Genomic DNA, 215117 nt, shown 5'->3' with positions numbered 1-215117 from the left:
CACCCCTGCCCCTGAAATAGCTGGGGCAGCAGTCACTCTCCCGAGTTGCAGCAGCCAGAGGGGTCCCTGTAGCCAAAAAGCCACGCGGCGGCTACTGGCCCTCCAGAAAGGCGGGGTTTGCTTGGGATGCAGCCGTGGGCCGTCAACGAGTTGAGGTCAGCCCATCTTAGGCTCTGGGGCAGAACAAGAGCCAGCCAAGGACGGGGTGTCTGCTTGTTGTTTGTCTAGGAGACTACACTCTGAAGATCGATCTGGCTGACTTTGAAGGAGAACACCGTTTCGCACAATATGAAAGCTTCCGAGTTGGCAATGAAAAGGTAGGAAAGGGGCTGTGTGAGCCAGCTGCCCCGCCGTCGGGAGGCTGAGGAACCCAGAAGCGGATGGAACACAGCACATTGTCCTCTGGTGGACTCTGAGGATGCCAATTCTATCCCCTTAGAGTGCCTATGAACTGAGCTTCAGGGAATACTCGGGCACAGCGGGAGACTCACTGGCCGGGAGCTTCCATCCTGAGGTCCAGTGGTGGGCCAGTCACCTACGAATGAAATTCAGCACTCGGGACCGAGATAATGACAACTATTCGGGGAGCTGTGCCAAGGAGGACCGAGCAGGCTGGTGGTACAACAGGTCACAAAGCATTTATTAAGCACCTACTGTGTGCTGGCCCTGGGGATGCACTGGGGATACCTGAGAAGGTAGAAAGCACCATCATTGCCCTCTAGGAGCCCACCGTCCATCGGAGTGACCCTTCAAACAGCTAGGCCCCAGTGAGCCAGAGACAAGGCCAGTGGGAGATGGTGCTAGAATCAATGGGGTTTGGAAGGCTTGTGGTAGAAGCTGGTGTTCTAGCTGGACTGGGGAGGCCAGGAGTGGAGATGAGCCAGGAGAAGAGAATTCACCACCGGGCTCTTACTGAGGCTTTCCCAAAGCTGCTGAATTTGCAAACAAATTCTTATCAGAGGAGAGATAGGGAGGGGGCTAGAGTCTGCCTGCCGGGAAGCTGGCTCTAATTATGATAGCACAGCAGAGCCAGGATCTCCTGCCTCCTGGCCCTGTAGGATGGAGCCACCTGGTCAGCAGCAGCTGGGAGAAGGAGTCAGGAAACCCGGGTTTGAGGCCGGCCTCCAGTGCGCATCCTAGGCCCAGCCTCAGTCACTCCCAAACGCCTGGTGGACTGCCCTCCACTACCTCATCTGGAACAGGGAAAAGTACAAAGGTGGACTCTGAGCTGCCAGAGGCTGGGAAGGAGTCATCTGGAGATCAGGGAGAAAGAAGAGCAGGCTCTAATTAGGCCAGCCCTGCCCACTCGGTTCTTTAGGCTGAGGCCTCCCTGGCCTCCAGTCCCTCCCTTCTCCAATCAGTCCTCCATGTAAGGGCCATGATAATCATAAATAATACAATGAAGTTAATAGTATAGCCAGCTAGTTTACATAGCACCTACTATGTGCCAGACAACTCCGGGAGGGCGATGCTGCTATTATCCCGTTTTATGGACGAGGAAACTGAGGCAAAGGGCAGTTAAGTGACCTGCCCAACATCACAAGGCCACTCAGTGCCTGAGGCCAGATTTGAACTCAGGTCTCCTTGGCTCCAGGCCCTAGCTGCCTTCAGAGGTTACAGGTGACTTTGGGCTGACAGTATAGAATACAAGAAGGAAGGGAAGGATGGAGTTCACCTAATGAGGGTCACTACAACCTGTGCCCAAGCCTTGTGAATCTGGTCCAAATGGGAGCGATGCAAGCAGGAGCCGGGTTCAAATCCTTCTCTGACCTAGTGAAGGTGTAAACCTGGGAAAGTCGCCCTCCAAGATCCAAGTTACAGAACAATTGGGTCTTTGCACTGTTGGAGAGAAATTCCTCTGGGCATTCCTAATCCTGATGAGATCTCAGAGCCCCGCCTCCCCTCAAAGAAGCCGGGACCTGTCTTACTCCTGTCCCCAGGCCTGGCTGCATCATCCGTGGAAGAGGCTTTCTTCATTCAGTGAGGTGGTTTCCTCAAGGCCCGTCCCATCAATGATGTTCTCCGTTTCTCCCATCAGGTGTCACTCAGCAAACCTCAACGGTCTGTACTACCAAGGGGCATACACCGGAGAAACGGACAATGGCATCGTTTGGTACACCTGGCACGGGTGGTGGTATTCTCTGAAGTCCGTGGTCATGAAGATCAGGCCCAGTGACTTTGTGCCCAATATCATTTAAATGGGCATCGTTCTGTGTTAAAAACCATTGATGGGGGCGATGCTTCTGGTAAGGGATGGACGCCATTTATCATTTGGCACACTTCCGATGAAGAAAATGTAATGAGAAATTAAGTAAATAAATGGTGGTGATGAAGAGGAAAAGGTAGGAAGCAGTGTGGGGGCCCTGCCTTCAGGGAGATGACAGTCAAGTCCATGAGACAACCCAGTGGAAACCCAAGAAAAGTTGGGTCCTTGTGCAGGAGCTAGATAACCATGGAGAGAACCCTCTGCCTCTGGGAGGGTGGGCTCTGGCGGTGCTGAGCCCTGAGGCCGAGAGGCAGGCCAATGACTGTCCCTCTGCCCTGGGCCCTGGCAGCCTGGCCACGGTGCCATGCTCAGCTCCGAGGCCACGTGGGAGGAAGGGTGCATTAACCATTAACTGGAGGGTGAAAAGGCTGAGAGGGCGCTCCTTCTTTAATCTCCTAGTTCTTGGGCAAAGCATTTTGTCCACAACAGTCATTGCGATAATAATGGCGCTCATTTCTAAAGTGCTTTCAGGTCATCTCCAGGAGGCAGGTGCTCCACTTTACAGGTGAGGAAATCAAGGCAGACAGGTGAAGTGACTTTCCCAGGGTCATACAAGTAGCCAGTGTCTAGACTGGATTTGAACTCGGGTCTTTCCCACTGTGCTACCAACTGCGGGCACCTTACCCAGCCCAGTGACCAAAGGAGTCCACGTAGGACCTCGTTTTAAAGAGCAGGAGGTGGAAGTGTCTCACCTGGGATCTCAGCCTAGACAGCCTGAGGGCCCACTCCTGGAAGGGAGCTTCTGCTCCTTGTGTTCTGCCCCAGGCTCCAGAACCTGGAATGGAAGCTGTCAAGTGGGCTCAAGAGAGATGCTTAAGACCTCCCTAAGCAGCTAGCACTTACCCCCAGGGCAATGGCAGGGGCGGGGGTGGGGGGGGTGGGGGGGGGGTGGGGGGGTGGGGGGGTGAGAGGGTGGGGGCTGTTCCTTTCCCAGAGAAGATGCTTCTCTGAGTATCCCACTCCCTTTAGGCAGAGATCCTCAACTGGAAAGATGGAGGGCATCCCTCAGGCATGCTCTCTTCCCTCTGCCTTCACCCTCACATCATTTCAATACCACCCACCCCCATCTCCTCCTTCTTTGCTCTAGTCTTAGAGAATCCAGGGGCCAGGCCAACCATCCCCTTCCATGTCCTCCAGCACTTTGTGCTTGCTCTCGCTCTCTCTGTCTCTGTCTCTCTCCTCTCTCATATCTTTCTTCTCTCTCCTCTCTCTCCTGTGCCTCCCTGTCTCTGTCTCTCTCCCTTTCCATCTCTCTGAATTTCTTCTCTCTCTCTCTCTCTCTCTCTCTCTCTCTCTCTCTCTCTCTCTCTCTCCCCCTCTCCCCCTGTCTCTGAATCTCTTCTGTCTCTCTCTCTCTCCTCTCTTTCACATCTCCTCTCTCCTCTCTTTCTCTCACATCTCCTCTCTCCTCTCTGTTTCTCTCTCTGTCTCTTTGTCTGTCTCTGTCTCTCTCTGTCTCTCTGTCTCTCTCTCTCTCTCTCTCTCTCTTCTCTCTCTCACATCTCCTCTCTCCTCTCTCCTTCTCCTCTCTCTCTCCCTGTTTCTCTCCATGTCTGTCTCTGTCTTCATCTGTCTCTCTCCTTGTCTCTTCTCTTCCCTAGGTTTTTGGGACACTTCTCTGTCATCATTCTTTTGCCCCCCTTCCTTCATAGCTGCCTTCTCCACATCCTGCCCCCTAAGCATAGGAGTTCTCCAGCGTTCCATCCTAGGCTCTTTTCTCTTCTCTCATGACATTCTTTCTTCCTGATCTCCTATGATTTCAGCTCCCACCTCCATGCAGATGACTCCAGATCTACACACCCAGCTGTTCCCTCTCTCTCGAGCCCCAGTCCAGCATCTCTAGCTTCCTGTTGGGCATTTCCACCTGGATATCCCAAGGGAATCTCAAACTCAACATATTCAAAACAGAACTATCTATTTCCCTAGACCTGCACCTTCTCCAAACCTCTCTCTGCGAAGGGCCTCTCCCTTCTTCTGACCACTTGAGTCCACAAGGCCCAGAGTTGGGGAGACACCTGCTTTGGGAAGGTTTTTGAACAGAGGTTAGGGATGCCCAGGGCTGAGCAGATTGGACATCGGCTCCTGGTCCATCCTTCCTTTCCCAGTACCTGTCCTTCTCCTCTTGGTGAATGACCTGTGAGGCTTCCAAGATGGGCTCAGAGCCTGAGGCCAGAAACCCTCACCCCTGTCCCTGGCTTAAAGCCAGCCTTGTCTTTGAGCCACTACAGACCGTCTGTTGCCTCTCTTTGCATTCCCAGCACTTGGCACCATGTCCGGTACATAGTAGGCATTTAGTGCATATTTGTTGACTGACTGACAGATGACATCCTGCCAGATCTCATCGTTTCATTCTGTATAACTGCTTCCTTTAAGAAGCGTCAGCCTCTCTGCCTAATACCTCCAAAACCAAGTCAACAACAAACGTATTAAGTGCTTGCTGCATGCCAGGCCCTTAGCTAAGCGCCGACATGCCCAGCCACCTCTGAGCCCTGTCTCCCGCCTGAGTGCTTTCAGGATTATTTTGAATCCCACCTTTTTGTGCTTTCTTGATACCACCACCTCTCCCTTAACAGTTGTAATAATAACAATAGGAACCTTTATATAGTGCCTATTATGCACCAGGCACTGAGCAAAGTACTTGATCCTCAGAACAGCCCTGGAGATAGGGCTCGTATGGTCCTCATTTGACAGATGGGGAAACAGAGGCAGACAGCAAGCAGTGTAGTCACTTGCCTAGGCAGTGTCTGGGGTTCCATGCCAGGTTCCAGGTCCTGCTCTCTATTCCCTCTAGAGCCACCTTGGCTGCCCAAACACTGATGATTTAGAGATCGAGAGACCCTGAGAGAAAATGTGGTCCCCCCTCCTCATTAAAAGCTCAAGACACTGAGGGGTAAGCAAAGACCAGAACCCCATGCCAGGGTGACTCCCAGCTTAGCATGTTTTTCCCTTTGAAATGCCACAACCCATGCTCAGATCTGGAGAGGAAGAATTTACCAAGCTGGCCTCCCTATGGCCCTGAAGCAACTTAATTCCATTCAAAAAAACAAGCAGATATTAAGTGCCTGCTGTATATCAGACACTGGGTTATGCATTAGGCACAGAAAGCCAAAATTTAAACAGTCCCTGTCATCAAGAAGCTTGTATTCTACTGGGATCCCAAAGACATGAGGAAGATGAGAAAATACAAGATATTTTGAGGACAGGTGGTCCAAACATGAGGCGAATTAGGGTGGCATATTCCCCATGTAAGCCTGCAATTCTTTGCTTGTACCTAGTTTAATAAATGAAGTCATGGTGATTTCCCTCCATGTCACCCACAGGCCCCACCTTTTAGATCAAGGTTCTTAATCTAGACTCTGTAAGCTTAACTCCATCCCAATATAATGGGTTTCCTTTGCAGTCCTGGGCATGTAATTCTATGCATTTAACAATCTGATTCCGCAAAGGGATCCCTGGGGTTCTTCACCAGCTGTGCCTAAGGGGTCCAGGACACCCTATTCTGGAGTCTGCCCGAGGGCCTGCACAATTCTAAGGATACCACCTTCCTTTCCGACTCCAATTCCAAAGGTGTTTGGGCACCCTCGATTTCTAATTAAATTCCTCGCTCTGCAATTCTGTAGCGATGTTTCTGGGTTTCCACAACATTGTTAACATTCTTCAGGTGGCTAGGGCTACAGATCATTCAGCAAGAATTCACTGAGCCCTGAACATGGACCTGGGACTGTGCCAGGTGCTGGGGATAGGGATGAAGCGTTTATTAAGTGTGGGCACCATGATACCAAGATAGAAACCAAACCATCCCTCCCTCAAGGAGCTTCCACTTTAAGGGAACAAGAGTGCCATGGTCTCCAAAGATCCACGGGGCATTGGAGAGACACAGGGCGTGTATAAGCGGGCTGATCCCTGTCACCAGCAATGACTGAGACATTGTCAGGACATCGATGCCTGGGAAAGGAGGAGGACCAGGAACTGAGCAGCAGCAGCCGGAAAGCTTCTTGGGGCAGAGGGGTTGTTGGAGTCCCGCCCTGTGCTCAGGGAAAAGGGGTGGAAGGAGGGCAGCCTCCAGGACGGAGGGTGAGGAGGGGAAGGTGCAGGCACTGATGGCCCTGGCTGAGCCCTAGCTGAGCCATGCTGAGACATCCATGAGCGTGCCCACCATCATTTTCTTAAAGCATGACTAATTTGCAAGGCCTCCCTCCCTGACCCTGGACTATGAGGCGAGCCTCCCACTAGGTGGAGCTCCTGACCTGCTGCATCTTGCCCGGCAAGAGCCATGGTGACGTGGCACTGGAGATGCCAGACAGAAGGCAGGGGATGCAACATCCCGCTTCCTCCCTGGCTCCACCCCGCCCCGCCCCCCAAATGTGGAGCGGTCCCAGCATCTGCCTGGGGGCAGCCCTGAGGCATCCAGCCTTCCTGGGGTCACCCCAGGTGAAGATTCTGGGCAGATGAGATCTGGTTCAGAGGGTTATTCTGTTCAGTTCAATGAGTAAATGCCTCCCATACCCATGGTACAGAGAGAGGGTCAGCAAGGCCTCCCTTAGACACTTTCTAGCTGGGCAAGTCTCCTAATCCTTCCATGCCTCAGTTTCTCTGTCTGTAAAATGAAGGGATGGGAGGCCCTTCCTGATCTATATTTATGGCTCTGCCTGAATATGCTGGCTGGGAGAAAGCCTCTGATGCCAGAAGGAGCCCTCGACAGCTGAGGAGTGACTAACAGAGAGAGTTTCCACTCCACAGCAAAGAAATCAAAGGACCGGACTCCCCTACCTACTCCCGCCCTCATTTATAAAGTGCCAGGCTGGGTTCTGGGAGTAAAAAAGAGGAAGATGACTTTATCATTGTCCTTGAGGATCTTGGGGCTTAGTCAGGGGAATGACAGATGCAATTTATGTGTAAATAACTCTGAGAGAAAGAAATATCATTAAAGACGAACAGACTGCATACATATGAGGACGCCGCCAGAGATGACTTCTACCAGGGCATGGGAGCTGAGCGGCAGAGGCTTCATGGAAGTGGCGGCCTCTGACTTGGCCAAGCCTTTTATCAGGGGCAGATGGGAAGGGTTCGCCCTTGGAATGGGCCCAGGGGCCTTGTCTAGAGCCCTCTCCAACTGTCTCTGTGGGGAATAAGTCAAGGGCAGGTGGCCATGAGGAGTCTGGGATATTGCAGGGCTGAGGGAAGGAGATGCCAGGGCCCCCAGGTGAGGACAGGTTCAAGACCAGAGCAGCTGCTCTTGAATTGATGGTTGTGCAGGTAACCAAGAGAGAATCCCCAGAGAGGGAAGAAGTTGAAAGGGGATGGTGGGAGAGGTGGGTAGATTGGATGAGCAGAAATGGTGGGACTTATCATGGGACAAGGAGCTGGGGAAGGGGATGGGGACCTTGTTGGGGAGATGGCCTACATGGGGCCGCTTTGGTCCCTCTAGGGCTGTCATCAGAGTGTGCAGGGGCAGGAGGGGTTCAGGGTTGGGCCCATCTGGGTCATGTTTCATGCAGTCTTGGAGCACACACAGAGTCTGGGCCAGGATGGGGACTGCCCAGTGATACAGCCACGATTCCCAGTCCCGTCTAGTTCTGTCAGCCTGAGCTCTGTCCACTGCTCTCGTTTCTGACAGAGAAGGGTGGGGAGGCTGGGAGGGCAGCAATGTTGGGTATCATAAGGGCAATAAGGGAAGAAGCCAGCTCGGACCAGACCCTCAGCCAAATTGCTGGGTATCATACGATTGAAAACCGGAGGCGAGTCTGGCAGTAGTACAGTCCTGTTACCTGCCCTCCTGACTCTCTGGACCTTCCAGTCCAACCCCCAACGCCAGCTTAACAACAAGGAGCCCAGGCTTCTTGGCCTTGTTCTCTGGACCTCTTTGCTACCTCCTTGCTGACCGCCTTGTCCCCTCATGGCACCTCCTCCCTACCTCACACATGTCTTGTCAGCTCTCCTTTACATGCCACCTTCCCCTATTAGAGGGTTAACTTCTAGAGGACAGAGCTGTCTTGTTGGCTTGTATTTGTATCCTCAGCACCTCACAGCCTGTGCCCCACAGCGATGCGCCACAACCTGTGTGCCAATACCCATGTGCCACAGCCTGCCCAACTCTGGGCACACAGGGTTTAATCTATGCTACGTCTCTATTTATCGATCGTTTGTCTCTACCTATTTATCTATCTCTCCCTATCGACTCTCTGGCTCTCTGCCTCCATATCTGTCCCTCTCCCTCTGCCACAGCTGTCTATCTGCCCTGTGCATCTGCCTCTCTCTGTCTGCTTGGTCTGCCTATTTAACTGCCTCAATTGTAGATGGATTCTGGCCACATTCATATTCGACTCTATTTTACTCTATTCATCTTACCAATCTGCCTGTCTCTCTGTCTGTGTGTCTATCTGCCTGCCTGTCTGCCTGTCTGCCTCTCTATCTGTCTGTCTGCCTGTCTGCCACTCTGTCTATCTGTCTGTCTGTCTGCCTGCCTTCCCGCCTGTCTGTCTGTCTGCCTTCCTGCCTGCCTGTCTGTCTGTCTGCCTTCCTGTCTGTCTGTCTGTCTGCCTTCCTGCCTGCCTGTCTGTCTATCTGTCTGTCTGTCTGCCTTCCTGCCTGCCTGTCTGTCTATCTGTCTGTCTGCCTTCCTGCCTGTCTGTCTGTCTGTCTGTCTTCCTCTCTATCTGCCCTGTGCATCTGCCTCTCTGTGGACTCTGGCCACATTCATATTCGATTCTATTTTACTCTATTCATCTTACCAATCTGCCTGTCTCTCTGTCTGCCTGTCTGCCTCTCTATGTCTGTCTGTCTGCCTGCCTCTCTGTCTATCTGCCTGCTTGTCTGCCTGTCTGCCTCTCTGTCTATCTATCTGTCTGTCTGCCTGCCTTCCTGCCTGCCTGTCTGCCTGTCTGTCTTCCTGCCTGCCTGTCTGTCTTCGTCTCTATCTGCCCTGTGCATCTGCCTCTCTCTGTCTGCCCAGTCTGCCTATTTAACTGCCTCAATTGTAGATGGATTCTGGCCACATTCATATTCGACTCTATTTTACTCTATTCATCTTACCAATCTGCCTGTCTCTCTGTCTGCCTGTCTGTCTCTCTGTCTGTCTGCCTATCTGTCTGCCTCCCTATCTCTCCTCTCTCCACCCCCTAGGACCTAAGTGTCCCTCCCAGAGGCCTGCTCACCTCATCACTTTCTTTTCCATGTGAGGCTTTGAATCAGGCATCAGGCATCAGTGTTTCTGACCTAGGGCATTTCTCAGCCAGAGGGATGATCACATCCAGGGCCCTTCCTGCTCTGAATTGGTGTTGTCAAGGATAGGGGAAGGAGTGTTGCGGTCAGAAATCCAGGTCTAAAGCCTTGCTCAGAGTTCCAGGCTCTGTGACTTTGGGCAAGTCTTTGTCTTTCTCTGGGCCTCAATATCACCTTTTGTAAAATGAGGCAGTGAGCCTGGTGGGCTTCCAGGTCCCCTCCCAGCCCTGGTGCCCCTGCCTCTTCATGGGTACCTGCTCCAGCTCTCTAATAGCCCCACATGGAAGAGACAGGAATGACTGCCTGTTCAGCCTGGCGTCTCAGCAGACAGGCTCCCTGCCTTCCTAAGGTCCAGCCATTGTGGGACTGCCAGCTCGGGGTCCTGGCGAGGCCAAGCAGGCTCCATAGGCTGTTCTGCACGAGTTTTCCTGATCTCCCACTCCTTTTGCAGCTGACTCAGCCAGCAGAAATGAACACACATTTCCCAGTGATGACTGGGCCCTGTGTTCGTCTGGGAACATCAGCGTCTCCTCTCAATGAGGGAGGCCTAGTCACCAGACACTCATAGCCAGAACTACAGCTGGTGGCTGCGTGTTCTAGGCAGGCTCCAGCCTTTCCAAGCAAACTCCAGCGGCAGCTACCGAGTGCTTGGGTGTCACGGAAAGATTCGGCCTCAGAAAGGAGAACGCTTGGGACATGGTCTCCCAAACTTAACTGTGAAAGTATGGGCATGTGAGCAGTGCCCACACCTGGCAGCGGTCACTGGGGAGCCCAAGATCACCATCCCCGGGCAGCCTGTGTACACATTGCACACTCACTGGATGAGGTAGGATGGTGATGCCCGCCTGTTGGGAAAATCTCAGGCCATCACAGCATCCCTCCAATGCTCACCCACTAGGCTGGATCAAGGGTGCTAACCCAGTATTGCAGAGCTGGCCTAGTCCAGGATTGGGAGCCAAGAGCCAGAGCTTTGAGAATGCCTTTGGACACATCACAGAAATCTCAGAAATTTCAAGCTGGAGGGAGTCTTAGCGATCGCTTGGATCCCTTCTGGCATTTCAAAGATGAGGCCTAGCTCCCACCATGGGCACCTTGCCACCTACCCTGCTTCTTCTCCACTGGGACAAGTGAACAAGCCTCAGTGAAGCACCTACTATGTGCCAGGTACTGGGCTAAGTGCTGGAAGAGCCCCCTCCCTGATCGGACCTCCAGCTTCCACGTCCACCTCCCTGGCCCTGGAAACCCCTGCCTTGGGGCTGAGTGGTCTGAACTGGCAAATGTGTGAGGGCAAACTTGCCTGTCCCACTGCGTGGCCCACGGGCCTCAGACCAGAGCCTGCTTCCCATCCCCTCCAGCCGTCAGCCCATCTGCCTGGCTGGGAGGTGGGCCCTGTTCTGCTTTCACCCCTTGCTCTGGGCACAGAGACCAATACAAACACCACTGCTCTGGGTGACCAAGCTCCCTCCCTGTGTGCTGTCTCCCCCCAGGTTAGCTCCTTGAGGGCAGAGGCTGGCTCACACTGGCATCTGGGTCCCTGGCACTTTACCCAGGGTCAGCCTCCAGCAAGCCCTTCAGAAATGGATCTTTCCTCATGAGAGAGAGTCTTTCCCGAGGTAGCTCAGAAAGTGCCCAGCCCCAAGGGGGCCTCTTTCCTTCTCTATAAAGTGAAGGGGCTGGCTTGGGTAATAATGAGGCCAGTCATTTTCCCAAACAAAGGCCTCTCCTCCCCTCTCCATAGACTCCCATGATTCCTTAGGATTGCTGCTAGGGTTTCATATAAAGTGTTTGCTTTACTTCCCTTTCTGAACTCTCAGGTCAAGAGAAATTGGCTGTTCCTGTCCTGTGATGCTCCATCTACCATCTCTGTGCCTTTGAACCAACTGTACCATCTGCCTGGTGTGCCTCCCCCATCCCCCCATTTACTTTCTTTAAGACTCAGCTCAGACACTACCTTTGATATAACCTTTTTCCTGATGTCCCAGTGACTAGCATCCTCCATCTTTCTTAAGAGCCTTGGCTTAAGTTTGTATTGATTCTGTCAACCCTCACACAGAGGCAGTGTAGCCCAATGGGTGGAGAGCCAGCATCAGAGCCAGGACATTGTGGGTCTGGGTCCTGCCTGGGTGACCCCAGGCAATCACTGAACTTCTCATGTCCCTAGACAACTCACCAAAAACACAAGTTGTAGAGAAGTGGTTGCCGTGCTTGGGTGGATAGAGTTCCCTGTGTCAGTTCAACATGGGCTACGCTCTCCCTGGACACTTCTGCGTCCACCCTGGCTTCCCTGAGAGAATGGGAGTCAGCCCCTGAGGGCAGTGCCCAGCACATGGGAGGAACTAAGAAATGCTTGGTAATCAATGCATTGATGGGCATTGAGTCCTTGGAGGTCATTGCCTGGTTTTATAAGGAGGGACACTGAGGCCAGAGATGAGAAGTCACAGAACACTGATATCCTGGTCTCTGCTTCTCAGACTTTGTAATCCCTATGGCCTGAAATCCAGGAATGGCCTGTGTGAGGAGCTACTCAAACTCTCCTTTGGCTGTGGTGAGGGGGACTGCTGTGGCCCCTTCCTTCTGTGTCCTCTTCTTGACAGCTCCCTGGCGCCCCAAAGAAGGCTGGCAGGCTCTCCAAGGTACCATTGCCCTAGACCTGGAGCCGTAGGTGGCTCCAAATGGCTGAGCAGGAGAAATCTATGGTGAGTTTCTAGGATCAGGTTTCCTTGGAATGGGTTGGCTTGTGGCTTCTGGCCTCCAGGAAGTGATGACTAAGTCCTGGTGGAGCTGACTCAGCTACTGTCTTGGGGTCCAGCCCCTCTCCCTCCCATACCACTGTCCCTTCCTTCCGGGATCAGGGACATAGCTGCAGGCAGACGGAAGACCTGACTTTAAATTTGGGGCTGGGGTGCTCACCTACTTCCCTGGGGATTTTCAAGGCTCTGAGAGACAACTTCTGAATAATACAGAATCCTAGAATGCCAGAATGCCAGAGCTGGGAGGGACCGTAGAGGCCATCTGTCCCAACCCTTCCATTTTACAGATTGGATAACTGAGGATCTGGGAGGTCAGATAGCCCCTCAGGTCCACTCAGCCCTCATCCAGAGGACTGAACTCCTTCTGGGTGCTGTGTTTAAGCTATGGAGAACAATGGGGAGCTAGCTGGGTGAAGGGCCTTGAGTCTGCCATCCAGGATGTTTAGTTTGCAGAAAGCTGGGGGAAGGGGGTAGGTTGGCCTTCAGATGATCCTCATTCTGCATGGCCCCAGTGCCAGTGCCCAGAGACCTCTTCAGGGCTGGCATAGGGAGCCCCTTCCTAACAATCAGAGATGTTCCAAAGAGGAATGGCTGCCTGGGGAGAGGGGGTCCTGTTCACTGGAAGTCTTCCAGGAGAGGGTGAAATACACACCAAAGTGGGCATTCCTTTCCAGATATGGGCTATCTGTGTGGCTACGGAGGCCCCTTCCAACTCTGAGGTTCTGCGGGTCAGGGACAGCCCTCTGGGGCAGGAATACCTGAGTACCAGGCCTGCCTCAGACATGTGGTGTCTGTGTGACCCCAGGCAAGTCCTTTTCCCTGCAGGGCCCCAGGCTCAAAGTTGCAGGCCAGGGGCCCATCTCCCTGGTGAGAGGCTGGGCTCACTGGGAGCTCTAAGCCAGTGTGGCGTCTAGACCAAACCCATGCACACCTGTACACCCATCTCCTCAGATAGAATGTAAGCTCCTGGCAGGGAGGAGTTGGTGGCAGCAGAATGACCTCATTTCTACCCTTTGTACAAGGCCCCACACAGAGTGGGTGCTTCTAAGGGCTTGTTGGTGACTGACTGTGGTCACAGATATTCCAAGGACCAGAAGGGCAATGCTGGGAGACAGAGGACTCACTCTGAGGGGCAGCTGGCCCTTCCTGCCTTGAGAATGCAATGTCAAGGAAGGTCAGGTGGATTCCTGGCAGCTTCTCCTGGTGAGCAGAGCTCAGAGGGCAGCCCCGCTGCAGATGGGGACAGTGTTGACTAAGGGAAAAAGGATCGGGGCTGGTACAAAGCTGCCAGGCAGCTGAAGGGTAGAAAGGAAACCTGAAGAGAACATCTCGGCAGGGGAAGAGCTCCCCAGTGCCCTCGAGTCCCAAAGGGGAGTGCCAGGAGGGGAGAAGAGAGCGGGGGAGGGGAGGGAGCACAGCACCTGGAACTCAGGCAGGAGGCAGAAATGTCTTCATTTGAGCTCTGGGTTGGGGTCCGTCCCCACAGGGGCCCCATGAGGGCGGGAAGCACATCCATCTGGGAGGCCAGATGTGACACCACCCCCTTGCTGGACAGCTAGCAAGGGGGCATCAGGCCTCAGTTGTCTATTGGGGGTTCTCCCCATGTTGGTTTCCAGTCTTTCCAGACACGAGCTCCAACAGCCGAGGCCTCCAGGGCCAAGTGAGAGTCTCAGAGGACGTCCTAGCCAACTTCTGCTGGTATCTGGGTGCAGGCCCTGCATCTGGGTCCCAGGACTGTGGATGAAATGAGTGGGGTGGGGCAGGAGAGCTCCCAGAAACGTCTGCAGGCTCTCACAGGGCTCAAGAGTGAGTCACTTGCATGGAGAATGTGCACTTTACAATGTGGAAAACCTCTCAACCAGATAGATTCCTGCTGCGGAGCCTACTCTCAGGGGCACCACATGGGAGCCAGGACATTGAGGCTCCTCCTTCCTCCAGTTCTGGACTCGTAAAGTGGGGGTGATGGGAAACAGGAGCTCTCTCAATGAAAAACGCTTGTACTGAGGAGGAATGTTCAACCCTCCCCTGGCTTGCCCCCTCCCCATCCCAGCCCAAGAATCTCCTCCTTGAGAATGCCTCAGGAGAGGGACAATCTTCCTGGGTCCCTGCAAACAAGGCAGTGTGCTGGGAGTGGGGGACAGGGATACGGGCCTCGGGGTTGCCTTCCCCCACTCCAAGATTGGAGGGGTTCAGCGTGGACCACTTCTCTCACAGTACAGCTAAGACAGAATACCCTCCCCCCTTCTCCAGAAGGTGCCAGTCTCTCTCAAAGTCCAGAGGATGGCTGGAATGTTGGACAAGGAAGTCACAGTGCCCAAGGATGGGAATATTAGCAGGGTCTTGGTCGGTGCAGGACAGACTTGACTGGAGATCCTCTTGGAATGTGGTCTGAATGGGGTGAGGTGGGCAAAGGGGCCTCCACCCTGTTCCAGAAAACCAGGAAGCTAGCTGGCTCACTGTGCTCACAGATCCCGACAAGGAGGGGCTCTGAAATGTCAAGGCGTTTTATCAGGTCGAGAGTGAGCTAAATGCACCCCACCAGCACCCTCTCCTAAAGGCGCAGGATCTCAGCTGCCTTCCCCTCGGGGGTCTGAGAATGAGCTCCCCTAAGACGCGTGAAGCAGGGGAGGGAGGGTCTTTCAGACAGCCTCGGGCGGCTGCTCCTGGAGGCTGCTCCCAGCTTCCACGCCCATTCTTCTTTGGCAGCCCCAGCAGCTGCTGGTCTTGGTACTCAGGCTCATCTCCACCTCGCCTGGTTTGCCCCTTTCCCCCCGCTCTGCTTGTGAAGGCCAGGAGATGAACTTCCATTCTTTTTCTGTTGCTCAGAAGTGCCCTCACAACTCGATCAGCCTGTGTCATGAGCTCACACCTCATAGGAACCGGATGGAGTCTTGTGAAAGTGTTGTGAGAAATGCGAGTTTGGGGATCACTGGACTTCCCCAAATTGTTGGGGGACCACTAGACTTCCTAGGCAGGGCCAAAGTCCTGAGGAAGAACCCTGTGATGATCCCTAAGGAAGGCTGTGCAGGCCACAGAACTCCCAGAGAAAGACCATGTGGTACCCCACCCCCTTAATCTGTGGGGATCTCAGGGCCTCCTAGGGGTCAGACCCTAAGGAGGACCCCAGTGATGGCCCCTTAGAACGGCAGTAAGATCCCAAGGCTCCCGAGACAGGGCTGGAAGTTAACACCACGGTGGGGATCACAGAACACCCCAAGACAAGACCCGGGAATAAGCCCCGGCAAGCTTCTGCTGCCTGTTGCTTCCTTTCACTTGACCTTAGGAAGATCCATGTCATTTGCCCATTCTCACCCAAAGAACTCAAGACCACAGCATTTTATTACACTCCTCCAGAGAGAGGGTGCAGTTCTCATGAGAACACTCACACTGATACAGATCCATTCCCTCCACTCCTGCTAGAGTTATGGTTAGTTTACAGTCTTTGTTTTTTACATAGTTTTCCTAGGTTATACATTTTGTATAGGTAGGATAATAAGGAGACAGAAGCAAAAGTGAAGTTAATTAGATTTTCGTTGTCTTAGTTTAGGATTAAACTACATTCTTTTACTTCTGCTACTTTCCCTCTTTAACATATGCAAATTATGCAAATAAGTAGGCCTGGATTCTTGACCAAGACCAGACCCTAGATAAGCTTGAGCTGGTTCAAGTGGGTTTGGCCTCTGTAATTCCCCAGACTGCCTTCTCAAAAAGCATTCACATGCGTACAAGCCTCTGACCTCTCACCTGACCGACCTTGAGGCCTGGTTTTTGCTAAAGCTTGGGTGGGGGACGGAGGGGGGGGGGAAGTACACCTTTAGTTCTGTGGAAACAAAACTCCTCCTCCCATTTCTCACAGTGTCTTGGAGGCATCTGGGATGTCTGTGCTGAGCCGAAAATGAGGGTTAGGGTTCTTAGAGGCAGAGATGAGGAGTAGGTACAGTCTGGGCCTGAGGAGTGTGTGGGATGGATTTTACGAATCCAAAAATTAACAACAGAGGCATCTCAAGGTGAAAGTAGAAAGGAAAATTTATTACGATCCTGCAGGAAAGGGCAACCCGGACATCGAAAGGACTCAGGGTCCTCTCAGTGTCAGAGCGCACTGGACACAGAAAATTGGGGTGTTTATATAGGTCCCTAACCGCAATTCCCCCTCCCAACCTCCTTCCTCTCAGCTTGCAGACATAAGCTTTGAGGGTACAATCTAGACACGATAAATCTACCCAGGGACAATGGCAAGGAACAAACAGTATGGTTATTTTTACAAGCAGGAGACAGTCATAAACTTCCCACCATCCTTGTTTCATTCTACTATCAATCTCAAGGTAGTAAATCTGTCTTAAATGACAATGACGATTAAACAAACAGTTCGGTTATCGGTGACAGGCAGGAATTAGTTGTTAGTTACCTAATCTTGCACATCTATATTGCGCCTGGCTTTTCGGCTTTCCATCCATTCTTCCCCAAATAGAGGTTCTCTTATCTTGGGGTCAATGTACAGGGGGTGAGTATCCTGTGTCTTATCCTTATCCTCAGAGAATTTTTATGGTTGCTGACTTATTCACCTCAACCCTTCTTTCTTTCAGGCCTCTCGCCATTAGGTAAATACACAGGACCTGTTCTTAACCTCGGGGGCCTTATGGTCACTAGCTAGGCTTGTGGAGGGGAAAACATCTGAGTAGAGATAATGGCTTTACAGAAAGGAAAATATCTAAGTAGAGAAATGGGACTCACTATCCTACTTATTTCTATTTATCTAATTTGTTCCCTTTTATGAGAGGTCTTCACTCGTCCCACACAGGAGGTAGGAAAGGGAATGCTGAGTTTTGGAAACAACCTAGAGCACATTTTTTTTAAATGCTAGATTTCCACTTTATTTCTAGGTCTCTCCATAATGATGCTTTTTTTTCTTAATAGTATTTTATTTTTCCAACTACGGTAAAGACAAATTTTTGCATTCATTTAAAAAAATTTTTGAGTTCCAAATTTTCTCTCTTCCTCCATGTGTTGGCAACCAAAAATGGGCTCCTTAGCACTTAGTCAACAAGTGCCCTTGACTAGTTTGGCTTTTTCCCCTGAACTGAATGCTGTTTGTATGTTGGACTGGAGTAAGCTTGTCAGCCCCTTCACCTTGCTTCCCTTGCTTAAGCTGATGGAAAGAACCTGTGCTTTCCTGGTCAACCCCTTCACCTTGCTTAAGCAGATTGAAAGAACCTGTGCTTTCCCCGGCGTACCTTACACCCCCGCAGAAGCCGGATGGTTAAAAGCAGCTCCCGTTGGAGCCAGAGGCTGCTATAGCCACAGCCACAGCCACAGCCACAGCTGAAGCAGGAGCTGCCAGTAGCAGAGCTGACCTACGGGAGGAAGCTGAACAAGGACTTGAAGCCAGTGGGTAATCTTTTTACCATAGAGGGGGAAGCATGATTTTGCTTTACGCAATCATGCTTCTCTGTAGCCTCCTGGTTACTCTTTCAAGGCGTACTTATTGGGCCTGGAAGCTTTTGATCAATATATCAGAATGGGGTTGCTGGTTCATGGGTTGGTTACTGTGGAGCCTAAATATATGCTTTGATTCTTCTGCCTTCTTCTTTGAGAGTTTCTTATATCCGGCGGTTCCGAACCTTTCAGACATGTATATGATCCTCTTTGAGATTATAAACTCTGCCCTCCTAATGCATTTGGCGACGAGGATGGGATCGCAAGGTATAAGATCTCTATTTAGAAGCAGAACAATTTCAGAGGAAGAGATGAATATCCCAGGATGGGAGGATCCATTTTATTCCTCCCTAGCAAAAGAATTGGCTAAAAAAGCTGGACCCTGTGAAAACTGGGAACCAAGGCTATGGAGAGGAGATCCTAGGGATTTGGAAAAGTGTTTACAAGAAGTTGGGATTCAGTCAGGGGCATCACTATCTAGGCAAAGCTGGATAGTGTTATCAGCCTACCGGCTAGTATACGAAAGATTGAGATTAAGTGAAAGACATGGGGGCACTCCTACCCCACAGCAAGAAGGGGAATCTCAGATAGCAGGAGACCAAACTGACTCAAATGAGAACTTTTCTATTAATGTGGCTAGGAGCAACAGGAGACCAAATAAGCCAAGAGTGCATTCCAACAAGAGCCTGACTGCCTGCTTCGTCCTAGCCATGGTGGCAGAGGAAGTGAGTGGGGGGAAAATGAGACAATGTTAGGGGCTGAGGCACAAAACACTACTGTGGTTCAGGATGTCCCTCACACAGAGAATAGGAGATGGTTAAATGATCAGACAAGGGCTCGACCCATACAAAGGAGGAAGACAGAAACCCGAGGTGAAGATTCAGTTACAAGGGAAATTCAGGAAGATTTCTCACTGCAAGAGGTCACAGATATTTTGAGTAGATTCAGCCAAAGAATAGGAGAACCATTAATATCTTGGATGGTAAGACTCAGTGATCAAGGGGCCAGTGGAATATCAGTAGATAGGACAGACTGTATGAGATTCATAGGTATCAGCCATGATCCTCTAGTTCAACAAGCTTTTAGGGAACATCATCAGCAAGGAGATGGTGATAGCAGGACTACTCTGTTGGCGTTAGCCGCTGTGGGATGCAATAAGAGATATGCTACTGACTCTATGTGGCCCACTGAGCACAGACCCTGGTATTCACTTAGAGATTGTATCATGAGACTAAAGGAGGAGGTGATGAAGACTGCCATTATGATAGGAACTGCAGACAAATATTACAATGATCCAATGGGACTGCCTCATAGGAATTTAATAATTAGGACAGCTCCCCCTGCTTATAAACAACTAATTTTGAATTTATTACTTGGAGAAGTAGGGAGCCGTCTTACAACAGTGATAAATAAGATTTTACAGTTACATGACTTAGGTGACTGGGGAAGGGATAGATCTCCTCGAGAGAGAAGGGTGAATAACCAGCAAACTTGGCGCCAAAGGAGAGTAATAAGGAAAGAAATGTTTACTGCTCTATTGAGAGCAGGGGTAGGTTTTGAAATGATAGATGGCATTCCAACCAATGAATTATACAGAATGTATAGAGATAAAGGACTTGATAACAGGAGAGATAGGGAAATAAGAACTGCTCCTGCAAATGCTACAGATGTTGAACCTTCAAACCCAAGTGAATCACATGAAAGGGAATACTAGGGAACAGGCCGAGCCCCAGTCCAAATTAAGGAAATAGACAGGCTGGATTGCAGACCTCACATTAACTTGACCATATATTGGAAAAATGGGTCAAGTACGGTAACTGAGGCATTAATAGATACTGGGGCCGAGGCCACCCTTATTTATGGAAATCCAGACAAGTTCAGCCATGGAACTCCTATTACCATTACAGGACTAGGAGGGACTGAAATATCAGCCAGACAAGTTAAATTGATGATGAAAATTGGACAGTTGCCCAAGAAAGAATATAGTGTGGTTATTGTGCCTATTCCTGAATACATCATTGGAATAGACATTTTGAAGGGTATGACCTTAAATTTACCCGAAGGGAAATACCAATTTGCTGTGAGGAAAATGGGCATTAATGCAGTCTTAGTGGGGAAAATCAAGATGGATCCAATCACTTTGCCCGAACCTTCTAAAATAATTACTTTGAGGCAATATCATGTGCCAGGTGGGCAAGATGAAATTGCCAACACTATAAGAGAATGTGTTGAGGCAGGAGTGTTAGTCCCTACAACTACTCAATGGAACAACCCTGTCTGGCCAGTCTGAAAGTCAGATGGGACATGGAGGATGACAGTAGATTATAGACAGCTGAACAAAGTGACTCCTCCCTTGTATGCTGCTGTCCCAGACACGGTTACTTTAATAGAGAGAATACAAAAACATGAAGGGACTTGGTATGCAGTTATTGATTTGGCCAATGCCTTCTTTACAATCCCAATAGACCCCAAGCAATGGAATGAGTTTGCTTTTACTTGGCAAGGCCGACAGTATACATTTACACGCCTGCCCCAAGGATATATTCATAGCCCAACTATTTGCCACAGGATTGTAGCTGAACATTTGGATGAATTAAAGTTACCTGGTGTACAGCTTACACATTACATAGATGACATCATGATACAGGGAAAGAATATAAAGGAGGTGGAGGAGAGTTTAGCATTATTGATTGACCATATGAAAAGCAAAGGATGGGAAATCAAACCCGCAAAGGTTCAAGGGCCAGCTCAAACTGTAAAATTCTTGGGGATACAGTGGAATAGAGGACTGCGAGAAATTCTCCCACAAGCTCGACAAAAAATCCAGGATTTTCCCACCCCTACCAATAAGAAAGAGGCCCAAAAGTTCATAGGGCTATTTGGTTATTGGAGACACCACATCCCACATTTGGGACAGATTTTAAAACCCTTGTATAAAGTCACCAGAAAGAAATATGAATTTGATTGGGCACTTGAACAAAGTAGAGCTTTTGAGGAAGCAAAGGCTGCTATCCAATTAGCTCTAGACTTATGGCCTATGCAAAATGGGCCAGTGGAGTTACAAGTGACTGTACAAGATGACTATGCAAATTGGAGTCTGTGGCAAAAATAACAGAGCCGAAGTGTACCTTTAGGCTTTTGGTCAAGGAAACTGCCCTCATCTGGAGTGCAATATACACCTTTTGAGAAGCAGCTGTTAGCTGCATATTGGGCTTTAGTAGAAACTGAGCAACTAACCCTGGGCCATGAAGTGATATTAAGGCCTGGAATTCCAATTATGACTTGGGTAATGAGTACCCCAGCTTCTCACAGAATTGGACATGCACAAGAGGCAAGCATAATCAAATGGAAGTGGTATATTCAGAATAGGTCCAGAGCAGGCAAAAATGGAGTTTCTGCTCTACATGAATCTGTGGCGAACATTGATACGGAGAGCAATGGAAAGCCCCTTGAATCTAAGCAACAGATGGTACCATCCTTAGTGAAATGGAATAATGGATATGACGGAGTAAATGAAGAACAGAAGAAACATGCTTGGTTTACTGATGGGACAGCAAAATATTTAGGACAGATGAGACATTGGAAAGCAGTAGCCTATAACCCCTGTACAAGGCGAACTCTGGAAAGTTCTGGGATAGGGGGAAGTAGCCAATATGCTGAACTGATGGCAGTGCATCAGGCCATCAGAGCAGAGAAAGGAGGACAGTGTCATATATTTACTGACTCGTGGGCGGTAGCTAATGGATTAGCTACGTGGATGCCTATATGGAGGAATCAGAATTGGGAGATTCATGGCAAACAAGTTTGGGGTAAAGAGTTATGGGAAAATATATGGGACATGTCTTTGGTTACAGATCTGTCAGTTTTTCATGTTGATGCTCACGCAACCCTGACCACACCAGAGCGTGAGTACAATGCACATGCGGATCGACTAGCAAAGATTGCTACTGAATGTATTGTCCCTACTCCGACTCCAACTGATGACCCAGCCTTAGCAAGATGGGTCCACCAGACTGCTGGCCATTTAGGGGTCCAGGCCACCCATCGATGGGCACAGGATCGAGGTATCAGTATTTCTCATGCGTTGTTAAAACAAATAACAGAGGAGTGTTGTATATGTCAATTAGAAAAAGAACGAACTCTTCCTAGGATAGTTACTGGAGAAATAGCAAGGGGAAAAGTTCCAGCCCAAATTTGGCAGATAGATTATATTGGCCCACTACCCCAGGATAAAGGATGTAAGTATGTATGTACGTGTGTTGACACCTATTCAGGTGTACTAGTGGCTTGTCCTTATAAAGACGCAACTCAGAAAAACACCTGTAAAACTCTAGATATTGTAAGTTTATATTATGGAACCCCAATGCAGATTCAGAGTGACAATGGGTCACATTTCAAGGGCAAAGAAGTGAAAAGATATTGTGTGTTGAATAATATAGAATGGATATATCATATTCCATATTACCCACAAGCATCTGGGCTAACTGAAAGAATGAATGGATTGTTGAAAGAACAGCTGAGAAAATTAAGCTCTAATAATTCATATCGACATTGGAAGGATAATTTGTCTATTGCCTTACATAATTTGAATAATAGGCCCTTAGGGGGGAGTACACCTCTAGCCAGAATGATGACCCCAAATCTGCAGATCAGAGAACAGCAAACATGTGAGATCCAAAATATTGAATTTTGGACTGTGAGAGGAGATGTCTCACTACCAAGTCCAGGAACACCTGGTTCAGCAAGATATGATTTACATTGTATAGAGAATTTTAGGTTGAATAGGAAAGAGATAAGAAAAACCCCTACTGGAGTATGTATGAGAATCCCCAAGAATCATTTTGGACGGATATTACCTAAACCAGGATTAGCGGCTCAAGGAATACATGTATTGGCTGGAGTGATAGATTCTAATTATCAAAAAGAAATTGTTGTGACACTCCAGAATATGGGTAAAAAACCTGTACAATTTTGTAGAAATGATAGGATAGTTCAAGTGATTATTATCCCCTGTGAAAAAATACCCTTTGTGAAAACTGACCCTCCTCCCAAAATAACTACCAGAGGGGCAAAAGGGTCTTGCTCCATTGATAGAATAAAGTTGGGAGCTAAGGTATGGGTAAAACGGAAGCCAGATGATATTCCAAAGGCTGCAGAAGTTATAGCCCATGAGAAGGACAACACTGTAACAGTTGTCTATTCAGGGGAAAATAATTACCAAATCGTACCCCTGAACCATATATTTTACCGTGAATAGGTTATAATAATAGATTCACAGACTCCACAGGTATGGCTGATGCTGGTAAATGCCATAAGCCACTCAGAGGAAAGGTGACCTTGTGTGATTAACAGATGAAAACTTGTACATTTGGGGAAAGGCTGGGAGGACAATCCTAGTCTCTATCTAGGATGGGATCCTCTTAGTTTAATTTTCCCATTGTGTTTCCTTGTACATCTGGGGAAAGGCTGAGAGGACAATCTTAGTCTCTATCTAGGGTGGGATCCTCTTGGCTTCCTCATTATGTTCCTTTTGAAAAGAAACATTTCCCACCTGGTTTTGGCTCTGATGTTGGATCTTTGCATAACTGAAATCTCAACCAAACTTGAGATGATTTTATTTGAAGGATAATAGTCCATACTTGTCTACTCTTTTTGTCCTTTGTTTTGGCTAACGTTGTTGCTAGTTCTGTTTTCTTTAGGCTTAAGCACCTTGCACTTTCTGGTGACTGCCTAAGCACATAGCATTCTTGGAATTCCTGCCAGCTCCTTAAAGAACTGACCTCTGGAATGGGACTTTTTGGGGCAGGGCCATCTCTACATCCAATTTCAGCATGAAGAAGCTATGGAAAATGAGACCTTCACCACTTACCCCAAGATTTTGAGCCCCAATCATTCAAGGGGGGTGGGAATGATGATAGTGTTCTATGTTTACTTATTTTGTGTTATCCTTGCTATGTTGTTTTATTATTATGATACTATTGATCCTATGTAATGGATACAAGGATCTAGGGGTGGACATTTGAATTATTAATAATTATTTTGGGATGATTGATTGAAGAGATTATCTTGCTGGGACCTAGGGGTGGATCACATTTGAATCGTAAACCAATATTTAGGAATGTCACCAAATGATATGTTTTGCTTTATAATGAATGATATGTTTTAGTTTCCTTTGTAATTGGATCACAATCTAGGATACATGGCTGATTAGATTATGTATCCTATAACAAGGGGTGGAGTGTGTTGGCAACCAAAAATGGGCTCCTTAGCACTTAGTCAACAAGTGCCCTTGACTAGTTTGGCTTTTTCCCCTGAACTGAATGCTGTTTGTATGTTGGACTGGAGTAAGCTTGTCAGCCCCTTCACCTTGCTTCCCTTGCTTAAGCTGATGGAAAGAACCTGTGCTTTCCTGGTCAACCCCTTCACCTTGCTTAAGCAGATTGAAAGAACCTGTGCTTTCCCCGGCGTACCTTACACCCCCGCAGAAGCCGGATGGTTAAAAGCAGCTCCCGTTGGAGCCAGAGGCTGCTATAGCCACAGCCACAGCCACAGCTGAAGCAGGAGCTGCCAGTAGCAGAGCTGACCTACGGGAGGAAGCTGAACAAGGACTTGAAGCCAGTGGGTAATCTTTTTACCATAGAGGGGGAAGCATGATTTTGCTTTACGAAATCATGCTTCTCTGTAGCCTCCTGGTTACTCTTTCAAGGTGTACTTATTGGGCCTGGAAGCTTTTGATCAATATATCAGAATGGGGTTGCTGGTTCATGGGTTGGTTACTGTGGAGCCTAAATATATGCTTTGATTCTTCTGCCTTCTACTTTGAGAGTTTCTTATATCCGGCGGTTCCGAACCTTTCAGACATGTATATGATCCTCTTTGAGATTATAAACTCTGCCCTCCTAATGCACTCCATCACCTCTCCCTTCCTAAAATGGTAGGCAATTTGATATAGGTTATATATGTGCAATTGTGTAACTCATATTTCCATATTAGTCATGTTGTGAAAGAAGAAAAAAGCCAAAAGGAAAAAGAAACTCTAAACAAAATTTAAAAAGTGAGAAGGGTCTGCTTCTATCTGCATTCCAACTCCACCAGGTCTTTCTCTGGCTATGGATAGAACTTTCTGTCATGAGTCTTTTGGACTTGTCTTGGATCATTGCACTGCTTAGAAGAGGTAAGTCATTCATTCACAGCTGATCATCAGACAACGTTGCTGTTACTGTATACAGTGTTTTCCTGGTTCTGTTCATTTTACTTTGCATCAGTTCATAAAAGTCTTCCCAGGTTTTTCTGAAATTCACCCACTCATCATTTCTTATAAGCATAATAGCATTTTCATATACCACAACTTGTTCAGCCATTGCTCAATTAATAAGCATCCACTCGATTTCCAGTTCTTGGCTACCACAAAAAGCACAGCTATAAATATTTTCATACAAGTAGGTCTTTTTCTCTTTTTTTGTGATGTCTTTGGGATATAGACCTAGTAGTGGTATTACTGGATCAAAGGGAATGCACAGATTGATTACCCTTTGGGCATAGTTTCAAATGGCCCTCCAGAATGGTTGGATCAGTTCACAACTCCACTAACAGTGCATCATTGTCTCAATTTTCCCATATCCCTCCCAACATTGATAATTTTCCTTTTCTGTCATATTAGCCAATCTGGTGGCACCTCAGAGTTGTTTTAATTTGCATTTCTCTAATCGATAGTGATTTAGAGCATTTTTTCATATGACTATAGATAGCTTTGATTTCTTCACCTGAAAACTACTTGTTCATATCCTTTGACCATTTGTCATTTGGGGAATGACTTGTATTCTTTTAAATTTGACTCAGTTCTCTAAATATTTGAAGTCTTTATCAAAGACACTTGCTGGAAACATTGTTTCCTAGCTTTCTGCTTTTCTTGTAATCTTGGTTGGTGTGACCAGAATGGCCTTTGTTTTCTTTGAATGACTCAGCTTACCTCATTGAGCCTTGCAGGGTGCTGGGGCTTCTCTTCCGGGGCAGGAAGCTCACAGACCATGCCTGGGAACAGAGAACTTCCTGTGTGATGAGTCATGGGGCTGGCTGAGGGGAGGTGTTGACTCCAGAGCCATGCCCTATTGGGTGTTAACCTAGGGGAAGGGGCCAACTCAAGAACCAATCGGCCCTGGTCATTCAGGCGGCACTTGATGATGTCAAAAACTACAAGAGGGGAGAAGATGGCTTGAAGATTCTTCTTTCCTTTTCTGGTTGGTGTGGGAGCAGCGGTAAGCATGACTCTGCGCCAGCCCTTGCTCTCGGGCCGAGCCCAGATGTTGGTAACTATGAATTGCATTGGGTCTGTTGATATTTGTAATTTGTTTGTATTTTGGTTTTGAGGTTCTGGGTGCTGGTTCATTTCCCCCAAACTAAATGAATGTTCTGAACCTCAGGATGCTGGCTTTTTCCCCTGAAGTAAGTGAATGAATCTATATTTGGTCTGTCTCTTGATGCTTGCCTCTTTGCTCCCCTGAACTAACTGAATGCTGGTGTTTGCCCCTGAACTAAATGAATGTTGTCTGTATGCTAACTGAATGCTGGATTAAAGTAAGCTGGTCAACCCCTTCACCGTGCTTTCCTTGTTTAAGCAGATAAAAAGAACCTGTAGTTTCCCGGCAACCTCCTGCCTGCCGGCAGCCTCCTGGGTGCTGGCTGTGGGTGGATCTTATGCCCCCACAGGAGCTGCTAGCAGGAGCTGCTAGCTGGATTGTTAAAACAGTTGGTTGGTTTTGCTTGTGCAAAAACTTCTAAATTTAATTTAACACAATCAAAATTATCCATTTTGCATTTCATAATAATCTTTATCTCTTATTTGGTCATAAATTCTTCCATTTTCCATAGATCTGATGGGTAAACTATTCCTTGTTCTCCTAATTTGCTTATGGTATCACCCTTTATGCCTAAATCATGTACCCATTTTGACCTTATCTTGGTGTAAGATGTTGGTCTATACCTAGTTTCTGCCATACTGTTTTCCAGTTTTCCCAGAAATTCTTGTTAAATAGTGAGTTCTTGTCTGAGAAGCTGGGGTCTTTGGATTTATCAAACACTAGATTACTATGGTCATTTACTATAATGAGTTGTGTACCTAACCTGTTCCACTGATCCACCACTCTATTTCTTAGCCCGTACCAGAGAGTTTGGATGATTACTGCTTTATAATATAGTTTTAGATCTGGTATGGCTAGGCTGCCTTCCTTTGCATTTTTTTCATTAATTCCCTCGATATTCTGGACTTTTTGTTCTTCCAGATGAACTTTGTTATCATTTAAAATAATTTTTGGTAGTTTGAGTGGTCTGGCACTGCATAAGTAAATTAGTTTAGGTAGAATGGTCATTTTATTATGTTGGCTCAGCCTACCCATGAGCAATTGATATTTTTCCAGTCCTTTAGATCTGACTTTGTTGTCTTTCATCATTCAAAGACCACCAGTGAGCGATGTCTCGATTCATGTGTGAATAGGATTTAAGTGAGGAAGAGCTGCACAAAGTCCTCAGCCTCACTGTCTTCCAGAGTCATCAAGCTTCAGGGGCAGGACAAGTTAGGATGACTGGGAATGGCCTGGGATGCAGTGGATGATCTTGATGTCTCTGATGTCTGACCAAGCTCTAAGCACCTGCTTCAGCCGCCTTCGTGGCTGGAGGGTTGAGTTGAGTGCCAGGTGGATGCCAAAGGTGGATGTGCAGCCCTCCCACCAGAGGTGTGCTTAATATTGGTACCAACGACCAAAGGCTTAGCTGGAATGCTCACTCGTGTTGCAGGTGGCAGAGATCTGGGAAGGATGGCTGGCAGGGTCAGATCCAAAAACATTTTGGCATGTAGGACAATGGGCTAATTCTAATAAGATGAACCACCATTGGGCTCAAATCATCTTCACAAGTACAGGATGGAGGGGGAGAGAGGGGAATGGTTGAACAGGGTGTGGTCTGAAAGATCTGTGGGTGTTAACTGACTATAATCCATGGTGGGTGATGTGTACACCACAAAGCTAATGCCATCTTGGGCTGGATGAAGAGAAGGGCAGAGGAACTTCCCAGAAGAAGACAATGACTTTCCCGGCCTCACGCCCTGGCCAGATTCTGTCTGTAGAAACATGGGCAGCTCTGAGTGGCATCATTTAGGAAGGACAACGAGTGTCCAGATGAGGGCAACCAGGGTGAGAAAGGACCTTGAGTCCATGGCCTATGAGGAATCACTGAAGGAGGGGGTGAGAGCTGTCTTTGAGTAAAGGAAGGCCTGACATGTGGAAGCGTTAGACTCATGTGAGTCCCGGCCTGCGTCACTGTCGGACATTTCAGAGTGGATGTCCTGAAGCCATGTCAAACCCACCATATCCCAGATGGAGCTCGTCATCTTTCCCCTCAGCCCTACCCTCCCAAGCATCCCTACTCCTGCTGAAGGTGGCCTCCTCGGCTTTAGCCTTGACTCCTCCCTCTTGCTCCCCCTCCTATCCGTCACCAAGTGCCATCATTGATTTCTCTGCGACATCTCTCCAATACCTTCCTTTCTGTCCATTTCCACAGCTGCCTCTTAGTTCAGACACCCGCCACCTTTTACCTGGGTTATTGAGATAGCCTCCTGATTGGACTTCCCACCTCCAGTCTCTCCCCACTACCATCTGTCCTCCATTACACACAGTAGGGGCTTAATAAGTGCCTGGTGACTTGTGATTGACTTGTTCTGTTTGTTGACGGAGGTCAGAACTAGAAGCAGTTACAAAGCTTCATCTGGGCTGGATACCAGGAGCCATTTTGTGATAATTGGAGCTCCCTCAATGTGGTCTGAACTGCCTCGGGAGGTGGTGAGCTTGCCGTCCTAGGAGGTCCCCATGTCGAGGCTGGATGCCCAATTGGTGGGTAACCAAGTGGGGATTCTCCTTCATCTGGGCTGGACCAGAGGGCTGTTGTGGCTCCTTGAACTAAAAGATCTTCTGATTCCACGGTTAGACTCGGGTCTTAGGAAAGTGACTTTGGCAGGTGATTGGAGAATGGATTAGACGTGGCAGAGACTGGAGACCATGCTGGGCTCTGAGAGAGAAATGATGAAGGTCTCAGTTAGGTTGAGTAAGTGGAGGGTGCCATGATGACAGATGGGTAAACTGAGGCACAGAGAGGCTGTCATGGAGAAAGAAATGCCAACACTGAACCGCTGGTTGGATACAGGGAGACGTGGTGTGAGGGGGAGGTGAGCTGGTGCAGCAACCAAGGAGAAGGAGAAAGCCTTCCACTTAACCCAGAACTTTTTGGACAGAGCCTTTTCTTTTATTAAAGTAGGCAGGGAAAATGTTTTTAATATCCGTTTCACAGATGAAAAAACAAAGGGTCCCAGAGGCACTGGCAGGCTTAGTGCCTCTGTCTTCTGACTCCACATCCTCTGTTCTTTCTGCCAAACCACTGCTGTGTAGGGTCATGGTGGCGTGGTGGACAGAGGGCTAGACCTGGAATCAGACAGGCCTGAGTTCGAATATTGCCTCAGACACTTTAGCCGAGAGACCCTGGGCAAGTCACTCCCTCTGTGTGCCTCAGTTTGCCCAACTGTAACAAGGGCCGGTAATAGCACTCACTCCCCAGGGTTGCTGTGAGGACTCGAGTGATAATATTCGTGAGGCACTCTGCAAACTTCAGAGTACCGCAGACCATGACATTGCTTTCTTTTCAGCCTCTCCCCTCAATAACACCGTGCTCACACCACCAACAAGGACGTTGGAGAGGGTTCGAAGGCCGGTGGCAGGACAAAGTGGGTGTGGATGGCGTCCAGCTGCAAGCTTCCTCTGGGGCGCCGCCCTAAGCCCAATTCCTCTTTTCTAATAAAAGGTCTTCTAGTGCTTTTCATTGTCCTGCCCGCCCCCAGTACCCTGAGGGAAAGCCGCTCCATTCCTGGAGTTCACCCTGTCTCTCCTGACACCAGGAAGGTGTGCGTCATCATCAGACCTTTCACCCTTAATTTGCTGTTGCTGTTGAGTCGGGTCTGGCTCTCTGTGACTCCCTTGGGGTTTTCTAAGCAAAGATGACTTGCCATTCCCTGCTGCAGCTCATTTTACAGATGCGGAAACTGAGGCAAACAGGGGGAAGTAACTTGCCCAGGGTCACCCAGCTAAGTAAGCGTCTGAGGCCATATTTGAACTCAGATCTTCCTGACTCCAGGCCCCCTGCTCCACCCACTGAGTCATTTAGCTCCCTCCAGCCCCTAATTTAGGTTATATCATTATTTTCTTTTTATTCTATAGCACAGTTAGGGAAAACAAGCCCATATAAGGACCATGGCTGACGTATGCCTTATTCTGCACCGTTAGTCCACCACTATCGCTGCCTTATGACTAACCACAGCGCCCTCTTGCTTCCCTCACCAGAATGCGCCTCCCTCTCTGGTCTCCGCTCCCCCACAGACGTTTTCTTACCTTATTAGAAAGTAAATTCCCAGATGGAGGGGTTGGGGTTGGGGGTGGGGGAATGTAGGGGGCAGCTGGTGGCTCTGTGGATAAAATGTTGGGCCTGTGGTCAGGAAGACCTGGGTTCAAATCCAGCCTCAGATATGTTCTAGCTGTGTGACCCTGGGCAAGTCACTTGACGCTGTTTGCCTCAGTTTCCTCATCTGACAAATGAGCCGGAGAAGGAAATGGCAAACCGCCCCAGTATCTCTGCCAAGAAAACCCCACGTGGGGTCAGGAGGAGTCAGACACTTGAACAGGCTCAGCGTCAGAACAGGGGGCAGAGAGTGTTTGCCTTGATTCTAGCTGTATTCCCAATCCGTTAGGCACGTGAAATTAGTCCTTAATCAATGCTTTTTCTTTCATTCTAAGGGGTCCTCCAGCCCTTAAATATTTGTGGCATCATTAACCTTGTTTTATTAAATAACATATCTATTTAGTTGTTCTATTGTGTTAAGGGGTGTTTTTAGTTAAGCTCTTATTAAGCACCTGCTGTGCGTCAGGCATTGGATGCTAAGGGAGGGTCCTAAGAAAGGAAGAAGATGGTCCTTGTTGTTGGGGCTGTCCCCACCCGGGTCTGAGTGTTCAAGGTGAGGGGGTGTGGTGTGTGACTTACCTGGCCCAGCCTATCTCCTTTCTCTCCTTCAGGGTGACTTGATTCTTCAGTGAGGTGGGGAGGACATAGGCAGCATAAATAGGAGATGATGACCAGCCCTGGAAGGTGTCCTGGAGAACGAGGGACTTTAGCTGGGACTTCCAAGAAGCAGGAGGCTGAGATGAGCGGGGAGAGACCCCAGGCAGGGGGACAGGCAGGAGACCGGTGTCACTGGACCAAAACCTGGAAGTGAGGTATGAGGAAAGGTGGCAGGGGGCCAGGTGGGGAAGGGCTTTGAAGGCCAAACTGAGGCCACCGGAGGTTACTGAGGAGGGGGAGGGCACTATCAGAGCTGGGTTTTAGGAAGGTCACTTTGGTGGCTGGTGGAGGATGGACTAGAGTGGGGGAGACCCGAAGCAAGCAGCCTCCCAGCAGCCACTGGAGCAGTCCAGGTGGGAGGCGATGAGGCCCGCGCCAGGCTGGGGCAGCGTCAAAAGAGAGGAGGGAGGCAGATTTGAGAGATGCTCCAAAGGTCAGTTGGACAGGCCTTGGCCACAGCTTGAATCTGGGGGGTGAGAGAGAGGGAGGAATCTAGGATGGCACCGAGGCTAGAAAGGAACTAGGAGATGAAGTGGTCTGGACAGGAAGATGAGGGAAGAAAGTGACCACTCAGTGACAGAATCTGTGAGAAAAATCCATATGTCATTCATGGCGGGGAGAGCGTCTGGTTGGGAGGGGCGTGAGAGAAAGGGCCCCCAGGATAGGAAGTGTCAGGAACCCCAGTGTCTGTCAAGGAGACCCCCAGCTTCAGCAGCTCTGTGCCTGGTGCCCTTGGGCAAAACAGCTACAACCACAACCACCACAACCACAGCCACCACAACCATCGCAACCACCACAACCACCACCACAACCACCAGCACCACCACAACCACAGCCATCACAACCACCACAACCACCACCACAACCATCGCAACCACCACAACCATAACCACAACCACCAGCACCACCACAACAACCATCACAACCACCACCACCACCACAACCATCACAACCACCACAACCACCAGCACCATCACAACCACCACAACCACCACCACAACCATCGCAACCACAACAACCATCACAACCACAACCACCAGCACCACCACAACAACCATCACAATCACCACCACCACCACCACCACCACCACCACTGCCAACAGCAGCATCAGTCCTTCACCACCCCCTCACACCCAGTGGCTTTCTGGCTCCTTATCATTCTCTTTATCTCTCTTGGGTATGAATGGGCTCCAATACCTAACTAAAGAAATTATGACCCTCTGTCTCTGTCCCTCTCACTGTCTCTGCTTCTCTTTTTCTCACTGGCTCACCCCCACTTCCAGCCCTCTCTAGAGAAAAATCCAGTCTCTGAGTGGGCGAACTTTCTTTGTCAATTTTGCTGCCCACAATCACTAGCGAACAAACTCATGGTAAGTTGTCATCCAGTTTTAATGGCAGCTTCAAATAGCCCAGTGACGTGCACAAGCAATTAAAGGAATAGCGCTTCTCATTACTGGTTGCTTTGGCTACAAATGGGGAGAGGGGGATGAAGAGCTGCCATCTTCCTGGGTTGAAAGGAAAGACAGAGCAGATGGATAAATGAGAAGCAGCTTCCCCTGCAGAGGCAGGGCTGGGAGAGCGCCACTTCTGGGGCTGTATCCCAAAGAGATCATAAAAAGGGAAAAGGAGCCACGAGTACAAAAATGTTTATAGCAGCTCTTTTTGTGGTGGCCAAGAACAGGAAACTGAGGGGATGCCCATCCATCGGGGAATGGCTGAACAAGTAGTGGTATATGAACGTAACGGAAAACTACTGGGCTATAAGAAACGAGGAGCAGGAGAACTTCAGAGAAACCTGGGAAGACTTACACGGACTGATGCTGAGTGAAATGAGCAGAACCAGGAGGCCATTGCACCTGCTAACAGTCATATTGTGTGATGACTGACTCTGATGGACTTGGCTCTTCTCAGCAATGCAAGGGTCTAAGACAACTCCAAAAGACTCATGGTGGAAAAATCTATGCCCATCCAGAGAGGGAACTTTGGAGTCTGAATGCCCAGCAAAGCAGACACCGACGCCTCCGCCTCCGCCTCCGCCTCCCCCTCTCCCGTGGTTTTTCCTTTTGTTCTGATCTTTCCTTCACAACATGACTAATGTGTACATGGGTTTAGCATTGTACATGTATAACCTATATCAAGTTGCCTACTGTCTTGGGGAAGGGGGTGGAGAGGAAGGGAGGGAGAAAAATTTGGAACTCAAAATTTTATCAAAATGAATGTTCAGAACTATCTTTACATGTAATTGGGAAAAAATAAAATACTATGAAAGAGGAGAAAGAAAAGGAATAAAAATAAATAAATTAAAATCCCTAAACCTGCCGGAATACTAAATTTTAGAAAATTATACTCTAAATGAGCTTAAGTGAAGATTAAAAAAAAATAAAAACAAACAAATAAGATAAAGAACTGTGTCAAAGGATGACTGCAAAAAGGGGGCGGGGCTGCGCACGGGGTGGGGCTTCCTCATCGGTCTTCTTGTGCTGTTTGCCCAACCACCTTTCACTCCTTATCTATTCCCAGCCCCCACCTCGGTCCCTCTGTGCCGGCCAATGCCCCTCTCCATACTCAGAGGGCTGCATTCATTCATTCACCTTCCAGAGAACATAGGAGAAGATGAATATTTGATGACAGACGGGCCAACATTCGGAATGGGAAGAATGGCCCTGGGAAGGCAGGCCAGGGGTTCGGTTACGCTGGCGGATCAGATGAATAGTAATTAGCCTAATGGTAAAACCTTGAAAGTCGCTGTGCTTCTGAAGGGTCTCTGAGAAAATGGGGAAAAGAGCCCTCGGTCCATCTGGTGTCAGGGGAGCTGGGTTCAAATCTACCCCCAATGGCTCAGTAATAGATCCCGGACACTCCCTCCTTGGGCCCACCTCTCTGAATGCCGGATGAGCCCGGGGCACAGAAGAGGGAAGGGTACAAACATTATTAAGCACCTACTGTGGGCTTTACATTTATTATCTCATTTGACCACAACAACAAACCTGGGAGGTAGAAGCTATTATTATCCCCAGTTTACAATGGAGGAAACTGAGTCAGACAGGGTAAGTGACTTGCCCAGGGTCACACACTTGGTAAATGCTGGAGGTTAGATTTGAACCTGGGCCTTCCCACCTCCACGCCTGGCACTCTGCCCACTCTGACACAGAGCCACCTCTAGTTCTATGGAGGGTGTGAGAGCTGGCTTGGGCCACATGAATGGACAATGCTTTTCCTGCCAGGCTCGGTTTACCTGGAAACCACAGGCAGTTTTTAGTCTTGGCAGCAGAATCTCCAGGAAAGACTCCCCCAGAGGATGAATCAGGCCAAGGACAGTCATGCTCCAAGTGGTGGCAGGAGGGATGTCCACAGCTGGCTTTGGACACCCATTCACAACAAACATCTCTCTTCTAGAGGAAAAGCAAAGCCTTCCTCAGCTCCAGGCCTGTGACCCAGCTGTGAGTCACTGCCCTCAGAGGACGATGAGCCATAAAATGTCAAATGCCCAGGGCTGGCATTTCCGTAGAGGGGCTACTTGCAAAGCAAGGGTGTGGCATTGGCCTCAGTTTCTCTGAGAGGGCCTTCTTCCTAAGATGACTGACCTAGTGGAATGCTCCCCCTGCTGGGTCCGGGGGAGGCTGAGTGTGGCATCGTGTCACAAACAACACCCGCAGTGCCTGCCTGCCTGGGAGTGGGTTCTCAAGAGTGGCCTGGAGGCTGCTGCTGCCATTGAGGAGAGCAGGACAGCTGATTCTCTCTCTCTCTTGTTAGCAGGGGCCCTGTGTTCTGAGCACTGGGAGGCAGAACCCTGGGAGTCTGCAATCTAAGATTCACAGAGCAAGGCTGGCCTGGCATTGGAGGCAGAGGGTGACCTCCCCGAGGGAGGCGCCTGCCAGGACAGTGCTTTAGGACCCTTGGAGAAGAGGGCTGGGAGGTGCTCACTGGGCACCGGCTCGCCGTGGGCTCCTCTTCTTCCACCCCTACCTGTGGTTGCTGGGGCCATCCAGGCTCCCCAAATAGGGTGCCGTTATTGGCACTGAGGGGAAGCCTGGCGCCTGCCCTCGGGGGACTCAAGGTCTAGTGAGGAGCAAGCCCCCAGCCTGGAGAACTTGGCTGTTCAGGGTGGTGCAATGCCTGGATGCCAGTGGGGCAGGGAGGTGCCAGAATGGATGCCAGGGGGGGAGTGAGTCAGGCCTGCGGCGGGGAGGACTAATAACCACATGGTTATTCATAATGCTCATCTCCTGTCAAAGGAAAACAACAGAGGGACTGGCGTGTAGCTCCATGGGATGCCCAGCTCCTAGACCTCAACTGGAAGACAGAACAGATGGAGGCCTCCTCTCCTGTCACCCTTGGGAAAGATCCTGGGGCAAGTCCAAGGACCCCTGCTCCAAGGGGGCTGATGGTGCCTGGGAGAGGAGAGCAGGGTCTGGAGCTGTAAAGGGTGTGCCTAAGCCAGGTGAGCTTAGACAAGTCACTTCTGCCTCAGTTTCCCTAACCGTCCAACGAGAAGGCTGGACCAGAGGGTGGCTGAGACCCTCCCTACCTCTGGAGCTAGGGCTGAACGGTGTTAGGTTTTGCAAAGAGGGACACTGATACCTAGAGAGTGAAAGGGACTTGTCCAACTAGCAAGTGAAGGCAAGCCCAGGGGGAAGATTGCTGGGTTTGGTGTTAAAGGTTCTGGGTTCAAATCCTCTGCCACTTACTGCCTGTGTGACCTTGGGCCAGTAGGATCTCCTCTCTGGGCCTCAGTTTCCTCATCTGGCGCTTTGAACTTTTGCTCTATGCGTTGTCCCAGTGGGCACCTGTGACTTCTGAGGCGCCCAGGTGAAGGCTGCTGGCAGCCCCCGCTCTCGGTGTCAGGAGCGTCTACTGGCACCCCAAGAGTGGGCGCCAGCCCCGGGTGGCCAGGGGCCCCAGGGATCCCTGCGCCCTCAGCTCAGGGCTGGGCTTTCTCCCCCCCCCCCCCCCCCCCCAGCACTCCACGTGGATCTCTTGGGAAAAATGAAGTCAAACAGGTTCCCCGGCACGCAGACAATGGGCGGCTGGGACGGGACGAGAGGGCTGGGTCTGACCCTCAGGGTTACCTGAGGGTCAGGGCTCCGCCCAGTTGGCACTGGCCCTGCCCCTGGGCACCCTGCACAGGCCGGGCCGAGCCGGCCCGGGAGGGAGCGCAGAGGAGTCTCAGCCAAGCTCCAAGCGCGGGAGTCCCAGAGTCCAGCCCGGCTGCTGGGTGACCTTGGGCCGGGCCATGCCCGTCTCTGGGCCGCCGGGCTGCAGCCCCAACTCTGCGGCGATCCGGGATCCCAAGAAACGCAAGTCCAAGGCTCGAGCCCAGCCCCGGGCACCGCGGGACACCGGGGGACTGACCCGGAGGGGCGGGACCCCGGGAGGAGGACCTGGGGGCGGGGCCAGGCCGGCCACGGGATGGGGGCGGGGCGGCCGAGGCCGCACAGGTGCGGACGGAGTGACCCCGGGCTGAGGGCTAGAGTCCGTGGCAGCCCCCAGAGCGGCTGGACGCCTTGGGATCGGCGGGGGCAGCGGCTGGAGGGCGGCGGCGGCCAGCCCGGCCCTGGTCCCCGCTCTGGCTGAGCTCTGGGCCCCGGACTCCGGAGCTTAAGGACAGAGCGTCTGGCAGCCCCGCGAGCCCCCAGGTACGGCCAGGGCAGGGGAGCGGAGGTGGGAGGCGAGTAGGGAGGGGAAGCCAGTGACTCCGTCCGCGCTTGGGGCCGAGCCTGGGGACGCACTGCGGCTCTGGGCGCTCTGCCTCGGGTTCCGTGCGTGGGAGTGTGTTCGCGCGTGTTGGGGGCACGGGGCGTGGGACGGGGAGGAGAGGACACCTTCCCCTGGGCGCGTCGCCAAGGGGTAGACGGCCTGGCCACCACCTCCAGGGGAGACCTTGGCTTACAGCCGTGCTCCCTCCCAGCCTCAGTTTACCCAGCTGTCCAGGGAGAGGTCCGCGCCAGCAGAGCCCTAGTTGCATTGGCGGACACACGCGTCCGGGAGCCCGCTGGCACGCAGCCAACGCAGGAAGTGGGCGGGGGCGCCTCTCCGCGGCTCCCCTGCTGCCAGCCCCGGGAGGGGAGACCATGTGTGTGGACCGGGCCAGGGTATGCCTCATTAACGAGGAATCTGGGGCATGTGGGACCCGGCAGTTAAGCCGATGATCAGTTTCCCAGCTCACTCCTTCCCTTCCTGTAGTTGGGGGAAGGGGCTAGGGGCCCGGCACAGCCCTTGAAGCTGACTTTGAGTGTGTGTACAGGGATGGGCTGGGCCAGGCACTGCTCCCTGCCTCAGTTTCTGCATCTGCAAAATGGGACCATCTCCCATTTCTGTAGTAGTGTCTTAGTGACCAACGGGCCCCCTCTGCCTCCACTGCCCTGCTAATGCTCTCAGGGTCCCAGGCAGGGGTCCTCCTCTTGGAGTCTGTTATGATCCCCATTTTACAGAGGGGCTCACTGAGGCCAAGCAGCTGCCCAGGGTCCCCCAGATTCTGGCCCTTGTCTGGCAGTCTCTAAGTCTGCTGTGTCTCCCCACCCCCAGGACTGCTTTCAGGATTCCCTTTAATGAAGAGAGAGAGGCCCTGACTCTTTTATGCCTCCGGAATCCCCCTGTCAAGGAGAGTGTGCTGCTAAGGGAAGGTGGCCAGACTGTTGGATCTGAGTCAGGAAGCCCTAGGTTCAAATGCAGCCTCAGACTATCCTAGCTGTGGGACACGGATACAACATTCCCCGGCACCCCACCCCATCCCTCGTGGTATGAGGACAGAACCAGGTAGGATTTGGGAAGTGCTTTGCAAACCGTAGGCCTGCTATGTAATGCCAGCCCTTGCGGAGACTCCTCACCTCAGTAGTTAGGTCTGGAGAGTGTCAGCTCCCGGAGAGCAGAGGCCCCCTACCTGGCTCCATGCCAGCCTAGAGAGCTGTGACCTGACATCCACTGTGCATGTCCTGGATCCCCTCGAGCTGTCCCAGGTGTGTGCTGGGGCAGTGCCTGGGACTTTTTAGCTTTCCTGAGCTTGCTGGAAGAGCACCCACTGATCATATGAGCACACTGAGGCCCTGGGAATTGGGAAGGAATCCTTGGAGTCCTGAGAATGCTCCTTTCTTCTGGGCTTTTTGTAGCCTTGAATGACTTTCTCCTGTTGATCCATACTGGGATCAGAGCCCTGGCTTGAGGCTAGAGAGAGACAGATTTGGGGTGTGGCCTTTAAGACCTAGCTAGAAACTGTAAACCCTCCCCAGAAGTGAGCCTAAGGGCTTGGTTTGCTTGGCTTTGGTGTGTTGGTGGCAGTTGGACCTGGGCTGGCCTGAAGCTGACTTTTCGATCTAGAAAGAAGTTCTGTGGGAGCTTCCGAACTGACTCAGATGTGTGATCTCTTTCAGGTGGTTGCTCTCTGCAGTGAAGCAGATTGCCACCCATTCCTGCCCCTCCCCCCAAGTGTTTGGTCCTCCCAGAAACCTTGGAGGCTGTGTGGAAAGCCTGCTGGGATTTGCCATCGAAGACTCAGGTTCCTCCATCCGGCAACTTGTGTGACCCCTCTGGAACTTTGGTTTCCCACCTCCATAGGTGACTGACTGCACTGTAAGTACACCCATGGCCACGTGAAGATTGCCTTCCCTCCCAGCCCTAGATAAGGCCTCCATGGCCCTGGGGCCGAGCCTTTGTTATTCTTATTCTGACCACCCTGTGTGCTAGGGATCTTCTGGGACCTGGAATGCTTTACGTTTTCTTGGGAACAACCCGTCCAGCCCCGTGGCTGGTCCCTCTGGGAGAGCCCTCCTCTCTGATGGTTGGCCTTTATATGACTCACAAGAAGACTGCCGTTTTTGGCTCTGACTTTCTTCCCCCAGAGTCCTAGCCTGAATCCTTGAAGGCCACACAAATTCCCATGGTAGAAAAGCAGAGGCTTTCGGAGCTGGGCCCCAAGCCTGGTGGACTTTGCCTCCCAGTGAGGAATGTGGTAGCCCCCAGCATCCTAGGGAAGCCGTGACGGAGGATAAAGAGGATGGGCAAGGAGAGTGTTGAGCCCACAGCCAGCAGCTTCTTATCGGTCCTTTAGGCCAATAACCAAGCCCTGCTTAGCTCCTTTCTAGAATGATCCGCTCGGGAGCTGCCCGGACTGCCTCTCATTCCTCCAGCACACAGTCCAGGGCTGGAGGAGAGGCACGCTTTGGGCCAGAACCTCCGTCAGTCCAGTTGGCCGATAAGACCCAAACCCTACTCTCTGATGCACACAAGTAGGTACGTTAGAAGCAAGTGAAGGAAAGTTGAGGTGAGGCCTGTTCGTGACAAAGATGGAGGAGGAGCAGAGGAACCCAGGTGCTGGGGGAGCCCTTCGGAGAAGCGAGGTCCCAGTGATCTCAGGCCTGGAGCTGGGAGGGCCGGCAGAGGCCAGCCCCGCCATTTCACAGAGGGACCGGGGGCACAGACTGGGACCAACTTGGCCAAGGACAAGTACTGGACCAGGGATTGAGAGTAGGAGGGAGGAGAAAGCCCAGAGGTCGTCTAGGCAACCCCCCTCATGTTAGAGATCAGGAGACCGAGGCTGGAGGGAACAAGGGGTGGCCTTCTGGTCCGACCCCCATTTGACCAGTGAGGAACTGGAGAGGGTCAGGGACGACCTAAGGGCACACGTGTAAATAAGCATCAGAGGCAGGTTTTGAACCCAAGTCCTCTGGTTCCCGGGGCAGGGCTTTTTCCCTTCCCCAGGCCCCTCCCCCACAACCGCCTCCCTGGGAGGTGAGTGGCTCCTCTCAGCCATTTCCAAATAGGAAAACAACTAACAATTTGTTTATATCTAGCTATACATATATACGGGGAGGGAAAGGGAATAAGCATTTATTAAGTGCCTACTGTGTGCCAGGCACTGTATTAAGTCAGCACTTTACAAACATGTCATTCAGTCCTTACAACAATGCTGGCAGATAGGCACTATTATTATTCCATTTTACAGATGGGGAAATCTAGGCAGATGGGTTCAGTGACTTGCTCAAGGTCACACAGCTATTAAAGTATGTGACGCAGGATTTGAATTCAGGCCTGGCTCATGTAATAGGAATGAGGAGGGATGTTAAGCAGTAACTGGTCCCCCTCTGATCTGACAATGGAGGACACCAAGGAGGCTGGAGGGGAGGCAGTGCCTCTGGAGTGGCCCCAGAGCCCATGGTCTTTCCTGCCCCCCCCCCTCATTTCTTCTCTAGGTTAAACTTTTTTAGTTCATTTTTGACCATTTTAATTCACTCCATCAGGGATCCTGGGGCATGACTTCTGGCCCCTCCCGTCCCATTTGACCCCAGCCTCCCCAGAATTGACCTCAGCCCCCCAGGTGTGGGCTGACTGGGGCCTGGCCTGCACCTCATACCTCTCTTAAAGCATCCTCAAGTCTGCCCAGCTTTTTCTCCCCTTGCATGTTGAGGTTGGCTTGAGGGGCAGGAAGTCCACTGAGGCTTCCAGATCTTTGTCAGGCAGGCTGCCACCCAGCTGTGCCTCCCCGTTCCTGTGCTTGTGAGGCTCAGTCTTCAGACTTCATCTTCTTAGATTTGGCCTGTCTGTCACCGGCAGTGTGGTGCTCCTTCCTTGTTTGGCATTGTCTGCACCTTATACTGTGTCCGGGCATAGATGAAGATGTTGGCCTCCCTGGGGGTTCTCTGATGAGTTGTATCCTAACCTTGTTTGCCAAGTGAATTAGAAATGTAAATGAACTCACTTTAGAGCAGGCCTGAGCGTTGGTTCCCTTTTGAGCAAAGGGGCCCGGGTTTAGAGCCGGATAGTACCTTAGAGGCCATCAGGTTCTCATTTGACAGCTGGGAGGCACCAAATGGGGCGGGACATGCCCACAGTCACAGTAAGCATCTGAGGTTTCTCTGACCCTGAGTCCAGTGCTCTCTCTGTGTTTGGACCTGGAAGGCCTGCTTGCTTTTGTGTTTGTTGGGCAGAGTTTTCTTGGGCGCTGAAGGAGCTAGGCAGGCCCGGGGTTTCTTGGGCGCTCAGAAAGGGAAGGTTTAGGAACACAATCTGTGCAAGCTGGTGGTGCTGTGCCCCAGCCTCCCGTGACGCAGTCTGGGTGGCCTTGAGGTGTAGGCGAGGGCTGGGCTGGCCTGCTGTCTCACGCTCATTCCATGCAGAGGTGCTGGGCACAGACTGAGCAGGGTGGGGGGGGCGGCCTTCTGAGGAGCAGGGATTTGGCCATCCCCTCAGGGCCCTGAAGCCATAGGCAGGTCCCTTGGCTTGGAGCAGAGGGCATGGATTAGCCACGGGAAAGTAGAGATTTGTGGTTGCCTTTTTTAAAAAGCAATTTAATGTTTAACTTTCTGTGTAAATGGGTGATCTGCCAAGGTGAGCTTCCAAAGTCCAAAATATTGCCACCCTCCAGTGACCCCGAAGCGGCGCCTGGCCGGGCAGAGCCTGAAGCGTTTGGCGGCTTCCTGCTGATGGTGACTGTGCCCCAGTCCCAGTATCCCTTGCCATTGTGGGTCCCAGCCACCTGTTGGATGGTAACCTGATCCTGTGAACGACCAGGAGCCCTGGAAATATTTAACCCCAGCAAATCATTCCCCTTCCAGCTGGGGACAAGGTGGGACCTGCTTCCGTGCCTGCTCTTGCAGAGGGCTGATCCATATGCCTTGTGTCTGCTGCACGAGGGTGGTCAGGGAGGGAGGGCGGCTTGGCTCCCACCTCTGGGTCCTGATCACTGAGTCTTCTGCTCTCCTGGGCTCCGCATGCTGGATGGAAGTCAATTAGCTAATGAGCATTTATTAAAGTGCATACTATGTGCCGGGCGCTGATGTGGGGATACCAAGGAAGGCAGGAACAAGGTCCCTGCCCTCAAGGGGCCTCCTCCTAAAGCGGGACGTGATGCAGAAATACCCAGAAGCAATAATACAGAATTGCTGCCCCTCCGATGGCCATTCCCTTGGACAGTTCAGCTCTGGGGGCAAGAAATAGAAACAGGGTGGATGGAAACCCCTAATTAGGAAGAACAGGTGGGGGATGGCACTTGGACAGAAGCGCTGGGTTGAGCGGGGGCTCCGTGACTCGGGTCAGGGTTGGGCTTCCCTGGGTGACTGGGGTCTATCCGCAAGGCTGGCAGAGCTCAGGTGCCGAGTGATGGCCGGAGCCTGGGGCTGGGCCCCTCCTGGGCAGGCGGCTTGAGCGTGTAATCAGTCAGCTTCCTTCCTGGGCTCTCTTGAGTGAGGCCTGAGGAGCAGGGTAGGACCCTGGACTGGGAGGGGGTGAGGAGAAAGGGTTGGAGCCAGCCCTTCCAGCTCAGCGGTACTTCTTCTTTCTTCTTTGGGGAGGCTGTTCTAATTCCAGACTGGACCTGGGCTGGAGTGCAGCATGCCTCAGAAGCACTCGGGGTATGGGTGTGAGTGGTGCACAAACTATTAGCGGTGGCTGTAGGGGCCTGCTTAGGACTCAGCTTGCTGGAGTCAGTAAGGTGCTGGAGGGGACCTCGGGGACCCCCTTGGTGTGACTTCCCCATAGCGAGTGATAAAGGGCACGGCTGATCCGTCATGTCCTCCCCTAGGTCTGCCTGGCGTGGGGGGGGGCTGCCTGTGCCTTTCCCTGGTGACATGCTTGATTTCACTCCTCTGCCTGGCCAGCTGTCCCCAGAGCTCCTGTCAGGGTGCGCTATAACTGGCCCCTCCTGCCTCTGGAGAGCTGGTTGTTAAATAGAGCGTGTGAAGGGAGATTGTGTATACAATAAACCTGCAGAGAGATTGTAAAGCCAGTCAGTTATTAAATGCCTACTTTATGCCAGACACTGGGCTAGGCACTTGGGGGTACAAAAACAAAAAAGGAACACTCTCACTTCTCAAGAGGATTTCATTTGAAAGGGGAGACCATATGAATAGTAATGGTTTCCTATTTATCCCATCTGCAGCTTGTTAGCACCTATTTGTTTGCTTGCTGAGCCCCTTGAGCGCAGGGACTGTCTTTTGTCTCTCTTTGGATCCCCGGTGCTTGGCTGGCACATGGAAGGTGCTCAATCAGTGTGTGTCAGTGGATTGGCCCAAGCTCCCTGTGGTTTAGGCAGCCTATGGCAGCCCTTGTGTAAGAGGGGCTTATAGACCGATGTGTTTTGTGCCGTGTTCTTTGTGGGGGGCTGGCGGACGGCCGTGACGGGGAGTTCACTCCCTCATTCTCCTCTGCTCTTGAAGGGTATTGATGGAATTCTGTCTAGCCATCATACCTGAGACATTTGAATTCTGGGGACACGCTTAGATCTGGGGGTCCAGAACAGCTCCTTTCCTTGGTCGTTCTGGGGGAGAGTTCTTTTCCCAAACCTGGAGAATAGCGGCTCAAATAGCAGTGATCTCAGCTCTCCTGCCACCAGATACTCATCACACAGAGGCAGTCACAGATTGTGAGCAGAGCTATTTACCAAAGCCAGCAGTAAAACAGTAATTGGAGAGATCATACGGATTTGTTTGGGTCATAGAAAGCCCCTCGTTAGCAAGGTGGAATCTTAGCCTGCCTGGGGAGCGATGAGGTGGCCGGAGAGGTGGGCTCCTATGAGTCTGTGGGGGACCTAAGCGGGGAAAATGGAGGGCCAGGGTGGGGCACCACCTCCCCCATGGCCCACGGGGCCTCCGGTTTGCCATTCGAAACCCAGACCGCCTATTGTTCCTTTTCTGCTTCCAGAAATCATGGAGTTATTAGAAAGCAACATTTTGGCCACTGGTTAGATGTGTGGGGTGAGGGGGGAGAGGATCTGAAGGTGCTGGTTATAGGCCTGGGAAAATGGCGGTGCCTTCAGCAGATATGGGCAGGTCTGGAAGAGGGAGTGTTCCGATGAAGGACAGAAAAGAGCTCTAACATCTGTCTGGGGGATGTTGAGCTTGAGATGTCTCAGGGACATTTGCCCTGAAATGCCCATGGGCACCTGGCCATGTGGGACTGAGTCTCAGGATGGAGCCTAGGGCTGGGGAGACTGAGTTCTGTGTCATCTACGGCAGTGCTAACAAGTGAGAGACTGGAGGGAGAGAAGGGGAGAGGAGCCTTGGGGAGCACCCACAGGTGTGGTGCGATGGGCCATGAGCCGGCCTGGGAGGCCGAGAAGGAGCAGTCAGCCCGGCAGGAGGGGAATGGATCAAGGAGAGGAGAGGGCGGCAAGAGAGCCCCATGGGCGGAGGGATGGAGAGGGCTGAGGAAGGAGAAGGCCAGTGCCAGGCCAGTGAGGTTGGAGGCCGGCCTGGTTACAGGTAGTGAGGAGGAGAAGAAGGGGAGAGAGCCATGGCAGACAGGCTTTGTTTGTGCTCTACAAGTGTGGCTGAGGGGGCATGCCAGGGCCTAGTGGAGAGCTTTGGATCTGGTTAAGGATGAGGACGGCGTGGGCGTCTTTGACGTTGTGTCGCGGTGTTGTTTTCGGTCGTGACCCCGTTGGGGGCTTTCTTGGCAGAGATATGGGAGTGCTTTGCCATCTCCTTCTCTGGATCATTTGACAGAAAAGGAAACTGAGGCCCACAGGGCGCAGTGACTTGCCCAGGGTCACACATCCAGTAAGTGTCAGAGGCCAGATTTGAACTTCCTGCCTCCAGGCCTCGTGCTCTATCCAGGAGCCACCACCGTGCTGCCCGTCTTTGAAGGCAACAGTGGAGGAACCAAGAAATTATAAGAGGCTGAAGAGGAAGGAGACCATGTGTAGGAGAAGGCTGGAGAGGAGGGACCGAGGCCATGCGGGGGGGGACTGACCTCAGGCAGCCGTGAGGGAAAGAGGAGAAAGTGGGGGTGATGCCGAGGGACTGTGGGATGTGGAGAGAGGAGAACGGCCAACGGCCTCATTTCGGGGGTGATGTGAGGCTGTAAAAGGGGGTGCTGGGGGTGCTGGGAGCGGACTAGAAGGCAGGGAGGGCTGCTGTGGGGGGAGTTAGAGCAGGGGAGGGGAGAAAGGGAGCTGGGAGTTAATGGAAATGGCAGCCGTTGGGGAAGCTGGGTGGGGTTAGACAGAGGCAGGGAGACCCTGAGGTGAGGACCGTGGGGTGGAGAAGATGGGGTGGCGTGAAGGCCACTGAGGCCAGACTCAAGACCGCATGGTCATTGGTTTGTCCTGTGGTGAGGGACAGTGATGTGGTAAGGTGGACCTTGAGGTTACTGGCCTGGGGGACTGGGAGGATGAGGGCATCCAGGGGAAGGTACAGGCTCGAAGCTGAGAAGACTTCTCTTCTGAGCCTTCCACCTGGCAGCTGCTGATAAAGCCCTGGAGCCCGGGGCAGAGCCTGGCACTGCAGAGGAGACCTGGAGTTGTGTGCCTAGAGAGGGCAGTGAAGCCTGTGGTGGCTGATGGAGGCCCCGAGCCTTAGTGCCTTGAGAGAACAGAGGCCCAGGACGGAGCCTCGGGATCTCGGCACAAAGAAGGGGCAGGTGAAGATGATGGACAATTAGCTGACATGTCTGAGAAGGAGTGAGTGGTCAGACCAGCGATGGGAGAAGCAGGAGAGAAAATTCAGGAGGAGAGGGTGGTCAGCATGAGTGGGGAGGGAGAAGGCCACAGGTGGGAGGGTTCTAGGGCTGAGGTTTGGCAGAGCGTGGCCAGTTGGACAAGGGGCCAAGGAGGCTTCCAGGCTAGAGGACGGAATCATGTTGAATCAGTTACCTGGAGGGTCAAGCCTGGGACTCCTGTCCCCCAGTTGAGAGAGAAAGGAAAACAAAATCCCCTGTTACAAACATGTAGAGTCAAACAAAACCACCCTCTCCTTGCCAAAAAAAATCGGTTTTACCCCCGAGTCTGTCATCCCTCCTGTTTCATCAGAGAATTCACATGTCTGCTTTAGGGAAAGTGGGATGCCTGGAATCATAGGCTTCTGCAACCATCTGGGCAAAGTCAGGGAGGTGGGAAATGGCCAGTTTGCTGGAGGGGAGTACTGTGGCATACAGCTGGCTCAGAGAATGGGGAGGTGGGCGGCAGAGGAGCTGGTCACTGCCTCCAAGGAGGAGGGGGGTTGGTGGGTCAGGCACGCCTGTGTGTTAGGAATGGCCGCTCTGTGTTGACTGGAGGCTGTTGCCAGGGGAGAGGTGAGGAAGGCCTGAGCTAGGCCTGTGTGAGCAGAGAGATGGGAAAGGATGTGAGAGACCCCTGAAGGGGTAGAATTGACCATTTACAAACTGATTAGGTGTGAGGTGTGGTGGGGGGAGGAGGGAGTGGTGAACTCAGAAAAATGAAATTTAAAAAGTTAGCCCAGGACGATGCCAAGCTTCGTCCTCACGGGACGAAGGGCATTGAGGCAGATGGGAGGAAGGGCACGATGCTGCCCGTGGGGCGTCCAGCTGCCGGCGCCCAGTCAGTCCAACGTTGAGATGGTCACGGCCGAGTTGGAGAAGACCTCAGGGGTGGCCTAGCGCATCTTCCTTGTTTCACAGGGTGGCTACCGATCTGGGGAGGGGCCTTGCCCAGTGAGAGAGAGAAGGCAAGTAGCTGGGTCTCTCCTCAAAGCGGACTTGCAGGCACGCTTCGCCGAGTCTGCCGCTGGGGTTTTCCTGTGCGTTGTTGTTTCTGAATTTCTACTTCTACCCCCCAGCACCTCCCACAGCCCTTGGCACACAGTAGGCACTCAATAAATGCTTATTAAACGATTGCCACTGCTGTTGAAATGGGAGGGAAGTCATTCATTTAGGAATGAATGGGATAGCACTTATTAAGTGCTTACTGTGTACTAAGCACTGTGCGAAGAGGCTCTGGGGATACAAACCCAAGCCAGACAGCCCCTGACTTGAGGGAGTTTGCATAGTACCAGGAGGAGGGCTGGGAGAGGAGCTGAATAGCTTGGAAGGATGGGTCAGGGCTTGTTCTTTGTCTAACTTAGTCCAGAAAACAGAATTTTACAATGCGCGGGCTCCTGACTTCTGGGGCATCAGAGGAGGCGTCCAGGCCCCTGGCCCTTCAGTGCGGGGCAAAGCCTCGGGCCCTCCAGCCTGTCACCACTTGCCCCCTCGATTCCCCTTCAAAGCAAGATTGCCCTTGTCCTCTGTTGCTGATTTGCAGGGCCCTGGAGCAGGGGGGGAGTTGGAAGCAGCCCAGGCTTGTGAAGAGCAGAGAAGGGGAGCCAGGGGCCGATGAGAAGCAGGAGGAATCCTCCTCCCTCCATCCTGGGCCTTGGTTCCCCTTTGGTAAAGGTCAGGGAGCTCTCCAGCCCCAGGCAGCAGCGGTAGGAATGTCCAACATGCTATCTTTAGGGCTGGCCAGCTTTCTCCAGGCTGCTGCTTTTGGCCAGATGGAAGCTGGGCCACTGGGCAGGGACTGGTGCCAAATGTGACTCTTTGGATCAGAAGCTCAGACCTTTGGAGGAAGAGTCCCACCTGGGCACCTTAGTCAAGAACCAGGTAGCAGGAAGTTGGCCTTTCCTGGGGAGCAGGGGGGTGGGAAGGAGGAGGAGGCGGTGGCTGAGGGAGGAGGAGCTGAACCGGCTCTCCCTCGGGTGCACGATGTGTCCTTGGCACCGTCGGAATGGAAAATTTATTTCATTTCAGCCAAGTGGACTTTGAAGACATGTTGTAACTCTGGGGAGCCAGCTAGCCCAGCCCTGAGGGAATGGGCCAGGCTGGGGCTGGGACGTGCTAAAGGTGTTCATTTTAGAAGTTGCTCTCTGCCCCAGCCCCCAGCAGGAAAGGGGATTTCATTTCAATGAGCTTTTCTGTTCCCTTGGTTTCTGCCTCTCCCATAGTTTCAGAAGTCATCCAGTCCAACCCATACCCTCAAAAATTGCCTCTTTGGCACCCCTGATATTTTGTGGTTCTGGGGCCTCTGCCCAGACACCCGCTGCGGAGAAGCCCCTTCCTCTCCTCCACCCCCATGACCTTTGGACAACTCTCTCTTGAAGCCTTTTTTTTCCTGGTGTCAAAACTGCATTGGGTTGTATGTAGCTACCAGCCCTCTGTTCCTAGTTCTAAATTCTGATGCCAAGAAGGCAGACCCTTCTTCTCTAGGGGCAGGCCTTCAGGGCCCTAGAGGCAGCATGGGAAATGAGACCTGGGTTCCAATCCTGCCTGTCTGGGTAACCACTGACAACTCATTCACCATTCTCTGTCTCTTTGTTTTTGTCCATGAGAGAAAACCTCTATGTGCCGTCTCCCAGTCAGGAGCGGGGCACCTTGACACAGGGCTGGTCTTCCATTTGTCTCCTCAGAGCTTAGCACAATGCTTTGTACACAGCAAGCATTTAATAAGTGCTATCCATTCATTCACTTAGGAAGGGAATTAGACTTTGGCTCCAACTTCCTCTGGCACGTTCTCCTCTCCGCTTACCTTTTTCTGAGTCTCTCCAGTTGAGCCCAATGGGACGGGCCTGGTGCCTCCCTCATTTTGGATAGGGCTAAATGATATAACTTAGGTTCTGAGTTCTAGGGTAGAAGGTGGTTTGGGCACAATCTCTCTGGATAACCCCCTCTATCGGCTGCCCAGGTCACTTAAGTGTCCCTGTGACTCCAGGTCTGAGGAAAGCCTACAACGTTCCAGCTTTAATTTGGCTTCTCCTTACACCACACCTGCACTGGGCTCTTTGGGTATTTCTGTGGGAGGAAGTCACAAAGCCCTACTTATGAGGTTCAGCTATCTGGCCATCCTTACCATTCTTCCCAGGTCGATTGTCCATCTCAAAGGCCCTTTGGGAGTTGCCTCGGCCGACCTTTCTAGGCTTCCTCACCGGCTCCTGGGGCCTTCCATTCATCTGCCTTTGGGCAGGCTGTGCCCATGCCTGGAAAAGATGCCCTCCTTGTCTCTCCCTCTTAGAATCCCTGATCCTTGAAGACTGAGCCCAATGCCCGCTGCTCCATGGGCTCTGTCCTGATACCAGCCCCTCTAGAAGCTGATACCTCTCCCCCCTCCAACTTGGATTTATTTGTTCATATTTAGCATATACTTAGATGAGGCTTCTTCTCTCCCTTCATGTAACCTCTCTGAGGACTGGAAATGGTGAAATGGTTATTTTTTTGTCTTTTTATCTCCAGTGCCCAATTGAGCAGGCCCATTTAAATGTCTGGGCAAATAAAGTCAGCAGGCATTTACTAAGGCCTTTGCAAAGTGCTAGCTAGTATGGTAGGAAGACCCACACCCACAGAAGCTGTTCCCAGGGGAGTCGCTGACCTCAGGCCAGATCCACCCCCTGCCCTTTTCTGAGAGTGATCTCAGACGCTAGGTCAGGGGACTCCCAAAGAGCTCCCATCCCGTAGCACGTCAGCGTTGGCCAGGGGCTTCACCAAAATCTCCTTTGGTCCTCACCACGACCCTGGGAGGCAGGTTTATGCCCACTGACAGATGAGGACACAGAGGTGAAGGGAAGCCTTAAGGAGTGCTGTAGACAGACCCTACCTTGATTTTAGCCCAGCGTTTGTTCAGCCTCTGGGTCAGCTCTTAGGGAGAACTTGGAGACATGTAGACTAGACTGGAATACACGGAGAGTGAGACACAGGCAGCTGTTGGTGGTTCCACGTCAGTGTTGTGGGAGGTCTGCAGTGGGGTGCCCAAGGGATCTGCGCCTGGCCCTAGGCCGTTTAACGTTTTTATTAATGTCCTGGATAAAGCGTCGATGATGCCAAGCTGGGAGAGCCAACTTTGGCCACAGAGTAAGCCTCCAAAATGATCTTGACAGGCACTGGGCTGAATTAAATAAGGTGAATAGTAGCGAATGTAAGGGCTTCCAGTTGAATTTGATAAGCACCTTCCCAAGTGAATGGCGGTGGGGTGGGGGGGCTGTTTGGCATAGAGCACCAGCTTGAGGCGCTAACGGTGGCTTCAGACCACTTGAGAGGTGAGGGGGAACTTGGTTTTCCTGGAGAGGTGAGAGTCCTGTCTAGTCTGCCTCAGACCTCAGTGGGAGAATTCTGTTCCATCCCAAGCATTGTGGCTAAGTGTCTGAGGAGGGCCCATAGGAGGTCTATGGATAGGACCGGGAATGCTGAGTGCATGGGGAGAAGTTGGAGGACTAGCCTTCTAGAAGGATCAGAAGAGCAGACACATAGAGGACAGATTGGCCTGGGTCTTCTGGGCTCCCAGGGCAGAGCCAGCAACTTTGCTTAGACTTATTAATAGATAAGCCTCTTTAACAATTCTGATTGTCCAAGACACAACTGTTTGTCTCAGGAGTGGTGGCTTCCCCACCGTGGCAGTCTTCGAGCAGAGGTGACACTGCCCTTTGCAGGGATAGCTCAGGCAAAAGGCTCCAATTCTCACTTTTCATGATTCTGAATCGATGCGTAACTGGCCCAAAGCAGCTCAAAGGAATCAGTCCTTTTTGATGGTGGTTGGAAGGCATTGGTCAGGGGAGGTGCCCGAATAGCTGGAGGAAGGGGGCCTCAGTTTCCTCATCTGCAAAATATGTCGTCCCTGGACCAGATGCTCCCTTCTGTCATTCACATTCTGGGATTCCAGGTTTCCAAAAGATCCTCCCTGACCCCCTACTCATCAAAGATTCTTTGGGTTAGTCAGTGCTTCTTTTAAAAAGTCTGAGCCTCTTGGAGGGCTTCGCCGTCAGCCGGCACAACCTAGCAGGAACCACTTCTGTCTGGTGGCTTTCCTCCCAGCTCGCCCATGAGCCGGGCAACGTGACTTCTGCCTTCTAGACGCATTAGTCAGGATCTCCGGCTGGCCAGTGGTGGCTCTCTGCCCCCTCCCCTCTCCCCCTTACACTAACCCATCCGACTCCTCGTCTGCTCCCTCCCTCCCTCCCACCGTGGGATCTTAACTTCAGCACCCCATATAGGCTGTCTGTAATGGGAGAGATGGGAGGGAGAGACAGAGAGAAAGCAGGGAGAGGGGCGGGGGTGGGGGGAGAGAGAAAGCAGGGTGGGGATAGAGAGAGAGAGACAGAGACAGACAGAGAGGGGGTGGGGGATAGAGAGAGACAGAGATAAAGAGACAGAGACAAGAGAAAGCGGGGTGGGGATTTGGGGGGGAGACAGAGAGAGAGAAAGCCTTGGTCCGTCATCGAACCCCTTATGGAGGCCATCAGGTGTAATGGAAACACGGTGGTCTTTGAGGTTGGCTGCTCTTCTGGCTGTGTGACCCTTTGCAAGTTCTCAGCCTTTCTGAGGGCCTCTGGGGGGTGCCATAGTGCTGGGTCTGGAGTCAGGAAGACCTGAGTTCAAATCTGGCCTCAGACACTTACTAGCTATGTGACCCTGGGCAAGTCACTTCACCCTTTTTGCCTCGGTTTCCTCATGTGTCAAATGAGCCAGAGAAGGAAATGGCAAACCATTTTTCTTTGCCAAGAAAACCCCAGATGGGGTTAAAGGGAATCAGACACGAGTGAACAAACAAAACTAAATTACAAACATTACCTCATTTGACTCTTACAACACCCCTGGGAGGCAGGTGCTATAATCCCCATTTTAGAGTTGAGGAAATTGAGGCAAACAGTGGTTAAGTGACTTGCCCAGGGTCACACTCAGGCAGGATTTGAACTCAGGCCCAGTGCTCCATCCAAGTGGACCCTGACCGGTGTCGTCCGTCTGTTCTTAGTGGGAGGCGGGGAGACAGACACAGACATTTGGGCTCCAGTCCTGTCTCTGAACTGGGTGATGTTGGTCAAGTGCTTGATCCCTTTGAGCCCGTCCTCTCATCTGTGAGGTGGTCACAGTCCTGGCTTCCTCTGTCACTGGCTGTCCTGAGGCTCCGATGGGGGCACTCTGCAGCCTTTGAAGGTCTCAGCGAGCCTGTTCCCGAGGAAGGAGGGAGGGCACCTGGCAGGCGTGTGAATGACGGCGGGGAGAAGGTGATGGATGGTGTGGGCCAGGTGTGATCCTGCTCCATGGCCTGCAGCCTTCTGGCCGATGCTGCCGGTGGGAGGTGATTTCTCCCTTCTCCGGATCTTGAGGTCTCTCTTCTCTTCGGACTGAAGGTCCTGCCCGTGTCACTGACTTGGTGAGGGGGGAGCCCAGCAGGGCCCCATATGCAGGAGAGGCTCAGCAGACACTGGCCACCCTTGCCTGCCGCCCTGCCACCGCTGCTGCTGACCTTGGCTCCCAATGACCTGTGGCTCCCACAGGGAGGCTTGGGCTGCTTCCATGCTCCCTGATGGGTCTGTCCGCAGATGGAGCTTGGGTGCTCTGGCCATGGCTGCCGTGGGGTCTGTTGGCCCCTTCCTTGGGGGCCTGGGTAAATTTCCAGACCCTCGTTTCATAGGCTGTCCTGCCCTGTGCCAGGGTGGCTAAGGGAAGGCAGGGAGGGGAGGGGGGGCCAGGGTCCGGCAGAGCTCTTCCTTTTGGAAGCCAGAGGCCTAAAAATAGCAATGCTGGCGAGAGAGAGAGAGAGAGAGAGAGAGAGCGAGCGTGCGTGCGCGCTCGAGCTCGCATGTGCTTGCCACACTCTGCCAATTAGGGAGGAGGAGGTTAATAATTAGGAGCTGATCATCATGAGGCTTTACTGGCTCTGGGGGCCCCAGCAAGGGTCTTCTGGCCAAGACTGAGCTTGCTGGGATGTTTCTAAGGTGCAGGAAGCCCCAGGAGGCCCTGGAACAGAAAGGGAAAGGCACGACTTGTTTTTTCAAGCTGCCTGATGTCACAGAAGAGCATTGTTTGAAGGCACCGGACAAATGGGCCCTTTGAGCAAAGTCTCCGTTGGCCCGAGCTTTCTGGGAGGAGCCGAAGGAGGTGTCCCAAGAGCCCGAGTCTGGGCCACGGGACAGCGCAGACCCAACTCTGGCCCGGGATCGTGCCGGCGGAGAAGAGGCAGTGGCCTCGGCCCTGGCCGGCCCTGGGTGTGGATCATGGGATCTCCTTGAGAGATGGTGGGGTGAGTGAAGCAAGCAGAGACCCCCAGCCAAGCCCCCTCCTTCCATACTAGCTCTCAGGTCTGTCCCTGAAGTCTGAGCTTAGAGAGGAGGCCTTCCAGGCTCCCCCTGCGGAGTGCCTGGCACAGGGCTGAGCCCCCAGCTCCTGCGGGTCAGCCTAGGTTTTCTGCCAAGGAAGGATTTTCAGGGGCTGAGGCTTCTGCTGGAGGGGTTGCCCACTGTCAGGGAGGGTGGGTAGCCCCCAAGCCTCTACTTCTTCCTGGCTAGGAGATGATGCCCCGTTCCCTGGTCAGCAGCAGCTGCTCCACCATCTCTTGTATATTGGGTCCTGTTGACACATCTTAGCAGAATCAGTGATGGTTGAGTTTGTCAAGGCAGCGCTGGTCTTGGAATCCAATCCTGGCTTAGACACTTCAAAGGGGTGGGCCTCCGTTTCCTCACCTCTAAAGTGAGGGGGGAGGCCCCCTCATGGATGGACTCTCAGGCCCCTCCTGGCTCTACACCTGAAATCTCTTCAAAGCCTGTCTCTCCTCCCAGTGTCTGGACTCTTGCCTTCCTCCCTGTAATATAATTAATTGCCAAGGCTAGAGACAGCTTTCCCTCTGCCGTCCCCACCCTGCTTCAGGCCCCATTCCCTCTTCCCTGCCTGGCATCTCTGCCCCCAGCCTCTCTTCCTCTCCAGTCCAATCCTCACACTCTTGCCCTGGGTGACCAGGCTGCAGGATCCCTCGGGGACCCCTCAGGCCTCTCCACAAGTAGTGTGACTAGGCTGCTTGGTAAGTGCCTACTGTGTGCCAAGCACCCGGGCAACAGGACCGCAGCTTATAGTCTGCTTGTTGGGGGGACAGAGGAAACCACATTTGCACATTTGGCACAGTACATGCCAGATAGCGTGAGACCGACCACACTAACGACCTGAAATCAGGAAAGGCTTCCTGTAGGAGGCAGCCTCCTGCCCCCTGCATCTGCCCTAGGGAGGGATTACATTCCAGGCCTTGGCTCCCAGGTGAAAGGTTGAGGCTTAGGTCAGGAAACAGCAAGGCCACCGTTTGAGCTAAAATGTAGAGGGTACTGTCAGTGGAGCCCTGACTCTGTGCTGGCTCCATCCCAAGCACCGGGTCTGTGCTGGGCTCCGTCCTGAGCCCCCTGTCTGTGTCAGGCTCTGTCCCAAGCCCACCTCGTCTATGCCAGGCTCTGTCTTAGCCCCCGGTCTGTGCCAGGCTCTGTCCCAAGCCCCCACTCTGTGTCGGCTCTTTCCTGAGCACTGGTGGTGGAGATGCCAGGCAGACCCTGTCCTCAGAGAACTTAGCAGGGGAGATAACAAGTTTATGTTTGGGTATGTACACAGCACAGAGTAATCCAGGGCAGAGCTGATGAATGGGGCTGATGTGGGGGGCTGGCCATGGAAGGAGACAGAAGGGGACAGATAGGAGAGAGGGCTCAGAGGCAGATGCCGTGGCAGTAGAGTTTGACACTGAGGCAGTAAATCTGGGGGATTGGAAAGAGGGTGGTGTCTTCAGCAAAACCAGGAGGGAGCACTCAGCCAGGTAGGAGGAGAGCCGGGAGGGTGCACCATCCTGCAAACCCAGAGTGAAGATGGTCTTCAGGAAGCAAAGGTGGGCAGCAGTGCCGCATGCAGCAGAGACTTGGGGGGAAATGCCAGCAGATGTGGAGATGGGGAAATCACTGGGGCCTTGGGAGTGGTTGGGGGGTCAGAAGCCAGATTGGAGGGGGGCCCTGAGGAGTGGGAGGGAAGGATACCGAGAAAGTTAGGGCTGGCTTAACTTTTTTAATGGGTCCAGTGAGAAAGGGAAGAGATGGGATTATGGCCTGAGGGGTGGGAGGGGTGGGAGGGTCTATTGAGGATTTTTTTAAGGATGGGAGAGAATTGGACTCATTTGAAGGCTGGAGGGGAAGAACCAATGATTGGGAAAGGGTGAAGATTTGTGGTGGGTAGGAGGGGAGAGAAGCAGATGGAGCCAGAGAAGGAGTGAGCAAGAGAGCTAGAGAGAGAGAGAGAAAGAGAGAGAGAGAGAGAAAGAGAGAGAGAGAGAGAGAGAGAGAGAGAGAGAGAGAGAGAGAGACAGACAGAGAGAGAGAGAGAGACAGACAGAGAGAGAGACAGAGAGAGACAGAGAGAGAGAGAGAGAGAGAGAGAGAGAGAGAGAGAGAGAGAAAGAGAGAGAGAGAGAGAGAGAGAGAGAGAGAGTATATGGCAGAATGTAAGCATGAGTGCAGCCTTCCTGAGAAGACAGAAGGCAATAGAAGGATTGGTCTGGGCAGGAGAAGAGCCATCTCTTTGTCAGATCCTGGAGGAGAGGAGGAGAATGGGGGCGGGGTGGGGGGAGTGCAGGGGGTAGTGAGGGGAAGGGAATGGGAGGAGAGAGAGGGAGAGCTCCTGTCCACAGTCCTCAGTTTGCTCAGTAAAGTAAGAGGGGAGGTCCTCGGCTGAGAGAGCACAGGGGTGGGAGGCTTGAGGAAGAGAAGGTTTGGAATGGTTTCTCTAGGAAATGAAAGAGGGAACCAGGTAGAGAGGAATAAAAGGACTGCCTTGCCTCATCTCTAAAATACATAAGAGAACTGAGTCAAATTTATAAGAATACAAATCATTCCCCAATTGATAAAGTCAAAGGATATGAACAGGCAGTTTTTCAGAGAAAGAAGTTAAAGCTATCTATAGTGATATAAAAATGCTTTAAATCACTATTAGAGAAATTAAAATTAAAGCAACTCTGAGGTACCATATCACACCTATCAGATTGGCTAACATGACAGAAAAGGAAAATTATAAATGTTGGAGAAGATGTGGTGAAAATTGGAACATTAATGCATTGTTGGTGGAGTTGTGAACTGATCCAACCATTCTGGAGAACAATTTGGAACTATGCCCAAAGGGCTATAAAAATGTGCATACCCTTTGACCCAAGCAATACCACTACTAAGTCTGTATCCTAAAGAGATCGTAAAACTGGGAAAAGGACCCACATGTATAAAAATATTTATAGCAGCTCTTTCTGGAAGAAAAAAATTGGAAATTGAGGGGATGCTTATAAATTGGAGAATAGCTGAACAAGTTGTGGTGTATGAATGTAATGGAATAGTATTGTTCTGTGAGAAATGATAAACAGGCAGATTTCAGAAAAACCTGGAAAGACTTTCATGAACTGATGCTGAGTGAAGGGAGCAGGACCAGGAGAACACTGTCCACAGTAACAGTAACACCGTGTGATGACTGACTTTGATAGACTTAGCCCTTCTCAGCAATGCAATCTGAGACAACTCCAAAAGGCTCTAGATGGAAAATGCCATCCACGTCCAGAGAGAGAACTAGGGAGTCTACAGATTGAAGCGGACGATTTGCTCTCTCTTATTTTTTCTTCCTTATGGATTTTTCCTTTTCTAATTCTTCTTTCACAACATGACTAATGTGGAAATATGTTTAATGTGCTTGTACATGTATAGCCTATGTCAGATTGCTTGCCATCTTGGGGAGGGGGGCGAGGTTTGGAACTCAAAATCTTATAAAAGTGAATGTTGAAATCTAAAAATTAATTAATTGTTTTTTTTTTTTAAAGGACTGCCTTGCTGCAGTGAGAGCCTGGCTGAGGTGAGAGTTTGAATTTGTAATGTCCTCAGTCATCACTGTTGGGAGCCTGAATTCGGTGGCTCCTGAGTAGGAGACAGATGTTGGGAAGAATGCAGGGCTGAGGTGTGGAGAGGGAAGAGTAGTGATAGGCTAAGGTGAGGATGGCATAGAATTTAAAAGGCTGACTCTCTGGGGTTGAGATTGCACTTGTTTAGAAAAGGACCGGAGGCTCTTAGTGGAATACCAGCTCAATGGGAGCCAGCTGTGTGGTGGGGCAGTCAATAAATTGGATACCTTCTTAGGAGAGGGAGGTGAGAGGTCCTCTGAGCTCTGTCCTGGTCAGATCTCCCCAGCAGGAGTGTGTCCAATCCAGTCCTGGATTGGAGACTGGAGGGTGTCCCCAGGAGGGCCTTGAGTCCTTGGCCTCTGAGGATTGGATTAGAAGCCTGAGGTTGCTTAGCTCGGAGAAGACTCTGGCAGCCCATGGTAGCTGACTTCAGGTATTTACAGGGTTGCCCTGAGGAGGAGGGATTCGACTTCCCCTGCTTAGTCCCAGAGGGCAGAATACTGGGGAAGAGGCCAAGAGGCTCCATGCTAGGAAGTACTTGCCGACCACTGGGCTCATCCCAGAGTGGAGGGGCCTGTTTGGGAGGTGGGGGACAGGGCAGGCTCGGGCAGGGATGGCTGGGGGCGGGGGGGGGGGGGTGGGGGTGGGAGGAACGACTGGAAAGCCTCTGAGGTCCCTGCCAGCTCTGCCGTTCTTTACTTGGGCTACAGGATGGATGAGGTGCTGGGGCAGGGGATGCATGGATTTGGGGAGCAGGGCTCGATTTTCCCCATCTGCTCCCCATCTGAGGGGGGCAGATGAGTGCCAGGCACAGCAGGCAGGTCCAGGCCTAGGAGAAGTTCAGGGAGCTTCATGGAGGGCACCAGTCCATACTGAAAGTGGCACTTGAGTCGGGCAGTGAAGGAAGGCCATCTGTTTGAAGCTCAGGGTTTTCCAGCACATTTCCTCTTCTCTTCCCCTTCTCAGGGACCTTCGTGAATGACCTTTCAGGGCAGGGGGACGAAGGGCAGTTTCCTAGACTATTTTGATGTCAGGAATATATTTCATTTTTAAAAAATGGTTTTTCCTGATACGGCTTCATAGGAAACTAGGTGGACAGCTGGTAGTATTTCAGTTTTATGCTGTTTCTTAATAAGATAGCTCTGGAGTGGGTGGGGCAGCTGATTACTTTCCTTAATAGAAACAGATTCTGTAAATCTTCATTCTTTAAGAAAAGATTCTTTTAAAGATTTTTTTTCTGCTTCCTCTTTTAAAAAAATTATTTATCTATTTCTAACTTTAGTGATTTTCAAGGAATTAGCCTCTGGGTCAGCGTGGGGTTTGGTCTTTTTGTTTCTTGTAGTCTTTCCTTCTTCCACTTCCTTTGTGGGTGTGCTTAAAATTCTCGGAGGGCCTTGAATGGGGAGGAAGTGATTATGAAATTCTGGGTTTGGAAAACTTGTTTACTCACCTGAGTAGGTGATTCGAAGCCTGGTTTCCCCAGCTTCCCTGGTCTGGTGTTTGATCTGAAGGCTTGTTATTGGGTTATGAAGAATTGAGAAGCTGGGAGGGGGGTGGGGGGGTGGTGTGTGTGTGTGGGGGGGGCTGTCGAGGGGCTGTTTTCATCTTTGGAGATGAATGGAGAGGAAGTCTGGTGCCTGGGTGGCCACCCACTGAGCTCTGTGTATGGGCTGGGAGGGGAAGGGGAGGGAACCAGCATTTATTGAGCACCTACTAGGTGCTGGCACCGTGCTGAGGGCTTTACAAACAGGATCTCAGTGAACTTGGTACCTTCATGTCCCTGCTGCCTGTGATCAGGGAGGCCCCGATCTGTTCTGGGGATGGGGCAGGGCAGGAGGAAGCTGGGGCGCCCTGTGGGAGAGGGCTGGTGGGCCAGTGTACTTAGTTCAGCTGTGGTCAATTTAGAATCATGAGAGCCTGGGTCTGACCATCATCTGGTTAGCACCCCGTGGTAGTGCAGTGAGCCAGCAGGCCTTCTCCCCCCTCCCCCGTCCCCCGTCCCCCGCCCCAGGCCAGAAACCCAGGGTTCTAGTATGGCCAATCTCAGTGAGGCACTCTTTACGGTACCAGATAAAATTAGACCATACTCTGTGACCTCTAAGGATCAGATATAAAGTCCTCAGCCGGGTCGCCTGGTGCGAAGGCTTTGAAAGCCAATCGGAATGCCTCTGTGGAGTACCTACGGTATGTGGGCTGCTGGGGACAGACATGCCTGGGGATGAAAGGAGCGGTACCTGCTCATTGGTTGGGGCGGGGGTTTGAGTGTGTGTGGGCGGGCTGGGGAAGTGATCCCTACCCCAGAGAAAGGGGTGCTCCGACAGCTGTCTGTGCAGCAGGGGACTGCGGTGCCTGGGCCACCCAGGGCTGCTGGCTTCCCCTTTGGGGCCAGCCCAGGAGAGGAGTGGGGGTGCCCAGCAGCTGGGGCTGCCAGGGCTGAGGAAGAGGAAGGGTCCCAGGCGGAGAGGGGAGGGCACAGCCCGAGGCGGACGCCCTGGCGCTCGCGGGGCTGCGCTAAGCGGCTCACTCTGACCGCCGGCCGCCCTCCTGCCCTCTCTGGGCCAGCCCAGACCTCAGCCTCTGTGGGAGGGGGCGGGGAACGGGGTGTTCCTGGCTCCAGCCCGCTGGCCCCCTGCCCGCCCGCTTGCGCAGCGGCCAGTGCTGAGCACGGAGGCGGTCACCCACTGAGACTTTCCCCCCGGGGAGCTCCTCTGCACCGGGAGCACGGCACCCCCCCCCCCCCCACCAGGGCTCTCCTGGCGCCTGCCCCACTTGGACTTGAACTTGGACCCCTACGTGAGGCCCCCAAAGGGGTGAGTGTGTGAGCGAGCCGAGGAAGGAGGGAGTGCGGTGTCTGCGGCTCCTCCTCTTCCTCTCCTCCTCCCCTTTCTCCTCTTCCTCCCTGCTTGTCCCCTGCTCTTCCCTCTGTCTTCATGGTCCTTGCCCTTCTCTGCTCTGCTGGCGTTTTCTTCCTCTCCTTTCTCATCCCCCTTCCCCTGTCCTCCCGTTTCTCTCCTTTCTTCTCCTCTCTTTCCTCTTTTCCCCTCCCTCTCTCCCATCGTCTCCCGAGGAGCAAATGCGCTATTTGTGAATCTGCAGCGCAGTGGCAGCCCGTAGTAGGTGCTTAATAAATGTTTCTTCTCTTCTCTGTTCCCTCACCCTGCTTGGCTCTGGGGACGGGGGCACAGATGCTCTGCCCCCTGACCTGAGCAGGCCGGAGGCAGGGAGTAGAGGGCGCTGTCTTTGAACCTGGAAAGGTCCGGGTCAGCCAAGGCTCGGGTCCTGTGAGAAGGCTGAGCTTCTGCAGGAGCCCACCGGCTGGTGTTGAGGAGGGGGAGCAGGCTGCTGCACATGGTCCCCAGGCACAGAGAGGGAGCATCCTGAGCCTTAGGAGGGTGCCATGGCCGGGTGCAGAGGGAGAGGACCTGGATTCAAATCCCCCAAATGCCTGCGTCACCTTGGGCAAGTCTCTGAGGCTTTTTCCTCAGCTGCAAAGTGAGGAGGCTGGGAATAGGTGGCGGCTGGGGTCCCTTCCACCTCTGCCTCTCTGATCCTTGGGAATGCAGGTGCCAGGGGTCACTTCCCGGCCAGGGGTGGAGGCTGGGAACAAGCAAGGAGAGAGCCGGCTGGCGTCCTCACTGCCCTGCTGTAAACCCCTCAGGACCACAGGAAATAGCTCACGGGTCTGTCCTGTCCTCTCCTTCAAACAAAACAAAGTGTTTCATAGCCTGCGAAAAGCAAAGCTTCAAAGCCTCTTCTGGGGAGAGTGTTGGGGGAGGCGGAGGGGCTGGCCCCTTGGGAAGAAAGGCCAGACCCCTGGCGTCTCCGGGGTTTCATCTCACCTCTAGGTGACTTCCCTTAGCTTAGTACTTATGAAGACCTCCCAGGCCACCTTGGCCAGCATCCTCCCCTTATACTGAGGAGACTGAGGAAGCCCAGAGGGGGCAGGCCTCGGCCAAGGTCACACAGCAATCAGGAGAGGCAGGGCTTGCATGCAGTTTTGTGGGGTCCTGGTGCTACCTACCTTCTGATCTCCCTTCCTTTCAAGAGGCTCAGACCAGCTGGTTTGTACAGAGATGGGGTCCTGGCCCTAGTCAGCTGCCTGGATTTCCAGTGGGTGGGGGAGGATAACCTGGTGGATGGATGCTCCTCAGGAGCCTGCCTGCAAATGTCCCCAGAGGGTTACCTGAGCAGTCTTCCCCCCTCTCCCCCTCCCCTCCTTTACCACCTCTTCTCTCTCTCCCTCCCTCCTCTCTCTCCCCTCAATCCCCCCTCCCTCCTCTCTCTCTGCCCTTTGGGACTTCACCATCACTCTGCTTCTCTGTCTGGCCTCACAGAGAGATAGATACTCCTTGGCCCAGTAGAAAAGAGCAGTAACCTTTTAGCCAAAGGGCCCATATTCAGATCCTGCCCCTTCTGTTCCAGACCTGTGTACCTTGTGTGTCCTGGGCCTCAGTGCCCTGGTGGGTGAGCTCAGGGGGTGCCGGGGCTGTCCTTGCTGCTTGAGTGCCATGAGCGTCCCTGCATGGCTCCTCTGGCCCCCTTTCTTTGGGTTCTCCCTTGGGCGTTCATGCCTATACTTACCGTGTGGGCTGGATGGAGACCTTCCTGGGGAGGTGCAGCTGCATTCTCCTCACTCTCCGCCCCCCTGCCCCCACAACTGAGGGGGGGGGGGCGGCGCTTGACCTGGGGCCAGGGTAGATCTCAGGCAACCATGACCTTGGATAGGGAAAAACGCTGGCTTTATTTTCAGTCACCTTGAGCTCAATTGAGCATTTCCATCATACATTTAAAAATGAGATTTAGAGAAGGCTTCCATACCATAGGCCTCACCTGTCCACAGGGGCAGGGCCCCAAAAAGATGAAGAGCCCCTCCTCAGACTAAACAACACTCCTTTAAATGTAAAAAATGGATACGTTTCAGGGAGAATTAGAACAAGGACAAAGACTTTCATTAAGCCTAATTCAGGGAGAGGCCAGGTGGCAGTGGGTAGAGAGCCAGCCTGTGAGCCTCGAAGCCCTGCCTTCCTCTCTTCGCGTCCCTGGACAAGTCACTAAACGTCTCACCGGACCCAGCAACTTTCTAAGGCCCCAAGTCGCCAAGAGGGAGCTAGATCAGTAGAGGTCATTCCCCCACCTGAGAGTCCCTCTGCCAGGGCAGTCAGCGACAGAAACTGAATGTTGGGCCCTGGGTGATAGGGGCTGCTCCTTTACATCTAAACTTCACTGTCTCCTTCGTGTCTTGGGGGAGGGGACAGGAGGGGAGTCACCTGGCCCCACCATTCCCCGGGAGGCTGGACCATCTGGCCTGTGCTGTTAATTTGGCTCTTCCTCTGAACCCTGGGGACAGACAGATAACTGAGCAGGCCCTGCCTGCCCCCAGGGGACTTGTGTTCTCAGCATCGGGCCAGTCAGTGACTGGGGAATGACCTGTGGGGCTGACTCAGTGGGTTGACAAGGCCTTTGGCACTGGGTGGTGGGTGCTAAGAAGCTTAGGCTGGCTCAGTGGGAGGAGGGGAGGAACCCTAGCCAGCCCATGGTGTCCCTCCCTTCCTCAGTTTGCCTCAGAGAACTTCCCCCACTTCCTTTCTTTGCCCTATCACTCCATGCATATTAAGCCCTTCTGGGGGTGTGTCAAACCCCTCCCCCTAGATGAGCATCTTCCTGGGGTAGCCCCGGGTCCTCCTCAGGCAGTGCTGAACAGTAGATGACTTTGGACTTTGAGTCACAAAAACCTGGGTTCCAATCCTGCCTTGGATCTGTGTAAGTCGTGTGACCATAAGGGTGGAACAAACATTCTTTAAGTGACTATTCAGTGCCTGGTACTGTGCCGAATGCTTTATAGTTATGTCACTTGGTTCTCACAACAGCCCTGGGAGGGAGGTACTAATATTACTCCCATCTTACAGTTGGGTAAACTGAGGCAGACAGAGGTAGAACAACTTGGTGTGGTTCGCAGAATTAAGTATCCGAGGCTGGATTTGAACTCTGATCTTGCTGACTTCAGACCCAGCTCTCTGCGCTATGGCACCACTTAGTGGTTTCACCCCAGCCTCCGTTCTCCCATCTGTGAAATGGGAAGAGTGAGATGTGAGGCTCCTCGAGTCTCGTGGAAAGGTGCACCCCAGTCTTGTAAATGCTGCTTGTTGCCAGGGCGATGTTGGCGTCTGCAGACCCAGCCCTGGTGCCCTGAAGTGAATTTGGTGGGGAAAGGAAGTGAGAGGGATGTCCCAGAATCCAGTGACTGCAGGAGGAGAGGTGGTCATGGGGTTGCCCAGAGAGAGGCCAAGAAAGCCACCCATTTCATACCTGGGCCGGCCCTGCTGGCAGCTGTCCAGCACCGTTCTGGCCTCCCTCAGGACGAGGGGGGCAGGGGCAGACTCGGTCACATCAGCCTGGGAGCGGGACGTAGTTCTGAGAAGGTGGCGCCTCTGTGAAGCAGGCATCTGCATGCAGTAGGCCCTTTATCAGTGTGCGCTGGGCCTGAATTAGCGCCAGAACTATCGTGGAGGCCTTGCCCTGCTGTGGGCCTGGCAGCTGCTGACCAGCAAGGGCCAGCGGGGACAGACGGTCATTGGAACCCAGACGGCTTCTCGTGGGGCCACCTCCGTGCTCTCGGGGACAGTCTTGGGAGATGTCGAGCACATGTGGGGTGGTGAAATCTTGTTAATTTAAGAAATAAATCAGAGGCAAAAGATCCCTTAGAGCAGGGAGTTGGAAATGGAAAAGTGGGTGGCTGCACTTTCTGGAGTCCAGTTGGACACTTGAACCAGTGCTTGTGCTAAGAACAGTGAGCGGGCATGGCATCCCAGTAGGAACAGTGCCTGCCTGGGGACAGATTATGCCCCTGTGACCCACCATAATCTTTGTGACTTGGGCAGTGAGTCGCTGTGCATTTATTAAGTGTGTTCTGTGTGCCAGCACACTGTCAGGTGAAGGGTGAGTGTGTGTGTGTGTGTGTGTGTGTGTGTGAGAGAGAGAGAAATGGGGTTAGAGATGGAGACCTGAGTTCAAATCCTGGCCCGAACCTCTCTGGAACACTATCACTCCCTCTCCACATTGAGAAGTTTGGTCTTAGTGACCTCTGAGGACCCTATTGGCTCAAGATCCAAGATCCTCTGAACTTGTCTTAGGCTGGGGGCTTGAAACATCTGCCTCCTCCAATGGGTTGTGTTGTTACCTTGCAGGGGGTTTTGCCGTAAGGACTGAGGCATTCACCTTGTCCAGTTTTGCCAAGAGAAGTTAGTGAATAAAGTAGGAGGGCCGTCCAACCCCTCAGAATCAAGGCAAGTCACCAAGCATTTATTAAGGACCTACTATGTGCCAGGCACTGTACTAAGCGTGGGAGATTCAAAGAAAGTCAAAAGACAGTCTCTGCCATCGAGGGGCTCACAATCCAATAGTGAGGATGTGATGGCTTACAGTTCTCTGGTGTGGGAGGGTATTAAAAAGGAGGACCTTTGACACGGAACTAACATTTTGTATGGTTAATCCCTGACCCAGCAGCAAGGGAGGTAAGAAGAAATTGTAAAAGGTCATTATTTCAAGTCTGCATTTGCCTTCTGAATTATTAAAAGTCCCTACTAAGTGGCTCAGCCCCACTGCCAACCATTTGAAAACACATTAAATCCTCTCTGATGCTTTGTTTTCTCCCGAGTCACATGGATGATGGCAAGTAATTAGGGTTTTAGGAAATTGGAAAGGAGGCAGACTCATTTGGATTTGTTTCTTGGGGGGTAGAAGCACACTGGGTTAACCTGTTCTATTTGCCCCAGGGCGGGCTGCGGTAACTCAGGAGTGTGGGCACCAGGCTTGAGGTGGAGTTGTGAAACCAGGGTGGTGTGGATGGGTGGGAGGAGGTTCCCAGGCTGACTGCCTGGGGCCAAGTCCTGGGCTATAGCTCTGAGACTTTCGCTGGCCTTTCAGATAGCCCCTGGACGTTGATGTGGCCCAGATGTTGGGGATCACATTGGCCTGCCGACCCGGCCAGGATAGCCTGGCTTGGTGCCCTCAAGAGAAGACACAAAAGTAATGCTGTTAGGGACAGTTCTGTTCCATCAGGAATGAGGAAGGACATATCCAGCCTCCATGGGGGTTTGTCAGGCAGGCGGTAAGCATTGATTAAGCACCTACTATGTGCCAGGCAGCCAAAAAGGATTTCCGCATAAGACTGGAGGATGGAGTTTGACCTTTTGAAATTTCTGTTCAAGATATTCATGACCATACAGATCCTTTTTATATACATCCGACTCTACCCATGGGCAATTGACATTTTTCCAGTTGTTTAGATTTGACTTTATTTTTGTGAAATGTGCTTTTAATTATGTTCATATAGTTCTGGGTTTGTCTTGGCAGGTAGGCTCCTGAGTATTTGATATTGTCTGCAGTTATTTTAAGGAGAATTTCATATTCTATCTCTTGATGCTGGGCTTTGGTAAAAAATAGAAATGCTGACATTTTATGTGAGTTTATTTTATATCCTGTAACTTTCCTTAAGTTGTTAACTGTTTCAACTATTTTTCAGTTGATTCTCTAAGTATACCATATCATCTGCAAAGAATAATGATTTTTGCTTCCTCATTGCCTATTCTAATTCCATCAATTTCTTATTGCTATAGCTAGCATTTCTGGCACAATATTGAATAATAGTGGTGATAATGGGCATCCTTGTTTCGTTCCTGATCTTACTGGGAAGGCTTCTAGCTTATCCCCATTATAGTTAATGCTTGTTGATGGTTTTAGATAGATATTACTTATTTTAAGGAACGCTCCATTTATTCCTGTGCTCGCTAGTGTTTTTAATCGGAACAAGTGTTGTATTTTGTCAAAAGTTTTTTTTTTTCTGCATCTATTGATATAATCATAGGATTTTTGTGGGTATTGCTGTTGATATGGTCAATTATGCTGATAGTTTTCCTAATATTAAATCAACCCTGAATTCCTGGTATAAATCTTTGTAATATATTGCTGTAATCTCCTTGCTAGTATTTTATTTGAAAAATTTGCATTAATGTTCATTAGGGAAATTGGTCTGTAGTTTTCTTTCTCTGTTTTTTCTCTTCCTCATTTAGCTATCAGCACCATTTTTGTGACATAAAAGGAATTTGGTAGGACTCCTTCCTTGCCCATTTTTCAAATACATTATATAGATTTGGAATTAGTTGTTCCTTAAGTGTTTGGTAGAATTCAGTTGTGAGTCCATCTGTTCCTAGGGATTTGTTTTTAGGGCTTTGTTGACTTGTTCAATTTCTTTTTTCTAAGATGGGGTTATTTAAGTATTTCTTCTTTGTTAATCTGAGCAATTTATATTTTTGTAAATATTCATCCATTTCACTTAGATTGTCAGATTCATTGGCATACAATTGGGCAAAATACTTCCTAATAATTTCTTTAATTTTCTCTTTATTGGTGGTGAATTCACCCTTTTCATTTTGATACTGCTAATTTGTCTTTCTTTTTTTTTTTTTAAATCCAAGTAACCAATGGTTTAATCTGTCTTATTGGTCGTTCCCCCCCCCCCCCAATAAAATCAGCTTCTAGTTTTTATTTATTCAATTTTTTTTGTTACTTTCAATTTTATTAAATCTCTCTTATGATTTTTCAGAATTTTTAATTTGGTGTTTAATTGGGGTTTTAAAAAATTTGCTGTTTCCCTAGTTTTAAAAATTGCATGCCCAATTCATTGATCTGCTCTTTCTCTCTTTTATTGATGTACACTTAGAGATATAAATTTTCCCCTAAGTGCTACTTTGGCTGCATCTCACAAATTTTGGTGTGTAGTCTCATTGTTGTCATTCTCTTTAATGAATATTTATTGTTTCTATGATTTGTTCTTTGATCCACTCATTCTTTAGAATTAGATTATTTAGTTTCCAATTAATTTTTAATCTGTTTTCACTTCTCTTTATCGAATGCAATATTTATTGCATTATGGTCTGGAAAGGATGCATTTACTATTTCTGCTTTTCTGTGTTTATTTGTGAGGTTTTTATACCCTAATGCATGGTCAGTTTTTGTGAAGGTGCCGTGTAAAGCTGAGAAAAATGCACACTCCTTTCTCTTTAGTTTTCTCTAGAGGTTTGTTATATCTAACTTTTCTAAAATTCTATTCATCTTCCTAACTTCTTTTTTATTTATTTTATGGTTAGATTTATCTAGTTCTGAGAGGGGAAAGTTGAGGTCTCCCACCAGTATAGTGTTACTCTCTCTTTCCTCCTGTAAATTATTTGACTTTTCCTTTAAGAATTTGGATGCTATGCCATTTTGTTCTGCATATATGTTTAGGATTGGGCAGCTCAGTGGTGCAGTGGGTAGAGTGCTGGGCTTGGAGTCACAAAGACCTGAGTTCAAAATTAGACTCAGACATTTACTATCTGTGTGACCCTGGGTAAGTCACTTAACCTTGTTTGCCTCAGTTTCCTTATCTGTAAAGTAAGCTGGAAAAGGAAATGGCAAACTATAGTGTCTTTGCCAAGAAAACCTCAAAAGGGGTTATGAAGAATTGAATACAACTGAAAATGTCTAAACAATAATAATGTTTAGTATTGATATTACTTTATTACCTATGGTACCTTTTAGCAAAATGTAGTTTCCTTCCTTCTTTTAATCAGGTCTGTTTTTGCTTTTGCTTTGTCTGAGATAATGATTGCTATCTTGACCTTTTTTTTTTTTAACCTCAGCTGAAGCATAATAAATTCTGCTCCAGCCCCTTATTTTTGCTCTGTGTGTCTCATGTAAACAACATTGTTGGGTTCTGGTTTCCAATTCATTTGGCTACCCCCTTCCATTTTATGAGTGAGTTCATCCCATTCACATTCACAGTTATGATTACTAACTTTATTTTCCACCATCCTATTGTCCTCTGATTCTCATTCTCTCTCCCTCTCCCTCCCTCCCTCCCTCTCTGTTTTACAAAATGCTTTACACAATTTATCTCATTTGAGCCTAGGATCTAGAGCCCCACCCCTCCAACCACCTCATTTTATACATGAGGAAATAGAGGCCTCAGGTACTGAAGTGAGTTGCCCAAGGTCACTACGTACTAAGCCTCCGAGGTGGGTTTTGAGTCCATGTCCTTTGGTGTTGAATCTGGGGCTGATGTTCTTGCCCCAAACTGGCTATGTAGACTGCCTTTGGGGAGGGCCAGAAAGCAGTGTGGAACATGCTGTGTTCTGTAGTGAAGTCTGTGTATTCCACAGAACCCCCTTTAAGTGAGCACAAGCTAGGTTGGCACCAGCAGCAGGGCTCTCCAGGCCAGATGGTATGTTTGTGGGGAGTGAGGGGAGGGCCAGTCAGACAAGTGTCTTTCCTGGATGCTTCCCTGGATCCAGCACTTTCATGAGCAGTGCTCAGCATGCATGGAACACAGACGACCTTTCTGAATATTTGCTTGGATTCAGGGCAGGCCTCACTTCTCTGGCCTAGTGCAGGCTGCATTGTTGACGGAGCAGAGAAACAAAGACCTCTGGCCAGCCTGGGTAGCACATCTTTCAGTGAACATGAGAAGGCTGGATTGGCCGGGGGGGTTAGGGATGTGGGGAGGCAGGTAAAGGAGGCAGGTGAGTGGCACAGGGCAGATTTCTAGAATGTTTGACTTGGCTTCCTTAGAGCCTGCCTGGTCATTTCCTCCCTTATGGACCAGCAGGCCAGAAGAACGAAGGGTCAGAGGTTGAGGATAAGCCCCTAGCTGTTAGTGATCTCTGATGCACAAATGCAGGCGTGGTTCAGGGCTGGCCTGGAAATGAGTGTAGCCCAGGAGGGGAGGTGCATGTCTCTCACTGGTCTCTGGGACAGAAGTTAGCCTGGTTACAGATAGGCTTTGCTTTTAGAGCTGCATTCATATTAGCCAACCTGTACTGAGAGGCTGCTCGGTCCAAGGCCCTGCGCTGGCCCCAGGGATGCCAGGATGAGCAGTAGGCCTCTTGGTGGTTGATGGAGGGGGGAGACATATGTGGTGAATATGAGGCCAGACTAGGCAGTGGGGGCGATCAAAGAAGGCTTGGGGCTGAGAAGGCACCTGAGCTGTGCCCAGAGGAAAGAAGAGAACTATACCGGGGTGAGATGGGGGAGGGGGCGGCAGAAGAGTGACCACTCTCTGGCCGTGAGGGGGAGGCCAGCCAGCTAAATGGGAGCTGGAGTCAGACTGGACTTAGCTGGGACTTCCAGTGCCTGCCTGAAGAGTTTGTCTTGGGATCTGAAAGGTACCTGGGAGCTACAGCATGCTCTGGAGCATTTCCCAGTTGGTTACGCAGAGAGTGGTGTTGGCTGCATGCCTTGTTTCCGTTGTCCCATGGACCTTTCAGAAGTCAGCCCTCTGTGCGTTTGCCTCAGGAGCCTTGGGTTTCTGCCACATCTGACAGCAGCATTTATCAACAGTTATTTCTCGAGCTTGTATGACCCAGGCTTATAAATTCTGATTGGACTCTCACTGGGGGTTTTTGTGAATGGTGTGGGGATTGAGGGCTTAACAAAATCCTGATCTGAAATATGCCAATGCCCATCATGACCTGAGTGACAGTGGAAGGTGAGCCTGGCCTCTCAGAATCCTGACTGTCCTTACTTAAAATCTGGAAGGACTCCTTCCCTGTCTGTTTGTCTATCTGTTCCCCTGGTTTGCATGCCTCCCAGCTTACTGGTTTCTAGATTGGAGCATGTGCCCTGAGTGTGCCTGATGGTGGGGGCTTGGGCTCAGGGCTGCTCCCCGGGGCTCTCAGAGCAGAAAGGGAGCGGGGGGGGGGGGGTGTTAGGCCCCAGCCCCTATCCCACCCCTCCCCGCTCCCAGTCCCCACAGCGGGGATGGACCCTGGGAAGGGTGTGGGTTGGGAGCTGGATAATAAGCTCTTAGGTGAGTGAGTTTTTGTTTCCAAGCTGAATCTTCAGTGGGCAAGCATTGTCAAGTGGGGATGAGTAATTCTTAGACATTTCATTTACACTGAGGCTTCTTTATTTATTTTAGGGAGCGAGGTGTGTTTCCCTTCCTGGCGAACGTCACACAAAGAACCATGGCCTGCGTGGCTTGGGATGCAAGCCTTCTCACCGAGCAGGAGACCAGTTGGATTTTAAGTGACTTAAGGAGCTGACTTTTCTTCACCTTCCACCTGGTGAACCAGCTGCAAAGGTCGATCCAGAATGAACCATCAGAATTCAGAAGAGAAAGCACAAGAGGCCTCCCAGCCATCCTTATTTCAAGGGGACAAATGTGGGAATGAGTTGGCTCCTGAAAGAACACCAGCTCTCTTTCCCTTGGGCTGGGACTCAGCCCCACACCTTGGCTCACATGATGGGCAGGAAGCCCCTTTGCACGTGTTGGGGGCTGATGGGGAAAGGATTTCCTTAACCAATTCGTGTACTAAAGTGCTTGCTGGGGCTGAGGACGTCTGTCGGGAGGTCGCACGGTCAGTGCTGCGTAGTGAGGCCCCAGAGTCGTCCTGGGTGAGTGACAAGATGGGTCTGCCGGAGCCAGAATACCTGTATAACAGCGCCCAGGCTCAGAGGGTCCAAGCCTCAGTGCCTGGAGAGTGGAGGTATGACTGTGGAGATGCTAACGGGATGATGGGCCATGCTGTGCTCAACCTGGAAGAAGGGTGGGGAATGAAGGGTGAAGGCGAGGGCACCGTGGCAACACCTGACGCCCTAGATGCGTCAGCTCCACAGAGAAGCCTGCCCCACCCGGGGCTCCCACGTGGCCAGGCTACAGCAGCCCCTTCTTGTTCTTCTGAGATGTTCCTAAGAGAGGAGAACTTGGCCAGCCAGGGCTCGGGGATCCCCCTGGGGGCTGCTTCCCAGGAGCCTTGTGAGGTCTCCAACACCACATATGTGGTCATGTCAGAGACAGCCATGCAGATAGACGCCCCGGCACATGCCGAGAGCCCGTGCTCCACAGAGAAAGTGCTCAGTGCTCTTGTCAACGACTTTCAGCAGGAAATGCCCAAAACCCCGGGGCCAGATTTGAAAGGGCCTTGTGGTTCAGATACGTCTCTAACAGAAAAGGCTTTTGGCTTATACGAAGACCAGCCAAATGGGGAGACCCCTTTGCAGACTTTGTGTGCCCCAGACATGCCCCTGTCAGAGTGCTGTCCAGGGGCTGACTGCCCTGTGGACAGGCCACCCTTCAGTGACCCCACAGAGCAGCCACGCCAGCCAAGTGATCGACTGAATGAGATGGCCCCTCCTGATGGCAGCTTGGGCATTGGAAGCCATCCTGCAGGAGCCCCCCCGGCAGGAAGTCATCCGCCAGGCTGGGACATGGCCCTATCGCTCGAGTCACCACAGGAGGGGAGCGTTTCCACCCCTAATGATGTTGGTTATCAGCCACCAGCCATCACAGGTTGCCCTAGGGAGACCTCCCGAGTGCCTCCGGAGAAAGCAAAGGAGAAGCCTTCTGAAAAAGAAAAAAACACTCGAGAGCTAGCCAAGTACCCCAACAAGAAACTGGCCCCGGTCAAAGTGCTCAAACCTGCCCTTGGCAAAGTCCTGGGAAAAACAGCGCCTAAGCCGGGGAGCCCAGCAGGAAGCAGCCTCCATAAGATGGACAAGATCAGCTTCCCCAGGCCCAACTTCAAGAATGTGAAAGCCAAAGTAATCTCTCGAGGGGCGCTGCAACCCCGAGAGCCGGCGGCTGCTGCTGCATCCGGGCCCAGGCTGCCTCCCGGGCCCCCAGTGGCGGAGCCTCTCTCGAGCAGCGGGCCCAGGAGGGCTGAGTGGAAGGCCAGTGCCAAGGCAGCTGTCCTCCCAAGTAAGAGCCACAGGCAGCACCTCCTCAAGCTGATCACCAGCCAGGTGGTGCATGTCACAACCCATTCCAGAAGCGCTTCCCAGGATGCTCCCAGAGCGGCCCTGGAGCTGAGAGCCAGCCATGGAGGAGGCGTTCCCCGAGCCAATCTGTCCAAGACAGGGCACCTGCCCGGGGCTGGGGCTGCAGCCTTGGGGCCCCACAAGGGCGCAGAGGCCCCAAGTACCCCTATGAGAACAGCAGAATCTGTTCTTGCAGAGCCTCGAGCCCCCACCTCTGATGGAGCTGGGCCCGAGGGGCAGAAGAGCCAGGACAGAGGTGTGGCAGTGCCCCTGGGCACCCAGGAAGGGCACAGGGAGGTGGTGACTGCTCCTGCAGCCTGCGCTCCTGCCCTGGTGAGTTTTCCTTAGTGGAGAGTGGGATGGGGGAGGCTTGGAAATGACTCAGTAGTAGGGGAGATGTGTGATTTCCAAATGGAGGTGGGTTTCTGTTGGGGGGTTTTTGCTGTGTCTGGCAGCCAGTCAGTAAAGTGCTGGAAGCCAGGAAGAGCTGAGTTCAAATCCCCCATCTTCCACCACTGGCTGTGTGATCATGGGCAAGTCCCCTAACCTGCTGTCTTGGAGCTCAGCTTCCCTATCTGTAAAATTGGGGCAGTGATATCGGTATTCCCTAGGCCACAGGGTGCTTATGAGGTTTAAGTGGGTTAATGCATGTGCGTGCTTTGCACACTTGGACGAGCCATAGACATGTAGGTGGTTGCTGATGAAAACCAAGCACTTTGGGTCCTCCCCACGTCCAGGCTTGGCTGGCATCTCCACTCAGGCCATGGAAGTGTGGGAGGGCAGGGCTGGACCAGTGCACCCCGGGTGGGGCGGGAGCACATTGGCACTGGCACCAAAGTCTCACGCTTGGTGGGGAGGGCGGTAGAGTGTAATTTGCTTGTAACTCGTAACACAGGCTGTGGGAGCATCCGTCTGACTTGGCCGAATGGAAGCCTCTTCCAGGGTGAGCTGGGGGCCAGCCCCTGGGGGCACCTTGTCTGAGGCTGGGGGCTTGGCCTCTGCCGGGATTAAAGCCCACATGTTCTGAGCGAATGAAGAAGGCAAACCAGACCTCGAAGAATCCTCGTAGGAGCAGATCTTTGAATTGTGCCACCACAACCCTGGGGGGCAGCGACGATTTTCCTCCCCATTTTACAGTTGAAGAAACTGAGGCAAACAGGGTTACGTGACTTGCCCAGGGTCGCTAGCTTGTAAGTGTCTGGGGCTGGATTTGAACTTGGGTCTTTCTGACTCTACATTCCAGCAGAGCTCGTTATCCTTGCTGGGTCCCTCCAGAATTTCCCATTTCTATCGAAGTTTCCACGATTCTTCTGGGCCTCCTGGTTTATCGTCTCAGGGTGGTCCTCAGCTCCCCCTGTTCTTCCAGTCACTTGACAAGCTTCCTCTTTCCTGGCATCTCTCCCATATGATGCCCCTCCCACCCAGGGCTGTGGCCCTGACTCAGACCGCCAAGGTCTGACCAGCTCATCGCGCTTCAGTGACCCCCACTCATTGTCAGAGTCTCAGTGCAGCCCTTACTTCTTTCCTGACCTCCAAGCTGCCATAGATGTCTTCAATGGAGCATGTCCCAAACTGAGCTCCTTCTCTCCCCCCCAAACCTTCCCCTCTGCCCAGATTCCCCATTACTGTGGAGGCACAACCACCGCCCTGTACTCCCCACTGTCTCTCACCTGCCAGATCCAAGTCCTGGCCAAGGCCCGTTGGTCTTCCCTTTGCAACATCTCCCAGATATGACCCCTCCTCTCCTCTGACACAGCCATGCCGCCCCCCCCATGTAAGCCCTCATCACCTCACCCTGGGTGCTGGGGGGCTGCCTGCCTCAGGATCCCCCTCCTCCCATCCATCCTCCACTCAGCCATCAAAGCCCAGGTCACCCCTCTCCCACAGTCACTAACCCCCAGTGACTCCCTGTCACCACCAAGGTCAAAGACAGAATGCTCTGCTTGGCCTTTGAAGCCCTTCTGGTCCAGTCTCACATCTCCCTCCCCAGCACCCCGTCTTCCATCCAGGGCCCCTGGCTTTTTCGGTGTCCCTGAAGACAACCCTCCATCTTGGGGCTCTGGATGTTCTCTCTGGCTGTTCCCGAAGCCCAGAACGCTGTCCACTCTGCCTCTTGACCTTCCTGGCTTCCTCTCAGTCCCAACTAAAATCCCACTTTCTACAGGAAGCCTCCCCCAAGCCTTCCTCATCCCAGGGCCTTCCCTCTTTCATTGTCCCCCCTTCCTCTGGTCTGTAGCTACTCTATCCAGACTGGGAGCTCTTTGAGGGCAGGACTGCCTTTTGCCTTTCTGTGTCTCCCCAGTGATCAGTCCAGTGCGTAACACATACCTTAAGTGCTTAATTAATGCTTGCTGACAGCCTGACTGCTTCTGGGATCAGACATAAACTCTGTTTTGTTTTTAAGGCTCCCCACAACTGGGCCTCAACTTACCATCCAGGGCTGATGCATTGCTCACCTTCCTTCACTCTGTGGTCTCCAGACTGACTTTCTCTCTGATTCTCACCCACAACCCTCCCATCTCTGCTCTCCGCACTGTTCCCTTGACTCTTCCCCCTGCCTTGATTGCCTTTGCTTCATACAGACACTACCATCCTTAAATTCTCTTTTTCAGTTTAAAAGACCTTTCCCACTTGCCAGAATGGTGGATGATTCTTTTGTGCACTGAGCTGTTGTGATGATGTGTCCTCAGTGGGGGGATTTCTGAATTAGTCATATGGTTACTTGGAAGGGAAAACTTTGGAGAAGCTCAGGGAGGTGGAGGGTGAGCCTCCATCCTCCGGGGCTATAGCCCCAGGTTCTGTTGAGCTAAAGGGGCTTCAGGTGGGGGCCGGCAGCAGAGCAGCCCTCTGAGATAACGGCGTTTGAGTACGTTGGAGCTCCTCCACTGAACAGACCCACAGACCGGTTGCCAATGGGTGGATGTCAGCTTCTCGGGAGATCTCTGGTGGAGTGCCACAGCCCGTCAGCCTTCTGCTGCTTAACGTTCTGATCAGTGATCTGAATGAAAGCATAGATGGCTTTGCTAATCAGATTTGCCAGTAACACAAAGCTGGGAGGGATTATTAGCACATTGGATGCAGGAAGTAAGATCCCAAAAGATGTCAGCTGCCTCGTATGATGTATTAAACCTAAGAAGATGAAATTTGATAGACATAAATATAAAATCCTGAATGTGTATAAAAAAACCCAACTTCGGGATGGGGCAGGGCATAGCCACAGAGCAGTGCATCAGGGAGTCTGTGGGGACTGTGGATTCAGTGTAACACAGCCGTGCAAGGGGGCAGGGCAAGTATTTGGCCATTAAGAGTGCCGTGGGGTACCCACCCAGAGAGGTATTGGGGCCACTCGCTGACCCATGACCCAGTCAGACTCCATTGGGAATATCACGTTCAGATCCAGGCTCTTCATTTTAGGTAGGACGCTGACAGCTTTGAAGGTGTCTGGGGGACGGAGAGTGAGCGGTATGGGAAGGGGGCTCAAGCCTAGGCCTAAGGAGAGTTAGCTGAAGGGAGATGGGGGGGACATGGCCACTATCTTTTTAAGCATGGGAAGAGCTATCCCATGGAAGAGGAATTAACTTTGTTCTGCTTGGCTCCAGAGGGTAGGACTCCATCGGGGCCTGTGGGAAGTTGCAGAGAGGCAGGTCCAGGAAAATACTTCCCACCTCTTAAAGCTGGTATCCCAGTGTAGAGGGGGCTGCCCAGAGATGTGGTGGGTTCCCCTTCCTTGGAAGTCTTTAGGCAGAAGCCACATGACTATTTGTTGATTGGGTCCTGTTGAGTTAAGGGTTGGAATCCAGCCTCTGACGTCCCTTTAAACGAGATCCCATGATTCTGGGTCCAAGGGTCAGTCTGCCTAGGCTGAGAGCGCTTTGTCAGCAGAGTGTGATGGGGAGGAACGTTCAGCTGTAGCTTCTGGGGCTGCCTCTGAGGAGGTGAAGGCTGCCATCCCCTCCTCCTGCCATCTTGGAGCCTTGAAACATGGAAGGAAGTCAGCTGCAGCCTCTTTGTGCCAACCAGCCGTGTGCCCTCTCTGAATCAGGATGCTGAGCAGGTGTCTTCAAGCTAGTTTTCCCTGAGTTCCTTTGCTTCGGAGGAATCATCAGATGCACATACTTATGGGTCCTGCAAGTCAATGAGGAGATGATGGTAGAGTCTCTTAGGGCCCCCTCGGGCATCCAGGGGGTTAAAACGCGTTTGCTAGCTTTGGACCTGTTAAACTTTAGCTTCTAAAAATGCCCTTGGGTCTTGTTGGCTGTCTAACTCTGAGCCCTCATGGACTGTCCTAGAGTCAGAAGGAGAGGCTGGCCCAGCCCTGGGAAGGCCTTGGACCTGAGGGAAGTGATAACTTCATGTCTTTCTGGCATAGGATGGGAGGCTTTGTCACTCGGGGTTCATAGCCTGAGCTCATGAGGGAGACCTTGTGTGTAAGCAGTTTTGAGCTGGAGTATCCAGAAACTTGGACTGTTGTACCCCTAAATATGAAGGGGGAACACCTCCTTCGATTCCGATGCTTCTCTCCATCGCTCCTCAGCCAGCGTTTACAGCATAAAATATATTCCAAGACCTGAGACGCAGCCTACCCTTCTTGTCCACGTTTTCACATATCTCAGTTGGGAGTACGTCCTCTAGGGAGATTGGAACTGACCTCTGCTGCTTGGCTCGAGGCTGGATGGGGGGGCCAAGCCCTTTCTCCCATTGCATTCCCATCCCACCCTGGGTCAGCATTGGTGGATACCTTGAGACCCGCCCTGGGTTTGGCCTGAGTGGGGGACCCCCAGAGCATCAGGGCTGACCTGAGCTGCCTTGAGGAATGTTAGGCCTTCAGATTGAGTCCAACTCCTTCATTTTACAGGTGAGGAAACCGAGTCACAGAGCAGTTAAATGACTTGGTGTAGTAGCAACTTTGATTTCCCATAGCTAGTGAATGTCTGAGGCAGGATTGGGACCCAGGTCTTTTGGACTCTAAGCCTGGTACTTGATCCACTGTGCTGCCCCATCCTGATCCAAACCTCAAGGTGTTTATGTTGGACGTTGTGAGGGATGCAGAGCGGGGCACTTGGACTCTTCATTCAGATGGGAAGCCTCTGTCGGTGGTAGGAGGGGGCAGTGGCTGGATTCTTTAAGTCCCAGACACAGATTGCCATTTATGGGACTGTTTGGCTGGCTTTGCCAGACTGAAGTGCGCCTCTGGTTTCCTGGCCCTCCCTGGAGTACTAACAGTTAAATTGGCCCCAGCTTGAAGGAGAAGGTTGGCCACGCTGTGGCGGTTTGGGGTCATCACTCCCCGTGGCCTTGCCCATTATGTTCTTGGCCCAGCCTTTGGGGGTCTGAGAGGGTCACTGCTGAGGGAGGATCTTCCCCGGGCTCTTGCCCCCAGCCCAGCACCTATCCCCTCTCCAGTCTTTCTCCCAGAGGCTCCCAGGCTGGGACTGAGGGCAGCCAAGCAACTTGGCCCTTCAGAGTGGACGTCCCTGCCATTGTCCAGGTTTGAGAGGCCAAGGGACCTTCGATGTCACCTTGTCCTAAATGTCAAGTTTCTCAGTGGGAGGAAAAAGGCTGGGAGAGCCCCAGTGGTTTCTCTAAGGGTTAAGAGGTAGTAAGGGACAGGATTTGAGTCCAGATCTCTGACTCTTACTTTCAGCCAAATTTCTACTTTTAGGTTTTTCCTTAAAAAAAAAAAAATTCTGCTAAATAAAGTGCTATTTAAACGTCTGTTTATTTCTCAAGTACCCACAGTCAGAAACAAAGGAGGGTCGGCCCAGTGGTAGGAATGAAACGGTTTTCTGTTTTCCCACAGGCTTCCACAACGAAATCGCCCACCGTGGCTGGCAGAAATGGGTCTAAGCACGACCCCTTGGGACTGAGTAAAATCCCTGTGCCCAAAATGAAAGTCTGGCCTTCGGTTTCCTGCCGGAGGCGAAGCACCACTGAGTCCAGGAATCTCCACGCTGAGCGTGCTTTATCTCCCCAGAGAGCCCGGCGTGTGTCCAGCTCCGGTAAGAATCGGCAGCCCTGGGCGCCTGGGGCCAGGCCGATCCTCCTGGGTGGGTGACATAGGTCTCTTTGAAGTCCCAGCTGCTCTTTGGGCAAACCTGGAAAATGCCTCCTGAGGAAGGGCTTTCTGTGTTTGGGGCCCTCCCTGGGGTCTCGGTCATCTCTCTCCATCAGCACAGACCCTGTAACTTCACGTCTTGGCGTCTCTGTGAGAGCCGAGAGGTTTAATCTCATGCCCAGGGTCACGTAGCCAGTATGTGCTGGGGGGACTTGAACCCGGGTCCTCTTGGCTTCAAGGCCAGCTGTCTTCATGCTGCCTCTCCCAAACTCAGGCCTGAGTCTGAGGACCTGACCTGGGTTCTTGGCTGTGCAGGGGATATTTCCTAGGCTATGGCCCTTCCCTGCAGCCCACTGGGGTGTGAGTGATTGCCCAGGAAGGCCCAGCCTTTCAGACCACAACACCTGGTTCTGCAATTCCAAGTTAGGTCTCTGAGGGTAGGAGATGGGAACTCCCTGCTTGGCCTGCCTCCCTTCTATGTTGCTTTTGTACTAACAGTCCATGTAAGAAATGGGCAGGGTGATCATAGAGGGTCAGGTGGACATGCCCAGGGCCATGCCAGCATCTATGCCTCCCCATTTCACAGAAGCATTAACTGAGTCCCAAAGACAGGGAGAGATGGGGGTCAGTGGAAGGGGGCTTCACTGCCTCCTTGGCCATTTCTAGCTGAGCTTTGGCAGCACGATCTTTAGGATGTAAAGCCATCACAGGCCTCGGGTGAGGGGGACCTGAAGGTCACTCTCGGAATGTTGGCAAAAGCAAACGTGGTGGAAGAAGAAAACCAGCCAGACCCCAGAGGCCTTTTCCTTCTCTCCATCTCATGCTTGTAGTTATGTGGCTTCCAGCCCCCTTGGGAGCTTCCATCGGCCTGGGTTTTAGCTTTCTTCTGTAGCAAGGTTATGAGGTCCGCCAACCTCACTTGTGGGACGCCCCTTGGTCTCCTTATTGACATGTTGCCCTACTAATCAGATTTCCAGGGTAATGCAGGGCTGCATTTGGCTAGTCCTCATGAATAACTACGTCGCAACATCTCTTTTATTAACTAACCAGCTAATTTAGAATCCCTGCCCCAGTTTATTATGTATTATTTAATAAACTAGAAAAACTCTCTTTTCCTGTAAGCAGTAGAAAGCATATCCATCTAGATAGCAAAACCCCTCATCTCCTGTGATTAATTTGATATTAAAGTTACTGGCTATACAATTTATAGACAGCGCGTCGATGAATGTAACACAAACACGTAAACTATTTACGTTGTTTTAGCTGCAAATGTGAAATTAAGGCCGGCATTGCCTCTAGACATCACCACAAATGGCCTCATCTTTCACTTCATTCAAAATACCAGATAAAAACCTTTTTCCAGAATCTTTTTTGCAAGATCAAGATTGATACAGCTTCATCAGGAAATAATGTCCCTCCCTCTTCTTTAAGCTGGAAGCTAAGCTGTTTAAGTAAAACTACCACCTCTGTAACATTCCACTTGGTACTTAAAGGTACAGCAGCAGTTTCTGTGAGAGGACCTAGTGACATGGGTATTACGTTAGCATAAGCAGGCCGGGGTCTTGAGGGCAGCTAAGTGGGTGCCAGCTGGTCACCTGCTGAGAAGGCCCAGGAAAACGGTCAGTGTGGCCTTCCCTCTCTCCTCCACCCCTCAGAGGTGTGTGGACAGGAAGCAGAGAGGGGTCAGCCATATTCTTAGAGCTGCTGACCTGGGAGGGACTTCAGTGGACCCGTAGCCCAACCTTTACCTGGTCAGAAGCCCCTGCTCCAGCATCCCTGACGAGTGTTTGCCTGAAGAGTCGGGGGGACCCTCCCGTGCTGATGTAGCCCTTTTATCATTGGCTTTCTGCCGACATCGAGCAGGACAAGGGGTGAGGAGCATCCTCAGTAAGGACGTTGTAAGCCATGGGGCTCGTCTGTAGGGGGCATGTCTTTGTCGGACCCCGGCTGTGCGAACTGTGAGCATCCGAGCTGGCTTGGACAGGAAGAGCCTCCAGCAGCGACGGGACCAGGGATGGAGGCAGGAGCAGTGGCCACCTTCACATTGGCCCGGATCACAGAACCAGCCCTGCCACTACCTGCTGTGTGCTCTGGGACAGTCTCACTCCTTCCTGGCGGTGGGATTCACTTTCTTCCTCTAGGAAACGCGCAGATTAGGCTCAGGAGACTCCAAGGCTCCTTCCCAGGCTACAGTCCTGCGTTTGAGCCGACAAGTGACTGCGTCTCTAGAAGGCTCCCAGAGAGCCTGGTGGGAGGCCAGAGAGAAGAATTGTGCTCTGTGACCCAGTGCCTGAGGAGAGGGCTACACGGAATGGGGAGATCCCTTATGGTGCCCGTCCATCCAAATCTGCTTGGCCCCCTGACCCAGAGAGGCTGACCTCGGGGTGGGTACCGTGCCGGGGCTCCTGGGACCTCCAGCGCCTTCTGGCCCAAGCCCTTTGTGTTGTGGAGGAGGAAACTGTCCTGGGGGAGGTTCGGTGACTCGCCCAGCTTGTTTCCAGTCTGCCTGTCCAGACAAGGGGACAGAAAAGGCCAAGTCTTTGTGCTTCCCCCCTCCTTTGCCTCAGTGACCCCAATGTAAACCTTTTGGGGTATAGAAGCCAGCCTCTGGTGAACCCCTGGAATCTCCCTCCTAACATCAGTGACGCCCTTTGGGCTGGACGGGGCCGTGCTGTATTTGGTAGGAGCTCATCTACAAGGGGAGGCTGGGTGGTGCAGTGGATAGAGCACCAGCCCTGGAGGCGGGAGGACCTGAGTTCAAATCCAGTCTCAGTTACTAGCTGACCCTGGACAAGTCACTAAACCCCATTGCCTCAAAAAACAAAAAAACCAGCTCATCTACAGGATGGCTTTAGTCAGGTCCTTAGCCGGAATGGAGAGTGGGTGGCCTGGGGGGAGGCAGGGGCTGGTCACCAAAGAGTTAAGAAGGCAGCGGCAGCCAGGTGTCCAGTGGGCCTGTGGGTCTGCATTGGGCACAAAAGAAAGCTTGTTTGGTGGGAAATGAAAACCAAATGTGTGTCGGCTGTGCCCCACCACCCCCACTTCCTTTCCCCACCTCCCCCTCCTTGTGGCAATTCCAGGGAAGCAGCAGGAATTCCTGGGGCACATTCCTCGATTTCCATCAATTCCTTCCTGGGCCCGAGCTGGACAGCGACCTCCCCAGGCGCCTCTAGTGTCCTGGCCCTGTGTGCAGAGGCTGGCCTCTCTGTCCGGAGGGGAGCATGGGGAGGGCCTGCCAGCCTTTCGAAATTAGGCCCAGGTCGTGTCTTTGATACTCTAAGTATGTTGGTAGTCCTCAGCTCCGTCCTGGCCTCGGTCCCTTCCCTACTCGGGAAATGCCTCTGTCGCTCTGAGAAGCATGGCTGGTGTGTCTTTGTGTCTGGAAGCCTCGTGGAACGGTTCTCAGGCCTAGTGCCCAGCGCTTCCGACAGGAGAAGAGCGACTCCCACGAAGCTTCACCCAGAGTTAGAGAGAGCTGGTGTGCAGTAGTGGATAGGGCTTTGGCTGTGGATCTAGGAGGACCTGGGTTCAAATCCAGCCTCAGACATTAGATGACCCTGGGCAAGTCACTTAACCCGTCTGTGCCTCAGTTCCCTCACCTGAAAAATGGGGGCGGGGTTGCACTTGGAGGCCTCCAACGTTCCTTCTGTGATCCTCTGATCCTCCCAAGTGTGTGAGCCTGCATGGCTCCAGGAGGGATGTTGAGGGTGGTTCACGTCTCCGATGTTCTCCTTTGGGGCTGGGGCCTCAGGAAGGCGAGGCCTGGCCTGCCGTGGGGGGGGTCCAGTTCTGTGACTTGCAGGGAGGCAGCCTGGGTGTCAGCGAGGACTTTTACGGGCTCCTTTAATCCATGAAGTGATCAGCTGTGGTGAAGAGCCCGATCTGACCAGGAGCTAAATCCCTCCTGCTCTGGGCCTCAGCAGCCCCTAGATGAGAGGCTGGCTTTAAGCTTCTCCCACAGTGCTCTGCAGGAAGCTGGGAGAAATCGTGGGGGCCGCTCAGATGGCCAGAGCTCAGGGGCTGCTCTGAAGCTAGGTGCTGGGCCTGGAGGCAGGAAGACCTGAGTTGAAATCCAGCCTCAGACACTTACTAGCTGTGTGACCCTGGGCCAGTCACTTCACCCCTCTGCCTCATCTGTGAAAGGGGATGATGAGGGCTCTTATGAGGATCAAATGAGATATTTACAAAAGCACCATAAATGCTAGGGGTCACTATCATTGTGATTGGTAGTAGGCGTGGCCACCTGGGACGCCCAGGCCTCTGGAAGCTGTAGGACCTTGGCTGAGGCTCTGGCATTCTCCATAGCCCGTCAGTTCTACAAACAGACACAAATCAGAACCGTTTACTTACCTTCCCAGAACGGCCTCCAGGTACAAACCTCTCTGAGCAGTGTGGCTGCCGTGGTCCCCAGGTCTTTCAGAGGCCGGAGCCTCTGCTATGTCAGGTGACCTGGCCAGGGATGGCCTCCCCTCCATGGAAGTGCTCTGTCAGAGCTTCAGGGGCAGGGCCTGGAGCTGGGGGATGTGTGATGACTGGTCCAGAGAGCCGGCCGGAGGGCTTGGACAGGGACCAGGTCCAGCATCGAGGCAGAGAGAATTTCACTGCAGGCAGCTGTCCAAGGGAGCCCCACGGGAGAGAGCCGAGATCGAGGCAAATCGTGGGCTGGGTTAGAGTGGGGATGGTGGGTGGGCGGAGGAGATGGACTGACTGTGGATGGAAGGAGCCGGGGCCAAGATATCCTGCGGTTCTGTGATAGCCAGCTCTCCGCCCCGGCCTGAGATCATGCTGAGAAGAGATGGGGGACCCCCTGGCTGTTCCTGCCCTTTGTCTGCCCCTGCACCAAGATGCTGTCTCTGTGTACTCTTGTGAGTGAAGCTGTTTCCTGTCTTAATTAAATGCTTGTGTATGGGGTTTGAGGCTTGCATGATGGGGTAGTGGTGGCCTGCTGATGGGCTGGGGGCTCTGAGCTTGATTTTCCCCCATGTTGATTCTGCACAGCCACAGAACTGGGCTATGAGCCGGGCTTGCCTCCCCAAGGGAGGAGCAGCTGTCCCTCCTCACAGTGGGCTTGGCTGCCTGTAGCCCAAATATTTGGGGAGCTCCTGAGACACTCTCACTTTCTCTCCCCCAGGCTGTATTCTGGGTTACCTGCCCTTTCAGGCCTTCCCTGAAAAATGTAGGCGGCAGAAACCAAGCCCAAGGTTCTGAGATGTGTGTGTGTGTGTGTGTGTGTGTGTGTGTAAGTGTAAAAGCACTCAGCGAGTTCTTAGAATGGATGAATCATTAAATTTTAATGTAGAAAACAAGGGAGGGGCATTCAGGAGTGGTTTAGTTCTTGGCTTTAACTTCTAAGCCCAGTAACCATTACCCAGCTCCTTTTAAAGGCCTATAATATGAGGCCCTTGCTCTTATAGTGAAGCCATTGTTAACCTAATTGGTATTTCTGACCAATTAATAAGACATTTGATTCTTAATTTGCTTGTAGTTTCTCCTTTACTTTGAAAAAAAAACCCAAAGAATAAAATGGATTCTGAAATAGCTAGGGACTGTGGTTTACAAAATACAATATTGTATTTATAATCTATAATAATATAAAGTACCTATTCCTGAGCCTGTAAGGCTATTCTTTCCTCTGATCATATTTGTAAAACCTTAGGTAAACATGGGATCATATGATTATAAGATTTGGAACTAGAAAGGAGCTTTAGAAATCCTCTTGTACAGCCTCTCCATCTTAGATGACGACCGTGAGGCCCTGAGAAGGGACAGTGACTCATCCAAGAACAAAGCCTCAAGATGGCAGAGCCTGTGTTTGGCCCCCATCCTCTGACCATGAATCCAAGGCTCCTTCTGTAGAGTGGCAGAAGTAGAGAATCTTGGGGATGGCAGAGACCTCAGGGGCCAACAAATTCAACATGAATAGTGATTTCCTAAATGATCTTCCACTTAAAAATCTTCAGCGATGCCAAAAACACCTGTCAGTTAGTCCACAAGCATTTGTGGGTAAAAAGACGTCCTCAGATCTCATACAAGCACTCAAGTTACCAAATGCATATAGGACACAGGACAGCCTTCTGGACAGAAGACACAGCAAGCCATAAACGGATGTACATCAGCTCACCTCCCCCTCTCAAAAAAGAGACCTCAGCTTGGGCTTCTAATGGGCAACTTCCTGGCATTTTGACTAAATATTTTTCCAGAAGGGGTCCCTGATACTGCCACCTCATGATTTAGACCCCTTTCCTATTGGACCTGCACGGTCCGAGTCCTGACTTTCCTGTCCAAGTAGGATACTGTATGACGGGTGTCAGACACAGGGCCCACCACACTCCCTAGCATCTGAACCAGATGAAAATGTAATTGGGAAATATTCAGCAAAATAAAACTACAACAAAACAGATAATAGCACGTTTAAACCAAGTCAGCATGCAGCCTACAGAGATCCTTCCGTGCCAATGAGTGACTCCCATACCCCTGGATGTAGGAACTGTGTGGCCCCTCCTCTTATTGCTCCAAGAAGCATGCTACCTACATCAGGGAATGCACTGCAATTTGTGATTTCTCTAACTTGGGAACCCTTGAATTTAGGGCTAAGTGGGCACGACTGTCTCTGTAAGAAATCTTTCCGTGTTGTAGATGCTCATGAGCTCTTACTCTTTGGGGTTCCTGCCTCCGACAAGGAAGCAGCAGAAAAGCAGGGGGCGGCCATGATCTTGGTGTCCAGGATGCCCCCCGAGGCCACCTGAGATGCTGTGTCATTCTGTCTGTGATGTCCTGCTGCCCATCGCCATTAGAGATCCCCCCTCCTTTCGCCCCAGTCACAGGGCCATGTGCCTGACTCCCGGTGGTCTTCCAGAAAGCTGAAAGAAAGGCCTGTTGGGCTGAGGGTCTGCTCGGGTCCAAAATCTGATCAGTATGTGTCACCGGGCACCTCCAGAGTGGGATGTGAATGGATGGGTCGGGCTGTGGTTTTGTTGGTGTGGTCCTCGTCATGGCTAGCCCAAGTTTCCGAGGGTCACTTATGTGTGGTCCGTGCTGTACCCTTGGTAGCTGTAATGGCTATGACCATACAATGTAAGAGGTGAAGTGGGAGGAAGCTCTGCTCATCCCGGAAGACAGGGCTTGGCTGCGCACTGACCAGGGGCTGGGGTCATGGGTGGAAGTCACGGCTGGTGGGCCGGGGATCAGACTGCTTTCTGACAGACCTGAACGCTGGATGACGGTTCATAGACCGACGGTGCGTGCAGAGACAAGGGGACGGACGCGTCTCTGAGCATGGAGGCACCTCCCCGGCTTGTCAAGCCATGCCACCCTGTGAGGGCAGCTCCGCCCTACCCAACAGATTGGGGAAAGAGGCGATGACTCATGAAGAAGGTGGTTTGACCTGAGAAGTCACAGTGGGCTGTACCCACCGGAAAATGTTCTGCAGATGGCATGTGGCATGGTGGATCAGGTGATCACTAGTGAATGGTGACTGGGCACAAGGCATCGGTGGGGACCCACCTGGCTGGGGCATCAACCTCAGGGAGCACGTATTCCTTTTCACTGGGGGAATAAGGCTGAGACTTACAAAAGGCTAACGAGGAATTGAGACTAGAAATGGCAGGGAAGGGGATGGGATAGGAAGACAGTGAAGGAGTTGTTCCAGCCTGGGAGTTCAGCCAGCAGGCTGCCAGTCCAGGCTGGCCCTGAGCAGGACTCAGAGGGGTCTCCTCCTTGGCCAGGGCAGCCATGCATGCGGAGCAGGAGAGGTTGGGACCCAGAGGAGGACGTGCTGCCACCATCATGGTGGCCCCGTCCCAACTCCAGCCCAGTCTAGTGGGGGAGTTGACTGAGTATGACTTCCTCTTAGCTCCTCAATGGTTTTGTGAAAGGAGGGCCCACTGACCAGGAGCTGGTAGGAAGATGAGTCTGCCAGCAGCCCAGGAGGAAGGAGAAGGGAAGGAGTGAGGGAGGGGCTAGGAGGTGGTCACCAAAGACAGAGGAACCAGGGTGGATTGGAGGCCTTAGGCCTAAGTGAGGTTGGGTCTGGCCTGAGAAGGGAGAAGGTGAGGCAGCCCATGTCCTCGACCTCTGACTGTCCTTGAAATAAAACAGGGCAGGGACAGACCTGATGGAGCAAATCCCTGTTTACTTAGTGTATGATAGATATAGAACCCCATTTTAGGGGCTGAAAGATGGGACAGTGTACTTGGCAGTCCTCCCCAGGCCCCATCACAAACATGGGAGCTGGAAAGACTCGGCTAATTTCTGTGCCTGCTGAGTCTTGGGGCTGCCCCTGGAAACACGAACCCGCCTGCTTGCTGGGGACAGCCTCCAGCTGTGCTGTTCAGATTAGGACCCTTCTTGTTTCCCTGACTTGGATTCAACAGGGCTGCCCTTAATTGGCTTGGGAGCTTTTAGCTGATTTCTTGGTAGGAAGGGATAACGTCCCCTCTTGACAGATGGCTAGCACATCTCTGATACCCAGAAGCAACCCCAAGAAATGACCAATCACCTTTGCCTCTGGCTGCCCCCCAGCTCCCCTTTTCCCTTCATTAGCCTCTCCATGCCTCAGCCCCCTCCATGCCAGAGGGAGGTGCCATCTCCAGGGAGGAGGGGATGGATGAAGGGCCCACAGAGCACTTGGTAGGCTGCACCAGGAGGCCTACTCATGACTAGGGCTTGGGAGCAGGGACAGGAACCAAGGCTGGAGTTCAGAATGGCCCAGTGGGAGGGGTCAGGGTAGAGCCAAGGAGAGGCTCAGGCCTGAGAGCGGGGGATGTCACACAGAGCACGGGGTTCCTGGCTCAGCTCTGCTCCCAACTGCATTTTAGACATGAAATCTGACCCAGCAGGTAGCTGGGGTTGGTGGCAGGAGGAGGAAGCTTGGTAGGCCAGATGGCCACTTTAATGGTCTAGTGCCTCCTGGTGGCAGGGCCTGGCCATGCCCAGCAGTGGCGTCTGCTGTTTCCAGTCTGGACAGCAGGTTGGATGGTTATGTAGAGGATGAAGGCTTTAGGAACCAGCAGTGGGAGGGAGAGGAAATGAAAGCTTCGTAATTGGGGAAAATGTTAAAAAAATCCATTTAAACCTAACAGTATTTGTGGTTAGCAATATTAGTCTTGTCTCGGGATCCCAGCCTTAGAGCTGGGAGAGGCCCCTGGGGGCCCTCATTTTACAGCAGAGGGAGCTGTGGCCCCAGGAGGCCTTTTTTTAAAGTAAATTTATTTATTTTTAGTTTTCAACATTTACTTCCAGAAGTTTTATATTTTCTCCTCCCTCCCCAAGATGACCTGTAATCCAATACAGGCTATATGTACACATTGCTATTAAACATATTTTCACATTAGTCATGTTGCATAGAAGAACTATAATGAATGAGAGGAACCATGAGAAAGAAATAAAAAAAGAAGAGTCTGCTTTGCTCCGCATTCAGACTCCCTAGTTCTCTTTCTGGACATGGATGGCATTTTCCATCCTGAGTCCTTTGGAATTGTTTTAGGTCCTTGAATTTCTGAGAAGGGCTAAGCCTGTCAAAGTCAGTCATTGAACACTGTGACTGCTACTGTGCATGGTGTTCTCCTGGTTCTGCTCCCCTCACTCAGCATCAGTTCATATAAGTCTTTCCAGGTTTTTCTGAAGTCCTTTGACCATTTATCAATTGAGGAATGACTTGTATTCTTGTAAATTTGATTCAGTTCTCCGTATGTTTTAGAAATGAGGTTGTTATCAGAGACACTAGTTGTAAAAATTCTTTCCCAGTTTTCTGCTTCCCTCCTAATCTTGGTTGCATTGGCTTTGTTTGTGCAAAAACTTTTCAATTTAATGTAATCAAAATTATCCATTTTGCATTTCATAATATTCTCTATCTCTCGTTTGGTCATAAATTCCTGTATTCTCCATAAATCTGACAGATAAACTATTCCTTGCTACCATAATTTGTTTATAATGTCAGCCTTTATATCTAAATTGTGTGCCCGTTTTGACTTTTTTTTGGTATACAGTATAAGATATTGGTCTATGTCCACTTTCTGCCATACTATTTTCCAATTTTCCCAACAGTTTTTGTTAAATAGTGAGTTCTTATCCCAGGATCTGGGGTCTTCGGGTTTAACAAACAGTAGATTACTGCAGTCATTGACTACTGTGTCTTGTGCACCTGAGCTGTTCCGCTGATCTACACCTCTGTTTCTTAGCCAGTGCCAAGTGGTTTTGATGACTGCCGCTTTATGATACAGTTTAAGATCTGGGATACCTAGCCTACTTTCCCTAGCATTTCTTTTCATTAATTCCCTTGATATTCTGTACCTTTTGTTCTTCCAGATGAATTCTGATATTACTTTTTCTAGTTCTATGACATTTTTTTTTGTAGTTTGAGTGGTATGGTACTGAATAAGAAAATTATTTTAGGTAAAATTGTCATTTTTATTATATTAGCTTGGCCTGATCACAAGCAACTGATATTTTTCCATTTCTTTAGATATGACTTTATTTGTGTGAAGAGTGTTTTGTAATTGTGTTGATATAGGTCCTGGCTTGGCAGGTAGATTCCCAAATATTTTATAATGTCTACAATAACTTTAAATGGAATTTCTCTTTTTATCTCTTGTTGTTGGGCTTTGTTAGTAATGTATAGGAATGCCAAGGATTTATGTGGATTTATTTTATATCCTGCAGCTTTGCCAAAGTTATTTATTGTTTCAAGTAGTTTTTTACTTGATTCTCTAGGATTCTCTAAGTAAACCATCATATCATCTGCAAAGAGTGATAACTTAGTTTCTTCTTTGCCCATTCTAATTCCTTCTATTGCTTTTTCTTTTCTTATTGCTAAACCTAACATTTCTAGTACCATACTGAATAACAGTGGTGATAATGGACATCCTTGTTTCACTCCTGATCTTGTTGGAAATGCATCTAGCTTATCTGCGTTACATATAATGCTTGCTGATGGTTTTAGGTAAATGCTACTTATAATTTTGAGGAATACTCCATTTATTCCTATGCTCTCTAGTGTTTCTAATAGGAATGGGTACTGTATTTTGGCAAAAGCTTTTTCTGCTTCTGTTGAGATAATCATATGGTTTCTGCTAGTTTTGTTGTTGATATGATCAATTATGCTGATAGTTTTCCTAATATTGAACCAACCCTGCATTCCTGGTATAAATCCAACCTGATCAAAGTGTATTATTCTCATGCTAAGTTGCTGTAATCTTTTTGCTAATATTTTATTTAAAATTTTTGCATCTATAATCATTAGGAAAATTGGTCTATAATTTTCTTTCTCTGTTTTGGCTCTTCCTAGTTTAGGTATCAAGACCATATCTGTATCATAAAAACAATTTGGTAGGACTCCTTCTTTGCCAATTTTCCCAAATAGTCTATATAATATTGAAATTAATTGTTCTTTAAATGTTTGATAGACTTCGTTTGTGAGTCTATCTAGCCCTGGGGAGTTTTTCCTAGGGAGTTCATTGATGGCTTGTTCAATTTCTTTTTCTGAGATGGGGTTATTTAAGTCCAGGATGCCTTAGAGGAGGCTCCTTGATAAACCCTCTTCCTTGTGGCTCCAGACCCCTCCCCGCCCCCCAGCAGGGGAAGGTGTGTCAGAGTCACAGGGCCCTGGACACACAATCCATGTCCCACGGGCCTGCTTTCTGTACAGTGCATCCTGTGTCTCTTCACGTCCCTCCCAGCTTTCCTCCCCAAACATGCTGAGCTTTGGCCTGAAGCAACCTCAGGGTTCGAGCATCACACGGTCAAGACTCAGTCAGCAAGTGCAGCCTTTGGATTTCCAGGCCTGGTGCTGACATTTAGTCCCTGGACAAGCTTGCACAAGTCACTCCTCGTCTGTGGGTCTCAGATCTGAATGGCAGCTCTAGCTCTAGGTTCCTGTGACCCCAGGAAATTTGAACTCCAAGAGGCCTAGATCTATGTCTGGCCTTCCTGGAAGTCTTCACGTAGTTCAGACGCTGCCTGGCTCTGTGAAACATTTTTAATGTCCTCCAAATGAGAGACTTTCTTGTTTTTCTGGCCTTCATAAACGCATTTTACTTAGGAGACAAATGCACACAATTCCAAAGACGCTCTCAGAATATTTGCCTTTCAATAGGAAGATCTGACGTTGCCTCCTTCTAGACTAGAATGGGCTGGAGTGAGCATGCATTTAGGGGAGTGTGCCCCAGTGTGGCATCCCTTGGGAATGAATGTTTAAAAGGTACTGGGGTTTGGACAGGAAGATTGATTTATCCTTCCTACAGCCTAGGAGAGCACCCCAGCTTGGGGCATAACCAAGACCAGAAGGAACGAAGTAAGATAAATGCTGTGTCCTGGGTTTAGGCTAATCTGGATCATCTCCATCCAGTGCTGTCATCCTGTAGGCACACTGTGAAATGATTAAAATGTGTACACACAAACACACCTAATAGGGCTACTGAAAGGTTAGACAGTCACTAAGTGTCAGAGGTGAGACTGGAACCCTGGTCCTTCTGGCTTGAAGCCTGGCTCCCCGATCTCTGTGTCAGGCTGCCTCAAAAATGACTGATCTTCAACTTAACAAGCATTTTTTTGTTTTAAATTGTCTATTCTGAATTTACCACCCCCCTGAACAAAACCATATATGCACGTACAAAGTAGATAGAAAATAATCAACACGCATCTATTAAGTGCTTCTTGTATGTGAGTCACTGTGCTAAACAACAGGGTTACAAAGAAAGACAAAGGACATGTTTATCCATTATCCAGTAGATGGGCCCCCCAAGTTTCCAATTCTTTGCTACTAAAAAAGGAGCTGCTGTCAATGTCTGCGTACGTGCTGGCTTTTCCTGTTGTTCTCGATCTCTTCGGGGAATATAGGCCTAGTAACGGTCATCTAGGTCAGAAGTTCGGTGGCTTTTAGGCATAGTTACAAAGGCACTTTCCAGAATGGCTTGACTAATTCACAGCTTCACCAGCTATGTACCAGTGTACTTGTTTTCCTCCAGCAAATGTCATTTTCCTTTTTTGTGGACTCTGCTAATTTGATAAGCATGAAATGGAACCTCAGAGTTATTTTAATTTGCATCTTTCTCGTTAATAGCGATTTGGAGCATCCTTTCATAGAGCTGGTGATTACTTGAATTTCTTCCTTGGAGAATTAACTACTCATCCATACTGTTTGACTCTCGATTCATCGGAGAATGGCTGTCGTTCTTATATAAGGTGTCCTAAAAGTCTCAGCACAGTTTGTTTGTTTTTTGGAGGGGGGAAATCCAGGGCAGTTGGGGTTAAGTGGCTTGCCCAAGGTCACACAGCTAGGACATGTGTCAAGTGTCTGAGGCTGGATTTGAACTCAGGTCCTCCTGACTCCAGGGCCGATGCTCTATTCCTCGCTGCCCTCAGCATAGTTTTCAGCTTCAAAATGAACAAAGACTTTTGAGACACTCTGTATCCAGCTCAATTCCTTGTATGTCCTGGATGTCAGACCTTTATCAGAGAAGCTTTCTGCAAAGAATCCTCCCAGTTAACTGTTTCACTTCTAATTTAACAGTATTGGTTTTATCGTGCAGAGCCAGTTCAATTTCATGTAATATAAATTACCCATGGTATCTTCTATGATCCTCTCCATCCCTTATATTTGGTCACGAGCTCCTCCTGTGTCCGCTGCAGCAACATGTGTTTTCCCTCCTGCTCCTCTCATCTTTCTCTACGTGACCTTTTCTATCTAGGCCATGTGTCCGTTTGAAGCTTGGTGTGACATATGGTGTGCAGCTTGGTCTTTACCTCCTTTCTGCTAGGCTGCTTGCCAACAGTTTTTGATGAATAGTGAATCCTAATAACTGAAGTCTTTGGGTTTACCTGCCCCTGAGGTGTTATAATCATTTGCCTTCTCTATTTTTTGCACTAGTCTGTTCCGCTGATGAACTTTTCTATTGTTTAGCCAATATTAAAAAAGTTTGATTACTCCTTTTTCACATAGTTTTGAGATCTGGTGCGCTAGATATACTTTCTTGCTATCTTCCTATAACTTCCCTTGAGAACCTTGATATTTTCTTTCTGAAGATGAGTTTTCTTGGTTTTTCCTAACTCTAAAGTAATGCATTGATTGGCGTGGCCCTGAAGAAATAAAATAACATAGGCAGATTGTCATTTTTATTATATTGCCATAGCCTGACCATGTGCAATTAGTATCACTCCGCTTACTTAGGTCTGCCTTTTTTTTGTAAAAGGTTTTATCGTCCTATTCATGGATTTCTAAGTATTTTATACGTTCTGTATTTGTTTTGATGAAGTTTCTTTTTCCATCTCTTCCTGTTGGGTTTTGCTGGTAATACTTAGGCTCGTGATTTGCGTGGATTTATTATATATACTACTTTGCAGAAGTCGTTCCAGGTAATACTTTATTGGGCAGCTAGGTGGTGCAGTGGATAGAGCGCTGGGCCTGGAGTCAGGAAGACCCGAGTTAAAATTTGACCTCCGCTACTTACTAGCTGTGGGACTCTCGGCAAGTCACTTAACCCTGTTTGCCATCTGTAAAATGAGCAGGAGAAGGAAATGGCAAATGGCTTTAGTATCTCTGCCAAGAACACCCCAAGTAGGGTACCAAGAGTTGGACGTGACCAAATTGAATGTTTTATTTGACTCTGTAGGGTTTGAGACCATGAAATCTCCTACAAATGGGATATTTGTGTTTCCTCTTTGCCTCTGTCTGTTCCTGAAACTCATCTTTCTTATTAGCTCCGGTTCCTGGGCCATGTTCATGGAGAGTAGTGTTAATGAATATCCTTGCTTTACCCCAGCTTCAGTGGAAGCCCTCTAGTTTCTAGCTCCTGGTTTTGGTTAGATAATACTTCACATGTCGAGGAAATGTTCAGGTGTGCCTGTGCTGGTTAGTGTTGTTTTAATGGCAGAAATGGGTGTTGCATGTTGTCCAAAGCTTTTTCTGCATTTATTTACTTGTACATGTGTTACATTACCCCTCCATTCCTCCCATAAGGTATTTCGAAAGAATCATGTGACTGACTGAATTATTAATATGATCCATTGTGCTCATAGTTTTCCTAATACTGAAGTGACTTTGCATTCCTGCTGTGACTCAGTCCCGCGTAGGGAGATGGAGATGAAAATGAAACAGTTCTTTGTGGAGGGGAGCGTGGGGGATGGGAGAGAGGCGAGGTGCACAAGGAAGTTAGGGGTGCAGAGGAAAGGCTTTGTTCATCTGCGGTACCTCATCTGTGTTTGAAGGATGCTAGGGATCCTAATAGGATAAGAGTCTGGATGGGCTCCATGCTGGGTGCTGGGGAGTGGAGCCTTGAAGAGGATTCTGATCCATTTGAGGGACGTCTGCTGATTGGATTGTATTCAAGCAATCCCTGGAGAGATCCCGTTTGAATGAAATGCTCCTCTTACCTCTTTATGGGGACTTGTACGTAGAAGGTGTCTAATAAATGCTGGCTGAGTTGAATTCGATTGAATTTACACCTCCCCCCGTCAATGAATTTGGACCATAGCATCTGGTTTTCTTCTATTCAGGAGGCACATTGGGGATGCTTACACCGAGTAGTGAAGGGAGGAGTTAAAATGGAATGTCATTGAGCCTGTCTCCTTGAGGATACTTCCCCTGGGGTGTCGTTGAATCTGTGATGATATAAGATGAATATAGGATGAAGCGTCCTATGTAACCCGTGTGTGTGTGTGTGTGTGTGTGTGTGTGTGTGTGTGAATTAGATACAACAAATCCTTGTTCCGCTAAGGCGCCTTGATACGTGGGGCTTGTGCCCTGCGTGGTGCCTCTGGGCCCCCACCCCGTGCCCCCAGGCTGCCTGTGGTGGGGGGCTGGGGTATTCTGGGTGCTCTGACATTAGGGAGCAGGCTCTGGCGGGGGTGGGGGGGCGAGGTCTTTTCCATGGAGAAGCTGACAGCCATGTTGACTCGGCCGCTCTCTCTCGGTGCCGAAGCTAACGGAAGCTCCAAAGGAGCTTGGAAGATGCTTTGTGTGCTGGCCGGTGCTTCTCACCCAAGGGGGCTCCCCCGGAGCCCTGAAGCCCCTGGCGGAGGAGATGCGCCCCGGGGGCAGGCTCAGCATCCCCATCCCTGATCCTGGTCCTCGTGTGCCTTGGAGCAGGCTGCCAGCTGTGCCCCCCCACCCCACCCCCGCCTCCTAATTCACTCCGAGCCAGCAGAAGGAGGAGAGCGAGGGAACATGGCTGCAGCTCGCGGGGCTTGAGCCGGCTCCGAGCCTTTTAAATGACCGGCCCCGGGGGATTCCGCAGCTGCACAGAGACTGAGGCTTCTTCGCGGGTTTTCATCAATTCCACCCTGGCGCCTCCGGCCGAGTCGCAGAGACCCTGTGATGTCACCTTGCTCACCTTGCTGGTGGTGGGCTCCTACAGCCTTTGGCTGGCGCCTTTGTTAGCCGCCTGTACGGGGAGACGAAGTAGGTGGCCGCCTCGGCTTTGATTTTGCATTCGGCTTCTTTTGTCCGGTGGTGTTCCGCTTTCTGAGGGTGTTCTAAGGGCTCAGTCCGTGTGGTCCTCGGAGCGAGCTGGGGGCGCGATCGGGCGAGGTGAAGCTGGCCCCCGATGGCTTTTGGAGGGCCATGGCCCTGTGAAGGTTGAGATGGGCATCCCGGCATGGGCAGGACCCCTGGGCAAGGAGATCTCTAGAGTCCGGGGTGGCGCATTCCGTGGAATGCAGCGCGAAACCGGGGCTGTCCCACCAGACGGGGTGTCTGTCCGATGGGCTTTAAGTCCTAAGGGAGCAGAGAGGAAGGGGGGGATAAATAAGTTCTGTGTGTAATTGTGTGGGGGGAGAGAAAAGGGCTTACCGCCAGCATACCATTAGAAATCCGTTTGGGGTGTGTGTGTGTGTGTGTGGGCGCGTGTGAGACACAGGGACATCCTAGGTTCTACTGTTTCTCCTCACCGTGAGATCGGGCCATTTCTGTCCCCTCCAAGGAAGCTCGTGCTGATGGAGAATCCTCTCTGTTTCCAGAGTGGCTGGAAAGTGCCCTGAGCAGAAGGGGAGGATGGGGGCGGGGAGGGGGGGGGCGCGGCTTTCTCGCCGAGTCAGCTCATTCCTTTGTTGTGTGGGCCCTTTAGCTGCAGCCTTCAGCACCGGGTCAGGGAGAGCTAGACGGCTGGCTGGTGTAGGGCAGCAGGAGTCCTGAGCCTGGGGAGCCTGGATGCCCTGGGGAGTAGGGAGGGCCAGGCGGTGGCAGGAGTCTCTCTGCCTCAGCTGGAGCAGGTGCTTGGGGTGTTCCCCGCTTTGGCATTGGATGGAGCTGGCTATCTATGCCTGGGTGTGTAATGGTCAGATATGAGGGTAAACAAATCGGTGAACCTGCCTGCGAAGAGATGGTTGGAAGGCTGGCCTTGGAGAGGCTGCTGGAGGGAGGGCGTGTGTGTGCGTGTGTGTCTGCGCGTGTGTAAGCAGACTGTCACATTTTGTCCCTATTTTTCCAGCCCACTGGGGACTTTTGGAGAATGAGGCATGCACGGTCTTCTCTTTGGGTTCAGACAGCCTTTTGTTGCACAACAAGGAATCCGTCTGCTTGCAGATTTCTTGGCTCTTAGATAAAATGCTTTTCAATGTAATCCAAAAAAATGTGCTGCTAGGTCATCTGGGGTTGCAGTCACAGTGTAGGAAAAGGATTTGGAAGTGTTCATGGAATTGTCAGGAATACTGTTACTAGCGCAAGTATGATTTTATGGTTCACAAACCACTTACCTTAACAATGTGTCGCCTGAGACTCCAGCCACCCTGTGAGGAAGGTGCTGGAGCCACTGTTGCCTCCGTTTCGCAGGTGGGAAAACTGAGGCTTGGGGCACCTCCGAGGCTGAAAGCCCCGTGGCATCACCAGTCCCTCATTGAGCCCCTGAGCGTCTTGGAGAACAGCCTTGGCAGGCTTCCTTGGCCCTCAGCAAGCAGGCGGCTTGTCCTGGGAGCTGATTTCCCCATTTCTTCTTGTCCGATTCCTTTTTGTAAGGTGCGTTTAGGGTGTGCTGGATTTAAACTCATGCTTTCCTGTCTACAGGCTCTGTACTCTGGCCACTGCCCCAGCCCGCTGCCTTTAAGGAAAATGATAGCTCTGAATGTAGGAGGAACCTCTGAGGACATGGGGCCAAGCCCTGCTTTTTAGCCGGGGAAGCTAAGGGAGGTGAAGAAGTTGCCTGGATAGTCTGAGTGTTAAAGGTGAAATTTGAACTCAGATCCTTGGACTGCAGAACCAGGGCGATTCTCTCCTCTTCTCTCTTCTCCCGTAATTGTGCCTTGTGTCCATCCCTGGCTCCTGCAGAGAGCCCTTGCCCCATCTGCCACGCTCACCTGGCTGCCCTTGGTCCTGAACTCCAGCCTTCTGCTCATTTCCCTGCTGTCTCGCTGTACCTGCTTCGTTCCTTTCCCTCAATTTGTTACTCATGGCTCAGGGGCCACCCCCTCCCATAAAGTGCTCAGATTCTAAGTAAAACTGGGGGAACCTGACCCCCCAAAAGACAGACCCTTTCTCCAACTCTGGCTCATTGGCCCCACATTACTGGGGAACATTTTTATAAAGGTGAGAGGACGGCTCATGTTGGGGTCTCCTCTTCAAGGGATGAGGAGGGTCCCTTCTGGGTGGGTGCTCTGCTGGAGGTGAGGATTTATTTATTCCCTGCCCACAGAGCCATGGTATCCATGCCCAGCTCTCTTCCCCAACACACCAGTCTTCTCATGGTTCCTTGTTGGTCATTTCTCACAAAATAGCGATGTTCCATTGCGTTCACACAGTGTTGTTCGTCTGTTTCCCAGTGAATGGGCATTCCATTGGTTTGCATTTTTGTTCTCTCAAAACCTACCGATAGAAACGGGTTTGTACGTGGGGGACTTTTCTGTCTTGGATCTCCCTGGGGGACACGATTGTTTTTAAAGACAGATCTAGCACCTAGGAGGAAGAGAGCCCTGTGCTGGGCACTGCCCCAGCCTCTGCCATCTTGTTGGGGAGAGGAGAACGTGGGAGCAGACGGCCACACGTCCAGTGGGATGGGATACCTGCACAAGACAGCCAACGGCGGGCTCTGAATTCAGAGGACACAGAGAATAGTCTCTTAGCTCAGCAAGCATTCAGGGTAGATTGGAGTTGACCTTGAATGATGACCAGGATTTCAGTAGGTGTAGGTGATGGTTCATGGGCAATCTAGGCATGGGGGATGGTTGATTAAAGGCATGTTCTGTTCCCTTTCGCCCCCGACACAATGAAGGAGATTCACCGACTGTAGGAATCTCTAAGTAATAACCTCCAAGGGCTCTGCTCCTCTCCAGCATTTCCCCTGTGGATATAGTCCATCCACCAAGGCCTACTTGGTACAGCATCTCATTTACTGGTTGAAGCAATCATTGAGTGCCTACTGCATGCCAGAGACAGGCACTGAATTTGCTTCCTGTCTTTCTCAAAAATCTTATGTTGCCCACCAATCCTCTACAAGCCCCCAGGGCAGTAGAAAGATGTCAGCTACGGGACCAGTTTTACTTAACCTGGCATAAAAACCAGAATGGGCCTAGGCCTGAGCCCCTTCAGTAAAGGGGTTGCCAAACAGCCCTCCCTTCTAGTGACCTTGCCTTCATTCTAGACTACGTATTTTGTAGCAGGCCATGGAGAGATAAATAGATGCGTGTAAGATGCTGCTCAGACCACGGGTTTCTGAACTAGGGCTTCTCTCTTCAGGCTGTGCAGATGGTGTTGCTTGTGGCCGCTAGCAGGCACTGTGGATAGGGTGTTGGACTCGAAGTGGAGAAGTTCAAATCCAGCCTTAGGCGCTTACTAGCTGTGTGACCCTGGGCAAGTCACTTAACCTCTGTTGGCCTCAGTTTGCTCATCTGTAATATGGGGGAATAATGTGGACCACCATAGCATCTGCCTCCAGGGTGGTTCCAATGATATGGTATTTTCAGGCTCTAAAGCTCTATGTAAATATTAATTAGTTAATTGTTAATTAGGATTATCACCCCCATAGCCACCAGGTGTCAGGTCTGCCTCCCCTCTCACCCATGCAGAGGTCTCACAAGGATCAGGGTCCCTCTCCTGTCTGGGTGCAGGTCTCCCCATTCATGTGGGGGTTGGTTTCTCATTGCTGGAGCCCCACTTCCTACTGCTCCTACCCACCAGGCTGCCTCTGGGAGGAGGAGTCCTCTCTGCTCTGCTCAGTCCCTCCTCCTGGTGGGTCCACACCTCATGCACAGCAGACCTTTATTATGAGTTTAGGCTGTGCCGGGCACTGAGGATGTGAGGATGATGCCGGGCCCTGCCCTCAAGAAGCTTCCACTCTGTGGTGTGGAGTCACCAAGCCCCAGGTGCAAATCCTGCCGCAGACACTCGCCAACCGTATGACCCTGAGCAGGTCACGTGCCCAGTCCCTGCCTCAGCCTCCTTACAGGGAGGCTCGACCAGCTTGAAGTCTTTGATCCTATGAATCTGAGAATAAGTCCAAGGTAATTTGAGGAGGAAAGGTGGCCTAGCTACCAGGCTTGGGGAAAGCTGGGAGAAGGGGCCAGAGACACCAGGAAGGCCAGCTCTGTCAGCTCACAGATGAGGGAACTGAAGCCCAAGAGGAGAGGTGATGTCTTCCTGGAGGTCACATCGATGTAGTCACCCAGGGGCAGGATTTGAACCCAGCACAGGTCCATCATGAAGTCACTCACCCAAGGTCACTCTCTCTCCTCTCTCCCCCACCCCCCACCTCTCTCTCTCTCTGTCTCTCTCTGTGTCTCTGTGTCTCTGTCTGTGTCTCTGTCTGTCTGTCTCTCCTTTTCTCTCTCTCCCTGTGTCTCTGTCTCTTTCTGTGTCTCTGTCTCTCTGCCTCTCTGTGTCTCTCTCTGTCTCTCCTTTTCTCTCTCTCCGTGTCTCTGTCTCTCTGTCTCTCCCTGTGTCTCTGTCTGTCTCTCCTTTTCTCTCTCTCCCTGTGTCTCTGTCTCTCTGTCTCTCTCTGTGTCTCTGTCTGTCTGTCTCTCCTTTTCTCTCTCTCCCTGTGTCTGTCTCTCTCTCTGTGTCTCTCTCTGTCTGTCTCTCCTTTTCTCTCTCTCCCTGTGTCTCTGTTTCTCTGTGTCTCTGTCTGTCTCTCCTTTTCTCTCTCTCCCTGTGTCTCTGTTTCTCTGTGTCTCTGTCTGTCTCTCCTTTTCTCTCTCTCCCTGTGTCTCTGTCTCTCTCCATCTCTCTCCTTTTCTCTGTCTCTGTCTCTCTTCTTTCTGTATCTCTCTGTCTCATACATTCAGGAAATGCAGGACAGATGTGAGGTCTGTGGGGCGGGCATGGCATGAGTTGTGTGGGGATTGGGGAAGGCTTTCTGGAAGGGGTGGTCTTGAGTTACCCCATCCTTGGGCTGGAGCATGGCAGAATGAGTGTGATGGAAGGAAGTGTGAGGAAGGCCTTGGCAGTGGCCAGTCTCCCTTCAGACATTTACCAGCTGCAGCGCTGTGGTCATAGCTCAGTTTCCCCCATCAGATGGGGGACCCTTGTAGAACCTTCAGAGTTATGAGGCTTAGGACTTGTGTCTCCAGACCTACGGAGACCCAAAGGAAGCAGAGCCTGCCTTCGGGGGGTGGGGTGCCAAGAGAAGGGGCTCACTGAGCTAATGCCTGGCCATTCTGGGCCAGAGTTTCATGGTGGGCCCCTAGTGAGATCTGGAGGAGCCTCCATGGCCTCCCAGGCCAGCCTCTCATTTTCTACATGGAGGTGAGTTTGTTCATGTCGGAGGTGAGATTTGAACCCTGCTCCAGACTGGGTGCTCTGCTCATTGGCTCACACGGCCTCTGCCCCTTGTCACCATCCATCTTTACCACCACTGCTGCCTCCCCTTCCATGGCTAGGAAGCTCAGGATGGTGCCAGCTGCAGGTGGCACTGGACTTTCCTCTGACATTCTATAAAGGGGGAAGTGACCCACTTAGTGCCAGGAGTAAGAAAGCTTTGGGCTGGTTGGGCACCACGGGCAGCCCCACTGGTGATGGGTGATGCCAGTGAGGCCACGGCCGTTGCTTTGAGGCTTGCTGGTTGTGGGCTTGGCACCGTGTGTTGGTAAGCAAAATGGGCTCTTAGCACTTAGTTCAACAAGTGCCCTTGAAGAGTTTGGCTTTGTTTGCTTTGAGTAATTCAGTGTATTTCATTGAGTCTTACTAAGTGCTAAGCCCCAGGCTCTAACCCCTATTAGGTGTTGACCTAACCTATGTGGATGTGAACCTCCCAGGGTCCTAAGGGGAGGGGCTAACTCAAGAGCCAATCATAGCAGCCTAAATTCTGGTCATTCAGATGATGTTCGATGACGTCTGAAGCCGTATAAGAAGAGAAGCCAGAGCCATTTCTTTAGGGCTCTCACTTGTGGTGGTGCTGAGGCAGAGACTCTGGGCAGCTGTAGCTAAGAGCCCTCTAGCTCGTAAACCCAGATGTTAGGACTTTGTTAAACTCTGGTAACTATGTATTGGGATTTGAATCAGACAAGGTCTGTCTGTCGATGTTTGTACTTTGTTTGTATTTTGCTCTGAAGTTTAGTGTGCGGGCTTTTCTCCCTGAACTAAGTGAGTGATATTTGTATGCTGAATTAAAGTAAGCTTGTCAACCCCTTCACCTAGCTTTCCTTAGTTAAGCAGATCAAAAGAACCCGTGCTTTTGCAGCGTGCTGGTAGCGTTCTTGTTGTTGGGGTTGTGTTGGTCTTTCACCCCCACAACAGCTGCCAGCCAGATTGTTGAAACATGACTTACCCCATGCTGGCGATGAGCTCCCAGAAACACCAGGGTCCTAGCTCCCAGTGTCTAAAGGGGGCTGGCATTTAAACCTGCACAACTTGACCTGGGAATGTTGTTTGCCCTCTGAGTGAAAGCTGGCCCGTGAGTGATGCTGGGGGCATTTGTCTCTTGCCTAGAAGCTGTGAGCGAGAGCATGTGCAGGGCTGGAAGACCCATGTCCATGGGACACCTACAGCAGGCCTGGACATTGGTGAGGGCCCTGTCACTGTGCGTCCCATGACCTGTGCACAGGGCTGTGTGGCCCTGGGCTGGAGAAGAGGCCTGGCCAAGCTGAACACCCTCCTTCCTCCCCTGGCAAGGGCAGCTCAGTGAGTGGGCATCAGGGAATGGCGGTGACCCTGGCTGGGAGGCAGGTTGGGGTGGGGCAAGCTGGAGCTGTGTGAACCAGAAGCAGGATGAGTTTGTTCAAGACCCTCCGGTGACTTGGGAAGGCGGCTTGGCATGGTCTTAGGAAGCGGGCTTGGGACTTCCCTGAGCACCTCTGTTGGCAGGGGGATTCCTGGTTTGCTCTGGACTCGGAGTCAACCTGAGTTCAGGTCTCACTTCAGACTCCATGTGTGTCCCTTGATCTTTGCCTGCCCCGATGGTCCCCTACAAAATGGGGGTCATCCAAGCTCCTGACTCCTCGGGCTGCTGTGTGGCTCTCTTGTAAGCAATGGAGCCGGCAAAGGGCTTTCTAGCCCGCAAGGGGCCGTGAAACTGTCCGCTCTTCTCATTCCTCATTCCTGAGGTCTCTGCTGAGTCCCCCACATGGGAGAGGCTCGGTGTCCAGGGCTTGGGAGAGTCATGAGTCTGGGGGGCACTGGGCGCTGTCCTGCAGAAACCTTACCTTCTGCCTTGGCTTTGAGGAGCTGGGAAAAGGGCCAGGCTCCTGGCTCATGTGCCCCCTCATCTAGGCCAGGAGCCCATCAAGCCGGAGGTCTTCTCTCAGCCTGCCTGGGCCTACTTCTCCATCCTACACAGGTGGGCACACTAAGACCAGGAGCCTGGCCTCCTTCTCTCAGCCCGCCTGGCCCACCCCTCCATCCCACACAGGCGGTCATGCTAGGACCAGGAGCCTGGCCTCCTTCTCTCAGCCCGCCTGGCCCACCCCTCCATCCCACACAGGCGGTCATGCTAGGACCAGGAGCCTGGCCTCCTTCTCTCAGCCCGCCTGGCCCACCCCTCCATCCCACACAGGCGGTCATGCTAGGACCAGGAGCCTGGCCTCCTTCTCTCAGCCCGCCTGGCCCACCCCTCCATCCCACACAGGCGGTCATGCTAGGACCAGGAGCCTGGCCTCCTTCTCTCAGCCCGCCTGGCCCACCCCTCCATCCCACACAGGCGGTCATGCTAGGACCAGGAGCCTGGCCTCCTTCTCTCAGCCCGCCTGGCCCACCCCTCCATCCCACATAGACAAGGCACGCTAGGACCAGGGAGCCAGGCCTTCTGACTCCCTGGCAGATGCTCAATGTCAGGCACAGGATTTCCATCTGGAGGCCTTGGGCTGGAGAGCTTGTCCTGCTTTCTGCTGGCTTCTCTGCGTGGGTCGGTGCCCTCCAGCGGCTGCAGCATCCAGGGATGGAGAGTGATTTACGTTTAGGGTCTGAGGGGCGGTGGCGTGGAAAACGCCTGCGTCTGTTACAACAGGAAAGGGCCTCTGTATTCCTGCCCTGCCCCCATAAATGTTTGAATTTCTTTTCTCTTCCTTTTAAATTTTTACTTTGATTTTTTTACCCCCCCCCCATTAGATCATGTGGTAAAAGGTTTTCTTGAACCCTATCACAGGGGCCCCTCGTGACTGGTATAATGCTGTCCATTCCTCCTATGATGTACCAATGCTTAACCAGCAGGCAGCAGGAGCTCTTGGAGTGGGCAGGGACCCCCATTGCCCCCTGGCCTCACCCCAAGTCATGTCCCCTTAATCCACTGCTTAGGGGGAGCCGGAAGGATCGCAGAAAGATGTATGGCCAATGTGTGAATTTATATACATAGATGTGTATATTTGTGTATAGGCATACTTGGGTATAGTTCTGTTTATATGTACGTACATGTGTACATGCATGTGTTCATACACAGGTCCGTCTACATGTGTCTGCTTCCTCTACGGGTGCTGGTAAGCTCCAGGCCGGGAGGGTTGGCTTCCTATCCCCCTGGGTCCCACGCTGCCTGGGTGACTGGGCAGGTACTGTGCCTGTCTGGGGCCATGGCCGCTCGCTAAGCCTTGGCATCCCACAGGAGGTGGGACAAAGGCTCTTTTCCTGGGGACCTCTGTCTAAGGTCTGGCCCCCATCCCTTTCCCCATGAACAAGTGAAGGGGAGGATGGGGGACAGAGAGGGTGACAGTCTCGTCTTCCTGACTTCCTCCTCCTTTGAGAGGAGAGGTCTCCAGTCTTTCTATGTCCCAGCCCCCACAACGATGTTCTTGGAATGAAATTTTCTCTGATGGTAGAGCGTCTGCAGTAGGGGCTGGAGGGTGGCATGGAGCAGCTGCCCTCCTGACTTAAGCCTCTTGGGGTCCTTGCTCTTTGGTCACCCATCAGCAGGGTGCCACATGGTGTAGGGATGGGGTCCTAGGGAAGACACAGCCAGTGTGAGGAAAAGCCAGGCCCTAGGCCTTTGGCGAAGGACCAAGGGAAAGTCCTCATCACTTCCTAGGCCTCAGAACTGGAGGGGACCCTGGAGAGCAGTCATCTGTGTAATGCCCTCCTCATTTTCCAGGCAGAGAAACTGAGGCCAAGAGTGCCGTTGAGTCAAGGTTGTACAGGTAGCAAGCAGCTGCAGCAAGGATTTAAATGGAGGGCTTCTGCTGGCCAAGCCCCATAGGACCCCCAGCAGCCCCCAGGCAAGAGCCACCACTGGCCCCCAGGGTGGAGGGTGACTGTTTGGGAAGAGGAAGGAGGAGCAGCTTTTGGGAAGTCATCAGCTTAGGCTGGAGGGGAATGTGGTGGGACTTTGGTCTGGTGAGGATCAGGGCCTGCAGGAAGAGGCTCAGTCTCCCTGAGGCTGTGGGTCTCGATGGGCCTGGCTCCCAGAGATGACCCGACTCCCTGTGCTGACCCACCCCTCCCCCACACAGGGTCCCTGGGCTCCCAGGCTGATGGGGTGGGGTGAGCTGGCCCCCAGAGGTGCCCCTGGCTCCCTGTGTTGACCATCCTGACCCACCCCTCCCCCAGGCAGGGCCCCTAGGCTCCCAAGCTGAATGGGGGGTGGGTGGAAAGAGGAGGGGTTGAGCTGACCCACCAGAGCTGCTCCAGGGTGGCCTTCAGAGCGAATGGGCCAAGGGCTGGAGACAGGGGACCCGCTGTGAGGCCAGGTGGTCTGCACCCCATTTCTTAAGTGCTTTGGGGTCTGCAAAACACCTCTATGGTGGTAGATACAGTAGGGAGGCAGCTGGTGGTGTGGTGGTGTCAGGAAGACCTGAGTTCAAATTCAGCCTCAGACTAACCCGATGACCCTGGGCAGTTTTTTTAGCTGCAAAGTGGACGTAATAGCGCTTGCTCCCCTCGGTTGTTGTGGGGATCAGAAGAAACAATAACCTCAGAGCGCTTTGCAGACCACGCTCTTAGCCGTGATAATGGCTTCTCATTTGAGTTGTGTGTTACTGTAGGCATCTAAAAGGTTTTATTCTGAGAAGGTGGCGTGCAGGCTTCACTGGACAGCTGCCCAGGACACGCACACGCATATATACACATGTACACATGTGTGTCTGGCGAGCTCTCTCTGTGATCTTCAGCACACGGAGGGGCCAGCGTTTGGACACTGGCCTCTGGCTGTGTTTTTGGATTTCCCTCCTCCCAGAGGTGCCTCGGAGCATCTCCTCCTCTTGGCTGACCTGTGAGCCAGGCTTTGAAGGGGTTTCTGACCTTGCTGGCTCTCAGGGCATGCCACAGGGAGTGTCTTGTCCGTCCTGAAGGTGAAGGACGGTGGCAGGTGCTCCGGGATCCTGGGGCTGGGCCGGGCGGGAAGGCGGTCGATGAGGTGACGTTGTTTGTGGCTGCTAAGTGGGCAGTCAGCCTCTTCCCCAGCCTTGCTGTTTAGCCCTGAGCCGAGGGGGAGCCTGGTGGTGCCCCCGCCCATCCGCCGTCCCTCCGTCCTCCTGGCCATGCTCTCCCCCCAGACTCAGACTCACACTGCCAGCTGTCTGTGGAAGGCCCCTGTTCTGGCTGTCCTGGGCTGCTGTGTCTCATACAAATTCTGCAAATATGTAACTCACCTATTTTTCTTGGTTTTTCCAGGTGCATCAAGGAAAAGTGTGTCCCCCAGCCTGGTTGCGGTTCTTAGCACAGGTGAGTGGCCACTTTTATGCTGTGCATTCCAGGGACTGTTTGGAGGAGAAATGCATATCCGTGCTTCCTTCCATCCATCTGAGGGTGGAATAGATCTGGATTTGCCGTCATCTTGGTCTGCCCACAGTACTTTCCAAGGCCTCTCTGGCATCCTATTCTGGCCTTTCAGTGGCCTGGCCTTCCCATGGGCCTCTACGCTAGCCATAGAGATGGGGCCTGAGCCCAGGAGGCCACTCCCCTGCTGGAGAAGCCTCAGTGGCTCCCGTGTGCCTCTAGGACAGAACACACGCTCCTCTTTTTTGGCATTTAAAGCCCTTCCTGATCTGTCTCTCTCTCCAGATGTGTCCAGTCCACGTCCATGTCCCAGCTCCAGGAGCCATGGTCCAGTCAGACTGGTCTTCTTGCTCTTTGTTCCCCATATGATGCTTTCCATTGCCCATCTCTGTTCCTTTGCACAGGCTGTGCCTCATGCCAGGCAGGCTCTCCCTCCTTGCCTTGACCTCTTAGAGTCCCATTTCCTTCCAAGCATCATCCAGGTGCCACTTTCTGTATTTTGGCCCATCCAGTTATTTCGTGCCACCTACTAAAATCCCATTGTATTTACTTACCCACGTAAGTATCCCTGGTTCTCGCCAGTAGGATGGGAGCTCCTTGACGGCAGGCTCTGGGACTTGGGGCGCTAGCATTTTACATCTGTTGAATTGGGTTGAAATGGCAGGGCTCTCTTCCAATAGCAGGGTCTTGGGTAGTCTGTCTGAAGCCGGGGTTGTGAGATTCCAACTGATCATGGTGGGTCACTCACCTGGTGGCCTGGCCTGGAAGTGCTTTGCCCATGCGCTAGAGGGCAGATGGGGAGGCTTGGGAGGGAGGACCTTCCGCTGAGGTTTACGTCTTTGTACGTTTGAAAGGGAAGGGAACACACATTTATCGAGCGCCTGCGATGCGCCAAGTTGTAGGGACAGAAACACAAGGAGCCATGGTTGTGTTCTAATGGGCGAGAAGAACACAGTGACAGAAATGGGGCTGGGGGCTGCGGTGGAGGGTGGTCAATGAATGGTACCAGATGTGCTTGGGAAGTGCCAGGTCTTGTTCTGTTGAGATAAGGAGAAAGCTCGCCTGTGAGAGCCCAGGGGGTGAGGGGCCCGAGGCAGGTGGCAAGGTTTGAAAATGGTCAGAAAGTGTCCAAGTGTTGGGGCGAGGATGGGGGGAAGCTGTGGCTGGGGAATTGATTTGTATGTGCCATGGCCCGGTAGGTATGTGCCCACTGTCAAGAGTACTTACCACCCCTTCTCAGTGCCCAAGGGATGTGGGACAGGGCATCTTTGTGATTCTGGGCAACCCAATCCTGGAGGGACACTATCAAGGAGAACAGTCTCCTTTCCTTGACTTGTAGAGAAAGCACGATTCTTAGGAACTGTATTCTAGGATCTCTTTTTAAAAAAATTTAGACTCTTTAGAAATAAATAAAATTCAAAAAAATTTTATCAATGCCCTTTTACATATCAGTCATTTTCAGAAATTCCTCCTCCTCCTTCCCTTCCCTTCCCTTCCTCCTCAGCTCCCTCCTCACAATGAGCCTTCCCCTTGTAACTGGCTAAGAAAAAGCCAGCCCAGCAGTCACACCAGACGGGGTGCAGTACCCTCCCCATAGTGCTTCTCCCTCTGCATCTTTTCAAGGACATGAAGGGAGGCTTTATAAATGTTCCTGTGAAGAAGGATTGCTTTAGTAGACAAGACCACAGCCATAGCTGGAAAATCACTCTCCCAGCCTTGAGGGAGTTTCCAGGTGGGGACCCCAGGGGGTATTTGCTGCTTCTCTCCCAGGATTCTTGAAGTAACTCTAATGGCTTTGGAAGGGGTATTTACCGAGATGGCATGGGAAGAGAATGTACACCATTTCCCAAACCAGGGGGTAGGGAGGTAGGGAAATGCTCTTCCTGGGTCTCTGGAGAGAGTGGGCTCCAGCTTAGAGAGTGCATGTGATAAAGTGGTAGCTCCTGGCTTCTGGAAACCCTTTTCTCCCCTTGTGCAGTTCTCCTGGGGCTCCCCTGGGGTATGTGTTTGTGGTTGTCTGTGGGCTGAGGCCCTCATCCAGTCCTGAAGCTGCCTTCCCTTGGTGTACCTGCTTTGTCCCTGGCTCAGCCACTGCTGCTGTGGGCCCACTGGTGCCAGTCAGAGGGCCGGCTCTTCCACTCTGCCCACAGAATTGTCTTCTGGTCCAGTAGGAGGGAGAGGAATGTGGAACCCTTCTGGCCTCACCACCTCCATCCCCCTGCCCTTGTCTGCTCAAGGCAAGCTTAATTCCCTTCTGCTGGAATCCTTTCTCCTATGGCATCTAAGCCCAGGGATGTGGCAAATTCTCCCGGTCAATCTTGATCAGTTTTCTCCTGATTTCATCCAATGGCTTGAAGTGCTTTTCCCCTCCCAGATTGATTAAGGCTGTTCACGCTTAGCTTATGCCTTTGACTGATTCACTAGGGAGGTTCTGGCCTTGTTCACACTGGTCTACACCTTTCATTGCTCATTCTGTAACTGGTCACAAGGTGTCTCCTTCTATAAAAGAATCAGGACTTGGGGCATCTTCTTAATTAATTGGCACTGAGGGCACTGCTCTTAACGAGGGGCTGGATGGATGCTCTGAGGTCGGGAGCCATCGATTCCCTTGCTGCTTTTGATGGACCCTCCTCCTCACATCTGGAGAACACTAACAGGCTGTCTTTGGATCATCCCCTTTGGGGCTGAATTTCCCAAAGTTGTCCTTCAGCTAAGCAGAATCTGTCTCTGTGTGGCAAGGCCAGACAGTCTGGGGTGTGGCAAGGGCAGGTATTTTGGGCTTCTGACATCTGAGCTGGGGGCCAGCACTGACTAAATAAAGCCGACGTCTCTGTCGGCTGGCACCATCCAGGAGAACTGCCTCCTGATGATACTGTTTGGGAGATGCAGGGTGTCGGAAGCCGGGGGGTGGCCCCTTGGAGCCTCAGGAAGTGGGGCTCGGGCTAGCTGGCCTGATGGCTCCTCTGGCAGGCTGGGGAGCTGCTAGGACTCCCATGACTGAGTGGAAGGATGCTGGGATTGCTGCTGCTGGGGGTCAGCAGCTGGCCTGCCCGTGGCCTGGGTCTGTCTCAGCGCGTGAGCTGGGGGAGGGCCAGGGTCCCACCACTCATAGACGGGAATGATGTCTTCCAAGTGGCTGGTTCAGTCCTGTCATTAGTACAGTCTGTTTATATCCTGCAGGGTCATGGCAGAGCAGCTTCTGCTTAATAGAACCCAGCCTCTCTCAAAGGAACAGGGGATCAGGCTGGGGTCCTAGGATGGGGGCTTTCGATGTGGAAGGAAAACAACCCTCGGGGAAGCTATGGGATGTGCCCTAGCTGACAGAGGCATTACCTAAGCACAGTGGGATTTGAACTCGGGTCTTCTGACTCCTGAGCTAGCCGTCTGTCCCTGGCACCTCCCTGCCTCCTCTTCAAAGGTCTCTCCCAAGACTATAAGAGTCAGGAGACATCTCTGGGGGCTGATGTGGGTATTTTTAAAAATAACGTATTCAGAGAGTTTGGTCCCCACAGACCAAATTAACTTGGATAAGTATTTAAGCACAATGGCCCCACTAAGGAGTTGTTTTTGGGCTGCTTCAGAGTTCACCTTTCAAAGTGATGCCTTCAGCCTCTTTGCCTTCCTCCTCCTCCCTTCCTCTTCCCCCTCCTTCTCTTCCTCCTCCCTTCCTCTTCCCCCTCCTTCTCTTCCCCCCCCTCCCTTTCCCCATTCAGAGTGTCCCCCGAGTCACTGAAGTTTCAGCCTGAGCCGCTGTTGGCCCAAAGAGCAGGCCCAGTCTGCTGCAGGGGAATGTCCAGAGGGAGGGGCCTGCCTGAGATGGGGCTTTGTGTGAGTGGGGGGTGGTTGTTTGTACCGTGATCATCCAGATTATGATGGAGCCTTCACCTCTCTGCATGGCTTGGCCTCCCTCTGGATGTCACGCTGGCACTTCCGTCCTCCTGCCACTCACTTGTGTCTGTATTAATGAAGGACAGAACTGGACAGATGGGATTCCACTTTCTAGTGCCTGTGGCCACTCACTAGGACTCTCGTGGCTCTGGGTCCTGGGCCTCCCCCTGGGGCTTTGGCCTTGACAGTGGTGGGAGGGTGAGAAGAGGCCCCATAGTTCTCAGAGGGCCTGTTGGCATTGTCAGCATGAGCCTTCATCCAGAGACCAGAAGGTTAATAGCCTTGTTGAGGAAGGAGGGATGGAGTCGGTCAACATTGACATTTCTGCCCTACCAGGAAAAGGAGGTGCTGGCTAACTGGAGCGGGGACAGAGGAGGTGGCAGAGCTGGTGTCACTGTGTGCTCAAAGGCCATGAGACCCAGGACTTCAGGGGACCCTGACTGGTCTCATCAGGCACTAAGTGCCGTCCTGACCACCAGGGGGGTCGCTGAAGCTGGTGACTACCTGGTATAGAGGCCTCCGGGTCCCCCAAAGGGCTCAGCGCACCCTCCCAAATCAAGTCAGTCCGTGCGGACTCGGACCCCTGCCAGCATCAGAGAAGGGGCATTTATACCCGTATGAGATGCTCCAGAAGAGAAGGGGTGTGGGAGAGGGGTAAGAGAGAAAGGTGTGAGCTGAAGGAAGGGGAGGAGCAGGAATTAGAAAGAAGGCCCGAGATGGGATTTTTAGATGATGAGCTGAAGAAAAGACTCCAAGGGGTCCCAAAGCAATGCTGAGCCAGCTCATCCTAGTTTGAGAGAAAGCTGATTGTTAAATGTTCAGGGTGAGCATTTGCAACTCAGACACTGTCAAACACAACAGATCAGGGCTTGTGGATTATCCAGACTTAAGGAAGCAGTGGAGAAACTTTGATGGAGAGTAAACTTTGAAGTGTGTCCTGCGTACACCACCTCACCACGATCCTGGTTTATATAGTAACTTGGGGTATATAAAGGTCTTTCCTTCCTGGGCCACTGTGAGGCAGGTAGGGCGGATATAGAGGATAGGGAAACTGAGACCTAGAGAAGAGAGGGCTTGTCCGAGTCACACGGCTAGTGAGCATCAGAGCAGGGTCGAAATTGGAGTCTCCTGACTCCAGTCCCAACCTTCGGTGTGTCTTACCAGGGTGTGCGTGTGCGCGTGTGTGGGTGCATGCATGTGTGTGTGTCTGTGATGAATGCTCCTTAAACCAAAATCTGCTGGCTGACTCCACATCCTCCAGCCTTGGGGAACTGGCTCTGGTAGAGAAGGCTTGTATCTATCTTCTTTATCAGAGGCCTGTAGATGAAGGAGCACATTCACTTTGGATCGGTCTCTAAGTACACATAACAGACAAACAGGCGGTGGCGTCCCCTGCTTGCCCTCTCGTGCGTCCGAGGTGGCAGGCTCAGCTCCTTTCTGGAGATTTGGCTCACTCTAATTTGGTGCCAGAATCAGAGTAATTGATTTTAAAAAGATGTTCGCCCTTGTGATGCTCAGGCATTTCTGGCTTTGTAAAATTTCAGGAGCTGGCACCTGGACAGGTGCATAATTCCCTCCATCTGGCTTTGGAAAAGATGACATGGATTGACCAGCAAGAGCAAAGCCTCATGGATGAACCACAAGTCAATTTAATTTACTCTTCTACCTGTTTTTCACTGGCCAATAACGTAAAGCTGTCCTTCTCTGCTCCACCCCCAAGGGACACTGGATTTGGCATCTAATAGCAGCCCTGTGACCTTGGGCGAGTCCCTTGCCCATCCTGGGCCTCTCTCAGACAAGGCGGGGGGTGGACTTGACGACCTCTGTGGTCCCTCCCAGCTCTGCCTGAGGTCCTTTGGTCACGGATGACCCAGATTTCAGGCCGCGTGGCCTCACTTTCCTTGCCCTGGTTTTCTGAAGCTGCCAGTGGCTGCTTTCCCCATACTTGGCTGCTTCCACCAGGTGGCAGATGGTGTTTGGGAAAGCCCAGGAATCTCCTGAAAGATGCTTTGCCTTTTTTCCACCTCTCCTGTACATGAGCATGTTGGAGCAGGCGTCTGTTCCTCCAGAGGAGCCCCTTCTTGCCAGCATGGGCATCCTGTGCTTGCTGCTGCTGCCCGGCTGTCAGCAGGTGGTCTGTACTTGGCCCACAAAGAGCCCTTTCTCTAAGGCTTGTGTAGACACGGGAGAGCATGCAATGAGCTGTGACTTCTGTGAGGGTTAGGAGCACAGGGTTTAGCGTCCCAAGCCCTGGTGCCAAAGTTTAGTGCTGCTCCTTGATCCTCCTGTGTGACCCTGGCCCAATTGTGCTTCCTCCACCCTCTGGAAAATGGGCAGTTTGGCCTCTGTGGTTCCAGGCACCTCTTTCTGCCTAGGACCCTGCTTCTGACCACTCTCTGCTGTTGGCCATGTTTGCCCACCAGGAACATTGCCCACTCCAGTGGATTGGGTCAGAACACACGGGCCCATGCATTACTTGGGTGCTGGCCAGGCCCAGCCTGATGCCTTCTCAGTTGGGGCCCAACTGAGAGATGGGAGGAAGGGGCCAATGAGGAAGACTGAGAGAACTTGGTGCCTACTGGGCAGGGAGCAAAGACCATCGAGATTGTCCTCACTCCCCTTCCCTTCATTCTTCCTCATCTTAGCCTGAGTGGTCCTGCATGATGGGGACTTGCCATTCCTTGTGGGCAGAGACCCCTGTGTTGTCATCGTAACCTTGGGGCTAAGTGGGCACTGGACCTGGAATGTCATGAGGCTTTCATGAATATTTGAGATCTAACTGGCAAACCGTGTTTGGAAGGTAATTTATTCTTTCATGGACAGACGCTGTGTGTTTTGGGTGATTTCAAGCTTTGCCACATGTTGAGGGAATACAGACCACTCCTCAGGCTTCCACATCCTTTCTTTCCCTCTGTCCGGGAAGAAAGCCCATTTCTAGCCCCTCCCCAGCCCAAGTGACACAAGGTGAGATGCTGGGACAGAGGAAGCTTCCACCAGCTGTTTGTGGGCTGTGCCAATGTGTGGCCCCTGTAGCTGGCTTTGTATTGTGTGGAGGTCATCGGCCCACAGTCCAGTGGTCCTTCCCAGGGACTGGCAAACGGGGGTCCAATCAGTGAGTTGTCCAGCAGAGGGACGGATGGTCCTTTCGTGTGTTGAGGATAGAAGCATCTGGCTCCCGGAGGGCAAAAGGCCTTTTCCCTTGGGCTGCTCCGAAGCCTGGTGACAGGATCCGGCCCGTTATTGGCTGGTATTTATACACACAGCTGGCGTGACCACCCCCCTCTTCCTCCTCCTCCCCAAGAACGTCCCTAATGAGCCCCATAACAGAGCAGCCTGCACAGTGTGATGTAATCCAGCGGTTGGGGGCCAAACAGCCCAGAGCAGCTGGAGTCAGGATCGAGTGTCACGGCTGGGCCACATCGAGAGGAGGAAGCAGCTGTTGGGAGCATTGGGCTGTCTCGGGAGCTTCTTCCCTGGGCTGTCCAGGGGGACTCGCTTGGCCTTCTCCAGAGCCAGGCTCTCACAGGTGGCAGGGGATGGTCCACGGGGGCTGCTGCTTGCCCACATCTTCCAGAAGACATGCTCCTGCTGCCCAGATTTTCCTTGTCCAACATGCACGTACGTCTGACTGCCAAGGGCTTGCTGCGGAATCTCCGGCTCCCATCGGGGTTCAGGAAGAGTGCTTTGATTTTCCATGAAGGTCGGTGCCTCTGCTCTTGCCGGCTTAGGTTTGGGGGTGGCTTGCTGGTTTGCTCATCAGGGACGGCTCTGAGCTGGGGACGGATGGAGGAGAGGGACAGTGTCTGTTCATGGACCGAGGCTTCACTGATTCACCGGCTCAGAGGGCTGCTCCAGGCTCTGTCCTTGGCCAGGCAAGGGGGTCTGGGATGCTTCCTCCTGCCCCCTTTGCTGGGCCTCTTGCGGGCTGGCCTATCCTAGCACCATGCTCCTCCTCCTCCTCCTCCTCTCCTGTGCTTCCCCAGAGGGCCTGGAGACCAGGATCGGTAGTCTTGTTTTCCTTGGCATAGATGGAGGAGGGCTGGATTCCTCCCTGCCCTTAGATGAGAGCGAGATGCCTTTTCTCTCTGGGGCTTGGCAGCCCTGGCCAGGGGTGGGAGTTTCTCAAGAGAGAAGTTGGCCACAGACTTTAGTATGGCAGAATTCTGCTGCTCTCCATCTGTGTTCCATTTAGTCTGTGCTGGAGACAGGATCAAATGTAATATGTTTTGCAGGCTACAGATTGCAAACTGAGCTCTTTGCTTAAGATGCAGGGGCCCCTTCCCCTCATTCAAGATGGCTGGAGCGGTTAGTCAGGGGTGTCTCTTGCCCATGTGGTGGGCGAGCTTCCTCTGATGGTCACAGCACTGACAGGAGCTGTCCCCCAGCCCTGTGGGTGCAGCCATGCACACACACACTGGAATCCTTCCTCTCCTTCTGGGGCCAGATCCTCCCCAGGGCCGACTTTGTTTTTCTCTCTCTCAGCTCCTCCCTGGGGGATGTTTCTGAAGGCTTAGCTGTTGTGCTTCGGGAGCAGGCTTTTTCTCTGGGCCTGGTTCTCCCCCCGCCATCTCCTAACTGTCCCGACCACTCCAAAGTCTGAGCTGGGTACAAATGTGCCACCAACTGCCCCCTCCTCATCTCTCTCTGTGGCCAGGTGTGGCGGCAGGCAGACTTGCCTCTCCTGGTGTAAAATGGAGGTTTCACCTTGAGGACCCCCATCCAGGCTTGATGGCCTTTTACATCAGGGGGTCACAGAGACTGACCTTGACCCCCAGTGGTAACAGCTTCATTTCCTTGGGTTTCAGACAGTCCTGACTCCCTCCTTCCTCAGCCCCTGACAACCCCTCTGATTTGAGTGTACATAAAGACATTTGGCAGGGGGTGGGGGGGGGGGCTCACTTGACTGCAGTTGTGATGATCGGTTTTCTTAGACTTTACCATCCTGCAGCTGGAGGAGCTGGGATCCAGGATAGCTCAGAGGAGACACTGAGAGATTGATTGAGAGATGAAAGTCTTTCTCTGGATCCCTCCTCACTGCCCCTTAGATTATCTGTTGGCCTGGAAGCTTTTGCCTTGGTCTGGGCTGGGCTCAAACCCCCATTCAGGTGAGGGCAGCTGGCCTCTAACACAAGGAGGGCTGCAGCCAGAGTCACAGGGCCTGGGTTCGAGTGATGGCAGTGTCAGGACAAAAGCCACTCGTGATGGCAGAAAGGACTTTCTGTCTACTAGGGAGAAGCTCCTGTTTGCAGAAGTAAGGAGGAAGCCTTTTCTGAGAACCTGCCTGGCTCTGTGGGCTGGCCACCAGTTGAGGCTTCCTAGGAGCTTCAATCGCGCTGGCTGTTTCCTGCACCCTGCCCCCATTCCCCATCCCCATTGGGTGTAGCTGAGTGAGTCAGGAAGAAGGGCCCCTGGGCCCCTGCCCACCTGGCACAGCAGGTGGGACATCTCTCTGCTGCCCAGGCTCAGGCAGGGGCTCCTGCTCTGTTTGGATCTGGCTTTGTGGAGAAGTCTTCCACAGATTTCCTGTCTGTAAGTGCCTTCTGGGCCTGAAATGGCCTGATGCTGGGAAGCCTCTGACCCCCAATTCAGTCTACTGCTGCACCAGTGTCCTAAACAGGACGTGTCTGGGACAGATCTCTGGGGCTGAGCTGGGAGGGACCTTGGAGGCCAGCGAGTCCTGCCTCTGGGGGGCAGAGGACTTGACCAAGGCCCTTCAGGGATGGAGCAGGGGTGAGATTTGAGCCCCGCTGCCCTGACTCCAGTCTGGTGCTGTGTCCCCGGCTGCCTCTCCTCACACTAGTGCTGAGGGGACCCCCGCCGTCCCCTCAGCCTCTAGGCCTACGTCCCTGCGCAGCGATTCTTGAATCCGTGCATCATTCTCTGTTCCATTGGCCACTGCTTAAGCTGGAGCCTCCGCACCTTCCCCTGGATGCTGGTGATCTTAGCCCAGCAGGTCTCTCTCTTCCTGTTCTGTCCCCTCCAGGACAGATGAAGGAAGCTTGAGTCATGCTGGGTCCCTTTCCTGGCTCCCCAAGGCCCAGATTCCTCAGACTGGTAGCCAAGACTGTAAACAGTCTGGCCTCTTCCCTTCCCACCCTTACCTCTTACCCAGATTGAGTCTTCACTCTTGCCCACAGCCACCAACCCTGGTGTTCCATCCATGGGGAGACCCATCGCCCATCACTGCCTGTCAAAATCATACTTTTAAGATTTGGGTAAACTGCCAGAGATAGAGAGAAATGCAGCGATCCTTGCCCGCCATCCCCCATACGTACATGGACATCTATACAGTGACTGGACATGATCTGGAGGGAGGTCCAGGAGCAGACGTGGAGCAGGAGGGTTGGAGAAGGAGAGAGCAGCAAGTGTCCAGCAGGAGAGAGGCATTCACAGCATCAAAGGCTACAGAGAGACTGCCGTTGAGGGGCATTAGGCTTGAGAAAAGTCTGTGGATTGGTCAGAGATTCAGTGCTTTGGAAGGGGCAGCTTCAGCAGCGTGAGGTCAAAAGCCAGAGCACAGGGGGTTCTGAGGAGTGGTTCTGGAGGAACGCAGTGTAGATGGTCTTTTCTAGGGCTTTGGCTGTGAAGGGGAGGAATGACAGCTGGGGGAGGTGTAGGGAGGACCCAGGGGGCAGAATCCTCACCTCATGCTTGGCTCCAGGTGCTCCAGTGGGCAGCTTCTTCTGTAAGACATGCCTACCTCATTGAGCCCCAGTGACCTCCAAAGGGATGCGCTCTTCCATTCAGAAAATACCAGGATGGCTTGTGGGGGAAGGTAGAAGGAGGCTCTCCCTTAAGGAAGTGGCCCTGTTTAATCCCTCTGTGCCCAGGTCCGTTCCCCTGGGCTGTTAAAAGCTATTCTCTGCAGAGAAGGGCCTTGGCAGAGGCCTGTCCATCCCTCTATGCATCACTGAGCTGGAGGCACAAGTTAGCCTACCCGAGTCCCCGCTGTGGGACGGGAGTGGGAACGTGCATTGGAGGAAGCCTCTCCCAGAATCCCCCAGGCCCAGCAGACACGGGTGCAGCAGTCCGTGTGTGAGATGCTGCGTGTCATCTGTGATCTAAATCTGCAGATGGAGCCGGAGCTCTTGGTATGAGCCCCTCTCTCCTCTGACCCCGCCCCTACCTGGAAGGCACACATGTGCAGCTGTACTGGTTTTCTTATTTTATGGTTGAGAGAAATGAAGCTGATTACCTACCACCATACAGTTTATAAATGGCACAGGGCCTTGTGACTCCAAGCCCAGTGCTTTTTCCTGGATACCATGTTCCTGAACCCAAGGTTGGCTTCCATTTCCAAGTTGGGGATCCCTGACCCTCCCCTCCCACCAGGGCCTCTGCCCTCAGGCCAGCTTCATCCCTGCCAAGTTCTAGCCCCTGAGCTCAGCAGCCCCAGATGATCAGCACCTGTGCTGAGGGAGGGCCAGGAGTGAGGCTGCTGGGGCCAGGGGAGGTAGGTGTCTTCACTCTGACCAGCACCTCTCCCTGGGCACTGGTGTCAGCCAGGGCTTAGGAAGGCATCCACCCTGGCCCTCCCTCCTCTCCTCCGGGTCAGGCCAGCCTTGGAGGCTAGCTTACTATTTTTGTGACAAACCTGAAGGAAATGAACAAATGGTACCATGGTTATTGTCGCCACAGCCCAAACATGGTACGTTGCCAGAGTAACAGCCAGCAGGCGTGTGGAGCCAAGCATGAATAAATAAAGCCCATGGCTGCCCGAGTCTGTGCCACCCTTCCTGGGCCCTGGGTGAGCCTTGGGCGTTGAAGGGCACGCCCTCTGAAACCTTTGTACAAGGGCATTGTTCACTCTGAGACCCAGACAAAGCTGGGCTCTGCTGGGTGTGGGCAGCGGTCCAAATCTACCGCACATGCTCCTTAGTGGGGTCGCCCGGAGCAAGTCACTAAACTCCCAGCCTCAGTTTCCTTGTCCGTAAGATGGGTCCAATAATAGCACTTATTTCATAGGGTTCAAATGAAGTAACATGTAAAGCCCTTTGTAAACCTTCGAGCGCTGTATAAACGCTAACCATCAATATTGTCACGTTATTACTCTACTGATCCCTGTGCCATCAGGGTAAATCCTTCCACCGCCCTCCACCTCTCTGTAAGATCAGGGGATAGCACTAGGTGGCTGCTGAGGTCCCTTCCAGCTTGTAGCACACTCCCATGCCTTGGGGGCCCCAGAACATCAGGCATGCACACAGGCACGCACAAGCTGCTGTGTTGGCGTATCTATGTGATGCCTTTCTGGGTCTGAACTCCTTCTGGTATCTGCTGAGCAGTGGGATCCCCGGGGCAAAGGTTATGGATGTTTTAGCTACATTTTTAGCATAATTTCACATCACTTTTCAGGATCATTGGACCCATCCAAAACCAGAAAACTTTTGTGAGATATTTTAATGTGCATTTCTCTTATTTTTAGTGATTTGGAGCAATCTTTCACATTGTTAATAGTTTGTAATTATTCTTTTGGAAACTGTTCCTATCTTTTAACCGCATCTGTGGATGGATGGCTCTTGGTCTTGTATCTGTGCCACTTTCCTACATCCCTTAGATATTAAACCCTTATCAAGTGGAAATTCTTCCTCCCCTATCCACATCTTCCCTTCCCTTATCTTGGCAGCGTTGATTTTGTTTGCCCAAAATGGTCTCTTTTACCTTTTGTGATCCCTTGAGCTGTGAAAGATACCTGACTGTCTTCCTCCTCCTTCCTCTCCCCCTTCTTCAGTAGTGTCTTGTTTAATATTCCAGTCACATGTCTATTCCGGGCTTATTATAGTAGATTGGTCTAACCCTAAATCCGGCCCAGTCGCTGCCCTGTTTTCCTTCCCCCGAGTCATCTGTGTTTGTGACTTTGTCAAGTATCAGATCATTGAGTTCATTCGTTGCTGAGTCCGCTTGGCTGATCTACTTTGTATTTTTTTTAACCAATACCAAATAGTTTTGATGAGCGCCGCTTTATAATATAATTGAGGTCTGAGCGTTCCTATTTGTTTCATTATTTGAGATTCTAGAACTTGTTTTCCTCCAACTGAGTCTTTTTGTTTGGCCTAACTCAATGAAATTATGCCTTTGTTCATTTGCTATAGCACTAAGTCTGTAAATTAACTTTAACTTCATCATTTTTATTCTATTGGCACAGCCCAACCATGTTCAATGAATATCCCTCCAATTATGGATGCCATTTCAGTGTGTTTACAAAGCATCATATTTCTGTTTATTTAAGTCTTGAGACCCACTCCCAGATAGTTTATGTATGTTGTAAGTATTTTTAATGGGACTTTCCTTTCTATTATTTCCTCCTCCAATTTATTATCACTACAAAGAAATGCTCTTGATTTTTGTGGACTTATTTTGTATCTAGCTGTTTTGCCAAAACTATCAATTGTCTCTCTTTGACGGTTCTTTGCAATTTTTTAATTAAACCATCATCTCATCAGGAAATTAGGGGCAATTGTATTTCCTCCTTGTTACTGTTTTTTCCCTCTGGTCTCATGTTCTAATTGCTATTACTAGAATTACGTCAAATAACATTTACTTTACTACTTGGTTTATTTACAAAGCTTCTGTTATTTCCCTATTATAAATAATATTAGCTTTAGGTTTTAGAGAGATACTTTTTTATCACATTAAAAATAGCTCTTCTGTGTCTGTGCTTTGTAGGGTTTTTAGCGTAAATGAGTGTCGTGCCTTGTTAGAGGCCTTTTCTGCACTTACTGATGGAATCTTGAGGTTTAGGGTATTGTTTTGAATATGATAATTCCTCTTAATTGCTTTTCTGATGCTGAATTGTCTCTGTATCACTGATAGAAGTTCTGTTTGGTCATAGCAGATGGTTTTTTGAATATATTATTGCAGTTTTATGCTGGGGTTTTATTTTTTTTTTAATTTTCATTGTTGCCTTTTGTTGATATGGGTATTATTGGGCTATATTTGTCTCATAAAAATGAGTTTTGTGGAATGTTTTCTTTCTCAGTTTTTGGTTATCCCTAACTATTAATTGCATTTAAATGTTTGAGAAAATCCACCAGCAGTTTTAAAAAATCATAGGTCCAGGCATATAATAGGCACTTAATAAATGCTTGTTAGTTGATTGATTAGATCAAGTTACTTGGGGATTGGGTTCCCTTCACCTTTGGTCGTTCCTTTGCATCTGATCAAATTTGTTTTCCTCAGGTTGGATTGGTTACAACTCCACTTCATGTTTTGTTGATTTTGGCATGTTATATTTTTAAAGGTCATTTCTTCTCAATCCTTAGCATATAATTACATATAAAATTCTTTTTATTTCTTCTCCGTTGGTTGTGACTTTACCTTGTTCACTTTTATTTTGTCAGTTTATTTTCCTCCCTCCTCATTCTCCTCAGATTGGCTGACAGCTTTTTGTTAGTCTTTTCAAAGGAGATTTTCATCAACCAATTCTGTAGTCTTTTTGTCTTCCATTTTGTCTGTTTCTCCTTTAATTCTCACCTTTACTTCTTTTAATACATTGTGGATAAACACACAGATTCATATGAAAGCAAATGCTTGTAATTAGGAAGGGAGCAAGGAGGCAAAATGCTGCTGCTGCTGTGCTGCTTCTGCTTTTCCTCTCCCCCCCACCTCCCTTCTTCCCCTTCCACTGCTTCTGCAGCATTGCCTCTGAAATGCCACCATTGTCTTGCTATGATGATGGAAGGAAACTATGAGGAATTTGTTGAAGGCCTCTTCCTCAAGCTCCGAAAAAAACACTGGTGGTTTCTGTGCCCCTGTTGTCAAACCATATCAGCAGAAACTGTTTGTCTCAGAAATAGCTGAGCCTCCAAGCCAGGCCATGATATTACTGTGCCCTGCAGTGTGGAAGGGGTCCCAGGGGCTGCCCACAGTGAGGCCAACTGAGGCCAAGCTCATGGATCCTGCTTCCTAAGTGGGTCATCCCTTGGATGTGGGCCAAGAGGCCTATGTCTGATGACCAGGCTGGCCAGGCAGGTCAGTGCAAGCTGCCCCCCAGGTGGATGGGGATGCCGAGGGATGAATTGTCTAGGCACAGCAGACTGTGGAAGTCATAGAGGGCTGTGAGATGGAGCTGGAAAGGACCCCAGAGGCCGTCAGATCCAGCCTCTTCACTTCGTACCTGTGATATGTCCATTGAGAGAGCGCTCAAGGCGTGCAACAATAGATATTTGGTGTATCAGAGCTGTACGATAAAATGATGCACCAGACACCTCCAGCTCATGGAGAACAAACCTGAGTGTGAGGCCATTAGACCTGGGGTCTGGTGGTGCTCCTTGCTAGCATAGTGACTTCCCAAGGAATAGGTGCCCAGGGCCATGGCATCCCTAAAACCAGAGCTCACGAGCCCCTGCCTTCATGTGTACCTTTAGTAATCAGCCAGTAGGCAGAATTAGTTCAAAACAAAGTCATTTTATGAAATGACAAGGTAAGAGAAATCTCCATAAAACACATTCTCCTTAAACTGGAGTGACCTCGCTAACAAGTAAATACATGTGTGAGTCTCACATGGAGGGGCATACAAGCATAGGGAATCTGTGTAGTCTGGTCCTGCTTCTGATGCCGTGAGGCTGCCGCTGTGTTCTAGGGAAGGTGGCACGGGCCTTTTCCTGACTGCTTCCATCATCTCTGCCTGCTGCTGTGCTAACGCTTGCCCCACTGTGGTTTCTGGTGGCTGCTGCTGCACTGCTGCCATGCTGGTATCTTCACAACCTCCAGTTTCTGGCTCAGCCGAAAGGATTCCTTGGCTCCCTCTTCCCCATGGAACAGCCCCGGATGGCTGGAGGTCTTCTCTCTCTTGTTTTATCATGTACCTTACCTGCCTTTCCCTTGGAGGATCTTGATTCCACCCCTTGGGTACCAAAGCCCATCGCCTTCCCCCAGCTCATTTGGAAGCATTGTCTGGGAGCCAGGAAAAAGCCTCCCTCAGAATTGTGGCCACCAAAGACTCACCTCCCCAGTGCACCTCAAGCACCAGGTGCTGGCCAACAGAGAGTCAGGGTCCAATTGCCCACCCTTACCTTTGGTTCAGTTTTCCCTTTCAATGTTTCCTTGAGCTCCAGGGGTGAGGGTCCTTCCTCTAGAGGTCTCACCTTCGATTATGGGGGGCATTCCAGATGCCTCCTATTTTTCAGTCTCTGAAGGGTCAATAAGCCAGGGAATGGTTACTTGCCCAATAACCACAAAAAGTCTGAGGTCTGAGATTTTTCAGGTCTTGAAGCCTAAGCCTCTTCTCTGATGTATGAGAGAATGCTGGCGAACATGTAGAGGAAACAGAACAGAGAGACACGTGGAGCAGGGGAAAGTCATGGTCTTCTCTACCTGTCTAACCACATTCCTGGCCTTTCCCAGGGGAGCTGTGGCCAGCCCCAGGGCACACCCTGAAGTGCAGGTACCAAGACTGAATCTGCCATTAGGGATCAACAGCAAACTGTGTGCATTCAGCTTTGGCTGGACTGGGCTGGGCATGTGAGGAAGCAAAGATGGAGAAATGTCTCTGGCAGCCAGCCTTCTGAGATGATGGCTCTCAAATGCAAACCCTCTCCTGAGGTCCAGTGTAGTTTCCCCTCTTTCTTACTAGCTGTATGACCTTGGGCAAGTCACTTCCTCTCTGGGACTTCAGTTTCTGTTCTTACCAAGTGCAATACCTTAAGGGGGGCTTTGCTGGACTAAACCAGTCATTCTTTCTGGCCTGAAGCAACTAAGTCTTTATCTGGCTTGTTTTAACTCCTGCAGAGAGGAGACAGTGCTGTGGCTTTGTGGGAGGGTGGAAACACAGAGAGGAACCAAGGTCAACGAGAGAAGAATGCTAGCCAGAGCCTCCCACCCAGCGCCTCTGGACTAGGGTAACAGGCAGTACCTTCATACAGGCAGAAGGCGGCCCTAGAAGAGCTAGCCCGGGTCTTGGGAGTACAGCAGGAGAGGAATCTGCCTGGCAGTGTTGCAACAGCCTCTGGGGGGTGGTCTGGCCTGGCTCCCATGGGGCTGTCCCGGCCTTGGGCACAGTATTGCCCCAGGGTCCCAAAGGATGGAACTGCTCTGACTGTGCATCAGGGCAGCTGGGAGACTCAGGTGTGGGCACCAGGGTTTATGAGGAGAGCCTGGCTTTCCCCCATTGGCCAGGAGGCTGGGAGTTTGTAGTATGGAAAATGTCACGGATAGTTCTAGATAGAGGATAATCCAGAAAAGGGAGCTGGTGCCCGGTAGGACTATGTGCCTCTAGACACTTGTCCTGGATGGGCTACTTTGAATTTTCCTCTCAAAGGGGCAGCTTTGGGTGTGTATCTGTCTTTGTCCTCTTGGCTCTAAGAAGGCCAGGGTTGGGTCTCATCTCCCTCATGTTTCTCTGCACCTAGTAGGTTCTCAATAGTGCTTTTGGATCAAATGAGATCTAGCTGGAAATAGACAGATGCAGTTGATTGGTGGCAATGGTTGTAACTCAAGTGATGCACCCTCCCTGTGACTTGGGAAATTTGTCCGTGGCTGGTGTCCAGGGGATGATGTCACTTAAAATCTAGGCTTAGGGTCAGTTGGTAGGGTCATTTCAGGCTCAGCCTCGCTCAGTAGCACCACAAACATGAACTGTGTCTGGCTGGGATTGGAGGTTGCCGAGAAGCCACGCTAGATGGAGATACACTGGTTTCCTTATCACCCCTGAAGGCCGCTTCCCTACGCTCTCTGCTTCCCCTGAAACCAATATGAGAAGCTCCTTGAGTAGAGTGCTGGGCCTGGAGTCAGGAAGACCCGAGTTCAAATCCAGCCTCAGACACTTACGAGCTGTGTGACCCTGGGCAAGTCACGTAGCCTTTGCCTGCCTTGGTTTCCTCATCTGTAAAACAGAGACACTAATAAAGGCTCTCTCCCAGGATTGCTGTGAGGAACAACGGAGATCCTGTTTGTGAAGCGTTTAGCACAGTGCCTGGCATATGTGAGAGTTAGCTGTCATCATCGTCATTAAGAGGCAGATGGCCCACGCTGCCCTTGCCCTGGTGACTGTGTGAACCCAGGTTCATCAAAACAGGAAATCGGCCTGTTCTTTCCTCCTTTCCCACGACCTCTTCCCAGCCTCCAGATGTCAGGGATGGCGACGTCCAATAGTGAGTGGGTCGTGAGCTTTCCGGAGGAGGGGTGCGCCCCTCCCTGGGTGTCTCCTGGGCCTCCGTTCTGTGGGACAGAATCAAAGGAAAAGATTTTCCGGCTTCTGGGGGACTGCTCTGACCAGAGCCTTTGGGGCCATTTGAATGCAACAAACATTCATTAAGCAGCTACTGCATGCCAAGGAGAGATGCTGGGTTAGGCTGGGGGCTGTGGCCATGAAGGGATCTTTCCTTTGTCCTGGTATCCCCAGGCCTAGCCCAGAGCCTGACCCAGAGTAGGTGCTCCTCCATGAGTCTTTGGGAGACATGAAACCCCCTCCTGGTCTCCTCCCATCCTAGGCTGTTCCCACCCACCCAAGTCTTGTTGTGATGGGCGTTGCCTTCCTGTGCCTGGTCCAAGACTCACGCCCCATGGGCCTGTGTCCAGACTTCTGCCCCCCCACAGCCTGCACATGGAGGGTTGGGTCTGATCTTCGTTCATGGTGTCCTGCTGACTCTCCCTTTCCATGGCCCCCTTGGGACTCCTTCTGAGGGCCCTGTTTCCAGGGGTCTGGCATAACTGGTGGGTGGACTCCTAGGATCAACGGCCCCCTCTCTTCCCATCTGTCCCCTTTCTCCCGTAGCCTTAATGAGCTTGGTGGGTGTTCCGAATCCCCCTCTGCCTTTAAGGAGAGAGCCTTTCCTGATTCCCCCTCCTGTGGCTGCCCTCCCTCGCAGGCTACCCTGCATCTTCCTTGGTGACTCTTTGTATACAGCACAGACTCACATCCTGCTTGCCTCCCTCCGTAGGGACAGTTTCGTTGAATCCTGACCCTGCTCCCTAGCACACAGTAGGTGTTTAATACAAGCTTGTTGATTGCTTGCTATAATGAACCCTTAAGGACCTTCAGGCCCCTCTTTCTCACCCCCTGACCCTGGACTCATCCTTTAACTTGGTGTCTTAGACCCATTGCTTACTCAGTTTTGTCACCTCAGTCACCATAACATTTCACTCCCCGTCATTACTCCAGTTCAGGCCATTGTCACCTCCTAAGAGATGGTTGCAATGTCCTCATTGGTCCCTCTCCAGTCTATTGAACACACGGCTGCCAAAATGAACTTCCTTAAGAAGGCATCAGGCTGCGTCACTCCCCGCTCTGGGAGCCCCCAGGACTCCCTCTGACCTTGACCCGGTCCTCTACGGCTCCAACGCTCCTTTCCAGGCTTGTTGCACAAACCGCCAAATGATCTATTCTCCCCAGACTCGGTATCCCATCTTCTCCTCCTCTGGGGCCTCGGCCTGGCTGTCCCCCTGCCTGGAACGCTCTCTGTCTTGGTGCCCCCTCTCGGAATCCCTCATCTCCAGCAGGATTCACCAGATCTCACCTCCTCTAGAGGGAAGCCTTTCTTGATCTCCTAGCTGGTAGCGGCCCATCCCTCCTCAGGTTATTAAGTGTATACTTGCTGTTTTCAGGATTCCTCCCCCTAGGAGAAGTGCATGTTTGTGTCCAGACTCCTAGGAGAGGGAACAGGGAGCAAAGGTGGACCAATGCATGTCGCGACAGAATTGTAGCCCGTAGGAGAGGGAATGAGCTTATCGAGGGCAGACCTTCCCTCATTTTACAGAAAGCACAACTGAGGAGAACCCAGGAAGTTGAGGTGACCTCTTCATATGAGGAGCACTTGAAGGAACTGAAGTATTTGAGGGGCTCCCACATGGGGGTAAGGAAAGGCTGGTTCTCCCAGGAGCAGTGGGGGACATTGCAGAGAGGCTGCTTGGGGCTGGTGCCAGTCAGAGCTGCCCCAGTGTGGAAGGTGCTATCCCTTGGAGGGCTTAGGGCATTCATCAGGAGGGTCAGGGCTACAATTCCTCTGGGGTGCAGGATGGAGCTAGGTGGCCCCTCCACCTAGAGCTGGACCTCAGATCTGCATTTGCTCCCTCATAACTCCAGTCCTCACCTCCTCACCTAGGCGTCCATCAGTTCCTTGCTTGCCAGGGGCTTCTCTGGCACTGAGGAGTGACCAGGGTGGTGCCTTGGTCTTTCCCCATTTCACTGGGTGATGTGATTAGATGGGTGTTCTGAAATGAAAGTGTTGTCTCCATTGCATTTTAAATGAGAAACCCTCAGGACCGGTTGATAGTATCTCTGAAACTGAAGGTGTTTTATTCCCCCTCTTTTCTTTTTCAGTTGAAAAGGGTAAACAGAGGCATCCTCCAACATCATGCAGCCAGCCCCAGGCTACTCCCGATGCTCTCTCTACTGAAAAGGCCCTGGGATTGGCCTCCTATAGAGCAAAATGTGAGCACCAAGGCAAGGTCATCCTGCACCTCAAGCAACTCCTCACAGGAGGGAACCGCAAGTTGGAGGCATTGGCCGTGGTCGTCCAGCATCTGCTGTCAGAGGTAGGACAGCAGGCAGCTGTGGGAGGGGGTGCCAGGGAAAGATTCCCACATGAGCACCGGTGACTTTCCCTCCTGCTCCCCTGAGAGCTGGGCATTCTGAGCAGGATGACGTCTTTGATCAGTGCCCTTGCCAGAAATGGCAAGATTTGTCATGTCCTTGTCTTCTCCACCCTCACTCTCTTTGTATCAAACCTGTGCAGGTGGAGAGAGACCTTGTTCTTGTCCTTGCCGTAGCCTGCCAGGGTTGAAGGTCTGTATTTCTGTTTGAAAAATTTTGGTATTTCAGAGGTTCTGGGATTGGCTAGGGCTGAGTGGTTCAGGGTCATTCACCCCTACTTATGCTGTACCCTGACCTTCCATAATTTGTCCACAGACAGTCTCCCCAGGGCATAAAGATCGGACTCTGGGCTAGAGGTTGGAGAAAACAAAGTATTTTTCAACAACTGTGTCTCCCATCATAAAGAGATGCTGCCATCCTCAGAAGTAAATTCTTTGGGAGAGGCCAGTCGTAGATTTTTGTGTCAGACAATCAATGTCATTCCTGAGAGCTGTGATCTATTGGCATTTTGTGGCCTGTTTCATTCCCAGCAGAGCTATGGTGCTGTGTCTTTGAGAGGTGTGCTTGTGCTGGGTCATCCTAGGGGAGGCCCCATCCTCCTCAGACAGTCTTATGGTTCAATGAGCTCTGATTAAGCTGTATTTGAGGAAAGCAGTGTGTCCTCTGAACCCTTGCCTCTGATGGGGCAGCGGAGTGTTACTTGATTTTGGAGATTAGCAGGTTGTGGGGATCTTTATGGAGATGTCTTTCTCATCCCAGAGATAAAGGCTACAGGTGATCCTAACCTGGGGATGAAAATCATGTATCCTTCAGTATTTGGCTGTGTCTTTTAGACTTCAATGTGCATCACAGCTTCGGGATGTATTTGAAAATTTATCATTCAAGGTTAATGAGGCCAAACTCCCCACACACACACACCCCCACGTTGGAACAAATAAAAAATATCTCCTCTTCCTTATCTATTTTTGGAATAAATGAAATGGGCAGCCTGCTGAGAAATTTTATAATTACAGGATCATTGATTGAGAATTGCAAAGGAACCTTGGAAAGCCCAGTCTCCTCACCTTAGGAGGGGACTGAGGCTGACAAGGAACTTGACCAGGGTTGCACAGGCAGAACCGTGGGTCACAGGCTCATAGCTTTAGAACCCAAGTGGACTTTGGGGACTATGGAATCCAGCCCTTTCGTTTAACAGAGGAAGAAACTGAAGCTCAAAGAGATTGTTCAGGGTCAGACTGTGTCTGAAGCCATGTTTGAACGCAGGCCTTGTGGGTGTCAAGCCCCCCAGAGTCTGTCATGTGGTGCATACTTAGCGCACCCACTTTGGGTCAGGCACTGGGCTAAGCACTGGCAGGTAGGTAGGCTCCCACAAACTACAGTGCTAACTGGGAAGAAAGTCCAGGAAGGATGGGAAGGGCTTGGGAATGAAATTCTGAAGACCCAAAGGGAGGTGCTTCCAATAAAGAAGAAAAATAAGGTTTGTGTGAAGAGTGCAGTGAGACTGCGCAGGGACTGGCCAACTAACTTAGATCTCACAGAGGATGGCTATGAGGCGGGCACTGGAGAATGACCAGGAGAGGGAGGTCCTGTCAAAGTGGCATTAGGAAGCCTAAAGCTCAGGATGAGTGGAGGCTGACAGGGGAAACTGAGGGCAGGAGAAAAGAGGAGTGTGTGTGTGCGCGTGCGTGTGTGCATGTGTGTATCTGTGAGCTACGTTAGAAATGAATGGAAAAGCCTTCATTGAGTGCTTGCTGTGTGCCCAGCTCTACAAATAGAATGGAGGCAGTCCCTGCTCTAGGGTACCTCAGACTTGAATTGGGAGAGATGACATGTGGAGGAAGGCTCACCTATGAGGCAGAGGCAGGAGTCCTGGAAGCCCTGAGGAGCTGTAAGCAGGTCAGATAATGGTGCCAGGGCCCTCCAGGGTGCGTCGGCAGGGCAGATGGTAAGACTCCGTCTCACCTGAAGGAATGGCACTGTCGGCTGCCATGTTGGCCAAGCTTGGGAAAAGTTAAGTTCCCTGGGTTGAGGGGGAAGGTGAGGTTGGGCTGGTGGGAGCAGCCCTCAGTGCAGCTGAGCCTCCCTGACACCCAGCCATCCAGAATGGCTTCTGATTCCAGCCTGGGACCAGGGGGGAGGATGAAGGGAGCAGTGATAACTGGCCAGGGAGAGAAGGTACAGCCAAGTGCCATCTTTGTGTTCTCTGCAATATAAAATGCCCTTTGCCCTGGAGAGGACAGGATGGCCTTGCCTAAGTAGGAGCTGCCACCCAAGATAAATAGTGAGACAGACTGACAGAGAGCACAAGCTGAGAGCCATGGGAGGATTAGAAACCCGAAGAACCTCTCCCCGTCCCCCTCCATCCCTCTGGGCCAGGATACTCCTACTTTGAAGATGCCCCAGAGGCTGATGAATTAAAACTGGGCCAAGGGTTCATGAAGTCCTCAAACTTTAGCGTGTGATCCCTTTGGGGAAGGGATGGGGAGAGGAGTGTTAGAAACTAATATCAGGGAAACCCAGGAAGCCAGTTTGTGTGAGGCCCTCCCTCCAGCAAGCCTGGGCCAAGGACAGACACCTCCTCCTAACAGAGACCTCCCGTGGAATCCAAGTCCTGCATCTCCATAGAAGGCTCTCTACTCGGTATCTATCTTGTACTTACCTGTAGAGGTTCATGGCATCTCCACCATTAGAAGGTAAGCGTCTTGAGGACCGACCGGAGTGTTACTATTTGGTCATTGTATCTACAAGGCCTGGATCTCAGTAAATGCCTGTTGATGGCATGATTGGGCCGTGTAGGAGACAGAAAGCTCTTAGAGGAAACCAAAGAGAAGGAGGAGAAAAATGACCCTTACCTTCGCCAGAGCCCCACGGAGGGCGGTGTAACCACACCCTTGGCTAGCCTTGGGTAAGGTGGCCAAAAGCTTGATGGGCTCTGGGGACCCCAAGGGAATCTCCGGCATGTTTTCCATAGTTGTCCCCCAAGTCTGGAATGATCTCCCTCCTTCCTTCCACCTCTTGGTTTGACTGGCTTCCCTCAAATCTCTGCTCAAGTCCTTCCTCGGCCCCAGCCTCCAGTGCCTTTATGTCATATCTTTCTTGTTTGTACATCGTTGTGGGCATGTGGTCTCCCCGTTAAACTGCTTTTTGCCTTTCTTTATATCCCGAAAGCTTAGCACAGGGCCTGGCACATAGTAGGCGCTTAATGAATGTTTGTTGACTGACTGCAGTTGTATCATACCTGCAGCTCCCCAACTATAGGGGATGAGGATGATGCGGTGCTCCCTGAATCTGGACGCTTCCTGAGCACTGGATGCCCAGCCCCTGGACTGACGGGCTACTATATTTCCTTTGTGTTTTGGGGTTATTTTGATGAGTCTGAGGGTCACCCTATCTGGACAGACAGACTATGTGCAAAATGAAGAACCAGAGGCATCCAACAAAGTTTTTAATTGTGTGCAGGGTTATCCTGATATGACTTAACCCTTTATTAACCCTCAGCCCTATGCTGACCCCTTTACCTGATCTCAGATGACTTGCCTGTTTCTGCAAGTGGAGGGTGGTCTTCACATGCTACAGCATCTCTAGAAGTGGGGAGCCTGAGGGGAAGGGGAAGGATCCTTTCCCTGAGTATCTGCTGGGATGATTCTTGGGGGGACCCTCAGGCACAGAAAGAGTCCAAGTTATAAACTAAAGGTTCTAGCAGCAGCTCGATCGGGCAGCTGGTGGAGCCCTGGCGTGTGCCCTGTCAACTCTCATGCGCTTCCCCCACTGTCATGTGTTGCCACAGCCCCTGTGCTACAGGACAGCTCCCAGCCACTGGGGTTACTGATGCTCTGCCTGCAGACTGAGCGACAGGTGTGCAGGCCTCCTAATGAAATCATAGCTCTTCATGCCCCCTGGAGCTGCTCATCATCTCCTTAATGCAGGAGGCTATGGATGTACCAGGCCAAAGCAGGAGCATTCTCTAGGGTCTCTGCCATCTGAGGGTCCTCAGCTCTGCATTGTACACAGAGCTTCCTGTGTGGGTGCAGCCACTTAAGCCAGGGGCCAGGAAGGGCCTCAAGGGCCTTGAGAAGGGCCTTTGGGGAAAAAGGAAAAGAAGGTGGAATCAGTGGAATGTTTAGAAATGCCCAGAAGAGAACGGAAGGAAATTCTGACAAGCTGGACAGCTTAGAAAGGAGGGTGGGATAACTTGTTACATATTTGAAAACAAGCCCTACACAATGGGCTTATGCAATCCTTACTTCCAGTTCTTCTTTCTGCAGGGAAACTTTCAAGTCCCGTATTTGCCAGGGTCAGAACAAGAAAATATTTACATTAAAATCTTGCCTGGAAAGACCCAGAGTGAGACCCCATCAGCCAGCCTGGCTGCCCTTGCTAGGCAGGCTCCCTTCTGTGCCCTCCTAGCCTGGTGGCCCTTGCTGGGTAGGTGCCCATCTTTGCCATCCTAGCCTGGTGGCCCTTGCTAGGCAGATGCCCTCCTGTGCCCACCCAGCGCTTGGTTCCCAGCCTGGCGGCCCTTGCTAGGTAGGTGACCTGTGCCCACCCTGCGCTTGGCTCCCAGCCTGGCTGCCCTTGCTAGGCAGGCTCCCTTCTGTGCCCTCCTAGCCTGGTGGCCCTTGCTGGGTAGGTGCCCATCTTTGCCATCCTAGCCTGGTGGCCCTTGCTAGGCAGATGCCCTTCTGTGCCCACTCAGTGCTTGGTTCCCAGCCTGGCGGCCCTTGCTAGGTAGGTGACCTGTGCCCACCCTGCACTTGGCTCCCAGCCTGGCTGCCCTTGCTAGGCAGGCTCCCTTCTGTGCCCACCCAGCGCTTGGCTCCCAGCCTGGCGGCCCTTGCTGGGTAGGTGCCCATCTTTACCCTCCTAGCCTGGTGGCCCTTGCTAGGTAGGTGACCTGTGCCCACCTAGCGCTCAGCTACCAGCCTGGCGGCCCTTGCTAGGCAGATGCCCTTCTGTGCCCACCCAGCGCTTGGTTCCCAGCCTGGCGGCCCTTGCTGGGTAGGTGCCCATCTTTACCCTCCTAGCCTGGTGGCCCTTGCTAGGCAGATGCCCTTCTGTGCCCACCCAGCGCTTGGTTCCCAGCCTGGCGGCCCTTGCTAGGTAGGTGACCTGTGCCCACCCTGCGCTTGGCTCCCAGCCTGGCTGCCCTTGCTAGGCAGGCTCCCTTCTGTGCCCTCCTAGCCTGGTGGCCCTTGCTGGGTAGGTGCCCATCTTTGCCATCCTAGCCTGGTGGATGCCCTTCTGTGCCCACCCAGCGCTTGGTTCCCAGCTTGGCGGCCCTTGCTGGGTAGGTGCCCATCTTTGCCATCCTAGCCTGGTGGCCCTTGCTAGGCAGATGCCCTTCTGTGCACACCCAGCGCTTGGTTCCCAGCCTGGCGGCCCTTGCTAGGTAGGTGACCTGTGCCCACCCTGCGCTTGGCTCCCAGCCTGGCTGCCCTTGCTAGGCAGGCTCCCTTCTGTGCCCACCCAGCGCTTGGCTCCCAGCCTGGCGGCCCTTGCTGGGTAGGTGCCCATCTTTACCCTCCTAGCCTGGTGGCCCTTGCTAGGTAGGTGACCTGTGCCCACCTAGCGCTCAGCTACCAGCCTGGCGGCCCTTGCTAGGCAGATGCCCTTCTGTGCCCACCCAGCGCTTGGTTCCCAGCCTGGCGGCCCTTGCTGGGTAGGTGCCCATCTTTACCCTCCTAGCCTGGTGGCCCTTGCTAGGCAGATGCCCTTCTGTGCCCACCCAGCGCTTGGTTCCCAGCCTGGCGGCCCTTGCTAGGTAGGTGACCTGTGCCCACCCAGAGCTTGGCTCCCAGCCTGGCTGCCCTTGCTAGGCAGGCTCCCTTCTGTGCCCACCCAGCGCTTGGCTCCCAGCCTGGCGGCCCTTGCTGGGTAGGTGCCCATCTTTACCCTCCTAGCCTGGTGGCCCTTGCTAGGTAGGTGACCTGTGCCCACCTAGCGCTCAGCTACCAGCCTGGCGGCCCTTGCTAGGCAGATGCCCTTCTGTGCCCACCCAGCGCTTGGTTCCCAGCCTGGCGGCCCTTGCTGGGTAGGTGCCCATCTTTGCCCTCCTAGCCTGGTGGCCCTTGCTAGGCAGATGCCCTTCTGTGCCCACCCAGCGCTTGGTTCCCAGCCTGGCGGCCCTTGCTGGGTAGGTGCCCATCTTTGCCCTCCTAGCCTGGTGGCCCTTGCTAGGCAGATGCCCTTCTGTGCCCACCCAGCGCTTGGTTCCCAGCCTGCCGGCCCTTGCTAGGTAGGTGACCTGTGCCCACCCTGCGCTTGGCTCCCAGCCTGGCTGCCCTTGCTAGGCAGGCTCCCTTCTGTGCCCTCCTAGCCTGGTGGCCCTTGCTGGGTAGGTGCCCATCTTTGCCATCCTAGCCTGGTGGCCCTTGCTAGGCAGATGCCCTTCTGTGCCCACCCAGCGCTTGGTTCCCAGCCTGGCGGCCCTTGCTGGGTAGGTGCCCATCTTTGCCATCCTAGCCTGGTGGCCCTTGCTAGGCAGATGCCCTTCTGTGCCCACCCAGCGCTTGGTTCCCAGCCTGGCGGCCCTTGCTAGGTAGGTGACCTGTGCCCACCCTGCGCTTGGCTCCCAGCCTGGCTGCCCTTGCTAGGCAGGCTCCCTTCTGTGCCCTCCTAGCCTGGTGGCCCTTGCTGGGTAGGTGCCCATCTTTGCCATCCTAGCCTGGTGGATGCCCTTCTGTGCCCACCCAGCGCTTGGTTCCCAGCTTGGCGGCCCTTGCTGGGTAGGTGCCCATCTTTGCCATCCTAGCCTGGTGGCCCTTGCTAGGCAGATGCCCTTCTGTGCACACCCAGCGCTTGGTTCCCAGCCTGGCGGCCCTTGCTAGGTAGGTGACCTGTGCCCACCCTGCGCTTGGCTCCCAGCCTGGCTGCCCTTGCTAGGCAGGCTCCCTTCTGTGCCCACCCAGCGCTTGGCTCCCAGCCTGGCGGCCCTTGCTGGGTAGGTGCCCATCTTTACCCTCCTAGCCTGGTGGCCCTTGCTAGGTAGGTGACCTGTGCCCACCTAGCGCTCAGCTACCAGCCTGGCGGCCCTTGCTAGGCAGATGCCCTTCTGTGCCCACCCAGCGCTTGGTTCCCAGCCTGGCGGCCCTTGCTGGGTAGGTGCCCATCTTTGCCCTCCTAGCCTGGTGGCCCTTGCTAGGCAGATGCCCTTCTGTGCCCACCCAGCGCTTGGTTCCCAGCCTGGCGGCCCTTGCTGGGTAGGTGCCCATCTTTGCCCTCCTAGCCTGGTGGCCCTTGCTAGGCAGATGCCCTTCTGTGCCCACCCAGCGCTTGGTTCCCAGCCTGGCGGCCCTTGCTAGGTAGGTGACCTGTGCCCACCCTGCGCTTGGCTCCCAGCCTGGCTGCCCTTGCTAGGCAGGCTCCCTTCTGTGCCCTCCTAGCCTGGTGGCCCTTGCTGGGTAGGTGCCCATCTTTGCCATCCTAGCCTGGTGGCCCTTGCTAGGCAGATGCCCTTCTGTGCCCACCCAGCGCTTGGTTCCCAGCCTGGCGGCCCTTGCTGGGTAGGTGCCCATCTTTGCCATCCTAGCCTGGTGGCCCTTGCTAGGCAGATGCCCTTCTGTGCCCACCCAGCGCTTGGTTCCCAGCCTGGCGGCCCTTGCTAGGTAGGTGACCTGTGCCCACCCTGCGCTTGGCTCCCAGCCTGGCTGCCCTTGCTAGGCAGGCTCCCTTCTGTGCCCTCCTAGCCTGGTGGCCCTTGCTGGGTAGGTGCCCATCTTTGCCATCCTAGCCTGGTGGCCCTTGCTAGGCAGATGCCCTTCTGTGCCCACCTTTGCCATCCTAGCCTGGTGGCCCTTGCTAGGCAGATGCCCTTCTGTGCCCACCCAGCGCTTGGTTCCCAGCCTGGCGGCCCTTGCTAGGTAGGTGACCTGTGCCCACCCTGCGCTTGGCTCCCAGCCTGGCTGCCCTTGCTAGGCAGGCTCCCTTCTGTGCCCACCCAGCGCTTGGCTCCCAGCCTGGCGGCCCTTGCTGGGTAGGTGCCCATCTTTACCCTCCTAGCCTGGTGGCCCTTGCTAGGTAGGTGACCTGTGCCCACCTAGCGCTCAGCTACCAGCCTGGCGGCCCTTGCTAGGCAGATGCCCTTCTGTGCCCACCCAGCGCTTGGTTCCCAGCCTGGCGGCCCTTGCTGGGTAGGTGCCCATCTTTACCCTCCTAGCCTGGTGGCCCTTGCTAGGCAGATGCCCTTCTGTGCCCACCCAGCGCTTGGTTCCCAGCCTGGCGGCCCTTGCTAGGTAGGTGACCTGTGCCCACCCTGCGCTTGGCTCCCAGCCTGGCTGCCCTTGCTAGGCAGGCTCCCTTCTGTGCCCACCCAGCGCTTGGCTCCCAGCCTGGCGGCCCTTGCTGGGTAGGTGCCCATCTTTACCCTCCTAGCCTGGTGGCCCTTGCTAGGTAGGTGACCTGTGCCCACCTAGCGCTCAGCTACCAGCCTGGCGGCCCTTGCTAGGCAGATGCCCTTCTGTGCCCACCCAGCGCTTGGTTCCCAGCCTGGCGGCCCTTGCTGGGTAGGTGCCCATCTTTGCCCTCCTAGCCTGGTGGCCCTTGCTAGGCAGATGCCCTTCTGTGCCCACCCAGCGCTTGGTTCCCAGCCTGGCGGCCCTTGCTGGGTAGGTGCCCATCTTTGCCCTCCTAGCCTGGTGGCCCTTGCTAGGCAGATGCCCTTCTGTGCCCACCCAGCGCTTGGTTCCCAGCCTGGCGGCCCTTGCTAGGTAGGTGACCTGTGCCCACCCTGCGCTTGGCTCCCAGCCTGGCTGCCCTTGCTAGGCAGGCTCCCTTCTGTGCCCTCCTAGCCTGGTGGCCCTTGCTGGGTAGGTGCCCATCTTTGCCATCCTAGCCTGGTGGCCCTTGCTAGGCAGATGCCCTTCTGTGCCCACCCAGCGCTTGGTTCCCAGCCTGGCGGCCCTTGCTGGGTAGGTGCCCATCTTTGCCCTCCTAGCCTGGTGGCCCTTGCTAGGCAGATGCCCTTCTGTGCCCACCCAGCGCTTGGTTCCCAGCCTGGCGGCCCTTGCTAGGTAGGTGACCTGTGCCCACCCTGCGCTTGGCTCCCAGCCTGGCTGCCCTTGCTAGGCAGGCTCCCTTCTGTGCCCTCCTAGCCTGGTGGCCCTTGCTGGGTAGGTGCCCATCTTTGCCATCCTAGCCTGGTGGCCCTTGCTAGGCAGATGCCCTTCTGTGCCCACCTTTGCCATCCTAGCCTGGTGGCCCTTGCTAGGCAGATGCCCTTCTGTGCCCACCCAGCGCTTGGTTCCCAGCCTGGCGGCCCTTGCTAGGTAGGTGACCTGTGCCCACCCTGCGCTTGGCTCCCAGCCTGGCTGCCCTTGCTAGGCAGGCTCCCTTCTGTGCCCACCCAGCGCTTGGCTCCCAGCCTGGCGGCCCTTGCTGGGTAGGTGCCCATCTTTACCCTCCTAGCCTGGTGGCCCTTGCTAGGTAGATGACCTGTGCCCACCTAGCGCTCAGCTACCAGCCTGGCGGCCCTTGCTAGGCAGATGCCCTTCTGTGCCCACCCAGCGCTTGGTTCCCAGCCTGGCGGCCCTTGCTGGGTAGGTGCCCATCTTTGCCCTCCTAGCCTGGTGGCCCTTGCTAGGCAGATGACCTTCTGTGCCCACCCAGCGCTTGGTTCCCAGCCTGGCGGCCCTTGCTAGGTAGGTGACCTGTGCCCACCCAGTGCTTGGCTCCCAGCCTGGTGGCCCTTGCTTGGTAGGTGCCCATTTTTGCCCTCCTAGCCTGGTGGCCCTTGCTTGGTAGGTGCCCATCTTTGCCTTCCTAGCCTGGCAGCCCTTGTTAGGTAGGTGCCCATCTTTGCCCTCCTAGCCTGGAGGCCCTTGCTGGGTAGGTGCCCATCTTTGCCGTCCTAGCCTGGTGGCCCTTGCTAGGCAGATGCCCTTCTGTGCCCACCCAGCGCTTGGCTCCCAGCCTGGCTGCCCTTGCTAGGCAGGCTCCCTTCTGTGCCCACCCAGCGCTTGGCTCCCAGCCTGGCGGCCCTTGCTGGGTAGGTGCCCATCTTTACCCTCCTAGCCTGGTGGCCCTTGCTAGGTAGGTGACCTGTGCCCATCTAGCGCTTGGCTACCAGCCTGGCGGCCCTTGCTAGGCAGGCTCCCTTCTGTGCCCACCCAGCGCTTGGTTCCCAGCCTGGCGGCCCTTGCTAGGTAGGTGACCTGTGCCCACCCAGCGCTTGGCTCCCAGCCTGGTGGCCCTTGCTAGGTAGGTGCCCGTCTTTGCCCTCCCAGCGCTCTGCTCTGCTGAAGGGAGGAGTCCAGGATCTATTCCAGGAACCTACAGAGAGATGGGCCTTTGTTTGGGACTTTGGAGGGTCTCTTCCTGTAGAGGACGTCCTGGGGGCTGAGATTTGGTGATGGGATGAGGCCATTGGCTGGGGCTGGTGTGGGAGGGGCTGCGCTTTTGTGCTGGCCTCTAAAGGAGGGCTTCCCCCTTCTGCTTAGCCTTTTCCTGAAGGACATGGCAGGCCAGAGTGCAGCAGAGCTAAGGTAGATTGGGCTCCTGGGGTGGGCTGAGGGCCCTTGGGAATGCTGTGGCATAAATGTGTAGCCTGAGATGCCTCCTCCATGAGAAGTGAGGCCCCTGGTCTGAGGAGTCCCAGCTTCCTGGAGAGAGGGAGGGGAAAAGCCTTGGCTGGGGCAGTTCAGAAAGCCAGCCTTCTGGAGAGAGGAGAGGAATTCTTGGGCAGCCAGAGCCAGATTCTGTTAGCCATGTGACTGAAGCTGGCAGAACATCAGGGAGTTTCAGGGAGCCCTGAAATAAGGGGCCAAAAGACCCGGCCTTTTCCAAATTACCTCGGGTTATTTGGTGCAAATCCTAGGGAAAGGTGGTTGTCTGCTTTCAGGAAGTGAAGCCCTCAGGGAATGAACTTTAGGGGAGGTGTCTGTATGGCCCTCCAGGGCAAAAGTGGGCTTCCCTGGGATGGCCAGGTCAGCCTGCTGACCGTTCTTCCTGGGAGCCCAAATTGCAAGGTGATGCTGTGCATGTGGAGGGACCTGGGAGAACGTGGGACTAGCTAAAGAGATGGGGAGATGAGAGGGATTATTTATGGGCTGCTGTGAGTCCGTTATGTTTTCTGTGGGATAGCGGAAAGGCTGTTCTCTGTCCAGTGGGTGGAGATGTTACCCTATGGGCTTGTATGGGGTCTGAGGACAATGGGTAGGTAAATATGTACACACATGCGTGTACGCGTACACATGTGTATGTGTGTGTAGGAGACTGTACATGCTATTTCCAGGCTCTCTCCTGGATTTCCCAGAGGCTGCTCTGGTTGGGGATGGTATAAGCCAGGGGCGGGGAACCTGCAGCCTCAAGGCCACATATGTCCCTCTAGGTCCTCAAGAGCAACCTTTTGACTGAATCCAAATCCCCTTAATAAAAGATTTGTTCTGTAAAACTTGGACTCAAAGGGCCACACTTGAGGACCTAAAGGGCCACACGTGGCCTCGAGGCCGCAGGTTCCCCACCCCTGGTGTAAACCAAGGAGAGTGATCAGAGAGATCAGTGCCAAACATTGGTCCTGGTTTGTATGGGCCCTTTGGGCCTCAGGCCCAGATTCCACAGGCACACTGGGCTGTTGTAAATGCTTGGTGGTGGTACAGGGGATGAAGTTTCTCGTGGTGGCTTGTGCAGCTGTGGAATTGGAGGCCCTGAGTGGCAGTGGCTGGTGGGAGCTTAGCCTCCCGCTTGGGTGGTGGGTGCAGGGCAGGGTGATCAGGACTTCTTCAGGTCCCTTCTTCCTTGTGAGCCAGTACAGGAAGGTACAGGAGACAGGGTGCTAAAGTGATGGGTCAAGGCTGACTGCGCTCAGGATGAGGGAATGATTCCCTATACAAGATTAGGAGGGTCAGGCTTCCAACAGGCCTGGATGTGGGAGGTTGGAAATCTGGGAAAGAGCAGTGGAGGAGGGGCAGGACCATCCTGGGAGAGGAGGGAGAGAGGGAGGGGGAGGGGGAGGCCTGGGCTGTGGCTGTCTCGCTCCCATCATTAATAGCAGCCTGGTAGCCCCTTGGAAAGAGCAGACAATGCAGCATGCAGCCGTCAGGCAGAGATGGGGCTTCACTCTGCGTTTGACCTTGGGCAGGGCATTTTCTCTAGGCCTCAGGGTCCCCATCTGCACAGTGGAGGTGCTAGGATCATTAAACTACCAGATGTTGCATCCTCCTGAGCTTGAGAGGGAGCCCCAGGGAGTGCCTGGGGACTCTCCAGATGTGTACGGGGTCACACCTGCGAGGCCCTGAATGTGATGTTGTAGGTGTTAGCCTGGCAGCAGTGTGTCGTCCAGATTTGGGGTTAGAGAGAGAGGACATTCAGGGCAGAAGGTAAAACGTTCTAAAGCAGCTGGCATGCCAAATACACAGGAAGTGGGCTGACATTCAGGGCCACTGAGGCACAGAGGATGGCCATCACTTAGGAGGAAGGTGGAGGGGGCAAGACTTGAACAGGACCCCTAAACAAGGGGTGGCAGGATTGAGATGACTGGAGAGGATGGGGGTGGCATGGGGGGGGGCAGAAGGGTACGAGCTTTGGGACCAGAGGTCAGAATGGGTTCATCCAATGTCCTAGAGCAGAGAGGGTTACCCAGGGCCAAGCAGGAAGTGTGAGAGAGCCTTGAATGCCTGGGAGAGGAATGGGAACTTGCTTCACAAGTCCCCATGGGAGCCGTCCCAGGGTTGTGAGCACTGCAGTGCCGTTTACCAGGCAGTCTGCCTAGACTTTGGGTCTGTGCAGCACCGTGGGCAGGACAGACTGCAGCCCTTCCCCTTCATCTGGGTCCTGTCTGTGCCTTCTCCCATAGCCCGGTGGAGGATCTCCCTACATACCTTCCACCAGTCCTTTTAACCTTGGAGGGGGCAAGGATGGCTCTGGTCGGAGTCACGTTTACATGACACCTCTCCCTGGTCTCCTTGTCTGGTGAGCTGAGGCTTGAATGGCCCCCTGGTCTTTTAGGAGCCTCGAGGCGTGGAGGCCAGCTGGGAGATTCCTGGATGGATGTGCTGGGGGGAGAATGGACAGCCTGAGTTGGTGGTGGCCTGGATACGGGTGCAGGTGTAGTCAGCATGAGTCTGAGAGATGGGAAAGTGCAGGCGTCTGCCGAAACAGAGGGGACCAAGAATTGGGGTGCAGTAGTGGTGGGATGCGACACCCACTTGCAGAGAGGCTGAACTGTCCCTCACAAAGCCCTCCTTGCTGTGTTAAGCCTGAAGCTGGTGGCGCGGGATGTTTTCACATACCCTGTGTTGCATCTAGAGGAAGTGTGGTGCAGTGGTTAGAATGCTGGAGTTGGAGGTAGGAAGTCCTGCCTTGGCCTCCTGTTACCTGGGTGATCTGGGACAAGTCACTTTCCTGCTGTGAGTGTTTCCTCCCCTGTACAATGAGGGGATAGGACAAGGTGGCCTTTAGGGCTCCTTCTCTATCTTGCCTCCCGGGAGCTTCTGCACTCCTGAAGTCCCAATGCTCATTTCAGGCTCCCATTTATTTTCCATGAATTTGTCTGGAAGATGCTCCATGAACGGCCCCCCGTAGCTACAGCCGAACGTGGGGGTCGTCAGGGGGTTCAACAAGTGTCATTGGATGTTGCTCACAGATGTCTGGGGGAGCCTTCTCTGTGGCTGTGGGTAGGTGTGGGTGTGGGTGTGGGGAAAGGCAACAAGCACAGATTGTCTCTCCTCTCCCCAGGGTTGGCTATCATATTGCCCGTGCTCCAGGGGCCATGGCTGAGGCTCCTGAAGCACCGGGCTCTGGGAGGATGGCCACCTCTAGTAGCCTTTGGCTCTTGGGGCTGCTTTGCACATGAGCGAGGCCCTTGATTTGCTTTAGCCAGGTCAGGCTGTATTCTCAGAACAGCTCTGGCATGTTTTCTTACCCAGCAAGGCCACACCCCCTTTCGGAACAGATCCTGGCAGATGGATTCCAGGCTCTCCTTTCTTGACTGTCACATAGTCACCATCTTCTCTGGACAAGACACCGTACCCAAGCTGGGGGAGATGCTAAGATCATGGGATTCTGAGCTACTGGGGCTGTGAGCCTCTCATCCGATCCCTCCTCCCCTTCATAGGGGAGGAAACAGACCCAGACTGGAGTCACTTGTCCAAGGACGTTAGCTGTGAATAGCAGAGCTGACATTTGGGCCTGTCTTTGAGTTCCAAATCTTGGGCTTTTGCCACTACAACATGAGGCCCTTTGCAGGGACAATGTGCTAGGGCACACATACCAGTGTGACAAATGATTGGTGTGATAAGGACCAAAGGGAGGCCTGGGCAGTGTGCTTTAAGAGTTGTTCAGGGGAAGGCAGCTGAGATCAGGGATGAGTTTCTAGAGGAGGCAGCATCTGCATTGGGCCTTGAAGGAAGGCAAGGATCTCAACAGGAAGAGATGAAGGCGTGTGCTCCAGGCATGATGCCTGGCTTGTGTGATTTCCCCAAGTCCAGGGAGGGTAGGAGAAGATCCTGAAATGGCCAGCAATCTGGATGGACCAGAGCAGAGTGGATGAAGGGGAGAAGAATGTGGAATGTGAGCTGGAGGCCTTGAATGCCAGGTCAAAAGCAATCTGGAGCCACAGAGTGTTCTTGAGTAGGGCAGTGACCAGATTAGCCCTGAGCCTTCTTGTGGGAGATAGAGGCAGGGAGACAAAGGCTGTTGCAGAAGTCCAGGTGAGAGGTGGCTGGTTGGTTACTCAGCCCACCCAAGTAGGCCCTTAAGAAATGCTTGCCGACTCGGTGGAAGTGAGTCTGTGTTTAGCTCTATCTCCCAGAGGCAGTCAAGCCCTTCTTCAGCAGGGCTGTGGGGGCAGCCCACTGTGCCCCCTTCCCATTGGCCGGGTCCACGTCGCACCCCCAGCTGGCTTTTGGGATCTGTCAGGGCCCAGGCATCCTCCCCACTCGGCCAGTGGCCAGGGGACTCCTCAGGGATGTGGTGCTGCTTGTCCCCGCTCTTCCCAGCCTCCTTTGCTGCTCTCTTCAGAATTCCAGAAATGAGGTTCCCTTTTATGATAATGAGTGTGAAAATCTGATGGCCTCAATTAAAGCCCCCCCCCCCCCCCATCATCCCATGATGATCTCCACGGGGACAAGTCCCCGTTCCTCCCCCCACCGCCAGCTGATGTTTGAGGCAGTGGCAATCGATGAGGCTGGTGTCTGGGGCTCGTTTTTCATCAGTGACGGAGGCCTGGCTGGCCTACAGGCTGTGGCTTTAAGGGAGCTCTCCTGACTGCTGCGGGAGGAGGGAGGGAGGGAGGGAAGGAGGGAAGGAAGCAGAGAGGGAGGGAGGAAGGGAGGGCCAGAGCTGCAGTGTCCTGCCCGTGTTGGGAGCTCCAGCCTGAGCGCCAGGGAGCTGGAGGAGGCGGGTGGCCCGTCAGGTAACTGAAGTGCAGGGCTGGCTTCCTCCCTCCCACCTTGCCCGCCTGCTGTGCCCTCACTGGCCCAGGGTGCGGCCCCAGCACCTGTGCACACACCCGGGAAATGGGCTGCTCCGGCAGCCGGCCGTGCCTGTCCTCTCCGTGTGCTGCGACCAGGGTAATGGGGGGGCTCTGGCTCCCGAGGGGGAGGGGGGCAGGGGCTGGGGCATGTGGCTGCTCCCTGGGAAGGGGCCCTGCCGCTGCTGGCTGAGCGGCGGGCGAGGCACCCACCCTGCAGGGATGCAGCTCACCTGCCAGGAGCCGGCCCAGCTTGGCAGAAGGCTGGAACCCTCAGGTTTTGCCTCCCTGGGGGGGGCCATCGTGGTCTGGCAGCTGCCTGGGTGTGTGCCCACGTGGATGTTGCCCTTTAGGGAGACTCAAGGGAAGGGTCCCGAGAAGCCTTTGTAAGTCCTGGACGGACAGCGCCTTGTTCCTGGTGCCTTCCTGAGCCCCCTCCTCTGGGCTCTAGCCAGGGCAGTCTGGGGGGCCATCCTCAGACAAGCCAGCGGATGAGTGGAGGAGAGCTGGGGAGCCCCTGGAGGGCTCTACCCCATCTGGTTTTCTCTCTGCTGTGGAAGGATTGGGGCTCCTGGTGCCTGGAGCCAGGAGGGGCTTGGCTGAAAACTTTTGTGGATCTGTGCGTACTTGGAGTGCACCGGCATTCCAGAGTGGTGCACATGCCTGCAACAGCCCCAGGGAGCAGGACATCAAATATTTACCTTGAGCAGATTCTCCTCCTGTGCCCCAGGGTGTGGGGTGTGGGTAGATGGCTGGGATTTCTTGGTAGGGAGGTAGGGGGCTACCTGGTCAGTGGCCAGGGTCCTCAGCCCAGAGCCTGCTGGCTGCATGCTGGGAGGGAGAGGTATGCACAGCCCCAGCCCCCAGGCCATCTCAGCCCCTTCCTCCTCCCCATCCCCCAGGCCATCCCAGCCCCACCCAGACCTTGGCTGCTGTGCTGCCTGGAGTGAAGATTGGCCCTGGGATCCATAAAGAGGCAATGTTCAGGGGTGGGGGAGGTCAGTGCAGGGGTCACTTCCTTAACGATGGCAGGGACACCCCTGTTTTTGTAACAACGTGAGCTGGGAATCGGAATGATCCCTATCTTGGCTCCTCTTTCCTCCTGATAACAAATGTGGGTCTGATTGAAAGGGACCCTCCTACAAACACTCTGGTAACCTGATGTGTCTCTTCCGCAGAGGGAGGAAGCTCAGAAACAGCACCAGGCCCTGTCTCAAGAGCTGGTCAGCCTCCGGGGAGAGCTGGGTAAGAGTGGGGGGCCAGAGAGGGGGAAGAGTGTGTGTGTGTGTGTGTGTGTGTGTGTGTGTGTGTGTGCAAGTGAGGGTGAGCCCTCACGGGTGGGGAGGGCTCCCCTCTAGGGCTGGCCATTGGCCGCCCTATCTGTGCCCCGGCCCGTCTGTTTGTCCAGGAGAGTCTGCCTGTCCTCTGTGCCTCTCTCTGTCCCTCTCTTTTCTCTCTCTGGCTTCCTCTGCATGGCTCTGGCTGAACCCCAGACACTGAGTTTTGCTTTGACTTTGTCCTTGTCAGCCTGCCCCCAGCCCCCAGCCAAGGCTGCCTTTCTCCAGGGTCTGGGAGGCAGCTTGGCCAAGAGCTCCCTGCATTCCTGGCACCGCCGGCTCATCCATAGGCCGATGACTAAGACACGGTCCTGTCCAAAGAGAAGGGGCGATGACTTGGCATTGTTGGTGTGTGGCCCAAGGGCTTCTGCAGGAGCTGTCTGCCTGCCTTCCACTGGTGCAGTGACCAGTCCAGCCCCTTGCAGGGGGGGAAACCCCCTGCTTAGAGAAGTGAAGTGCCCGGGGTCACGGAGCTAGTAAGCGACCCAGGCAGGATTCAAACCTGACCTGGTGCAGTAACCGGTGGGCCACCCAGCCACCTCCGTGACTCTCTTGGCTCTTTGAAGGTTTAGTGGAATGTTTCACACATGCTGGTATGGCACACACATGTGGGCTACCCAAGCACTTCCTTCATGCCCCTGGGATGGAGGGCTGGCAGACAGGCTGGCATGGGCCATTGGGCTGGGTGCTGGGCACTACACTTTTAGTCCTAAAGATCTGGGTTTGAGTCCTGACTCGTACTTACTTGACAGGCCGCCCACTTTGCTCTCTTGAGTCTCAGTTTCTTCACCTGTAAAACGGGTAACTGATGTGGGCAGTGTCTTTAGGGCAGGGATGGTTTTTGACCTCTTTTGGATCCCAGCGCTTAGCACAGTGCCTGGCACATAGTAGGTGCCTAACCAGTGTTTCCTTATGCACTGAGGTACAGAGGCAGTGAAAGCTGCACTGCTCAGTATTCACATGGTGCCCTAACGAAGGCACGGCCGTGTAGGGGACAGGGCCTTGGTGAGTCACCAGGACACCCCAGCCTGGCAGCTGGTGCATGGAGCCTCATCAGACCATATGGACCAATGGGGGTGTCCTACTGTGCGTGCAATGATAGGGTTGTAAAGTGATGGCAGGCCCGGTCACAGCCAGGGAGCGTCTAAAATGGGCCAAGCTCCGTGGCCACCAGGGGTGGCCTGGCCTTCCTTTTCTCCAGGAGAGAATCCTGAAGGGCACCGCAACGCTTGCCTGTCATCTTTCCTTCCCCTCCCATGGCATCCTCAGGCCCTTGGAGCATCCCAAAGGGTGGGAAAGAGGGGAGGGACAGAGGTGGGAGGGCAGGCAGAAAGGGCCTCTCCTGGGCCTCATTCACTAAGGGATCCAGCCCTTTGGGCCCCCGAGGGGCCATGAGGAGAGACTCTGGGCTCACCCACAGCTCTTCTGCCATGACCAGCGCCTGCCCATTCCAGGGACCAAGGTGAGGGGTCTGGAGTGGCAGCTTGGAGCCAGACTGTGGAGAGCTTTAGATGGGAGAGGAGGTGGCTTTTGATCCTGATGGTGATAGGGACTCACAGGACCTTGGGGGGAGGGGTGGCAGGGCACGACATGATCAGAGCTGGGCTTCAAGCATATTCCTGGGGCATCTGCATGGAGGCTGGAACCCAGTGGGGAGAGGCTTGTCCCGGGCCTGAGCCAGGAGGAGGCCATGTGAGCAGGGAAGGGGGCTGAGCTAGGGAGATGTCATAGAGGCCAGGGGACAGTCTGGGCCCCGATGTGGCTGCCGCGCTCACTGCCATGTGCGCCCCAGACAAGGTGGTGAATGGGGGGTGAGACTAAAGTGGGAAAGAAGCCTCCTTTGTTTCCTTGAGTTGGTTCTAAAGGGAGGGGAAGGAAGGGGGCCATTGCCCCGGCCTGGCCAGGCTGGCCATTCTGGACAGAACACTGCCAGCATTGACAACCCTTTGAATGCGGCCTCCTCGGGCTGGCTCAGGTAAGGGCTCCTGGCCTGCCCCCTCGCCTTTGTGTCTCTCTGCCTCATGCCAGGCCCTTTCAGGCACAGTGAAGGTGAGAAGGGCTTCGTGGGCTGCTTTTGTGATAGTCTGAAAGCCGAGCTGCTCATCCCCCATATTCCTTCAGTTACTGGGGGTTGTAGCAGCTCTTACACAACGGGCAGCAGCTGGGCCAGGCTGCCTCAGATGCCCTTGAAATGGCCCAAAGCGTCTGCAGAATGGCTCGGGCCCCAAAAGGGCTGAGAGCAGAAGGTCTTGCAGGCACTGTCCCTGAGGCCATGAGAGGCCCCCAGCACCAGGCAGAGGCTGGGCCTAGGGTTCGATAACATGGTGGGGGGAGGCTGGCAGTGAACTGTGTTAATGGAAGCCCCCTGCCTTCCTCCACATGGACGAGAGTGTCTTGGGACACTCAGATTCTGCAGCAGAGTTTGTCTCATTGGGCAGCCAGAGCACGACCAGCTAGCAGGGACGTGCCCGCAGCTCCTGGTACCTCATTCTGACTTGGTTGTGTTCACCATCCAGACCGAGGCAGCCTGCTTGAAGGGTGTTGTTTTTGCCCTGGTGATGGCGTAGAGCTGAGCATGTTCCCCCTGCCCTCAGATGCTGCACACTGACCCCTTCTTTTCCGGCTGCCTGTGTGGTGCAGTGGGCCATGCCCCTGCCCCTGCCCCACCCATGGATGGCTATGGGGCTTGGCCTAGTCCTGGCCTCTTTGGATTTTCCAACTTGGAGGAGGATAGACCTTCCTCTACTGCATGCCTGCTTGGCCTGGCACCCTGGGGGTGCCATGGAGAAGCATTGACTACCCTCGATGGAAGGACCAGTGTAGGTCAGTCACTGGGCTCCTGCAAGAATTGATGAATGAGTGAGCATATAAGTACCTACTATGTGCTGGGCAGTAGGAATGGAAGACAAGTGAGCCTGTCCTTGGTTTAGTTCAAGGGGAGGGGAATGGAGGCCAGGAGGAGGACTTTGGGAGTCATAGGGTGGGTGGGTCTGCTGCCACAAGTGTTGATTTGAAAGAGGTGAAGAGGGAGGGGCCAGATGGATCCCAGGTGTGGGCAGGAGCCAGGCCTTTGGGCCAGTTTGCCCTCCCGCCCTGGCCAGGCCCAACGTGAGCAGAATGACTCACCCTTAGGGAGGGTGGCATGGTCTTTGGCCTAGGTAAGAAGCAGGTGCGGCCCTGGCACATCTGCCAGGATGTCCCTGTGTCCTCATGCTTCACAGTCAACCACCAAGCATTTACTAAGTGCCTACTATGTGCTGGGGCCCAGAGTGAGGGTGCAGGGGCAAAGTTAGGGCAGTTCTTTACCTCAGAGAGCCCTCTCATCTGTGGGCTTCATAGGAGGTTACTGCCGTTCCAACTGCAGCCCTGGGAGGTGACTTCCCACCACCAGGCCTTGTCCAGCCTGATGCCTCATCCCCATCCGCCTCCCCCAGGAAGCGTTCCTAGCTGGCACATGGGTAATGACTCCTTGTGCCATGTGGCATTGGCACCTGGGAAGCCCACCTGTTTTCTATTCCCTGGCCCTGAGGCAGCTACTGTAGCTACAGCAGCCTCCTCCTTGGTCTTTTCTTCTCTGTCCTGGGACCAATCTCATCTGTGTTTTCCCCAGGTACCAGTGAATCTTCCTTGGCTCCAGCTATGACCCTCCCGCATTCAGAATCCCACACTGTGTAAGGTAGAAGCTCCTGGTTCTGGCATTCAAGGCCTTTTAAGTTCTGACCCCAACCATCTTAGCTGGTCTTGGGTCCTAGGAGTGAGTCCCCTTCATGGGCTCTGCCCCGTGGCCACACCGGGCCACTCTCGATTCCCCTTCTCGTCCTGCTCTCTCCCCTCCCCGCACCTTTGCTTGCGTCATCCATCCCACCGGCCTGGCCTTCCTGCCTCTGCAGGACAGGGAGTGTTTCCTGATCAGCCTTGTACCCTGACTCTTCCTGGGGCCTCTTAGGTAGCAGGGCTGAAGGTGAATCGAGGTGACGTGAGATGGGCAGGCAAGCTCAGGTTAGAGCCTTGAAGTATGTGACCACTGAAGGTCATCCCTGGACAAACAGCCTTCCAGCTATTGGAAGACCCTCCTAGGGAGCTTCCTGGCCACCCACTCTCCCCCCAAGCCAGATGATGTCTTTTCTGCCTTTAGTTCTGACCCCTTACGGGGGAGAAGGGAGGAGAGGGGGAGGGGAGAAGCTATTTTCTTGAACTATAATTCAGTATTATATCTGTCAAGCCCAATTAGCGCCTGCCTGTAAAGGGTGATCATTGCTACTGGGGTCTCCGCTGTGAGCTCCCTGCCCCGATGGGAGGTGAGGAGGTGATGCTGAGTCACCAGGTTTTAAATTAGGAAGCCTGGCAGTGACGGGAAATCGTAACTTGGGCTGAGCGGATGAGGATGTGCTGGGGGTGTGACGGCGATCCGTCATCAGCGGCCAAACGGCTCCAAGCAAGCTTTGTTCTGATTGGCTCTGGTGGGGATGGCTCAGCCCGCATGGTGTAAAGACCTCCCTGTGCCTCGCAGCGTTCCCCTGTGCCACCACCTCCTTCTGGGGGATACTGCTGCTCCCACGGGGTTTCCTCTTGGGCACGTCACAAAGGCTGGACGCTGAGACGCACTCTGTGTGCACGGGATAGCAGCTGAATAGAAAGCCAGGGTTTGGAGAGGAAGGCTGTGGCCCAAGGGATCAACTCCCTGAGGAGAGAGAAGAGATGGCCCGGAAGCCGGTGGTGAGGCAGAGAGGGAGGGAGGAGGAAGGAATTGTTTCCTTGAGTGAGGTTTTGTACCTCTTTTACAATTAGGCCAATTTTGTTTTTTAAGGCGTTGCTTTCTTCAGTATATTTTTGTTTCGTTTACCAAGCTGTTAACTCTCTTTTCATAATTTTCTTGTATCACCCATTTCTTTTCCTAGTCTTTCCTCCACTACTCTTATCTCTTTCTTTAATACTTCTAGGAATTCTTGTTGGTTTTGGGTCTGATTAGCATTTTTCTTTGAGGCTTTGCCTGTAGCTGTTTCCACATTGTTGTGTTCTTCTGAATTTGTGTCTTGATCTGTGCCCCGGATGCTAACCGGCTTCCTCATTGGAGAAGAATGTGGCTTATATGTGCGTGTGTATGTGTGTGATGGTGGTGTTTAGTCGGATGATGTGCGGACTGGGCAGGGGTGGGGGTCACGGCTGTCCCCAAGTGTTTCAAGGGCCCTTCTGTGAACAAAGGATTAGCCCTGCCCTGACTGGTCCTGAGTTCAGAAGGAGAGGCCGAGGGCAGAAACGCCAGAGGCAAGTCCAAAGTCACCATTAAAGTGGGCCCCGGAAGCAGAGAAAATCGTCCCTAGCTGGGGTGGGTGGTCTGGGAGCAGAGTGAGCTCCCTCCCTGGAGGCCTGCCTTTCAGCCGAGGCTATGTGAGCATTGGCCCAGGGGCTCCAGGGGAGATCCAGCCCCTGAGATGGCTCTGAGCCAGTGGTCCCGGAGCCTGGGACTGGACGGGGCCTCAGCATCCCCACTTTCACATCCCTGGCCTCTGCTTGGAGACTTCCAAGGACAGGGAGCTCACTTCTAGCCAAGACCTTGCAGGCCCCGGTGGGAGTGCACTGGGTGTCAGGAGAGTCTCCTTGGATTGTGGCCCTGACCTGGGGGCCAGCCTGCTGGTCTAGCTTCGCCTCCCTGGGCTGGGCAGGTCGCGGGGAGCCCAATAAACGGACTCTCATAGCCTGGGAGAGTGAGGGCTCTTTCCTGTTGTGACCCCATCTCTGCTGCAATGTTGGGGTCCTCTCTGCAGTCACTGCTTCTGCCGCCTGTGAGAAGCTAGAACAGGCCCGCCATGAGCTGCAGACCGCCTGCCAGGCCTTTGTGGACAAGCTGAACCTGCAGCACCAGGCGGATCTGGTGGAGCTGGAGAACCAGCTGAAGGCCCACTACACAGGCGAGTGTGAGAGGCTGCAGAGTGTGTGTGTGCAGGAGGTCCAGAAGTACCAGGCCCAGCTGCAGAGTCAGGTGAGGGCCTGGGAGGGGGCTCCAGGCAGGGTGGGACCTGGGCAGGCTGGGGTCTGGGGAGGTAGCCCAGTGGGGCCTGGGAGGGGGCCCTGGGCAGGGTGGGGCTGTGGGGCTCACAAATCCCTGAGCCTCGGTTTTGTGGCCTGGCAAATGGGCCCATAGGAGGAATGTGCTTTTTCAGCCTTAACACAGTGTAGAAGTACATGCTGTTCTGGGGATTGCTGTGACAAAGCCCTAGGCCTGCCATGGCTGCCAGTAAGCCCTGATGGGGAATGCTGCCACTGTTCTTTCAGTACCCTGGCCAAAGCTGGGAAGGGCACACAAAGCATTTAGAGGAACCCAGGGAGGGTGTTGTGTGCATGTCCTCGTTTGACAGAGGAGGAAGCGGGCTTGGAGGGAAGGGTCTTCCCCGGTATCCCAGCATGCAGTTGGGTCTCCTGATTCTAAGACCCCATCACGCCCCAGGGCTTCCAGGCAGGCTCTGCCCCAACCTGGCTGCCACATTTTTGGAGGAGCACTCAGCCAGACTGCCCTCCCATCATGTCCTCTGTTGCCCTGGGCTTAGCCGACTGAGCGTCGCCTCAGTATCCCCATGCACAGCTGGAGAAGGGCCTGGTAGGGAAATGTGGGAGGTCCAAGGTCTAGAGGATCTCCCTAGCCCCCTCATTTTGTAGAAGCGGAACCAAGGCCCACTGAGGCCAGCTGCCCAGCGCAGGGCCTGGCACACAGCGGGCACGTCAGAAGTGATGGGCACTTGGGAAGGTCTGGGCACACATTGGCTATGTGTGTACAAGAGGAAATCTTGTGTGTGCTCACCCATGCACACACATGAACACACACACGCATCGCACAGGGGCACACATGTACCCGCTCACACACGCGTGTACACACATCATGACAGTGATGAAAGGCCCAAGATAACAAAAGAGGACACAGCACAAGGGAATCATGAGTTCTAGATGGCTTTATGTTGGTCATTAAAAAACCCCCAACCCTAGTTATTAAGTTTAATTGGTTCTCTTAGCATTTGAAATTAAATTCACCCGAAAGCGACGGCTCACGCTTCCCCCATCTCCGACGCCCCCCTGTCCTGATGCTGCCCGAGAGAGCTGCTCCCCCCACACCCCTTTAAGGCTGTTTCTGACCATTGCGGTCAAGCTGGGGCCTTTTGCCTTAATATGCCAACACCCCTTCCTGGAGAGTCTCAGTGATGTTTCGTGGATGATGAAAACCTTCTGGTCCTAGTGGCCCATAGTCTGGTGGGGACCTGCTTTCCCCCAGTCAGGCTGAACTGAGGCAGAGCCCGGGACAGGCCACAGCTGGGCTTGTGTGCTAGCCGAGGCATGAGGTTAGCGTTCAGATGACACTCTCGCTTCCATTCCTGGGGTACCACTGTCCGATTCAAACGGGCCGGGCTTTCTCTTACAGGTCGATGACTTAAACGCTGCCCACGAAGCCTTCAAGTTAGAAATCGAGTCCAGCCATTCAGAGCAGGTGGACTTGCTGAAGAAGGCCTATGAAGCCTCCCTCACAGGTAAGAACCCTCCCGCCTCCCCGCAGCTGGCCAGTGAGGGACAAGCATCAGCTGCCAGCTCAGAGAGAAGCCTGAGAGCTGACTCAGCTGTGGCCTTCCACTAATGCTGGGCCTTCCCCTGGGGGGGAAGCAGAGGGTTCTCTTCAGGGCCAGCCTGGACTTAGAATGGCCTAGAAGCCCATATTTGCCATACGCTTAACTTGAATTTTGTGGGTACTTTGAGACTGGCCCTTGGGGCAGTGGAGAGGGTGCTTGACTTGAGGTCAGGGAGACCCAAGTTCAAATCCAACCTCAGGCAAACCATATAATTTCTCTGTACCTCAGTTTTCTCATCACTAAGATGGGGACCATAGCACCTACCTCCCAGGGTTGTTGTGAGGCTTCACAAAAACCCTGAAGCAAGCTACAAATGCTCCTTATTATCGTCACGTTATTAATGTCAGTAGGGCGTTTCTCATAGTTTAGGACGGGGCATTCTTGGGAACCTGGGGCCTGGGTAGGTGGGAACGCGAGCAGGCTTTTCTAAATGGAGATGCATTTCTCTCGACAATCAGGGCTCCAGGATGGGTAGTTTGGGTCAGGGGAGGAGGGGGGAGATATGTACATGGGCTCACAAGCAGCCTCTCCTCTGGTCAGGGCCAGTCACCATCCCTCCTGAGCAGGACTTTTGGGCCAAATGGGCTCAGGAAGGTGGTGTCGCGAGCCCCCCATGGATTTGTGTAAGAATAGGGATTGTTTGTGTTGGAATGTGTCATTGGCCGGACAAGGCTCCTGCCTGTCCGTGGAGGGTTGGACTCCTTGCTGAAGAGCTGTCATTCCAGATTTTTGGTCGCTAAACATCTATTAAGCACCTACTCTGTGCCAGGCACTGGGCTAAGCGCCTGCTCTGTGCCAGGCATTGGGCTAAGCGCCTGCTATGTGCCAGGCACTGGGCTAAGCACTGGAGATACAAAAAGTGGCAAAAGACTGTACCTGCCCTCAAGGGGTTTCCAGTCTTATGGGAGAAACAACATGCAAGAAAGCTGGCACAAATGATGAGAGAAGGCCTTGGCTTTAAGAGGGGCTGGGGAAGGCTGCCCCCACCCCTGAGGCCCCACAGTCAAGCCTGGTCTTCCCTGGAGAGGGAATCCAAGTTTGTCCCTTCTTCGTGCAAGTGTGGGCCAACCCATCCTCCAATCCTGATCCCATATTCACTTCTTCTCCTCCCAAGTGGGGAAGAGATACTGGCAGGGTCTTTGCCGCCAGCCGGAGCCTCAAGGAGGGTTGTTACAATAGAGTTGGGGCGGGGTTCTAGCAGACTTACCAGGCATGAGCACAGGCTTTGTTTGCCTCAGCTTCCCCAAGTCCCCAGACCTTTCCTTTCCCTGGAGTCACACTAGGGACTCCCATCAATCGTAGCTTCTCCCAGCTGCCAAGTGTTCAGGGCCCCAGCCAGCCACTTCGGAAAACCCTGGCTTTGAGCTGGAGGAGCCCCCTGAATGGAGGAATGTGGACTTGTCGTGGGTTATCTTGAGGCAGGATGGTGGGTCACTGGCTCAGGAATATCGCCTCTTTTCAGAAATCAAGGAGTGCCACGACCTGGAGAAGACATCTCTGGAGGAGTCATTCTCTGAGAAGCGAGAGTCCCTGGAGGTGAGCCCCCCCTGCCCCTGGGCCCCTGTGCCTGTGGGGACAGACACATTGCATGGCCGATCCTCTGCCACCTCGTTCACCCTGTGTTGTCTCTGTCTTGTTTGTAGAAAGAGATCCATGATCTAAAGAGTAAGAATGAAGCTCTGAATGAACAGCTTCAGTTGGAGGAGCAGAAAGCAGCTTCCAGAGAGAAGGCCAACCAGGTAAGTGAGGGCAGCACCCAGCTGCTGCTCCCCACGAGTGGGGAATGGAGGGCAAGGCCTGACATCTGGGAGGCGTGGCTGCAGCAGCTCTGGGGATGTCTGTCTGCGGCGGGGTGGTCCTGTCTATAGCAGCCCTGGTGTTGTATCTGTCTGAGGTGGGGGTTGTCTACAGCTGTTTTGAGGATATCTGTCTGGGGGAATCTGTATACAGTGGCTTTGGGGATGTGTCCGAAGCAGGGGCTGTCTATACTGTCTTCAGGGATGTGTCCGGGGGAGGTCCCTTTCTACATCAGCTTTAAGAATGTGTTGGGGGATCCTTGTCTACATCAACTTTGTGGATATTTTTTTGGGGGGGACCTGTGTACAGTGGCTTTGGGGATGTCTGATATAAAAGCAGAAAGGAGCAAAGTAGGCTAGTGTCAGACAGGCTTGGAAAAGCTGCTCTTAAAAACCGACCTGAGAAAAATTCATCTCAACTCAACACAGCACCTACTGTGTGCACTACCTGCACATGGCACCTACAGTGTGCAGAGCCACCATGCTCAGGGTTGGAGAAGATACAAAGTTTCAGTTAGGCCCCACCCCTGCTTTCATGGTACTTTGAGGAGACTGACCTAGGTCCCAGTGAGTGTGATAGAAAGTAATGAGTTGGAAAGAGAAGAGCTAGCTGCATGCTGTGAAGGGTCCCCATCGGAGGCTTCCTGCAAAAGGAGGCGTTACAGTGTGATTTAGAAAAAGAATAAATAGCAACTGAGAGAAAGGGGGGAATGCCATTCCCCATAGAGGGACCTATTGGTACAGAGGTGTGTACAGTGAACAGTGAATCATCCAATTTGGTGGGAAAATAGAGTGCATGGAGGAGAGTAACAGGACACAGAGCTAGAAAGGTAACAATATTGGATGCCAAGCCAAAGAGTGGATTCGATAGAACTTTGCTTGGTAGGGACTGGGGAGCTACGGAAGGATTTTGAGCACAGGAGTGACCCTAGCAGACCAGTGTATAAGGAAAATTATTCTGACAGTGTACAGAGGATAGGTTAGGAAGGTGAGAGCAGAGGGTGGGGGTGGCAGCTGGATTAGAGGTAGTGGTACCTGATGGACCAAATGTACAGAGAGCACAGACTCCTCATTCAGCTGTCCATGTGAGCTTGGGTGAGTCACCTCACCTCTGTAGACCATTCCTCATCTCTGCTAAGGGCTGCCCCAACCACAGGATCGCTGAGGCAGAGCTGGAATGGCACTCAAGCTGGCTCCTCCAATCCCCTCATTTTCTTATAAAGACACTGAGGGTCAGGGCCTGGGGTGTTATGAATAGCAAGTAGTTGAGCCAGGATTTGAACCCAGGCCCTTGGACCAGTTCTCTTCTCATCCACTCCCAGGTCCCTTTCAGCTTTCGAGTGGCTGCTGGTGCAGCTTGGCCAGGTATTCCTTGCACTGACTCTTTGGTGGGGGGTGGCGTGGATGATGGGGTGCTCTTGCCGGCTCATGGCCAAGTGCAGACTTTTCCAAAGAGGCTTCACAGACCCTTTCTCGTGGCTTCTGATCCTGCCCCTGCTCCAGCGCCAGTGCTGATGGAGCTGGGAAGGCCCTTGGAGATCCTCAAGGCCCACCACCTATGTATCAGAAGAGGAGCTGAGGCTCCAAAGTTGCCCCTGACTGGGCAAAGCACTGCCCAGTCTGTTTGTTTCTGATCGATTTCTGAGCAGTTCCAGTGTGCCAGGGCAGAGAGGTGCCCTGCAGGTAGGTCTAGGTTTGGAGTCCTAGCTTGGCCTCTTACTAGCTGGGAGACTAAGGGCAGTCACATCACCACCCAGTGCCTCGATTTCCCAAGCTGTAAACTCAGGATGATACTGCATGGGCCTCCTACCTCCAAACATTCTGTAAATGGCAATGCATTCTAAGAGGAGGGGCCGCCATCTTTGGGTGGAGACCAAGCCTGACCTCGGGGCTCTCTCCACTTGTTTCTGCAGAAGAACCCCCAGATCATGTATCTGGAGCGGGAGCTGGAGAGCCTCAAGGCCGTGCTGGAGATCAAGAATGAGAAACTGCACCAGCAGGACGTCAAGCTGCTCAAGATGGAGAAGCTGGTGAGCTCCCTCCCCTGGGGCACCGATCCCATGGGCAGGAGGATCACCATGTGGCCACTGCCCCTGAAGGCCAGGCATTTACACACAGGGAGGGACCTTCCTCCACTCCCCATGGCCGGCCAGGGTCCTCGCCTGCTGCCAAGGGGACACTCCAGGGGCTGGTATAGGGGAAGGCACACACAGGGCACTACTAGCAGGTATCGTCGAACTCTTCTATTCTTTGAGGCCTCGGTGGGAGTGGGAGGGATGCTAGACAGCAGTGTAGTGGCCTGGGCTGAGTCCGCCTGGCAGCTGTCCTCTGGGGGAGGGTCTGACTCATGAGAAGTTTCGGCCCTCAGTGCCTGGCCTACGGTGTGACATCCGTGGCTTGGGCAGCCTCTGCCCTGGAGCGCAGCTGCCTCAAAGCAGGCATTGAAGCACATCCGTCAGCCCAAGGAGGGAGTGGGCTGGGGAGGAGGGCTGCAGCTGGCATGGGCCTCGCCTGGCTGTGCTTGCCTCTGGCTGGCACCAGCTGGTGCCCTGGCTGCCCCAGTCACCAGGAGGCTGGTTCAGATCTGGAGCAGGGCTGTCATGAAAACCAAATGAGCCCCTGACAAGGACACCAGCTCCTGTGTGTGATCAGCAGTGTGCTGATCCCTTGTGGAGAAGCAGTGGGCAGGCAGCCAGCCGGCCTCGGCCTCAGAAAGCCCTGGGGTCAGCTCCTCCTGCTGACTGACCCACCCCGAGCCTCTCCCTACAGGAGCAGGCGCCCTGATGCAATAGGTTCTCAGGTCTGCTCCCCACCTCGTTTGGGAAACGCATTCCTCATAGGCCAGCCCTACGGGCTAGGCTCTGGTGCCAGGCCTTCTTCACTTGGGAAAGTGAGCAGGGAGGACCTCTGCCCCTAGATGCGAGGAGCAGTAGTCAGCCTCTCTTCTGAGCTCCTGGGGTGCAGTTTGCCTCCTGCCTAAGGCATCTGAGGGGCACGAGGAAGCTTGGAAGAGGAGGTGCAGGACAGCCCTGCCCCTTGCTGGAGATGCCCTCAACATGTGGTGAAGGAAATGTGGAGCTAGGGGAAGCATGGGACTGAGGGCTATCAGGTCTTGGCCACCTCTGCCCCTCATGGGGGCTCCAGAAGGCCAGCATGGCATTGCCATTGGTCATCCATTGGCATCAGTGTCTGGCAGTGCCAGATGGACCCAGGACAACTGATAGGCCCCAGGTGGGCACAGTCAGACCCCTACATTCTTTGTGGGCAAGGATCATGAATGAAAATGTGGCCCGGCTGCCCCAGGAAGGGGGGAGTGCCTCTTCCTGGGATGGCTTCAGGCAGAGGTAGGGGGCCACTTGGCAGAGACACCTGGGAGAGGATTCTTGGTCCAGAGCAGGTTTGGCCTACTCGGAGCTGAGGTCTCTGCCAGCTCTGAGATGCAGTGACCTAGACAATCACCTAGCTGGGTCTGTTTTCATATGGCGGCTTCCTGGTTCACGTGGCCAGAGGCTGGGCCCTTCTGTGCTCTGTCAGGCTCTCTCTGTGGTGAATTTAGCTGCATGTGCCAAGCTCTGGGTGGGCAGGGACCAGGGTTTGTCTTTGCCCAAGAAGTACATGAGCTCTGACTGCTGGCTGCTTTATGCCAAGGTGGACAACAACACTGCCCTGGTGGACAAGCTGAAGAGAGTCCAACAGGAGAATGAGGAGCTGAAAGCACGGATGGACAAACATATGGCCATCTCCAGGTGAGATTCCTGGCCCCCGCTGCCCTGGGACCCGCTGTCCCGGCCCCCGCTGTGGGTCAATACTGCCTGGGGTTCCGCTCCTCTCTCTCTTTCTCTGTGTCTCTCCTTCCCGCTCCCTTTTTCCTCCTCCTTTCCTCTTCTCTCCCTCCTCCCTCTCTCCTCCTCTCCCCTCCCTTCTCCTGTCGTCTCTCCTCTCCCCACTCCCTCCCCCCTTCTCTCCTCCCTCTCTCCTCCTCTCCCCTCCCTCTCCTTTGGCCTCCATAGGGCCCAGGTCAGGCGCTCCATGTTGTCAGGCATTCATTCCCTTTGGATTCCAGACGTCTGTGTTGGACACCCATGCCTTCTCCCTGTCTCCTCCTCCTCTCTTAGGCAGCTGTCTACAGAGCAAGCAGTCCTGCAGGAGTCTCTGGAGAAGGAGTCCAAGGTCAACAAACGGCTGTCGATGGAGAATGAGGAACTGCTGTGGAAGCTTCACAATGGGGACCTGTGCAGCCCCAAGAAATCCCCCCCGTCAGCGGCACTGCCCTTCTCTTCCCCGAGGAACTCGGCCTCCTTCCCCAGCCCCACAGGCTCCCCCAGATGACCCTTCTGGAGCACGGGCTGACAGCTGCCTGGGAGCGCTTTCTTGTGGCTGGCCAGGGACTGATCCTTCCACCCATCACAGCTGGCGGGGGCCTGGTTGAGGGTGCTCAGGGGGCGGCTGGAGCCCGTGGACAGCTGGGCGTGGCTCCTCAGGCAGCCTTGGCTCCCGCCAGCCCTGCGAGGTTCCCAGAACGCCACCTGCGCTGGCACGCAGGGAGAGACATGATGCACAGAGCACTTGGCGAGCCAGATGCGTCTTGCTCGCTGCCTTTCTCCCCCTGCCTTGGGGAGAACCAGCTCAGGGCCTCTTCACATAAAGTATAATGTTTCTCATGTTCCTGGTCACAGACGCTTTTCCTTTGGGCCACCTGCAGGCTCATGGGAGTGGGATGGGCACGGGGCTTGCTGGTGCCACCACCTTTGGCTCTAGAGGGGAGAGCTGCAGGATGGGCATGGACACATGAGTGGCTGTGCCAGAGACAGCTGCAAGGACATCTTGGCCATGGACCCCCTGGGGGAGGGGGAACAGGCTACTTGGGAGTTTGGGGACCCTGGCTCAAGGCCTTTGGGTCTGCATTCTGGGGAGGATGGGCCCTTCGAATGGAAAGCCCAGCTGTGAGAGCTGAAATGAGTGCAGTGTTGTGTTGTTTTCAGTGACCCCCACTCCCCAGATAACACAAGTCTCTGCTTCTGGCTCATCTTTTTAGCTGTGGACAGAGGTGAACACTAATGTATCTCCCCTGGATCCCCAGGAGCAAGGCTTCTTTCGTGGGGCTCAGTCCTGGACTGATTCTTCCAAGCAAAGAAGGGGCAGGGATCCCCCTGGAGCCCCAACCTCCTCCTCATTTTTAACTTGCTCTGAATGGTCACCCACAGATGGGATCTACCTCTCCCCTCCTTCCTTGCCTCCTCTTTCTTCTCTCCCCTCTCCTCCCTTCCCATCCGTCTCCTCCCCTCTCCTTTCTAAAGCCATGACATAAGCCTTCTACCTCCTTTTCTCTGGGACAAGGGTAATTAATATGCTCACCCAGAACTAGCTCGTTTTCCAGGCACAAAAGTCATTTCCCAAAAAAACCCAAGGCCAGACTCTAACATTATAAACTATTGAAAAATCCAGAACCAGCTCATTTGGGGAAGCAGCAAGGGAAAATCATCCATCAGCAAAATTTGGGAAGAGGCCAACCATATCCCTGTGTTCCAGGGCAGAAGCACCCTAGGAGATGAGGTATTGGCTAGAAGGAGCCAGGTGGGGGCCCCAACCAGCAGCTCTAGCTCTTTCTTGGAGGAATTCTGGGGGGAGGGCAGAGGGGCCCATGTCAGAGCAGAAACCATGGCTTGTGCAGTTGTCCCTTTCTGACTTCCATGAGAGACCTCCCCCAGCTCCCTCAGCCTCCTCCTCCACCCCAGGCAACCTTGGGGACCAGAAGAGTGGGGCTGCGGCTTCCCCACGTCTTGGAATCTGTCACTGTGTTGCCAATGAGCTGGGAGTCTGGGAGCCACCACACTGACTTTGGACACCAGGGGGCGAGTGGAAGTTCAGGAGGCATGTTGATTTGTAACAGTCCCTTCTTTTGTCTCATGTTTAATCTCCAATGTTCTGTTGTATGCGTAATCTTTCCATTCGTAGGGATGGTTGGAAAGCCAGTTCCCTTCAGGCTCCGAGTGGGAGTGGGGGCCACTGGAATCTCTGCACCCCCTCAGAGCTGTCCCCCTGGGGCCAGGCATTCCAGGACAGGGAAGGCTGCTGCAGGGAGGGACGAATGTGCTGCTCCAATCTTGAGTCAGACGGGAGACAGCAGCAGAGGAGAACAGCTCTTTGAAAATGCTTTTCCAGGTCCACATTGTAGGACAGTTCTGAGAAGAGGCCAGGGAACTAGCTGGGCAGAGTCAAGCTGAGGCGACTTGGGCCAATGCCGAGCTTCCCTGACTGTGCTTGGCTGGACTGCCCTTCCCACATTCATGTCTTTCACCCCTGTCAAGTCTTGTCATCTAGGAGTTCAAGGCTCAGAACCCCACCCCCCACCCCACCCCAAGCGTTCTGAATGCAGTCCTGAAAGGTGGGTGCTAGGGGCTAGAATTGGACCCTCACAGCTGGCTGGTCCTCAGCTTCTGATTGCACTGAGTCAGGGGGCTGGGGCTTGGGAAGGAGCTGATGCATTTTGAGTTGTGTGTGTTAAAATAATAAACACAAATTTGACTTAGCTTTCTTGTTGCTGGCCAGTCTTCTATAGTTCTCTGAAAATAAGCCACAGAAGGTAGCTCCTTCCTACGGGGCTGAAGTATGACTATTGGGGGGATTTAAATAAGTGACCCCTGGAGGGTCAGGCTCCCTTCCAGCTACAGGGGACGTTGGGCGAGTGACCTCTTACTGGGTGTGCTTTCTTGTCTGTGCATTAGGTGGCCTCTGAGGTCCCTTCCAACTCGAGAGCTCAGAATCTACAAAGGTGGCTTTATGTTCCAGTATGGTTTCCATGGAGTTAGGGAGGCAGACAAACGAAAGGTCCCTGGCTTTAGAATCAGGACCTGGGTTCAAATCCTACCTCTGAAGCTCCTGCCTGTGGGACCTGGGGCAGGCCCCTGCCTCGCTTCTTCCATAAGCAGGGCAGGGTGGGTGGGTTAGGTGACTTCTGATGTACCTTTCAGCTTTAATATCCTATGAACTGTGGCACTATACCAAGAATTTGGGTAAAACACCCCCTTTTCCCTGGAAGGAGCTCCATGGAGCACGGGCTTGGGAACCCAGGATTGTCTCCCTGCTCAGACACTGGGGGCAAGTCACTTCTAGCCTCTGTTTTCTCGTCTGTAAAATGGGCGCAGTAACTCTGGGCTGCTCCTCAGGGTCCTGGTGAGGAGGTGTGATCCCACTGTGAGGTGGAGTACTGGGAAGCATGCTGGGAGCTCAGGAGTGGGAGAGCTCTCTGCTGTCCCTGTGGGCTTTGGGTGCAAGGTGTGAGGGTTCCAGCCCTCCCCTTCCCCCCACCACCATTTGACCAACAACCTTCCTGAGCCACTTTGCTTAGAACAGCCACCCCCTCTTGGGAGGTCACAGCAGGGCAGGCCTTGGAGCCCCCGGCGGGCCCTGCCAGGGCTTGGAACACAGCGCCAGCCCCATGCCCAGATCCAGGATCCATGTTCAGAAAGTGGGCGCCAAGCCAGCACAGCCAACAGCTAGCAGCGTTCGGGGGTCCCATGGGTGGCCACCCAGCTCAGCCCAAGGCCACTCAAGCCATTTACCTTTTAAGCTTCACGTTTTATTCAGTGACTACATTGCTCGTCCATACATGTGTTCATTCAGGACCAACAGTCAGAAGCACATACATGGAAGTAAGCCCCCTCCAACCATATCTTAGGGGGAGACACGGGAACAGGCGAGATGCCTCGTTCCTGTGCCCGACGGCTTCTGATCTGGCTGGGGCCTTTGTCTGAGACCTACACGCACAGGGACACAAAGTTTGGCAGCAGCCTTTGGCTAAGGACAGATCCAAATAAGCTGGCAGAGCTGTGACCACCCTGCCTCAGCTTCCCCATCTGTAAGATGGGGAGGGTCATAGTAGCACCTACCTCCCAGGACAGCTGTGAGGCCCAAAAGAGACACAATTTGTAAAGCACCTTGCGAACCTCAAATGTCTAGATCAATGTTAGCCGTTAGCGTTCAGTTACCCTCCACGAGACTGGGCCTTTGAATGACTGACCCTCTGTTCCCCCCCACCTGCCTCAGGGAAACTGCACGGTGGTGGCTACGGTGGTCTGCCCGCGCGGGTTTTGGGCTGTGCACATGTAGTAGCCGGTGTCGATGGTCTCAAAGTCCTGCAGCGTGAGGATGCTCTGGGACAGTCGCGTGGTGCGCCCGAGGCCTCGGCTGACCAGTCTCCATGTGTCCTGGATCGTCACAGGCCTTTCGTCCTGTTTCACAAAGAGGGTGCATGTGGGTACGTGAGACAGATGGCAGGCTGGCCAGGGGGCCCAGAACACCACTGTCCTCACAGGCTCTATAACATTGAGGGTGACTGTCCTAGGTTCTCAGGACTCTGAGAGCCTATGTCCCCTAAAACCATGGCTTGTGGGCACCCCTGGAGCCCTGGGAGGACAAGAAAAAGAATTCCATAGGAAAAACAGGGCTGGGTAGATTGATGGTCAGCAATGGAGAGCGTGCCCACACTGGTGACCCCACTTCTTGGGACACTGAAGAACATAGGAGAGGCAGCTAGCATGGGAGAGTAGGGCGAGCCATGTCTCTGGAGCCAGAGGGTCTAGGTTTGATTCTTGGCTTTGCCGTTTACTGCCCACATGGCTCTTCTCTGAACCTCAGCTTACCCATCTATAGAATGAGACTGATCTCTAAGCTTGGAATCCTATGGTGGAAGAGGTTAGAATTGCATTTATTTACTTATGTGCTAACCAGAGGAGATGGCACATATAGGAGGGTGTCGAGGGTGTCTCAGCAAGATGGCTGCCAAGGGCTGGGAGGCCTGGGGAGCTACAGCAGGCTAACGCCTGAGCCTGGGGGTCCAGAGGACAGTGGGAGGGTGGCTGACGAGATCCAGTGAACCAGTCATCCCTATGATCTTGGAATGTCTCTCATCCCCCCAGTAAATGGGAGAAAGGGGTCCCCAGCCCTGGAGGTCTACAGGGGAGGCTGGCTAGCATCCAGCAGGACCCTGGTCCCTTCTTAGGCTCCAGGATTCTGTGGGTTCTAGTTCCCATCTTCTGGACCAGGAAGGTGGGACTGGGGCAGTGCCCTCTTCTCCCCCTCCACCCCTTCTTCCAACTGCCTTGTCCCCAAAGCCTCCTGTTCAGAGACCTTCGATGGTGGGAGGACTCAGGAAGGAAGGGGGTGAGCTGAGCACTTAGTAGACCCCAGTGAAATGGGAGGATTTCTAGGCTCCTACCTTAAGCCCCGGGTATAGCCACCGGAATTCCACCTCCACATCGGGCTCACCCAGGACGGTGCACAGGACCGTGATGTCGTCCCCGCCATTCACTTTGTTGGAGGAGGCCACAATGGTGGTGGATGGAGGCCCGCTGGGAACTAGCAGACGCACAAGACTCAGTCAGGGACATACGAGGTGCTCAAACCCTGGCTTCCGTGGGATTTGAACCCAGGTCTTGGACGCTGCCTCGCTGGTGCCAATTTGTTTTGGCCCCCTCCTTTGGGTCCAACTTACCAGAGGCTTCCACGCCCTGGAGGAGGCGGTGTTTACTTCCCCTTCAGCTCTCAACCCCATAATGCCATCGCTTTGCAAGGTAGCCCCGCTTCTCCTTTTGAGGAGAGATGCTGCACTGCCTGGATGTGGGTGAGTCAAGGGAGGAAAAGGCGTGCAAGGCCAGTGTATGTATGGGCCTAGCCAGAGGCGCATGGGGGATGGGGAGCCTGGAAGGTGGACAAGAGAGAGGGGAGGGGACAGTGGGCTGCTGACGGCTCAGAAAGCCTGGGGCCCAGGGAAGTTTGAAATAGCCTGAAGGAAGCACGGTGGCCTCTCAGCTCCTCAAGGGTTAAGGTAGTGAGCTCCCCATCCCTCAAGGTGATCAAGTCTGTTTGTCTAAGATGTAGTAGAGGGGACTCCTGTTTGGGTCTGGGTCGGATCTGATGCCTCTGAGCTTTCTTCTAACTCTGACATTCTGTGGTTCTAAGGGCTACAAGCACTTTGCCCTTGATTCTCAGCTCTCTGGAAAAGTGGTGACCTCAAAGCTTCCATTCCCCATAAGGGTTCCTTGGCTATTAATCTCAAGCACTCCCTCCCTTTCTGGGAGAAGCCCCCTAAGCATTCTCTGCCTCAATGTCTCCCTCTGTAAAATGAACGCAGAGGAGCTGGAAAGGCCTCAGGGGCCACCCTATCTAACCTGTACCTGGCCAGGAATCCCCACTCCATTCCAGATGAGTGGCTATGCAGCTTCTACTTGAACACAGAGATGGGGAGCTCACTACCTCATGAAGCAGCAGATTCCACTCCTGGCTAGAAGATAATTCACTTTCCCTAAACCTCCTGCAGGTTTGAAATTAGGCAATCCTGACTCCTTGGAAGAAGCTTCAATTTAGCTCTTACCTTCCACGTAGAGCAGCTGGTATTTGATGGAAATCTGGGGGGCCCCGTGGGCCTCTGCCCGGCAGTAGACCACCCCTTGGTGGTCAGGCTGAGGGTGCAGGTAGACAAAGCCCCTCTTCACGTCATAAACGATGCTCCCGTTGCTTTGGATCTGTTTGGCTGGGAACTCCCGGTGTAGGGTGACCTTGGCTGATGGGACGGTCACCCGGCAAGGGACAATGGCTTCTCTGTCTGGATGGAGGTAGACCACACCGAAGTAGTTGGGAGAAGGCACAAAGAGCTCTCCTTTCTCTGCAGAGGCAAGTGTGTGTGTGCCGTGGTTATTTAGGGTCCCCCACCCAAGTTCCTCCGGCAAGAACCATGCGTGTAGGGAAGGGACTCCCACAGTGTTGGTTCTGTTACGAAAGACAACTACATCCCCCTTTCTATCTTCACTCTTCTGGCGACCAAAGTATTTTTAAAAGTGTTTTATTGATGTCTATTGGTTTCTCCATCACTCCCACTTCCTAATGGATTTCCTCCTCCCTCTCCTGCCCAGAGCATTATAGCTGTAACAAAGAATAGGGAAGAAGGTGGGCAGGGGAGAGAAGGCAGCCCAGCCAAACTGGCCAGCACATCCACCAGACCAGAGAGTATATGCAGTGCTCTGCACCCAGAGACCCCCACCTCAGCCAAGAAGGGAGGGGAGGAGGCGCATTTTCTCATGTCTTCTTTGGGACCAGGCTTGGTCCCTCACTTGGCTTTTTTTTTTTTCCTGTTGTAACTTTCATCTACATTGTTTTCCTGTCTCTGATGACTTCACACCATATCACACATTCTTTCCTATAACAGTGATACGTTACTGCATTTGCACACCACAACTTTGTTAGCCATTCTCCAAATGACGGGCATCTACTTGGTTTCTGCCTCTTTGCTCCTCCAAAAGCACTACCATGAATATTTCAGTGGACAATCTTTCTTCCTTGGCGTGTATTCCTGGCAGAGGAATCTGTGGACCAAAGGGGACGGCTCTTTTAGTCACTTCTTCACATAACACCCACTGGCTTTCCTAATGGTTGGACCAATCCACAACTCTAGCAAGAGGAGCCTGTCTCGCCCGCCCCTCCAACATTGACTATCTGTCATCTCTGCCCTCAAAGGTAAAACTCCAGAGCTCTTTGAATTTACATTTCCCTCACCAGTAGTGATTTGGAGAACTCTTTCTAATGTGTAATTCTTCCTTTGAGAATAAAGGAGTACTTTTAATAGCCTGCCAAAGCCCATCTCCTGGAGCAAGTTGGAGGACTGACATGGAGTTTGGCTTTTAATTCCAATATGGCGGCCCCCATTTACGTGTTCATCCTTTTCACAGACTGTCCATCCTATTGCTACCTAGGCTTTCCACGTTGATCACAATTGGTCCTGTGATAACTCATGCATGGCTGGGGGCTCAGCTGAAAGTCCTTCTGGTCTGATAGGAAATGGCATAGGCTTCTGGGGAGCTGAGGCCCACCCCAAGCAGGAGAAGGTTACTGGAGGGATGGCATAGGAGACATCATCACTGGAGTCAATGACTAGAAGAGGCAGTGGGCTGGCCACCTGTCCAACATGGCAGGAAGGCCTGAAGCAGGTTGGGTCTCTGAATTGGAGGGCCCTCTGAGGCATCTAACCTGACCCACACCTGGACAGGTGTGGTTCCCCTCTAAACCCTGACAAGTGCTGATGCAGCCTCTGCTTGGAGATGGCCAGTGATGAGGAGCTCACTACCTCTCAGGGGACCCATTTCACTCCAGAATCGCCCTCATCGTCAGTCAAGTTTTCATTCCATCGATCCCAAATTTGCTTCTTTGCCATTTCCTGTTGGTCCTCATTCTGTCTTCTGGAACAAGTCTCTTGGCACTCCCACATGATTGATGGTCCTTTCGATGCTTGTAGACGATTGTGCTTCCCCCCCACATGCGTCCCCCCCCCAGTCTTCTCTAGGCTAAACATCCCCAGTGCTGACACTCACTTGTCATGTGCCCTCAAGGAGCTTGTGATGTGGCCCTACTATGTGAGGAAAGGATGAAGCAAAGATCTTTGGCTACCAAGACCTCACAAGAACTCCCAGGCATGTCAGAGTGGAGAAATGGACAACACTGAATGGACAACACTGACTTCATTACAAATCACTCCAATAACAGCCTGGCCCGGAGTCAACAGCACACAGTCAGCCTGCACTCCCACACAGAAGATGTGGCTTCTAATCCTGATGCTCATACCCACCTTCCTCCAACCCTCCCACCACACTGGAAGGAAGCAGGACAACAGTGCCGATCCCATTTTATACAGGAGGGAAAAGAGACTCACTGAGAGAGACCTTGTTGGCCACAGGACACACCACTGAGAGGACCAGCTGGATTCAAACCTGGGGCTGGTGACTCCAAGCCTGGTGCTCCATCTGTTAGGGCGCCTTGTGGAATGATCACCACTTTGGACTGAGAAGCACACAACCACCCTGCGAAGGAGGTGCTGTGGGCATCGCTACTCCTTTTTACAGATGGGGAAACTGAAGCCTAAAGGAGTGAAGTCACTGATCAGAGGGATGCCGGGGGCTGAGGGCTTCATCTTCTTCCTTTCCCAGTTACCTCTTCTCTCTGGTCCAAGCTTCTTTCAGGTGAACACCAAGGTGACTTAGTGGAGAGAGCAGCAGCCTTGGAGTCAGGAAGACCTGAGTTCAAAGCCTGCCTCAGCAGCTTCCCAGCACGTGCAGAATGGGGAGGTAAAATCACTTGTCCAGGGTCTGATGGTAAAGGCCTGACTTCCAGGCCAGCACTCTGTCTGCTGGACAGCGGCCGTGCATGTAGGTGAGGAGGGAAGAGATCTGAGTGGAACAGACAGAGAGGCTGAGCTTGGATAGAGCCAGGAAGAGAGGAACTGGGGAAACAGAGCCCAGCCCTAGCCCAGAAGGGAGGCTTTTATCTAGATACGGACTCCCCTCCCCTCTTCCTCCCTGTCTCCCTCTCCCTGTCCCTGTTTCTGTCTGTGTCTCTTGTCTCTCTGTCTCTCTCTGTCTCTCTTCTCCCCCTCTTCTCTCTCCCCCCTCCTCTTTTCCTCCCTCTCTCTTCCTTCCCTCCCCCCCAATCAGGAAGATAATTTCTTGACTTGCCGTAATTACAATGTTAACTTTCACCAGGTGGAGGGTCCCCTGGGGTGCTGAATCCTTCTTCCATGGGCCGACCTCCAAAGCCTCGAAGGTGCCTCTTGAGCCCTGCCCCCCACCCCGAGTCTTCTCCTGTTTTCGGGGGCTGCTTCCTTCTACCCCAGGTCTCCAGTTGCCTTCAAATCTTGGATCTAGAGTCCCCGGGGCCTCAGTTTCCTCTTCTGTAAAGCCAGAGTCCTAATTCTTGCAGTCCCTCCACCTCTGCCTGCCCGGTTGTGAGTTCTTCTCTGTACTCCTCTTTGTGGAGCCGAGCAGAGCTCGGGTACATGGAGCAGTCTGGGGAGCTCATTACATAGCAGCAAGGCCATTCTAGAACCCTGCCCCCTCCCCCCGCCACTGGACCCAGCTGCAGTGGGGGTGCGGGGAGGAGGGGAGGCAAATCTACCTTTTATCTCAAGGGATATCACAGAGTGCCCCCCTCCAAAAAAACCAGACACAATTCTCTAACTGGATCAAAGAAGGTGATTATCTCATGTGAAGAAGTAGGGAGCAGTGGAAGGAGCCAGAGGCCCTGGGTTCAAATCCTAACTTGACTACTTACTACCTTAAGCAAGTTACTTCAATTTTCTGGGCCTCAGTTTCCTCACCTGTAAAATGTGTGTGCGAGTGTGTGTGTGTGTGTGTGAGCAGATCAGGTGACCTCCCACCTCTGTTCCTGCTCCACATCTGTGACCTAGGAAATGATCATATGGTCTGAGGATAGCTCTGGGGCTGAAGCCCCTGCCATCTACATCTCCTGGGGAAGCCTCCAGGGTCTTGGCCTGGCTTGGGAGTCCCTGGAGGGCAGGCCTGCTGCCCCCTGTAGGGTCTTCTCCCATTTTCGGGGCCTGCTTCCTTCTACCCCAGGTCTCCAGTCTCCTTCGAATCTTGGATCTGGAATCCCCCGGGGCCTCAGTTTCCTCTTCTGTAAAGCCAGGGTCCTAATTCTTGCAGAACTCTGCACTGCTCATCCCCAGGAGCTGCAGCTACGGCCCCAAACTCACCCTCCTGGTGGTCTCCCCGTGGCCAGCCAGCTTGGGCCTCAGCCCAGGCCCATCGTCGAGGGCCTTGGGGTTTTCTAGGCACTGCCCCGGGGAAGCTGAGGAGCTGGGTGGGGTGAGCCTGGGAGAGCCCCTGGCCAGGAGGAGGGCCTGGAGCAGATTCGGGTGCCCCGTGTCTTACCTGTGAAAAAGATGTAAGTGGCACCGGACCTGGTGTCATCCTTCCTGCACACGTAGCCAGTGCACACCTGCATCCAGCAGCTGTATTCCCCGGTGTCTGCCGCCGTGGCGTTCACCAGGATCAGCTGTCCATACCGGTCGTGTTGCTTCACACTAGTCATCAGACAGATACAAGGTGGGGGTCAGACCTTGGTGGGGAGAGGGGCACCTCTGCCACCCCTCCCCCATGCCTCCCTGGGTGGGCCTGAGCTGCCTGAGCCAAGAACATCCTGCTGACTATTGAAGACCGTACACTATGTCCAGGGAAGTGGGAGAGGAAGGAAAGGCTGGGTGGAGAGGGGAGTCATGGCCAAGCCTGGAGGCTGATTTTCATTTTCTGCTCTTAGATGAAAGGGGGTGGGAGAGTCATCTTTCCTTTAAGGAAATCATAAATAAAAATTATTTTCAAAGGAAGGAAACTCCCCTGAAACTTCCAAGAGGAATTTGTTAGGTCAGAGCTTTATCTATGGCCTTTGGCAAGAGCAATTTAACCAACTCGAGATGGAGTCTGAAGATGGGATTGGGATTTCTGGATAGAAATGACAGGTTCTGGGGCCTCCCATCCTTTGCTTCCCTGGTGACCAGGGGCCCATCCTGCAAGGGCTGTGGGATACCCTCCTCTTTTCTGCTCTCCTCCCCCCACAGCTGGACACTGACCTTGCCCCCATTCCCACCTCTTCAGGAGAGAAACCAGAATCTTCACTCCCACCCTGAGGCCTACACTATTCTTTGTCCTGGTTCTGCTGACTTGACTCTGTGTCGGTTCACGGAAGTCTTCCCAGGTTTTTCTGAAAGCATCGAGCTTGTCATTTCTTATGGCACAATAGTGTTTGTCGTTGGTCAGTCATGCCCATCCTTGGCAGAGATGCTGGAGCACTTTGCCATTTCCTTCTCCAGCTCATTTTACAGACGAGGAACCGAGACAAATAGGGCTAAGTGACCTGCCCAGAGTCGCACAACTAGCTGGTGTCTGAGGCCAGGTTTGAACTCGGGTCTTCCTGGCTCCGGGTCCAGCTGCCCTAACACAAAAGCATTTCATCACAACTTATTTAGCCTTTCCCCAACTGATGGGCATCCCCTCAATCTCCAATCCTTTACCACCACAAAAAGAGCTGCTATAACTATCTTGTGCCTGTGGATCCTTTCCCACTTTCTTTGTTCTCTTTAGGGCAAAGAACCAGTAGCGGGATTGCTGGGTGCAAGAGTCTGCAGTGTTCTCCTGGATGATTGGACCGGCTCACAGCTCCACCAACAATGCATCAGTTTGTTCTCCTATATCTTTCCCAGCATTGTCATTTTCTTTTTCTGTCATTTTAGCTAATCTGATGGGTGTGAGGTGGTATCTCAGAGCTGTTTTAATTTGTATTTCTTTATTAGTGACAGAACATTTTTTCATGCGACTATTGATAACTTTGACTTGTTCTGAAAACTGCCTGTTCACACGCTTTGTCCGTTAGTCGCAGAAATGGCTCTTGTTTCCATGAATCTGGCTTATATAGTTGAGAAATGAGGCCTTTGTCAGAGGAATTCCCTAGAACCTTTTTTCCCAGTTCCCTGCTTTCCTTCCAGATTTGTCTGCATTGGTTTTGTTTGTTCAAAATCTTTTTGAATTTCATGGAACCAAAATTGTTGAAGCAGCGGATGGAGCACTGGGCCTGGAGTCAGGAAGACCTGAGTTCAAATCCAGCCTCAGACACCTGTTAGCAGCATGAGCCCAGGCAAGTCGCGTCACCTTGTTTGCCTCAGTTTCCTCATCTGTAAAATCAGCTGGAGAAGGAAATGGCAAATCTCTCCAGTATCTCTGCTAAGGAAACCCTAGAAGGGGTCACAAAGAGTCAGACACAACTGAAGTGCCTGAACGACAGGAACCAAAGGGTCCGTACAAGATAGGTTAAAACCTAGAATCTAACCATAGGGATAAGGACTAAGCCCATAGTTTCATTGGTTTAGGGAACTCTCAGATGGGTAAACTCCTTCCACCAATGTAGGCTGGCGCCCCTTCTGACCTTACGTGGTTTTAGAGAATAGTTTAGAGCAGAGGTGTTGAAATTGCGGCCACAAGCTCCCAGTGCCCTGACCTAGATTAAAAAGTAATTGGGAAATATTTTGCAAAATTAAAACAATAGGACATAGCTAAAGTTAATCCATGGTTTTCTAAGTCAATATGCAGCCCACAGGGATCCTTACACGCAGTCCGTCCCCCCTTCTCCTTCTATGTGAGGTTCATCCACTGAGAGACTAAGTGATTTGCCAGCATGACAGAACCAATCAGGCTCAGAAACGGGCCTTGATTTAGGCCAGGTCTCTACCTGCCTCACCACATTGCCTCTCTATTTGTAGGAAATGGTGGAGGACTTAGAGTGGGGAAATTCTCTTCCCGGATCTGATTTTCCCCCTTGAAGAATCTTAGAAACCCAGGAGGGGATTGCTGGGAAGAAATGATGAGACTTTGAGGGAAACAAAGCACTGCCTCCCCAAAGGTGGTGATAGAGAAGGAGAAGAAAGCCAGGCATCGACTAATAGGCACCCTAGATTTGGAAAGAGCAGATTTCAAAGGGTTCAGAGGGATAGTCCTGGAAAGAAAGGAATTAAGGCAGGAAGGAATTATTTAATCTCATTTGAGCCTCGTGTCAACTCTGGGAGATAGGTGTTATTATGGGGAAACTGAGGCAGACCAAGGTTAAGTGACTTGCCCAGGGTGACACAGCTAGTATCTATGGCCAGAACTCAAGTCTTCCTGACTCCAGGCCCAGTGCTCTAAGCAGTGTGCCACGTAGCAGGAAAGAGGAGTTGTTCTCAAGAATGAGACACTCAAGACACATGGAAAGAGAATTCCATAAAGAAAAGGGGCACGTTGTCCAATGAGAATAACAGCATTGTTCAGGGGGCTCACCCACTAAACTTGCGTTGTTAAAGACACATAAAACACAGTAACAGCGACAGTGTTGTAACCCTGATCAACCGGGAAAGATTTGGCTATTCTGATCAATTCAGTGATCCAAGACAATTCCAAATGACCCATGATGAAAACTGCTTCCTCCTCTGGTGAGAGACCCGATGGAGTCTGAGTGCAGACCGAGCAGACTCTGTTCACTTTAGTTTTCTTGCAGCATGGCTAATATGGAAATATTTCTTTGCATGGATAATTGATATCCCATTGCTTGCCTCCTCAATGGGTTATGGAGGAAGGGCAGGACAAAGGGAGATAATTAAGAACTTGGATCTTTAAAGAAAAGAATGTTAAAAATGAATAAACTAAAAATAAATTATAAAAAATAAAAGCACAGATGATGGAAGCACGATCAGGCATCACAGGGAAACACAAAAGCATAGCATTGCCCTCTAAGAATGATGCCAGGGGCTCTCGAAGAATTTGGAGCCAAGAAATGAGCGACATTAGGACAAGGGGAAGCTCAAAGTAGGTACTACATCCCAGACGTGATGGGTCGGTGAGAACGGATGTGAGAAAGAAAACGCCGGCACGATTAAATGGGACTGAAGCTGGCTGAGCAGCCGGGACCCAAAGAAGAGGCAGCTCACGATGAGGTCTCTGGTGAAATGCCCCAGGGATTTATGCTAGGCTCTGTGCGGATTCGTCGCTTTATCAGGGACATTCATTCTCAGTTCTTACTCTGTTTCTGTTTACTCCGCCAAGGACAATGATGGACCAGAAAGGATGTTAAGAAGACGCCTCCTCTCAAGCAAGGAGATCATGGGAGGTCAGCCAGCTGCTGGACCCTGGTGACTTAGCTCCTTGGCACACGGGGATTGACGGTGATCTTAGGAGGGCGGAGCCCGGGAGAGGGGCCCCAGCATTGCTGCAGGGCAGCGAGAAGCCCGATTTTCCCAAAAGGGAAGAGAACGAAGTCTGCGAGCTGGACGCCAATGAGCTTGACTTCAATGACGGGCTTCATTCTGTGACGATCAATTAAGGAAAGCATCGGTGAGTCACCACCAAGGGAGCTGCAGCCCCAAAGTACTGTCCAGCATGGCTTCACCCTGAGCAGCCTGCGCTAGGCGGACCCTATTTCCTTTTTGGAGCCAGGTTACTGACGGGGTTGTCAGACTGGGGGAACCGGCAGATATCAAAGCGTTTGACAAAGTCCCTCCGACTATTCTTGTGGTAAAGATGGAGAAAATAAGGAATAGTAAAATGAAGTGAACTGGAGACTAGCTGAATGGCTAGAGCTGAAGAGAAGTCAGGAGCCACAGGGTGCTGACTCAGAAGGTCTCTAGCGGAGTGCCCGGGGTGTGCTCTTAGTTCTTTTTATCAGTTACTTAGATTAAAGTAGAGAGGACATCCTTATCAGATCTTCAGATGCCACAAAGCTGGTGGGGACAGAGAACTGTACAGGATGAGAGAGCTGAGAAGACTTGGGAGGATGGAGCACTGGGATGAATCCCAGAAGACAAAATTGAATAAAGATGAATGTTATTACATTGGCAGTCCACTAATGACCCCTCCCCTGCTCCAGATCAACCATGATCATCCACACTCTTGGCCCCCTTCTTGGCCCCATGAAGTCCATTTTATGACCCAAGAGGAGCAATGCAGATCTTTTAGTTTGGTCTCGCCTTTGCTTGTTCTCCAACCTCCTTTGTTGCAAAGGCTGCTGGTCATTAGCCTGCCTCAAGTCTCTCCCCACATTCAGCCACCAAAATGACTTTCCTAAAGCTTGGGTCTGACCGTGTGTTTGTCTGTCTCTCTCTCCCTCTCCTCTCACTCTCTCTCCATACACACTCTTTCTCTCTCTCTCCTCTCTCCCTCTCTCTCCTCTCTCTCTCCCCCTCTCTCTCATCTCTCTCCTGACTCTCTCCCTCTCTCTCCTTGTTCTCTCCCTTTCTTCCCCTCCCTCTTTCTCTTCCTCTCCCCCTCTCCCACTTCTCTCCCTCCCTCCCTCCCTGCCTCTCTCTCTCTCTCTCTCCCCCCCCCCTTTCCTCCTCCTCTCTTCTCTCTCATCCTCTCCCCTCTCTCCCCCTCCCACTTCTCTGTCTCCTCTCTCCCTCCCTCCCTCTTGTCTCTCCTTCTCCTCTCCCCCCCTTGCCTCTTCCTTCTCCTCTCCTCTCCTCTCTCCCTCTCTCTCCCTCTAATCTCTCCTTTCTCTCCCTCCTCTCTCCCCTCTTTCTCTCCTCTTTCATTTCTCCCCTCTACTTTCCCCCTTCTCTCTCCTCTCCTCACTCTCCCCCCCCCACTTTCTTCTCTCTCTCCCCCCTCTCCCTCTTCCCTCCCTCCCTCCCTCTTGTCTGTCCTCTTTCCCCCTCTCCCCCCTCTCTCTTCCCCCCCACTCTTCTCTCTCTCCCCCTACCTCCTCCCTCCCTTCTTCCCTCTCCCTCTCTCCCTTTCCCTACCTCTCCCCTCTTTCTCTCCCTCCCTCTTGTCTCTCTTCTCTCCCTCTTGTCTGTCCTCTCTCTGTCTCTCTCTCTTTCCCTCTCCGTCTCCCCCCCCTCTCTTCCCCTCTCTCCCTGCCATCTGTCTTCTCTGTCTCTGTCTCTGTCTCTCTCTCTCTTCCTCTGTCTCCCTCTCCATCCACCCCCCCCCCGCCCCCTGCCACACACACAGTTCAACCAATTCTCATGGTTCCCTGTGGCCTCCTGGATCAAATGTAGAATCTGTTTTGCTTTTAAAGACCTTCCTCCCCTTTCCCTTTCCAGTGTTCTTACACCTTCCTCAGCCTAGTGCCCCAGCCTCCTGACCCTCTATCGCTTGGCTCCGGACATTCTTTCCAGCTGTGTTTTCCCTCCTGCGTTCTTCCCACTGACCTCCTGGCTTCTTTTAAGTCGCTTCTGAAGTCTTGCTTTCTGCAGAAGGCTTCCCCAACCCCTTTTAATTCAAGCACCTCCCATGTGCTGATCACTGCCCATTTATCTTGTCTATAGCTTGTTTGTATGTATTCATTTGTACATTGTCCCCAGCCCCCATCATTGGGAGCTCCTGAGGACTGAGACCATCTTTCGCCTTTCTTTGTACCCCTATTGCTTAGCACAGTGCCTGACACACAGTAAGCAATTAAGAAATACTTTGTTTTGAGGCAATCAAGATTAAGTGACTTGCCCAAGGTCACATAGCTAATAAGTGTCTGAGGCTGGATTGGAACTCAGGTCCTCCTGACTCCAGGGGTGGTGCTCTCTCCACTGTGTCTTAATAAATGTTTGTTGACTGGCTCCCAAATTTAGACAATTGAGGTCTTTTTGAGGACCAACAATAATAAGCAGGTTATCTCTACCTTCACCCAAGTTTTTGATAAAAATGGGAAACAATACAAGACCAGGGAAGGATCCCTCGGGCGCTCCACTGCAGACTTCCTTCTGAGGTGCCATCTAGCCATGAATAACTGTTCTTTAGGGTGATCATAGGTTTCATAGCTCCAAAGTGGAAGGACTTCAGAGACTGTCTATTTGACCTTTTGGATGAGAATTCGAGACTTGCCAGGACTCCTTTGTCAAGCTTTCAGATGGCTCATTTTGCCAGCTCTGATCTCTCGTCCTTTGAAGACTGCATTCCAGACTTTCCCCAGAACCCTCTTCATCCTGGAAGCTCACTCCAGCCCTGGGGTTCATACACTGGTAGCATCCTCGGCCTCTGATTGGGCGGCTCCTCCCAGGCCCTCCACTGAAGGAGGGGACCCTGGCCAACCGTCCAATTTATCTGCTGTGTCCCAGCATGGGTACCTTCATCTTGGTCCACCCTTCCCGTTTCGGCTTCCTTTTGTCTGTTCCAATGTCAGTTCCTCAAGGGCAGGCTTGGTCTATGTATTCTGGGCCCTTAGCCCAGTGCCTGGCTTGTAGTAAGAGCCTAATCAATGTTGATTGACCTACTGAGTGACACACTGAGAGCCAGGATGTTGGGCCGCCCCCAAATGTGCCCTGGAGCCCCACTCTTTGTCTCCAGGAAAGACCAGATCCACCAGCTCTTCCCATGGCTGGGATGGGGGCTTCTCAAGTTCAAGGCTGGAGTCTCTGCCCAATACCAAGAGCAGATGTTTGGACTCAAAATGCTCCTTCCATGCAACAACACTGTTTCTCTCACAAGCAAAGGCTGCCAACTGTTTTTAATTAAAGACAGATGCATCAAAACCCAATGAAAACAACACTCCCGGTGCCAATATGTGGGCTGTGGGAACAGGTGGCTCCAAACCCTGTTTCCAGTGCCATCTTGGTCTGTTGAACCACCCACTTGTCTGGCAAAAACAAGTGCCTCAGCTTCCAGCAAGACAGACAAATGAGTGGCCTGTGTCTCAGCCCAGCTCCCCTTCCTAGTGTCAGAACAGGAAGAAAGGCAGCAAATGGGGAAAAAGAAGGAGGCGGCATCAAACTTGAGGAAGTGGGGTCTAGTGGAAAGAACACTGGTCTTGGAATCAAAAGACACACATTCAAATCCTACACCTGACATTTACTACTTTTGGGACCCAGAACAATTCACTTTGCTCCTCTTCCCTTGTCTACAAAATGGGGATTACCAGTCTGACCCCATGACCTTGTACAGTCCTTATAAAGAGAGTATTCTGCATCATAGAACTTAGAGCAGAAAGTCTTTGGAAATCCTCCAGACCAACAGCCACATTACACAGTTGGAGGAATGGAGGCTCCGGAAATCGAAATACCGTATTTCTTTAAGAAATTGCACTCGGTGTAATTGAGGGAAATCAAATATGAAATCTTTAAAAAGAAAAGTTGAACTCTGTTGGGTGTACCCATTAATTAAATTAATTAATTAATTAAATCTTTATTTAGTTTTTTCCATTGTCTTACAAATTTGTAAATAAAGGAATAAATACATAAATATTACAAATAAATATTCTACTTAAGTAAATCAGGAAGCATAATAGCTTCACCATTGCTACCACTTGCAGGTCACTGGGACAGTGACCTCTGACAGTCCTGGTCAACTTTCTTCTTTCCCCTCGTGCTCTCCCCACCTTTTATGTGATTTACAACTTTCAGAGCTGTATCAGCCCCCACCCCCACCAGCTGCTCAGTGTCCATATCAACTGTAGAAAATAGGGCTGTGTATTTGACTACATAAAATATAAAAATTTTTGCATAAACAAAACCAAAGTAGCTAAAATTAGAAGAGATGCAAGTAAATGGGGAAAATATTTGTAGCAAGTTTCCCTTATAAAGATATGTGTGTATACATATATAATTGCTAAGATATATAGGAAGCTGATTCAAATTTAAAAGGATAACAGCCACTCTCCAGTTGATAAATGATCAAATGATATGAACAGGTAGTTTTCAAAGGAAAAAAATCCAAGCTATCTAAATTGCTAATAATTACAGAAATGCAAATCAAAACTACTTTGAGGTCCCATCTCATGCCCATCTGATTGGTGCCATTGACAAAGAATGGAAAAAGACAAGTGCTGGGGGAATGTGGACAGGTGCACTCAGGTACTGGGTTTTTCCCTCTGTTTTTGCAATTTTATTTTATTTTTTATATATAATTCATGTACTGTTGATGGAACTGTAAACTGCTCTAGCCATTCTGGAAAGCAATTTGGAATTATCCCCACCCCCCTAAGCCATTAAGCTGTGTAGCGTCAGTGATACCACTCCTAGGCCTGTACCCCAAAGAGATCAAAGAAAGAACAAAGGGTCCCATAATGACATTTTATAGCGGCTCTTCTGATGGTGGCTAAGAATTGGAAACTGAGGGCATGCGTGCCCATCAGCTGGGGAATGGAATACTAGTGTGTTATAAGAAATGATGAAGGGAATGGTTTTAGAGAAACCTAGGAAAACTTGTATGAATGAATGAAAAGTGAGGGGAGAAGGAGGTAGGAGAGAGAAGGCAGAACTTCACTGGAAAAAATTAATTAAAAACATCATAAAATTGGTCTGTCCCCCAACAAACACACATGAAGCCGCCCTCCTAAAGACAAGGCAGTACTTCCTCAAACTCTTAAATAGAGCCCCTGTTATTGGGTTTCTGCCATCTCTGGGCTTCCTGTAACCAGTGACTGGACACCCTGATGCCCAGGAGGCTTCCTAGCTGCTGCCCATTTAGAGCACCAGGTTTGTGGGGTTTTCTTGGTCGCTCCTGGGGCATGTGATGAACCTCTTTTGGTCTGTGGGCCCAAGCTAAGGGTGCCTACCCCTGAACTCCCAATCTGCCTCTATTTGGGGCTGCTTCCTCCCATGAGTCCGAGAATCCCAGATTAGAGAGGCCCTGGAAGGGGAGATGATTGCCCAGGGAAAGTGCCTTCGATGAACATGGCCTGTGGAGAAGGGGGTGCATCCAAGATCCCCTGTCTACACTTCTCTTTCTTCCAGCTCTCAGCTTCTACCTTCTCGTGGCCAGCAGACAAGAAGTGACGAACCCTTGTGTAAACTAGCTTAGGAGTAAGGAGACGAGAAGAGGGGAGGAGAGAAGAAGGAAGGGACTGGAGTGGAGAAGGAGAGAGAAGGGGAGAGAAAGGGAAGGGAGGGGAAAAGAAGGGAGATGAGGGAAGGAGAAGAAAAGAGAGGGGAAAAGAAGGAGAGGAGGAGGGGAGAGGAAGGGAAGAGAGAAGAGGGGAGGGAAGGGAAGGGACAGGGAGGAGAAGACAGATCAATCTGTTTGCTGACCGGTCCAGACGAGCCAAAGGCAGCCGTTTTCTGGGCTTGGCTTGCCTTGGTTTGTAAACACTTCCTGCCGGAAAAGCAGCCCATTTCTTTTCTTCTTTGGAGCTGCCCCCAGCCCAGACTCTAGAAGGATGCCTGGGAGGCCTGATAAGGCTGGAAGGGAGCCCCAACGTCTGCTTCCTGGGCCCAACCTGCTTTTGTGTGGCTTGCTTGGGGCAGGGACACAGTACAGGATGCTGAGGCCAACTGTGGAGGAACCTCTCGCCTGCTGGGCCAGGTTTGGCTGGCCAGGGAGGAGTCGCATGACCGGCCTTAGGTTAGTCTGGCTGCCTCCTCTGACATGGCCATTCTGAAATCTAGTTACCTCTGGCTGACATTCTGGAATTCTGATAAGCCTGGGCTGGAAGGTAACCTTGAAAAGCTAGAAAGTGTCCCCAGGACCCATCCTGGGGAGGAAGTGCAGTGAGTTAGAAAGAATGGTGGAGTAGCAACCAGCTAACCTGGAGTCAGTTTTCAGTTTGGCTACTTAATTCCTGTGTGATCTTCTGCAATGTTCAGAGTCTCAACTTCCTCCTTTGTGAAATGGGAATGATTATAGGAAGGCCCTTTATGAGCATCAGAGGACTACAGAAATATGTTATTGGAAGCCTGCTCTTCCAAGCTCAGAGATAGCAGTGTAGTGGGTGGTACCCTGGGTTCAGCGTCAAAGGACCCAAGCTCCTGACTTTCCTAGGTGCGCATGTGTGACCCCAGGCAAGGCACTTTCCCTCCTCTGAAATACTTGCAGTGCCTGTGGACACCCCCCCCCCAAAATGTCAGGGTAAGTCCCCCAGGAAATAGTTACCTGAATTTTATGGCTCTCCTTGGGTCTGCATCTCTTAAAGACCCAGCTCATGAGCCCCTACAGCCGGGAGACTCAATGAGTTCAGAACAAAGGCACTGATGTAGCAATACAATGAAGAACAAACCATTTCCCACAGAGATGGAAGGCAGTGGGGGAAAGTGGTCCAACCCACAATCAATTGGGGCTTATGACACAGGCACACACACGGACACACAGACACACACACGGACAGACACGCAGATAGACAGACAGACACATATACACACACACACACACACACACACACACGGAAACACAGACACACACACATAGACACAGACACACACACAGATACACGTGGACAAACACAGACACACAGACACACAGACACACAGACACACAGACACATACACACACACACACACACACACACACGGAGTTGCAGCACCCCCCACCCCCCACTGCAAGGCAAAGGCTGCTCCCACCAGAGGGCTCCTCTCTCCTAGCCTCCCCTGCTCACTACTCTGGGGGGCTTCTGCTCTCAGAGGGCCCCTGCTCCTCTGCACCTGTAGACACTGAGGGGCTGTAGTCTCTGCTTCTTCTAGCATCACGATTCTTGGCTGTCTCTCTCTCCCGTGCAAGAGAGAGGGAGGGTGCTCTGCCCTGCTCTCTTAGCAGTAACCTTCTGGGTTGGTTTTGCTGCCACCCAGGAGAAAGGCCCGGCCTCATGCCTCGCAGGAGCTTCTCAGGCCTGGCTGCCCAGCTCTTTACAGCCAGCAGCAGCCTCGTCCTGGGCCACCAGCTAGTGCCTTTGGGCTCAGCCTTGGCTTTGCACCCCCTTCCTGGATGAGAGCTTGGCACCTCAAAGGCCTCACCCAGCTCCCAGCAATCCATTATGCCCATGCTCCTCATTTCATCTCTGAGGGCTGGGCTGTACACGGGGATGGTTATTTCCCTTGTAACTACCAAAGAGCTGTGGGGGCTCAGGCTCCTCAGCTTTTCAGACCCTAAGCCTCTTCCAATCTCCATGTAACCCATGAGGAGGTGGAGGAAAGCACTGAGAGACAAGGGCTGAGCTTGGGGCCAGGTTATTGTCATGGCCACCCACCCGGCCGGTCTTATTGCTGTCTCCTTCAGGTGCTGGAGAGGCTGGTCCCAGTGAGGCTGAAAGGGGCTCTGTCCTTACATGTAGTAGACCCCTCTGTCTAACATCTCCATTCTGGTGAGGGCAGCCCTGTGCCCCCACACTCAAAGTTCCAGGATCATCTTTGGGTCTTCTGGATATGGTATGGCACAGTCCATAGACCTAGGTTCAAACTCCTCCTTAGCTGCTTACTACCTGTGACCTAGACCAAGTGACTTAGCTACTCTGGGCCTCAGCTACCTCGTCTGTGAAATGAAGGTATTGGACCAATGAGTGGCTAAGGGGCCTTCCAGCTCTGTGATCCCTCTCTCTGGCCCCCAGATCCCAATCAGCTGCCAAGTCCTAGGTCTTCTCGCCCAGTTCTAGCCCTTCTCCTTGTTCAGACCCACACCTCCTCTCACTGAGACTCCTGACTGGTTTCCCTGTCTCAGTCCTCCCCCCTCTCCAATTCAGTGTGGCACACAGCATAGAGGGCTGGGCCCTCCCCAGCTGCCCCCTGCCAGACCCTCCCTGGAGCCATAATCAAATCAATACCACCACTGTTCCTGGAAAGGGGTGTCAATCTACCTAGCATCCCCATAACTTCCCTAGCCAAAAGGCCCCCTCTGGCCACCATTGCCCTATACATCTGTATTGTCTCCACCATTAAAATGTATGCTCTTCGAGGGCAAGGACTGTTAGACTTTCGTATGTATGTGTGGCAAGTGGTGGAGACCGGAGCCAGGTTCTTTATCCCCCTCTATGATGCTTCCTCTTATGGACCATTTTACCTTGAGTTATAGTGATAATAGTAACAACAACCAGTGTTTACATAGCACTTTAGGGTTTGCAAAATGCTTTATAAACGTCATATCCTGGAAGGCAAAGGAGCTAGAATTACAATCGAGAATCACCTACCCAGCAAAATGAAGTATAATCCTTTGCGGGGGTGGGGGTGGGGCAGGGAGGGACACATTTAATGAAAGAGAGGACTTTCAAGCATCCCCAATTGGAAAGGTCAGAGCTGAATAGAAAATCTGACATGTAAACACAAGACTCAAGAGAAGTATAAAAAGGAAGGAGAAATCATAAGGGACTAAATAAGGTTAAACTGTTGACCTTCTCATACGGGGAGAGGATCCACGTAACCCCTTAGAACATCGTCACTAGGGTTGTTAGAAAGCATCTACTTAGACACAGGGTCTGGGTGTGGTTCCATTTTATTGGGATGGTCTCAAGAGAAGAATGGCAGGGAGAGAAAGGAAAATGCTCTGGGAGAAGGGGGGAAGGAAGAGGAAGAATGGGAAAATGATCTCATAAAGGGGGTGCATAAGAAAGTTTATACAATGGAAGCCATGGAAGGAAATGAGCAATGCTTGAACCGCTCTCTCACTGAACTGGTTTAGAGAAGAAAGAATGAACACGCTCACAGAGTTGGCCCTGAAATTCGTCTTCCTCAATAGGGAAGTGGGAAGAGGGGGAGAATAAGAGGGAGGGTACTTTAAGAGGAGCAGTGTCAGACGCAGAACAAACTCTTGAGGAGGAGATGGGGCAAAAATGAGGAGGATGAGCGTAACAACTGTTGCAAAAACAGGCAAAGAAAGAGTCCAACCAAATCTGTTCTATGCGACAATCGTGGTCTTGAGCCAGGGAAAGTCAAGACAGGAAGAAAACTGGGGACCAATTCCCTAAGCGATGCAAAAATGTTAAATAAAATACCAGGGAGAAGATTACAGTAAAACATCCCAAAGACATTGGGAAGAAATGGAAGGAAGAAGCACGAGTAAGAAGAAAACAAAACGATCGCTTTTTTGGCAGGTGGTATGATGGTTCACCTAGAAAACCCTAGAGTCAGCTAGGAAACTAACCGAATTAATGAACAATTTTGGCAAAGTGGAAGGATGTAGAGTAAACTCATAAAGTAATCATCATTTCCATAGATATTACCAACAAAACCCAGCAGGGAGAGCTAGAAAGAGAAATCCCATTTCAAATAACTGCAGACTATATAAAATACTTGGGAGTCCACCTGCCAAGACACACGTAGGACCTACGTGAACACAATCGCAAAACGCTCTTTACACAAATAAAGACGGATCCAAGTTACTGAACAAATGTTAATTGCTTATGGGTAGGCCAAGCCAATATAATGAAAATTACCATACTACCTAAATTAATTTGCTTATTCAGTGCCATACAAATCAAATGCCAAAAAACCGTTTTCTAGAGTTAGAAAAATATAACACAGGTCATCTGGAGGAACAGAAGGTCAAGGACATCAAGAGAATAACTACGCCAAAATGTGAAGGAAGGGGGCCTGGCAGTGCCAGATCTCAAACTCTGCTACAGAGCAGCAGGCATCAAAACAAGTTTGGTGCTGGGTAAGAAATACAGAAGTCGATCGATGGAACAGATTAGGTGCACAATATACAGCATTAGTGTGGGCAGTAACCTGGTGTTTGATGAGCCCAAAGATCCCAGCTATTGTGGCAAGAACTCATTATTTGACAAAAACTATTTGGAAAACTGGAAAGTAGGCTGGTAGAAACTAGGCACAGGCCAACAACTCACGCTGTGTACCAGGATGAGCTCAAAGTGGTTCATGATTTAGGCATAAAATGTGATATCATTGAAGGATGGAAGAAGTTGTCTGTCAGATCTATGGGAAGGGGAAGAGTTCTTCACCAAATAAGAGACAAAGAGGTCCATGGGAGGTAATGTCGATAATTTTGATTATATAACATTCAAAAGTTTTTGCACAAACAACACCAATGCAGCTAAAATGAGAAGAAAATCAGGAAACTGGGGGAAAAAAGCTTTGCAGCAAGTTTCTCTGATAAAGGTCTCATTTCAAAAACAGAACTGGGAACTGAGTCAAATTTACAAGAACAAGAGCCATTCTCCAAATGATAGTTAACATGTGAACAGGCAGTTTTCAGAAGAAAAAAACCAAATCTATCAATAGCATGTTAAAATGCTCTAAATCATTAATAATTAGATAAATGCAAATTAAGAGCACTCTGAGGGGCCACCTCACACCCATCGGATTAACTAAGATGGCAAAAAAAATGGCAAATGCTGGAGGAGATGTAGGAAAATACGTACACTAATGCATTGTTGATGGAGCTGTGAATAGTCCAACTATTCTGGAGAACAATTTGGGACTCTGCCCAAAGAGCTGTAAAACTGAGTGTCCTTTGATCTGATAATACTGTTCGTAGGTTTATGCCCCCAAAGAGAGCAAAGGATATAGGAAAGAATCCATGTGCACAAAATATTTATAACCGCTCTTTTTTAGTGGTGACTAAGAGGATTCCCATTAATTGGGGAACGATTCAACAAATTGTGTCCTATGAATATGCCATAAGAAGTGATGAAGGAGACAATTTCAGAAAAATTGGGAAGATCCGAATGAGCTGCTGCAGAGGGAAGTGACCAGAACCAGGCGAATAATGTATGTAATGACAGCAATATTGTAAAGTTAGTCAACTATGAAAGATTTAGTAACTCCGATGACAATTCCAAAGGACTCAAGATGAAAATGCTCTCTACCTGCAGGCAGAGAACCAATGGACTCAAGCAGATTAAAGCATTTTTGGTTCTTTATTTTTCTTGCTTTTTTGGAGGATGGGAACATGGCTAATGCAGAAATATATTTTGTATAATTGTATGTATAATGGGCATCATCTTTCTTGCCTTCTCAGTGGGTGGGCAAGGGGGCAGAATGAGGGAGAGAATTTGGAACCGAAAATGAATTTTTAAAAAGATGTAACAAAAAAAAAAAGAAAAATGCTACCCATCTACAGATAGAGAACTGGTAAACTCAGACTGTACGTTAAAACATATTTTTCCTCTATTTTTCTTGCTCTTTTCTTTTCCCAGAACATGGTCAATGCAGAAATATGTTTTGTATGACTTCATACATATAATGGGAATCATATTTCTTGCCTTCTCAGTGGGTGGGGAAGGAGTAGAGGAAGGGAGAGAATTGGGAACAAAAAATAAATTAATAAATTTATTTTTTCAAAAGGGGGGAAGGACACATACATACAAAAATATTTATAGCAGCTCTTTTAGTGGTGGTAAGGAATTGGAAACTGAGGGAATGTCTGTCAATTGGAGAATGGCTGAACAAATCATTGCAATGTGATGGAATAGTACTGTGCCATTAGAAATGATGAAGGGGATAGTTTAAGAAAAACCTAGGAAGACCTGTGTGAACTGATACAAAGTGAAGTGAGCAGAACCAAGAGAACATTGTACACAGTAACAGTAATACTGTAACGATAATCACCTGTGAAAGATTTAGTAACTGTTCAATACAACGACCTACCACCATTCCAAAGGACTCTTGATGAAAAATGCTGCCCTCCTCCAGAGAGAGAGTTGGATGGGCTCAGAGGGCAGACAAGCAGAATTTCTTTTCCTCTGTGTATTTTGGGAACACTGCCAATGTGGAAATAAGCTTTGCTTGACTATATGTATTTGTCACGGGTTTTATTTTTCCTGCCTTCTCAGTTGGTTGGTGGGTGGGATAGTAGGAGGAGGGAGAGAATTTGGAGCTCACACAAAAAAGAATAAAAAACAAGAGAAAGAAAGAAAAATCAGCAGCCCTGGGGAGGATGGATTGGAGGCTGGAGTCAGGAAGCCAATTAGGAAGCCAGTACTCCAGCCCTCCAGAGAGGGTCTCTGACCCCAGAGCCAGCTGTACCAGACTGCCTCCTTCCCAGGGTGTCTCCCCAACTGTGGAGTCATGGAAGGAATGGGTGGCTTTGAATTTGTGACCCCAAGGCTCCAAGTCCAGCCGAGCGCTCACGGGCTGTTTGATGCTGGGTGAGTCGCCAAGACTCCACGAGCCTCTTTTTCTTCTTCAGCAAAATGGGGCTAATGATCCCCTGTAGTGCCACCCCCCGCTCAGGAGCTGGAGGTGGGTGTGACCCACTTGAAGGTGCTCCTGAAGTGGGGGGTGGTGCCATGAGGGTCATTCCCAGGCCCATCACTCTAGGGTGCAGCTTGGCAGGGGCTCACTCTCTTCTATGGGGAGAGGCTCCCTGTAACAATTGGAGGTGTGGAGGAGAGCAGGGCATAGATGTCCCTGGGGGTGCCCAGTGTTGCTGACCAGCTTGAAGGCTTACAAGGGTGAGCAGAGGATGTGTGACCAGAGAGCAGGCAGTGTCTGCTCTGTCTGCAGAGCCCTCTCTTCACTCCATGGGCCTCTCCTGAGTCTTCCTCCTGGGGCAAGGAGTAAAGCCCCTCTTGGTTAGTGTTTCCATCCTCTCTGCGATGCCCTCTGGCTGTGAATCCCACCGTAGTCCTGGCCCCAAGGGCAGCCCGGGCACAAGCCACTGCAAACACACAACGAATAACGGACGTCTATGTCCTGAAATGGGGGTGTGGACCAACAAGATTGGGAAGTGACCAGAGGTAGTCCCCATGAGGATCTGGGAGCCTCCAAATCCTAGGAGAACAGGCACCCAGGGCATAGGGTAGGTATTCTGAAGGCTGGAAGGGAAGGCCGACCAATACCCACTGACGGGGCTGGCTTGAAAGGGACTGCAAACTTCCCCAGTGGAGGGCCAGTCCCCTGCTGAAGAGGACCCCCACGAGTCCACTTACATGTCCCAGTAAGCCCTGGTCTGGGGTAGACGCTACCCTCACCTTCCTAGCTCACATCAGTGTCTGCTCTGCAGAGGATGGCCTGGCCCCCAGACGGAACCCCCACCTCCACTGGCCTCTGTTCTCATTACCCAGCATCCTGCTGCCACTGAGGGGCACTGCCCTGGGAAGAGGCCAACAGCCATAAAGTAGCCTCTGGATGCCATCTAGTGGGCCCTGCTCCAACATCATTGTGCAAGGCTCCCAGAAACATCCGAATCACTACCAGAAGCCCCAGAGAGCCCTCTCCTGGCTCCCCATCATCAGTCAGGCCACCATCTCCAACATCTGCGAGGCTGCTGAGCATCCTAACCCACAGAGCTCTTCTCCTGCCCCCAGCCCATGTGGTCACGGTCCAGTGGTGGGGGGTGGACTGAATTTGGATCTGAGGCTCTGCCCTCAACCCCATCTCTGCTGCTTCCTACTGGGTGACCCATGGCTGAGTCACTGATGTGGTAACTCTCCTCCTTAAAATAAAAGGCTTGCCTGAGCAGCAAACGAACCCAGCTAAGGCCTTTACTCCAGGTCACCCACAATTGTTCTGTCTGAGGGCTGCTTCCAGTGTGGTGGGTCAGGCTGACAACCTGGACTGATCGTGTGCTGGGGCATGTAAATGCTACAGGAATCCCAGGAGCATGCTGAAGCCCGTTCACACCGTCTTATGAAAACCGATTGTTAAATTTTTCAGTGTGAGCATTCATACCATGGAAATCAACAAACACTACAAATCTGGGATTGGCTGATTATCTAGATGTAAAAAAGTGATGGAGAAATGCTAATAATGTAGTTTAAACTTAAAGTATGTCATTGTCTTTTCTGAGGGAGGTAGGGAGCTGGTTGTTAAACATGTACCAGTATTTCCTTGCCCACACTTCCCCATATCTTAAAATCAGTAAGTTAAATCCAGATAAGTTAAAAAAGAAAACAGTGAAGAGGAAGGAACGGACAACTTCTTTGGCTCTAACATTCTGGAAGTTGGATGAGGACTCATCACCAGACACCCAGCTGGCGTTGGGGCAAACAACCCACTGCCCCAGGATTCCTGGAAGTTAGCTCTTTGGATTACATTCCCCTTCCAGCCTGGAAGAGCCTCTTTCTCTGTCCCTGGAGGTCCCTGAGTGGCCCCCAGAGGGCTTCACGGGCACTCGGACTGCCTCCATGCTCCAGCCTAGAGCTGGGTGTAATTCCCGGGTGTGTGCTGGTGATGTGGCATGTCAACATGCCCCTGGGTCCTCACTGGGCCTCATCTTGTTAAGAGGAGGGCAATTTCCCTATCAGACAATTCCTATGGTGCTAGGGAAGCCAGGGCTGTGGTGAACTCCAGGCTGGAAGGGGTCTCAAGGACACTGGTATGAATGCCTCATTTTACTGGGAGGAAGCTCTGCTCACTTCAGCTCCACGCTCACAGGACCCTTCATATGGGAGACCATCCAGTCCAACCCACTCATTCTAGATACAGGAAACTGAAGAGAGCAGAATATCCCAGAATGACAGTGTTGGAAGGGACCTCAGAAGCCAATGAGGACAACCTGTTCTCTTAAAACAGCCCCAGCCTGTGCTTGTATACCTTCAAATGATGGGGAACTCATCACCTTAACTGAACTTTGGGATAGCACTGATTTTTAGGGAGTTTTCCCCCAACTAGATTGCACTTTTTCTCCCTCTCCTTCCAGGCCTGGCAGCTAGTTTTGCCTTAGCTCTATGTCTTAGTCATGCCTCTAGTTAGTGGTAAGGACAAGCTAGAGGTTGGGCGTTTGTAGGAGGTTGATTTTTCTGCGGCGTTCTGTGTCACTTCCATATTAGGTAGGACATTGATAAACTGGAGAGGGTCTAGGGGAGGGCAACCAAGATGATGAAGAGCCCCACATCCACGCCCTATGAGAAGGAAGAGGGGATGCTTAGCTTGGAGGGGAGAGGAGTTAGGGAAACTATGAAAACTCTCTCCAAAAGACCATCATTTGGATCAGGGATCATCCTCATTCTGCTTGACCCCAAAGAGAGGGGAGAACCCCCATCGGTGGGGGAAAGGAGCAAAGAGAGACATTAAAGCTGGGTGTTGGGAAAAAAGCTTCGTATCAATTGGAGTCATCTCAGAGGGCTTCCCTCCCAGGAGACCTTCCAGCAGAGGCCAGGGGCCCACTCGTGGACTGTGTCATAGAGGGATTTCTTTGTGGTCTCTTCTAACTCTGGGGTCCTGGGACTGTCCTTCCCATATGGCCAGCTCTCCAGTGACATCCAAAGGAGGAGTGAAGTGGTCAGAACTGCTATGCTAACAGACTTTTGATCAAACCCAGTCTTGGCTCTGCCTGTCCTGGTAAGCTTGAGCCACCTATCACCAGTCCCATGGTTGTGGCCTGCCAGGGCAAACATAGGGATGTCTGACACCACTGGGGAAAGCAGCCCCGGCCACTTTGGGGAAACTAATTGAGGAAGAATGCAGTAAAGCTGAGATCATTTAAAGGCCACAAGAAAAACAGGTTGGGTAGGTGAGAAAGCTCTTTAAAATACACGACTGGCTGAGCGGTGAAAGTAGGTGAGTGCCCTGTCACTGGAAGTATACAAGAAATCTGGATGACTATAGCTAATATTATAGCACGGATCCCTGCCTGCATGCTAAGATCTCAGGATTCTGTTTACACCAGGAGAAAACCAGCCACCTTGTGGCTGCTTGTCCACTGAAAAGAGAGTGAGTCTGAGAGTTAAGACCTTGGTGTCCCCCAAGTCTGGGATGTTCTCCCCCATTATCTCCACCCCCTGGCTTCCTTCAAGTCCCAAATAAAATCCCACCTTCTCCAGGAAGCCCTTCCCAGCCCCTTCAGTGCTAGCGCCCTCCCTGTGTTGATTACGGCCATTAGATCCTGGACAGAGCTGGTGTGTACATAGTTATTTTCCTCTTAACTCCCCTCTTAGAGTGCAAGCTTCTTGAGGGCAGGGATTGTCTTCTGCCTTTCTTTGTATCCCCAGTGCCTGGCACATAGTAGGCACTCTATAACTGCTTATTGACTGACTACATTAAATAATAATATTATACACTAATCCTCCAGGTTGTTTCGGGCCAATGTTCTTAAAAATTATTTAGTCTTAAAGCTGGTATTTGTATAACACACTGTTTTACATGTGGGAGGTAGGTAAGTGCTCTTGGTGTGCCCATGTGCAGATGGGGAAAATGAGGCTAGGAGCAGGTAAGTGACTTGTGTAGATCTGTACAGCTACTAAGTGTCTAAGGTGGGATTTGAACCCTGGCCTTCCTGATATCAAGTCTTATTCACTACCTTTTCCCTCTCTAGCCTGTGTGGCCTTAGGGAAAGAGCACTAAAGTGGAAGCCAGGAGGACCTGGGCTGGAACCTCACATTCTGACGCTGGCGGTGTGACCACCACCAAGTGTCTTAATCTCTCTGAGTTCAGTCAGACCCTTGACTTCTTGATTTCCTAGACATAACACCCTGCGGCAGCAGCCCAGCTGGTTCAGGGTCTTCCATGCACCTCAGCCACCTGTCCGAGGCCCAGCACCTGAGCAGGTAAAGAAGGCTGTGAGTCAGGTGCGGATTATCCTCCCTTCTGAGATATTCCTGGCAGTCTTGGTTGCTCAGTTCCCAGGAATGAAATCTCTACAGAACTTTCCAGCCCTTTGGGTTCAAGGCCTTTAGAGGGAGCTGAGGTTGGAATTCTGAACAGGTCAGGGCATCTGGGTAAAGGCCATGGAGCCTGTGAGGAAGCAGAGAAACACCTGCACTGAGCACTGCCTCTGGCCCTTTGTGGCCGAGGGCCCTTCCTGCTCCTGGCCTCAGCCTCCCTCTCGGGGCAGTGAGAGGGAGTGCTTCCTTTTCAGGGCTTCTCCTGGAAAGTGCTATGCAAACCTTTTGAAATGTCAGCTGTTAATGGCATGCTTATGGGAAAGATTGGGTGCATCATTCCTTTCTCTCCTGGCTCCAGTTTCCCAAGCTATATAATGAGGGCTGGTGGCCCCCGGTCCCTTCCAACCTGAGAGGCCATGGTGACCGACCCCACGGCCTCCAATAAGGCTCTCTTGTTCAAACGGAAAAACGTATTCTTGCCCAAAAGACTCTTTTATGGAGAACTCACACAGGGCAAGCATTCACATGGAGGTCAGAAGAAGCGATACAAAGACAGTCTCAGGTCTCTCTTAAGAACTCTGGAATTGATTGTGTGACAGGCAGACACTGGCACAGGACCCCTCAGCATGGCATGCCCACATCAGAGAAGAGGCTGTGTTGTATGAGCAAAGCAGAATTGAAACAGCTCAAAGGAAGCGCAGGATGTGCAAATTTAGAGAATCCACCCTAAATGTTCACACAGATTATTTGTGCCCGACCTGTGGTAGAACATTCCAAACTCCTATTGGTCAGACACATTGAAACTTGACTCTAGCATATATTGATGTCATTTTGGTCCTCTTTGAGAACAAAGGACAGCAACCAACCGACCATGGCTCTCAGACTTTCATGCCTTGCTTTTATGTCTGCAAGAAGCTAGCCAGACCTTCTCTCCCTAGACTCTTGGAACATGCTGGTGAGGCAGGCAGCTGGAGGACACTGAGGCCAACCAGCATCACCCAGATCCTCACTGTCTGCCTGGGAGGGAGGTCAGCTTTCCTAAGAACAGACAGCATATCACCTGACTCCAGCATGACCATGACAGAGCAGAATCCTCGAAATCAGTGACCCAGGGGAGCCACAGCATTTCTAGAGGCTTGCCCTAAAATGGGAGCTCTTCATTTAGACCAAGATTTCTGCAAATTGAAATCATTTTACCTGAATGAAAGAAATTCTAGCTAAAAATCGGTATTTCTCACTCCAAGATCTCTGCTAACTACAGTAGTTTTTAACAGAATAAAAGAAATCTATTCTAGCTAAAAATCGACAGCTTTCACTCTGGTCAGCCAGTCTTTCCTTCCAGGTGGGGGGTCTCAGTCCCCAGATGACCTCAGTTAAGGTGGAGCACAGAGGACAGCCTGACCCAGCCCAAGAGAAAGGATTAGGCTTACCTGAGCCGGGAGTCCTTAAAGGTGTCCAGGTACTCGGGGTAATTCCAGTCCACCTTGTTCCCTTTACATCTCAGCTCCAGAGTCTGGCCGGCAGCCAGGCTCAGGGTGGCAGCTGGTTTCTGGAAGCGCCCCTTTTCCATCACCTGCATCATGATGGATGAGGTCTTGGGCATGGAGGCCACAGAGTCCCTGTCCTTCCCGGGGGCCAGGGTCGGCTTCCCTCGCTTATTGGCCGGCTTGATTTTGTTCTCTCCAGGCTCCTTGGCCCTCTTGCTCTTAGCAGGTGCATGGCCAGCAGCTGGAGGGAGAAAAGGCAGATGGCATCCCATCAGTGCCTCTTGGAAATAGTCAATAGCTATTTCCAGGGGCCCAAAGCATCCTGGCCCCTGTGCACAGAGCAGGGACGCCTGCCTTGGAGTCCAAGTGGGAGCGCTGAGGGTGATGAGGGGTACAAGCCCGGGAAGCCAGCGGCCTTATCTGATACACAGCTTCCTCGTCTGGGAGGCACTAGCGTGAGTGTCTGCTGGCTGACCGGCACATGGCACTTTAAGTTGGCAAAGCCCTTTTGACACACATGACTTCATTTGACTTTCATAGTGCCTGAGGTAGGTACTAATGGTATTATTAGCCCAATTTCATTCTTGAGGAAACAGGTTCAGAGAAATGACCTGTCTTACCGAAGGTCACATAAACACTAAGTAATGACAATCATAGCTGGAATTTGGAATTATGCAAAGAAAGTGGCTCTACTGCCCAGCTCTTCTGAACTGGAGCTCCTCCTGCCGGGCCCGCGCCCCACGCAGGTGAGAGTCAGAAAGACGGTCGCATATCTGCCGAGATATCTCTAGTGACATTTGTATGGTGGCCACGACCTAGAAATAAAGGAGATGCCACCATATGGGGACTAGCCAAAGAGAGTATGGCGTGGGGGGGAGGGTAACAAAATACTGCTCCCCTGCAGCCAATGGTGGAGACAGAGAATCTGGAGGTGTGGGGAAGGGAGCAGAACCAGCAAAAGAAAATACAAGACTACGGCCACAGCCATGTCGACATGAAGAACAACAGTGAATTCAAACTGATAGCCGATTGTGATGACCAAGTCTGACCTCAAACACAGCACTGTACCTCCCTCCATTCTCTATGTGGGGGAGGGAATGGGGAGCTTTGGGTCCAGGTCAGCACATTGTCTCTCTCTGTCTCTCTCCTCTCTGTTCCCCCCTTATCATCTCTCTGTCTCTCTCTCTCTCTCTCTCTCTCTCTCTCTGTCTCTCTCCTTGTCTCTTTCCTCTCCTTCTTCCCCCTTTCCCTTCCCCCCTCTCCCCCTGTCTCTCTCCCTCTCCTCCTCTCTTCCTCTCTGTCCCTTCACCTTCCCCCACCCCCCTCTATCCTCTCTCTCCCCCTCTATCCCCTCCCCCTCTCTTTCCCTCTCCTCTCTTCCTTTCTGTCCCCTCGCCCTCCCCCACTCCCCCTCCATTCGCCTCTCCCCCTCCTCTCCCTCTCCCTCTGTCTCTCCCTCTCTCCTCCTCTCTAGCCCCCTTGCCCTCCTCCCCTGTATCCCCCTCTGTCCCCTCCTGTCTTGTCCCCTCTCACCTGTCTCCTTTTCTGAGGACATCTGGGAGTTACAATGTTTCAGGTAAGGGGAGAGGCCTCAGCCCTGTCTCTCCAAGGCCAACACAGTTCCCTGGGACAGTCCTTTGATTCAGTATTTGTTCTTTCAGTTTAAGCAGAAGAATTGGCGGCTTGGCCCTGGCAGTTTTGAAAGGTCAGGAGAATATCCCATCCAGGGGTCCAGGAGAACGGGATAGAAGCACAAGCTGAGTTTTGTAGCCAATTCACCACTGATGCTCCTGAGGACTGGGAAGCCACCTGTGGGAACCAGCCCAGGTGGAGCCGAGGCACATCGAGTCACATCTGGATGTCAGCTTGGTCAGATGACTAAGTCCGAGCCCAGCCCCCAGAGCCCAAGGTGGTTATAGGGGAGAGGGCGCTCCAGGTATTGGGGGAGAAATGTTGCTGCTTTGCTTCTTACTATCTCTTCAAAGGAAATCTCCCCGCCTAAAAGCTAAGTGGTGTTAACTGGTGACTTGGAGAGAGGGCGGCACTCACTGGTGCCCACCCGGGGAGAAGACAATCAGCCGGGACTGAAGCCCATGGCCAAGGGATGAGACCTCCCCAAAGCCTCGGGGCCATGGTCGGTCTCTGAGGGGGAGGCGGGGCAGCGAGACGGACAGAGATACCTGCTATGCCAGAGGCTCGTCCTGCTTTCTCTTTTATTTTTTGTTGCAAGGGTGCACTCTCTGGGTCAGCTACTCAGGAAGGCCAGTGTTGGAAGTGAAGACGGTGTACACAAAGCGCGGCAGTGAAGCGAGGTTTAAAAGAGCAAAAGCAAACGAATGCGCTCACAATAATACTTCCTACGTATTTATGTTTATATTTGTAATGGAACAGTTGTATTTACATATCATTTTGTGTATGTGCGCATTAGAAATATTGTATTTATGGTGTAAATTTAAATATTTGTATTTATCATAAATTATGTTACAAATAGCTATATGTGTTTATTATAGTTACGTTAGAACTGTTTATATCATAACTGTATGTGTAATTTATGACCATATTATAATCGCGTTATAGCTTTTCTAACTGTATTCTGTAACTACACCTATTATATTAGCTATAAGTATTATCATAGTTCTATATTATATATTATTTATGTGGAATATATTATTACATGTAGCAATACATAACAATTTCTATTTATAATACGATAAACATCCTCTTTGGTGCTTAAGGGTTTGCAGAAAACTTTGAGCATGGTACGTCATTTGAATAACTCCATGAGCCAAGTATGCCGGGTGTTCTTGGTTCCATTTTCTGGAGGAGCAGACTGAGTCTCAGAGGGGTTTGTGATTCGGCCCCGGAAGTCACTCGGAGCTGGAGGCATAAATAGCCCCAAGCTTTCTCCAGACTCCCCATTTTCACTCTTACCCCCAGGCTAGCCTCCTTGCTGGGGCATTCTAAGCAAGATGCTGGGAAAGCTGGAAATCACTCCAGAAAATGGGGGCTTTTGTTTGGTTTTTGAGCTCAGTGAGAGGCAATGACCCATGGCTTTGGAGTCAGGAAGACCTGGGCCCACGTTCCACCCCTGACATTGACTATGTGGAGGCCCAGGCAGCTCCCGACATGGAGCAATGTACCAAGGGTTCATGGGCACTGGAGGAGGGAGCTTCCACACCAGGAGGGCTCCATTCCTAGCTATGGGTTTTTTTTTCATCTGAACGCCCAAAATCCCACCATAGTCCAGAGAGGCTCATTACAAGGAGCAAAATAAAAACCCTCCTGGAGGCCAGTGGGGAAGGGGCCTTGAGGGCTCATCCGGGACACAGATGAGAGGCTGACCAGACAGAAAGCTCTGCCTTCTTTTGGGCTTCCTCGGTGCCTGGCTGTGTGACCTTGGGCATGTTACTGAGCTTCTCTGAGCTCCAGTTCCTTCATGTTGAATGGGAGTACTCAGGCTTGTACTCTGCCCTTCATAGGGTGACAAGGAAGCTGCTTCCCAAGTCTCCAAGTGCTCCCCAGAGAAGTGTCTGCCCCAGACGTAGCCCCAAGGCGCCTGCTGCACCCAGGGCATGAGCTTCATCCCAGCCCTTTCCCCCAACATCATCTCCCCACACTCACTCTTGAAGGCAATTATCCCGCGAGACCCAAGCGGTCAGCCCGAGACCCTGGCACCAGATGCAGCCTTGGCCCTCATTCCTGCCCCAGAGAAAGCCCTGGGAGTAGGGGTCCTTCTAGACCCCCTGCCTTTTCATTCTGTCCTTTATTAACGTTGGCCCAGGGCTTTGTGGTGAGAGAAAGCGGGGAGAGGTGGAGGAGGGATGGGGTATGATCTTACACACTAAAATGACATCCCAGGAAGTCAAACTCTGCCAGACTTTACCTACCCCCTTTGTGAACATCAGCCTCCAAAATGCTGATCTGCTTACCTGACCTTGAGGTCCCTGGTACTGCTTTTGTCCAAGGCCATTTGAATTGTAGCACGAGTCCAGTGGCAGTCACAGAAGACTACAGAGCCTGGAAGTCCCCACAGAGCAGACCATACCCAAACAGGAACACAGTATCCCCAACAAGGGGTTGTCTGGCCCCTGCTTGGGGTCCCCCAATGGAGCAGGAGCCCACTACCTCTCCAGGTGTCCCTTTCCACTTTGGGACGACTCTGTTAGGCAGGTCTTCTTGGCATCAAGGCTTCCTACATCTGCCTTCACCAGTCATTCCTAGCTTGAGAGACTCAGCACACCGATTGATCTCCCTCAGTCTGTTTCCCCCGTATGACATGAGGGAGCTGGCCTTGGTGACCCAGGCATCCTCCCCTGCTCTAGTTCCTGGGAGCCTGGAGCGGGGTGCCCAAAGAGGGTGTGGGGCATCCCTCCTGCTCCCTGTCTGGAGGCATCTGTTTGGGGCAGTGCATGTCTCTTGGATTCTCCCCAGCACGGTTTCCTCCCTCCCCCGAGTTCTCAGGAGCTGGCCCCTGAGGAAGGGCAGCCTTTCCTGCTCTGTGCTAGGCACTGCCAGACCTGAGGGAAGGAGACAAAGAGGAGCCCCCACCCACGCCCTTTCTACAAGGTATTGGAAAAGAGAGCACAGAAAGCAGAGGCTTCCTCCAGGAAGTGGGCATGGGAAGTGGAGGCAGGCTCAGCAGAGGCTCTGTGTCCGCCCCTCTCTGGCTGTGGGCACTGGCGCTGCTCACAGCAAATAGCTGAACCCAGCAGGTCCGGAGCTGGCCCTAACTCCGCTTCCTGGACAATCAGTGCATAGTCATCTGGGCCCAAAGATCATGCCAAGAGCCTGGAGCACCCCAAACAACAGACGAGGCGGAAACGGTTTGAAGCCTTGGCCCAGTTTCAGGCAGGGGGCTTGGTGTCCTCTGCACACACATCAATGGCCAGAGGAAGATGGTGGCCCAGAGAGGGCAGTAAGGGTGGAAAGCTGTCTGCAAAGCCTCTGTGGACAGGAAGCCAGAGCAAACAGATTCTTCTGGCGAGCTAGCACTTCCAACAGCTCCTTCAGGCCCTGATGGACCCTGCACCCAGGTGGCCCTGCTCCTCTAAGATGGCACACACATGGGCACACACATGCACACACGTGGGCACACACACAACAGGCGTATACACGGACATACACATGTCTATACGTGAGCACACACAGAGGCCAGACAGCCAGGCCTTTTCCCCTGGCAGTGTCTGGCCAGCAGACCTGAGCCCAGCTCTCCTGACAGGCCCAAGGCTGGCATGAGGGCCTTGCTCCCCTGTGATGGGCACCAGCAGAGGCTTTGCTCTCCCAGGGCCGTGGCCCATGGTGGTGAAGCTGTCTGCAGTCAGGCCATTATGCTGGGCAGATTCTGGGCAATTCACAGACAAGGGGGGACTGGTCAGGGTAGACAAGAGATGAAAAGCATGGCCCAGCGGGGCATGGCCCCAGCAGCATGCCAGCTGGGCCTGCCAGCTTTCCTGGAGGCCGCCCAGAGAAACAGTGGAGGTGGGACCCACCACTGTCCTCTCTGCCTCCTCACAGCCCTCAGAGAGCCTGCCTCATGTCTCACTGAGCCTCACTGCCTCGTGGAGGGAAGCCTGCTGGCGTTACCATCCCCAAGTCAGAGATGAGAGCACTGAGCCTCGGAGAGGCCACAGGCTCCCAGGTCCTGAGTCCAGAGCTGAAAGGGCCTCGGAGGCCGCAGCGGCCAATATCGCTTTGTACACATGGGGAAACTGAGGCCCAGAGAAGTCACATGCTCCTGGGAATGACCTAGTGCAATCGTCTTATTGAACAAATGAGGAAACTGAGGCAGAGGGAGTAAGTGACGGCTGATCGTGTTGAAGCCCCAGACAGGACCTCTGAGGCCAGCTAGTCCAAGTCCTCATCTTACAGAAGAAGAAATGCCCAGAGACATGGAGAGGAGGGAGCACCAGCCTTGCAGCCCCAGTGATGGCGGGACCCACCCTCCCACGTGCCCCCAAGAGCCCTGGTGTGACCAGCAGGAGGCCAGATGCCAACCTCCCCAAAGCATGCCATCCTGCAGGAGGCCGTTCCCGGTCCCCCAACAAAGCCACTTGCCCAGCCAGCACCAGCAGGATTCAAACTCAGGTCTTCCCAAGTCCGTCCACAGCACCACCTAGCGGCCTCTGCCTTTGCTGCAGCCAGCATCCTCACCATGCCTGTCCTCCTTCACCATCAACTACCCCACTGGTCCTATCAAAGAATCTAGAATCCGAAGAGACCACCGGGCCCCCCATGGTCCAGCCCTCAGGAAAACTAGAATCCCTTTGACCCCATCCATCCTTCACTCACATACCTCCAAGGATGGAGAGCTCACCACCTCTCCAGGCTGCCTCGCTAGGAAGTGCCACCTGAATCCAGCCTCGCATGGTGTTTTTGCAATTCCCCCTCCCCCCAACTGCTCCTGGTTCTGTTCTTGGGGGCCAAGCGAAGGGAACAAGCCTAACCCCTGCTCCCTGTGACAGCGTCACCCCTGAAGGCAGAGCTCACGTCCCCACAGAGCCCTGTCACTTCTAGGAGCCACAGCCCCAGATCCTTCCTACACCACAAGGCTCTTCACGGCACTGGTGCCTCCTCCGGCTGCTCTCCAGGGGAAGGATGTCCAGGTGAGGACCATGGGACCCTCCCCTCCCTGAGCCTGGAAATTGGGCCCCTGTCAATAGAAGCCTCTGCTTAGCATCTGCTTCCTTGGATGTTGTTACATCTCGCCTTCTACTGCCTTAACCACTCTCATGAGCACTGTCACTGACATTGTCACCCTCCTCCTCCTCCTCCTTTCCCTCCTCCTCTTCCTCTTCCTCTGCCTCCTCCTCTTCCTCTTCTCTTCCTTCTCCATAGCAGAGTCCTACCGAGCACAGAAGGCTCCCCCAAGGGATGCTGCGGAGGGGGCAACACCAGGGCGTGGAGGGGGCGACACCAGTCTCTGCCTGCCACCATAGTGTCCCTGAGGGATGAGCATAGGAGGGCCTCCGCTGTCCTGGGGCACCTGCACCCAGAGTGCACCCACCCAGCTGCCTGCCCCCCAGTTTCTGCGAAGGCTCCCCCTCTCTGCCAGCCTGTTTCTATCTTCTCGGTACCTTCCCTTCACACCCCACCCCAGCGCTGCTTGAGTGTCTCAGAAACTCTCCGCCCCCTTATCTGTGCCCAAAATGCTCCCGAGCCTCCCTTTGAAGCCTAACAGGGAAGGGGACCTCATCGTCTCCCCAGGCAGCTAATTCCCTGGGGGACAACTCTCAGGCCTTCGAAAATCCATTGCTATAGCTCTCTGCCTTTTGGGTCTGGATTAATCCTTCCCCCATGAGAAAGCCCTGCAGACATGCCCTCTGGAGTCAGAGGACCTGGGTTTAAATTCCGACCCTGTCACTGATTGTCCAGGTGAGCTCGGGAAGCCCTGCTCTTCCCCACACTCCCATCACACACGCCTCGGCCCCCTGCCCCATTTTTTCCAGTTAGACATCTAAGCGCAACAAATTTCTTGTCTCCCTTCCTGGCTGGACCCTTGCAGCCCAGACAGCCCAGGGCAGGGGGCGGGTTGTCCGAGTGGGCCTCTCCCCTCCCCTCACCTCTAACCAACGCTTCTGAGCCCCCTACCCCCGGGGTGGAAAAGCAGCGGCAGGGCTGCCAGTAAGGGGTGGGCTGGGGGCTCCGTTCCCAGGAATGGGTAGGGAGAACTCCCTTTCCCCTCCCCAGACACGTGGACACTGACGGGGCTGTTAGGGATGCTGGAATGGGTTAGACACGGGGGTGGTAGGGGGTTTGGGGGGACTGACATCTTCGGGGAAGATGTCCTGTCCTGGAGTTCGGAGGCCAGTGTCCCCCCACTCCCAGCCCGCAGACCCCCACCTCAGTCCAGCCCTCACCTGTGGACAGTGCCTCGGGTAGCAGCAGGAGCAGCAGCAGCAGCGGGGGGACGAGGCGGGGCCCCCTGGACCGTGGCATCTTCCTCGGCAGCCCCAGTCCCAGCTCCGCGCTCAACCGCAGCCGCCTCCCTGTCCCCCGGCCAGGGCAGAGCTCCGTTTGAGACTGAGCTGGTTGGTTAGGCGGAGGGCTCCTCGCCTGCCCTCTGGCGGCCACTCTCGGGAAGGGTTGAGAGGAGGGTCTGGGCCGGCCCTGGCCGCTGCGAGGAGCTCTTTGAAGCCTCTGGACCCAGGCGGGCCGACCAGCTTCCCCAGGTGACAGAGGACACTCGGGATCAGCCGGAGGGAGCGACCTCTAGCATCGTAGATCCAGAGCTGGACCGCAGACGCACCCACACCAAGCCCCTCGTTTCACGGAGGGGGAAACGGAACCGGGGAAAGGAAAGCACCCGTCCAAGGTCACCCGGCCAGGACTGGATTCAGTCACAAACAGGAGTTGATGGCAGGTCCTCTGATGCCCACCAAAGCTACCTTATCGACAGGCACCGAATAAATACGTGCTGGATGCTGGGAGCTGAACTAGGTGTGGGGGACCCAAAGGCCAAAGGGCCCTTTGCCATGGCCGCAGTTCAAGTGCCTGCTCCTCTGTTTACGTCGTTTATCCTCTATGCTTTGTCCATAGTTATTGGCACGTTGTCTCCCGCATTAGACTGGAAGCTCCTTGAGGGCAGGCTGTATTTGAGGGCAATTATCAGGATTTTTACTGAGCCAGGCTCTAACCTGAGAATGCTTGGAGCTCCACCAAGCAGGCCAGAGATAGGAGTGCCACTAGTCGAGTAATTAATTAGGTTCAGAGTGAGGAATGTTCTCTGCAGAAGTAAAAGCCCAGGTTCTATACTTAAATCACAACCGGAGAAGGAGGGGGGAAGGGGGATAACAAACACTCATCTAGTGGTTTCCTGAGAGAAACCTGTAAGTCCCACAATTCAATAGCTCTGGAGTCACGTCTTTGGGGGTTGTGACCCCCTCCTGTAGAATACAAAACCAGAGTTCTGTGATGGGAACAGGTTCTTCACTCTTTGATTCTGTTCGCTTAAGGTCCAGTGACTGTGAGCATTGCCAGAGTAGTCATTTTGAGCTTCATTTGTGAGCTCTGACTCCTGAGCCAGAGGCAATTCTTGGGAACTTAGCACGGTGCCTAGCACACAGTAGGGCCATAATAAATACTGGCTGACGTTTGCCAGAAAGTCTTCATTGATCCTGGGAGTAACTATTAGCTTCTCAGGGCTTAGCGCAGTGCCTGGCACATAGTAGGCACTTAATAGATCCTCCAAGAAGATTACATTCTATGGAAGATACAGATATACACAAATCTAGAGTCTCCATCTATGTGTTCATACATAAATGATATACACACACAGAATAAAAAGAAGGTAGTGTGAGGGAAGGCATCAAGGGAGAGAGCCATTGGTTGGGATCAGGAAAGGTTCCCAGGTTGATGGGGAATCTGAGCAGCTGAGTAAGGAGGGAAGGGATCAGACCTGGGAGGGGGGGAGGGCACGCAGGACAGCCAAGGAAAATGCCCAGAGATGGGAGTGAGGAACACTAGAAAGTCCATTCTGCCTGAATGTTAGTGTGAATGAAGAAGAGGAAGGTGTAAGGGATGAGGGGCAGGTGAGGAAAGGTTTTGAACGCCAAACAAAGCATTTTGCATTGGATCCTGGAGGGGATAGGGAGCTATGGTGTGTGTGTGTGTGGTTGGATGGAGGATGGATTAGAGCAGGGAGAGACTGGAGGTGAACAGTCCCCCTGTACCCCCAGCAGCTATTGTAATGTCCTGGTTGGGATGGGGTGTGATGAGGGTCTGGGCCAGGGTTGAGGCAGTATCAGAGGAGAGAAGGGGGCATATTGGAGAGTTATCACCAAGGTGACTTCAACAGGCCTTGGCCACAGCTTGGATGTGGGGGGTGAGAGGAGGGGACCCAGAGATGACTCCCCCAGGGGCTGGGAGAACAGTGTGGCCCTCAGCAATACTAGGGATGTTTGGAAGCTGGGGAGAATAGAGGGGAAAGATGAGTTCCACCGGCCAGCATGGGAAGCCGTCAGGCTCCACTGTGCATGGCTTGTGTTGTGAGCCACTTTTTGAACTTAAGTTCATTTCTACGTCGTCCTGCTCCTCAGAAGCCCTTTCCCAACTTCCTTCTCTCCTGGGTGTTTTTAAAGTGTTCCATTGATTCCTTTCTGCTTTTCCCTCTATTTTGTTGTCGTTCTCACTCATCTTCCCTTTATCCCCCGCCCCTTCCCCAAGTAAAAGACTTCCCAGGAATAAGTGAAAGTCTAGCGAGCCCTCAGGGGTTACTTTTCCCACTCTCCCTCTCACTGGCAGGTTGGGCCCCCAGAGGGAAGCTGGCTGCTTCTCCTTGCAAGGCATTAGGGGTAACTCTGAGGGCCTAGGGTGGTTAGACTGGGGTCTCTGGCACTCTGAACCACCGCCAATGGGCTCCTCACTGGTGACCAAGTATCCAGCCATATTTATACCCACTGCAATGCCATAATATTTGTAAGGTGCTTAGCACAGCGCCCAGCACACAGTAGGTGCTTTTAATAAATATTTCCCTTCCCCTTCTTTGTCTTGTGTACCTAATCTGTTCCACCAATCATCATTTCTAATTTTCTCAGCTTGTGCCAGGCAGTTTTGATGATTATTCCTTTGGACGATGGTTTGACTCCCGGTACTGCTGGGCCCCCTTCCTTCCCACTTTTTCCCATTATTTCTTTTGAGATTCTCGAGCTCTTATTTCTTCAGATAAAGTTTGTTCTTTTCTTCTAGTTGTCTAATATGACCCTCGGGCAGTTTGAATGGCGTGACGCTGAATTTGCACATGAATGTTGTAACGTCACTTTTGTTAAATTGGCAGGGCCCAAACACGAACAATTCCTTAGGCCTATGTGCATTCCAATACAGAGCATTTGGTAGCTGTATTCGTGAAGCTCCTGCTTGTGTCTGGGGAGGTGCACTTTCAGATGTTTTCTATATCCTGTGGTAAGTTTGAATGGAATTTCTTTTGTAATCTGTTTCTTCTGGGGGTTTTTCTAATATACAGAAAGGTTGATGATTTTTGTGGATTTATTTTATATCCTGCTATTTTATGGAAGTTACTAAGTGTTTCAATTAATTTGTAGTGAAGTGATTGAGGGATTGGTGGTCATGGTGAAAATAAAAGGGGGTTGGTTGCAAGGCAGAGGGAGGGGTAGAATGATAGCATATTGTGATTGGATGACTGAATTCTGGAGCACATAGACACCAAAGTGGTGCATTTGTGGGTGATAGCATGATCAGGGTTGTGACCATCTTTGTGTGTGACTAATGCACAGTAAGTCACGGGAAATGAGTAAGGTGAAGACCTGGGAGGTTAGGGTATCTGAGGGGGTCTTAGTGTGTTTGACAGAGTCCCTTAGCATGAGAGTAGGAGTTGTGGGGAAGAAAAATTGTGAGCCCTGTACTGAACTCATTGAAGAAAGAAGGGCTGTGACTTGGAGGTCTGTAAACAAGGGCTTCCAGGATTTGGGTTGGGTGGAAGATGTAGATGGGGGGACTCTTTGAGGAGGAAAGGTTACTGAGTGATGGTGGTAGAGTTAGAAGGTGGATGTGGTCATGGGGAGCAAGCAGGATTCCAACCCCCCTTCTTGGCCAGTGAGCAGAGATGAACGTGTGAAAGGATGGCCAGTGCTAGAAGGGGTGGCCAGAGAGTGGCAGGAGGGAGCCATGTCTGCACTGAGAGCCAGAAGGAGTGAGAAAGGAAAAGATGTGAGATGAAACTGAGTTTGGAGCAGGCATTCCAGAGAGCACAGAAGGGGAAGTAGCTTTAGCGTGGCACATGGTGTGGAGGTGAAGGGGTTGGTTGGGAAGGACAGAAAAAAGGGAATAGGAAGTGGGTGACTCGGTGGAGAGAGTGCCCAGCCCGAAGAGAGAAAGACTTATCTATATGAGTTCAAATCTGTGTGACCTTGTTTGCCTCAGTTTCCTCATTTGTAAAATGAGCTAGAAAAGGAAGTGGAAAACCCCACGATTTCACAACAAGGAAGTGGAACTAGAGGTTGCAGTTTGAACCTGTGGGGGTTCAAAATCACTGGGTTTGGGATGATATTGATGAGGGTTTGGGGTGAGAGGTGCTCGACACCCCAAAGTACCAACACGCCGGGTCCTGCCGAAAGAATTCGACTCAAGCTTTCTCAGCCAAGGGAAAAGATAAAGTTTATTAAGAGTTAGCCACATAGGCCTGCCCCAAGACATCCCACCCCTTGCGATGCCTGTAAGGAAAGAGGGCCAGACCCATCCGAGCTAGATTGGACCTGACCACCTTCATGGAGGCAAGATGGAGATTATATACACAAAGGTTGTGGGAGGGATTGAGGGGTGGTCTGGGGTGACCAGGGGAGGGGTCTAGGGAGGGACTTAAGGAGGAGTCTAAGGAGGAGCTTGAAGGGACTGGGATGAGGTCAGACTCCAGGGTGGGGGAAATAGCTGAAGGCTATATGGAAATGACAGACCTTAAAGGGCTAGGGTAACAGAGCTAGGGTATAGATGTTTTGATCAGGATTAAGGGTGGGAAACAGCTGGACAATAGAGGACTTGGCAAGGTAGGCATTTGGGCTTAATGGTTATAGCCTCAGGCCAAGGCCAGGTCGAGTGGGAAGATTCAAGGAGAGTTCAGGGGTTCAAGGGGTTCCCAGAGAATGATGTTCCTCATCATTCCCCCCTCAAACAAATGGGGCCCAAATTCTTTTGGGGTCAGGGACGAAGGTCTCAGCTTCTGAAACTGCTTCCTGCTGGCAAGGGGTGTAGAGCTGGCTTGATGGGTCCAGTTCAAGGGGTGCACAGTGTGGAAAATATTATACTATTTTATATCATTTCTAATTTCAACCACACCCAGAGCCTGAATTAATGAGTAACTGGATGAAGATCCAGGACCTGGGCTGCTTTGTTCTCTCTAAAAGTTTGCTCAGGCAACACCCTTACCACTATCAACAAGGCTGGATCATTAAGGACATTACCCTAACCCCAAGAGAGATTACCTTGCTTAATATTCTACAGGTATATACTGTGGAAAATATTATACTATTTTATATCATTTTTGTAATTTCAATAAGACTCAGGGCCTGAACTACTTAACCAGAAGAAAAGCCTGATCCTAACGGTCTCTTTGTTCTCTGAGTGAGCTCAGGGATATCTCTATCTTGTATCAACAAATCCAGATGGAGCATTCCTTGCTCTGTCCATGGCCATTAAGGGTGAAAACCTTGACCCCAGACACTATCTTGAATTATGTGACTTTTCCTTATCTTAATATTTTATGGGCATATAGTATGTTGTGGAATGTTAATGGCAAATTAAACACAGAGATCCTGGGGTTGCAAATCCAATTGACACTTTGACAACTATCTAATTTGTTGTATTTACAATCTATTCCATTAAGGGAAATCCTTATCTTTATGGTCAAACACACTTGAGAATCATAAATTTAAGTAACATACTGAATTGTGATTGTTCTAAAGAATATAAAACCTGTTCATGTTTCTGTACAAGTCAGTCAGACATTCTCTGGCTCAATCTCATACATGTATATCTGTTGGCTATGCTTATGGGAATTAATATATATAAATAATACATTTTTTTTATTATCCAGTCTGTTGTTTCCTGTAACCAACATCCAGGTTCACAGTTTGGTGCCGTGACTCGGACTGGAACTGACGCCATAGGAGAACCGCACACCAAATCTCGGCAACGCTTTGACTCAGGCACCACAGGATCCATTTTTCCTGGAGTCTTCACCTATTCCCTGTAGCCAGAATGGACTTTGTTTTCTTTGAATAACTCAGCTTGCCTCATTGAACTTCCCTGGACACTAGGGCTTGCTCTTCTGGGGCAGGAGGCCCAGCGACCATGCCAGGGATCAGAGAGCTTCCTGTGTGATGAGTCGTGGGGCTGGCTGAGGGAGGTGTGTTAACGTGGTCTACGCTAGGGGCAGGGGCCAAGTCAAAAACCAATCGGCCCTGGTCGTTCAGGCGGTGCTTGATGATGTCAAAAACTCTATAAGAGGGGAGAGGACAGCTTGAAGATCCTCCTTTCCTTTTCCGGTTGGAGCCAGAGACACCTACAGCCGAAGCTGAGCTGCCGGTAGCAGAGCTGACTAGAGGCTAGTGGGTAATCTTCTTACCGTAGAGGGGAAGCATGTATACGATTTTGCCTTATACCATCTCGCTTCTCTGTGGCCTCCTGGTTACCCTTGTAAGGCAGACTTATTAGGCCTGGAAGCTTTTGATGAAAATATCAAAATGGGGACGCTGGTTTGTGGGCTTGTTATTGTGGAGTGTAAATACATGCTTTAGTTCTCCTGCCTTCTGCCTAGAGAATTCCTTATATCCTGCGGTTCCGGACCTTTTAGGCACATATGAGATTCTCTTTGAAATCATAAATTCTGCCTTCCTAATATATTTGGTGATGAGGTGGATGGTATCACTAGATATAAGATTTCTATTCAGAAGCAGAAGAACTTCAGAGGAAGAGATGAATATCCCAGGGTGGGAGGATCCATTTTATTCCTCCTTAGCAAAGCAATTGGCTAAAAAAGCTGGACCCTGTGAAAACTGGGAACCAAGGCTACAGAGAGGAGATCCTAAGGATTTGGAAAGGTGTTTACAAGAGGTTGGGATTCAGTCAGGGGCATCACTATCTAGGCAAAGCTGGATAGTGTTATCAGCCTACCGGCTGGTATATGAAAGATTGAGATTAAGTGAAAGAGATGGGGGCACTCCTATCCCACAGCAAGAAGGGGAATCTCAGATAGCAGGAGAACAATTTGCTGCTCAAGAACCCACTGACTCAGATGAGAACTTTTCTATTAATGTGGCTAGGAGCAACAGGAGGCCAAATACACCAAGAGTGCATCCCAACTCAGCCCAGAACAAGCCTGACTGCCTGCTTTGTCCTTGCCATGGTGGCAGGGGAAGCGAGTGGGGGGAAAATGAGACAATGTTAGGGGCTGAGACAGAAAACGCTACTAGGGTTCAGGACGTCCCTCGCACAGAGAATGGGAGATGGTTAAATACTCAGACAAGCGTTCGTCCCGTAGAGAGGAGGAGGACAGAAACCCGAGGTGGCAATTTAGTTACGAGGGAATTTCAGGAAGATTTCTCACCACAAGAGGTCACAGATATTTTGAGTAGATTCGGCCAAAGAGTAGGAGAACCATTAATATCTTGGATGGTAAGGCTCAGTGATCAAGGGGCCGGTGGAATATTAGTAGATAAGAGGGACTGTATGAGATTCATAGGTATCAGCCACGATCCTCTAGTTCAGCAAGCTTTTAGGGAACATCATCAGCGAGGAGATGATGCTAGCAGGACTACTCTGTTGGCATTAGCTGCTGCGGGATGCAATAAGAGATATACTAATGATTCTATGTGGCCCACTGAGCACAGACCCTGGTATTCACTTAAAGATTGTATCATGAGACTAAAGGAGGAGGTAATGAAGACTGCTATTATGACAGGAACTGCAGACAAATATTACAATGATCCCATAAGAATCCCTCATAGGAATTTAATAATTAGGACAGCTCCCCCTGCTTATAAACAACTAATTTTGAATCTGTTACTTGGGGAAGTAGGGAGCCATCTTACAGAGGTGATAAAGAAGATTTTACAGTTACATGACTTAGGAGACTGGGGAAGGGATAGATCTCCTCGAGAGAGAAGGGTGAATAGCCAGCAAACTTGGCGCCAAAATGGAGTGACAAGAAAAGAAATGTTCACTGCTCTATTGAGAGCAGGGGTAGGTTTTGAAATGATAGATGGCATTCCAACCAATGAATTGTACAGGATGTACCGAGATAAAGGACTCGATAACAGGAGAGATAGGGAAATGAGAACTGCTCCTTCAAATGCTACAGATGGTGAACCTTCATACTCAAGCGAATCACATGCTAGGGAATACTAGGAAACAGGCCAGGCCCCAGCCCAAATTAAGGAAATACGTAAGCTGGATTGCAGACCTCACATTAACTTGACCATATATTGGAAAAATGGGTCAAGTACAGTAACTAGGGCATTGATAGACACTGGGGCCGAGGCCACCCTTATCTATGGGAATCCAGACAAATTCAGCTATGGAACTCCTATTACCATTACAGGACTAGGAGGGACTGAAATATCAGCCAGACAAGTTAAATTGATGATGAAAATTGGACAGTTGCCCAAGAAAGAATATAGTGTGGTTATTGTGCCTATTCCTGAATACATCATTGGAATAGATATTTTGAAGGGTATGACCTTAAATTTACCTGAAGGGAAATACCAATTTGCTGTGAGGAAAATAGGCATTAATGCAGTCTTAGTGGGGAAAATCAAGATGGATCCAATCACTTTGCCCGAACCTTCTGAAGTAATTACTTTGAGGCAATATCGTGTGCCAGGTGGGCAAGATGAAATTGCCAACACTATAAGAGAATGTGTTGAGGCAGGAGTGTTAGTCCCTACAACTACTCAATGGAACAACCCTGTCTGGCCAGTCTGAAAGTCAGATGGGACATGGAGGATGACAGTAGATTATAGACAGCTGAACAAAGTGACTCCTCCCTTGTATGCTGCTGTTCCAGACACGGTTACTTTAATAGAGAGAATACAAAAACATGAAGGGACTTGGTATGCAGTTATTGATTTGGCCAATGCCTTCTTTATGATCCCAATAGACCCCAAGCAATGGAACCAGTTTGCTTTTACTTGGCAAGGCTGACAGTATACATTTACACGCCTGCCACAAGGATATATTCATAGCCCAACTATTTGCCACAGGATTGTAGCTGAGCATTTGGATGAATTAAAGCTACCTGGTGTACAGCTTACACATTACATAGATGACATCATGATACAGGGAAAGAATATAAAAGAAGTGGAGGAGAGTTTAGCATTATTAATTGACCATATGAAAAGCAAAGGATGGGAAATCAACCCCGCAAAGGTTCAGGGGCCAGCTCAAACTGTAAAATTCTTGGGGATACAGTGGAATAGAGGACTGTGAGAAATTCTCCCACAAGCTCGACAAAAAATTCAGGATTTTCCCACCCCTACTAATAAGAAAGAGGCCCAAAAGTTCATAGGGCTATTTGGTTATTGGAGACACCACATCCCACATTTGGGACAGATTTTAAAACCCTTGTATAAAGTCACCAGAAAGAAATATGAATTCGATTGGGGCCTTGAACAAAGTAGAGCTTTTGAGGAAGCAAAGGCTGCTATCCAATTAGCTCTGGACTTATGGCCTATGCAAAATGGGCCAGTGGAGTTACAAGTGACTGTACAAGATGACTATGCAAATTGGAGTCTGTGGCAAAAACAACAGAGCCGACGTGTACCTCTAGGCTTTTGGTCAAGGAAACTGCCCTCATCTGGAGTGCAGTATACACCTTTTGAGAAGCAGCTGTTAGCTGCATATTGGGCTTTAGTAGAAACTGAGCAACCAACCCTGGGTCATGAAGTGATATTATGGCCTGGAATTCCAATTATGACTTGGGTAATGAGTACCCCAGCTTCTCACAGAATTGGACATGCACAAGAGGCAAGCATAATCAAATGGAAGTGGTATATTCAGAATAGGTCCAGAGCAGGCAAAAATGGAGTTTCTGCTTTACATGAATCGGTGGCGAACATTGGCACTGAGAGAAATGAAAAACCCCTTGAATCTAAGCAACAGATGGTGCCATCCTTAGTGAAATGGAATAATGGGTATGATGGACTAAGTGTAGAACAGAAGAAACATGCTTGGTTTACTGACGGGACAGCAAAATATGTAGGACAGAAGAGACATTGGAAAGCAGTAGCCTATAATCCCTGTACTAGGCGAACTCTGGAAAGTTCTGGGATAGGGGGAAGTAGCCAATATGCTGAACTGATGGCAGTACATCAGGCCATCAGAATGGAGAAGGGAGGACAGTGTCATATATTCACTGATTCATGGGCGGTAGCTAATGGATTAGCTACTTGGATGCCTATATGGAGGAATCAGAATTGGGAGATTCATGGCAAACAAGTTTGGGGTAAAGAGTTATGGGAAAATATATGGGACATGTCTTTGGTTATGGATTTGTCAGTTTTTCATGTTGATGCTCATGCGACCCTGACCACACCAGAGCGTGAGTACAATGCACATGCAGATCGACTAGCAAAGATTGCCACTGAACGTATTGTCCCTACTCCAACTCCAACTGATGACTCAGCCGTAGCAAGATGGGTCCACCAGACCACCGGCCATTTAGGGGTCCAGGCCACCCACCGATGGGCACAGGATCGAGGTATCAGTATCTCTCATGCGTTGTTAAAACAAATAACAGAGGGGTGTTGTATATGTCAATTAGAAAAAGAACGAACTCTTCCTAGGAAAGTAACTGGAGAAATAGCAAGGGGAAAAGTTCCAGCCCAAATCTGGCAGATAGATTATATTGGCCCACTACCCCAGGATAAAGGATGTAAATATGTATGTACGTGTGTTGACGCCTATTCAGGTGTACTAGTGGCTTCTCCTTATAAGGACGCAACTCAGAAAAACACCTGTAAAACCCTAGATATTGTAAGTTTATACTATGGAACCCCAATGCAGATTCAAAGTGACAGTGGGTCACATTTCAAGGGCAAAGAAGTGAAAAGATATCATGTGTTGAAAAATATAGAATGGATATATCATATTCCATATTACCCACAAGCATCTGGGCTGATTGAAAGAATGAATGCATTGTTGAAAGAACAGCTGAGAAAATTAAGCTCTAATAATTCATATCGACATTGGAAGGATAATTTGTCCATTGCCTTACATAATTTGAATAATAGGCCCTTAGGGGGGGAGTACACCTCTAGCCAGAATGATGACCCCAAATTTGCAGATTAGAGAACAGCAAACATGTGAGATCCAAAATATTGAATTTTGGACTGTGAGGGAAGATGTCCCCCTACCATGTCCAGGAACACCTGGTTCGGCAGGATATGATTTACATTGTATAGAGAATTTTAGGTTGAATAGGAAAGAGATAAGAAAAACCCCTACTGGAGTATGTATGAGAATCCCCAAGAATCATTTTGGATGGATATTACCTAAACCAGGATTAGCAGCTCAAGGAGTACACATATTGGCTGGAGTGATAGATTCGAATTATCAAAAAGAAATTGTTGTGACACTCCAAAATTTGGGTGAAAAACCTGTACAATTTGGTAGGAATGATAGGATAGTTCAAGTGATTATTATCCCCTGTGAAAAAATACCCTTTGTGAAAACTGACCCTCCTCCCAAAATGGCTACTAGAGGGGCAAAAGGGGCTTGCTCCATTGATAGAATAAAGTTGGGAGCTAAGGTATGGGTAAAACGGAAGCCAGATGATATTCCAAAGGCTGCAGAAGTCATAGCCCATGGGAAGAACAACACTGTAACAGTTGTCTATTCAGGGGAAGAAAATTACCAAATCGTGCCCCTGAACCATATATTTTACTGTGAATAGGGCTATAATATTAGATTCACGGACCCCACAGGTATGGCTGATGCTGGTAATTGACACAAGCCACTCAGAGGGAAGGTGACTTTGTGTGATTAACGGATGAAAGCTTGTACATCTGGGGAAAGGCTGGGAGGACAATCCTAGTCTATCCAGGATGGGATCCTCCTGGTTTCCCTTGTACATCTGGGGAAAGGCTGGGAGGACAATCCTGGTCTCCATCTAGGGTGGGATCTTCTTGGCTTAGTTTCCTCATTGTGTTCCGTTTAAAAAGAAACATTTCCCATCTGAGTTTGGCTCTGATATTGGATCTCTGCATAACTGAAATTTCAACTAAACTGGAGATGATTTTATTTGAAGGATAATAGCCCATACTTGCCTACTCTTTTTGTTCTCTGTTTTAGTTAGCCTTGTCACTAGTTCTGTCTCCTGCAGGTTTAAGCACCCTGCAGTTTCCAGTGACTGCCTAAGTACGTAGCATTCTTGGAATTCCTGCCAGCTCGCTAAAGAACTGAACTCTGGAACGGGACTCTTTGGGGCAGGGACACCTCTACATCCAATTTCAGCAAGAAGAAGCTATGGAAAATGAGACCTTCACCCATTACCCCAAGATTTTGAGCCCCAATTGTTTGAGGGGGGGAATGATGATAGTGTTCTGTGTACTTATTTTGTGTTATCCTTGCTATATTGTTTTATTGTTATGATATTATTGATCCTATGTAATGGATATGAAGATCTAGGGGTGGACATTTGAATTATTAATAATTATTTTGGGATGATTGATTGAAGAGATTATCTGGCTGGGATCTAGGGGTGGATCACATTTGAATCATAAACCAATATTTGGGAATGTCACTGAATGATATGTTTTGCTTTATTGTGAATGATATGTTTTAGTTTCCTGCATAATTGGATCACAATGTTCTAGGATATATAATTTAATTTGAATTATGATTGGATTGTGCATCCTAGAACATTGTGAGGGGTGGAGTGTAGCCAGAATGGACTTTGTTTTCTTTGAATGACTCAGCTTGCCTCGTTGAACTTCCCTGGACGCTGGGGCTAGCTCTTCCGGGGCAGGAGGCCCAGTGACCATGCCAGGGATCAGAGAGCTTCCTGTGTGATGAGTCGTGGGGCTGGCTGAGGGGAGGTGTGTTAACGTGGTCTACGCTAGGTGGAGGGGCCAAGTCAAGAACCGATCGGCCCTGGTCGTTCAGGCGGCGCTTGATGATGTCAAAAACTCTATAAGAGGGGAGAGGACAGCTTGAAGATCCTCCTTTCCTTTTCCGGTTGGAGCCAGAGACTCCTACAGCCGAAGCTGAGCTGCCAGTAGCAGAGCTGACTAGAGGCTAGGGGAGGAGATATTGCCGTGAGGGCAGGACCCGAGGCTGGAACCTGAGTAGGGATTGCCTTGGGGGTATGGCCCATGGTGATAGATGTTGCAGGGCCTGCAGCAGAGGCAGGCCATGAGGCCAAAACATGAGTAGTCTGGAAATCCCTTCGGCTGGAAATTCCTTCCTCCTTAGTAAAGGAGAAGTTAGGAGTAGTTGTCGGGAGACAAACAAAATAAAATAAGAAAACAAAATATACAGAAGGTACCTGAAACTTTCCCAAATTCCCAGCGCCAAAACAATTGAAAGGATCTGGCACACACTTCCAGATGGGGCATCCGTCCATGTCCTTCATGCCTCAGAAGCCACTTAGGTTCATGGCCTCCGACATGACCACTGGACCGAGAACCACCTGATAGCGTCAGGTTGACCAGGACAGCCTCCTGGCTGTCCGACCCACTGAGACCACTGGACCAAGAACCACCTGATAGCGTCTGGTTGACCAGGACAGCCTGGCTGTCCGACCCACTGAGACCACTGGATCGAGAACCACCTGATATCGTCAGGTTGAACAGGACCTGGATGTCCGACCCACTGAGACCACTGGACCGAGAACCACCTGATAGCGTCAGGTTGAACAGGACCTGGCTGTCCGACCCACTGGGACCTGCTGAGGTCAGGCCCGAGAAGCACACCCAAAATGCTTGGAGAGCGAGGAGGGGGATTGGGAGAGGGGGAGGCTCACATACCTTCAGTCTTGGCTGGAGAACTTGAGATTAGCAGTTCTTCCCGGTCAGGGAACCATAAATGATGAGGGTTTGGGGTGAGAGGTGCTCGACACCCCAAAGTACCAACACGCTGGGTCCTGCCGAAAGAATTCAACTCAAGCTTTCTCAGCCAAGGGAAAAGATAAAGTTTATTAAGAGTTAGCCAAATAGGCCTGCCCCAAGACATCCCACCCCTTGCGATGCCTGTAAGGAAAGAGGGCCAGACCCATCCAAGCTAGATTGGACCTGACCACCTTCATGGAGGCAAGATGGAGATTATATACACAAAGGTTGTGGGAGGGATTGAGGGGTGGTCTGGGGTGACCAGAGGAGGGGTCTAGGGAGGGACTTAAGGAGGAGTCTAAGGAGGAGCTTGAAGGGACTGGGATGAGGTCAGACTCCAGGGTGGGGAAAATAGCTGAAGGCTATATAGAAATGACAGACCATAAAGGGCTAGGGTAACAGAGCTAGGGTATAGATGTTTTGATCAGGATTAAGGATAGGAAACAGGATTAAGGGTGGGAAACAGCTGGACAATAGAGGACTGGGCAAGGTAGGCATTTGGGCTTAATGGTTATAGCCTCAGGCCAAGGCCAGGTCAAGTGGGAAGATTCAAGAGGAGTTCAGGGGTTCAAGGGGTTCCCAGAGACTGTGCCCTCATCATGACTGGGTGGGATTTTGCTATTTATTGGGGAATGAGTTCAGTTAGAGTTAGCAAGGGTTTAGCTTCCAGGTGGAGTCCCATGGGGGCCTTAGGCAGCTGAGATGTGGGATGGGTCCCCGAGTCAATGAAATGATGTTTCTCTCCTTTCCTTGGAGGCTGGCCAGGCCAGGGCAGGTCAGGAGGTTGGAGGAGGAGCACAGTGATCTGGTGTCTCTTCTTCCCAGGAAGCCAGGAGTCAGCCAAGCCAGGAAATTTGTGAAGGGAACAGGATGGACGGGCATTTCTCTACTTCCCCTGCTGGTCAGTGCCCGACAGAATGGTGAGCCTCTCTCCCTCCCCTGCAGGCAGGGAAAGACCAGGGGAGGAGAAGGAATGGCTTTTCTCCTCCAGGCTCTGACATTGTGCCTCTAAGCAAAGCAGGAAGCTGCAGTTTGTACCAGCCCTGGCTGGATTCAAAGGGCATGGGTTCTAATCCCACCTCTGACAGTAGCTACTTCATCTCCTGCAAATACATCTCTGAAACTCCCTGGGCTTCAGTTTCCTTCCCTGCAAAGCAAAGGGGAAATGACCTCTGAGGCCCCTTGCCTCTCAAGTTCTGACTTAGTCACGTGTTCATATAGTTGAGTTAGAAATATGCTTGACACTGAAACTCAGGTATCCAGGGCAATTTATTATTATTGAGGAATTCAAAGGAATTGGTAAACGTTCCTGGCTAGGAGCGGACTTCACCCGTCTCTAGGAAGGGGGAGTGGGGAATATAGGAGTGAGGGCAACTTTATTCTGTTAGACTGACATAGATTGACGCCCCATCAGCTCAGTACCCTTCAGAGAACGGATTGGTCTGCTCCCTTTTGGGTTACAATTTTTCCCATGCACCCCCCCCAACATGCAACTCCTTGGTATGTTCCCCCCACCTTAACATACGTCCCATGTTCAAAAATGGTGGAAAGCTCCTCCCTGTGGGTATTTAAGGTAATATTCAATTAGCCAATTAAGCATGCCTGGTAACCATTTGACTCAGTTTTCTCTTCAATCCTGACCATTCTCTGGCTGGTTTAGACCAGTTTTCCTAACATTAGGAATCTGTGGTTTCTGCAAAACCGCAAACTTTATTCCCATGGGCTGGGGACCCTCATCCTGGTAAATTTTTACTCTTTTGTTCAGGCTGACACTTAATGGTTCTATACGACTCAATTATTTATTCTATACAACTTAATTAACTCTTCTGTGGAAACCTAACTTTCCCTAACTTTACCAGTCTCTCACAGTTGGCTCCTATCCCTGCCTACGGACTAGTAGGGAGTCTTGGTGCAAGCTCAGAAATCCAGTTGGAATGTGAACTTAATTAACAAGGGGATTGTTTAGATTCATGAACACAGACCTGTCTCTAGGATCTTTAGAAAACCTTCAGCTTAGCAGGGGTTTGAAACCCAGAGTCCAGGAACTTGTTGGGTTTTTTTTTCAATGTTGATAACTAGATTTTGACATCATTGGTTTCCTTTGTGATCCTCTACATTTTATTACATGCACTTGAAAAGTTTTTTCCCCCTCTGGTCGTAAGTCCCAGACTATCCAAGGAGCCAGGATACCTAAAAGCTTAGGAACTTCTGGCTGAAGGTAGAACAAAGGAGGACTTCAATTTGACAAGCCTTTAACTAAGCATCTACTGTGTGTCTGGCACTCTGCTGGGCTCGAAGATACAAAGACAAAAATATCCCTGACCCCAAGGAGCTTAAATTCCCCAGAGGGGACCATGTGATTGTGTTCACAAATAAGGAAATCCTAAACCCATACCGAGTTATACAAAGTGATCCTAAACCCATACCTAATCATACAGAGCGATCCTAAGCCCGTACTGAGTTATACAAAGTAATTTCAGGGACACTAATAACTGAGGCCAGCGGGAAAGACTTTAGGCAGGCAGTGGCAGCTAACCTGTGCTTTGAATAGGAAGCTAGGCTTTCTGTAAGACCAAAGTGAGGCACACGTGCATTCCAAATTTAGGGAGGCAGACTGTGCAAAAATGGAACATTGGCTGTGGGGAGTGGCTGGTGGCTCAGCTTGACCAGAATGGAGAGCGCCTGAAAGGAAGCAATGTTGAAAAGGAGGTGGGAACTGTGTGATGCTGATGAGGGCACAGTCTCTGGGAACCCCCTTGAACTGTCCTTGAATCTTCCAACTGGATCTGGCCTTCCCCTAAGACCACAAGCCTCATATTATCATTAGGCCCAAATCTCTACCTAGCCTTGCCCTTTGTTGTTCAGCTACTTCCCCACCCTTGATATATGGGTATCCATGCCTTTGGCTACTTCCCACCCTTAATCCCATTACCTCACCTTGTCCTCCTTAGACTTCCCCTCAAGACCCTCCCTAAACCCCTCCTCTAGTCACCCCAGACCACCCCTCAATCCCTCCTACAATCTTTGTGTATATAATCTCCATCTTGCCTCAATGAAGGTGCTCAGATTCAATCTAATTCAGTAGGTTGAATCTGGCCTGCTTGTGGAAACAGGCGTCACAAGGTGGGGGGATTTCTTAAGACAGCCTGTTGTGGCGAATCCCTAATAAACTTTGTCTTTTCCCTTGGCTGAGAAGGCTTAAGTCGAATTCTTTCGGCAGGACCCGGTGTGTCGACATTTTGGGGTGTCCAGCACCCCTCAACCTTTAACCTCTTCAATGTCAGACTGGAAATAGAGTCTTTTATCCTAGAGGCAATGAGCAGCCACAGGTTTTTCAGTAGGGGAAGGGCAAAGAGCTGTGCCTTGAATATCAATCAACCAACAAGCATAGACTTTTTTTTTTTTGGTCTGCAGTGTGGAAGATTGGTTGGAGAGAGGCATGATGTGAAGCAGGAAGACCTATTCTGAGGCTACTAGAGTAAGGAAGTGAAGAGACTCTAAACTCAATTCAACTCCATCAAATATTTTGAAATTGCCTTTCACACGTCAGGCACCATGCTCAGGGCTGGGAATACAAGGATCAACAGCCTTCAAAGAGTTTTCATTCTCTTGGACCACTGTAGAAATGGTGTGATTGTGGATAAAGGGAACGTCTCCTGGCAATTCAGAAACTTCAAAAGGGAACAAGACTTTAGCTTGCTGAATGAAACCTGTCTTGGGCTCTCCTGAAAGACCATTAGCTTAATGGGACAGGCTACCTTTGGGGGTTTTATGAGGTGGTCCCCGAGCTATATTCCTCTTCTGCCACTTAAAGGCAGAGAAACCTTATGCCAACTGGAATGGATAGCAAGGACCAGGGCCTTCATCTGCATGGCCATCCTCCCAGCCAGTGGGCTCACCACTTTTCCTCAACTCTCCCAAGGCCAGGGGACACTGAGGCACTGTTTGTTGCTCCCAACCTTCCCACTCCTGACCCACCCCTGGGAAAAAGCCCTTTCTACATTCCTGACTGGCCTTAGCTTTCAATGCTCTTTCCTGCCATCTCTCTAACAGTTTGAGCTCCATTGGCCCAGTCTTCAAGGTCTTTAAGACCTAGTGACCTCCGTGCTAGCAAGTAGCATCAGAGGGGACCTTGGCCCTGGTGACCAGGGCAGAAAATGTAAAGTGTCTATACTCCTTTACTTCCCTGCCCCCAGGCTTAGAACACTTACCTCACATTCTTGTATCCTACATCACACAGAGTTAGGGAGATGGGGGAGACCCATCAAAACAACCAAGTGGAATCCCACTTGAGGCCCCCAGGGGGTGCCAGAAGATGAGGCATTTTGCATTTCACCACTGGCATACAAGTTCAGAACCCAAAAGGACCTCAGAAGATGCTACTTCGATCCCTCATTTTACAGAGAATTGAGGCCCAGAGAAGCCAGATGGTTTGCCCAAGATCATTCAAGAAGCAGCCGGGCTCCCAACTTCAAATCTAGGGCCATCCCTAAATACCTAACCATCTGCATTGTAGGAATGGGATGGGAGGCTTTCTGGGGGGACCCCCGCAGGCCAGATGACCCCACTGTCCCAATGCGAGGCTTGGCAGAGCCCGGACACCAGAGGGTGCAGAAAGGGAGGGGGAAGAGACCGAAGAGAAGCTTTGTCCAGTGCACGCTCTGCTTCCAGGAGCAGGGCTGGGTGGCTCATCCCCCTCCCCCTCTTCTGCAGGACACGGAATCCCAGGGGACATGGAGAGTGAACTTCAGCTACACCACAGACTCGAGAGGCGTCATTCTGGAAACCTCTTGTGCCTTCTCCAGTGGGAAGACATGTTCCCAAATGTGGCTCAGGTGGAAGAAATGAAGGGGGTCCTTTGGCCTGGAGAAAAGTCTGGGATGGGAGGGGCACTTGTCCAGTTCTGCTTGGCCCCAGGGGGAAGAGCCCCAAGCAATGGGAGGCCCTGGAGGCAGATTCCAACTTGGTGTAAGAAAAGACTTCTTTCTAATGAGAGCTGTCCAAAAGTGGAGAAAGACTCATCCCAGGAGTCAGGAAGGGCCATCAAGTCCAGAACTTTCAACTTGCAGATAAGGAAACCAAGGAGGAGGAAGATTCAGTGACTAACTCAGGGCCATGCAGGCTGTATCAGAGGTGAGATTTGAACCCAAGTCCTCTCACGTCAGAGTTAATGCTTTCCACTGTATCATGCCCACCTCCCCACCATCTCTAGTCTCGATGTTGCCATGGGGATGGGGGAGATTGGGATGGGAAAGGAAGAGGGGAATCAGGGGAAAGCCAGGGACAGCAACACACTTGGATTCATCCAACCACTCTGAGAAGCAACATGGAATCATGCAAAGATAATGACTAGAATGTTTACACCCTCAGAGATCTCATTACTATTCCCAGAAGTCCTACAGCAAATCAGTCCCCCTCTACCCCAAGACAGCAAAAATACTCCAAACAGCATTTTTTTGTGATAGCAAAGAACTGGAAATGCCGTGGATTCTCATCAACATGGGAACGGCTGAGCGTGGAACGGAAGGAGTGAACTTTGAGGATTCAGAGAAGCCCAGGATATGAACTGATTCAGAACAAGGTTGGCAAGACTAGGAAGCGGGGACTGTGACTAATGAGGAAGAGACAGTACCTCACCAACCAAGTGGAATGCTGCCCAATTAAGAACGAGCAGAGTGGGCTTGAAAGAGAGGAAATCCCCTTCGTGGAGGGTGAGCTTATAGGAATGAAACACCCTGTAGACCCTCAGGTGTAGCTATGTGCTCCTTAGCTTCGCTAGACTGCCTCTTCTTTCCCTTTCTGTTCGTTGGTCCAAGGGCTGGCTCTCAGGTGGGGAGGGCGGAAGGGAGTGTATCCCGCCATTTCATAGAGGTGGAAATTGTTGTCAAACCATTTTTCAGTCGTGGCTGACTCTTCATGACCCTGTTTGGGGTTTTCTTGGCAAAGATACT

At 51.9% G+C, this 215117-nt stretch overlaps 3 protein-coding genes across 12 annotated transcripts in view; 2 read left to right on the top strand and 1 right to left on the bottom strand.

Annotated features, from left to right (window-relative positions):
- The window catches only part of FGL1 (fibrinogen like 1), an 11702-nt gene extending 9357 nt beyond the window's left edge, over positions 1-2345 (top strand). For both annotated transcript variants that reach the window (XM_036763217.1, XM_036763218.1), the window contains exons 6-8: positions 229-317; positions 440-627; positions 2039-2345. In XM_036763217.1, coding sequence (XP_036619112.1) covers positions 229-317; positions 440-627; positions 2039-2198 — 437 coding nt within the window. In that variant the 3' untranslated portion in view covers positions 2199-2345. The remainder of the gene's footprint in view (positions 1-228; positions 318-439; positions 628-2038) is intronic.
- Positions 2346-36271: 33926 nt separating this feature from the next.
- Positions 36272-157164, top strand: MTUS1 (microtubule associated scaffold protein 1). Of its 9 annotated transcripts, XM_036762906.1 has the most exons (17): positions 36272-36455; positions 37345-37575; positions 38187-38385; positions 41177-41377; positions 56102-56133; positions 69132-71302; positions 76770-76968; positions 103969-104019; positions 124217-124431; positions 141071-141137; positions 146995-147209; positions 148638-148743; positions 150302-150375; positions 150483-150578; positions 152549-152665; positions 154284-154381; positions 154751-157164. In XM_036762906.1, the coding sequence occupies exons 6-17, from the start codon at positions 69305-69307 to the stop codon at positions 154962-154964; spliced, it is 3450 nt and encodes a 1149-aa protein (XP_036618801.1). In that variant the 5' UTR covers positions 36272-36455; positions 37345-37575; positions 38187-38385; positions 41177-41377; positions 56102-56133; positions 69132-69304; the 3' UTR covers positions 154965-157164. The 9 variants fall into 9 exon arrangements, with proteins under 9 accessions (XP_036618801.1, XP_036618802.1, XP_036618800.1 ...); XM_036762907.1 differs by lacking the exon at positions 41177-41377; XM_036762905.1 differs by lacking the exons at positions 41177-41377; positions 56102-56133.
- Positions 157165-158194: 1030 nt separating this feature from the next.
- On the bottom strand, positions 158195-195630 carry PDGFRL (platelet derived growth factor receptor like). Its single transcript, XM_036764408.1, has 6 exons — positions 195472-195630; positions 187559-187856; positions 165350-165501; positions 161008-161298; positions 159853-159992; positions 158195-158866 (listed from the first exon to the last, which is right to left on the bottom strand). The coding sequence occupies exons 1-6, from the start codon at positions 195548-195550 to the stop codon at positions 158678-158680; spliced, it is 1149 nt and encodes a 382-aa protein (XP_036620303.1). The 5' UTR covers positions 195551-195630; the 3' UTR covers positions 158195-158677.
- Positions 195631-215117: the final 19487 nt, after the last annotated feature.

This window comes from Trichosurus vulpecula, chromosome 6 (genome assembly GCF_011100635.1).
Source record: "Trichosurus vulpecula isolate mTriVul1 chromosome 6, mTriVul1.pri, whole genome shotgun sequence".
NCBI classification, from domain to species: domain Eukaryota; kingdom Metazoa; phylum Chordata; class Mammalia; order Diprotodontia; family Phalangeridae; genus Trichosurus; species Trichosurus vulpecula.
This window is presented reverse-complemented; position numbering and strand designations above follow the sequence as displayed.

Bases quoted from the DNA above. Each gene is read 5' to 3' on its own strand.
- MTUS1 (XM_036762908.1), top strand. From the start codon at position 69,305: ATGAACCATCAGAATTCAGAAGAGAAAGCACAAGAGGCCTCCCAGCCA. The intron at 76,969-103,968 runs GTAAGAATCGGC...TGGTTTTTCCAG, and splicing joins CCGGCGTGTGTCCAGCTCCG to GTGCATCAAGGAAAAGTGTG. The intron at 147,210-148,637 runs GTGAGGGCCTGG...TTTCTCTTACAG, and splicing joins AGGCCCAGCTGCAGAGTCAG to GTCGATGACTTAAACGCTGC.
- PDGFRL (XM_036764408.1), bottom strand. From the start codon at position 195,550: ATGCCACGGTCCAGGGGGCCCCGCCTCGTCCCCCCGCTGCTGCTGCTG. The intron at 187,857-195,471 runs GTGAGGGCTGGA...TTCTCCCTCCAG, and splicing joins ACCCGAGGCACTGTCCACAG to CTGCTGGCCATGCACCTGCT. The intron at 161,299-165,349 runs GTAAGACACGGG...TTGCCTCTGCAG, and splicing joins CACTTACATCTTTTTCACAG to AGAAAGGAGAGCTCTTTGTG.